Source organism: Stegostoma tigrinum, chromosome 9 (genome assembly GCF_030684315.1).
Source record: "Stegostoma tigrinum isolate sSteTig4 chromosome 9, sSteTig4.hap1, whole genome shotgun sequence".
NCBI lineage: Eukaryota > Metazoa > Chordata > Chondrichthyes > Orectolobiformes > Stegostomatidae > Stegostoma > Stegostoma tigrinum.
Window position 1 is genome coordinate 57419263 of NC_081362.1, and position 254115 is coordinate 57673377.

The 254115-nt window shown below is 41.6% G+C and overlaps 1 protein-coding gene across 3 annotated transcripts; it reads left to right on the forward strand.

Annotated features, from left to right (window-relative positions):
- The first annotated feature begins 3016 nt into the window (after window positions 1–3016).
- kcnk2a (potassium channel, subfamily K, member 2a) lies at window positions 3017–185647 on the forward strand. Of its 3 annotated transcripts, none has more exons than XM_048536382.1 (8): window positions 3017–3155; window positions 3952–4262; window positions 133987–134104; window positions 136475–136635; window positions 142996–143133; window positions 158623–158809; window positions 167492–167634; window positions 183605–185647. In XM_048536382.1, coding segments are annotated over exons 1-8 (1374 nt in total). In that variant the 5' UTR covers window positions 3017–3154; the 3' UTR covers window positions 183920–185647. The 3 variants fall into 3 exon arrangements, with proteins under 3 accessions (XP_048392339.1, XP_048392341.1, XP_048392340.1); XM_048536384.1 differs by lacking the exon at window positions 183605–185647 and adding an exon at window positions 172521–172629; XM_048536383.1 differs by lacking the exon at window positions 142996–143133.
- The last annotated feature ends 68468 nt before the right edge of the window (window positions 185648–254115 follow it).

The following is a 254115-nucleotide window of genomic DNA, read 5'->3' on the forward strand; positions in this document are numbered from 1 at the left end:
ATGATATGGATAGAAATCTTCCTTTGGTAGTACAGAACTTGACTAATGCTGAACAAAAAAACATGTTGTTGAAGTGTTTTGTCTTGTAATCATCAGCACAATTCATAAGAATATCAAAGTAATGTTAAAATAGCATTTTACCTTATGAGAGCGCTGACTGGTTGGCAAGTGGTCTCTGATTTGTGGAGGCATTGTCTTGGAAAATGTAACCGCTAGATGACTGAGCTCAACCAGCTTTCACATTCAATGGTATTTGTGATTAGGCAGCATTTGCTAAATAATCTTGAATATATTACGCTGACAAGCAATTTAAGACTGTCCATCAGGCTCGCAGAGTGGCACACTTGCTCTTTCCAAGATAGCAGTGCTGGTAAGGTAGACAGTGTATGGGATCCTGGGCCCATCTGCTCCAGGCTGGCAGCTTCCTCCCTTGTTTGATTACCATTTTTATCTTCTTTCTTTTTCTTTTTCTTCATCTTCATCTTGGCTGTGGTAGGAGAAGGTGACATTGTGGAGGAGGGCAGCTGGAGTGCCACTCTTGGTGAGGCAGTGGCTTGGCCTGGCAGCAGAACCAAGGAGTCCCGGTTGTGGCTGTCCTGAAGCAGGGGCTCCAAACTTTGGCGAGTTGGGAGCTGAAGTGGCAGAGATTTGGTGTGTCCAGACTGGAGGTACTAGCTATTATCATGGTGACAGTGGCAACAGAGCCTGGGTCTCCTGATTATTGGCGAGTCAGATGTGGCAGCAAGTGCAGCATGGGGCTCCCAGATGTGGGGCAAGTGTATGTCCAGCACAGGACCCTGCATTGGCAGCCCGTTGGTGAGGTGGGCCCACCTGAAAAGCAGCAAATCCAAAGTTGTTGAGTCCAGCACAGGCAGCAGAAAGGCAGAAGCACAGTGGCCATTGATCAGCCAGCTCAGGGCTCAGGGCTCATGGTGGAAATGGTGGAATGTGGAGCGACTCACTTTCAGCTATATCTTTTTATTATTTTTATTCTTAAACTACTCAAAATGGCACCAGATTGTGGCAATAGTCGAAGCTTTTCACAGTATTGTACCATATTGTTCATTGTAGAGTACAAATGACAATAAATCTTCAATTATTCATTCACTTACCGGAAGTTACACATATGATTACACAATGTACTGAACTTTGCAGGTAGAAGTAACATTTACACACACTGTTCCTCTTTCAAACCAACAAAACAGGTGACATTCTGTCTTTGGTTATGTCCTCAGGGCAGTGCCTTGGCCAACTATGAACAATCTATCTGGTTGAAAATTTAAACAAACCTTAGCATTTAACTGTCAGTCATCATCTAACTGGTGCATTCTCCAAGGGAACATTTCTGGCAACCAGAGTCCACTTCCTAATACTCTGCTCTCTTGCAGTATAAATGCATTTTCCCCTTTATGTTGGTATTCTCACAACTTGTCCTGTTAGGGCAAGATGAAATGGTTCAACAAAATGGACTGTTTTAGCAATACAAAAACAAATTGGAATTACATATTGTATGACTTACCACTAGAATTGGAGTATTTTATGTGCTCCGGTATACACCAGTACAGAACAAAAGTAAAATTCATGGTGTGGGTATAATAAAGATGAGAATGATGCCGGGGTAATTTTAGCAGGGTGAAATGCTCAAATAATCAAAGAATAACCTGATAGAGGTTTACAAGGCTCTGAAAAAATTTACAAGTTAATACAGAAAAAATGTTGTAACTGATTGATAAATTAGCAACAGTCTCTTCAAATGAAGGTTATTACAAGAAGAATAAAGGCAAAAGTTAGAAACCTTTGGGGTCTGTTGTAATTTCTGTGATTCTGAGACAGGCTGATAATAATACTGATCACAAACAGATAAACATCTCAGTAATCAGAAAATAACCATCCAGATAATCTTCAAGTCCACCACTACATTTCTTAACCGGTTTTATTTGACAAGCTCATAAGTTTTTATTGATTTGATCAGTGTACAAGTATTACAATTAATCTTTATCCTCCAGGTATGTTTTCTTTTCATTGATAACAGGCTCGCTGAAAATTTGGCAACAATCTGAAAAAAATTCCAAGATACCCTCTCTAAAAATCTTTCTTCTAAACCAGCTACCTGCAAACCTTGAAGATTTCGGGAGACTTTCTTTAAACAATTGTCGTCTGTAATTACAATGACAAACAATTTTTTAAACAAACTCTACTGGAACATAAATAGCATCATTTGAGAAGTTATGAGCGTAGATGTTTATTTTTCTTTATTTTCTGTTTATGGTCAACCACATCTTTTGACTGCTTATGACCCTGATAGTTTCTTTTTTTATATGCATGCAATTGGTCCTAATTGAGCAGAAAAGTGACCACCCTGAGAACATAAAATCCAGATGTAGCTTCTGCACATGTATAGTAGCGGGACTTGAGGATCTAAAAATAGAAGCATGTGTTTCAGAAATGGATTTCTTGTGAAACTGATAGTTGGATGGCTTGCTTAAATTCTTCTTTAACCCTTCCTCGTGTTAATTTGGAAATTGCTGTTGATAATTTTTTAAAGAGATAGCTTTTTGCACTTACCGTCACAAATTTTTGATACGCCTGATGTCTGCATATTTGGAGACATCCCCAATTAATATACATTAATTTATGGCCAGTCACATTCTATACTGAAGCACAATGAGACCTCTGGCACAAAAACGGAGAGCTGAGAAATGCAGTAGAATACAACATGTTAGCTGATGTAAAAGATAAACGTGAATAAGCCTGCTAAATTAATAACAACAGTTGTTTTTACTGTAGCTTTACATCATGCTAATCGCATTTATTGCTTGTCAGTGTGCCTAATTGTTTTCTTCCTGTATATTTCCCGTTCCGATAATAATCAGCATTGCATAATTTACTTTTGGAATAAACGCGCTGTGGGAAGCAGAGGCGGTCCTCTGGATATGGGAGAATGATTTTAATGGTTGTGGATCCTTTAAATGAAGCGAGGTGTGAGTGTGCATGTGAGTCTTTCAGAGAGAGAGAGCCCCATGCGTTTGGATTAGGATGAACACGTATGAGCCATGTGGCAGCAACATCCACTCCTAACTGCTCGATTCTCCTATTGAACATGAACAAAAAGGATTGCTGCTCTGAGAAAATAGGGTGAATTATTCGTACAAGAAGTAAGTACCAACCCGCCTCTGTGGAAATCACTTCAATATGTTAACTGCATCTGAAAAGCGTCTTTTGCTATTGTCATTTGGAATTAATGCTGAGCAAGGTTTTATAAAGATGTATATTTTATGAGGCTATACTTAGGTCGATTTAAAACCTATTACCTAGATGTGAAATACATTTCCATATTGTGGCTTTGTTCATAGTCCATAGAGTGGTATGTAAATGTTCATGATCTTGTAAATGAACACAGTGTGACAGGTTCGGAGAAAATGCTCTGGGTGTAATTTATTCAGAATTCCTAATAAGATGCATATTTTCATCAATCCCTTATAGTATGTGCAGCATCTTGCATATTGCGAATTGTATGATTAACAATGTAGTGAGCGCATTGAAATACAATTTATTTTCAAACATTTGAATTGAAATACACCTTTTTACAATAGGGCAGGAACTTGAAAACTCCTGGGTAGAACCTATGATGTGAATACTAAAACAACAGCTTTTTTTAAAGAAGGGGAAGCGTCCTTTAACAAATGTTGAGACAAAGTGCATCGATGCTGATGAACTGTGACTCCATTCATGCACCCCACAGTCCTGATCTGTTCAATACGTTGAGTTGACATACGTGTACTGTCAAATAGGAATTGCAGTGTTTGTCGTTTATAGAATCTTCTGTACGTATTTAAAACTTATCATTCATAATGTAACTTGGCTTCATTGCCCAGAAGACTGTGAACCAGTAAATGTAGCTGTTAGTGAAAAGAATCCCATGTATTTCTTCATGTGTTTGTTTTTACCCAGTGGCAGCTCCTGATCTATTAGACCCCAAAACAGCAACTCAGAATGCCAAACCACGGCTGTCCTTTTCTGCAAAACCGACGGTTTTAACTCCAGGAGACGACAGCGACCTGAGCCCAACTGTTATGAAATGGAAGACCGCCTCAGCTAATTTTCTGGTAGTGGTGCTTTATTTGATTATCGGCGCCACTGTATTTCAAGCGCTTGAACAGCCTGCGGAAAGCTCTCAGAAGACCGCAATTACCATCCAGAAACTGGAGTTTCTGGAAAAGCACATGTGTGTCAATTCCTTGGAACTAGAACTATTGATCCAGGTAACAAAAAATAGACGTTTTGCCAGTTACTTACACGCTGGCTATAAGTTAATGATTTGCATGATAGGCTCCGCAATTTGGCCGTATACGTAAACAAAACGTGCAGTAAGCGGCACAATAATGACTGAACAACTGAGCTTTTAAATATTGGCATAACTTTACATTCCATTGTTTCCTAATGAACACTTTGTTTAATGACATTCCGGCTTGCACTCATCCAGGACCTTTAATACTGTAAAATATTCCAAATAATTGGCCGGGGTGGGGGGATTATGTCAAATAAAATATGAAAACAAAGCCAGCGATTTGGTAACAACAACAGGTTTTAAGCAACATCTTAAAAGATGAGAGTGAAATGAAGAGGAGTAGCAAGATAATGGGACAGAAAGGTGTAAGGAGGTAATTCCATTAATTTAGGGTACAAGGAGTGAATGGTGTGGTTGCCTCTTACATAGTGAGTAAAATCAGTGATGCACATGGAACCAGAATTAGAGCAATAGAGATTTTGGATCTAGGGCAGTAGACCATGAGGAAATTACGGGTAGGTGGAAGACGCAAAGATGTGAAAACGTGGATGACATTTTTTAAAATTTTAGGAATTGTTGAAGTGAGAGCTCAGTGGCTGATGTGTGTTAAAGAATATAGTGTGAGTACCACTTTCCTTCCTGCTCTCCATACTCCTCCAACTCATTACTAATACAAATTGTCTGGCACCTCCTTATGTCTATTCAATTGCTTGGCATCTACCACACTCTGCAGTAATGAATTGCACAGATTCAGGACCCTCTGAGAGAAGTAATTTCTCCTCATCTCTGCTTTAAATCTGCTACTGCTTATCCTGAAACAATGACATCTTGTTCTAGATTGTCCCACAAGAAGAAACATCCTCTCTACGTCTACTTTGTTAACATCCTTTGGCATCTAATATACTTCAATTAAATCTCTCATTCGTCTAAACTCTAGAGAGTATAGGCCAAAACCACTCAATGTCCCTTCATAAGACAAACCCCTCATCTCTGGAATCAATCTACTCAACCTCCTTTGAACTGTCTCCTATGCAACTACATCCTTCCTCAGGTAAGGAGATCAAAACTATGCAATACTCGAGGTAATGACAAGAAAGGCACAGTGTAATTCTGAGTTAAACCAGAAACCAACTTCAGAGGAAAGTGATGTGACACCCTGCTTTTCCAAAATTCTCACATTGCTTTGGTTTAATACTGCAATTCTATGTAACTTAAAAGCAAATTGACTTTACAAAATGCATTAAGAGGATCCCATTGATTTCCTGGGTACGTTGTCATCATGCCTGGAGTTGTGTCAATTGTATGGATGTCTTCAGTTTGTTCTAAGTTCCTAATTTAAAAAATGGACACCTATGCATCCAATGTGATAGGCAGGGTATACACACTCATTATCAGCCCAAATTCACTGTCCATTCACTGTCAGCCCCAGCACCAGATTTTTCATGTAATAAACTTGATCAACAACATTACAGGCCCAGCAGGACCTTTTGCAGATCTGTTTAAATGGCTCATCTTACAAGATAGTTTTGTACAGAAACTCAGGAACTTCCTTCTACCCTAATTCTGGACTTGCATCATTCTTTTGCTTTTCTACTAAAGCCACATGCTCTTCCATTCCTGCACCATTAAATCTGATACCTTGCAAGGACCTATCTTCTCCCCAATTCATTGTTCTCATGTATGGGCTGTTCCTAAGTGAAGTCATGTGAAAACACAATGTCTAGTTCTACGTATACACTGATGATCTCCAGCTGGATTTCACTGTCTACTCCTGTGACATTTTCATGCCTTCTATTTTCATGATCCTTGCCTGATATCCAGTATTAGGCAAGCAGAAGATCCTTCTGTTTACATACTGAGGGACATACAACTATTGCATTTAAATGACAGCTCAGTTTCCATTGTCCAGCTAATAACTCTATCCCTTTCCCTAGTCATTGTTTGAGGCTAAACCAGATCATTTGCATCCTTGGTGTCCTAATTGATATTGAGAAAATGACCTTAATGACCTTATGTCCTTCCCATCATCATGACTCACATCCACCTCTGTTCCTGCCTCTGCTCATCTGCTGTTGAAACCCTCATCCACACCTTTGTTACCTCAGGACTGAATTATTCTCGTTATCTCTTAATGGGTCCCCCACCTTGTGTTGTCAGTAAATTTGAGATTGTCCTGTTGCTCGCATTTCAACTGATACTGTAGAGTCATTTACAGTCCTGAAAGAGGCCATTGGGCCTATCAAGTCCACACCGAACAATTCAGTTATCCCCAATTTTCCCCTTAATCCCTGCAGACCTGTAGGTCATTTTGCTTCAAATGCTCCTCAAATTTCCTTTTCATTCAATCATTAATTGTTTCCATTTCTACCACCCTCAAGCGCAGTGGTTGCAGGCCATGATCACTCACTGCATAAAAAGTTCTTCCATCTAGCCTGCATCTCAAAACCAAAACCTCACAGATGTTTCCCCTAGCCTTTGTACTATGAGCAATTAGAGCTGTTTTCCTTCCGACTTTATCCAAACCTTTTGTAACCTTGTTTATTTCTATTAAATCTCCCTCAACCTCCTTTAGTCCAAGGAAAACAACCTCAGCATTTCCAAACTAACTCTGTAAGTAAAAGCTTCTATCTCTAGAGCCATTCCAATAAATCTCTTCTGCATCCTCTCATCCTTTATAAAATAGTGACCAGAGCTGGATGCATGGCCTCAAATGATGTGAATGTTCAGCATAACCCCAGCACTGCTGTACTTAATGTCTCTATGTATGAAGCACAAGAACCTATATGTCTTGGTAACCACTGTCTGAATATGCCCTATCACCTTCCAGGATTGATGAACATCCACTCAAAGTTCCTCTGTTCCGGCAGACTCTTTAGAACTGTACCACTAAGTGCATGTTCGAACCCTTCTGCCAAAGATCATCACCTCACACTTCTCTGTATTAAAGTACCATTTGCCTCTTATTCAACTATTCTGCTAGCCTATCTAAGTTCTGCTACAAGTACTTCATATCATCCTCAACGGATTGATTTTAAATGCTGAGAGGTTATGTTGCAGCTGTACAAGGTGCTGGTGAGGCCACACCTGGAGTACTGTGTACAGTTTTGGTCTCCTTACTTGAGAAAGGATGTACTGGCAGTGGAGGGGGTGCAGAGGAGCTTCACTAGGTTGATTCCAGAGTTGAGGGGGTTGGCTTATGAGGAGAGACTGAATAGATTGGGATTATATTCATTGGAATTCAGAAGGTTGAGGGGGGATCTTATAGAAACATATAGAATTATGAAGGGAATAGATAAGATAGAAGTAGAGAGGATGTTCCCACTGGCAGGTGAAGCTAGGACAAGAGGGCACAGCCTCAAGATTAGAGGGAGCAGATTTAGGACTGGATTAAGAAGGAACTTCTTCACCCAGAGGGTTGTTAATCTGTGGAACTCCTTGCCCAATGAAGTAGTTGACACTATTTCAGTAAATGTGTTTAAAGCTAAGGTAGATTTGTTTTTGAACAGTAAAGGAATTAAGTAATATGGTGAGAAGGTGGCTAAGTGGATCTGAGTCCATGAAAATATCAGCCATGATCTTATTGAATGGCGGAGCAGGCTCGAAGAGCTAACGGCCTACTCCTGCTCCTAGTTCTTATGTTCTTATGTTCAATGCATACCACCCCTCCAAGTTTGGTATTATTAACAAACTTTGAAATTCTACTCTGTATTCCAAATCTCCAAATTCTTTATATGTAACGAGAAAAGGTAGCAATCGTAGCACTGATCCTTGAGGAACATTGTGCTTCCATCTCCCAATTTGTCAAATAACTATTTACCAATTTCCTTTCCTGAAACCAGTTTCTTTTCTCCCACAGTAAACTAACCCTTACATTTCATGAATGTCAATATTGTTAAACAGTTTTAATATTTCACTTTGTTGAAGGCCCCTTAAAACCATATTGTTAACATACACAATATTCCTTTCACCAACCTTCTCTGTTACTTCATCAAAAATTAATTTTGTTTAGGCTAATCATCATTGCTCAAACGTCCCTAAGCAGATATTGAATTTCATTCTTGATTATTGTTTCCAAAACCTGTTGATGTTAAACTAGCTGGTCTGTGGTGGCTAGCAGTATTCTTATATCATTTCTTGAAGAGAAGGACATCATATTTGCTACTGTCTAATTCTTATGCACCTTGTCCTTTGAGAGAATATTGTGTTATAACAAGCTCTTCAGATAGCTCCATCCTATCTTCTTTCAGCATCTAGGATGTAAGCCATTAGGACCTAGATTTGCCAGTGCTACAACGGAGGGTTTAAACTAGCTTGGCATGGGGGTTGGGATCCTCAAAAGCAGGGAGACAAGTGCGAAGTTGGAAGGAGATACAATAATCAGAAATAGTAAGTTGAAGAGACAGGTCAGGCGGGCACAGGACAGGGAATGAGGAATGCCTGTTGGATTAATTGCATTTATTTCAATGCAAGAGGGCTGACTGGTAAGGCCAATGTACTCAGGGCGTGGACAGGTATGTGGGACTGGAATATCATAGCCATTACAGAAACATGGCTAAAGTAGGGACAGGACTGGTAGTTTAATGTGCCAGGGTAGAGGCGCGTTAGGCAGGAAAAGGTGGAGAAAACAGGGGAGGGGGAATTGCATTTTTGATTTGGCGAGTATCACAGCAGTAGTCAGAGATGAAATAACTGAAGGATCATCCATGAGGCTTTGTGAGTGGAATTAAGAAATAAGCAGGGGATGATGACATTATTGCCATTGTACCATAGGCCTCCAAGTAGTCAACAGGAGTTTCAGAGAGATTGGATAGACTTGCAGGAGCAATAGGGTTATCATAGTGGGGGGATTTTAATTTTCCTAACATAGGCTGGGACAGCCATAGTGTTAAGGGCTTAGATGGGGTGGAATTTGTTAAATTGTTCAGGAAAGCTTCCTCAAGCAGTACATAGAGGGTCCTACTCGGGAAGGGGAAAATCTCGACCCACTCTTGGGAAATAGGGCAGGACAGGTGACTGTGGGGAGCACTTCGGGACCAGTGACCATAGTTCTATTAATTTTAAAATAGTTGTGGAGAGGGATAAAACTGGTCCACAGGTTCAAGCTCTAAATTTGGGCAAGGTGAAATTTGGTGGAGTTAGGAGCCTGCAGGGGTTGATTGGAGTAGTTCGTTTGTAGACAAAGAGACACCTGGAAAGTGGGAGACCTTTACAAATGTGACAGCTAGAGTTCAATGTCTATTTGTTCATGTGAAGGTGAAGGGCAGGGTTGGCAGGAGTAGGGAACGCTAGATGATAAGAGATATTGAGACTTTGACTAGATGGAAGAAAGAAGCATGGCTCAGGTACAAGCTGGCATCAAGAGAATGCCTGGCGGTGTATAGGGGATACAGGAATTTACTGAAGAAGGAAATCAGGAGGGTCCAAAGGTGTATGAGACAGCTTTGGCTGAGAAGATTAGGTGAATATAAAGAAATTCTTTAAACATATTAAAAGAAAAAGCAAACAGGATCCCTTAAGGACCAAAGTGAACATGAATGTGTGGAACAGCAGGAAATGGGCGAGGTCCTCAATGAATATTTCTCCTCTGTGTTTACTGTGGAGAAAGACATGAAGACTTGGGAACTTGGGGAAGTTAGTGGCAATATCTTAGGAACAGTCCATATCATAGTACAGGAGGTGTTGGAAGTATTAGAATGTATGAAGGTGGAAAAATCTCCTGGCTCTGACTAGATATATCCAAGAACTCTGCAAGAGGCTAGGGAAGAAATTGCAGGGTTGATATATTTGCATCATCGTTAGCCACGGGTTAGGTCCCGGAAGACTGGAGGGTAGCGAATGTTGTGCCCTTGTTCAAGAAGGGCTGCAAAGAAAATCCTGGGAATTATAGACCAGTAAGCTTAATACCTGTGGTAGGTGAGTTACTTGAGAAGATTTCAAGGGATATGATATACATACATTTAGAAGGACAGGATTTGGTTAGGAGTAGTTAGCCTGGCTTCATGCATGAGAGATCATGTCTGAAAAATTTGTTAGAATTCTTTGATGAAGTGACCAGGAAGGTTGATGAGGGCAGAATGGTAGATGTAGTCTGTATAGATTTCAGTAAGGCCTTTGATAAGGTCCCACATGGTAGGCTGTTCTGGAAGGTTAGATCGCAAGAAGAGCTGGAAAATTGGATACACAATTGGCTTGATGGTAGGAAGCAAAGAGTAATAGTCGAAGGATGCTTGTCGGACTAGAGGCCTTTTACTGGTGGTGTGCCTCAGGGTTTGGTGCTGGGCCCATTGCTGTTTGTTATCTATCCCAATGATTTGGATGCGAATGTACAAGGCATGGTTAGTAAGCTTGTGGATGACACTAAAATAGGCAGTGGACAGTGAGGAAAGTTATCAGAAATTGCAGCAGGATCTTGATCAGCTGGGGAAGTAGGCTGAGAAATGGCAATGGAGTTTAATATAGTTAAGTATGAGGTGTTGCATTTTGGAAACTCAAATTAAGGTAGGAATTTCATGGTGAATGGTAGGAACTTAAGGAGTTAAGTGGAACAGAGGGGCCTTGGAGTTCAGGTGCAGGGTCCTCTGAAAGTGGAGTCACAAGGCAGTGAAGAAGACTTTTGGCATACTGGCCGTCATCAGTCAGTGCATTGAGTGTAGAAGTTGGAAAGTTACATTGCAGTTGTACAGGACGTTAGTGAGGCTGCACTTGGAGTATTATGTTCAGTTTTGGTCACCTCGCTATAGGAAGGATGTTATTAAACTGGAAAGAGTGCAAAAGAAATTTACAAGGATGTTGCCAGGACTCAAGGGACTGAGTTGTAGGGGAGAGGTTGGACAAGCTAGGACTTTTTTCTTTAGCGTCTAGGAGACTGAGGGATGATCTTTTAGAAGTGTATAAGTTCACGAAAGGTGTGGGTATGGCAAATGCACTCAGCCTTTTTTCTAGGGTTGGGGCATTCAGGACTAGAGGACAACAGTTTAAGGTAAGGGGGGAAGAATACATAGGAACCTGAGGGGCAACCTTTTTACATAGAGGGTGGTATGCATATGGAGCTGGCTGTCAGTGGAAGTAGTTGAAGTGGGTACATTAACAACATTTGAAAGACATTTGGACAAATACCTACATAAGAAAGGTTTAGACACTAGATGATAGACAATAGGTGCTGGAGTAGGCCATTCGGCCCTTTGAGCCAGCACCACCATTCATTATGATATGGCTGATCATCCACAATCAGTATCCTGTTCCTGCCTTATCCCCATAACCCTTGGTTCCACTATCTTTAAGAGCTCTATCCATCTCTTTCTTGAAAGTATCCAGAGAGTTGGCCTCCACTGCCTTCTGGGGCAGAGCATTCCATTTATCCACCACTCTCTGGGTGAAGAAGTTTTTCCTCAACTCTGTACAAATAGATATTGAAAGATCTGTCAGATATTTGATCTGACAAAATTGTGGTAGAAGCAGAAATAGTAAAAACAATGGATTGGGCAGAAGTTAAGAAGGAGGAGATGCTGGAAAGGGAAGTAGATAAGCGGTCATAACAACATAGTCATAGAGTCTTACAGCACGGAGACAGCCCTTCGGCCTAAACTGGTCCATGCTAACCAAAATGTCCATCCACGCTAACCCCACTTCCCTGTACTTGGCCCATATCCTTCTCTTCAAATCCCTTCATTGCCTTGCATAATTCTTCTCTGTAACCTTATCGTTCTGCAGCCCATTGACATTTCTGCATTCGTCCAATTACGGCCTGTCCTTCACCTCCAATTTTACCTACTCTGTAACTGGGGACTGCACCTTTAACTACTTGATCCCGAAGTATCTCCACTTCTGTACCTGTCTTTTCATGTTTAAGGCATCCCTTATAATTTCCTTTATTGTCACATGTCCCAGTAGCTCCTTATGTTACCCTGTGTGAAATTTTGTTTGTTAATAAACCTTAGGACATTTTACAATGTTAAGGATGTTGGTTAAATGCAAATTATTGTTGGTGACATGTAATTTGAGATTACTGACTGGACCTGTATTCTGACTGGGAAATTGACAACCGAGAGTAAGACTTTGCTGATGATGTGCCATTTTTTGGTTGCTTTCAAAACCAGCTGTATTGCAGTGTTGCATATGGTTGCAGTAGATTTGCTTTTGAATGAAAACAGCCAAGAAACCAGGGTAAATAGGGAATTGATCACAAAAGATAGGAAGAGGACACTGTGCAAGAACCATCTGCAGAGTCAATCTTCAGGGAGCATTTCAGGGGAGCAAAATCTCAGGTACCTTCACCACAAAGAGGCTGTTACAGATTAATGCCACTCGCTGTAGCCACAAGCTGTAATCATTATTGCCTGTGGCTGTCGAACTCTCCACAGTTCTCACCCAGGCTACTTCCAGGCTGCTGCAGGTGACGTCGCTGATGTCAGTTTGCAGTTCACTGTTGCGTATGACAGGTGATGAGGTGGCGTTACTCATATTATCTTATTTAAGCAGAATACATGAAAGGGAGAATGAACAAAAACAAGATTTTATATGCGTGGTAGGTCTCCCTAAGATCCAAGATGGTCTTGTATTTTATAATCACCAACCTTGCGCCTTTTGTTAAGAGAAAGTAATCCCACTCCCTCAATGTCTAGATTGTCTGTGCCTGGTCCTCTGAGGCATTTGTGATTTAGTTATCTGTCATCAGTCCTCTGTTCCATCTTTGCTTCAAGCAGCATGTCAAGACAAGAGGCTGGTTGCTGGAAAACAATGACCTTTCAGACATGGCTCATGACTCAAGTCTGGCTTGAATACTGCCACTAAAGCTACAGACAATTGTATGCTCAAACAATGCTTCTGTTGCCTGGATTGTACTGGTGGAGCTTCTCAGTAAAGACCCAAGTGGGCAGAGTTTTCTCCAGATTCTACAGCTTTGTCTTCATAAAATGTGAGCCTTTGGATCACCTGAGCACAAGAGATTCAGGAGAAGGAGCAGGAGCAGGAAAAGGAGGAGAAAGTGCAGTGTGAAGAGGAGAGTCAGCAAGACAGATATTGGTCATCCATGCTATTAGAGAACAGCTCATTGAAAAGCATTTCATGTAAACCTTTCCTCCCTTTCAGTATACTTGTACGGAGTCCTTATCACCACTGACCTGTCTGTCACCATTCATTGCCACCCTTGCTTTGGCGGTCTTGCATTCACTTTGATACTAATACAAAGATCAACACAAAATACAAAACAGAATGACTTAAGCACCGACATCCATTTCAACCCCAACGACACCCACAGCTACCTCGACTACACCTCCTCTCACCCACCCTGTTGCAAAATGTGATCCCTTACTCACAATTCCTCTGCCTCTGCCGCATATGCTCCCAGGATGAAGTGTTCCACCCTCAGACATCATGGCTGCCATTCTACTTCAAGGACTAATTTCCCCTCTCCTGTGATTCAGACTGCCCTCAACCCCATCTCCTGCATTTCCCATACTTCTGCCCTCGCCCTCCCAACTCGCCCTGGTTCACACATACAACTCCTCCAAAACCAACGCATCATCCTCTGCCATTTTTGCCACCTGCAATCTGACCAGCAAAAAGACATTTCCTTCCCCAACCCAATCTGTTTTCCATAGAGACCACTCACTCCGCAACTCCCTCATCAGCTCCACATTCCCAAAAAAACCTTCCCAGCACACCTGGCACCTTTCCCTGCAACCGCAGGAAGTGCTACACCTGCCCCTGCATCTCCCCTCTCATCCCCATTCAAAGTCCCAAACAATCATTCCAAATTTGATAGAGATTCGCCTGTATGTCTTCTAACCTGGTCTGTTGCTCTCGTTCCTCACGACGTAGAAACTTCTACATCGGGGAGAACCAAGCGCAGATTCAGGGACCAATTTGCAGAGCACACTGCAATCAACATCACCTTCCAGTTGCCAGTTACTTCAACTCCCCCTCTCTCCCTTGGCAATATGCCTGTCCTGGGACTTCTCCGCTGTCAAAATGAGGCCACATGTAAACTGGAGGAGCAACATCTTATCCTCTGCCTCAGGAATTTACAGCCTAATGTCCTCAACATAGAGTTCATCAGCTTCAAAGCCTGTCCGCCTGCAGCCCATCCCATGTCCAGTCCTCCCTCTCATCCTCACCCCTTTGACCTGATACAACCTGTTCTTCTCACCCATCTGTTCCACACTTTTCATTGACCAATCTCTACAACCCCTGACCTCCACCCACCCATCACCATCCCATCTACCTTCCCCTAGCCCTACCCCCTACCTCTATTTATTTGAGTTCCCTTCCTCCTCCCAGTCCTGATGAAGCATCCAGACCCGATATGTTGACTTTCCTGCTCCTCTGATGCTACCTGACCTGCAGTGCCCATCCAGCTCTACATTTTATTGGCTCTAAATGGAGTATTGCCTAGCTAGAAACAATACGACAGCTATAAATGATCCAGTGTAAATGATATATCCACTTTATTTAGCTGCTACATTGACACCAATTTGTGTTGAGCCTTCATAGACTCAATTGTGGATGGACTAAATGAAAATAAAAATCTATGCTGCTCTTTACCAAAGTTTGTGAGTTTAGCACTGTGCTTTAAAACAGTAAATGTGACAGATTTAAAAGGGCAGGACGTACAAATGACCTATCAGTAGAAGTGAAGTTGGTACTTTAGATTTTGATTTCCATTCCAGGTCAAGTAGGCAAAGCAATGGGAAAGGGAATTTAACCCAGAAAAGTGTGAGACAATGCGCTTGGTGAGGGCTAATGAAACAAATGATTGCACGATGAATGATAGGACCCTAGTAAATACTGAAGATCACATGGACCTTGGTGTACATATTCACAAATCTTTGAATGTAGCAGGGCAGATTGATGAGGTGGAGTAGAAGTCATTTGGGATACTTACCTTTAATAACTGAAGCACAGAATACAAGAGCACAGAGCTGGAACTGTATAAAATGCTAGTTCGGTCAGAACCGGGATGTTGGGAAGACCATTGCACTGGAGAGGGTGCAGAGGAAATTTATCAGAATGCTGCCTGAGCAGGACAGTTGTTGGATGGGAGAATAACCATGGTGCACAGATTTAAGACAAGAAGTAGAAGGCTGTCTGGCAAAATTCACTGCCTGAATGTGTGGTTAGGTAAGAAACCCTTGTAATATATAAACGGTTTTTAAACATTCACTTGCATTGCTTTAGTTTCCAGGGATATAGGCCAAGAACTAAGAAATAGGAGTAATGCCATTAGTTCTTTGTAAAAAGTAACAATGCTTCTACCAGTCCATAGGGCTGCTCTCTCATTAGGGAGGACTGACTGGTGGTAGTTCAATCTGAGGGGCACCACACCTGAGGTGAGGAGAAAGGTTGAGAAATAGAATCCTTCAGAGCAACCTCAATAGATACAGGAATTGAACCCATGTTGTTGGCATCACTCTGCATTGTAAGCAGCAGCCAGCAACTGAACTAACAAAATATCTTGGTAGACTGGTATGGCCATGATAGACTGAATGGGCTATTCCATGCTTTAACAAATTATGAGTCTGTGGCCAGTACATGAATTTTTAATGATTTGTGGTCAATTCAAGTAGTAGTGATGAATGCTCATGCAAAAAAATTCACAATGTATTGCTGAGTCCAGTGTTGCATTTGAGATTAATGCAACATCAACTCATATCCACTCACTGTTAGGGCCTTTTACATGATGTAAAGTCATAAGACGATTCTCAGGAATGTAATCAGCCAATTAAGCTAACATCAAATTAATACTTCCTACATTGCAATCGTGAATACACTTCAAGACTATCTGGTCGGCAATAAAGGGCTTTGAGAATATTGGTTAATGCAAAAGCTGCTTGAAAATTCTAAGTCTTTGAACTGAGTCAAAGCAGAAAACGTAATCAGGCAACCAAATGTTTGGTCAGTAAGGTGGATTTTAGAGAATGTTTTAAAGACGGAAGAGAAATGGAAAGTGGCATGATATAGAGATGGTGAAACTGAGATAACTTCATAGAGGCTGGTATTGTGTTACTAAATCACCCTGTATTTGCATATGGAGAGTCCTTGACACTGATCCAGCTCCCTCAAAGCCAGCTGTCAGAATGAATAGAATATTTGACACACCTGTTTATGTTCTGCCAGCCAGGGCTCCCTGATTGGGCCAGATTCACAGCCCCAATCAGGGAACTCGTATTCTAGGAGGTCCACTTGGCTGACCTTGTTACAATGATTACAGTTACAAAACAAAGGGCTTACAAGGTTGAAGGGATTGCAGCCAAATGCAGACAAAGGCCTGGCTATTCACAAGGCACCAGAGTTGGTGGGCTGCAGAACTCTTGAAGAATTGTGGGGTTGAAGAAGTTAACTGGAAAAGATAGTGCCTGGACAGGAGAGGGACTTGAATGCAAAGATAAGAATTTTATTTTGGGAGCCAATGTAGGTCAATGAAAACATGCATCAAGGAAACAAGATGGCACACTAAAATAAAACAAAGAACTGTTGAATGCTGGAGGTTTGAAACAGAAACGGAAAGAGCTGGAGAAACCCAAAAGGTCTGGCAGCATTTGTAGAGAGAAAAACAGAGTTAATGCATGGAGTCCAATGACCCTTTACCAGAGCTGGAAATAGCTGCGAAAGTATAGTATTGGTGCTCATGTGGTGGGGGTGTGCATAGAATACATGAAGAGGGGAGCAAGGGATGCTGTTCCAGACCTGCTAAGTTTCTCCAGAACTTTCTGTTTTTGCTTTAACCTTGGTGATGTTTGGATATGGGCTGAAGGATGATCTTAATGGTGTTCAAGACGCTAGTTGATTAATTCTGAAGAGAATTATTGAATCATCAAATAACAACACAAAAAAAATGGCCAATCAGCTCATCAGGTCTGTTTCAGCTCTTTGAAAGACCTATCCAGTTTGTGCTAGTCGCCTGTTCTTTTCCTCATAGCTTTGCAAATGTTTCCATATCAATTCCCTTTTGCAGTTATCACTGAAAAACTTTTAGACAGGGCACTCTTGATCATAACAACATGTTGCATAAAAAAATGTTTTCATCATTTTGCCTCTGGCTGTTTTGCCAATTAACTTAAACCAGTGCCCTTAGGTTACTAACCCTTATGTCTCTGGAAAAAAATTTCTCTTCATTTACATTCTCAAAACCCTCCATGATTTTATACTGATCATGTCTCCTTTTGACAAATTGTGTGTATAAAGTTAATCATATTAAAATTGACTTTGAGTTAAATACAAAAGAGAAGACTAATTATTAACATGAATTTTACAAACATAATTAATTTGTAAATTTAACATTTATGATTTACTAAATGCAACAAATGTTATTCATTATCTTTCCATTGTTGTTGATATATCTGCAAGAACCATCAATATTTTAGCCTTATACCTGCCATAAATCTCGCAAAGAAATACACACAAGATTTTAATGAGATGAAATGTTGATACTTTTACAGTTACATCATTTTACATTTTCTTTAATGAGCATTGCCTTAAAACTCCTCCAATTGCTGCAGAACCACAAGCTATTAGTGAATATATTTTGAAATGTGCCAAGTATACAATACACAGTCTCAGGCTGCTCTTAGTAACGGATGAGTTGTACTGATAATCTCTACAGGGCTGTTCCCATATTTGATAATAAATAGAACATTGGTCTTTCCACATGTATGAATCATGTTCCCCATGTATATCATTTACTTGCTGAAGATGGTAATGTAATGCCCTCTGTATTCACCTTATGTACCTGGGAACAATGGTCTGAGTCTTACTACTTTGGGCTAAGTTTTTTTTTAAGGCTATTTTGCCCACAGGACCTGGTAAGATATCTCACTGTATCTTACATTCACCTCAATAACTACCTACCCCACCCCATGACACCCTTCTTGTCCAATTCTATTCTATCCCTGCTATTGTATTGTTCCCGGAACATCTCGCCAGTCAGTGGATAATCAGCAAAAGATCTGTATCCCTTGCCATCTTTATAAGGCCACCATACACTCAGACAAGAATTGGCAGTACATTATTGCCTGTTTCTGGTAATGTAATGACTTAGCAGCCGCCAAGCTATGATGTTCAACAGTAGCTAACACTCACTCATACATGCAATCCCATTCTTTCATACTGGTTGCTGTTTAACAGTAAAAACAAACAATTTATTGTCTTTAGCTACATGCCACCTAAATACCCTGCTACTCTGTCGTCAATGCTTACTATAGACCTATGTTTTGTCATTGCGCAATCACGGGAATGTCACATACAGGCAAGCAATTAGACAATACTAAACGTGAGCTTTTATTTACAGCTTGAAAAAGTGAACACAAACAAAGCCTATCAAAGCTACAGTTTGATTCCACTATGCAAGCTCAATGCTGACATCATGACCAACGGCCATTTTACATTCCATGATATTCTGCTGCACTGAGCTCTCATCTGCTGAAACCAAGTGTTAGTCTAGCCTCTCTGACTTATAGCACTTGACCCAGCAGAGCTCTGCCATGCACAAGGAATAATTTTTCTTCCACTATCTCCTTGTCCTCCCCGTTTGAGGACTGCTCCCATTCCACTGGCTCTTCAGCATTGGTCACCTGAATTTGCTGCCTGTTCCAGAGCACCACACACCAGGATGATGTGGTACATCTGTCGGGACTATACCAGAGGAACCCCTAAACTAGTCCAAGCTGCAGAACCGCATCTTCAGAAACCCTATCGTTTGCTGCACCAAAGCCCTGTGTTATTAACTTGGTAAAGGTGCTGTGTTGGGGTCAGTGATAGACACATTACATCAAATGGGATGTGTCAGCTGTTCTCTGACCTCCTTCCCATCCCAAATCCACCTCAATCATTCAGCATATTGAATTCAATACAACCATCATCATTCTTACATGAGATATAATGCAACGATGTTCCCCGACAGAAAACCCTTCCATGTTTCACAAATGATTGGATGCTTCAGGTGAGCATTGATCTCCTTTTAAATCATTCCCACTAACCTCTGCATTGGTGCATTGCAAATTTTAGATTTGCATGCACCACTGGCCTTTGACCAGCATTTGAACTCTAAGCACACTCACTCTGCATTGCAGATGGGTAAAGAAGTTATTGCAAATCTAATAAAGCTGGAGTTTGCAAACAAATGCTTCATGTATTTGCCCTTTGATTACCTAGTGTCCTTCAGACATGAATCCTCAGCTTTTGCCCAGCAAACTGACAGTGAAGCTGCTCACTCTGGGAATTATTCTAACATGTTGAATTGCATTTCAAATCTGGAAAATGGCAGATAGATGACAGGGATTGCAGCTTGTGTTGGACACAGTAAGCACTGGCCTTCATCTGGTTGCCAGGTAACCAGCCCGTTCCCCCCACCAGAACCTCCTGAACCCTGACATTGCATCTTAATTCTGCCAAACTTACTCCTGTACAGTCCCCTGTGGAGGCCGTGATGGTGTTCACTGACAATAACCACTCCTTCCTTCTTAGCCTGCCAAGCCCTCCAACGCAGTTCTACATACCTTCCTATATCTTGAGTTTCCACCCATCATTGTCTTTGTCCCTAGCTCTATTCATGCCTCTGATTCCTCCCCAGACTTGACTCCTGCACCACATTTGGCAATGAACACCCCATCCCCCCTGCTCCCTTGTATATCCTTGCACCCCTGTTCATCGATGAAGAGTGAGCGACACCCAGGACTATATTTTCCCCAGACTTCTGACTGCCTTTGACAAGCAGCCCTGAGACTGCTGTATTCGCAGCTTTCTGACTGATGGTTCTACTGACTGCAGGACTTGCCATTGCCCACTCCTAGCACTTTATCCAGTAGATTCCTTCACTGTGTGTGGCCCAAGTGTAAAACTGACCATTGCCAAGCCCTGGGCTTTGTGAGGACTGTGCCCATGATTGACAGTATTGGGGCCCCTGGGCAGCCTCCCCACTCCTATTGGTAGGACTGAGGGTAACGCCCAGCCACTTCCCAACAAGGGTATTTGGCTGAATAAATGTGGAGTGTGTCCGCTCCACAGACAGCTGGCACAAGCTGCAGGTGTTTCATTGATGCTTGAGATATTGACATTTTATGCACCATACATCAAGCTGTCCACCCCTCAGACAGATCCATATTGACAAACAGCCTGTCTGTGTGTCTCACAAAAGAGGACATCAATATGGCAGGACTAACAGCCTTAGGTACTGGCTGTAGTGGCAATGTATTAACAGGCGTGGCAAGGCACCAGGCATGTGCTAAGTGAGCAAGCACTAAGAGAAAAAGCAAGCAGCCCTGCGACAAAGCCTGGTCCAATTTGTGCGCTAGCTGCCAGCTTGTGTATGCAAAGTATCCTTGCAACAACCTTTCAATGCTAGTTGCTGATGCACTTGAAATGCATGTGTATGCTTCCAAAGCATTTTGCAAGTTGATTGGAGAGGTATTTTGACAGTTGTGAGCGATGCCAGTGTCCATGGATAGGGTGTGCAATTGGCAGGTACCCATGGATCATGCCCGAAGATGTTATTTGGTTGAGCAACATGGAAGCTCCTCACAGCCAGTGATAAACTGAAGTCACCAGGCACTCACTCCAATTTCCATGTAGAGATTAGCAATGTCTAGCTTGATCAGCTAAGATAGGAAGATGAATATTCATGGTGTTAATAAGATGTTTAACAAACAATAAAACTGCCTTAATTGACAATTTACTGCTGCCTAGCGAGAAACCATCTCACTGCACAGCAATAAAATGTTTCTTCTTCCTCAGGTGGCTTAGGAAATTCGGCGTGTCCATAAGGACACTCATTAACTTTTACAAATGCACCATAAAAAGTATACTATCCAGGTGCATAACTGTGTGGCAACTCCTTTGTCCAGGACCATAAGAAACTACAGAAGGTTGTGTGCACAGCCCAGATCATCACAGAAGCCAGCCTTCCATCCATGGACTCCATTTTGACTTCTTATCATAGAAAGGCTGCCAGCACCAGCAAAGACCCCTCCAACCCTGGTAATGCTCACCTACAACCTCTTCCGCCAGGCCGAAGATATAGAAGCTTGAACACATGCACTAACAGGTTCAAGAACAGCCTCTTCCCTGCCATTGTTAGACTGATAAATGGACTCTCTAACTTCAAATAATGTTGATTTCTTAATATTGATCTTGCTTTGCTCACCTTCTGTGCAGCGTAAAATGCATGTCTCACTCTGTCTAAGCACCCTATAATCTGTATGTCCTTGCTTGCTATGATCTGCCAGTGCTGCTCGCAAGAATATGATTTCATGTGTTCCGCAATACATCCCTCACACCCCGCCCCCGCCACAACCACCCCAAGAGGATCCCCCTCGTTCTCACATACCACCCCACCAAACTCCGGATACAACGCATCCTCCTCCAACAAGTCTGCCATCTACAATCCGACCCCACCACCCAAGACATTTTTCTATCCCCACCCTTGTCTGCCTTCCGGAGAGACCACTCTCTCCGTGACTCCCTTGTCCGCTCCACACTCCCCTCCAACCCCACCACATCTGGCACCTTCCCCTGCAACCGCAGGAAGTGCTACACTTGCCCCCACCCCTCCTCCCTCACTCCCATCCCAGGCCCCAAGATGACCTTCCACATTAAGCAGAGGTTCACCTGCACATCTGCCAATGTGGTATACTGCATCCATTGTACCCGGTGTGGCTTCCTCTACATTGGGGAAACCAAGCGGAGGCTTGGGGACCGCTTTGCAGAACACCTCCGCTCGGTTCGCAATAAACAACTGCACCTCCCAGTCATGAACCATTTTAACTCCCCCTCCCATTCCTCAGATGACATGTCCATCATGGGCCTCATGCAGTGCTACAATGATGTCACTCAAAGGTTGCAAGAACAGCAACTCATATTCCGCTTGGGAACCCTGCAGCCCAATGGTATCAATGTGGACTTCACCAGCTTCAAAATCTCCCCTTCCCCCACCGCATCCCAAAACCAGCCCAGTTCTTCCCCACCCCCCACTGCACCACACAACCAGCCCAGCTCTTCCCCTCCACCCATTGCATCCCAAAACCAGCCCAGCTTGTCTCTGCTTCCCTCACCTGTTCTTCCTCTCACTCATCCCTTCCTCCCACCCCAAGTCGCACCTCCATTTCCTACCTACTAACCTCATCCCACCTCCTTGACCTGTCCGTCTTCCCTGGACTGACCTATCCCCTCCCTACCTCCCCACCTATACTCTCTCCACCTATCTTCTTTTCTCTCCGTCTTCGGTCCGCCACCCCCTCTCTCCCTATTTATTCCAGTTCCCTCTCCCCATCCCCCTCTCTGATGAGAGGTCTAGGCCCGAAACGTCAGCTTTTGTGCCCCTGAGATGCTGCTGGGCCTGCTGTGTTCATCCAGCTCCATACTTTGTTATCTTGGATTCTCCAGCATCTGCAGTTCCCATTATCACTGACCATGCTCATTTACCCACTTTCCACTCTGCCGGTGCCTCTGTTGCTAATAGCTATACTCGTCTTTAGTCTGTAGCATCAAGGTCCAGATCTACTCAAAATTGTACATAACTTATATGTGTTCTCGGAAATATACTTAGTGTAGGTTCAAATGCCTTTAACCTTCAAAGATTTACCTATTAGAGACATACATCATAAAAATAGTAGATTGTGAGACACTGACTTCCTCTGGATTTAGTCAATGAACTGAATTGGGGCCTCAAGGCTAGGCCCACAAAGCAAGTTGTGGGAAGTGGTGGAATCCCATTGTGGGGGATGGGAAGTAATTTGGCTCCTCTGGGATCCACAAAAATAATTTGAGATCTGGTCTGTTCAAGTTTCTGTAAGTTCTGACCAAAGGTCAGGGTTGCATTTACACATAGAATTTCTATATCTTAAAAGAAGACCTGTTGTCATTTGTCCTGTCATCCTTGCATTTGTGTGTTATTCATTTTTAAACTGGTTGGGTATGTGCCTGATATTAAATGTTGTCTAATAGCAACATTTCTGGATGGTTAGATAGAAAATTAGTGAACTATAGTAGATGTTATTAATCCTGGTGGACTTGAGGCCATGCCAGTAGTCAATGTTATTGGAATTCGTGGTTCACTGAATTTAGGAAATACTGGCATTGATGCGGATCTGCATGATGTTGTTGATTCCAAACTGATCATAGAACATAGAACATAGAACATTACAGCACAGTACAGGCCCTTCGGCCCTCGATGTTGTGCCGACCTGTCACACAGATCTCAAGCCCATCTAACCTACATTATTCCATGTACGTCCATATACTATTTGAATTTATGTCGTTCCATGCAGGAAGGCACTGATGTTTCCATTTGATATGTGTAAGAATAGAGCTGTGGGCATCTATGAGCCATCAGGATTCTTTCATTGTGGTTATCAATTAATGGATTATCAAGCTTCCTCTACAATATTATGTGACTTATACCAGTAAATATCTGTTAGGCATTTACATTAGATACTCTGCCAGTGATCTTTGTAATTCCGGTACCAGAAGTAGATTCAATTGGTGTAAATATCGATATGGAAATATTAGGAACTGCTGATGCTAGAGAATCTGAGACAACAAGGGGGTCTAGACTTGAAATGTCAGCTTTCCTGCTCCTCTGATGCTGCTTGGCCTGCTGTGTTCAACAGCTCTACACCTTGTTATCTCTGGTGTAAATATTGATACTTCATTGCAACTGTTGCACAAGGATATCAGTTTCACTGTATATTTAACCTTCCATTGGTGAAATTGAGATGTGATCTGCAATGTGTGTAGTTGCTTTACTATCTTAGAATATGCACTCATGACAATCTGTAGTTTTATATCTCAGCAGCACTGTGCATGTTAAGTCTATGTACCCTGTAAAGTCAATCCCCACTTCAGCCACCACCACTGCTTTTCCTCACCAGTGCTTTGTTCATCAGTATCTCATGCTTCCTCAACAAGAGTGTTGTGTGGTGAATTGTGATGTGAGTGGAAGCAGTGAGAGCTGGTGTCAAAACAAGCTTTTGGAAATAGCACAATCTTTGTGTGGGTAGGGAAATCAGCTCAGTGTGTCTGAAATAAACACCCTGGTACCTGACTTCTATTGCACTTCAAAGTAAGATATATGCCAGGTGCATGGATAATTACATCTGTCACTTTGTGCTCTTGCAGATTGTTGATGGCTACCATTGTATCACATGTGGCCTGTTCCAATGCAGATGTGGTTTTAATCTCATGAATCATGATTATATCAAGTTCTACATATGGTAGTAGTCATACTATTGTTGAACCATTGGTATCTAAAAGTCGGAAAATTTTTGGGAAGGCAAGTTGAGCTTCCATGTTGACACCATAATGTGATTGCCCCTATCCAAATTGGCTTTCATTTGTGTGTTGTCATGCCTTTTCAGGTCATAAAATGTTAATGCTTGTAAAATTTCTTGATACTTTATACATTTAACATAATGTGTAAGGTTAACAATATAAAATACTTCTCCCGAAGTTTGTCCTTTACGTGGTCAATTCTGAACTTCATGGATGTATTTGCATATGTGCACCTTCTTAACATTTTCTTCACTGCTAGTTTTGTGGTGTTGTGCTGCCTTGTTGTACTTTGTGTTTTGTTTTATGGTCTGGTTGGTGTTTGGAACCAGATTGAATGCATGACCACTGCTTTACAGTGAAAAACTACACATCTTTATAGTTCATGTGACAAACTGCATCTGCTACAGATTTTGTTGGTTTTGTGTGCTTTAGTGACTGTAGCAATAATGATGGATGTACCTACAGTATGTATTAGTTATTGGTCTGCCGTATGGCTTTGTACTTGTATCTATCCTTAAGTAATGCATCAATGTTACAGCTCTTTTCACTGCCAAAAAATTTTCCTAAATGCTTTAATTATTCTAGAGATGACGATTAACTCAATGACCCTTTCTGACACTTCCACTAAGGAAAAGTTACATTCGTGTCCTGTACTGTGGCATGTTTCAACAAACTTGTCAATAAACTTCAGGAGTTGCTGCCTGTACCTGATTTGGAGTCTGTTAGTCTGAGATTAATTGTCATCGTGACTTGATCTTTTGATATTCTTCCAGATCTTTCTGATTGTACAGAGAAAGACTGGTTATGTTAATTCTGTGAAACCCCTTGGTGGCAAATCAGATTTTTAGAGCTCTTTTTTCAGATTTCTTGATCTATAAAATAGAATTGCATATGTTGTTTTATCAATTGTAATTCAATAAAGCTATTACTGGATGCCCATTTCATGATGAAGATTTTGTTATCCATGGTTCAGTGATAGAAACACTGCGGTATACCACCTTACATGTGTATCCTTGACTTAGTGTCTGTGTGAATTCAGAGTGCTCTTTCCTTAGTAGCAGAGACTATGCAACAATTATGTAGAGAGAGTCTGTTATTTATCTATCAACTGTTAGGATCAGAACATTCTAAGCTTCCAGCTTTCGGCAATGTCTATAGTCTACAGCTCAAAAATACCCTTCAGCCTTTTGTTTTCTTTTTGATTAGTTGACACAATCCTAGAAATTTTCTTTGCTTGTAAGAGCTTACATTCCAATCAAAAAACAACGCTGTCTTTTCTTGACAGTTAATATCCTATCCACGGATCTGTACTGCTGTCGCACTCTCAGAAACTGATGGGGAACTCTCCTTTTGTCCAAATCCTTTACTGCCCAAAGCTGTTGTCCAGTCTGTCTTCAAATCACTTTTCAACTGTCAACCATCAAGATATTGGAGTCTTTTACAGACAGCCAATACATGACATACTAATATACCCAGTTTCTTGAAGATATACAGACATGTGGGACCTGATGCAACAAGTACTCTTTCTAGGTCCATTGGGCACAATTAATTCAAAGACTTCTTCTTTCATCAAAAGGAGTTTAACTTCACTCAGGGAGCTCCAATCCATATTCATTCCCAAAATCAATTTCTAATTGGCACTGCCTCTATGGACGCTGTCTTCCTGACGGAATTTGTAACTGTCAGGTTTAACTTGATTTTAACTGACACTTACTTCTCTTCTCTTGCCAGATCTGGAGTAAATGCTTCTGCCATTAAAAGCTGTTGTACCCCTTTTGGGCTTTCCATGCTTGCATGTTCTTTGACTGTTCAGCTGCCGATTGCCTGCTTGAATAACTCTTAAAGCAGTAGAGTCTTTGTAGTGATTGGAACTAGGGCCAGCTGGATCTCATTATGTATGAGATCCTTGATTGAGGTGTTAACATGGGCCAATCAGGGAACCCTGGCTGACAAAAATGAACTTGAGATTCAGTAAGTCTCTTCAGCCCAAAAGCTACAAATATCAAGCACTGTGCTGGACTCACAGGAATTCTCTTTTCCTGGGTCCACAGGAATTCTCATCATTGTTACCTTGTGATATTAAGCAAAGATTCCCAACACTGCTACCATGTTGTAAGTGCGAGGATGCCAACCACTACCAGCTTGTGGTTGGGGTAATTTACTACCACTGTCTTCTTGCTTGATGGTGTCTAAAGGCCAACTTGTCCACAATTGTAAAGAAGAATTGGCAGTGAGTTGTAATGAGGAGTGGCACTTGTCTTACATATGATGTAGTTTATTGGAATATATTAATCAGGTATGGCGTACATTTAGTTAAACAGGGTTAAAAACAGTATAGGAGACCTATGGATATAGGTCTGCCCTCTTCAAGATCCTGCGGTATTTCTTCCAACTCAATTTCTTATCACATTATCAGATTGGGTGGAACTTAGTGCAGTCTCCTGCATTAACCTTTTAAAAATTCTTACTTCACTTTAAATAAAGGGGCTCAATGAAGGGGCTACTAAAGAAGCAGATTTCATATCATTTAAATCTGTTTGAAAATAACCTTATACAATGCAAAGTACCATGGATCTGGAGATCTGAAATATAATAGAAAATATTAGAAATACACATCAAACCTGGCAGCGTCTGCAGAAAGAGAAATGGAGGGAACATTTCAGATTCATAACCTTTCATCCAAACTGGGATATGTTGGAAAGTTTTAAGCAAGTGAAGTATCGGGGTAAGGTGGGGTGGGGAAGGGGAAAATGAGAACTCTGTGATAGGTTGGAAGGTAGGAGAAGTTAAATGACAAAAGGTTTGGTGGCACAAGCCTGAAACGGAATGGTGATGGGCCTAGTGAAGAAACAAAATAAGAATTTTACAGAATTATAGAATGATTATAGCACAGTTGTAAACAATTGGGCCTAATGTGTCTGTGCTGGCTGTCCAAAGGAACCATTCACTTAATGCCACGCCCTGTAGCCCAGCGCATTTTTCCGTTTTAAATAATAATTCAATTCCCTCTTGAAGGTTTCAATTAATCCTGCCACCTCCACTCTCTCAGCATTAGAGCATTCAAGAATCTGATCATTTGCTGCATTACAACGTTTCTTCTCCTATCGCTATGGTTTATTTTGCTAATTCCCTTAAATCTGACCCATCTCATTCTCATTCCTTCCAACGGTGGGAACAGTTCTCTCTTATTCATCCAGACTCACCTTAATTTTTCCAATGTGTACGTGTAACTGAAGTTCCTCAGCTTTGGAATGATTCTTCTGAATGACTTCTTCACTTTGTCCAATGTCTTCACCTGAAGTGTAAATACTACAATTAATATCGTCCATGCTTTTGTGCTTTATGCTCCTAGTAATAAAGTTTAATATGCTGTATACTTTATTAATTGCTCTCACAACCCTGTCTTGTCATCCTCAATGATAATTATGCAATCTGCCCATTTCCCACTGCTCCAGCTCCCCTTTAGGCTACAATCCTTTATTATATATTGTGTCTTTGTACTCTTTTTACCAAAATGGATCATTTCCTGCTGATGTACATACGTTTTCATCTCCCACTTGTCTTCCGCCACTTCACCATTCCATCAATGCACCTATGTCCTTTAGAACAAAAACAGAAGTTGCTGGAAAGGCTCAGCAGGTCTGGCAGCATCTGTGAAGAAAAATCAGAGTTAATGTTTTTTCTTCACGAATGCTAACAGACTTGCTGAGCTTTGCTAGCAACTTCTCTTTTTGCTCGAGATGTACAGTATTCATAGGTCTTTCGGTTTTTATGTCCTTTAGGGGTTGCCTACTATCCTCCTCAGAGTGCATAATCATTCCAGGATATGGGGGAAGTATTTCAACTAATTTGGCAGGATGGAAGGTTATATGAAGAAACAATGTAGAGCCAAAAGAGGATGCTTGGTGTAGAGTTAAATGGCATGAGAAAAACAAGTAGTTCAGAGATAAGAGGGACGAACCATACAGGGCACAAATTTAAAACAATTGAAGATGGTTTGGTGTTCATCTACCTAAGTATATGGATGATGGTGCATAGGGCTGGTGAACATCATAGAATCCCTACAGTGCAGACAGAGGCCATGCAGCCCATCAAGTCTGTAATGACTGTCCGAAGAGCATCCCACTCTAATCCTGTAACTCCATATTTACCATGATTAACCCACCTAGGCTTCTCATCCCTCAATACTACAGAGCAACTTAGCACGGCCAGTCCACCTAACCTGCACATCTTTGGAGTGCTGTTTGATTCAAGTTCATGTAAGAAAAAATAACAAGTAGCAAAATTAACAGCTGACCTTCGAGAAACCTGTGTGGGAGAGCTCACAGCAGGGCAGCAGTTGAGTTTTTAAGTGTAACCTTACTGTTTTTTGTTGTAAATCTATAATAGTGAGTAGAGTGGGGTTTTTTTTTTGATTATATGTTTTGTTGAGATCTAAATTTTAAAGGATAAAACATAGGTACCAAGTAGCTTGGAGCAGTGTTTTTAACAGCAGTAAGACTGTGCTATTTCCTGGGTCTGTAGATTGTTAAGGGACAAAAATAGCCTTCAGCAGAGTGATGTGGTCTTCTGGTCAGACATGGGAGATTAGGGAGAGTTTCCATGTTATTGATGATATGTCTGCAGGATGTGTGTTTGGTTGCGAATCCTACCAGATCAAATGGATCGGTTGGAGCAGCAGTTAGAGGCAATGGAGAATTCACAGAAGCGAGGGGATGTGATGGATGGCAGTTATAGGAAGGGAGAAAAATTACAGATACAGTCAGGTAGCTGGGTTACCTCCAGGAAAGGTAGAAGATGGAGGCAGGTCATGCAGGAGCATCCTGTGGCTATCACCATCTCATATAATATAGCTGTTTTGAAAAATGCAGGGGCAAGTGGATTCTCAGCGGAATGTAGCACAGACAGTCAGGTTTATGATATGGAGACTGGCTGAACTGTAACAAGGGTTCCAAGTTATTGGTTGTGATAGGGGACTTTCTAGTCAGAGACACCGATAGGCATTTCTGCAGGCGACAGCGAGACATCAGAATGGTGTGTTGCCTCCCTGGTGCCACGATCAAAGATCTCTCAGAGAGGGTGCGGAATATTCTCAAAGGGGAGAGGGAGCAGCAGAAGGTTGTTGTACACGTTAGAACTAGTGACATAGGAAGGGAAAAGGATGAGATTCTGAAGAAGGAATATAGGAAGTTATTTAAAAAGGAGGTCATTGACAGTAGTAATATCTGGATTACTCCCAGTGCCATGAGCTAGTGAGGGTAGGAATAGGAGGATAGAGCAGATGAATGTGTGGCTGAGGGGCTGGTACAGGGGAGAAAGATTCACTTTTTTGGATCATTGGAATCTCTTCGGGGTAGAAGTCACCCATATAAGAAAGACTGATTGCACCTGAATTGGAAGGGACTAACATACTCTGGGGAGATTTGCTAGTGCTGGCCGGGAGGATTTAAAGTAAGGGGGAAGGGTGGGACCCAGAGAGATAGTGAGGAAAGGGATCAATGTGAGACTGGTACAGATGGGAAAAGGAATCAGTGAAACAGACAGGGCAGGCAGGAACAAAGCAGAGAATGAGGTAGCACTCATACATTAAACTGTTTATTTCAATGCAAGGTAAGGCAGATGTACTCAGGGCATGGTTGGGAGTGTGGGACTGGGATACCATAGCACTTACAGAGACATGGCTCAGGGCTCAGGGATGGACAAGACTGGCAGCTTAATGTTCCAGGGTGCAGATGCTATTGGAAGGAATAGAATGGGTGGCAAAAGAGGATTGGTTTGGTGGAGGAGTTGGTGTTTTTATTAGGGATAACATTACCGTGTAACTGAGAAATAAGAAAGAGATTGTACTATAGACCCCCAGTAGTCAGCGGGAATTTGAGAAACAAATTTTGTAAGGAGATCTCAGTTATCTGTAAGAGTAATAGGGTGGTTATAACAGGGGATTTTAACTTTCCAAACATAGACTATGACTGGGTTGGATGGAGAGGAATTTGTTAAGCATGCACAACAAAATTTTCTGATTCAGCATGTGGATGTACAGAAGGTACTAAACTTGACCTACTCTTGGGAATGAAGGCAGGAAAGATGACTGGGGGAGCTCTTTGGGACCAGTGACCATAGCTCCATTAGTTTTAAAATAGTGTTGGAAAAGGATCGACTGCATCTAAAAGTTAAAGTTATAAATTGGAGTAAGGTCAATTTTTGACGGCATTAGACAAGTTGATTGGGGGTGGATGTTCGCAGGCAAAGGGACGGCTGGAAAATGGGAAGCCTTCAAAATGAGATAACGAGAGTCTAGAGACAGTATGTTCCTGTGAGGGTGAAGGGCCAGGTTGGCAGATGTAGGGATTACTGGATTACGAGAGAAATTGAGGTTTTGGTCAAGAAAAAGAAGGAAGCATATGTCAAGGTGTAGAGCTGGATGAACGCAGCAGGCCAAACAGCATCACAGGAGCAGGAAGGCTGACATTTCGGGTCTGGACCCTTCTTCAGAAATGAGGAAGGGGAAGGGGATTCTGAAATAAATAGAGAGAGAGGGGAAGGCGGATGGAAGATGAATGAAGGAGCAGATAGGTGGAGAGGAGGCAGACAGACAGGTCAAAGAGGCAGGGGTGGCGCCAGTAAAGGTGAGTGTGGGTGGGGAGTTGGGGTGGGGATAGGTCAGCTCAGGAAGGACAGACAGGTCAAGGAGGCGGGATGAGGCTGGTAGGTAGGAGGTGGGGTAGGGCTTGAGGTAGGAGGGGATAGGCGGGAGGAAGGACAGGTTACAGAGGCAGGGATGAGCTGGGCTGGTTTTGAGATGCGGTCGGGGAAGGGGAGATTTTGAAGTCCACATTGATACCATTGGGCTGCAGGGTTCCCAAGCAAAATATGAGGTGCTGTTTCTGCCATCTTCGGGTGGCAGCATTGTGGCACTACAGGAGGCCCACGGTGGACATGTCGTCCAGGAATGGGAGGGGGCTTTGAAATAGTTCATCACTGGGAGTTGCAGTTGTTTGTTGCGAACCGAGCATAGGTGTTCCACAAAGCAGTCTCCAAGCCTCTGCGTGGTTTCCTCGATGTAGAGGAGGCCACAACGGGAACAGCGGAAGCAGTATACCACAGTGGCAGATGTGCAGGTGAACATCTGCTTGATGTGGAAAGTCTTCTTGGGGCCTAGGATGGGGGGTGAGGGAGGAGGTGTAGGGGCAGGTGTAGCACTTCCTGCAGTTGCAGAGAAAAGTGCCGGGTGTGGTGGGACTGGTGGGGAGTGTGGAGCGGACAAGGGAGTCACAAAGAGAGTGGTCCCTCCGGAAAACAGATAAGGGTGCGGAGGGAAAAATGTCTTTGGTAGTGGGTCAGATTGCAGATGGCGGAAGTGCTGGAGGAGCGTGTGGGGAGAGGTTGGAGTGGGTGAGAAAGGTGGAGAGGTCGAGGCGATTGATGTCTCGATGGCAGTTGGAGATGAAGAGGTCGAGGGAGGGTAAGAGGCCTTGGGATGGTGTCCAGGAGGAGGGGGTGTGTTGGAGGTGGGAGAAGGGGTCAGTGGAGGGAGGGTTAGGCTCACCATTAAAGAAGTAAGCGCGGAGGCAAAGGTAGCAGAAAAACTGTTCAACGTCCAAGAGCGGGCAGTATTCGTTGATGTGTGGGTGGACGGGGACAAAGGTAAGTCCTTTACTGAGGACTGACCATTATTCCTCAGTAAGGGGGAGGTCTGGGGGTTGGTGAAGACCCAGCAGAGCTGGGTGCTACAAAACAGAATTCCCCTCATCCTCACATACCACCCCACCAACCTCCGACTCCAACGCATCATCCTCCGACACTTCCACCATCTGCAATCTGACCCCACCACCAAAGATATTTTTCCCTCCCCACCCTTATCTGCTTTCCGGAGGGTCTACTCTCTCCATGACTCCCTTGTCAGCTTCACAGTCCCCACCAGCTCCACCACTCCCAGCAGTTTTCCCTGCCCAGCAGCAATGTTACACCTGCCCCTACAGCTCCCCCCTCACCCACTTCTCAGACCCTAAGAAGGCCTTTCACATCAAACAGATGTTCACCTGCACATCTGCTAAAGTGGTATACTGAATCTGCTGTTCCCAATGTGGCCTCCTCTTCATCGGGGAAACCAAGCGGAGACTTGGAGCCTGCTTTGTGGAACACCTATGCTTGGTTCGCAACAGATGACTGCACCTCCCAGTTGTGAACCATTTCTACTCCCCCTCCCACTACTTCGACAACATGTCCATCCTGGGCGTCCTTCAGTGCCACAAGGATGCCATCCGAAGGTTGCAGGAACAGCACGTCATATCTTGCTTGGAAACTCTGCAGCCTAATGGTATCAATGTGGACTTCACAAGCTTCAAAATCTCCCCTCCCCCGACCGCATCTCAAAACTAGTCCAGCTCGTCCCTGCCTCCCTAACCGGTCCGTCCTTTCTCCCATCTATCCACTCCTCCCTCTTCAAACCACCCCCCACCTCCTACCTACCAGCCTCATCCCGCCTCTTTGACCTGTCAGTCCACCCTGGATTGACCTATCCACACCCTAACTCCCCACCTACACTCACCTTTGCTGGTTCTATCCCCACCTCTTTGACCTATCTGTCTCTTCTCTACCTATCTGCTCCTTTATCCATTTTCCATCTACCTCCACCTCTCTCTCTATTTATTTCAGAATCATCTTCCCCTCCCCCATTTCTGAAGAAGGTTCCAGACATGAAACATCAGCTTTAATTCTCCTCTGATGCTGCTTGGCCTGCTGTGTTCATCCAGCTGTACACCTTGTTATCTCAGATTCTCCAGCATCGGCAGTTCCCACTATCTCTGAAGCATATGTCAAGTATAGGCAGCAGAGATCGAGTGAATCCTTAGAAGTGTGTAAAGGCATTTAGGAGTATACCTAAGAGGGAAATATGTGGACTAAAAGAGGACATGAGACAGCTTTGGCATATAGGGTTAAGGAGAATCCAAGGGGATTTTACGGATACCTTAAGGACAAAAGGGTAACTAGGGAGAGAATAGGGCCCCTTAAAGATCAGCAAGGCCAGCTATGTGTAGAATCACAGGAGATTGGGGGAGATAATGAATATTTTGTATCAGTGTCCACTGCGGAGAAGGCCATGGAAGATACAAAACGTGGGGAAATAAATACCGACACCTTGAAGATGTCCATATTACAGAGGAGGAGGTGCTAGATGTCGTAAATTGCATAAAGGTGAATAAATCCCCAGGAACTGATCAGGTGGACCCTAGAACTCTGTGGGAAGCTAGGAAAGTGCTTACTGGGCCCCTTGCTGAGATATTTGTATAATCAGGTGAGGTGCCAGAGGACTGGAGGTTGGCTAATGTGGTGCCACTACTTATGAAAGGTGGTATGGAAAAGCCAGGTAATTATAGACCGGTAAGCCTGAGATCAGTGGTGGGCAAGTGGTTGGAGTGAATCCTCAGGGACAGGATTTACATGTATTTGGAAAGGCAATGCTAATTAGGGATAGTCAACATGGCTTCGTGCGTGGGAAATCATGTCTTACTAACTTGATTGAGTTTTTTGACGGAGTGACGAAGAGGATTGATGAGGGCAGAGCGATGGGCATGATGCATATGGATTTCAGTAAGGCCTTTGACAAGGTTCCTAATGGTAGACTCGTTAGCAAGGTTAGATGACATAAAATACAAAGAGAACTAGCCATTTGGTACAGAACTGACTTGAAGGTAGAAGACAGAAGGTAGTGGTGGGGTATTGCTTTTCAGACTGGAGGCCTGTGACCAGCAGTATGGCACAAGGATCGCTGCTGGGTCCACTGCTTTTTGTTATTTATATAAATGATCTGGATGTGGACGTTGGAAGTATGGTTAGTAAGTTTGCAGATGACACCAAAATTGGATGTGTCGTGGAAAGCAAAGAAGGTTACTTCAGAGCACAATGGGATCTTGATTAGATGGGCCAATGGGCTGAGGAGTTGCAGATGGAGTTTAAATTAGATAAATGTGAGGTGCTGCATTCTGGTGGGCAAGTTGTTGGAGTGAATCCTGAGGGACAGAATTTACATATATTTGGAAAGGCAAGGACTGATTAGGGATAGTCATCATGGCTTTTTGCTTTGTGAGGTGTTGCATTCTGGAAAGCCAAATCAGGGCAAGACTTAAATATTTAATTGTAAGGTCCTGGGAGTGTTGCTGAACAAAGAGACCTCGGAATGCAAGTTCTTAGCTCCTTGAAAATGGAGTTGCAGGCAGATAGAATAGTGAAGAAGGCATTTGGCATGCTTGCCTTTATTGGTCAGTGCATTGATCATAGGAGAGGGGGGGTCATTTTGCAGCTGTACAGGACATTGATTAGGCCACTTTTGGAATACTGTGTGCAATTCTAGTCTCCCTGCTATAGGAAGGCAATGGCCTAGTGATATTGTCACTGGACTATCAACCCATAGACCCAGATAATGTTCTGGGGACCCCGGTTTGAATCCTACCGCAGCAGACGGTGGGAGTTGAATTCAATAAAAATCTGGAATTAAGAGTCTAATGATGATCATGAATCCTGTGTCGATCGTCAGGAGAAACCCATCTGGTTCACTAATGTCCTTTTGGGAGGGAAACTGCCATCCTTACGTGGGTCTGGCCTACATGTGACTCCAGACTCACAGCAATGTGGTTGACTCTTAGCTGCCCTCTAGCAGTTAGTGATGGGCAATAAATGCTGCCTGGCCAGTGGTACCCTCATCCCATGAAAGAATAAAAGGAAAAAAAAACAGGAAGGATGCTGTCAAACTCGAAAGGATTCAGGAAAGATTTCCAAGAATATTGCCAGGATTGAAGGGTTTGAGCTAAAGGGAGAGACTGAATAGGCTGGCGCTATTTTCCCTGGAGTATTGGAGACTGAGAGGTGACCTTATAGAGGTTTATAAAATCACGAGGAGCATGCAAGGTCTTTTTCTCATAGTACAGGAGCAAAACCTGGAGGGTATAGGTTTAAGGTGAGAGGGGTAAGATTTAAAAGGGACCTAAGGGACAACGTTTTCACGCAGAGGGTGGTGCGTGTATGGAATGAACTGCCAGAGGAAGTGGTGGATGTTGGTACAATTGTACCATTTAAAAGGCATCTGGACAGAAGGGCTTAGAGGGATAAGGGTCCAATGCTGACAAATGGAACTAAAATAGTTTAAGATATCTGGTTAGCATGGACGAATTGGACTGAAGGGCCTGTTTCTGTGCTGTACATCTCTATTACTCTATGTTGGAGGTAACTGGAGCACCTGGAGAAAAACCACACAGACAGGGAGAGAGTGTGCAAACTACACACGGACAGTCGCTCAAGGCTGGAATCAAACCCAGGTCGCTGGCACTGTGAGGCAGGAATTGTGCCACCATGTTGCTGCCCAGAAATAGGTAATAATGCACACAACAGAGACCTGGCCGAAAGAAAGGAAGAGTTGAAGACTTAATGAACAGAATCTTCCTGATCCTTTCTGAGATGAGTCCAGGTAGTGAGGGGGAATGCCTTAGTTTTGTGGTCTATCTGCCACATTGTCAATCTCCTCTGGTTGGTCTACCAGTTGCTACAACCTTAGATACTTTAACTGGCCATCCCTTCCTGATTGCCATGGTTCCCAGAGGCCTGCTGGTTTTGTCCCAAACAACATCAGTGCCTCTGTTATGGTAAGGCTCTTAAATACACACAGCTTCTGTGTGGGTGCCTGAGAGTGTAAATATGGGTGATCAAGCATTTTCACCTTCGTTGTTGTCTTCCTCTTGTACCGCTGAATGGGGAAGTGTCCAGTTCTCAGGCATCTGAAATGAAGTGAGCAGGGAATGGATTGTGATGAAGGGAGAGGGGGATTGAGAAGTGCTGTTAGTCCTGAATCAGAAGAGATTGTGAGATAAGGGACAGGTGGGATAGCTAGTAATGCAGGTACCCTCGTCACTGATTTCTGTAGCCCTGTTGGTAGCCAATGTAGTAGGATGAAGTCCACCTTGTTGTGCCAAGGCAACAGAGGCTATGAGCAACTGCTGGAAAATGGGACTAGAATTTTTAGGTGGACATTTTGACTAATAAAGTGCTTTCTTTCTGTGCTGTAGACTTCTATGACTCTAATAGAACTTTAATAGACACAACTATTTACTAGGCACAAGAACATAGCATGACCTCTGGAGCTCTACAGACTTAGTCTCTAGCTGCATGTGATGTAACATCAATATGACTTAGCTCCTTTCACACCTCCTCGGTAGCTATTTCAAGAGAAAAGATATAATTAACCCTTTACTCAACAGCCAGCCCTGTTTTTTTACATGAAGGTTAACAAATGCAGGCATGCTTTTTCTCCTGTTTTTTGCTGTTGCCTGCTGTTATTCTTCAGATTATTCTGCACTAAAAAGGGAAGTGTGCCAGTGTGTGTCCTGTAACGTAGTCAGAGGTTCTGGATGTGAATTTGCTCGCTGAGCTGGAAGGTTAGTTTTTAGATGTTTCGTCACCATTCTAGGTAACATCATCAGTGAGACTCCGGTGAAGCGCTGGTGTTATGTCCCGCTTGCTGTTTATCTGTTTAGGTTTCCTTGGGTTGGAATTCCTAGAAGCATGGCATTCCAACCGGAACTCCATCAACAAACACATTGATTTGGAGCCCATCTACCATCTTCTGAGAAAAAGAACAGGAAATGACATCACCAATGCAGAAAATGACATCATCAACCCAAGGAAACCTAAACAGATAAATAGAAAGTGGGACATAACACCAGCGCTTCGTTGGAGGCTCACTGATGATGTTACCTAGAATGGTGACGAAACATCTGAAAACTAACCTTCCAGCTCAGTGAGCAAACTCACATCCAGAACCTCAACCTGAGCTACAAATCTTCTCAAAACTCAATAGTCAGATGGTGTTGTCATCATGGTTTAATAGCTGTCAGTGTGTGTGACCTTGTAGGGTGTAGCTTGAGGCTTCCACCCGGTTGAAATGAATCATTGTGAGGTAAAGCATTGAACATTGAGTTTCAGTACTGATCGCAGATGATGTTTTGATAAGTAGGTGTACAGGGAATTGAACAGTGGATAATGCTAGAGGCGCTGTTGGCAGGATGTGTATTTGAAGCTTGAACTCACTCACCCTGACGACTTGTGTGGGATTGTTAAACTTCTTCCTACACTGTATTGATATTCTTGGAACTGCACTCCTGCCTCTGCCTCCTGACTTCTGCCTCTGCTGTTGCTTCCTGAGCATGTGTATAAATCACCTCCTAACTTCTTTCTATTTCTTCCACCAAGACTTTAAATATTTTAGATTCTGAAAACTTTGCTTCCTGCTAATTCACATCTGCAGTCAAAGTACGAAATATCACAGCCCTCACTGCCTTCTGTGAAATCTCTTATCACTTCTGCAGCTGCAGTGTACTTCCCCTTGGTGCAGACTGTCTTCAGTAGCATTAGCCAATGATTTGAGGTCCCCTGCTTAAATTCTCAGCCAGCGAACAGTGCAGTCAGTATTGGCTACATGTAAAATCATATAAAGTTTCAGACAGTACATATCTAATGTGCTACCTGCAACAGAACGAACATGGGTTAATCATATACTATGTTCCTCACAATCTTTTATGATGGTTGATCAACTTTTCCACCATAACTTTTCGAAAAGTGTAACATAGACATTAATATTAGTAAGCATTGATTGATTCTTATTTGATGATTACTACTAATAAAAACATGTTTTCAGAAATTGTATTCACAGTGCATAAGATCAAGGAAACTTGTGGCTTGCAAAAGGATAATGGTGTGAGCTTTGATTTCTGGTACTTGAATGACACTCACTGTCATGAATTAAAGTAGTCAAGCACTCCTGCTGAGACAACACACACCATAGACAACATTAATTATATTCACTTTACTCCAAGGCTATGTGCAATGTCAGATAAAATTTTAATGAACCCTGATTGTGAGGCTAAATTTTTAGGCAGTGTCAAAATGTAATTGCCAATGTTACAGCTACTGTCCAATGAGAAGATCTGTTGAATATAAAATTTCTGGTCATTTCATGGTCACTTAAAATAAATGCATTCCCATTGTAACTGCAGTTAGAAAGCCAATAGGATAGTCATATTTGTATGTGTCATATATTGCAAAATTTCTACTTAAAATATAAGCCATAAAAAAATTATTAGAGTGAGCACTGTGTGAGCATAGAGTAGCACAGCAGCAGGAGAATACTTGGAAAATAGCCAGACTGAAATGTGAAGTTGTGGTGACAATTCCACAATGACAATTGTTTTTGTTTTACATCATGATATAGTTTCTGTATTTTTTTTGTGTGAGCCTTCTCGATAAGTCCCAAAATGTGACAGATGGTCCTTTACATTATGTTTATTTTGTTACATAATTCATATGTGAAACTTCTTAATGTTGGTTACTAATTGCAATTAAAGCCTTTAAAGCTGATACCTAGTGGGCTAGGTTTCTGGACAATTAGTTTGCTTAAAATGGCTAATTATTCCTTGTGTTATTCTGACATTTTCATAACATAACAGGCAATATGTTTAGAGATTGGCCATGTAAGTTAATAGAACTGAGATTAACAAGTGGAAAATTTTCTTTCGAAAAAACGTCATGATTGACAATTGTAGAGTCATAGTGGTCTTCGGCCCATCAGATCTGTGCTGGTCAAAAACAACCACCTATTTATTCAAATTCCATTTTCCAGCACTTGGCCCATTGCCTTGAATGTATTGGCATCACAAGTGCATATCTAGGTCCTTCTTAAATGTTATGAGGGATTCAGATCTAACACCCTTACTGACAGTGAGTTCCACATTCTCACCACCTTCTGGGTGAAATTTGTTTTCACCACATTGCCTCTAAACCTCCTGCCCCTTACCTTAATTCTAAGTCCCCAGGTCATTGGTCCCCTTTCTTTGACCATCATAATTATATACATCCCAATTGTGTTCCCCTTAAGTCTCCACTGCTCCAAGTAAGAGAACCCTGATCTATCCAATCTCTCTACTAAAGTTGTCCAGGCAAGGCAAAGTTCTGGTTATTCTCCACTGCATCCTCTTCAGTACAGTCACATCCGTCCAACAATGTGGATTCCAGAACTGCACATATTACTCAAGCGGTGGTCTTCCAGTATAACCTTCCTGTTCTTAATGTCTAAGCCTTGACTAATAAAGGCAGTATCCCATATACCTTCTGAACCACATTATCTACCTGTCCCACCACCTTAAGGGACCAATGGATATGCACACCAAGGTCCCTCTGATCCTCAGTGCTTCCCAGGGTTTACCATACATCATGTTCTCTCGCCTCATTTCCCCTGCCCAAGTACATCATCTCACGCTTATCGAATTCAATTTGCTGTTGATCTGCCCAAGTGACCAGCCAGTCCATATCGTCCTGTAATCTAAGACTATCCTCCTCACTACTTACCACCCTGCCAATTTTCATATAATCTGCAAAGAGTCATCCTCCTGCATTCATGTTTAAATCATTTATATATACTACAAATCCCAAAGGCCACAACACTGATCCCTGCAAAATCCTACTGGACACAGGTTTCCAGTCACAAAAATCATCACCCTAGATCATTCCTTCTGTCACTCAGCCAATTCTGGATCCAAATTGCCAAATTTTCTTGGATCCCATGGGCTCGCACTTTAACTATTTGTCTTCCATTTGAGGCCTTATCAAAAACTTTGTTGAAATTCAAGTAGAATACGTTGAATGTACTGTCTGTAACTACAAACCTAGTTACTTTTTGAGTAGGTAAAAATTTGTTGACATTGTGAAACAACAAATGCCACAACAGTGTGGCATTTATTTGATTATGTATCATGTTCTTAATTATATTGATGTGTATGATTAATTCGTATGTGAAGGAGTTCAGCTAATTCCATAAAACACTGTTCCTCTAATGAGCAGTCAAAGAATGCAATAATGTTACCAAATTTTGTATGAATTTTCCATTCACTAATGATTCACCAGGCCTAAAATGACCTGAGCACGTAGATATTCAGAGGGTGTGGCACATTTCTTAATACTAGAACCTTACACTGGGAAGGATATAACCCATCCTTGTCTACCCTGTGACCCATCTGCTCTACAGGGTTTTGAAACATTTCATGTTTGAATACTTTTGCCCAAGCTCCATTCCTTTCCAAATGTTAGAGCAGCTCTTTCAGTCTGTCATTATGAACCTGCCTGTTTGAAGCTAAAATAAATTGTCTAAATATGCATTCCCTCCGAATTCCTTGACAAATCTGGTTCAGCATATCTTACAAATGGCCGGAGGCTGACAAATGTCACCTTCTGAAATTGAAATAGGTTCATGTCTAAATTAATGGTTAAGTATGACTTGGACTCATCAGCTAACTCAAGTTGCAGATAGGCATTTGTCAGATCTAATTTTGAAACAAATCTGTCTTCCTGATAACATGAACAGATTCCCCACATTTGGTAAATTGTCAGGTAAATTACTTTTCAGCACCTGATTTACTATACCTTATGGTTTCCACATATTCTGACACTCTCATCAGACGTTGGCATTATGACTGTGACAATAGCCCACTTCCTTTACTGTACTTTACACAGTTTTCAAGGCTTTGCAGTTTTTATTCTATGTTCTCTTTTAGAAAGTAGGGAAAGTTTTTTGATCACATTGTCTTGTGATGTGCATTTTGCTTTAACATGTTAAAGCTCATTATAGTCATTTGCCAACTGGTTTCTTTCTAGCGGGGCTGGTTTTTCACTATTCACCAAAATAATGTGTGGTCTAGCACATTAATCATAACATGACCAAAATTGACACACATCCAATTATGGGAATTTTCTCACCGCTATAACTATGCTATTATATTGGTGATTTCGCCAGCCAAAGTTGACCTGCCTTTTCACAGTACGGGGATTCAGAATTCAAGCTAACTCATGCACTTATGTTGAGCTCCATGTTAACTGGAACTCCATCTACTGCTGTGAGGACCACATTGCCCTGCAAATGTCCACAGGAATTCCTTCAGCTTTTGACTGTATGGATCTCACCAAACCCCCTCATTAGCCTGCTGCTGTTCAACAACTGCTTCCATCATCTGTTATTTTCTCCCGCCATTGTTCTCTTTGTTTACCTTACTTTGACATATCTTACCAAGATAACCCTTATTGCAGCTGCAACACTCTGCCTTCACAATGCACAATCCTGTCCACTAGGATGGTTGGGCCACAGGTAAAAGGACCTTTTTTGCACCACTGCTATTGCTAACTGCTGTCGTTCGAGTCTTTTGCATATTCATACGCAATTTACCTACTTCAGCATGCCGTAAATACTTGTTGCTTTGCAAGCAATTTCAAAAGTCAGCATTGGCAATATCATTAACGTTCTGTGAATGTACTCATTTTTATAACCACAAATAATTCTGTCTTGCAGTGCTGTTTCTTGACATTTTCTAAAAGTACAACAAATGAACAAATGAACTTTTCAAGGCCACAATAAACTTTGCACTGTACTCACTAAGCAAAAGGTTACCTGTTCCAACCATATAAATGTTTGTTGTATCTAGCGGTTTGGGTGATCGTCATACTTAATCAAAACAAAAATAGTGGTGTGTCCTTTGATTGTGCTATGGAGAACAAGTTTAGAAGCATTTAATACACCTCTGTGCCTGTTTCGAGCAGAAGTATTGCCCTTTTTCCTTGTTTGATATTTGGATCATCAGGATCTTTGAGGATACTATTAACAGGAATGTTATCTCTAGATATTGTACATATTCTCCAAAGACTCTGTGTGAAGAAATGTACGAATTAAGAGCAGAAGTAAACCATTCAACCTCGAAAGTGCTTCAAGCATTCAGTAAGATTGTGGTTGATCTATTTGTGTTTTAAGGTCCACATTCTCATCTACCCCTAACAACCTTTAATTCTCTACCAAGAATTTATCAATGACCATTTCAAAAATATTCAATACCTGCTTCGATAGCCTTCTGAGCCAGAGTTCAAAATTCACACAACCCTCGGAGCAAAACGAAAATCTCCTCATGTCTGTCCCAAAAGCATGAGCTTTCAGCTTAAAACTGCTCTGGACTCACACAGTAGATGAAAGATCGTTTCCACATCCATCTTGTCAAGACCATTGGGAATCTACATCCTTCAATCAAGCTACCCCTTACTCTTCTAAGCTCCAGTAGAAACAAGCCCTGTTTGTCATGTTTTCCCTCATGAGACAGCCTGCTAATTCCAGGTATCAATCTAGTAAATTTCCTCTGAAACAACTCCAATGCATTAATAACCATTTGAAATGAGGGGGCCAAGCAGATTTTCAAGGTGTGGTCTCACCATTGCCCTGTAAAGCTGAAGCATTACCTCTTTACTTTTGTGTTCAGCTTCTCATGTAATAAATCATGGCGTTCAATTAACTTTCTTAATTACTTGCCATATCTGCATATATCAGTTTTGTGATTCATGCACGAGAACACCCTGATCCTTCAGCACCTCAGAATTCTGCAGTTATTCTCTGTTTAAGTCATTCTCATCTTTAAATTCTTCATGCTGAGGTGAACAACTTCACATTTTCTCACCTGGCCAATGGCCCATAACAGAACACTTAAGGAGAAGGACTGTCAAGTTGGGACGCTTTCTTTATTTCTTCATTTTTTTGCCTTCATATTTTGGTTGATCTTTCTGTGTTTTAACATAGCGCCAGAGAGTGGTGATATTGTATAACACTTTTCACTTTTTGGTAACAAGATGCATGTGACAATAAATAAATCAAGTCAATCATTATACTCCATCTGCCAGAATTTTGCCCACTTACCCCACTTATCTCTATTTGCCTGAAAGCTCTTCACAACATACTTCCCCAATGTCTTTGTGTCATCCGTATATTTAGTTACGATGCCTTTGCTTCCCAATTCAAACTTATTGATATGAATTGTAAAAAGCTGAGGCTCTAGTACAAGCTGTAGTGGGACTGCATTCATTGCATCCTGCCAATCAGAAGACAATCCATTGACGCACTCTTTGTGTCATGCCTGTCATCCAATCTTCTATCCATGCTAATGTGTTCCTCACTACATCATGAGTTCCTACTTAGATCAATAATTTTTTATGTGGCAATTGTCAAATGTCTTCTGGAAACCCAAGCACAGTATATCAGTGAGCCTGCTCTTATCCACAGCCTATATTATTCCTTCAAAGAAGTACAATAAATTGGTTAAACACAATTTCCCTTTTACAAGACATATCGACTACTCCAAATTATCTTGAGATTTTCTGACTGTACAGCTATAATCTCCGGAATGATTGATTCTAACATGTTCCTCAGAAAAGATGTCAAGCTAACCAGCTGATAGTTTCCTGTTTTCAGCCTCCCTTTCTTCTTGAAAAGAGGTACTATATTGGCTACTTCTGATTATGATGGAATCTTTCCAGAATCTAGAAATTTTAGGAAATTACAACATATCTGTGAATTTATGAGCCATCTCTTTGAAGGCCGTAGGGTGATATCTGTCAGGATCCAGGAAGTTGTTATCCTTCAGCTGCATCAGTTTGTTTGGTACTGTTTTCCTCATGATTATAATTTCACACAGTTTATCCTTCTACCTTCTGAAGTAAAACTATTACTGGGATGTTTCTGTATCCTACTGAGAAGACAGAGGGTACATACTGGTAGATGAAGCCATTTTCTAAATTCAGTCCACCAACGTCTACATCACATTTTCCTTAAGACCAAACATTTTTTGAGAAAACAACACTCACCTGATCAGCTGGAAACTTCTAAAGCTGAAATTTTCCTTTATGGAGTTTCTAATCCTGCCTTCACTGTCAGATCTGTCATATATTTACAAGCAAAATTGCTCATGCAAACAGCATGGCTGTTGCTAACAGAGAGCTGGTGTAATCCCATTTCACTTTATAAACTAAAATAATGGCATATAACTCCAGTCTGCTAGAGACACCAGAATTAACAGTGCCCGATTTTAACCTGCTCACAAATGTCTTTGCAGAAAGGCTAAGTACCTCAACACTACTGGGGCCCTCTTAAATATACATGGTGAGCTCTAACAACTTAATTGAACTCTGACTGCAATTTTAACTCACTGGCATTCTTGTGTCAGCAAAATCTTTTATGGGGAAACTCTAATTTTTATTTGATTACTTTTGCATAATTAAGTGCCAGTAATACACCATCTATAATGCATTACCCTCTTCCATGAATGATTCATGTTATCTTATTGAATGGATTTTAGAATTGAGCCGTTAAAAGGATGTTTATTGCAGTGAGTTCTCATGTCACTGAGCAATGATATCATCCTTCATAATGTCGAGATAAAAAACAATTTTTTCTTCTGAAGAATTTGAGCCAATTTAATTCTGACAGCTATTGTCAAGGACTTAGACTAAAATGCAGATTTATTTCATATGGCCCAATAATGAGTATTATGGTCATCAACAGGATAGTACTCAGTTATCTTTTCTCAATAAAGCTGTTCAATTGACATTGCACTTATTTATTAGTTTAGAATGTATATATCCTGGATTATTGAATCATATTCTTTGTAATGATTAGAATAGTAGTAAAAATGATTGCCACCGAAGAGGGATTATAAAGATTACTAAATGCAATTAAAAGTTTTCCTGATGTTAATTGTTTCTGTAAATGTTGCAAGTTATTTTATACTTCTTGTTGCGGTGTTAATGGTTTGTTGTTCCATCTCCTTTTCCTTCTGGTTTTAGATTAGAATTGTACAATACTGTTAATGTCCTTTACTAGTTATACAAGTTATTATTGTCCTTGTGTTGTGGAAGTATTCAGAAAAGTTTTGGAGAAGCAGCGGTCAATATTAAAACTGTTTAATGCAGTATGACAAAGAAGATCTTGAAATTAAATAGAGCATTGATGCTAAGGTTGTGTTATGGCCTTCGAATGAAATCATAGATCTGACAACCTAAGAAGTGCTACAGCAAAATATCACCATTATATCGTGCCATGGTGTTAGGAGGGAAGGATGAAAAATCAAGAGACTAATAGTGATGAATAGTAATGAAAGTCAGGAGCCTAGGAGCAATGTAGATAAAATAAAGAAGAGTGTTAAAATCAAAAATGAAAGGGGAAATGGAACAAAAGAAAAAGCTATTATAGAGAATTCTGAAAATGAGCCGTCAAAACTGAGCTGTGATCAAAATCCACAGATATAGATTCAGAGTGTTTAGGATTTATAATTTGTGATGCTTAGTAATTAATCTGAGTTACAAAATTAAGGTGGCTGTTTCAGTGCTACTTGAGTAATGGAAATCTGGCAAGTTAAAACATTTGCTAACAAGGTGTACAGCTGGATGAACACACCAGGCTAAGCAGCATCAGAGGAGCAGAAAGGCTGACGTTTAGGGCCTGGACTGAAACTGAAGAAAGGTCTAGGCCTGAAACGTCAGCCTTCCTGTTCCTCTGATGCTGCTTGGCCTGCTGTGTTCATCCAGCTCTACACCTTGTTATCTCAGATTCTCCAGCATCTGCAGTTCCTACTATCTCTGAAACAAAGTCAAAACAAGCACTGGTGACACTGGAATTAACAGCCCCAGATTTTTACCTGCTCACAACTTGCAGCAAGGAGAAATACCCAACACAACTGGAGTGCCTTTTAAATATATGGGTTGAGCTCCATTGACTTAATTAGAGTCTGACTGCAACGTTAACTCCCTGGCTTAAATAAGGTGCCAATACCAGTTTCCTGCCCTAGACCAACCCAATGAGAAAGTGATCATAATCCTAAGGCATCTCAAAAGAAACATTTTTAAAAATATCTTCCCTTTGGGCGCGAGAGCAGTGAGACACAATGTGCAGATGTCTTTGCTAAAGTCAAACTGTAGGCAAGGTAATAGATGATGACTTCATGTCAGATTACTGAGAAAAATGGAGCTAAAAAGGAGCTGATAGTTACAGAGCTGTTGTCCTCAGCAAAACACAACCAGAACCTCTGAGGAATGCAAACAGGGTGGCAATAAGTAAGAAAGCAGCAGAGATACAATTAAGAAAAACAGATTTATCAGGCCTAAAGTGGACCAGAGGAATGCATTAGGTTTTCGTAAATTAGACAGATAAAAAATGCTCAATGTACCACTAAAAGTGTACACAGTGTGTAAGAAAAAAATAATCAAAGAAGCATTTGATTAAGGCTGCATCTCCCGCTCAGACAAGCATAGAAATCATGCAATATAAATGCAGGCAGAGTAATTTAAAAAAATGATGATATTCAAGTAGAATATGACATTGAATGAATATTCAACCTCAAGATGAATGATATAAACTTCTGGGTTAAGTTAGGCAAAGAAGTTAAATATATTTTAATGCCACTGTCAGTTTACAAGAAGCTAAATGTAAAATAGAGCAAGTGAAATGCAACATTGGTGATATATACTGTGTAAAGTCAAATATAAATTGAAACATGAATATAAGATAAGTACTAAGATCTGCAGATTTGAATTCTGGAACAGTGGATATAGCCAATTCTTAGATTTGTAGATGCCAGCACTGTGAATTGATTAAAGGCATTGACGGTTACTAAAAATAAACGTCTAAAAATAGGAGAGATGTATGTTATGTATTTCAAGATCTTGAAAGGATTGCAGGTTGCACAGCAATTTATCAGAGCCATTAATTTAATCATTACACCTTCCTGAAGGAATTTGATGCTTCTGTTTGGTGTTGACGCTCATGGTAAATTGGATACAAGCTCTGTACTGCTGCTTGGGTCTTACATGTCAGCCCAAACATCAGAAATTGTATGCCTCAAGTACATGAGCTGCTCCATGCTGAGTTTTCCAGTATGAGTTTTTGTTAAATATATCTGCAAGCTACTCATGTTCAGATGAAACAAATTACAGCTCATCCAACGCTAGAGCAGCCTGACAAATGAAAGGCAATGAACTGAGAAAAGTGGTGGAAAGGTAAAACTGGGGATCATCAGCATTGATATGGGAGCTGCACCGAGTTTCTGGATGGTGTTGTCTAGTGACAGCATAGAGATGGGGAAAATGTTGAGGAAACCTTACTTCCAGTTCAAAAGAATCAGGGGAATGATACTTCTACTTTACATTTTGTTCAAGGGATAGAGGGAGCTTTACTCCATATTCAGCCCAGTTCTGTCCCTGACTCAGGAATGTTGGCTGGGGACAGTGTCAATTACCATTTAAAACAGTAGAGTAAGCTTTACTCTGGACTTAACCCCCTGCTGTATCTTTACTAGAAGTTTGATGGGGATGGTTTTGAGATGACTTTACTTTCCATTTACTTCCAGTTTGATTGAATAGAAATGAAAAATAAAGTCTGGGCCAAGGATGCCTTGGAGGAATTCAAACTTGGTGTTTTGGGAAAGTTACATTTGGAAAGTTAAAACATGTTCAAATACTTTTGAGGGGAAAAGGAAGTTGGAGTTTGGACAGTAGTTTGTTAGGACAGTTGGGTCAAGGATTACTTTGAAGAAAGGGGTGATGATGGCACATTAAGAGAAGAGAAAAACAATACCTAAAGAGAAGGAACCATTTACAATATTGACTAATACGTGAGCCAGAAAGGGAAGTTGGGAGTTCAACAATTTAGTGGGGAATAGGATTCAAGCATCTTGAGTTGTACCTCATGGATGACAGGACCTCCAAGAGAGAACATGACAGGAGATAGGAGCAAAAAATGAGAAAAATGCAAGTTCAGAGCTAGGGCAAGAGGAAGTTTGAGAGCTAAATATGGCCTGGTGAATAGAAGGGAGAAATTCCGCAGAGGTAGCTAATCTAATAGTATTGATCTTAGTGACATAGAAGTCCATGCTGTCATTGCCCTTTCTGTAGGAAATAATGCTGAAAGTGAAAGAAAGTTTGCAGTTGAGAAAAGGAGTTGAGTATTCTATTTGTATTCCAGGATGATCCTAGCATTGTCAGTCGTGTTTGCATATGTGAGTAATCCACCTAGTTTAGTGTGGTCTAACCAAATCTACGATGGATTGGCCAATGATTGCTTTTTCATTGCACTTATGTGAATGGAATTTCATTAGATATATTTTTTGAGCTCCAACAATATATATGAAAGCTAAATCATGGGATTTGATGCAAGTATAGATGACTCTAATATAAGAAAGAAATCTTTCATTTTCAAAACACCAAAACCACAATAATACAAATCTGCTACAGAATGCAGGTGTTGTTTCACCGTATTGCAAATATATTGGTACCATCACTTTCTGAGATGTTGACATATACTCTGCATCAAGACTTCATTATCTATATTATTTATTTACTCTTGTTTTTAATGCCAAGAATGTTAAAGACATGTCTATGCTGTTGTGTATTCTGTAGATAATAATTTTAATTCGAGAATATTTGTGTATGTTATGAATAAAATTATTTGAACTAGTGGTAAACCCTATGTACTGAATACTCGACACATTTTTACACATTTTAGGGTAAAAATCACATGCTCAAATTATTTTCTTTTTCAATTAAGTTTCATACAGTTATCATTAAACACCTACGTATGTCATCCATGACAAAAATGTTGACTTAATAGGTAGCGACTGAAAAAACAAGACCGTCACTCTGTGCTAATGAAAAACAACCATTTCCAAAAAGACAGTGCTTATCAATTAGTACATTGTACATATTGTGTAGGTGGCGCAGGCAAGTTCCTTTATCTAGCATGGAGATAAACTCTGTGACATAACAAATGAAATTGGTAAGCAAGTAAAGACCAAGAGTTCTTTCAAGCCTGTCCCATACTCTCTGTGCCTGGAGAATTCTGGTGACATTCTGCCCTTGCAACCATATAATCTCCAGAGAGAGGCATAAAAAACATAGAGAGATCCTGGGACAAAAAGGTAGATTGGAAAATTCCCTTCTGTTCCCTTGAGATCTTAGGTATCAACTGAGGAAATCTACACTTGACTTGAGCTTGCTTGTGCCCGAGGCGATACGTCATGCAAATCTGTACAAGGTTTCCTGGTGATAACATGCTTTCTTCATTCTGTTTGGCTGCAAGCATACCAATTATCCTTGCCTTCAGTCCTTCAGTGCCCTTGTTGATTTCATTGAGCCAGTTGGCCCTTATGGAGCCTCTCACACCAAGATGCTGAAGTCTACAGGCTGAGATCCAAGGCACAAAGATTGGATGTTTCCTGAACAGAAGCCCTGCAGCTTTCTACTTCCCATTCTTTGGTACATTAAGATAGGCAAACAGGGGCATAGGACAGGAACTAAGGATTTACATAATAGCGCATCTTCAGATTTCATCTTTATTACATACGGTTGGGTTTTTGTCCAGTTCTTTGCTGATTTAAATGGATAACTCCTGTCAGGAATCTAGGTTCCGAGGCATAGGTGTCCTGCAATGAAGGCTATGTCACCATCAGAAGCCTCATAGATTTTCACTTGTTTCTGCTGCTAGGATCCTCAGAATAATCTGCATTTAACATCTGACCTATCTCCAAATACGTCATGGCATACTGCATCAATTTTCAATCCAGTGCAACAAATCTATCAATCCGCCAGGGCAGGAAGAAGTGAAAGAGAATACAGAGCAACAAAAAGAAGAGCTGGATTGCAATGCCCACTATTCCTTATGTTGTGAGACTTTCAAGAGAATAGTATATACAACAGCCTTTTAACTGAGCCACACCTCTACTCCTGAATACACCAGTGACTGTTGTTCTGTCTCTGTCATTCTGCTGCCTAGTTTTGTGAGTGTTAGACTCCAAATATTCACAGCAACTCATTTTATAATTGTCAAATAGCCAACTTGCAAGATTAAAAATCAGATTTGTCAAATCCCTAACCCTTGTCAATATATGTTCCTGAAAAGTTCAAGAAGTGAAAGATACAGACATCTGTTGAGGATATTTCTGAATTTGCTGCGTATCTCTAGGTCTTGAAGGCCTGGCTGCAGCTAGCAGCATCTTGGTGGAATAGGGTCTGTATGGGCCAACTAGCTGAGGGACTGGAAGACAAAGCAATAGACATACCATCAGTGAGACAGAAAACAGGATGTTTAAAACCTCCTAGAATCCTTCTCTAATCAATGTCCATAGTATGAGTACAAAACACAGACCAGCAACTTACAGTCTGTAGGATTAAATGCAATTGTTCCTGGGTCCTGAACTGGAAGCCACCATAGCTTTCTCAGTAGTCAGATGCAGATATATAACTGGTCTGAAAGGGGCTTCTGTAGTAATGTTTTCCTTGTTGGGTTGGGGTTGCCTTCAAGTTGTGCAAGAAATGCCTAGTCTTGTCCCTTCCAGACTGCTTCCCCTAACACATAATAAATTGCTTTCCTGCATTGTCCTGGAAGCCAGCGGGTAGCCAAATGACTCCTAATTTTCAATTGCCAGTGGCCACTGTCCAAGCAACTCTTTCCATCCTGCTGGGAAATGAACAAACAGCATTTAAAATTGTCGTGGTATACTGGTGCCTTTTCTGGTTAGGTTAATAGCTTCCCATAGAAGTTTCTCCAAAAAACTCTGCTCCCAGTGTTATAGCTCACTGGAGTAGTGCACTAGAATTCAAGTCTGGACTTGTCACAAAGCTTAAAGATTTTATAAAAGAACGCAAAATTCCACAATTTGCCTGACATTCATATCTGGGAGCCAAAGGTTGGGAAGATATTTCAATCATCCCCGTTTACAGGGTTCGCTGAGATGACCATTTTGCTTTGTCAGGATTTGCTGCTCCTGGTCTTCCTTCGCTGGGTGTATTCACCTGCTTGCAAAAAGTACAGAACAGTTGGTATACACTTATATTGTCCATTATTGATTAAATGCCGCAGCCTACAGTAACTGATGAGGAAAGTAAATTGCCTTGCTTCTGAGGTGCTTTTTTTAACTGCAAAGAGGAGGAAAGCATCTTTCTTTCTGGACTTCCGAAGGCTTTTGCTGAAATATTTACAACTACAAGTTGTTCAGCTACCTGGGAGCCAGTCACACAGTTGTTGGCAGGCAAAAGGAAACTGATCACCATTCCCAAACCAATCAGGTACCTGTTGCCAGATAATTGTTCATTTCTTGACACCTCTTGGCTCCAGCTAGTCTCCAGCCAAACTTTGCTCATTCTTAAGCAAACAGCAGTGTAAATAATACTTACAGCAAATGTCAGATAGCCTGCTTTTACAAAATGTATCGATCCTTTCCACAAGCCTAGCTTTTTAAAACAGTTTTTTTTCCTATTTCAGCCCACAATCAAAAAGACAAAAAATAAAAAGATGGCATTTACACCAGTTAAAATCTGTCATGTATTTTGTTCATTGAAAATAATTGAAACTTATCAAGGTGTTACTTTCAAATTATAGATCAAAGAAATCTTACCCTGACTGTGGGGAATGTATTCTTACCTTTGACAACAAAGCTTTTTGTATTTACTTAGTCTTGCCAGAGATGGGGCAGTGCTAGACATAATCTTAGGGAATGAAGCTGGTCAAGTGGTTGAAGGTTCAGTGGGTGAGCATTTTGGGTATAGTGACCGTAACTCTGTAAATTTCAATGTCATTATGGAAAGTGATAAGAATAGTGCAGAAGTTCAGTGTTTAACCAGGCAGAACGCATATTGGATATGACCTGGAAAACATAGAAAAAGAAGGAAACACACATTAAAAACAGGGGAAGCTCTTCAAAAGTAAACAAAGTGTAGGGGGTTGCTTAAGATTGAAATTAGGAGGGAAAAGGGGAGCCATAAAATATCTTCAGCAGATAGGATTAAGGAAAACATCAAAGCTTTTATATGTGTATTAAGAGTAAGAGGATTACCAGCGTTGGACCAACTAGAGAACAAAGGGACAATCTGTGCATGGAGCCGGTGGATGTAGGTGAGATCTTAAATGAATTTATCTTATCTATATTCACAAAGGAGAAAAACATTGGAGCTGGAAATTTCGTTTGTGATGTTGAGATTCTTGAACATGTTAAGATGAATAAGGAGGAGGTGTTAGATGTTTTAGTGGGCATAAGATGTATAAATTCCCAGGACCTGATGAGATGTATCGCAGGCTGATACAGGAGGCAAGGGAGGAGATTGCTCAGCCACGGTAGAGATATTTAATTCTACCATGGTATTGGATAAATGGCCCGATGACTGGAAGATATCTCATGTGGTTTCTGTGTTCAAGAAGAGCATCAGGGATAGTGCAGGTGGCTCCAGACAAGGTAATCTGATGTCAGTGGTTGGAAAATTATTGGAAAAACAATTGGGGAAAAATTCTAAGGAACTGGATTAATCGACACTTGGAAGGGGAGAGATTGATCGGGAAGAGTCAGCAGAGGTTTGTTACAGGGAGATCCTGTCTGACTAATTTAATTGGGTTTTTGAAAAGTTGATTGAATATATTGCTGAAGGTAATGAAGTTGATATGGTTTAGATAGACCCCAGTAAGGCCTTTGACAAGGACCCACATGGAAATCTGGTCCAAAGGGTAGGAACCCATGAAATCCAGGATGAGTTGGAAAATTGGATCCAAAATTGGCTTACAAACAGGAGATAAAGAGTGATGGTCGAAGGGCATTTTGTGTTTGGAAGCCTATGACCAGTGGTGTTCCACAGGGATCAGTGCTGGTCCCCTTGCTGTTTGTGGTGTATGTTAACATCTTGGATATGGATGTAGAAAGTATTTTAATAAGTTTTCAGATGACTCAAAAATTGGTGCTATTGTTGATAGTGACGAAGATGGTCTTAGGCTACAATCTGATTTGATCAGTTGGTTAATTGGGCAGAACAATGGCAGATGGAATTTAATTCTGCTAAATGTAAGATGATGCATTTTGGAAGGTCTAATAAAGGAAGGATATAGATAATGAATTGTAGGTCCTGAGGGAATACTGAAGAACTAAAGGGTGTTGGTGTACAATTCCATAGATCCCTGACGGTGTCAGCACAAGTAGATTGGAAATGGAAGAAGACATGTGGGATGCTTGCCTTCATTAGCCAGGGTGTAAAATAAAGGAATAAGAGAATGGTCAAAGAAAGAGTAGGGCCGATCAGGGATAGCATAGGGAACTTGTGTGTGGAGCCTGAGGAGGTAGGGGAAGCCCTAAATGAGTTTTTTGCTTCTGTCTTTACGAAAGAAACCAACTTTGTAGTGAATGAAACCTTTGAAGAGCAGGTGTGCATGCTGGAATGGATAGAGATAGACGAAGCTGATGTGCTGAAAATTTTGTCAAACATTAAGATTGACAAGTCGCCAGGCCCGGATCAGATTTGTCCTCGGCTGCTTTGGGAAGCGAGAAATGCAATTGCTTCGCCACTTGCGAAGGTCTTTGCATCCTCGCTCTCCACTGGAGTCGTACCTGAGGACTGGAGAGAGGCAAATGTAATTCCTCTCTTCAAGAAAGGAAATAGGGAAATCCCCGGCAATTATAGACCGGTAAGTCTCACGTCTGTCGTCTGCAAGGTGTTAGAAAGGATTCTGAGGGATAAGATTTATGACCATCTGGAAGAGCATGGCTTGATCAAATACAGTCAACACGGCTTTGTGAGGGGTAGGTCATGCCTTACAAACCTTATCGAGTTTTTTGAGGATGTGACTAGAAAAGTTGATGAGGGTCGAGCTGTGGATGTGGTGTATATGGACTTCAGTAAGGCATTTGATAAGGTTCCCCATGGTAGGCTCATTCAGAAGGTCAGGAGGAATGGGATACAGGGGAACTTAGCTGCTTGGATACAGAATTGGCTGGCCAACAGAAGACAGCGAGTGGTAGTAGAAGGAAAATATTCTGCCTGGAAGTCAGTGGTGAGTGGAGTTCCACAGGGCTCTGTCCTTGGGCCTCTACTGTTTGTAATTTTTATTAATGACTTGGATGAGGGGATTGAAGGATGGGTCAGCAAGTTTGCAGACGACACAAAGGTCGGAGGTGTCGTTGACAGTGTAGAGGGCTGTTGTAGGCTGCAGCGGGACATTGACAGGATGCAGAGATGGGCTGAGAGGTGGCAGATGGAGTTCAACCTGGATAAATGCGAGGTGATGCATTTTGGAAGGTCGAATTTGAAAGCTGAGTACAGGATTAAGGATAGGATTCTTGGCAGCGTGGAGGAACAGAGGGATCTTGGTGTGCAGATACATAGATCCCTTAAAATGGCCACCCAAGTGGACAGGGTTGTTAAGAAAGCATATGGTGTTTTGGCTTTCATTAACAGGGGGATTGAGTTTAAGAGTCGTGAGATCTTGTTGCAGCTCTATAAAACTTTGGTTAGACCGCACTTGGAATACTGCGTCCAGTTCTGGGCGCCCTATTATAGGAAAGATGTGGATGCTTTGGAGAGGGTTCAGAGGAGGTTTACCAGGATGCTGCCTGGACTGGAGGGCTTATCTTATGAAGAGAGGTTGACTGAGCTCGGTCTCTTTTCATTGGAGAAAAGGAGGAGGAGAGGGGACCTAATTGAGGTATACAAGATAATGAGAGGCATAGATAGAGTTGATAGCCAGAGACTATTTCCCAGGGCAGAAATGGCTATTACGAGGGGTCATAGTTTTAAGCTGGTTGGAGGAAAGTATAGAGGGGATGTCAGAGGCAGGTTCTTTACGCAGAGAGTTGTGAGAGCGTGGAATGCGTTGCCAGCAGCAGTTGTGGAAGCAAGGTCATTGGGGTCATTTAAGAGACTGCTGGACATGTATATGGTCACAGAAATTTGAGGGTGCATACATGAGGATCAATGGTCGGCACAACATTGTGGGCTGAAGGGCCTGTTCTGTGCTGTACTGTTCTATGTTCTATGTTCTATGTTCTATGAGAAAGAAAGTCTTGTTACAACTTAATGAAACATTGGTTAGGCAACAGATGGAATACTGTGTGCAGTTCTAGTCTCCACGCTGTCAGAAGGATGTGATTGTACTGGAGAGGTTGCAGAGGAGATTCACTAGGATGTTGCCTGGGATGAAAATTCTCAGTTATGAGGAGAGACTGGACAGGCTGTGTTTGTTTTCCTAGGAGCAAAGATGGCTAAGTCATGGGGTGAGAGAGATATAATTGTGGTATACAAAATTATGGGATGCTTAGACAGCATAGATTGTGAGAATCTTTATGCCCATTCATATGTGTCTGAGATCAGAGGGCACAAGTTTAAGGTAAGAAGTGAGTGGTTTGTGGGATGATCTGAGATTTTTCTTTACTCAGTGGGTGGTAAAAACATGGAATATCCTGCCCGAGAGTGTGATGGAGGCAGGTACTCTCACAACATTTAAGAAACATCTGGATAAGCACTTGAAATGCCAAGGCATAGTAGGCTATGGACCAAGTGCAGGTAAATAAGATTAGTGCAGCTTGGTATTTGTTGGTTGGCATAGACATGGTGGGCCAAAGGACTTGTTTCAATGCTATATAACTCTCTGACTGTACGATGAAAGTCGCATAAGGGATTATGTTAATGGCATGGAATAATAACAAATAGAACATGTTTAGAAGGCAAAAGCAGGTTTGACGAATTTTCTGCCGTTCTTTGGCAAACTTTCATATCTGGTGGTTAGGGTGAAGCACTGGATATTATCTACCTATATTACAGGCAGTTGACAATGGTCTCAGATAATGAACTAATTCACATGTCACCCATTCTCATGTCAGCTGATTCGGTGGCAAAGCATTGGGCTTAATTAGTTCTGTGGAAGGGTCACTGAGCCTGAAACGTTAACTCTGATTTCTCTTCGCAGATGCTGCCAGATCTGCTGAGCTTTTCCAGCAACTTCTGTTTTTGTTGGGGCTGAATTAGTACTTGGCTGAAAGGCAGCTAAATGAAGCAATGGTCATTTTTGAGGCTGTTTTTGAAAGGAGAGAGATATAGCTGGGAACATGGCAGTGACAATGAATTTCAGAATGCTCTGACATAGTCCAAGGCTTGGCCTCAGCTGTTGCATGAAGGCTTTGAGGCCAACAGTAGGAACATGTTACATCCTAAGACAGGGGCAGAGGCTGCAGACCCAGATTGCCAGAAGGATGTGGAGAGATTTAGTGATAAGAACTGGGATTCTGAAATCAACGTGCTGGGAAAGGGGAAGTCAATGGTAGCTTTTGAGGATAGATCAACAAGAATAGCAGAGATGAGGTTAGTTCTGGATGAGTTAAAGCTAATGAGAACAGGGATCAATGGACCTGAAAAGCCTGTGTCTGTCGCATGCTGTCAACGTATGAGCCCCTTGAAATGTTATTCTTATTAGACAGAACATTTCCAACAGCCGTGAACTTTTCTGATCAGTGACATTGAGAAACAAAAGGGATCAACTGATGGGAGTTCCTGCTATTATCATTGATCATCAGTCAAGATTTGGAGCAGCAGGAGCAAAAGGAACCATTGGATCAGGAATTCAGAAAACAAAAATATTAGATAGAAAGCAAAGAAAATGGGAAGTAAAATGAAATAAAGGAAAATGCATTTAAAAAAGGGAAGTGGGTTATTAGACTGAAAAGAGAAAGCCTATTTAAAGAACTGTGTTTTCCCAACACTTAGTTAAGGTAGTAAGTACCAGGACCATATATTTCAGCAAGTTCCAGATTTGATTCTCCTTCTATGGTGAATTAGTTAGATAGCCACATGCTGTCATCTTACAATTGCCGATCTGGATTTCATCTCCCAGTGAAGGTGAGAGTCAGATTGTGAAAATTGAGCTTTGTTTCTTTTCAGAGGAAAAACAATTTTTCTGAACATTCTTGACCCCACACCATTTTCTTTTGTGTATTATGAAGGCCTTGGCTGCAAAAAAAAAGACACATTGACCTTCTTGAGGTAGGAAGCCCCGTTGTGAAGACTGCAGGGAAATTTTATTTCCTCCCATATCCCATTTTCGTGCAGTGGTACAGGATTTTGGAAGCTCTAAAACAAAAGCTCCTGCTGTGAGAGTTTGTGATTGCTAGATGAAGCCTATGGAGGAACTGGGAACAATATAAAGCAAAGGACAAAGTGTGTTGACAACTTTAAATGTTGTCATTAGATGCTGCATTGTAATGGAGATGTTTTCTTAATACAATAATTCAATCCAGGGAATTTGTACTTAAAAGGCAAGATAACCCCTAAATTGACCAGCGTGGCTGTAATTATTGTCATGCATGGCAATAGATTTCAATTGTTAAAAGTTCCATAATCCATTAAAACCTACTGCTTTAAAATGCCCATTAAGCTTCTACAGTCATGCCTTGTGCTGGATTGAAATAGAATAAAAACTCTAACTATTTAAATAAAACCTTTAAATGTTGAAAGAAAACCCTACACCTGCTCACCTTCATTTAATGGCATTCTGCTTTAAAATTCAAATACCTCACCACTCTATTCAGTCAATTTCAAGCAATGTGTCTGGAGACTTTTGTTATGACAGCTGTAGCCATTATAAATATTGTTGAAAGAAACATACTTTGCCACAGTTTTTATGAAAAATTATGCTGACCGAGTTATGAATGTCATTTTGGCTCATAGATATTAATACACAGGTCTTTGCTCTTTGCAGACAGAAAGCATATGTGCAGACATTTTACCTGTGGCAATACATGATAGTCATTCTGTGATGCATTTGACTAATTAGTCAACCTGCAAAATTTAAACAAAGCTTGGCAGTTAACTTCCAGTCATCATTAACAAGTGGATTCTCCATGGAAGAGCCTCTACTTGCCAAACAGTCATCATTCTTATGTCATACTGTATAAGAATTTTTTTCTTTTTATAGTAGTAGTCTTGTGAATTACCTTGATGAGTCCAAGACAAAAGCTTCAGTAGTTGGGGCAGCATGGTGGCTCAGAGGTTAGTACTGCTGCCTCACACTGCCAGGGACCCAGGTTCGGTATCAGCTTCAGGCAACTGTCTGTGTGGAGTTTGCACACTCTCCCTCTGTGTGGGTTTCATCTGGGTGCTCTGGTTTCGTTCAACAGTCCAAAGATGTGGATTGGCTATGCTATAGTGCCCAAGGATACTTAATTTAGGTGGGTTAGACAGGGGAAATACATAAGAGTACTGGGTCTGGGTGGGGTGCTGTTCAGAGCGACGGTGTGGACTTGTTGGGCTGAATGGCCTGTTTCCATACTGTAGGGATTACTATGAAAGTATGTCTAACATACATTTTGAATTATCAAACAATCGTCGCAAATGGTTGGTGGTTTTCAAAAGGTGTGAATGGATTCAGCTCATCAGGTAGTCTGTTGCTCTGAGAACATTTAAAACTTCTAAGAGTCTGTGTCTTCAATGTGTTCTTGATTATATAAAAGCCTAGTAGACATTTAAAGTGTTCAATTTTTTTTCAGTAGAGCAGTTGTTTTCATTCAGCAGAAGTGACAGTGTGTTTGAATTCAGGTTTTATTAGAGTTTTGATTTATTTCCAATTACTCCACAGTAATTCACATTTTGCATGAGAACTTTACATCGTACATATTGGCTGTGTGGCTGTGAAGGATACATGGAGAGTATAGAGAGAAGTTGACATAGAATGGATAGATTTGAGGGGGCATGGAGATAACATGAGTGATCTGAGGTACCAGAAAGCGGCTTGGGTGATCTGAAGGGTCATAGGGTGGCATGGGTGCTCAGTGGGTCAGGGGATGAGGGGAGAAGTTTCAGGAGCTGGCTGCTGTGTACACTTCAGAAGATGCATAAATGCATCACTCGGGCTTATCCAAGCCCACATAAACATTTGAGGCCCTTTAATTCATGATTGGGAAATTGACTGGGTTTTAAAGTCTAGATTGGCTGAAGAAGATGGTTGAACCTGTCTGCCCAGGCATACAGAAGAATGCTGCGTCGTGCAGTATGGATACAGTCAAGTGACAACTTTGCTGATATTCATCCCTTAAAATCTGAAGGATTTGGATTTGAGCCTTACTCATGGACCTGACTACAGAATCTAGGCTAACAGTTAGGTGCAGTCCTTAGGGAGACTTGTGCACCCCGAGGCATGGTCTCTTGGATAAAATTTTAGATTGAAATCTTTCCTGCCTTCTCACATGGGAACATAAAATATTGTATGGCTCAATCCTCATCTTCCTACATTCCTGGTCAATGATTACCAATAGCAACAACACAATACAAAATGGTCTGGTTATTCATCACATTTTTGTTTTTGCTATGCACACATGACTGATGTGTTTCCCACATTACAATACTGAGAGCATATCACAAGTTCACTGAAAATTGCCTTGCTGATTTCTGAGGTCATTAAAGTATAATATAAATGCAAGTTCTTCCTTTTAATGTTTTCAGGAAAGGGAAGAAAATCAAGGGCACAAAATGGAAAACATAACAAAGAACCAAATTGATTGATATGTATAAATAATCGATTTGAAAAGAAATAAAATAATTTAAATGTGGAACAAAATGTTGTTTACAATATTAATCTTAAAATTTAAACTCCATACTCCAAACACTTTGTGTGTTGGATATAGGAACAAGTTAGTCAGACTCTTGGCATTTTGCAGAGGTACTCCAAAACACATTAAGATTATTGGTTGGCAAAACCCTTGGAAGTTTTATTTCATAATGCTCTTAAAAAGTCACAAAGCATATTTTTCTAGATTGTAAATATTACTCAGTAATAATGCTTAATTTCATATTATGACTGCAAGGAATATTGCAGCAAGTGTAACATGCTCATAATGTTTTTCTTTATAGTTCCAGCATAGCCTGTTAGCCTGGAGAGGTCAGGAGAATTAGATATTTATTTTCAGCAAACAATGCCAAAACAAGTGGGTAAATTATAGTTTATAAAGGAGAGTCAGCCAAATTCCAGATTTAAAGCACTGTTTCTGATGGCCGTATCCTGTGTTGGGGTCTGACCTGTCAGTCGGAGAGCTAGTGAGGGATCTCTTGTTGCCTCTTTATGGGATGGCCTGTCAAACAACAAGCCAGTCATTAGTGGCAAGGCCACTGGTAGGCCATCTCTTGGGATTGAGAACCTGGGGACAAAGGTTTTGCGCATTTGAAATGGGTAGCCAAGAGAGGCTGGCACCTTGTGCTCAGTAGCACCACAAGAGAGATGGTGGCTGCTGCCAGAAGGACAAGCAACAGAGTGCCAGGTCTATGGAGTGACCCAGGCCCCACAGATAAATCATGTGTCAGGTGGGGGTGTTAGTGTTGGCAGTGGTAGTGCACTTGTAGAGTTCCATTCACAGAGATAGAGGGGTGGGTTTTGACAGCGAGGAGATAGTTTTGGCCCTCTGTCCCCCAACCCTTTCCTGATATGCCGTCTCTCAATAAGGTGCTGGGTGCCTTTCATAGAGTGACGTTATCCCCCAACTATAAGGTGTCAGGCTGGCTGCATGGTTTCTGATGCTGTGAATACAACATAGTAACTGGCCACCCCCTGCTGCCCTGTTCTTCTTTGTAAACCATAACTGGCGACTTAAGGGCATGAGTTGGTGGCAAGATAGGAAGATGGCACTGGTGACATATGCTACCACCTGACCTTATTAACCTGCCTTCTGTCCTCTAATCTCACTACCAGTGACAGTAAAAGATTGTGCCCTCTATTTCAGAAATAATACTGATGCTTTTGAGAGTTCAAAGATGAGTAACTTGGATGATTAGAGAGGACTATAATGGGTGTGGAAGCTCAGTTTACAGTCAAAAGGAATACTAAAGTTGAAATATTTTGGTTCAGTTTGTGACAAAAGATAAGAAGTATCAGTCTCCATTATAGAGTGAGGGAAAGGGATTATTTTGATGATGTATATAATTAAGAAGTTAGAAGAGTTAGGTTGTGAAAGATATGTAGTTCAAAGTTCTGTTACCTACTGTGAGAGAAAAAAAATGCCTCAGGCCATTTGCATGTCTAATTGTGGTGTTGAGGTGTCAGTAAGCACTGGAAGCAAGAAACTCTAAGTGATTGATAGAAATTAGCTCAGAGGCCTCATCACATTCAATGGGGATGACCTTCTGGAGCTGGTCGTACAACCATATGGAACTCATCTGATGGAAAACATAAATTTCGATCTGCTTACCTTAGGGGCAGTGATGCTCAGGTGAGTGCTGGAAGGGCCTGGAGTGGAAGGATCAGGCCTGTTGCTCCTAGTGCCTCCACAAGAAATCTGTTTTAAAAAAATAAAATATCTTAGTGGGCAGTCATAGATGTTGATGAAGAACCCTGAATGAGGCAAACATTACACTGGCCTGCTCATCAAGAATTAATTGCTCAAGGGGTCCTTTTACAGGTCTTTCCATGTTCTGACGTTGAAGAATTCCAGCACCTATTTTAAGTATTTCCTGGGTGGTCCAAAATGTGGGTTCCAAGAATGGGATTCAATGCATACATCAATAATGCACAGACTTCCTATCATAACATTCGTATTTGTTCTTTTTAATAGATAAATGGGTGGAATTCATGTTCTCAACAGCATGCTACATATCTGTTCAGTTTCTTTCCTCTGAATTTACAACAAAGTATGAATATTATTCCACAAATGCCAGCCAATTCTATTTTAAAATATGTGCTACAGTACTGTGTATCTTGAACAGAGTACACCTCCACAAAACTCTTCTTACTGCCAGAACTTATTTTGGCACATGTGATTTGACTCTCACAAAGCACAATTTAACAAGGTTGAAACATTTGAATTACTAAATAGAATTGCACAAAACATGTCTCTGAAGCAGAGAATATTGTATTGTTATGGAAATGTTCAATCCAAGGAGATCTCATTTATTTTGAGGAAGTGAAGGCAAAGGTGGCAAACTATATGAACCATGTGTTCTGAGCAGAGGATGGGCTTTTGAAGTACAGACTTCCCAGATGTACTTTTTTTTGTGTAGGATAGATGTTGCTGGATAAACTAGCAATTATTGTCCATTCCTAGTTGCCTAGCAGAACTGAGCTATCTTCTTGAGCTGGTGTGATTTACAGTTTTCCTACAGTTAGGTAGGAAGTTCCAGGACTTTGATCCAGCAACACTGAAGGATTAATGATACAGTTACAAGCCAGGACTGTGTGTGATCTGGAAGAGAATCTTCACAAGGTAGTGTTCCCATTGCATTGGTTGGCTCTTGTCCTGATTTGTATCAGAGGTCTCAGGTTTGGAAGGCGCTGTAAGTGGAGGCCTGGTGAGTTGGTACAGTTATTCAAATGCTCATGGACGAACATGTCACCTCACTTCTAGAATTCACCTCTTTTGACTGTGTTTGGATGAAGGCTGTAATGATTCAGGAGCTGAGTGGCCCCAACAGAGTCCAAACTGAGGTTCAGTAAGAAGGCCATATTTTTGCATGTACTGCTTGGAAGCACTTTCTGACCCCTTGCATCACTTTGCTGATGTTAGAGCAGTAACTGGGTGGGTTGGATCTGTACTGTTTTTCTGTGGTCAGGACAAATCAGGCCAATTTTTTACATTACTGGGTAGATGCCGCTATTATGGCTGTACTAGAACACCTTGGTAGGATCACAGCTAGGTCTGGAACACAGGTCTTCAGTACTTTTGGTGCATGTTGTTAAGATGCATCACCTTTGCAGCATTCAGCACCTTCGACCAATTCTAGAAAGAATGGGGAGTGAACTGAATGGATTTCAGACTGACATCTGGGGACCACAAAAGGAGACCAAGTTAGATAATCCATTTGACAATTTTGGCTCAAAGTGAATACGAATTCTTCAGCATAGTCAGTGTGGACTTGTTGGGCCAAAGGGCCTGTTTCCACACTGTAGAGATTCTATTAAAAAATATCTTTTGCACTGATGGGCTGGTCTCTGCCATCATTGAAGAACAGGATATTTTTGGAACCTCTTCTTCATATTAGTTGTTTAATTGTCCACCACCAATCACCACTGCACATGATAGGACTGGAGAGTTTTAGTCTGATCTCGTGATTGTGGGATGTCTTAGCTCCCTATATATCATATTACTTGTGCTTTTTGGCACAATTTAGTCCTATTCTGTAGCTTCAATAGGCTGATACCTCAGTTTTAAAGTTTTCCCTGATGCTAATCCTAACATGCTGTCCTCCTCTCTTCATTGAAGCAGGGTTGATCACCAGACTTGATTGTAATGGTGGAGTGGGAGTAGTCCATGAGGTTTTACATTGGGGTTAAGTAAAATTTTGCTGTTGCTGATGGTCTGCAGTGCCTCACCGATGTTCAGCTTTGAGCTGCTAGACCTGTTTGATATCTATTCCATTTCGTACAATTTAGTACATTCAGCCACACAGCACGATGGAGGGTATTTTCATTGTGAAACTAGGACTTGATCTACACAATAGCGATGTGCTGGTCACTCCAGCCAATACTGACCTGAACAGATACAGCTCTGAGAGGCGAAGAAGCAACCAAGTAGGTTTTTTACTCTGGCTGGTTCCCTCACCACCTGTCGCGGATTCAGTCTTGCAATCCTGCCACTTGGTCATAAGTGTTGCTGCTGAGTCACTCTTGGTTATGGACATTAAAGTCCCTTACCCACAGTGCATCCTGTGTCTTGGTCACTGTCAGTGCTTTCTGTAAGTTGTGTGCAAATTGAAGGGATATTGATTCAACTGCCAAAATGGAAGGCAGAGGTGGTAAGTTACCATGGGCAACCAGAAGTTACCATACCCATGTTTGACTTGATATGTGTGACACTTCATGGAGTCTGGAGTCAATATTGGTGACTCGAAAGGCAACTTCTTCCCAACTGTCTATGATTTCACCGTCTCTACTAGATCTATCCTTACGGTAGTAATGATGTGTCTGGGATATTGTCTGTTAAGATACTTATGAGTTTGATTGTGTTAGGCTGTTGCTTGACTAGTCTGTGAGAGAACTATCCTAATTTTGGCACAACATTCAGATGTTAGTAAGGTGGACTTTGCAGGCTGGGTTTGTTGTCGGCATTTCCAGTATTCAGGTCGGTGCCAGGTGGCCCTTCTGATTTCATTCCTTTCTTTAGATTTTGTCATGATTTTGATAAAACTGCCTCTTTTGGGAGGCCTCCTAGTCTATTTTGGGACTGCTGGTCAGCTTGCCTCTAATCTCAAGCACTGGCCAGAAACAACCAGGATAAACAAATTTTGCTCTCCATGTCACATGTGAATGCAAGTATTTAGCAATGGACAGTGCCCAGAAAATTGGGTGATTCGGCCCTGCACTCATAAATTGTTATTTTTGCACTATTTTAGGCCATTAATGTTTTACTTAGTGTCCATTGCAGTTTTTGAAATCTCTCCAATTCATCAAAGAATAGAAGACTTTTGTTGAGGAGGCACATAGACATGAGAGGACACACTCTATGATTAAAGGCTTTCGGATGAATTCTGGATTATTTTTCCTTTCTTACCTAGAGTCTTTAGTTTTCTGCATATTTGCATTATGGAGCCATCATCTCCTTCATATGCATAGGCATCATTACTTTTTCACTTTCCACAGCATAGAAGTTGCTGTTAAGAAAAAAATGATTTAATTAATTTAATTGTGTTATTTATTTCATGTATTTTCTGGTACTAACCTTTCACGGTCTGTGAGATTTTGTTTTGCCTTTTGGCTTTCAGTTATTAGATTTTCTGTGTTTACATTTATTTATTTCATTAACACATGTAAAAACTCAATAGCCCTGCAAGGTGTTTTTGTTTTAATACCATAATAAAACTTAAAGCTATTTTAATTTAAGCATAGTCCATGCTCTGTCCATCTGTAATCGAAAACAGTGTCCTACAATTAACCTAAATACTCGTTTGCTTATACAAAAAGCCTTTTTCAGATCTAAGTTGCATTTTTACTCTACCACAGGAGATCTTGTTGTTTATTCATGGGATGCGGGCATCACTGGCTGGGCATTTATTACCTGGCCCTAGTTGCCCTAAGAGAATTGGTGGTGAGTTGTCTTGTTGAACTGGTACAGTCCATTTGGCATTGGTAAACCCACAATACTGTTAGGGAGGTTGTCCCAGGATTTTGTTCCAGTCACACTGAGGGAACGGCTATATATTTCCATGTCACAATACTGAGAGACTTGGAGGGAAAACTGCAGGTGGTGATGATCTCATGTATCTGCTGCCCTTATGTTTCTAGATAGAAGTAGTCATGGGCTTAGAAGGGGCTGTTTAATAAGCCTTGGTGAATTTCTGCAGTGCATATTGTAGCTGTTTATGTTGCTGCTATTATTAAGTGTTGGTGGTGGTCAGGGTGAATGTTTGTGGATGCGGTGGCAAAAGAGGTAGACAAGTAAAATAAAATTTCCACAGCAGACTAATATTTTCTGCTACCATCATACCGCCACATCATAGTGACTTTTGCAAGTGTGGGAATTGGACCTGCAAGACTGGCAGCACTGTGCACTGCAAGCCAGCTGTCCAAGATAACTGAACCCTGGAGACTTGCAGCTTTGAGATGATGCCCGCTGCCTATAATTAGATAGTGAGCATGCCCTCACATATAATTGGCTAATCAGAGAATATCACCGTCAGGTGACTGCTCCCTGACACAATGTAGAGCCAGCACGTCCATATGACGCTCACGAAGGGACCTTGATCCTAAACCCCAAATCCACCGCGCAGACTCAAAATTCACAAACGGCCTCCTGTCTCATTCAGGAAGGCCTTGAGTGTCCAAATGGTGACTAGTGCTCCTGCGCCAGTATTAACCTGCAGATCCCCTGTAAAAAAAGCCTTTATTTCAAAGGCTGTTATCAAGTGATGTGAACTGGGGGATACTGCTTTTCCTGTTTGAGATGTTTGATTCATTTTTAATCCATAACAAAAAAAATGAGTAGTTTGATAAATGTATGTTCTATATTTACTGTGTCACTGCAAATGAAGACTGTTGCTTTAGCCTGTAGCATCGATTTTGTAGGATCGTCCCAGCTATTATGACTTGATAATGTAAGGGATGGATTTCTCTTTTGCTGATTAGACGTAAACTGGCAGAGTTATTTGCTTATTGCAGAAACTGTTTGATTTTTCAGGCTTGATTTCAATGGCTTGACAGTTGATCCTCAGTAAGACTCTGTTAATTTTCATGGAATGAAAGCCAGACAGGTTCTGTAAATGGTATGTGGTCCCTCAGATTACTTTCCAAGTGATAAAGATGAAAATCTACCATAGTGAGCTGAAAAACACAGTGTTCTGTCAAAAGATAATATTGCCTACAAACAAAACAGTTTCTGTCTAAAATAAAACACATACTGCTTGTCATCAGACAAATGCTGAGTGCTGAGCTCCTGTTTAAAGCCTGACAATATTCATTATCTTCCTCATTATTCCTGTTTTGCACATTATTTCAACAAATTTTGGTAAGATATTTAAATTCATGAAAGGTACACAAATAAAATCGAGAAAATTGGGACCAATCTACGGGCAGCACAGTGACTCATGGGTTAGAATTACTGCCTCACAGCGCCAGGGACCCGGGTTTGCTTCTAGCTTTGGGTGACTGTGTGGAGTTTGCATTTTCTCCCTGTGTCTGCGTGGGTTTCCTTTGGTTTCCTCCCACAGTCCAAAGATATGCAGGTTAGGTGGATTGGCCATGCCAAATTGCCCGTGATGGATATGAATTAGCCATGGGAAATGTAGGGTTACAGGTAGAGGTTAGGAGGTAGGGCTGGGTGTTATACAAAGGGTCAGTGTGGACTTGAATGGCCACATGGCCTGCTTTCGCGCTGTAAGGATTTTGATCTGGTGCATAAAGAAAGAAAGGCTTGTATTTATAAAGTGCCTTTTAGTTTTAGGAGATATTTCAAAGTGTGTTACAGCCAGCAAAAGTATTTTGAGGTAAATGTAGGAAACACGCAGCAATTCAAATACAGGAATTATCCGCAAAGAGCAATGCAATCATAAACAGAAAATCTACTATTTTGATGTTGTTTGTGATGTAAGTATTGTTCGGGAGGGAACAATTATGCAGGGAACAATTCCTCTGCTCTTCTTTAATAGTGACAGCAGATCTTTACTCTTACCTTTGAGAACTGACTTGATTTATTAGTCCAGTCAAAAGGAGACACCTCCAAATGAGCAATGCCTCCCCAGTGCACTAGATTGTCAACCTTGATTTTCGCCTCTGGTCCTTCGCGGAATTGTGTAACCGTGCTATTCCCTGTTGAATGGAGAATTGGTAAAAACCAGCATGGCCTCCACTGGGGAAAGTCCATTGTGCTGCCAGTCAGGCACGTAAGCGGCCAGCCTCAGGCCTTTTCCAAGCATCAGGGATGACTGACATGGAAAATCCACTGGTCAAGAGCTGTAAACCAACTAGACGTCAAACAGCTCCTCAATGCAATTCACAACACCTTGATAGTGGGAGTACAGCTGCCAGGATCAGTGTTGGCAGCTGCAGGAGAGTAGGTCAGAAGCAAGGGAGGGGACTTGGCTCTTAGAGGCACTGCTGCTCCCATCCCATGCCAAATCCCTTTATTATGCACTGAGCACCTGAAAATGAGGGATTCCCCTTATCCCCTGATCCTGTAACAGAGTTTAATTCTCAGGCTCCCTACACAATGTTGGCTCCATGTGTGACAGCTCAAATACCAGCCATGCAGAGATGAAGCACATAATGGCCATTAATGGCCCACTCAAATTCCTAATGATCACTTATGGAGTGCACTTTTCCCCAAGGTAGGGAAGTCCAAAATTAGAGGGCATAAGTTTAAAATGAGAGGGGAACAATTTAAAGGGGAAACTTTCTCCACACGGTAGGTGTGCATATATGGAACGAGCAGCCAGAAGAAATGGTAAAGGAGACTACAATTACAACCTGTAAAAGACAAATGGATAGGAAATGTTTCGATGGATTTCAGCCAAACACAGGCGAATGAGACTCGTTCAGTTTAAGGCTACTGGTCAGCATGGATGAGTTGGGCTGTAGCATCTGTTTCTGTGCTGTATGACTCTAAAACTCCGTTAGGCTGGCCTGACCCTCCCTCTTTCAGCACGATCTGACCAGAAGTGGAAAAGTGACGGTGTCCCCATCTGGCCCCATTCCACCTAGTTGTAAGATGTGAGAAGGATATAAGGAGGCTTTAGGGTGATGTAGACAATCTGAGTGAAGTGGACAAACATATGGCAGTATAATTTGGATAAATGTGAAGTTACACACTTGGGTGTGAAAAACGGACAGGCAGGATATTATTTAAAGATGACATATTGGGAAAAGTGGGTCTACAAAAGGATCTGGGAATCTGGGTGTTCTTGTTAACCAATGAATGAAAATAAACAGACAGGTGCAGCAAGCAATTGGGTAGGGACGTGGTATACTGGCCTTAACTGCAAGAGGATTTGGGTTTAGAAGTAAGAATGTCTCATTGCAGTTTTGCAGAACTTTGTTGTGACCACACCTGAAATATTGCATATGTTTTTGGTCTCCCTATCAAAGAAAGGATATTCATCCCACACAGGGAGTGCAGTAGAGGTTGACTAGATTGATACCAGAGATGGCAGGACAGTCCTTTCAGGGGAGAGTGGATCAACTAGGCCTTTAGTCACTAGGGTTTAGAAGAATGATAGGTAATCTGATTGAAATGTATACAATTCATGACAGGGCTGGACAGGCTTGATGCAAGGGGGATGTTTCCCCCAGTTGGGCAGTCTGGAATAATCGACACAGTCTCGTGGTCGTATAGGCCACTTAGGGCTGAGATATGAAAACATTTCTTCATTCTGTGTGTAGTCATTGTGTGGAATTCACTACCACAGAAGACTGTGGAGAATGAGTCACTGTGTACATTCAATAAAGGCCCTAGGGACGTAACACGTTTTAATCCCATCAATTTTCCTAATACCATCTCCTGACTAATAAGATTTCCTTTAGTTCCTTCTTGTTTGTCCCCTAGCATTGACTGAAGATTATTTGTGTCCTTTGGTGAAGACAGATCCAAAGTATTTGTTCAAGTGGTCTGCCATCTCTGTGTTGTCCATTATGAATTCACCTGATTCTAAAGGCAAGGCAACTACATTGTCTTCAAGATAATAAAATGGGAGGCTGGATGAACACAGCAGGCCAAGCAGCATCTCAGGAGCACAAAAGCTGACGTTTCGGGCCTAGACCCTTCATCAGAGAGGGGGATGGGGTGAGGGTTCTGGAATAAATAGGGAGAGAGGGGGAGGCGGACCGAAGATGGAGAGAAAAGAAGATAGGTGGAGAGAGTATAGGTGGGGAGTTAGGGAGGGTATAGGTCAGTCCAGGGAAGACGGACAGGTCAAGGAGGTGGGATGATGTTAGTAGGTAGGAGATGGAAGTGCGGCTTGGGGTGGGAGGAAGGGATGAGTGAGAGGAAGAACAGGTTAGGGAGGCAGAGACAGATTGGACTGGTTTTGGGATGCAGTGGGTGGAGGGGAAGAGCTGGGCTGGTTGTGTGGTGCAGTGGGGGGAGGGGAGGAACTGGGCTGGTTTAGGGATGCGGTGGGGGAAGGGGAGATTTTGAAGCTGGTGAAGTCCACATTGATACCATTAGGCTGCAGGGCTCCCAGGCGGAATATGAGTTGCTGCTCCTGCAACCTTTGGGTGGCATCATTGTGGCATTGCGGGAGGCCCATGATGGACATGTCATCTAAAGAATGGGAGGGGGAGTGGAAATGGTTTGCAACTGGGAGGTGCAGTTGTTTGTTGCAAACCGAGCGGAGGTGTTCTGCAAAGCGGTCCCCAAGCCTCCGCTTGGTTTCCCCAAAGTAGAGAGAGACACACCGGGTACAGTGGATGCAGTATACCACATTGGCAGATGTGCAGGTGAACCTCTGCTTAATGTGGAATGTCATCTTGGGGCCTGGGATAGGGGTGAGGGAGGAGGTGTGGGGGCAAGTGTAGCATTTCCTGCGGTTGCAGGGGAAGGTGCCGGGTGTGGTGCGGTTGGAGGGCAGTGTGGAGCGAACAAGGGAGTCACGGAGAGAGTGGTCTCTCCGGAAAGCAGACAAGGGTGGGGATGGAAAAATGTCTTAGGTGGTGGGGTCGGATTGTAGATGGCGGAAGTGTCAGAGAATGATGCGTTGTATCCGGAGGTTGGTGGGGTGGTGTGTGAGAACGAGGGGGATCCTCTTTGGGCGGTTGTGGCGGGGGCGGGGTGTGAGGGATGTGTTGCGGGAAATGCGGGAGACGCGGTCAAGGGCATTCTCGATCACTGTGGGGGGAAAGTTGCAGTCCTTGAAGAACTCGGACATCTGGGATGTGCGGGAGTGGAATGTCTTATCGTGGGAGCAGATGCGGCAGAGGCAGAGGAACTGGGAATAGGTTGTCTTCACCAGTCTTTTTCTCTTCACATATCTGCAGAAGCTTTTGCAGTCAGTTTTTATGTTTTCCATAAGCTTACTGTCATGTCTTGTTTTCGCCTTCCAAATTAAACCTTCTGTTCTCCTCTGCTGAATTTTAAGTTTACCCAAGTCCTCAGATTTGCTGCTTTATCTGGCCAGTTTATAGGCTTTCTCTTTGGATATAACACTGATCCAGATTTCCCTTGTCAGGCATGGTTGAGCCACCTTCACTGTTTAACTGTTATGCCAGACATGGATGTATAATTGTTGAAGTTCATCCATGTGTTCCTTAAATGTCTGCCATTGTCTATCCACTATCAACCCCTTAAGTATTCTTGGCTAGTTTATCCTAGCCAATACATGCCTCATACAGTTAAAGTTAGCTTTCTTTAAGCTTAGGACCTGAGTTTCAGATTTCATTGCGTCACTCTCCATCTTAATGTAGATTTTGACCATATTACAATCACTCTTCTCCAAACGATCTCACACCACAATGTTGCTAATTAATCCTCTCTCATTACACAATACCCAACCTAGGATGGCTTACTGTCCAGTTGGTTCCTCGATGTATTAGTCAAAGAAACCATTCCTCATACATTTCAGGAAATTGTCCTCCATCCCATTGCTACCAGTTTGGTTAGCCCAATCTATATATAGATTGAAGTACCCATAATCACTGTTGTACCCTCATAACATTCTTCTCGAATTTCCTGTTTGATACAGTCCCCATTTCAAGCCCACCGACTCCCACAGCTACCTAGAATACACCTCCTCCCACCCACCGTCCTGCAAAAACTCCATCCCCTATTCCCAATTGCTTCGCCTCCGCCGCATCTGCTCCCAGGATGAGGCATTCCACTCCCGCACATCCCAAATGTCCATGTTCTTCAAGGACTGCAACTTTCCCCCTGCAGTGGTCAAGAGCGCCCTTGACCGCATCTCCCGCATTTCCCGCAACACATCCCTCACACACTGCCCCCGCCACAACCGGCCCCAGAGGATGACCCTCATTCTCACACACCACCCCACCAACCTCCGGATACAATGCATCATCATCCTCCGACACTTCCGCCATCTGCAATGCGACCCCACCACCCAAGCTATTTTTCCATCCCCACCCTTGACTGCCTTCCGGAGAGACCACTCTCTCCGTGACTCCCTTGTTCGCTCCACACTGCCCTCCAACCGCACCACACCCGGCACCTTCCCCTGCAACCGCAGGAAATGCTACACTTGCCCCCACACCTCCTCCCTCACCCCTATCGCAGGCCCCAAGATGACATTCCACATTAAGCAGATGTTCACCTGCACATCTGCCAATGTGGTATATTGTATCCATTGTACCCGGTGTGGCTTCCTCTACATTGGGGAAACCAAGCGGAGGCTTGGGGACCACTTTGCAGAACACCTCCACTCGGTTCACAACAAACAAGTGCACCTCCCAGTCGCAAACCATTTTTAACTCCCCCTCCCATTCCTCAGATGACATGTCCACCATGGGCCTCCTGCCGTGCCACAATGATGCCACTTGAAGGTTGCAAGAACAGCAACTCATATTCCGCTTGGGAACCCTGCAGCCCAATGGTATAAATGTGAACTTGACAAGCTTCAAAATCTCCCCTTCCCCCACCGCATCCCAAAACCAGCCCAGTTCTTCCCCTCCCCCCACTGCATCACAAAACCACCCCAGCCTGTCTCCGCTTCCCTAACCAGTTCTTCCTCTCACCCATCCCTTCCTCCCACCTCAAGCTGCACCTCCATTTCCTACCTACCACCTCATCCCGCCTCCTTGACCTGTCCATCTTCCCTGGACTGACCTATCCCCTCCCTACCTTCTCACCTATACTCTCCTCTCCACTTATCTTCTTTTCTCTCCATCTTCGGTCCGCCTCCCCCCTCTCCCTATTTATTCCAGAACCCTCTCCCCATCCCCCTCTCTGATGAAGGCCCGAAACATCAGCTTTTGTGCTCCTGAGATGCTGCTTGGCCTGCTGTGTTCATCCAGCCTCACATTTTATTATCTTGGAATTCTCCAGCATCTGCAGTTGCACATTCTCCCCATGTCTGTGTGGGATTCCTCTGAGTGCTCTGGTTTCCTCCCACAGCCCAAAGATGTGCAGAGTAGTTGGACTGGCTGTGCTAAATTGCCCATCATGCCCAGGGATGTTTAGGGTAGGTGGGCTAAACATGGGAAATGTCGGCATAGGGGAATGGGTCTGGGTGGGATGATCTTCAGAGGGGTTGTGCGGATATGTTGGGCTGAATGGTCTGTTTTCACACTGCAGGGGTTTTCTGATGATGACTTCCTGCGTTGGTTCTCATCCCCCTGCCATGTTAGTTTAAACAATCTCCAACAACAGTAGCTAACACCCACCGAGGATATTGATTCCATTCATGTCCAGGTGCAGACTATCTGGTTTATACTAGTCCCATCTACCCCAGAACTGTTCCAATTTCCCAGGAATTTGAATCCCCCCTCTTGCATCATCCTTCAAGCCACACATTTATCTTAGCTCTCCTGCCATTCCTACTCTGATTAACACTTGGCACTAGTAGCAATCCGGAGTGGACTACCTTTGAAGTCCTATTTTTTAGTTTAACTTCTAATCGTTCAAGTAACTGTTATGGAACATTCTGGAGTATGATTGTAATTTAGAGGCAAATTCTAATTGTTCGCATTAATAATGAAAAATAATGCAGAATGAATATCTTTACCAATTAAGCTCATGCATTAATATTACACAGAAAAGCACACATTTGCAAGGACACTTGGATTTTCTGATGAGTCTGATCATATAACCAAATGTAGAGCAAATAGCATTCTGTCTATCGTACATTTCTGGCTGATTTGGAATAGTTTTCAGAAAATCATGCAAAATGATCATTACTTAAATGAAAAACAGTTTCAGATAAATTTGAGGCCTGAGTGTGCCCTATTTCTTCAGTGGTAGTGATCTGCATGAAATGTTAAATGGGTTTATTTTATCTTCTAATGCATTCTCCAATCACAGACCACCTGCTGCTGCTTTTGAAATAATTATATCTACCTTTCATGATCATTCAATAGATAATCTTAGAGTGTATTCAAGGGTAGCCTGATTGAGCCTTATGTGGGTCTCCCTGCTAGTGTGAGCAGTAACATTGACTGTGTTCTGGCCTAAAATCCTTCATCTGCTTCCCGCAATTCATTTGAAATATCCAAGTGAGACAAAAATTTCATAGAATCCCTGCAGTGTGGAAACAGGCCCTTTGGCCCAACAAGTTCACACCGAACATCAGAGCATTCCACCCAGACCCATCCCCCTATAACCTACCTAAGCTACATATCCCTGAACACTATGGGCAGTTTAGCACGGCCAATCCATCTAGCCTACACATCTTTGGACTGTGGTTGGAAGCCAGGGCACCCAGAGAAAACCTGCACGGACACGGGGAGAATGTGCAAACTCCACTAAGACAGTTACCCAAGGGTAGAATCAAACCCAGACCCCTGGTGTTATGAGGTAGCAGTGCTAGCCACTGAGCCACCATGCCACCCAATTATATGTCTGTACCAGGAGGGCAATCCTCATACGTGGTCAGTATTATGTTGAAACTCATGATTTTCCATGTATGTTTGAAATTTGAAAGAAGAAAATAAGAAAAACTTATGAAAGGAAAAAGCAGCTAGCAAAACTCAACAAACTGGTCCTCTTTGGAAACATCAGAACAGTCTCAGTTGAAGGGAGAGTAGACACGATAATGATACTGGAAAAATTATTGACATTATGTATGTATATTGAATAAAGTAATGCGATAATGCTTTAAGATAGAGAAGTGGTTAGAAATTTTAACTGATCTAACTTAGCAAGCAAGAACAGGCAAAAATGATACAGGCAGTCTTCCTGCTTTTGTAAAATGGTAGGCTGCAAGGGAATATTTTGCCAGGCTCAGCAATGGAGGATATGTTAAGAATTAATTAATTCAAATGAAGAGAGCCATTTCACAGATATGGGAACCATCATGTGTTCATTATATTGTATTCTTATTCAAAAACAAATTGTTTTGTTTTTGAATGAATTATGTAAGTCTCATTCTGTCTATTGGTTTGCATTTTATCATAAAATGAAATTAATCAATTTAAAATTTCTACGTATCCTTCTTATACCAGTTGTTTTAGTTGCCCTGTTTTGAAACGATTAGAATCCTTGATGAATGACATAACACAAATGCAAATGACTTAGATAGCTGGTTTAACTATTTTGGGTACGAGTGCTGCATCTCTGGGTTATCCTACTGCTTGGTTAGATACTGAGCAGTATGAAATCGCAATTAAATGTAAGCTGCTCTGACTACTTGTAGCTGTATTTTTAAAAATCCAATGAAAATTTTTAACTTTATCTTTGACCATTCTAATGCATCGTGCTAATATGATTATAAGCATGATTTTAACCGATTTTCATTGTCTCAACCTGTGTGGGAGATACAGTTTGTGGATCTGATTTATCTTGCCTCTTTCCTCATGTGATAACTCTAATCTGTATTCTTGAAATGAATAATGAATTTAACTTCTGTTGAACTGGCAATAAGTGAATGCAAATTACCTAACATTGTTCCAAAATATATTTGTCAGATACCATGAATAAAGAAAATGCGTGTTAGTGGATGAAAAGCTTAGATATGTAAATATACTTTCACCCCGGGGTCATTACAACAATGGGAGATAACATAAGACAATTCAACTGGTGTAAAAGGCCAGTGTAATCAATGCTGAAGATATGAAATAGATACATTTTGGAAATACTTAACAGTTCTGACAGCAAATATAGAGACCAAAATATCTGTTGGGATTTTACAGGGCAGTGGTGAACTCAGTTGTGAACTGGACAATTAAGGACCTTTTCCATTTTCCAGGAACACTGATTGATTTTATGTCAGTTGGATGCTTTAACAAGATGGCCAGTTGGATGAGTTGTAACTCTTTAGTTACTGTGCTGAAGTGGGGTCTCCTGCTGGGACTTCACCCAGGCCAGAGCAGCTTCTTGGATACTGCCTTGCGATCAAATGGAGGCGGCTGGGCACAGTTGGGCAGGCCACGGGGAGGTGGGGTATAGTTGGAGAGGTTGGAGGGGTAGAGAGTGGGTGAGTAGGATGATGCCCAAGGAGGTGGTCCATACTGCTAACCCAAGTCTGCAAGTAGATTCCCAGGTTTTGCCTGATAGTCTCCTTGTGTTAGGTGCCCACCTGGTGAAGGTAAAATACCAGTGGCAATGGGAACAGATCCTGAATTAGCCATTTGAAAACCTCAATTAACCTCTGGGCAGGGGGTTGAGTGGATGTACAGTCTACAATCATCTCCTCTTGAGGGTAAAATACTTATTAGCAGTGAGAAGGCAATAGGTATCTCATCCCTTAGCCTGTCACCTGGCTTTTCAGCATTCCCACATCTTAGCCTGCGCCTTGATGCTCAATAAAATCCAGGCCAGTCTTAACAGAAGAGTGTTAATTGTGGTATGTAATAACATCTCTGAACAGGTTGATTAAAAATATCTAGAATTTTCCAGTTAGCCTATGCCCCAGCCTCACTTATTGCCAGTTCAACAGAAGTTAAATTCATTATTCATTTCAAGAATACAGATTAGAGTTATCACATGAGGAAAGAGGCAAGATAAATCAGATCCACAAACTGTATCTCCCACACAGGTTGAGACAATGAAAATCGGTTAAAATCAACACTAGCACATCAGGAGGACAATACTCCAATCAGGAGTTGAGGCCTTCTCCACCCACCTAGGGCCCTCAATACAACAGTGATGTGGCTGCTGAATCCTCTTTCAAATCTAAAAACTAAAAAAGTTGGAGAGAGGGTGTGTCAAAATGAAGGCACACTCCCTTTCTTTACTGAACTGCAGACTTTTGCTGCTGTCATTCTGGAGGACTTTCCGTTGGCTTCAGCGATGAGACCCTCTCGCCCCATTCTTATTTGGACAGTGAGCTCATGCTCTGGCCACTAATTAGCTAATTTGGAGGTCAGGGTTCAAGCCCTATTTGCTCCAGAGGTGTTGAACAGCATATAATGGTTAGTGCAGATGGTTCGGATGGAGCCGCTTTTGTCAGGTGTGTTCGAGAGGGTTTCCTTACTCAGTATGTGGACAGACCGATGAGGGGAGAGGTCATTTTGGATGTGGTGCTCGGCAATGAGCCAGGACATGTGTCAGATCTCATGGTGGGAGAACACTTTGGCGACAGTGACCACAACAGCCTCACATTTACCATAGCCATGGAGAGGGAAAGGAGCAGTTACCAGGGGAAGATATTTAACTGGGGAAAAAGAAACTATGACGCTATCAGGCAGGAGTTGGGAAGTACAGATTGGGAGCAATTGTTCCACAGAAAGGGCACAACAGACATGTGGAGACTGTTTAAGGAGCAGTTGTTGCGAGTGATACATAAATTTGTTCCTCTGAGACAGGTAAGAAGGGGTAAGATTAAGGAGCCTTGGATGACGGGAACAGAGGTGCTTCTCGTCAAAAAGAAAAAGGCAGCTTACATAGGGTGGAGGAAGCAAGAGTCTAGCACAACTTTAGAGGTTTACAGGCTTGCTCGGAAGGAGCTCAAAAGTGGACTGAGGAGGGCCAGGAGGGGGTACAAAAAAGGCTTGGCAGGAAGGATTAGGGAGAACCCAAAGGCATTTTACTCATACGTGAGGAATAAGAGAATGATCTCGGAGAAGGTAGGGCCGATCAGGGATAGCGTAGCGGACTTGTGCGTGGAGTCTGAGCAGATAGGGGAAGCCCTAAATGAGTTTTTTGCTTCGGTTTTCACTAAGGAAAGGGACCTTGTTGTGAATGAGAACGTTGAGGAGCAGAGAAACAGGCTTGAACAGATCGAGATTGAGGATGTTGATGCGCTGGAAATTTTGGCAAACATTAAGATTGATAAGTCCCCAGGGCCAGACCAGATTTATCCTAGGTTGCTCCAGGAAGCGAGAAAGGAGGTTGCTAAGCCGCTGGTGAAGACCTTTGCTTCCTCACTCTCCATGGGAGTTGTACCAGAAGATTGGAGGGAGGCAAATGTTGTTCCTCTTTTCAAGAAAGGGAATAGGGAAATCCCTGGAAATTACAGACCAGTCAGTCTTACGTCTGTGGTCAGCAAGGTTTTGGAAAGAATTCTGAGGGATAGGATTTATGACTATTTGGAAAAGCATAGCGTAATTAAAGGGAGTCAGCATGGCTTTGTGAGGGGCAGGTCATGCCTCACAAATCTTATTGAGTTCGTTGAGGAGGTCACGAGACAGGTTGATGAGGGTTGAGCAATGGATGTGGTGTACATGGACTTCAGCAAGGCATTTGATAAGGTTCCCCACAGTAGGCTCATTCATAAAGTCAGGAGGTATGGGATACAAGGTGATTTGGCTGTCTGGATTCAGAATTGGTTTGCTGACAGGAGGCAGGGAGTGGTTGTAGATGGTAAGTATTCTGCCTGGAGGTCAGTGCTGAGTGGTGTCCTGCAAGGCTCTGTTCTTGGGCCTCTGCTCTTTGTAGTTTTTATAAATGACTTGGATGAGGAGGTTGAGGGGTGGGTTAGTATGTTTGCTGATGACACAAAGGTTGGAGGTGCCACTGATAGTATTGAGGGCTATTGCAGGCTTCAGCGAGACATTGACAGTATGCAGAGCTGAGCTGAGAAAGGGCAGATGGAGTTCAACCTGGACAAATGCGAAGTGATGCATTTTGGAAGGTCGAACTTAAATGCTGAATATAGGATTAAAGGCAGGATTCTCGGCAGTGTGGAGGAACAGCGGGATCTTGGTGTTCAAGTGCATAGCTCTCTCAAAGTTGCCACCCAAGTGGATAAGGTTGTTAAGAAAGCATATGGTGTTTTGGCTCTCATTAACAGGGGGATCGAGTTTAAGAGTCGCGAGGTTTTGCTGCAGCTCTACGAAACCCTGGTGAGACCACACTTGGAATATTGTGTCCAGTTCTGGTCGCCCTATTATAGGGAAGATGTGGAGGCTTTGGAGAGGGTGCAAAGGAGGTTTACCAGGATGCTGCCTGGACTGGAGGGCTTGTCTTACGAGGAGAGGTTCTCTGAGCTCGGACTTTTCTCTCTGGAGAGAAGAAGGAAGAGAGGTGACCTGATCGAGGTATACAAGGTAATGAGAGGCATGGATAGAGTCGATAGCCAGAGACTTTTCCCCAAGGCAGGATTGACTGCCACGAGGGGTCATAGTTTTAAGCTGTTAGGGGGAAGGTATAGAGGAGACATGAGAGGGAGGTTCTTCACCCAGAGAGTTGTGAGCGCATGGAATAGTTTACCAGTGGTAGTCGTGGAAGCAGAGTCATTAGTGACATTGAAGCGACTGCTGGACATGCACATGGACAGCAGTGAATTGAGGGGAATGTAGGTTAAGTTATTTTATTTTTGGATTAGGATTAATCCACGGCACAACATTGTGGGCCAAAGGGCCTGTATTGTGCTGTACTTTTCTATGTTCTATGTTCATACCTGAGTAGATTGATTAGAAAAAAAAACAAAAATCATTGCTGGGTAACTGTTTACACGTTGTGAAGTGTGGTAACTCTCATTTGTCCCTTACAAAGCCTTATAATTTTCTTCTGTCTCTCTACAGATAGTGCCTTGATTGCCCATATTTCTAGCATTTTCTGTTAACAGTTCAATTACTATTGCTTCAGGAAATAACTAAATACTGAATGACCTTGAGGAATGAAAACTGTGCTGATACTCACAACTGACCAATTTAATACATCAGCCTCATGAAGTATTTCCTACATGTGGCTATGGAACAAACTTTCATTAAAAGATTTATTTTTGCAGGAAGAAGTTATTTAATAAATGGTTGAAAAAGCACTTCCAATCCTTGAGACAATGATCAGAGATTACACAAGGGTAGTGAAGAAGGCGTTTTGTATCCTTGCCTTTATTGATCAGTGCATTGAGTATAGGAGTTGGGAGGTCATGTTGTGGCTGTACAGGATATTGGTTAGGCCACTGTTGGAATACTATGTTCAATTCTGCTCTTGGTCTCCCTGCTGTAGGAAAGATGTTGTGAAACTTGAAAGGGTTCAGGAAAGAGTTACAAGGATGTTGCCAGTGTTGGGAGGGTTTGAGCAGTAGGGAGAATGGAGTAGACTATGGCTATTTTCCCTGGAGTATTGGAGACTGAGGGGTGACCTTATCGAGGCCATGATGGACCTGGATAGAGTGAATAGCCAAGGTCTTTTTTCAAGAGTGCAGGAGTCCAAAACTGGAGGGCGTAGGTTTAAGATGAGAGATTTACAAAGGGTCTAAGGAGCAACTTTTTCACACAGAGGGTGGTGTGTGTATGGAATGAGGCACCAGAGGAAATGGCAGAGGCTGGTACAATTACAACATTTAAAAGGCATCGAGATGGGTACATGAAGACAATGGGATTACAGGGACATGGGTCAAATATTGGCAAAGGGGACTAGATGAATTTAGGATATCTGGTCAACATGGATGAGTGGACCAAAGGGTTGGTTTCAGTGCTGTACAACTCTATGATTATGACTCTCTCAGTAAAGACTATGAATCATATGATCTTTTCAATATGATCAATTTTTCTTGGCAGTGCCTATTTCTATACCATATCATACACGATGTAAGCTAATGCAGTTATTGACCAAAGGTTGAACAGATGCTGAGTGATCGTAGTATTAAGGTTAACCTGTTTTATAATTGTGAGTAGCACACGATTTTTGCCCTACTTACTGATTGAAGAATTTGAACCTGCCTGAAGATGTTAAACTAGGAACTTAAAGTTTTAGTACACAATTGCTGATTTGATACAATGCCCATGGAGTGGTATAAGCAGTCTCCTGGCATCAAATTCTGCTGAAGCTACGCAGAGCTCTGGCTTTTACATTGAATGTGACTTGGATTTGGCTGCTTTTGGCACCGCCTACAATTCTTTTACCAATATGGTGTGTTGCTCTAAAGTTCATCTTCATCAGTATCCCTGCTCATGATTCCCATCTGGCCACCTTGGAAGGTCATTAGGACCTCAATGCACTGCTGAAATTCACTGTTTTTGTGTTCTATGTTGGCTGAAAATGCCTGACTTGAGGCTTATTACCTTTTGCTTGAGGCAGTTTTGCATGTTTTGCAGAGGCATCTTGTACTTGATATTGTGAACTGAGACAAATATACATTTATTTTAAGCATAATATAACAATCATTGAGAGGGACGTGTCATAAAATGTCAATGCTTTTATAATACACCATCGCCTGAAAGTTCCCCTTCAAGATACTTACTACTCTGACTTGAAAATATATCACTGTTCTTTCATTTTTACTAAGTCAAATTCCTGAATCCCCTCCGTATAATGGCGCTGTGGGTGTATCTACACCAAATGGACTGCAGAAATTCAAGATGTAAGCTCACCATCATCTTCTCAACAACAGTGAGGGTCAACTGTTGTCCCAGCCAGCGTTACCCACATCCCCTGAGTGAATTAAAATAACATTGGCTGGAATTTTGTAGAATGATTCAGGCCATGGTGAGGAATGTGGCTCAGTTATGCCAGAATTCCAGTGAAGCCTAAGGCAATGTCATGCAACTAGCTGCAGGTTTAACTAAGTTCTGCATGGCAAAGTGAGATTCACTTGAATTTATTTATCATTTATTATCATTTGTTCACAATTTTATCATTATACGCTTGGCCTCATTAACATGCAGCTTCCATTCTAGCACCCAGAGGAAGCTAACTGTATGCTGAGATGCCTTGGCATGGATGTCAGAGTGAGCACCTGGCCACCTCAGATCACCACTGGCTGTAAAGAGCCTCGACGTTAATCACCATACAGCAGCATTACAGGGCATGATCCATGGGCACCAGCCATATGCGCCCTTTGTCCTAGATTGGCATCTGATATTTGCCAATCTCCTCAGGATCCTCAAGGTACCTTTGCGATCCAATTGCATGGTTGGGAAGCAAATACTGGCAATGCAGGTATACCGGTAATTCACATTGAAAAGATATTGCAAGGATGCTTGCACACAAGGATGGGTACCTAACTCATAGCTGCATCTGTGGGCCTGCTGACTTCCTCTGTTAGGACTCTCGCACTTAGCATCTAACTGCCCACTCGCATCATCCCTACTTGTGTTGCCATCCCCATTAGTGCAGTCATGGAACCAGGTAGCCTGCTTTGCTGGTCATCAGTCCTCAGTCAAGGGAGCGTACATCTTGCTGCATGGCAGTGTCTATATCAATCTCACATTTCATTGTGCCAATAGCTTACATGGCATAAACGCTGCATGTAGAGCAAGCAGGCAGCTGTGTCTCACAATCTGAAGGGAGTAGTCCTCCCTGAAGACAAGGAGACACCTGTCAGTTTGGCATCCTGGCACAGTAAGCAAGTGCAAACTCCAATACCAGTCCAATTGTGTCCAGGTCCCATTCAGGTATCTGTTCAGGATCTCCTCGGCCAGGGTTCTGTCCCTCTGCAGTCTGGGAAGTGCGCCACAGTCAATCCTGTAGCTCCATAGGGGCCAGTCAGTGGGGAGGCCTAAGTAGACAGGGTTATATACATGGATCACTCAGGGATCTGAACATATGGAGCTGGCTAGTTAGGTCACACAGAGCGGTGGGTTATTGTTAGTTCATCATGTCCATCTAGGGAAACTAGGGAAGAGGAGCCTTTGGGTCAAGATGCACTGCTATTACAGGAAGGACATTTGTGATCCTGTTTGCTGGAATAGGGGTCTGCAGGCTGATGAAAGGGAGGGATGGCCATTGTAAATGGGGACAATGTAGTTGTAAGAAAGGCGTAGGGTAAAGTATAGATTGAAATAGAGTGTTATTGTAGGGGGAGGGCTTCACGTATGGCCAGGAACTCTTGGGTTTCAAGGATGTGACACGTTTTGTGGTCACCGTATATGACGAGAGGAAATGTAGGTAAGCGGAGGATCATGGATCAGGACCTGGGGAGGTACGAAGACCGTGGGGGATCATGTGAATGACTATCAGAAAGGGGATCTGGGTGCTTGGGCTATCTCCCACACATATGAGATGGAGACTGGAAATTTTTGCCTAGAAAATATTTACTAGAATTGTATGTGCATAATCAGAAAGGAAATTACTATGACCACACCCAGATTGGAATGAGAGTTTATCACACACCCTATGAGAAAGGGGGCTGCAAGACCCACTGATGTGACGTCCTTTAGATGGGAATTACACACAGGCCCATGCACTGTACAGTACACAGGCATGCAGAGTCCCCAGTCCTTGCTGATTGTGAAGCATACCTATGCCTGCCTGGCCACACATTGCTGATCATTTCGTTCACACCAACTCTTTTATGTACAAAGGCTAGGGAAAGATTAACGATGCTTGATGTCCTGCAGTCTGCAGTCTGTAGTCTTTGAGGGCAATTGCCTTACACATGCCTGTGTTCTACTCCAGTTCATCTCTGTGCATGTAGACAAAATCCATGATTGCTGACAGCATAGATCCTCTACTGCCTGGGACTGAGCAGCTGATGAGTCTTTGCCACTGGCCAGGGGCACTTTTTCCTCAGCAAACTGTCAAGCTGAGGCTGTGAACTTGTACATGTAAGACCAAATGGAAGCAAGATAGCATGGTCAGTAGTTACACATAATTCACAATGTTTGACACAGACAGTGGTATTACAGTGAGAGCTGCCGTAGAATGAAGAATGGCACTTACTTGGTTGTCACAGCTTGGATGCCTTGGCGTCCCTGCAGGAGTGGTCCTCATCTTCTACTGTGAAGGAATTGTTTCTTTCCTCGTGATGTTGAGCACAAAAAACACCTCCCCCCCCAACTCTCTCCACTCAAATTGGACTGACCTTTCTACACTGTTCTAAGCTGTTTTCTCTAGGAATGCTAAGAAGGGAGGGATTGAGTGAGATGAAACTGGGCAGCACAGCTATTAGTGCTGGTGCAAGCCATTGAAAGGTGGTGTGGTATTCTATGTGAATGAGAAAGCAATGCTAATACCTTGCAAGGTTAGTGAAAGAGGGAGGTAGGTGGATGGCGGATGTGGGACGATATTGTAGAACATAGTGAGAATGGCAGAGCAGGATCATTTACAGAAGGTGGTTGCAGCAGCAAAGATAAAGTGAGTATCAGGTAGAAGAGTGTAGCGCTTACCCCAGCTAGCAGGGAAGGCCATTAACCTTCTTGTCGCAGTGCTGGTACTTCCCTTGGAGAGACCACACTGACCAGGATGATCAGCTTGGACCATGATGCCAGGGAAGAGGAAGATCCTCCTCTGGACAATTCCATCTACCAGACCCTTGGTGGAGAGTTACGGCACCATTTTCTTCTTCTTCATTTTTTTGCACTGCGATCATCACTAAGCAGGGCAGCTTTGAAATGGCAGTTCTCATCTGTGTGCGCAGAGACCTTCTAAATATGGTGCAAAATGAGGATACTAGTCATTTGGCAGAAATCTGGCAAAGTCCTCTGGGAACAGAGTGTGGTTAGATGAGACTTGAATTGGATGAGAGCACCACAGGGCAGAGTGGGCAGTTAATGAGCCAAACTTGGTAAGATGGTAAGAGATCTTGATCAAATGGGTCAATACGTTGAAAAATGGCAGATGGTGTTTAATTTGGATAAATACAAAAGGTTCAGGTCTATAATTAGTTGAAGTTTCTGTTGCATGTAGATGGGGTGGTTATAAAGGCATTTAGCATGCTTGCCTTCATTGCTCAGACCATTGAGTATAGGAGTTGAGAAGTCATGTTGAGATTGGTGAGGCCTGTTCTGGAGTACTGTGTCCAGTTCGAGTCGCCTACTTATAAAAAGGGTATTATTAACCTGGAGAGCGATCAGAAGAGATTTGCCAGGATGTTGCTGGGTATGTAAGGTTTTAGTTAAAAAGATAGACTATATAGGCTGGTGCATTTTCCTCTGGATCATAGGAGATTGAGAGTTCACCTTAAAGAAGTTTATAAGATCATAAGCAGTATAGATAGGGTTAATAGTAGGTGCCTTTTCCCTAGGATGGGAGATTTCAAGACTAGTGGGCACATTTTTAAGGTGAGAGGAGAGAATTAAAAATGACATGGGGGCAAATTTTTTTGCACAGAGGGTGGTTCACATGTGGAATGAACTTCCGGAGGAGGCAACGGATGTGGGCATAGTTAGGAAAGGTGTGGAGGATTATGGGCTAAGAGCAGGCAGGTGGGATTAGTTTAGTTTGGGATTATGTTTGGCATGGACTGGTTGGAACGAAGGGCTTCTTTCCATGCTGTACAACTCTATGACTCTATATTGCTAGGTGTGTTGGCAAAAAATCCTCCAAGTACCTCAATGAGACTGGCATTGTTAGCCAAAAGTTTCAAAATTCAGCCCATCGTACCTGTCCACTTCCTCACCATATCCCTCATTCCCTACTTTCTACTAAGGCATCCTTCAGTGTCCTTTGAACTTTCCTGACATTTTTTGTGTTGTGTTGCATCAGAGTGCAAGCAGAGTTCTGCACACTTCCTTTACCAAATGCTTGATACAATGGGAACAGTAATAAATATTAATCATTCAATTGTACGCTTAGCTTTTGCTAATTACTTCGTAATAATTGAGCTAATCACCATCATTAAAGTAATTAAACATTTAAACAGAAACAGACTCAACACATTCCACATCTCTCTTTAAATATTTTATCATAAATCATTATTTGATAGGTATGCAAAGATTCTGGTAATTAGAAATATATAGCTGCAAGCAATGTGCCTTTTCCTACCGTGCAAGTGGAAAAGTCATGACATTATTAACAATGGTTGTTGGAAAACGGGAAAAATCTGAGAAGATGTTTTTAATTTCAAACATAAGTAGACACTAATCAGACTTTCCAGTTGAAACAATTTTGGAAGTGCCACCCAGACACATAATTAGGTTTCACAGTGAAAGTCGATCTGAAAAAGTATAGCCCTTACAGTCACACTGTCAAATTGTTTTCTTCGCACTTAGGTTATAGCTTTCTGTTTTTTTTTATTTAATAACTTGCCTCTTGCTTTTATTGCTTTTACCTCCTTTTACATCCATTGCCATAATGCAGCATTCTTCAGCTCAAAACATAGGGATGGGTGCTTTAAAATTGGATGCTAAGATATGAGTGCATAACTTGAAGGGGTCTTGATTATCAATTTATGGTTCCCCTCCTTCTAGAATCTTATACAGCCTCAGCAAATTGGGAACAGTGCTTCTTTTCCACTTAAAAGCGAAACCAAAAATGTTTTCTAATATCTTAGTTGGCTCCTCAATAACGTTACATCATGAGCTGTCTGAACAGGCGCGCTAACACAGGAATAGTTAAAAAAAAAAGCTGCTATATGTCAGTTCAGTTTCTGGAATATAACATGGTAGCGGAGGTTATATGTTACCTTGGAAGCTTAAGAAATAACAAATCAGAAATAATTAAAATTCTTGCCGCCATTGTTGAGGATGGCAGAAAGTAAGAGTAAATTTCCAGGGCATGATTGTCCTTGAGCATTTTCTGATGCCTAAACCAGAGGACCAATGGAAAAATAAAGTGGATATGTGGACTGTTTGAAGCTTGCATCCACAACAAAGATAAAACAAGAAAAGATGTGGCCTTGACACTTTCATCAAGACAAGTAATCAGTGGTAATGTACTTTGTGAGATGAACATTTGTCAATCAGATGCTGATGAAGGTTTGTATCTTCTATTGGGGATCTTTGAGGAAATCTGTAGGAAGATCTGCAGGAAGATCTTTTAAATGTCAATGAGAGACAATAAGAATTTATTAGGTTTCGAAGACAGATTAATATTCCATGGAAGAATTTATGGTGGACTTTAACAAATTATAAAAGAGTTTGATGCGTTCCAGCTTGGGAATTCCTGGATTGGTATTAGCTTTTAAATGTCTTTTTTTTAAGTACCTCCTATTGTTGTGGTTCTTAGAACAGGAGACAGTGTTGGATCAGACACCTTCTGAATTAAAGAAATCCTCAAGAATCAGGCATTTCCTTCAGCTTTTATGGAAGTAATGAGACATTTCCCTGTGACACACACAAAAAAAAACTCAATTGCTGCCTGCTTTTGAAGCACTACAGATATTGGACATGGGATCGATCCAGTAAAAAAATTAAGAACAGTGAGAAGGAGGACGAAATGTCTTGTCGCATGTTTGCTCATTATAGCAGAAGATAAAATTGGAACAGAAAATAGACAAATTAATCCCAAAAAAGAACAAGGAATGGTTAATCCATGTTCTCTGTGCAATTCAAAATATCATTATGCCTTGAACTAGCTAAAGGGATTTATAAATAAGGATGTAATGAAAGGAATCCTAAGGCAAAGGATAAAAATAGTGGTGAATCTGATCAAATTACACCAGCCACAAGGAGCTTCAGACCTGTGATCAATGTGTTAGTCACAGACTTGTTTACACCTGCAATACTAGTTGTGCTAGTGCTTCCTCATGTGGCGAAATTGGTTAAAATGTTGAAGATTGATGCAGGGTTAAGGAAACAGAAGTTTTGCTTAAGAGTTGATGCTGGCATCATATTGAGGCTACTAAAGAAGATTAGAATTACATACAAAATAATTAGAATTAACCATTTTATATATACTGAATCAATCTCTCATGAATTACCTATACTGTTGTGTGAATCTTCATTGAAGAGGAAATTTGACACAGAGCATGATTTTTGAATTTGCCATTCACCCATTCAGGATGTGATTGTATCCCCCTAATAAATATGTAATGTTTTTAATCAGTGTGTGACACAAATGCCAATATGGAATCAGGTGATTAGAATGAGAAAGAAAAATATTTGAAGTTATTTAGGTAGTGTGCTCACCCTATTTGTGAAAGATTAGATATCTGGCTTAAATATGTTTGTTAGTTAATGAAGAGTATCAAGCTAATGGATCAGTTTAGTGATACATCTGCAATCTGTGGAAAGTGTCAGAGCTCAGTTATGCTCTATTCTAAGCATTCATCTTGCACATGGCTTTAGCAAGATAGTTTCAATATCTCTAAAGGTAGAAGTTAGAGAAGGAAGTAGTTTCATTCTACATTTTACAGAAGCAGTGACCAGATTTAGTCTGTGTATCACAACACATGGTAAGGACAAAAAGGTGAATATCAACAAAATCATGGCAAAACAGATAGGAACTGAATTTGGGAAATCAGCAAAGTTTCTGACTGATAATTTCTCAATGTCAACTTCAGAAACACATGAAAATATGAATATCTGGGTTATAAGCAGCTGGAAGTCCTTTCAGTAGTACATTTTGAAATGGGAATCACACTGTAATCAATGAAATATTGCATAAAATTTTAAGTGATAACTAAGATTGCAAGTTGACATGGGTGTACCATGCAAAGAATTCATTCCAGATGACTAGGGAGCATAGTCCTCATTGATTAGTCCGTATCTGAAATTCAAACTTTCCTCTTTGCGATAGTTGTCTTGACCACAATTAGTTTTTTTTCTGCAATTGAATGCTTTTATCAAAGCTGAGGTTTTAGAGAATATCTAGCCAGAGCTAAGACACCAAATAAGATTATCTGAGACTGAATTTAATTCAGGTGATTTGGTATATTATAATAGAGAGGGTCATAGATAATTGAAAGGCCCTGGTGAGAATATAGGCTCTGAGAGTAAAACTGTGCTTATCAAACATGGCAATCAAACTGAAAAGATCCATTACTCATGATTAATGTGAGTTACTTGCAAATCTAGGATGCTGAACAGCTGATAGAAGTAAACAAAGTACCTTACACCTGATATAGTGAAGGTCATGAGGAACAGAATGCAGTAGATCAATAGTTGCATAATGGTAATTTGAGTGATCATGACATGCATGTCAAAGCTATCACATTACAAGTCAGAGATAATGGGAACTGCAGATGCTGGAGAATTCCAAGATAATAAAATGTGAGGCTGGATGAACACAGCAGGCCAAGCAGCATCTCAGGAGCACAAAAGCTGACGTTTCGGGCCGAGGCCCTTCATCAGAGAGCATTACAAGTCAATTGCCTAAAACAAGTACTTGAATGATGTGCAGAGATCTAGTGAATAGTGGATGTGACAATTGCAGGGCATACAGGTGAAACTGCTACAAGAATGAACATTTTTCAATATATAAAAGGTAGGAGAAAGGCAAGAATGGACATTGGACAGCTGGCAAATGAGGCTGAAGAAGTAGTTATAGAGAAATGGTGGAGGATCTGAATAATAATTTTACATCAGTCTTCATGGTGGAAGATGGCAGCAGCATACCAGAGCTTCAAGAGAGTCAGGAGACAGAGGCGAGTGTAGTGGCCATCATTAAGGAGAAGGTGCTGGGGAAGCTGAAAGATCTGAATGTGGATGTATCACCCAGACCAGATGAACAATACCTCAGGGTTCTGAAGGAGATAGATGAGGAGGTTAAGGAAGCATTAGTGGTGATCTTTCAGGATTCAGGGAAGGCCCCAGAGAGAGGAATTAGAAAATGGCTAATGTAACATCTCTGTGTAAGTAGGGAGGGAGGCAAAAGATGGGAAAATATAGGCTGTAAGATTTTAGAGTCCATTATTTAAGGATGTGACTGCAGAGTACTTAGACGTGCATGGTAAAATAGAGTTGAGCCAGCGTGGCTTCATCAAAGGGAGATCACACCTGACAAATCTGTAAGAATTCTTTGAGGCGATAATAAGCAATTTAGACAAAGGAGAACCAGTGGACGTGATATGTTTGGATTTCCAGGAGGCCTTTGTCAGGGTGCCGCACAGGAGGTTGCTCAATAAAACAAAATCCCGTGATGTTAAGGGCATGGAGAGGGCACTTGGCTGACTAGCAGAAGACAAAGAATGTGGATAAAGGGGTCATTTTCAGGATGAGAGCCGGCAACTGTTGGGATTCCACAGGGATTAGTGTGGGGATTACAACTATTGACATTATACATTAACAATTTGGTCGAAGGAACAGAGGGCATTTTTGCTCAGTTTGTAGATGACACAAAGACAAGTAGAGGAACAAATATCGTTGAGAAAGCGGGGAGGCTGCAGGTGGACTTGAACAATATGGAGAGTGGGTATAGAAGGGCCAGATGGGACATAATGTGGAAAGTGTGGAGTTATGCACCTTGGTTGGAACAATGGAGGTGTAGATTACTTTCTAAACAGGGATAGATTTCAGAAATCCTAGTTTAGGATTCTCTTAAGGTTAATATGCAGATTCAGTTGTCAATTAAGAGGAAAATGCAATGTTAACATTTATTTTGAGAGGTCTAGAATATAAGAGCAGGAATGTTCTGCTGGGGCTGTCGAAGGCTTTGGTGAGATTGCATTTGGAATATTGTGAGAAATATTTTGGGCCCCAGTATCTAAGGGAGGGCGTGCTGGCCTTTATAGAGGTCCAGAGGTGGTTCACACGAGTGATCCCTAGAAATTAAGGGCTTATCATATGAGGAATGGTTGAGGAATGTGGGTCTCTACTTGATGGAGTTTAGAAGGATGAGGGGTTATCTGACTGAAACCTGCAGAATACTGAGAGGCCTGGATAGAGTGGATGTGGAGAAATTGTTTCCACTAATATGAGAGACTAAGACCCAAAAAGCATAGTCTTAGAATGAAGAGACTACCTTTTAGAACAATGATGAAAAGGATTTTCTTCAGCCAGAGGGTGGTAAATCTGTGGAACTCCTTGCCACAGAAGGCTGTTGAGCCCAGGTCATTGAGTATATTTAAGACAGAGATGTGTAGGTTCTTGATTAGTAAAGGGATCAAGGGTTTCTGGAAGAAAATAGGAGAATGGGATTGATCGAATAGTTGAGTAAAGCCAATGGGCCAAATGACCCAATTCTGCACCTATGTCTTGTCATCTTATGGTTGAATGTTCAGGATTATAGCCACAGAGTGAGGTTGTTGGTCTGGCAGAATTGGTGAAAGAGTGGAGTGTAAGAAACTGCAGGTAGTGAGTCTGGTAGAGACTTTTGTGTTAGAAAATAAATACATAGAAATAGGAAAGAGTTTAATCGTGCTGGAGAAAGATCTGGCAGCAGGAATAGAAAAACCATGGAACAGTCTCACAAGGATCCAGAAGTAGAATCTTTTCTTTACCATGAGGTTGCTGCCGATAAACTTGTGGATCACTTCATAAGAGAGTTAGACAGTTCGAAAGAGAGTGAAACTTCACCTGAGGTAATAGTCAGCTTTGTCACACAGATAGACTTTTACTGGAAAGGCCCTTGCAGGAATAGGCCTAAAAATGTTCAAACGAGGGTAGATATTATTGGGTTTGAAAAGCACCTGGGTGATTCAATGTAAAAATAGATTCTCACATAGCCACATTTTGGCTATGTATTCATGGGAGTACAGGTCTGATGGTATAGAAGTAGCATTCTGTGGGGTGATACTAGATAATAAGCAGTGCTGAATTTGAATAACTTTGAATCAACAATCCTACCATGTCTTCACAGAAAGATGATGTTACATCATTATCGCAAAGTTGGAATGAATTGGTTACGTACTCAGACCAGACCAGATGCTGGCTTTCATGTATTGGAATTAAGTCTATGATTAAGCACCCTAAAAAAAACAAAATAGTGAATGTTTTAAGTGGAAATGAAACATTAAGAAAGTTAAATCTGGTCAAGGACAAACTTAGAATCCTGTCCTCAAGTGAACCAAAGAACATGCAGCTAATCATTATTTGTAATGTTTCAATTTTAATCATCCTAATAGTGTACCTGGTTATCTAATACTCCTGATAGATGGAAATGAGAAATCTTGCCCTTTAGTTTGGGAAGCTTAGAAAATGAGAAATAGTTGATAAAAGTACTTGCTCCCTTAAAACCCCTGCTTTTGTGGACGAGGTGGAAATGGGATTCTATTTTTTTGGAATATATTAAGTGAGACGCAGTATACTCGGTATTACGTAAAAGTCAGATAATTGTTCCTTTTGAGAGGATGTTCCCTGTATGAAAAAGGGGAGTGAGACAAAATACTGATTAATCTTTTTAGCTTAACCCAGCAGTTTGTCAGAAAGGAAATCTCTTAAGTTAAATGCATAAATGCAAGTCATCAACACTTGCATTGATTCACAGAAAGAAATGCAAGCTCAAATAAACTGTTAGGTGGCTGAGAGGACTCAGCATGATGCTCTGTATAGAATACAGAGGTCTTTGACTTAATTTGAACATTTAGTTGAAAATATAAGCTCTACTTTTTTAAAAGAAAGATAAGGTAATGTATTATTTTATGTTAATTGTGCTTAATTGTACCTGGGCAATGTGTATTAATTGTAAGCTCACTTTTATTGAGATAAACAGACTTGAAACTGTTCATAGGATGAGGAAGGGCATGCTTGTAGTATGTATCACTGCAAATAAAGGTGTGTAAGGTCTGACATCAGTTATATCCATTAGCACATGATCTTCTAAATTAAACAAGAGCAGACCAACATTGTAACCAGCCATTTTAGATGTTAAGTTAATGATCAACCAAATTGAATGTAATGATAACAAGTCAGATAAATATCATAAGCTACTTCTTGTTAGAGTAAAGGTAACTCTGGTACAAAGAACAAAGTACAAAGACAACAAAGAAAATGACAGCACTGGAACAGGCCCTTCAGCCCTCCAAGACTGCGCCGATCGAGATCCTAAGTCTAAACCTGTCATCTATTTTCTAAGGGTCTGTATCCCTTTGCTCCCTGCCCATCCATGATACATCTTAAAAGACACTATCATGTCAGCATCTACCACCTCTGCTGGCAATGCGTTCCAGGTACCCACAAACCTCTGAGTAAAGAACTTCCAACGCATATCTCCCATAAACTTTCCTCCTCTCACTTTGAACTCATGACCCCTAGTAATTGAGTCCCCCACTCTGGGGAAAAAGCTTTTTGCTGTCCGCCTTGTCTATACCCCTCATGATTTTGTAGACCTCAATCAGGTCCCCCCTCAATCTCCATCTTTCTAATGAAAATAATCCTAATCTACTCAACCTTTCTTCATAGCTAGCACCCTCCATACCAGGCAACATCCTGGTGAACCTCCTCTGCACCCTCTCCAAAGCACCCACATCCTTTTGGTAATGTGGTGACCAGAAATGTATGCAGTACTCTAAATGTGGCCAAACCAAAGTCTTATACAACTGGAACATGACCTGCCGACTCTTGCACTCAATACCCCCTCCAATGAAGGAAAGCATGCCATATGCCTTCTCGACCACTCTATTGACCTGCGCTGCCACCTTCAGGGAATAATGGACCTGAACACGCAGATCTCTCTGTACATCAATTTTCCCTAGGACTTTTCCATTTACTGTATAGTTCCCTCTTGAATTAGATCTTCCAAAATGCATCACCTCGCATTTGCCCGGATTGAACTCCATCTGCCATTTATCTGCCCAACTCTCCAATCTATCTATATTCTGCTGTAATGTCTGACAGTCTCCTTCACTATTTGCTACTCCACCAATCTTCATGTCATCTGCAAACTTGCTAATCAGAAAACCTACACCTTTCTCCAAATCATTTCTGTACATCACAAACAACAGTGGTCCCAGCACAGATCCCTGCGGAACACCACTGGTCACAGGTCTCCAATTTAAGAAACCCCCTTCCACTACTACTCTCTGTCTCCTGTTGCCTAGCCAGTTTTTTTTTAATCTGTCTAGCTAGCACACCCTGGACCCCATGCAACTTTACTTTCTCCATCAGCCTGCTATGGGGAATTTTATCAAATGCCTCACTGAAGTCCATGTATATGACATCTATAGCCTCATCAATCAACTTTGTCACGTCCTCAAAGAGTTCTATTCAGTTGGTAAGACATGACATTCCCCGCACAAAGCCATGTTGTCTATCACTGATCAGCCCATTTTCTTCCAAATGGAAATAGATCCTATCCCTCAGTATCTTTTTCAGCAGCTTCCCTACCACTGACGTCAGGTTCATCGGTCGATAATTACCTGGATTATCCCTGCTACCCTTCTTAAACAAGGGGACAACATGAGCAATTCTCCAGTCCTCCGGGACCTCACCCGTGTTTAAGGATGCTGCAAAGATATCTGTTAACGCCCTGGCTATTTCGTCTCTCGCTTCCCTCAAAAACCTGGGATAGATCCTATCCGGACCTGGGGACTTGTCCATCTTAATGCCTTTTAGGATACCCAACACTTCCTCCCTCCTTATGCCAACTTGACATAGAGTAATCAAACATCTATTCCTAACCTCAACATCTGTCATGTCTCACTCCTTGGTGAATACCGATGCAAAGTACTCATTAAGAATGCCACCCTTTTCTCTGACTCAATGCATAACTTTCCTTCTTTGTCCTTAAGTGGGCCAATCCTTTCTCTAGTTACCCTCTTGCTCTTCATATATGAATAAAAGGCTTTGGGATTTTCCTTAACCATGTTTGCTAAAGATACCTCATGTCCCCTTTTAGCCCTCTTAATTCCTCATTACAGATTCACCCTGCATTCCCGATATTCTTCCAAAGCTTCGCCTGTCTTCAGTCACCTAGACCATATGTATGCTTCCTTTTTCCTCTTAGCTAGTCTCACAGTTTCACCTGTCATCCATGGTTCCTTAATCTTGCCATTTCTATCCCTCATTTTCACGGGAACATGTCTCTCCTGCATGCTAATCAACCTCTCCTTAAAAGCCTCCCACATCTCAAATGTGGATTTACCTTCAAACAGCTTATCCCAATCTACATTCCCCAGATCCTGCTGAACTTTGGTATACTTGGCCTTCCCCCAGTTTAGAACTCTTCCCTTAGGACCACTCTCATCTTTGTCCATGAGTATTGTAAAACTTACAGAATTATGGTTACTATTTCCAAAGTAGTCCCCTACTGTAATTTCAACCACTTGGCCGGGCTCAATCCCCAACACCAGGTCCAGTATGGCCCCTTCCCGAGTTGGGCTACATACATACTGCTCTAGAAAACCCTCCTAGATGCTCCTTATGAATTCTGCTCTGTCTTGACCCCTAACACTAGGTGAATCACAGTCAATGTTGGGAAAATTAAAATTTCCCATCACTACCACCCTGTTTCTCCTATACCTTTCCATAATCTGTTTACATATTTGTACCTCTATCTCACGCTCGCTGTTGGGAGGCCTGTAGTACAGCCCCAACATTGTAACTGCACCCTTCCTATTTCTGAGTTCTGCCCATATTGCCTCACTGCCCGAGTCCTCCATGGGGCCCTCCTTCAGTACGGCTGTGATATGTTTGATTTATACACATTTTGAAATGAATGCTAAATTCTGGTGGAATTGTCTGTTGCTGGAGATTGATTCTGAGCCCAAAGTGCTGTATCTTTCCATGCAAAAGAAAAAACATAAAGAAGGCAAAAGCTGCTGTCCCAGAATTATTCCTGATTTCAGAATTAGTTACATCTGACCCTTTTTATGTGTTCATCAGAATTGCAGCAGAACAGGAGAAGGACAAAATGATTGAGGCTTATTGACAGAAGATGTGGTTCTGAAGGTGAGCAATTGGAGGGAGACATGCATTGAAAAGTCTATCCAGAGTATATGGGCCTAGAATGTATCTCCTGCAATTGTTCAAGGGCTAGTACATAAGAAGGCTTAAATTCTTCAGGGAGGCTGTAATAGAGCTGTGCATTGTGTGAACTCCTTTCAGACTGTCACACAGGATATCAGCAACATTAAATAATCTGCGGCCTATACTTGCATTAAACAAGAGAGTGGTACCATATTTGTTGGAGCAAATGTACTCAACACTTACTCCATGATTACTACAGGACACCACTGCGGTGTTTGCAAGAACCATAGGGTTCCTTACAGTGTCTTTGTGCACATATCACCCTGTAAATAAGCAGACACAAGGCCAATGTCTTTGTGGATTGTAAAGTCTCCCTTCTGTTGATGTGCAATTGATGTGTGATGACAAGCAACAGATCATTCAGATCTGTACCCGTTTTCCTGGCATCTGAGATGTTCTTTAATTTATATTGACCCAGAACTTCTGATCAGGATCAGAAACATTATCCCCATTGCTGATCAGGATCAGAAACATTATTCCCATTGAACTACTCTGGCTTTTGGAGAAGGTCTCCATACCAACCTGTAGCCAGGCACCTTCCAATTTGAGGCAGTGCAGGAGTCCATCCAGCTAGGAGCAGTGTTGATCAGTGTTGAAACTATGCACCTTTATCCATGATAATTCCTGATTGTCATGCCTCATTGGGGTCGTGTACTGAAAATCAAACCCCACTATTCTGAGTCATTGGATATCTTAAAAATAAGTTTATCAAAGTACAAAAAAAACCCAAATTGCCCATTGAATAAACCCAGGCTAACAGAAAACACAAACTAGGTTTCTTCACTTAATATTAACCACTATTTATTAAAAATAAGTAGATTGTAACCATAGGTAAACTATTCTGAACTGTCAGTATATAACTCTGCTAAATAAAACTTTCAAATCCCTACACACACATACAGAAAGAAACAGACAGGCAAAAGAAATATATCATTGGTGTTTGGGTGGAGGAAGAAAATTACCTGCGGAAGCAGTTTAGTCGTTCCAGTTCACAAAGTTGATTCAGTTGATCTTTTTTCTTATAAGGATTTTCTGTCCTTCATTCTGTCTTCGCTGGGTTCTTCACACCTCTTTGCATGAGGCACAGGCAGTTAATACACCAACTGCAAAGTCTCTTAATTACTGATTAAAGGTCAGAACTTACAGCAATTAGTGAGGGAAAATAAACTGACTTTCTTCAAGCTGTAGCTATTTTACTGGGAAGGAAACCACACCATCTGCTTCTTCTGGCAGTTCAGGAGCAGGGAGGTATTAGCTGAGTGATATTATTGCTGGACTGTAAATCCAGAGACCCAGGCAATGATTTGGGAACCTGGGTTTGAATCCTGCCACGGCAAATGGTGGAATTTGAATTCAATAAAAATCTGGAATTAAGAGTCTAATGATGACCACAAAACCATTGCCAATTGTCAGGAACAACCCATTTGGTTCACTAATGTCCTTTAGGGAAGGAAATTTGCCATCCTTACCTGGTTTGGCCTACATGTAACTCCAGACCCACAGCAATGTCATTGACTCAGACTGCCCTCTGGGCAACCAGGGATGGGCAATAAATGCTGCCTCGCCACTGATACCTTCATCCCGTGAGTGAATAAAGAAAAAAAAGATGCTTCATGCATTATCGCTCATACCCACAAGCTTTTCACTTACGCAGGAGCCAATCAGATTTTTGGGTGTCTTTGGCACCTAAAACTGGTAACAACTCCACAAACCAATCAACAACCTGTTGCTGGCAAATCTCACATTGTGTCCATCCCCTTAGTGCCTCCTCCACTACTTGATCAAAGCAGCACCATAAATTTGGTTAGAGACAAAAAAAACTGCAGATGCTGAAATCCAAAGCAGACAAACAGGAGGCTGACCAGATATCCTAAATTAATCTCGTCCCCTTTGCCAGCATTTGATCCATACCCCTGTAATCCCTTTATCTTCATCTACCCAGCCAGATGCCTTTTAAATGTTGTAATTGTACCAGCCTCCACCACTTCCTCTGGTATCTTATTCCACACACACACCACCCTCTGCATGAAAAACTTGCCCCTTAAGTCCTTTTAAATCTTTCCCCTCTCACCTTAAACCTATGCCCTCTAGTTTTGGACTCATACTCTTGGAAAAAGACCTTGGCTGTTCACCCTATCCAGGCCCAGCATGATTTTATAAACCTCTATAAGGCCACCCCTCAGTCTCTGATACTCCAGGGAAAGTAGCCCTAGTGTATTCACCCTCTCACTACTGCTGAAACACTCCAGCCCTGGCAACATCCTTGTAAATCTTTTCTGAACCTTTCCAGCTTCACAGCATCCCTCCTACAGCAGGGAGACCAGAAGTGAACACAATATTCCAGTAGTGGCTTAACCAATGTCCTGTACAGCCACACATGATCTCCCACTCCTATACTCAATGCACTGACTAATAAAGGCAAGCATATCAAACACCTTCTTCACTATCCTAGCTACCTGTGACTCCATTTCAAGGAACTATGTACCAGCATTCGAAGGTCTTTTTGTTCAGCAATACTCCCTAGGACCTTACAATTAAGCGTATAAGTCCTGTCCTAATTTGTTTTTCCAAACGTTGCAGCTCATGTTTATATAAATGAAACTCCATCTGCCACTCCTCAGCCCATCAGCCCATCTGATCAAGATCCCTGTTTTTCTAATGTCACTGTAAAGGCTGGCAGCAGTGAAATGCAGCTGAGATGGGTGGCGTGCTCATTAGGCAAAAGACCTTTTAGACAGTTAGAACTCATCTGTAAAGACGAGCTGGCATCTGCTGACTGAAAGGGGGTTTTTTGCAAAGCTTTTTGGCAAGATGTCCAATTCTGCAGCTCTTCAATGTAACTGATCAAGCTTTTTGAGCTGAACTGCTGGGTTGCAGGCACAGTCTGAGACTATGGCCCTGTTAAAAAAGAGAGATGCCACTGGGAAATGCTTTCAATTGCTTCCTTTGTAATTTCAATAGCTTTACCACATCCGCTGCAACAGCTCCTGATTTCTGCAACAACCCACCTTAAAGGAAGAAGGCAAAAAGCTAGAACATGTAGGCAAAGTGGTCTATGCAATTTTAAAAATAACTTTTCTGGACCTCCCCATCTCTAAACCTGCCGCAATAGGCATGAAGGGGCCCCTATACCTCATTGGTGGTTTTAAAAATGCTCCCCACTGAATTTTTAAAAGCCTAGCCGTGAAAGAGATTCCGAAGCTTACTGATCGATTTGCTAATTGCTGCATATAATTTTTCTTGTGTCCTCATTTTTCTAAGATCCAGCGCATTCCCCTGCCACTGGCCTTGTAAACCTTGGGTGAAAATTGAGCAGTTCATGATCCGCTTAATACTGGATCCACAAATTCATCATTCAATTTTCTGATAGATGGAAATTGTGTGATTAATTCAGTACTTTAACAATATTAGCTTGTACATAATCAAAGGTTTTAAGCACATGTAACAATCTGTTAATGAGTTTTTAGAGATTTCTGACTCCAGCATTGAACTTCCGAAGTGTAACATAATCTAAATCCCCATTAGGAACAGTAACATTATTTGGCCTTAGCAGCAACTGACAACTCCTTGTGTTCTTTCTGTTTCATTAAACCTTGGACATCTACCATGATTACAGTTTTGGCACTGCTTAACACATCTGACTTCATAAACTGATTGAACAGAGCTTTTAGGTGTAAATGCTTTCTTCCCAAAGATAGGAAACTCCTGAATCCTCGGCTTAAATAAAAACATTGTCAACTAATAAATCACTTGGCCCAAATTTTAAAAAAAGTCGAGATGGAATTCCTCATTTTGTACATTACATTAAATTGTCTGATTCAGCCAGGATGTTCTGGTTGATTAATGTTTCCAACATACAGTTTAAGGGACTCCCACATCTTGCTACTGGACAGCAGGACAAAGCCACTTTCTATTATAGCTGTGGCAAAGCCACGTGTTTTATTAGTTGAGAACCATTTGCATCAAATCAGTGCTGGTGTTGCTTGAGCACCTCTTTTCATTTTGGTACCACTAAAAGAATAATAAAATATCCTGTGCCACATTTTCCAGTGGTTTTGACATTGTTTAATGGCATTCTTTATGCATGACAGTGTACAGTAGGAAACAGAAAATCAGACTATATACTGAACTTCACTGCTATTTTATCTATCTTAGAGCAGTTATTTTTTCCATCACAGCGTTGGCAGATTCAAAAATGAAACCAATAACATTCTTCCATGTTGCCATGTTGCATTAAATGTGATTTTTTTTAACATTTACGTCAATATGTCAATGGTTTCAAGGCCTGTTTCAACTAATTCATTTCTGATAATGCAAATTTCCTTCTCGTTGCATGTATCATTGTTCTCAACCATTAAAGTGATTGGGCTGTTTTGGCAAGATGTGACAGATTCAGAATGGTGATTAGGTCAAACTTTTATAATAACAGAGACTCACATTTTCTGACAGGATAATTCTTCTGCAGTGTTTACAGGCTTTGTGAAAATATCACACAGAGCAATGGATAATCTATGTTCTGTAATACCTGGCAAAAAAAAAGCACTTATGGATTTGTAACATAAGATAACAAAGCGTGGAGCTGGATGAACACAGCAGGCCCAGCAGCATCTTAGGAGCACAAAAGCTGACGTTTCGGGCCCAGACCCTTCATCAGAGAGGGGGATGGGGAGAGGGAACTGGAATAAATAGGGAGAGAGGGGGAGGCGGACCAAAGATGGAGAGAAAAGAAGATAGGTAGAGAGAAGAGTACAGATGAGGAGGTAGGGAGGGGATAGGTCAGTACAGGGAAGACGGACAGGTCAAGGAGGCGGGATGAGGTGGAAGGTAGGAAATGGAGGTGCGGCTTGAGGTGGGAGGAAGGGATGGGTGAGAGGAAGAACAGGTTAGGGAAGCGGAGACAGGCTGGGCTGATTTTGGGATGCAGTGGGGGGAGGGGATGAGCTGGGCTGGCTTTGTGATACTGTGGGGGGAGGGGAAGAACTGGACTGGTTTTGGGATGCAGTAGTGGAAGGGGAGATTTTGATGCTTGTGAAGTCCACATTGATACCATTGGGCTGCAGGGTTCCCAAGCGGAATATGAGTTGCTGTTCTTGCAACCTTCGGGTGGCAACATTGTGGCACTGCAGGAGGCCCATGATGGACATGTCGTCTGAGGAATGGGAGGGGGAATTAAAAATGGTCCGCGACTGGGAGGTGCAGTTGTTTGTTGCAAACCGAGCTGAAGTGTTCTGCAAAGCGGTCCCCAAGCCTCTGCTTGGTTTCCCCAATGTAGAGGAAGCCACACCGGGTACAATGGATACAAGATACCACATTGGCAGATGTGCAGGTGAACATCTGCTTGACATGGAAGGTCACGTTGGGGCCTGGGATGGGGGTGAGGGAGGAGGTGTGGGGGCAAGTGTAGCACTTCATGCGGTTGCAGGGGAAGGTGCCGGGTGTGGTGGGGTTGGAGGGGAGTGTGAAGCGGACAAGGGAGTCGCGGAGGGAGTGGTGTCTCTGGAAGGCAGACAAGGGTGGGGATGGAAAAATAGCTTGGGTGGTGGGGTTGGATTGTAGATGGCGGAAGTGTCGGAGGATGATACATTGTATCCGGAGGTTGGTGGGGTGGTATGTGAGAACGAGGGGGATCCTCTGGGGGCGGTTGTGGCGGGGGTGGGGTGTGAGGGATGTGTTGCGGGAAATGCGGTCAAGAGCGTTCACGACCACAGCGGGGGGAAAGTTGCAGTCATTGAAGAACGTGGACATCTGGGATGTGCGGGAGTGGAATGCCTCATCCTGGGAACAGATACGGCGGAGGCGGTGGAATTGGGAATAGGTGATGGAATTTTTGCAGGAGGGTTGGTGGGAGGAAGTGTATTCTAGGTAGCTGTGGGAGTCAGTGGGCTTGAAATGGACATCATTTTCTAACTGGTTACCTGAGATGGAGACTGAAAGGTCCAGGAAGGTGAGGGATGTGCTGGAGATGGCCCAGGTGAACTTGAAGTTGGGGTGGAAGATGTTGGTGAAGTGGATGAACTGTTCGAGCTCCTCTGGGGAGCAAGAGTCAGCGCCGATACAGTCATCAATGTAAAGGAGGAAGAGGTAGGGTTTGGGGCCAGTGTAGGTGCAGAAGAGGGACTGTTCCACGTAACCTACAAAGAGGCAGGCATAGCTTGGGCCCATGCGGGTACCCATGGCCACCCGCTTTGTCTGTAGGAAGTGGGAGGAATCGAAAGAGAAGTTGTTGAGGGTGAGGACGAGTTCGGCTAGGCGGATGAGGGTGTTGGTGGAGGGAGACTGGTCGGGCCTGCGGGACAGGAAGAAGCAGAGGGCCTTGAGGCCATCTGCATGAGGAACACAGGTGTATAGGGAGTGGACGTCCATGGTGAAAATGAGGTGTTGGGGGCCAGGGAATTGGAAGTTCTGGAGGAGGTGGAGGGCGTGGGTGGTGTCACAGACGTAGGTATGGAGTTCCTGGACCAAAGGGGAGAAAATGGAGTCCGCCCACAGCGGACCCTGACCGAACTCCGCCCACAGCCGACGCCGACGGAACCCTACCCACAGCCGACGCCGATGGAACCCAGCCCACAGCCGACACCGACGGAACCCCGCCCATAGCAGACGACCACATCGCTCCGCCCTCAATCTCCACAGCCAGCAACCCCAGAGAAGACAGCCATACTGAGCCATGCCAAATCTTCACCATCCCCCCAGACCTCCCATTGACTGAGGATGATCCGTCAGTCCTAAGCAAGGGGCTCACCTTTGTCCCTCTCCACCCACACATCAACGAATACCAGTCACGTTTGGACATCGAGCAGTTTTTCCGCTGTCTTTGCCTCCATGTTTACTTCTTTAACCGGGAGCCCAACCCTCCCTCCACTGACTCCTTCACCCGCCTCCAACACAAGTCCTCCTCCTGGACACCACCCCCAGGCCTCCTACCATCCCTTGGCCTCTTCATCTCTAACTGCCATCGAGACATCAACCGCCTCAACCTCTCCACCCCTCTCACCCACTCCAACCTCGCCCCCACAGAACAGGCAGCCCTCCGCTCCAACTCCAACCTCACCATCAAACCCGCAGACAAGGGATGCGCAGTGGTAGTATGGCGCACTGACCTCTACATCGCCGAGGCCAGACGCCAACTCTCTGACACCACCTCCTACCGCCCCCTCGATCATGACCCCACACCCGAGCACCAAACCATCATCTCCAACACCATCCAGGACCGCATCACCTCAGGGGACCTCCCACCCACAGCCTCCAACCTCATTGTTCCCCAACCCCGCACGGCCCGTTTCTATCTCCTTCCCAAAATCCACAAACCTGCCTGCCCTGGTCGACCCATTGTCTCAGCCCCTTCCTTCCCCTTCCTGCCCCACCGAACTCATCTCCACCCATCTGGACTCCATTTTCCCCCCTTTGATCCAGGAACTCCCTACCTACGTCCATGACACTACCCACGCTCTCCACCTCTTCCAGGACTTCCAATTCCCTGGCCCCCAACACCTCATTTTCACCATGGACATCCAGTCCTTACACACCTGTATTCCTCAGGCAGATGGCCTCAAAGCCCTCCGCTTCTTCCTGTCCCACAGGCCCGACCAATTCCCCTCCACCAACACCCTCATCCGCCTAGCCGAACTCGTCCTCACCCTCAACAATTTCTCTTTCGATTCCTCCCACTTCCTACAGACAAAGCGGGTGGCCATGGGTACCCACATGGGCCCAAGCTGTGCCTGCCTCTTTGTAGGTTACGTGGAACAGTCCCTCTTCCGCACCTACACTGGCCCCAAACTCCACCTCTTCCTCCATTACATTGATGACTGTATCGGCGCTGCCTCTTGCTCCCTGGAGGAGTTCGAACAGTTCATCCACTTCACTAACACCTTCCACCCCAACCTCAAGTTCACCTGGGCCATCTCCAGCACATCCCTCACCTTCCTGGACCTCTCAGTCTCCATCTCAGGTAACCAGCTAGAAACTGATGTCCATTTCAAGCCCACCGACTCCCACAGCTACCTAGAATACACCTCCTCCCACCAACCGTCCTGCAAAAATTCCATCCTCTGTTCCCAGTTCCTCCGCCTCCGCCGCATCTGCTCCCAGGATGAGGCGTTCCACTCCCGCACATCCCAGATGTCCACGTTCTTCAAGGACCACAACTTTCCCCCCGCAGTGGTCGAGAATGCCCTTGACTGCGTCTCCCGCATTTTCCACGACACATCCCTCACACCCTGCCCCTGCCACAACCGCCCCCAAAGGATCCCCCTCGTTCTCACATACCACCCCACCAACCTCCGGATACAACACATCATCCTCCGACACTTCCGCCATCTACAAACCGACCCCACCACCTAAGCTATTTTTCCATCCCCACCCTTGTCTGCCTTCCAGAGAGACCACTCCCTCCGCGACACCCTTGTCCACTCCACACTCCCCTCCAACCCCACCACACCCGGCACCTTCCCCTGCAACCGCAGGAAGTGCTACACTTGCCCCCACACCTCCTCCCTCACCCCCATCCCAGGCCCCAACGTGACCTTCCATGTCAAGCAGATGTTCACCTGCACATCTGCCAATGTGGTATCTTGTATCCATTGTACCCGGTGTGGCTTCCTCTATATTGGGGAAACCAAGCGGAGGCTTGGGGACTGCTTTGTAGAACACTTCAGCTCGGTTTGCAACAAACAACTGCACCTCCCAGTCGCGGGCCATTTTAACTCCCCCTCCCATTCCTCAGACGACATGTCCACCATGGGCCTCCTGCAGTGCTACAATGATGCCACCCGAAGGTTGCAAGAACAGCAACTCATATTCTGCTTGGGAACCCTGCAGCCCAATGGTATCAATGTGGACTTCACAAATTTCAAAATCTCTCCTTCCACTACTGCATCCCAAAACCAGTCCAGTTCTTCTCCTCCCCCCACTGCATCACAAAGCCAGCCCAGCTCGTCCCCTCCCCCCACTGCATCCCAAAACCAGCCCAGCCTGTCTCTGCTTCCCTAACCTGTTCTTCCTCTCACCCATCCCTTCCTCCGACCTCAAGCCGCACCTCCATTTCCTACCTACCACCTCATCCCGCCTCCTTGACCTGTCCGTCTTACCTGTACTGACCTATCCCCTCCCTACCTCCTCACCTATACTCTCCTCTCTACCTATCTTCTTTTCTCTCCGTCTTCGGTCTGCCTCCCCCTCTCTCCCTATTTATTCCAGTTCCCTCTCCCCATCCCCCTCTCTGATGAAGAGTCTAGGCCCAAAACGTCAGCTTTTGTGCTCCTAAGATGCTGCTGTGTTCATCCAGCTCCACACTTTGTTACCTTGGATTCTCTAGCATCTGCAGTTCCCATTATCACTTAAGGATTTGTAACATGCCGCTTTAAGGTTGGCTAGCCTGGGTTAAAGAGGTTTGCTTTTAAATGTTGCATTTGGTAACTTCACTAAATTGTCCAGGAGATCTTTGAATTTGAAGAGACGTGGCTATGATGCTTCCACTGTATAATAGCAAGTGACCTGGACATATAAGGATCTCATTCCCATCATCCTTAGGATAACTTGACGCTTGACAATATACAAGAACCATGCTGCTCTGTGTAACTTAAAAGCTTAATGTTCGCTCTGAAACAGATATACCTGAGGCGAGTAAAGTCTCTGTATATAGCTATGCGTATAAACATCTGTTGGATTCTTCAGTGCCACAGTGTCCACATCCTTATTTCAGTGTTAAAATTGATAACCTTTTATTGCCACAACAAGCAAAATACCCTGATAGAGGCAAAGACCCATGTCAGATGGTAGAGGATGAACCATTAGTTTTTCTTAAGAAGTGGCACTTGTCTTAACAACAATAAGTAATTACTTGTTTATAGAAGAAAGGTGAAAGTTACATTGGTTAATTATGCATAATTACTGAGAGGATCAGGAGGTAGGGGTGACATGTCTGAACTCACTTAGATCCTGAGTTGGACTCTTCTTGTTCACACCAAGACTGTATGGCATTATCAGAATTGGATGGAGCTCAATGCAGTCTCGACCGTTAACCCCTTCAGGACCATTACCTTTAACATTTTACTTCACAATTCCGAATGATGATGTTCTCAGGGCAAATAACAACTGCTTACATTTATGTAACGTTCGAGGCACACCACAGAAACATTCCATGGCACAGAATAGCACAGATAAGTTGATCAAAAGTTTGGTCAAAATAGATAGTCTCAGTGGTAGAAAGTGACATAGAGAAGCAGGGAGATGTAGGACCTAAGCAGCTGGAAATGTGACTGCAGATGGTGGAGTATTTAAAATTAGACTGCTCAAGAGTCAGAGATTAGAGGAATGCAAATACCTCAGAAATGTGGTGCTCGAGGAAACCACAGAGATAGTGAGGGATGATCTCAGTGAAGGGTTTGAAATCAGGATTGAAAATTCAAAAATCAATGTGTTTCCTTACCTGGGAGCCAATGTAGATCACTAAGCACAGAAGGATAAGTGAAAACTATTTGGTGCAAATAAAAATATGAATAGTAAAGCTTTGGATGATCTCACGTTTATGGAAAGCAGCCAGGCATGTTTTGGAATAATCAAAGTCACCTGATGAAGGGGCTATGCTCTGAAAGCTTGTGATTTCAAATAAAACTGTTGGACTATAACCTGGCATAGTGTGACTTCTAACTTTGTCCACCCTAGTCCAACACCAACACCGCCACATCTTGGAATAATCAGGCCTAGAGGTGACAACGGCATGGCTAAGCTTGTCAGTGGTAGATGAACTGAGAGAGATGCTTGGCAGGTGACGCAATGGAGTTGGAAATAGCTGATTGTGGCTATGATGAAAAAATGCCATCTTAGGGTCATATATGACACAAAGGCTCCAAACAGATTGTTTTAATCACAAGGTGTTGTCAGTGAGTGATATGTATTGGTTAGTTAGGGAGCAAAGTTTGGCACTGCGTCTGAAAGCAATGGCTTCTGTCTTCCCAATAGTTAATTGGAAGAAATTTCTGTGCATCTACTACTTGCTGTCAGATGACCTGTCTGATTACTTAGGAACAGTGGGGCACTTGTGAGGTAAAGAGGGTTTCTGTTGCCAAAAATGAAAGTGCTTTCTTTTGATTCATTCACTCAAATGGTGTGGACATCATTGGCTGGGCCAGAATTTATTGCCCATCCATAGTTTCCCTTCAGAAGGTGACAGTAAGCTGTGCTTTTGAACTGCTGCAGACCATTTGGTACAGGTAGACCCACAATGTCGGTGGGGAGGGTATCCCAATATTTTGACTCAGTGACATTGAAGGAACAGCGATATATTTCCAAGTCAGGGGATAGTGAGCGACTTGGAGGGAAACTTGCAGCTGGTGATATTCCCATATCAATGCTGCCCTTGTCCTTCCAGATGAAATTGGTTATGCTTTGGAAGGTGATGTTAAGGATCCTTGCTGAATTTCTGCAGTGCATCCTGTAGATAGTACATACTGCAAGATGCACTGTAGAAATTCACCAAGGCTCTTTGACAGCATCTTCCAAACCAAGACCAATGCACTGACAAAAGCAGCAGACACCTGGGAAGACCACCACCTGCAAATTCTCTACCAGGAAAAGCTCTTTTTAAATCATGCTACTGAGGGGCAGGTTGTAGTTTAGAAATAGAGCAGTGCAAAACACAGAAGCATCAATGCATCAGCAAGAATAGAAGCTATTACAGTGGACAGTCTGCCTATGGCTAGGCAGGCAAGAAAGGAACTAGATGGGGAGCAGAATTACATAAGAACGTAAGAACTAGGAACACGAGTAGGCCATCTGGCCCCTCGAGCCTGCCCCGCCATTCAATTAGATCATGGCCGATCTTTTTGAGCCTCAGCTCCACTTACCCACCCACACACCATAACCCTTAATTCCTTTACTGTTCAAATATTCATTGAGCCTCGCCTTATAAACATTCAACAAAGTAGCTTCAACCGCGTCACAGGGCAGGGAATTCCACAGATTCACAACCCTTTGGGTGAAGATGTTCCTCCTGACCTCACTCCTACATCTGCTTCCCTTTATTTTGAGGCAATGTCCTCTAGCCTAGTTTCACCTGCTAGTGGAAACAACCTCCCTGCCTCCCCCTTACCTATTCCCTTCATAATCATATATATTTCTATAAGATCCCCCCTCATTCTTCTGAATTCGAATGAGTATAATCCCAGTCTACTCAGTGTCGCCTCATAATCCAACCCTCTCAACTCTGGAATCAACCGAGGGGATTTCCTCTGCACTCCCTCCAGTGCTAGTATATCTCTACTCAAGTAAGGAGACCAAACTGTGCACAGTACTCCAGGTGTGGCCTCACCAGGACCCTATACAGCTGCAGCATAGCCTCCCTGTTTTTAAACGCCATCCCTCGAGCAATGGCAGACAAAATTCCATTTGCCTTTTTAATTACCTGCTGCACCTGTAATCCTACTTTTAGCGACAGGCTGGAAGGCAGCGCAGTGGCATTGGAGGAGAATATTGTAGCCATCCATGTTAAAAGCTGTAGACTTGTAGAGAAGAATAAGGAAGGAAAGTTTACTTTTACTTTTACATTATAATTTCAGACTTTAATTAGAGTTGGAATGGTTCTGTGACCTGGGGTGAAAATACGACTGGAGGAATTCAAGCACTGAGTTTCAGGAAAGATGGCTATCAATATAGGAGGCTGCAAAGTTCAAGGAACTTTAGAGAGGAAAGGAACAAATAAGGCAAGTTATGTATCTGCTTCTTCATTGCAAAGTAAGATCTACTCCGGTCTACATTGTATTGCACATTCAATTTTACTTTTCTGACATGACTAATAAGCAGTTTCAGACAAAGTATGTCAGTAGGAAATAAAAACAACACTGAGATTCAATATTTCCCTCAAATGCAGGAGATTTTGTTACTTAAAATTACATTTCCTATGGTAAATTTGCAAGATGACAGCTGTAGGAGAACATTTCTGGTTTGACTCTATTCAAGTACTGTCCAACATACCCTCAGTGGTGAGCTGCCTGTGAGCACCCACAAAGTGCTTGCAGCCTGTCAGGCCCATGAAGATAAGGCTATGTACTCCATATTGTTTCTCATAGGTGATGCCAGTGCTCTTCCTGGTATCACCTGAATGTTCTAAAACATGCAAAACTTTTCTGAGCGTTTGTTTAACATGGATATTTTAATTATATTTTGTTATTAAAGCTGAGAGTTGTTGTAATGTGAAACTTGTGTCAATTTGTGGTATTGAATCCTGCTGCAGAAATGATGAAGTTACAGATTATAGCACATCATGTTCATGTGGTGGATTTAATTGGAAAATATCCAAAAACACTTCACAGAGACATGATGTTGAATAAAATGAACATTGAGCTGATTTGCGGCATATTAGGAAGGCTGATCTAAAATTCCATCAAAGGGTTGGAGATTCTCAGAACAGAAAGGTAGATAGGTAAGAGAGTTTGTGGGTAATTTATTTAATCACATAATAGAGAGGATGGATGAGGGGAGTAAGATTGATGTATGTATATTGCATAGTTTGTAACAATGCAACTTGACTCATAAGCTCACTCAATTCTTAAACACCAATAATCATACTTTTGCATATACTTGGTGTATAAATCAGTCTCCCATTACAGCCATGGCATGCCATGCTTGAATACTGTACTAGGAATCACCTCCAATTTTTCACTTAACAAATAAATATTTTACTTATCAGTGCAGTATGACTGGGTGCAAAGAATGAAACAGCCAATATAGGGTGGTGTTGCAAAGATATCTAGAAGTTGCCCACACAAAATAAATCCTATCACAAATGCCAGAGATCCTAACCACTAACAACCACATCAATAGTTCACTTTCATACTTGGCATAAAAGCTGACTCCTATTTTTGGAGGGATTTTGAGGCTTCAGGTGTTGATTTATGTACTATCATCTCTGTAGGCTTTCAAGAATTTGTTAAAATACCACATAATAAATTTGATAACAAAATTGAAGCCCATGAAATTAAAAGCCGCATTGGCAACGTGGAGCGAGGAGTGACTAAGCAACAGAAAGCAGTGTTGGTGAATGGTTGTTTTTCAGACTGGAAGGTAATGCGGAGTGACGTCTTTAGGAATCAGTCTTGAGAACACAATTTTTCTGAAGAAGGGTCCCAACCCGAAACGTCAGTTTTCCTGATGCTGCCTGGCCTGCTGCGTTCTTCCAGCTCCACACTGTGTCAGCTCTTCTAAATATATATTAGTGACGTGGAACTTTTTCAGGGTGTAATTTCAAAATGCGTACATGGTAAAAAAAAGTCTCCAGGTTGCTTTGTAGGGAATGTTTCAAATAGATAAACATATGTCTAATAAAAATTTAACTCAAAGACGTGTGAAGCATTTTAGAAAGAATTTAAGCTACATGATAAGATATAATGAGGTGCAGAATTAGAGAGGCCTGGAGGGATATGTATATAAGTCTTAGAAGGTAACAGGACAAATTGTCAAGTTTGTTAAAAAGACATTCAGGATTTTATGGTTTTCAAAAGCAAAGAAGGTATGCTAAATCTTTATAAACATTTGTTAACTGTCATCTTGGAGTATTGTGAATAATTCTTAGTGTGCTAATATTTTGGGAAGTTAACACCTTATGGCAGGGGATGGTGGTGATGGATATGCAGGGAGATTGACTAGAATGATACCAGGTATGAGGGATCACAACAGAAAATGGTAAAAATCCTCAGGGTAGGCTACATCTGTTGAAAGGAGCAGAGTTAACACCAGAAGCTTAACTACCAAAGCATTGCAAGTTTGGGTGTGGTCTGAAATTAAAGTCCTGAAAAGTTCTGCACGTTGGGAACCAGGTGAGATTCAGCGTACTTCTGGGTTTGTAGGGAGAATGGGAAACCACTGTGAAAATGTTGGGTTAGTAAATTATCTCAATAGTTAACTTCTCAGTTCAACAGCCAATGCATGGTTTACTTGAGTTGTAGGGAACTTGCCAGGATCTACACCAGAGAACTTGGTGTAGAGCCTCAGTTCAAGGAAACCAATAAATGGGGGAAAGCCTGTGAGGAGTTAAACTTGACCTGTCTATGTGAAAGGACTTCCTGTAGGAGCATGATTTCACTGCTTTAAAGTTGATTTCCAACTTTCTGGAAGTCATTTAATATACCTTGAACTTTATTCACCTTGATTTTAGCTTTCCTGCCATCAGTCTTCTCTGCAAAATGGAAATAATCAATGCAGCAATAGCATTGGCCTCTGATGTTGGGTAATGAGCAGCTACACCAATGCTGTGGTGGGAGCAACAACAGTGATAGCACCAGCACCAGCACCCAGGCAGAAGCAGCAACAGCTGCAGCTCTTACTATTTATTTATTCTTAGCTGCTCCACGGGAGAGAGGAACACACCCAAAACTACAGCTGCAAGGGGGTGATAACCCCAACAAAGGATGTAACAGGCAGAGGATTAGCTTTCTGGACATGACCAAGCAACTTCGCTGCTCACAACAGCAGCCTCCTTGAACAAGACCTCCTTCCTAGAAGACCAAGTGGGCATACACTGCCAGTAATCATCAAAGTCAGCATTGTCCTGACTTGCATTACCTCTAGCTTCTTTTGGGTGTCTGTATTATCCTCCTGAGGATCTGCTGCCTCTAATTCCCAGATCAAAAATGTCTTGTGTTAAGGCAGCCACTTAAGCCCTGTTTGTCATGGATAAACCAGATCAAACACAGAAGGCTGTGGCTTCATGGCAGTGTTTGGATTCCCATAGCTACAGGGATTGCAAGCTTTTGGCGGTCAAAGGGCCCTCAGTTCAACCTAATGTGTTTGCTAAGGCCCGTATCCAAAGTGAGTTTGGAACACAACTAACTAGAGGCTCAGGAGAACAAGGGTCCGAAAAGAGAGCTATCTAATTAACACAATGCCATGAACTTGCCATATGCACCCAAATGAAACCCCTTACACAATAAGTCTTTTTAACCTACTTCCAATTATAGTGAAATGTTACCAATGTTCCCTCTCAGCTGTGCAGCCACAGAGCCACTGTCAGGTTCTGTTTGTGCTGATTGGCAAGCCAGCAAATTGGTTTCTTCTAGAAGGCACTGCCGTGCACAGACCTCAGAGATTTGTAAAGCAGAAAAATATATTAGAATGAGTATTGATTGTTAATGCATAAGAGGAGGCTGTTTGGCCCTTGCTGTCTGTCTTGGTTCTTTGAATGAGCAATGTACCTAGTGCCATTTCCCAGCTTCCTTCCTGCAACCTTGCACATTCTTCCTTTCCAGATAATAAACTAATTACTTCTTGAATGCCTCAATTGAATCTCTTTCCACTACTTTCTTGGGCATGCTGTTCCGATTCTCGTTATTCCATGGAAATCTGGAAGTGGGATTCTAGCATTGTGGCCATGTTAAAAAGCCAAGGCAAAGCAAGCTGTTAGAATAAACCGGCTCCTAAATTGTTGCTGCCCTCAGCACCACTGCGTGCAAGTCATTAATAATAAATGCCACGCAACATTTCAAGTCACTGTCTCTTCATCAGAACTGAAAATTCTTAGATGTAACAATTTTGAAGCAAGGCAGGGTAAGTGGAGCGGGGAGGAAAGAAAGAAAGGTCAGTTTCAGGAAGAGCATCTCATCTTTCAATAGCCATACTGCAGCCTTCCAAACTCAAATGGAGTTCAACAATTTCAGATTATAACTTCATTCTTATTTTAGATGGCAGCTGTTCGTAATGATTCTGCTTTTCATGTTTTTAGGCACAGAAAGGGAGGGCAGGAAGGAAGGAAGAAGATGGAAAAAGGTCAGTGATAGGGTGGAAGATAAGCGAGATAACTTTGCAAAAAGATTGGTCGTACAAGGTAAAGGAGAATAGTTCTCCCTTTGGTGAAGGAAGTGAAGTGGAGATTTGATAGAGGTGTTGCAAATCTTGACAGGTAAATCAGCAGAGATTGTTTCCAGCGGCAAGGGGACTGGCAACCAGAAGACACAGATTAAGGATAAATGGATCAGAGCTGTTGTAGCAAAACAAAACAGTGAGTTGTTGAGATCTTGATTGCAATACCTGAAATGTTGGTGGAAGCTGTTCTGATAATAACTTCATAAATACAATTCAACAAATACTTGAAGGGAAATAAAGGAACAGGATAATCTAAGGGAACAACTGGTTAGCTCTCTGAAAGATCCATCAGAGCCATGTTGGACTAAATGGCCGCATTCTGTGCTGTATTATTCAATGATTACATGAGTTACAGGCTGAAGGGATAGCCACCAATGGTGGCATGAAGAAAAATAGGCCAATAGCTATAAGAGCATCCTTTTAGCCTCTTGAACCTGTTCCACTGTTCAATCAGATCATGGCTGATGTATGACCTGACTCTGTATGCTGACCTTTACCCCATTTCACTTAAATCCTTGCCAAACGAAATGCATGAATCTCAGTTTTGAAATTATTTAGTGGATTGTGTATCAAAATCTGCTCTTGAAAGAGATTTCCAAATGCTTACTGACCTGTCTGTGTTTAAAATACCAAAAAGGAATGAGAGAGCAAATTGCAGGACAATGAAGAGGCAGCACGGTGGCTCAGTGGTTAGCACTGCAGCCTCACAGCACCAGGGACCCGGGTTCAATTCCCACCTCGGGTGACTGTCTGTGTGGAGTTTGCACATTCTCCCCGTGTCTGCGTGGGTTTCCTCCGGGTGCTCTGGTTTCCTCCCACAGTCCAAAGATGTGCAGGTTAGGTGGATTGACCATGCTAAATTGCCCATAGTGTTCAGGGGTTTGTGGGTTATAGGGGGATGGGTCTGGGTGGGATGCTTCAAGGGGCGGAGTGGACTTGTTGGGCCGAAGGGCCTGTTTCCACACTGTAGGGAATCTAATCTAATCAAATGATACTCAAAGTGTGACAGGAAGGGCTAGAAAATATATACCGAGGAGTACAGCAGATATTAGAACAAGAACAAGTAGTTACGGTAAAAGGTCAAAGGTTATGCCTCCTTATTTGAATGCACACAGCATTTGTAACAAGGTAAATGAAATGACAGTGCAAATAAATAAATAAATATATGATTTGGTAACTATTATGGAGTCTGGGTTCTAAGATGACCAGCACTGGGTGTTCTATATTTCAGAATATTCAGTATTCTGGAAGAATAGGTAAAAATGAAAAAGAGGTGAGATAATATTGTTAACAGCTATCAATGTGTAGGTGAATAGTGATGATGTAGGTACAACAGAGTATAAAATAGAATCAATTTGACTTGAAATAAGGAACAGCAAGAGAAAGAAGTCATTGGTGGCAGTCATCTGAAGGCCCCCAAAAATATTTGTCTCAATATAGGACAAAATATAAGTCAGAAAATAATGTAAGAAGGGAACAGGACAAATTAGCTGGGCAAAAGTAACATGGAAGATGCATTTGCAGAATACATTATGGGCGTTTAGTGAGAGGCAACATGGTTTTGTGAAGGGGAAGTCGTGTATCACTAACTTGGTTGAATTTTTTGAAGAAGTGTCAAAGATGATTGATGAGGGTAGGGCAGTGGATATTGTCTACATGGACTTCAATGAGGCCTCTGACAAGGCCCCTCATGGCAGAATGAAACGGGAGGTATGGTCACATGGGGAGAGCTTGCAAGATGGATAAAAAAACTGGCTCAATCATAGAAGACTGAAGGTACCAATGGAAAGATATGTTTCTGAATGGAGAGCTGTGACTAGTGGTGTTCCTCAGGGATCAGTTTTGAGACCTTTGCTGTTTGTCCTCCAAATCATTTACATGGATTGCAATGCAACTGGTCTAATTAGTAAGTTTGCCAATGACACAAAGGTTAGTGGAATTGTGGATAGCGATGAGGACCGTCAAAGGATACAGCTGGATATAGATTTGTTGGTGACTTGGGCAGAGAGATAGCAGATGGAGTTTAATCTGGAAAGATGTGAGGTTATGCATTTTAGAAGGCTTAATCCAGATGGAAAATATACAGTAAATGGCAGAACCCTTAAGAGTACTGATAGGCAGAGGGATCTGGGTATACAGGTACACAGGTCACTGAAATTGGCAAAGCAGGCGGAAAAGGTAGTCATCAAGGCATATGGCATGCCTGCCTTCATCAACTGGGACATTGAATTTAAAAATTGGCAGGTAATGTTCCAGCTTAATAGAACCTTAGATAGGTCACGTTTGGAATATTGTGTTCAATTCTGGTCAACACACTACCAGAAGGATGTGAGATAATGGGAACTGCAGATGCTGGAGAATACTACCTAGAATACACCTCCTCCCACCCACCCTCCTGCACTACCTAGAATACACCTCCTCCCACCCACCCTCCTGCAAAAATTCCATCCCCTATTCCCAATTCCTCCGCCTCCGCCGTATCTGCTCCCACGATGAGACATTCCACTCCCGCACATCCCAGATGTCCAAGTTCTTTAAGGACCGCAACTTTCCCCCCACAGTGATCGAGAACGCCCTTGACCGCGTCTCCCGTATTTCCCGCAACACATCCCTCACACCCCGCCCTCGCCACAACCGCCCTAAGAGGATCCCCCTCGTTCTCACACAGCACCCTACCAACCTCCGGATACAACGCATCATCCTCCGACACTTCCGCCATTTACAATCCGACCCCACCACCCAAGACATTTTTCCATCCCCTCCCCTGTCTGCTTTCCGGAGAGACCACTCTCTCCGTGACTCCCTTGTTCGCTCCACACTGCCCTCCAACCCCACCACACCCAGCACCTTCCCCTGCAACCGCAGGAAATGCTACACTTGTCCCCACACCTCCTTCCTCACCCCTATCCCAGGCCCCAAGATGACATTCCACATTAAGCAGAGGTTCACCTGCACATCTGCCAATGTGGTATACTGCATCCATTGTACCCGGTGTGGCTTCCTCTACATTGGGGAAACCAAGCGGAGGCTTGGGGACCGCTTTGCAGAACACCTCCGCTCAGTTCGCAACAAACAACTGCACCTCCCAGTTGCAAACCATTTCCACTCCCCCTCCCATTCTCTTGATGACATGTCCATCATGGGCCTCCTGCCGTGCCACAATGATGCCACCCGAAGGTTGCAGGAACAGCAACTCATATTCCGCCTGGGAACCCTGCAGCCCAATGGTATCAATGTGGACTTCACCAGTTTCAAAATCTCCCCTTCCCCAACTGCATCCCTAAACCAGCCCAGTTCGTCCCCTCCCCCCACTGCACCACACAACCAGCCCAGCTCTTCCCCCCCACCCACTGCATCCCAAAACCAGTCCAACCTGTCTCTGCCTCCCTAACCGGTTCTTCCTCTTACCCATCCCTTCCTCCCACCCCAAGCCGCACCCCCAGCTACCTACTAACCTCACCCCACCTCCTTGACCTGTCCGTCTTCCCTGGACTGACCTATCCCCTCCCTACCTCCCCACCTATACTCTCTCCACCTATCTTCTTTACTCTCCATCTTCGGTCCGCCTCCCCCTCTCTCCCTATTTATTCCAGTTCCCTCTCCCCATCCCCCTCTCTGATGAAGGGTCTAGGCCCGAAACGTCAGTTTTTGTGCTCCTGAGATGCTGCTTGGCCTGCTGTGTTCATCCAGCCTCACATTTCATTAACCAGAAGGATGTGGTGGCTTTGAAGAGGATACAGAAAAGTTTTGCGAGGAAATTGCATCATATGGAGAGCATTACCTAGGAGGAGAGGTTGGAGAAACGTGGGTTGTTCTCACTGGAACAACGGAGATCGAGGGGGAACCTGATAGAGGTCTACTATATTATGAAGGGCACAGAGAATCTGGACAATCAGAAGCTTTTTCCCAGGGTGCAAGAGTCAGTTACCAGGGGTCATGGGTTTAAAGTGCGATGGGCGAGGTTTAAGGGTGATGTACATGGCAAGATTTTTTACACAGAGGGTGGTGGGTGCCTGGAACTTGCTGTTGGGGAAGCAGATATTATAGCCAGTTTTAAAGGGTGTCTTGACAAATATATGAATAGGATGGGAAAAGAGGAATATAATCCTCGGAAGGGTGGAGGATTTGGTTGTGACAGGAAGTATGTCGGTGCAGGCTTGGAGGGCCGAAGGGCCTGTTCTAGCGCTGTAATTTTCTTTGCTCCTTGGTTCTTGGTCTATTAGCGATTGTTTTATAGAGCAGTACCTTATCCAAACTATCTGGGAAGAAGCTTTGTTAGATCTAATAATGTGTAAAGAGGTGGGATGAAGAGGAAATCTTGTAATTAAGGAATCTTTAGAGGATAATGATCACGCATATTAGAATTTCAAATTCACCTTCAGGTATCAAACCAGTGTCCTCAACTAAAATAAGGGTAGGTAATTACAGTGATATGAAGAAAGATTTGTCTAAAGCGTGCTAGGAAATTAGGTTAAGTGGAAGACCAGTAGATAAGCAGTGGAAGACATTGATGGAAATATTTCATAACACTTAACAAAAAATTATTCCAGTCAAAAGAAGGACTTGATGAAGAGGAGGTCAAGGAGAGGATCGAATCAAAAACTAAAGCATACAAAGTGGTGAAAACTATTGATAGGCTTGAGGATTGTTTTTGTTTTTAGGAGCCAGCAGTGAATAACTAAAAACTTAATTAAAAAGGAAAAAGTTGATTACGAAAGTAAATTAACAATAAATATAAGAACAAACATCAGAATGTCTACTGGCATGCAATAAAGAAAGAGCTTAAATAAAATGAGCATGGGACATTTGGTGTTTGCAACTGGCGAACTGATAACGGGGAAATGGCAAGTGATATATACCAATAGTTTCCATTGTTCTTCCTGGTAGCAGACCATGTAAACATCTCAAAGATTTCAGTTGAACGAGATGCAATGGGAAGAAAGATCTTATAACGACTTCTATCATGAGGGACATAGTCTTAGGAAAACTAATGGGACTGAAGGCAGACAGATCACCACAATATGATGGCCTGCATCCAAAGGTTTTAAAAGGGGTTGCTTAGAGTAATGGTTAAATTGATCAAAATATTCCAGAATTCACTGGATTCCAGGAGGCTTGTAGCAGATTGTAAAATTGCTAATGTGAGACTAGCAAGAAGGGAGGGAAGCAGAAAGCAGGAAACAACAGGCCAGTTTGCCTAACAACTGTCATTAGGGAAATGCTAGAGAGGATTATTAAGGACGATAAAGTAGGACATTTGGAAAACTTTAATACAATCAGACAGGGTCAATATATTTTTGTGAAATACAAGTAATGTTGGTCAAATTTGCTAGAGTGCATTGAAGATATAACAAGCAGATTTGACAAAGAAGAACAAGGAGATGTAGTGTATTTGGCTTTCCAGAAGGCATTTAATAAAGTGCCACAAATAATATTATTATATCATATGCCACATATTATAAAGACACAGACTCCAAACATGTGCAACACTGAAAGTTAAGGGTGCTATTGTGCATGAAACACAAATTGTTAGCATGCAGACTCAGCAAATATTTAATACATGAATTTCAGCTTTTAACACTATGCGACTGGAGTTAAAATTAGAGAAGTCTTGTTACAACTGCACATGGTGTTGGTCAGGCCGCAACAATTTTAGTCTCTATATTTATAAAAATGGATATACTGACATTGGAGGCAGTTCCAAAGTGGTTCACTGGACTGACTCCTGGAATGAAGGGGTTGACTTATCAACAACAGCTAAACAGGTAGGCCTTTATTCATGAGAGTTTAGAAGAATGAGGAAAAAAATGTTATAATCTAATTTAACATAAAAGATTCTGCAGGGACTGACAGCGTAGATATTGAGAAGATGTTTCTACTGTTGGGGAGTCTTGAACCAGGGGACATTTTTATCGACTATGGGGACGTGCATTAAAACCAAGATGTGAAAGCAGTGAATGTCTGTAATTCTCCACCACAGAAGGCTGTGACAGACAGATCACTGAAATTATTTAAAGAACAGATGGATAGATTTTCGAAATATTGGGGAGTTCAGGGCTATGAAAGGGTGGCATGAAGGAGGAATTGAGGCCTGAGGCAGATTTTATAGAATGACAGGGCAGGCTTAAGAGGACAAATTTTCTTAGTTCTTATGTTCAGTATGAGGGAGAGTGTCCTCATCTCATTTTTAAAAGTTCTGGCTCTAATTTTTAGACTATGGAGCCTTAACTCGTAGAAATATGTTTTTTTTCCCAAATTACCTTATTGCTTTCCTTGAGATCTTGGTGGTTGTGGGGCATGGGATATAGGAAAGGGGCCAGATTTCACAAAAAAACCAGATGGATTTGGGGAGGTATCCTGTAGAGTGCCACTGAATACATTGGAAAAGATAGAGCCTATGTCTTATTCATAGATATTATCTCAAGGGATCAAAAAACCATGTTTAAATAATAAGCATATATCATGGCAACACTTCAAAGTTGATTTCCTTCCTTTAATAACTCCCTTATAGAACTGATTTGAGGCCATGTAAGAACTTTACCTCCATACCCTGCAAAACATCAGTGGGAAAGTCTTGCCTTTCATTTATTTACATTCCACCTCAGTTTATATCCACAACAACTTTTCCAGAATGTATTTTGCACTTGGCTGAGGACTTTACCATAGGCATGCAGAAGTCTAACGAATGGCATACAGACAGGAGCCTAGTGATGCATTTAGGAGACCAATGCCAATTTAACATGGAATGAGAAGGGCACGCCAGCTGGGTGAGACCGAAAGCAATTGACTGACTGAGTGTGATTTCTGTTGTAGGGAAGGAGCTCCAGCTTTTCATATAATTTCCTTGTGTCCTGCTGAGACTTCGAGTTACTTGCAACTTTCAATATTACTTGTTTTTGATTATCAATCCAGGACTGCATGTTATTCAGTTCCAGTTGTAGGCTGAAGTGAGTTGCAGCTTTATCAGAAGTGTTTTCAATAGTGCTTTAAACAGCTCCACTCTTATAATGGCAGGAGCATCTTTAAAGACTTAGGATGGTCGCATTGAGCTCTTTTCCCTGACAAATGTGAAGCCACAGCAATATCCTGGTGCTTTAATGACTATCGTTTGACAACTACAATTGCCTTTCTCTGCATCAGGCAAGACTCCAGTGACTGCAGGGCTTTCAATTTAACTGCTTTTACTTAACAGTTTTCAATGCATATTTTTAATGTTACCAAAATATCTAATGGAAACAATCTTATTGTACTGAAGATAATTGTTATTTCTATTGTTATTATTCTGTCAAAGTGTCATATTTCAACATCCATGTCTGACTCACTGCTGCACTGAATAATGCTTAATGACATAAGCAGGCACTTTGTGAAGTGTAAATTTCTTCCAGTGTTACATTTCTTCATGTGAATTCCCTACAACTGGGTGCAGTGAGTATTGGCAGCCAGCCAATCATTCTTGAAATAGTCCTCTTAAATGAATGCATTTTATCAGCGCTGTTCCATGCTGAACAATTATTTATTCTACATAGGAAGCCACTACGTCTTCATCGCCTGTGATAAATTTAGGGCTCCTCTCTCAGAGTGGGGGAAGCGATGACCTAGTGGTATTATCACTGGACCGTTAATCTAGAGTGCCAGGTAACAGTCCAGGGACCAGCATTCAAATCCTGCCATGGCAGAAGGTGGAATTTGAATTCAATAAATATCTGGACTTAAGAATCTGATGACGACTGTGAATCCATTGTTGATTGTCAAAACACCTGTATAGTTCACTCATGGCCTTTAGGGAAGGAAATTGCCATCCTTACTTGGTCTGGCCCTCATGTGACTCTAGACAACCACAGCAATGTGGTTGACTATTACCTGCTTTCTGAGCAATTAGGGATGGGCAATACCTGCTGCCTAGCCAGTAACACCCTCATCCAATGGATAAAGAAAAAGTAATTGATATAGACCCATTTTCTTGCTTTAATTCTGTGCACTTCCACATTTTGTTACTTTTTGAATATTATAATTGGTTTGACACTGATCACAGTTATGGCAATGTGATAATGATTTGCATGAAAATGCTTCCTCTAATCTTTCCCGGCATATCAAGGAAAGAGCAACAATACCAACAACTTGCATTAATGTGGGATCTTTCACATTAACTTTAAAGCATCCCAAAGTGCTGGATGCTCTGAAATACTTTGCAGCCAAAAATATAATTTTGGAGGTGTAGTCACTGTTATAATGTGGGCCAATGCAGCAGCCAATTTGCTGCAACAACGTCCCGGAAACGGCAACTGAATTGCAGTGGCCAGATAATTATTTTCTAAGTGTTGATTGAGATATTGGTCAAGACCAACTCAGTCTTTAATTTGTGCTAAAGGCTATTTCAAATTGAACCCAGAACAGCTAGGATCTCAGTTTAGTATCTCATCCAAAGGAATGTATTTCTGACAATACTGTGCTGGAGTGAAAGCCTAGATCAAGTTCTTCAATTTACCTTATGGAAATAACTTAACGTATTCTTTATTATTATGAACACCATTATCAAATCACCATTTGATAGTTACACTGGATGTCACAAATTGATATACCTAATGAACTGGCCCCAACAACTTCCTGTGGTAGAGAATTCCACAGGTTCACAACTCTCTGGGTGAAGAAATTCTTCCTCATCTCAGTCCTGAATGGCTTATCCCTCATTCTTAGAATGTGATCACTAGTTCTGAACTTCCCCAACTTAGGGAACATTCTTCCCACATCTAGCCTGTCCGGTCCCATTAGGATTTTATATGTTTCTATGAGATTCCACACTCCCCAACGCCGCCCCCTACAAACATTCTTCTAAATTCCAGTGAGTACAAGCCCAGTTGATCTAACTTTTCCTCATATGTGAGTCCTGCCATCTTGGGAATCAGTCTGGTAAACTTTTGCTGGACTCACCCAATAGCAAGAATACACTTCCTCAAACTAGGAGACTGAAATGGAACAGAATACTCAAGGTGTAGCCTCACAAAAGCCCTGTATAACTACAGCAAGATATTCCTATTCCAATACTCAAATCCTCTTGCTAAGAAGGCCAGCATGCCAATAGCTTTCCTTGTCACCTGCTGCATCTGCATGCCAACCTCTACCATGACACTCAGGTCTTTTTGCACCTCTCCTTTTCCTGAACTGCCACCATTCTGAAAATCTGCCCTTCTGTTTTTGTGACCAAAGTGGATAACCTCACATTTATCCACATTGTATGGCTTTTGCAATTATTTGTCCACTCAGCCAGTCTGTTCAAGCCACCCTGCAGCCTCTTAGAATCCTCCTCACAGCACACACTGCCACCCAGCTTAGTATCACCTACATGTTTGGAGATATGGCATTCAGTTCCTTCGTCCAAATCAGTAATGTATATTGTGAACATCTGCGGACCCAGCACTGACCCCTACAGTATCTCACTCATCACTACCTGTCACTCTGAAAAGGACCCATTTATTCCATCTCTCTGCTTCCTGTCTGCCAACCAGTTCTCTATCCATGTTAAAGCATCACCTCTGATACCACGAGCTTTAACTTTCCTTAGCAATCTCTAGTGTGGAACCTTGTCAAAAGCTTTTTGAAAGTCCAGATTCACAACATCTACTGATTCACCCTTGTCCACCCAAAAAAATTCCAGGAAGTTTGTCAAGCAAGATTTCCTTTAGTGAGTCCATGCTGACTAGGACTGATTCTACCATTGCTTTCAAAATGTTCAGTTATTATATCCTGAATCATGATTCCAGCATTTTCCCCATCACTGATGTCAGACTAACTGACCCATAATTCCCCATTTTCCCTCTCCCTCCTTTTTAGCCCAGTCCATTGGAGCTCTTCTAGAGTCTACAGAATTCTGGAAAATGATCGCCAATGTGTCTGCTATTTCGAGGGCCACTTAAGTAATCTGGGATACAGAGCATCAGGGCCTGGAGACTTATTGTGTTTTAACCCCATCAATTCCCTCAATATTGTTTCCTGACTAATAAGGTTTTCCTTCAGATCCTCCTTCATGCTTGACCCTCTGTCCCCTAGCATTTCCAAGTTTTTTGTGTTCTCCTTAGTAAAGACAGATCCAAAGTATCTGCCATCTCTTTGTTGTCCATTATCAATTTATTTGTCTTCGCCAGTCTTCTATTCTTCACATATCTACAGGAACTTATGCAGTCAGTTTTTATGTTTTCTGCAAGCTTACTTTCATATTCCGTTTTCACCTTCTAAATTAAACCCTTTGCCCTCCTCTGCTGAATTTTAAATTTCTCCCAGCCCTCAGGTTTGCTGCTTTTTCTGGCCAGTTTATATGCCTCCTGTTTGGCTGTAACCGTGTCCGTGATTTCCCTTGTTATCCATAGTTGAGCAAATTCTCCATTTTACTTTTATGCCAGAAATGAATGTATAATTGTTGAAGTTCATCCATGTGCTCTTTAAATGTCTGCCATTGTCTATCCACCATCGACCCGTTAAGTATCCTTGGCCAGCTTATCCTAGCCAATACATGCCTCATGCCATCAAAGTTAGCTCTCTTTAACTTCACCACTCAGATTTAACTGTGTCACTCTCCACCTTAATGAAGCATTCTACTATATTATAGTTAATCTTCTCGAAAGGATCTCATACCACAATGTTGCTAGTTAATCCTCTCTGATTACACAATACACAGCCTAGGATGGCTTGCTCTCTAATTGGTTCCTCAACATATTGGTCATACATTCCAGGAAATTGTCCTCCATTGCATTACTACTAGTTTGGCTAGTCCAATCTACGTGTAGATTGAAGTCACCCATAATATCTGCTGTCTCCTTCCTGCATGCATCACAGACTTCCTGTTTGATACAGTCTCCAACCTCACAATTACTGTTTGTGGTATGTACATAACTCCCACTGATGTCTTTTTCTGTTTGGTCTTCCGTGGTTCCTCCGTTACAGATTCCACACCATCCAGGTTAATGTCCTCCCTTACTATTGTGTTCATCCACCTCTTAACCAGCAATCCTCCCCACCTCCCTTCCCTTTCCATTCATTTTTTCTTGAAAATTGAATAACACTGGGCGGTAAGTTCCCATCCTTGGTGACCCTGGAGCCAGGTCTCTGTGATCCCAATTACATCATACCTATTCGTGACTGTTGTGCAGTTAATCCATCCAACTTATTACAAATGCTCCTTGCATTGAGACGCAGAACCTTCAGGCTCATTTATTTTTGACATTTGCCGCCCTTTTAGAATCATTGCAAAGTGTTGCCCTTTTTGATTTTTTGCCTTTCGTTTCTTTGCCTTCCACTTTCACTTTTCCCCTTATTGTCTTTTGTTTCTGTAACCACTTTACTTCCCTCTGACTTCCTGCATTGGTTCCCTTCCCCGCCATTTTATGTTATACCCACCCCAACAGCACGAGTAAACGATCCCCCGAGGTCATTGGTTCCAGTCCTGCCCAGGTGCAGTTCGCTGTTGGTCATACAATAACTGGTGCACTCTCTATGGCAAAATCTCCAACAACCAACTAATCGCACTCTCCTCTCACACAAAACAAATGTTGCTTTTCCTCTGATAATTCTCATAAATTGTCCTGATGAATGCAATATGAGAAATTTTGACAAAATGTGTCTTTTTCAGCATTGCTAAATTATAATAATTTGAAAGAGCAATGATACTTCAAATGCCAGCATAAATAAGATGTTAAATTTGCATTGTCATGGTTAATATACTATATGTTGTTCAGTATCTTCAGCTATAGGTTTGTTAACTTTGAGAGTTGGTGTAACTGAGGTAAAAAATGTGAAATGAAAGCGTTAAAGAGTTTTCAGGTTATTTAAATCACATAAAGATTACATTGAAGAACTCTGCATGAAATAATTCAATTCCACAAAAGAGCTGTGATGAAGATTTCCCACCCATCAAGAGAACTTGTGTTCAGTCTGCACATGGAACTTCTCCTGTTATGTTCCTGGGGCACGTAATCATTATGTCATCTGCTAATTTTAATCAGCAACAGACATTCTGAGTAAAAGCACTCAGGGTACCATCACAAACAGTAACAGAAAATCCTGGAGTGCCATTGCAATTCGCTTTTATCAGATTATTAGCACCTTTTAGGAGAGCATGTAGTACACTTTGCTATGAATGTCAGGTAATACTGTGACATTCATACAATTTTATGCAATTCTGTATCAGTTGCATATTGCTTGAAGGGAAAGGCTACGTTCCTGACAAGTGCTGCTGCCCAGCAAATTGCAACCTCACAGAGGTCTACTGCTCCTGTCACTATTTTAATGGGCCCTGGATCTGTTTATCCACTGAACACTGTGACTGTCAGTCTGCCGGATGCTATCTAAAGCCCAAAGAGACAGCTCTCTGCATCCAACCTTTCCTCTCACCAGTGACCCACAGAGTCTGACACATGAAACACAATTTGCTGTCAAATCTGAAGTAAAAAATATGTATTCAAAGCTTGAATTGAGTGGTTTTCTAACAATGCTATGGCCTGCTCCTGATAAGTAGTCAGTATGCATAACTTGTATGTGTCTCCTACCGTATATGTATCATGCATATGCTTTTATAGCAGGTTTATGGGCATTGAATGAAATGTTAGGATGTGAATGATGTCTCTCAGGTAATGTAAAACAAGAAAACAGATTGTAGACCTGCTGATATTATCCTGTTATAGTTGAGAAAAGGGCTTTAAGTTTGTACATAGAAGAGAGATTGAAATAGCAGAAAATATTTTGAGACTACTGCCCATCATCTTTCCAAATAAATTAAAGCCTAAGTTCAAGTGCAGCATCCTATTATACATAGTACTTTCCAGTTGTTAAAAAACATTAGACTTTGTAGTGCTGTAACTATTGAAATAATTGAGCTCTAGAAATTAAGTAACTGGGAAAAACATATGCCCATTAATTTTGGTATGAATATCATTTGCCTTCTCAATTTTGTGCATATCTCATCTATAACTTCTGTTCAATTATTTTAATCCCCTTGTCAATAGTTTTAATTAATGTTGTCAACTGTGTTTTATTCCCGTGGGCACCAAATGTTAAATGATACTTTGCCCTCTCTTTATTTGGAACAATTCCTTGTGAGCTTCACTGAGCATCATTCAGTCAGGCTCGGTGACCACCTGTGTGGAGTTTGCACGTTCTCCCCGAGTTGGCGTGGGTTTTCTCCAGGTACTCTGTTTTCCTCCCACAGTCCAAAGATGTGTAGTTTAGGTGGATCGGTCATGTTAAGTCCATAGTGTCCAAGAATATGCGGGCTTGATTGGTTAATCATGGGCAAATACGAAGTTACGGGGATAGGGTAGGGGGTGGAAAGTTCTTTGGTGGGTAGCAGCAGTGTAGACTCAATGGGCTGAATGGCCTGCTTCCATACTGTAGGGCTTCCATGATTCTATGATCCATGGCTACAAAGAAGGCCACACATTTTTGCCTCTCATTTGATTTGAATGAAATAAGTGGTTTGTATATCTTGTGCTCTCCATTGATAACTTTATTTATCAGAAACATCAAGGGCACTTTTGAGACATAGTGGTAGTGTCCCTATCTCTGAACCAAGAAACCAAGCTTCTAGTCCCACCAGTTCTGGAGGTATATCATAACATCTCTGAACAGGTGGATTAGAAAATATCTGAGAAAGCAAAGTGTGAAGCTGGATGAACACAGCAGGCCCAGCAGCATCTCAGGAGCACAAAAGCTGACGTTTCGGGCCTAGACCCTTCATCAGAAAAGGGGGATAGGGAGAGGATTCTGAAATAAATAGGGAGGGGGGGAGGCGGACTGCAGATGGATAGAGGAGAAGATGGGTGGATAGGAGAGTACGGGTGGGGAGGTGGGGAGGGGATAGGTCAGTCTGGGGAGGACAGACAGGTCAAGGGGGCAGCATGAGGTTAGTAGGTAGGAAATGGAGGTGTGGCTTTGGGTGGGAGGAGGGGATAGGTGAGAGGAAGAACAGGTTAGGCAGGATGGGACAAGCTGGGCTGGTTTTGGGATGCAGTGGGGAAGGGAAGATTTTGAAGCTGGTGAAATCCACATTGATACCATTGGGCTGCAGGGTTCCCAAGCGGAATATGAGTTGCTGTTCCTGCAACCTACAGGTGGCATCCATATGGTACTGCAGGAGGCCCATGATGGACATGTCGTCTAAGGATTGGGAGTGGGGAGTTGAAATTGTTCACGACTGGGAGGTGCAGTTGTTTACTGCAAACTGAGCGTAGGTGTTCTGCAAAGCGGTCCCCAAGCCTCCGCTTGGTTTCCCCAATGTACAGGAGGCCACACTGCGTACAGCGGATGCAATATACCACATTGGCGGATGTGCAGGTGAATATCTGCTTGATGTGGGAAGTGATCTTAGGGCCTGGGATGGGCATGAGGGAGGTGGTGTGGGAGCAGGTGTAGCACTTCCTGCGGTTGCAGGGGAAAGTGCCGGGTGTGGTGGGGTTGGAGAGGAGTGTGGAGCAAACAAGGGAGTCGCGGAGAGAGTGGTCTCTCCGGAAGGCAGACAAGGGTGGAGTTGGAAAAATGACACTTCTGCCTTCTACAATCCGACCCCACCACTAAAGACATTTTTCCAACCCCCCCCTTGTCTGCCTTCCGGAGAGATCACTCTCTCCACGACTCCCTTGTCCGCTCCACACTCCCCTCCAACCCCACCACACCCGGCACCTTCCCCTGCAACCGCAGGAAGAGCTACACCTGCCCCCACACCTCCTCCCTCACCCCCATCCCAGGCCCTGAGATCACTTTCCACATCAAGCAGATGTTCACCTGCACATCTGCCAATGTGGTATTCTGCATCCGCTGTACACGTTGTGGCTTCCTGTACATTGGGGAAACCAAACTAAGGCTTGTGGACTGCTTTGCAGAATACCTACGCTTGGTTCGCAGTAAACAACTGCACCTCCCAGTCGCGAACCATTTCAGCTCCCCCTCCCATTCCTTAGACGACATGTCCATCCTGGGCCTCCTGCAGTGCCATAATGATGCCACCTGTAGGTTGCAGGAACAGCAACTCATATTCCGCTTGGGAACCGTGCAGCCCAATGGTATCAATGTGGATTTCACCAGCTTCAAAATCGCCTCTCCCCCCGCTGCATCCCAAAACCAGCCCAGCTTGTCCCCATCTGCTTAACCTGTTCTTCCTCTCACCTATCTCCTCCTCCCACCTCAAGCCGCACCTCCATTTCCTACCTACTAACCTCATCCCTCCCCCTTGACCTGTCCACCCTCCCCGCACTGACCTATCCCCTCCCTCCCTCCCCACCCATACTCTCCTCTTCACCTATCTTCTCCTTTATCCATCTTCAGTCCACCTCCTCCTCTGGATGTGAGTTTGCTTGCTGAGCTGGAAGGTTAGTTTTCAGATGTTTCAGCACCGTTCTAGGTAACATCATCAGTGAGCCTCTGACGAAGCGCTGGTGTTATGTCCCGCTTTCTATTGATCTGGTTAGGTTTCCTTGGGTTGGTGATGTCATTTCCAGCATTGGTGATGTCATTTCCTGTTCTTTTCCTCAGGGGATGGTAGATTGGCTCCAAATCAATGTGTTTGTTGATGGAGTTCCGGTTGGAATGCCATGCTTCTAGGAATTCTCGTGTGTGTCTCTGTTTGGCTTGTCCTAGGATGGATGTGTTGTCCCAATCAAAGTGGTCTCCTTCCTCATCTTTATGTAAGGATACTAGTGATAGTGGGTCATGTCGTTTTGTGGCTAGTTGATGTTCATGTATCCTGGTGGCTAGCTTTCTGCCAGTTTATCCAATGCAGTGTTTGTCACAGTTCTTGCAAGGTATTTTGTAGATGACGTTTGTTTTGTTTGTTGTCTGTATAGGGTTTTTAAGTTCATTAGCTGCTGTTTTAGTGTGTTGGTGGGTTTGTGGGCTATCCTGATGCCAAGAGGTCCGAGTAGTCTGGCAGTCATTTCGGAAATGTCTTTGATGTAGGGGAGCGTGGTTATGGTTTCTGAGCCCATTTTGTCTGTTTGTTTGGGTTTTTTGCTGAGAAATTGGTGGACTGTGTTCATAGGGTACACATTCTTTTTGAATACGCTGTATAGGTGATTTTCTTCTGCTCTGCGTAGCTCCTCTGTGCTGCAGTGTGTGGTGGCTCGTTGGAATAATGTTCTAATGCAGCTTCGTTTGTGGATATTGGGATGGTTGCTCCTGTAGTTCAGTATTTGGTCCGTATGTGTTGTTTTCCTGTAGACGCTGGTTTGAAGTTCCCCATTGGCTGTTCGCTCTACTGTGACATCTAGGAATGGCAGTTTGTTGTTGTTTTCCTCCTCTTTTGTGAATGTTATGCCAGTAAGGGTATTATTGTTGGTCTGGAAGGTTTCCTCTAATTTGTTTTGTTTAGTGATGACAAAGGTGTCATCTACATAGCGGACCCAATCCTCCTCCTCTCTCCCTATTTATTTCAGAATCCTCTCCCCATCCCCCTTTTCTGATGAAGGGTTTAGGCCCGAAACCTCAGCTTTTGTGCTCCTGAGATGCTGCTTGGCCTGCTGTGTTCATCCAGCTCCTCATTTTGTTATCTTGGATTCTCCTGCATCTGCAGTTCCCATTATCTCTGATTAGAAAATATCTACCAGGCACATCAATTAGATGACACTATTTAAAGACATCCTGCATCTTATAAATTCATGAAATTGTCATTAAAACTTCAGAAGACATTCTCAGGACAGCAATGATTGTTGATACCTGCCTGATGCCCTCTTCTGATAGGCCACACTCCCAACCTCCTCATAAGAACATAAGGACTAAGGGCTGGAGTAGACAAATCAGCCCTTTGAGCCCGATCTGCCATTCAATACAATCTTAGTTTGGACTCAACTTCATTTCCCTTCCTGCCCTCCATAAAGTTGTTATAGTCCCAACAGACCATAGGGCAGCTCTCTCGTTAGAGAGAGATGACTGGTGGTTGTTTAACTTGAAGGTCAACGGGCCTCAGGTGAGAGCAGAAGTTGAGAAGAACAGTTCTTTATAGTAACCTCAGTCAATGTGGATTTGAAACCATGCTGTTGGCGTCACTCTGCATCACAATCCAGTCATGCAAGCTCACCAACCCCCTCTCCATAATCCTTCAATCCATTGCTCATCAAAGATCTATCAACTTCTTCCTCAAATTTACGTGTATGTCCTGACCACACTCTAGGATAGTGAATTCCACACATTCATGGCCCTTCAGGAGAAATAATTTCTCCTCATCTCTGCTTTAAATCTGCTATCACTTATCTTAAAACTATGACTTGTCATTCTACATTACCCCACAAGAGGAAACATCCTCTTTCTGTCTTCTTTATCAGTTCCCTTTAGCACCTTATATACTTCAATTATATTTCCATTTATTCTTCTAAGCTCCTAAGTAGAGACATAAACTGCTCTATTTCTCATTGTAAGACAATTTCCTCACCTCTGGAATTAATGTGGTGAACCTTCTCTGAACTGCCTCCAAAGCAAATACATCCCTCCTCGAGTAAGGAGCCCAACACTGTATGTAATACTTCAGGTGTGGTGTCACAGCTGTATAGTTACAACACGTTCCTATTTTTATACTGTATTACTTTGGCAATAAATGCTAAAATTCTACGGTTTTCTACTGCTAGTTTGAAAGTTTTAAAGAAGGCAGTTGGCAGAATGAGAAAGACATTTTAACTGCCAGATAGTAGGAAGATTTTCTAGCGGGGAAAACAGGCACAAGAAGCACCATTGCCTTGCCTTCCAAGTCAGACATTGTCCTGAATTGGGAATATAATGTTGCTGACTTAAAATCCATGAACTTGCTTCTAACATTGCTAAGGCTATACCTACACCTCGAGGTCTACATCAGTTCAAGAAGGTGGCTTGCCATCAGCTTTTCAAGAGCAATTAGTGCCAGTTAATAAATACTGGCCTTGCCAGTGATTATCACCTCGAATGAATGAATCAAAAAGAACCAGTTTCCTACTGGTAGCAGAACTTGTCTTCAATGTAGTAACATTTAATGACTTTATGACTTCCTGCATAATCAAAATATCCGTCCTCATCTAAGGAGACCAAAACAGTGCATGATACTCCATATGTAGTTGAACCAAGGCCGTGTATGATTGTAACATGATATCCGTGTTGCTGAGTTGATTCCTGTTGTAATGCAGGCCAGTATACTATAAGCCTTCTTCGCTGCTTGCTGCACTTCTCCTGCTTACTTTCAGTGACTGGTGTACAAGGACATCCAGGTCTTGTTGCACCTCCCCTTTCCCAATTCATTGCCATTCTGATACTAATCTTCCTTTGTTCTTTGGTACCAGAGTAGATAATCTTATATTTATTCATCTGCCACACATTCGCCCACTGACCCAATTTGTCCATATCATACTATAACATCTCTGTATCTTCCCCACAGCTCATCCTGCAACCTAGCTCTATGACACCTGCAAACTTGGAGATATTACATTAAATTTCCTCACCTAACTCATTCAGAGATATTGTGAATAGCTGGGTCCAGGCACTGATCCGTGCTGTTTCCCTACTTGTAAAAAGCCTTCCACTTATAAAAAGACCCATTTATTCCTACTGTTTTCCTGTCTGACAGCATCACCTATCTAATCCTAGAAGCAAATGTGGCATTTTTGTATTTTTTCCTCTGCTTTCATTATTTATGAATAAAAGTGAACTTTTTGGCCATTTGAAGGCTTTCTAGTATGTGATACTCCCGCATTGAACAACATAAAGCTACACAGGGCTTTAGGGAATGTGCTACTCCTGACAGGATTCTAAGATGGAGCTAAAGATGGGTAAAGAATGTACCTTTGATAGCAATACATTTATAAAAGTACCAATGTATTCGCAATGAAGTGTCAGCTGTACCACCAATGTGCCTTCAGAAGAGTTTCTTTCGCATTGCCCTCTCGCTACATGCACTGTGAAGGGCAGTTCCTGGTGGGCAATGCTTGACCTGGTGCATATTTGGACTTTAAAAATGGAGCTTGTGCCAGGAATGCTGGGAAATCCCAGCAGTGGTGAATACCTCCGTCATTCCTGAGCAGAGGATTGGGCAAATGGGGTACCACAGAGGTGTGGTGCTCAGCTAGAGAGGTGAGCCTGCAGAGAATAACTTGAGAAAACACATGGACAGAAACCCTCCATGAAGCTCACAAAAATTGACAGACAATTTTCTGGTTAAAATTCAAACCAAAATCTTGGTGTCAGCTGAAGGTAGAGATGTGAAATAAGGTATGGGAAATGTTGGTAATGAATACAGGAAATGACTATGACCACAGGATCCACAGGATAGTTCAGTGTACAGTATTGAGAGATGTTTGTTTGGAGGTTTACAGGCTGGCTTGCAAATAATGGCCATCACTTTAGCCACTTAGCTCTTCCCCACAAGCTCCTTCTCACCTGCTACAAGAGACATCACTGTTCCTGCAGTGCAAGCTGCTTCTAACATCCTCCCTGATAGAGTAAGCCGTCACATTGTCTTCTCAACGGATCTCAAGGCAAAATTTTACCACGTGCTACAGGCCCCAACTTTGGGACCTGCCAGCAATCTTCCTGCAGGTGACCTTCTGATTAGCCTTCCCCATGCTTGTGATCCAATTAAAGATGGTGGGTCGCCTCTCGGAGTTGTCAGCACCATCACGTGTGGGCACCTCTGGACCAATTGTTTTCTGGACTGCTCAGCAATATTCAAATAAGAAAGAAACAGGCTGGTCAGTCTGTACAGGCTTCGGAGGTTAGAGAGAAGTTGACAGCACACTCTCTCGATAATCTGCCGAATGCTGTTGCTTAAAATATTTCAAAAAAGCAGCTCAGTATTCACTACCTTTTCATCATTCCCTAGATTTTACTTAGAACAAAAGTGAAATATGCAGCTTTTCTTTGTGGATCCCTGCCAACATTTCCTTGCTAATGGCCCAAAAAAGCTTTGTCTTTTTTAAACTAACATTAAAACGATTACACGCAGCTAAGTTGTGTTTGTTAAAACCAGGTGCCTGAAATCTTTATCCAAGACCGCTTCATCAGAGCGAACAAAAGACCTCATCTTCCAGCAAGCTGTCTCCAGGGCTGTCCCTGACACGAATCCCTGCTCCTATGCACGAGCTCTGTTTGCAGTCATGTGCGAACTCTCTAACTCATTCCCAAAGACAATGAAACTCTGAGCTGTTCCTCTGGAGTGATACTGTACATTACAATTAGTTTTATTGTCATATTGAAAAGTTTACAAGTCACCACTTATGGTGCCATCTTGGATACAATGTACCTAGGCACAGATTCTTCAGTAAAAATTCTTAAGGAAAAGATTAGACAAATAATTAAAAGTCCAACATTACAGATTGGAGGAATAAATTAGAAAAAATAGATTAATAAAATGTTCAGACCGACAGTCCTTCTAATCCAGTCCATACCAGCACCTAGCCTCCAGCGCGCCGAGCCTTGAGCCCAGACTACACCAGGTTTCACCTTGGTGCTGTCAACGATGCAAGATTGCCCTGGAATCACTTCAAGGCCAGAAGTCTATATTGAGGCCACACTGGTCTGAAAGACCACCACATACCATGAAAAGACTACCTTCATTGAAGGATAGTCCTCCTCTACAGTTTCTTCTGTAGGTTATTGCTGCTGGGAAGGATCTAGAGCAAAGGGAAAAGTTTCAAGATTTATCATTGCGCCCAATAGCCAGACATAAGTAAATGGCCAGCATCACGATGTGGCTTGGCTTAGTCAAGTTATGTGACTGTGTTTTTTAAGTGTTTTCCTTTCTTTTTTACCCAACACCTGCAAGCAATATTAAAATCCCTGCTCAGAGAGTGCCTTGGTCTCAAAATCAGCTGACTCCTGTTCTCCTGGTCCCAGAACTGAGGATATCACTTCGGATTTCTGCAATAAATAATATAAACAGTCTGTCATCACTTCCATTGCCCAATCCTTCTTATCTAATACTGTCACAAGTGGTTTTTTTCTGATCAATGAAGTTGCCAATTCATATATTTGGAATAGCGTGAACAATTTGAGAATGTGGATGTGTAAGTTGCAACATTTTGTAATGAAGACTGGAAAGCAAAGACAGGACAGAACTGTCTTTTCTTTCACCCTGAGGTGAAAAATAGATAAAAACAGAATTTATATCAAGATTAAAAATAAAGGAACATTTAGTTATTGATATGTTTGGTAAAGGAATGGAGAGCATTTTTGAGTTTTGATATGGCCAATGAAGGGGATGAAGACTAATGTGGCAAGTAGCAGAAAGATACTTTTTTTTTATTCAAATACATTTCTTTCACAAGTTTGATAAAGTTGTGTCACATATCTGCTGCATTACAGATTGAGTTGATTTTACAACCGAGTGAAATATGACTGAAGTATCAGATTTGGCTTTTACTCTGCATTTAGATTACTTATTGAATATACCTAGCTATGACTTTGGTTCTAGGGCGAATACAGCAATGCGAAGCAAGTCAAAAAGCCTTAACTTCCTAATCTCTGCTTTTAGTGTTCTTGCAAATTTACCATTGTACTAGCTGTGTGCAATTAATGCGTTTAAAGCTATTTTTCAAAACTTAGAGTGTCTCTGATCACAGAGCGTGATTTTTTCCTATTTCACATCTGTCTTGCTCACTCCAAACAAAGTTGCTATGTTAATGCATTGTTACATTGGTGCAATGGCTTGACTCTACATGAAGCAAAAATTGCAAACGTGCCTGCTAAAACATTTTTACTTTGAACATGTAATAGCCACCCTAGAGGGAGAAGATTTTAATCCCATTGAAGTCAGGTGAAATCTCAGGTACCAGTCAACTCCCTAAGTAGAAAAGATTCTGACAACCATGGGACAGAAAGGGATGAAAACAATGAGAACAAATCATGTAAAACAAAATCAATTGAAGTGTTTTTCGAATAAAATATGGTGGTATTACTCATGTCCAAATATGTCAACACACTAAAGAATTATAATGAATATCTTGCTTTGGAAGATTAATAATTTTGCATGATTACTGATGGATTCTTTTCAAACTGACAGCATTTGATGGAAGCTGTAAATGCAGGTGTTAACCCTGCAGGGAATTCTACCAATCATACCAGCCACTGGGACTTGGGCAGTTCCTTCTTCTTTGCTGGCACCATTATAACCACCATAGGTAAGAAATTTATGATAAATCTGGAACCCACTGTTCATGATTTAATTATGTTCCACTTATTCATTTGAATGAAATGCATCTTGAAACTGAATGATTGGTACATTGCAACTTTAGCAAAGTCTGTAAACTTGCTGATTCCTTGTACACTGAGTTATATTTCATATACTTTATAGCGAATGTTTACTTTTCTCCAATTCTTTCCGATAATCTAAAATTTATATTGTTTAACAAGAATTTCATAAAACTGTTCTTCTAGTTGTAGTAATAGTTCATCTAACCTATTAGCTATTAGAAGCATACTTCTAACATTTGGCAATAGTACTAAATTGCAAAATTTTACTAAGTTTTAGATCAACTACAAGTGATGCATTGATTCAGATTTTCATTTTCCTTGAAGTCAATGAAAACACTTATACTTCACTTAACATCTACTGAGTGGATAGGCAAGCTAGCATTTCAGGAATCAATACTTGGTCAAAATCAAAAGATATTACGGATAGATAACATTTTAAAAGGAACAGAATGAGGAAAAGGGAGGGACAAAGTGAAATACATGGATTGAAATAGAACAGACTTATAAAGTGCTTGGGTACAAAACAGCAGAAGCAGTTAATTTTTAGGAATTCCCAATTTTTTGATTGTTCATTTGAACATTTACTGCAACTCCTGTTTTTTGTTCCTGGATGGGACTGCACCATGCCATTTGTTATAGCACAATGGCTATCTTGGTGTTTAAATATAACCTTTGCCCTGGCTCTGCTTTCTGTCCAACCTACTAAAGTAACTTAGGAACATCTCATTTATCTAATTTTGCTGACTGACATAGCCCTGTATCACTTCAGTCCTGCAGACCATCTGCCCTTATGCCCTCAGCTGTCTTGAACCTGATGGCCCTTAAAGTTCGACCATATTTCCCTGATGATTGTCTCAAAGCTTTGTCCAGTGATCTCATGACCAAGAACCCAATGTCTTTGGCATTACTGTACTGTGATATCTGCAACACTTGCAACTGACAGTCTTGCTTAGCCGCTCCACGGTGGCTGCTCAATATTTTTCCTAACAGTCCCGCCAACACTTCGGACTACTGGACTGTATCTCTGCATCAACCTCTGTACACCTCGCCTCATGGCTCAGTTACTAATCACCCAGACAGCCTTCCTGAACTCTGACGTAATTACTCAAAAGTCAGCTAAATACTTTGTATATCCTTCCTCTTAATACCCATCTGCAAAACTCCAAACAGTTCTGTGTGATTTTCAGGTTCTGGGTCAGTTCTTCGCCTAAATCCCTGTGTGTCAGCTCCCTAGGAATTGTTACTGTTCAGTCTGTGGATTCACAATCCTATTTACTAATGTTTATTTGGAAGCAAGACTTCAATTTGATTATCCCTCCTCTCTTCTTTTCTGCTTTTCTTCTTTTAACTTTGCCTGCTCAGTCCTGCACCCTCCATGCCCTTGACTGTGCTTTCTCGTCTTTTCCCCTTCCCTTTTCCCTCATTTCCATCAACTCAGTTGTTCTTTTTACCCTCACATCTTTCTTGGTTGGAAAAATTCAGTCCGTTGTGATTGCCTAATCTAGCTATTAACAAAACCAGTAGAGAAGTGGATCTGCAAAACTATCACAGTCTGTGCAAGTAATGTGTGTGTATCTCTAGACAGATACAGAAAGGCAGATTTAGTAAGAAACCAATCCAATATGATGAGAAGATAGATAAATTTGTCGTGTTCTGTGTGGAAAATTTTGCAGACCATAATTCCTGATTTAAATCCAGATTTAATTCCTCGCCTACATTACATGAACTGATTTCAGCTGGGGTAGTAATTAGACAATATAATTAATTCAAGCCGGAAGAGTAAAATAATTTAGGGAAACTTCTTCTGGTCATCAGATATCCCCATTTATATGGACCTTTCTGAATTCAATGTTGACTGAGATGTGTTGAGACTCAAGTGAGGAACTGTCAGATGTGAGAACAGTTTTCTGGCACATATATAAATTCATGTCAACTAAAAGGGAGGAGAGTGAAAAATAACAACAAAAAGCTCAGGAGATGAAAGAAATGATACCAGAAAGAATTCTTCATAGAGAGTTCAACAACATTGATTCATAAATGATGCATGATCATCCCACTGATTTTACCTGTGAATACTTTCAACGTAACATAGTAGCAGTGACATTACAAGGAAACAAGATTCATTTGTTCAAATATAAAATGTGTTTTTCACATGCAAACACTTTGCATCTTTTCCTGTTTGTCTTCAGACGCACAAATAGACCCACTGCATTCCTTTAAACCATGTAAGACTTATTGCAACTGTAAAATCTTGTGATAACTTATGTCTAATTTAGTTTGAACTTATTTCCTCCCAGGTTTTGGAAAGATCTCTCCAACTACTGTAGGTGGAAAAGTATTCTGCATTATTTATGCCTTGTTAGGGATTCCGCTGTTTGGGTTTTTACTTGCTGGTGTTGGTGACCAGCTAGGAACCATATTTGGAAAAGGAATTGCGAAAGTGGAAGATGTATTCCTTGTAAGTTACATAAATATACTGCATAATAAATGAATGTGAAACTATGAAATAAATTGTTAGATCTGCATCAATTTTTTTGAGTGCTAAATTCTCCAGATGATACTTAACGTCCATGTATGCTTAATATTAACTAGAATGTCAAAGAATAATATTTTATTTAGGTAATAAGCATTAGCAATCTTTGACAAATTGTTTTTAATAGCTTTTTGACAAAGTGATGCGCATAAGCAGGGACATTTTAATATAAAACAATTAACAGTTAAAAACCTTCAGAATTTTAAGCAAGATTTCATGTCTGAGCAGTTGAACGTTTTGCTTTTGTACAGAATTGTGGCTTACGTATGACTTCAAATGCATTAACAAGTTAATGAGAAGTGAAATAAAAAAATCAAGTTCTGCAGCAATTCTACAGGGAAAAAATGAAATGTTTCTTGATGGGATCACTAACAGGAACATGCCAAAGGCTGTTATAATGGTGCTCAGAATGCCAAAGAGAGACTTGGCAATAAGGCATTTCTCCGCAGATGCATAAACAAACTTGTTGGAATTATTTCTGTACCTTACCAAGTAGAGGGCAGTCAAAATGAGGTGAGAACCATAAAACATGCCTCTGTAACAGAGGGTGGCTAACATTTCAAAAGATCAATCCCTCTTAAGCATACAAAATGGAAAGCAAGAGGAGCTTCCCCTCCTTGAATAGCAGTCACCTTAACATAGTTAAGTATAGATGATATGAGAGTGTTAAATAGGCCAGAGGGACTCAAAAATTAGATTCCCAAGATAGCAGGCACTTTTCTCAGCATAGTCATGGAAATGGGTTTTGTGAGGCACAGTTGGTTACTCGTGGATGCATCTTATGGTTTCCTAACTAAAGTTTCCTAGCTGCATCTTCCAAGTGTAGTCTCTGCGTCAGGAACCCACAAGTTGACAGTTGGCTAAGTGTTACTGAAAGGCTCCTGATATCAAAGTATCTTTTGACTTTAACAATGTGGAATCCAACTAGTCCTCCTTGGGGATGCTACTCGTCTGCCAGTGCCTCTGGCTGTTTTCAAACTGCATAGCATATGGGCGTTTCTGGCTGGGCCAGCATTTATTGCTCATCCATGGTTCCACTTGAGAAGGTTGTGGTGAGCTGCCTTCTTGAACAGCACAGTCCACCTACTGTGGGTTGACCACAATGCCATGGGAGAGAATTTCAGAAACTGTCACTATAAGGATGGTGATTGGCTTGGAGGGGGACTGGCAAGCGGTGGTGATTCCATATTTCTGCTGCTCACGTGCTTCTAGATATCAGAAAGTTATTGTCTAAGGAACTTCTGCAGTGCATCTCTCAGTTGGCACACAGCACTGCTACTGAGCAACAATAGTGAGGCAAGTGTATGTTTGAGAAAATGATGCCAATCAAAAAAACCCTTACACTCCTGGCTTGTGACTTGTAGGTGGTGGTGCTCAGATTTTGGGAAGTCAAGAGCTGAGGGATTCACTACAATGTACCAAGCCTCTGACCTGCTCTTGTAGCTGCTGTAATTTTATGGGTAGGTCATTGCAGTTGCAGGTCAACAGTAACCTCTAGGTTGTTGATGGTGGGGGATTCAGCAATGGTATTGCTATTACTTGCCACATATCAACCCCGACTTGGATATCGTTGAGATCTTGCCACATTTGAACGTGGATTCTGTCAGAATCAGAGAAGTCACAAATGGTATGATTTTAACCCATGTGGAGAGCTTTCTTCTTGATTCCCATTTTCAGTACATTTGCAAGGATTCCTCAATTCCACACTCCGTAAAATTCAGCCTTGATGCCAGGAGAAGTCACTTTGACCTCATCTGTGGGATGCAGCTCTTTAGTCTATGTTTTAACCAAGGCTGCAATTAGAGTAAAGACATCTTGCATCACTTTACTGATGATTGAGACAGATTTCTGATTTGCCAGGTTGGATTTACCCTCATTTCTTTGTACAAATTGTATCGGGGTAATTTTCTACATTGCCAGTAGATACCATTGCTGTAGCTAGTTTATGAGCAATATGTATATCCTTTGTCTTTCAAAGCAGAATTATCTGTACCAGTGACAGAGATAATGTTATGATGTGGCAGTGCAGCAGTCCTCTAGTACCTTGCCTGGGGGTGGGAAAATATCTGCTGCAGCAGTACAATTACTATGGAGGGCAAATGAAGATATCCAATCTAGTCATCAGTTGAAGTTAAGAATTTATATCCTTCAACACGGCTTTATGAGCAAATTGAGAATAAAGATTTAATAGCACAAAATGAAGCTGAGTTGCATTTGCCTCCATGGAAGCCAGGTGAATGACTGCAGATTCAGGACACAGTCAAAAAGAAGAAATTACCTAGTTCAGAAATCCAGGATACTACAAAAGAAGAAAATACATGTCAAGGTTGAGCAACTGTTCCATGATGGAAATTAACGAGAATAAAGGTGCCCCAGATATCATTCTGGAACAATTATCAGATTCAGCAGAGAAGAATTTGTCTACACAAGACATTCAAGAGATTAAGGGTTCTCTAATAAAGCAATGGACCAACCACCTGGGTTGTCAGGACCAACATCCCCAGCATAGGACATCCAAGGGATAAAAGGTCATCCAGTGAAGTAAGACAGGTTGCAGACCACATTAGATCAAGATCTGAATTAAAGTCAAAAGTCCTCAATGCAAAAGGCCTATTAATCTCCCAAATCCAAAAAGACAATGTGTACTGGAAAATTTTGAAACATCCAGATGGTCTGAATTTTAGAGGAGAAAAGGTGGTAGTCAATGTAACCATACATGTACAAATGTTAACTGTGGGGAAATAAAAGTGCTTGTGGGAAGATACTGTATAAGGTAATGGCTCTCAAGTGATTGATGTAGAGACCCACCCAATTAGATGATGTCTTACTTTCATGAGTTGGGAGAAAGCAGAACGTTTACAATCTTATGGAGTGTTGACATATATTCACAAATGTTTTTATTATCTTAGTAATCATGCCTAATGAACTAATATAACTTGTACCTAATTGCTGTCATGCAGTAAACTACATCTTGCTGTGATATGGGCCTCTTCTAGTTAAGACTCTGTAGTGCTTGATCATTCACCAGTGTAAGCCAATTTGACTCTGATAATAAGTTGAAAGAAAGAAGATTGGTGGCAGCATCATTCTACCCATAGATACCACAGTAATCATTTCCATTTCATGACAATATAGTTATATATAGAGGAGGTAACAAGGAAGATAGCTAAATTGGAACCAGTAGATGTAACATATTTGGATTTTCAAATGGTCTTTGATACTGTGCGTAAGGCCAATTTATATGATAAAAATTTACGGTATTGGGAGTAGCTTGTTACCATACAGGGCTGTAGAGGTTGCAGTTATGTATATTCTGTGCTGAGATAGGCAGATTTTTAAGTAGTAGGGGGATCAAGATTATGGCAGAAAGGCAGGAAAGTGGAGTTGAGCATCATCAGATTAGCTGTGATCTCATTATGGAATAGACCAATGGGCTGAATAGCTTACTTCTGCTCCTATGATGTATAGCCATACAGTATGAAATGTGCACTCACAAACCTTCTTTTGTATTGTCTGTTGCGATACCTGTTTTGCACTTATTAGTATACGTGGGGTCAGTTAATTTCTAGGCTGCGGTCTCTCTCTTTTGCTCATGTCACTGCTATCTTTCTGTTCCTATTTTTATATCTATCCTTCTTCAGATATCTTTCTCTCTCCTTTTCTTATTCCTCTTTCTTTCAATCATTTCTGCTTTGCTATAGTTTGCGCTTTCTTCTCCCCTGTCAGGAGAGATATTGTGTATTTCCTTCAATCCTTCAATTTATATGTGTCAATCACTTAAGCAGGACTGAACAAAAACACGAACAAAAACAGAAATTCCTAGTAAAGCTCAGCAAGTCAGGCAGCATCTGTTGAGAGAAATCCAAGTTAATGTTTCAGCTCGAGTGACCCTACCTCAGAACTTCTCACAAAACCCTGAAATGTTAACCTGCTGAGCTTTTCCAGCAATTTCTATTTTTATTTCTGATTTATAGCATTTGCAGCTCTTTTGGTTTTTATTCTGAAGGAAAAAAGTCGTATTATGTGTTATTTTGTTTGAAGATTGCAGGAGTATTTGCACATTTCTGGAGAGCTCTTACTACAAAGACAGCTTGCTTGATCAGCAAACACAATGGAAAAGCTCCATAACATGTGATATGTGACATCTTGTCCTGCCTAATGATGTATGCAGATTATGGTCACGCTCACTTAAAGTAACACAACAATAATTGAGATGAACTGGAAGTGAAAGCATCCACTAAAGCTGTAGGCTGTATTTGGGGTGGGGATGCGTGAAAATCATGGCCCTTTGTGATTCTCCTGCCATAACTTCACTCATTTCTTTTACCTGCTCCATCTCCTCAACCTCACTTTGTCTCCAAAATAAATCCAACTCTCCACTTCTCTTTCTACCAAACCTGCAGTCAAACTCTCAATCATTTTAATCTCCCTTTCCCGTCCCACTGCTGTTATTCACCAGACGCTTCATTCTTCATTCACTTCCCCATTCCACTTACTTGAAACAAAGCAGATAACAAGTGATTACAGACGTATTGATGAGAATTTTCTTCTCATATATCCTCCATTTCTTACAGAGGATTTGTTCATTTTCCAAAGTCAACTTAAAAATAACATAAAATTAGGAAGTGACATAAACATTTATTTCTGCCATTTTTCTCCCGATCGTTTCTTTACCCCCACATCCCTTGTCTGATAAGATATAGAATTTAACAAAATGCAACTTAGAACCAAAGTAAGCATCCAATGAATGGCTGGACGTCCTTTGGTGGCATTCCACGTAGACCTGAACCAAAGTTAGCTCTGAGTTGAATAAATGCTACCTGACAGTGAGTACCAAACAAGTGCTTTGCTGCAGTCTTTTCACTAGGGGCAGTGGGAAATCTACCAACTCCGGTGCTGAGATCTGATCTGGAGAGGTCTTCCAAGGTTTGGGGAATAAATCACAAATCTTATTTGAAATAATCCTGTTTCTTTCTCCTGTTTCAGCCGAGCATCCCGAAGGTTTAACATCAATTGTGTTTATGGTGGAATTCTGCTCTAGTTTGAGTACAGGAAGTCCCCACCACAATATTCATTGCTTTCTTCCAAAATTAGATGACTGAGTTAAAGTTCTCTTCTCTGTCTGATGGAAGCTACCAGCAGTGATCTTTTTCAGCAAAATAATAAAAGTAATCAGTTAGTTTTAAAATTAAAGTGGTAACTGTTTTTTTGAAGCAAAACTATTTGGAAAAATAATCCATTTCACTTCCTTGTCAGACAATCTGTCTTACTGGATGTGAGTTTGCTCGCTGAGCTGGAAGGTTAGTTTTCAGACGTTTCGTTACCATTTTAGGTAACATCATCAGTGAGCCTCCGATGAAGCGCTGGTGTTAAGTCCTGCTTTCTATTTATCTGTTTACATTACCAACCCAAGGAGACCTAAACAGATAAATAGAAAACTGGACATAACACCAGCGCTTCATCGGAGGCTCACTGATGATGTTACCTAGAATGGTGACGAAACATCTGAAAACTAACCTTCCAGCTCAGCGAGCAAACTCACATCCAGAACCTCAACCTGAGCTACAAATCTTCTCAAAACTCGCTCCTCTGTCTTACTCAACATCTGTTGTTAAAGTTCCCTTTACTCTCTCCATAGTCTTAGTCTCTCTTTCACTATTTGAAATTTATCGAACACAAGCAAGCAATGGAACAGATGCTGAATCAAAGCACTGTTGTTTCTTCCCGAAGGAGCACCGCTGTAAAAAAAACTACAAGTTTTACCACAGGAAAGTTTTTGATTTTTCGCTCCTAGCTTTCTTTCTAATAACTTTAAGAACCTCTCAGCAGAAATTGCCAAAGCAAAAGAAAAATCATTTCTGAGTATTGCTGACTGAACAATACTGGTATAATGTGGACCACTGTGTACACTATATGTATATTCAGACTGCACAAATGTAATCTTTCTCACAACATCCTTCTCTGGATACAAGTATGAACGTACTGTTATGCTATTCTTTTGGACATTACAGATATGAGTTACTGAGATAAAAGTGCTGAATGTAAAACTAATCATAATTTTTTTTAAAAAATGGTCATGTTATAGAACCTACTAGCCATGTTGTACAGGCAGAGTAAAAGGTTTACGTAAGTATTTTTCATTACGAATATAGGAATAGGATTTTATAAGGAAAATTTCAGACAAACACGTGGAAACGAGACAGAAGCTGCAGAAAAGGTATAAGATTTGTAATATAGCTTATTCTTCCTTTACTTTTTTTTTCCTGTCCTGATCCCTTCTTTAAGCTTTCTTCATCCACTTCAAGTGTATCTCATCAAACTACTCATTTCCACCACAGTCTTCATACAAGAAAATATGAGAGGAAACAGAATCCCAGGACTGTTTCCAAACAACGTTCAAAATTCAAAGTTGAAGGTTTGAAGGTACTCATATGTTCTTATTAATGTACAAAACATGATGATTATGTTTTATTTATTTAATAATTTAAATCCAGAAAGAGCAACAAGTTTTGATTATTTCTAAATGTTGAAACTATGGTAATCAGCATAATCATTTAGAGGAGTTTGTTCTATTACGGAAATAATTTAAAAATCATTTTTTAAAGCAGCTTAACTGAAATAAAACATTTATATCTCCTCTACCTGATTATAAATGATGCCATAGTGTCTTCTTATAGGGTCATAAGCCATCTATAACTTAATACCTCATTCTGCTCTTATTCGTGCCTTTTAATTTTCCTTTCCTCTGCATTGAATAAACATGAATTTTTAATTTATACCATAGAAGTCATAAACTTTTAAAATCATTGATTCAGTGCATTTGGTTTGATTTAGGGCAATTATCTCATTCCCCTGAGATTGAAAGAAACTAAAGCAGGTTTATAAAGTGAGGAAAAATAATTCAATTGCACTGAATGTTTCCAAAGTCAAGAACCAAACTGTTTTAACTCTGATTCTTCCATGTAAGTTGTTAAATCATGACTTTTTCTAAACCTAAATTTGAGGTTTTCTTTAAGGTTAAGCCTGAAGTGCAGTAACATGTTGGAACCCATTTCTAGGATTTTGACCCAGCAACAGTAAAGGAATGACAATATATACTCGGATGCTGTATGACTTGGAAGGGAATTTGTAGATGGTGATGCTTCTTTCTGTCTGCTGTCCTTGTTCTTCCAGTGTTTGTGGGATTGAAAGGCTGCCAAAAGAGCCTTGGCAATTTGCTGTAGTGCATCTTGTCACACATACAGACAGTTATTTGCTTATGTTTGCACATAAGAAGAAATAAAATCACCCTTTTTCGGTTTCTTTGCATTGATTTTCAAGCTAGAAACATGTGGATGATTAATATTACATGTAGTCTAATGAAGAGGCCTAGTACAGCCAGCCATGACAATGGAAACATTGAACCAGATTGGTATATTGAGAGAACACAAACTTTCCAATTATTGTTGGCAATGTCCAACAGTGTGAATTGAATTAGGCTTAGCGTTGCAAAAAACTGGAGATTTATTTTTAAGTGCATCTGAGCAGTTCTTGGCATCTGTCACCAGTAGGATAGATCTGATTGCATAACTCAAGGCAATAAGGTAGTGATTATACATAATAATGTGTTCAATATTTACATAATACATATCTGGCTGAAGTGTCAAAAATTGTTCCAAAAAGCTATTTCAGTATGGCTTGCTGGCTTTTCTCCTCCTACCCTGAAAGCGTCACCCACCCCCCGCCCTCCCCGTTATTTAAAAATGCCCATTATTGCCTCAATATTGATTTCCCCTCTTGCTAGATGCTGCCATTTTTACTTCCCTGTTACACAGACATACCATCAAATGTAGACTTCCTTAAGACAATCATACACAACCTTCATCAGTTTGTTTTTCATAAACCATTAGTCCTTTAATGGAGTTGAATGGCTTTATGCAAGATGGAGATGCAGTGGTAATGTATCTGGGGTAATAATCCTTAAACCCAAAATTAATGTTTTAGGGGCCTGCGTTTCTATCCCACCATACAGTGGTTGGAACTTAAACTCAATTATTAAAATTTGGAATTGATTGCTGGATTCAGTAACAATGACTAATTGCTATAAAAACATATGTGATCCACTAATGTTCTTCAGGTAAGGAAATCCACCATCCTCACTTGGTCTGGCCTACATGTGATACTATAGATGCATAGCCATGGTTGACTTTTAATTTCCATCCACGATGGCCCAGCAAGTGACTCACTTCAATTAGAGATGATTAAAAAAAAACCTGGCCCTATCAATGACCCCCTCATCCCAAGAAATAATTTGAAAAATGCCATCAGGACTGTGTGCCAACATTAGTGCAGTGGTAGTACTGAATTAGTCAGAGGGCTTTGAGATGACTTCACTTTGGAGACTTGAACACCTTGCCCTAGATTTCAGTTTCTGAGGTATTTGTGCAGAACTGGGAAATTTTCTGGCTTTCCACACCCTACTTATTAAAAATTGCAACAAAAGAATGGTTCTTCATTCAGGGACAGCTATGTGTTTGTGGGGGTGGAAGGGTGAGGCTGCATTCTGATGCCAGGATGTGGGCATGAATCAAAGGTAGCTACTCTCTGCTCCATCCATTCCAGATCATGGCTATTCATGCCGTCACCCACTCCATGTCCTCTTATAACTCCTTAGTCAATATAGTGGCAACTTATGCTAACATACCCACCCACATCCTTTGGCTGTTACAACCTCCATAACAATTCAATCCACAGCGCAAGCCTCGGAAGTCATGCTAAGATGTAACAAAATAAAGGTTAAATGACGTACTACAGATTTCACTATATAAGGAAAGTGCTTATTGATAAAAGTACTATACATATAAAATCCATTGAGCACTTAATTCGGTATAATAAAGGACATCCATATTTAGAACTAAAGATCATAGACAGTTAATTATTTAACATTCTCTTAGAGTTATCAATCAAACTAAGAACTTACTTTCCCACTCACCTTGATAACAATAGGTTATCAAAACAGTAATAATGCAAAAGTGACAATACTTAAGTTATGAGATGACAAGGTGTAGAGCTGAATGAACGCAGCAGGCCAAGCAGCATCAGATGAGCAGGAAGGCTGATGTTTCGGGTTTTCTGAAGAAGGACCTAGGCATGAAACATCAGCTTTCCTACTTGACTGATGCTGCTTGGCCTGCTGTGTTCATCCAGCTGCGCACCTTGTTATCTTAGATTCACCAGCATCTGCAGTTTCTACCATTTCTGAAACATACTTAAGTTTATGTCAACCAAGATCTGTTGAAGTTGCAAACACAGATTTGTTTCAACTAATGGGCGGACTTTGTTAATGTACATCCTTGCCATTTAAATAGCTTGACAACTTGACCTCCACAGACTGTATCCTCCATTTATGAGTTTTTATATTTACTCTAAAAAATAATAAGTCACAGATTATGATGTCAACCCCTGGCTGCAACAAAATCAATATTTCATTGAATTCAGAATTGTGTTTCAAAATGGCCTGTGGTGATTGTAACAAGATCAGCCAGGTGAACCTCATAGAATTTGTGTTCCCTTATTGGGGCTGTTAATCAGGTCCAATAAGGGAGCCTTGGCTGGCACATATAAACAGGAGTGTCAGAGGTTCTGAGATAACAAGGTGTAGAGCTGGATGAACACAGCAGGCCAAGCAGCATCATAGGAGCAGGAAAGCTGACATTTCAGGCCTAGACCCTTCTTCAGGATAGGCATCCTTAGAAGAAGCCTTGGTCTAGGCTGGAAATATCAGCTTTCCTGCTCCTATGATGCTGCTTGGCCTGCTGTGTTCATCCAGCTCTACACCTTGTTATCTCAGATTCTCCAGCATCTGCAGTTCCTACTATCTCTGAAATGATTTTAACTCCACTGTGAAGCTTCTTCTGAGGATGCCTACCCTGAAGAAATTACCCTCCTCCCTCTGCAGCATTTCTGAAGAAGGGTCTAGGCCCAAAACATCAGCTTCCCTGCTCCTACGATTCTGCTTGGCCTGCTGTGTTCATCCAGCTCTACACATTGTTACCTCAGATTCTCCAACATCTGCAGTTCTTACTATCTCTGTGTCAGAGGTTCTGTTCACTCCGAGAGCTGGCTCTGAGGAAGCCAGACCAGTGTCATGTACTATGCGTGTGTAAATAAAGGGTTACTTGGTGACGGGATACTGGCCTCAGCAGAGATTTTTCAGTGGTAACGAGAGAAAAAATATGAAGAAATTCGCTTGCAACAGTTGCCTTTGAGTTGGGGTAAACATTGCTTGCATCATGCCTTTATTAAAGAAGCTTGGTTTGTTTGATCTTGCTGTTGAAGATTAGTCCCAGTATTTGGAAAGAATGCATTATTTTTTCCTGCAAATGACATTGCGGCAGAGGAGTGAATAATTCTCCTGACAGCTTGTGGACCTGCAGCTTTTTCAGTTATTAGGAGCTTACAATTTCCTGAGGCACCAGACACTGCAACATTTCAATGTTTGCTGGATTTAGTTAAGGAATATTACAACCCTAAGCAACCTCTAATTCTGAGATTCTATGGGTTTACTTGGCAGTTGAGAACAAGGGGCATCTGTATTGGGGTTTTTGGTGAGGTTAAGACGACTGGCAGGGGCATGGGACTTTGGTTTAGCCCGTAATGAAATGCTGAGAGACTGTTTGGTAAGTTCTATGCTCATGTAAATAAAGGGTGACTTTGTTACAGGATACTGGCCTCTGCAGTTACTTCAGCCCTGATGGGCTTGAGATTTCCCCATGCATCAGTAGGTTTCATCTCTTTCCTTTCCCAGTGAAACTAGGATCTGTCAAAGACCACTTCAGATGCAATGCAATGGAACTGTCTCAGTTAAGGCCTCCACGAGTCTCCAAAAATCTAGGCCCTAATGTTGCCTGGAACTTAAATATAGCATTCAGGGAGCAGAGTTGTTTCATGTTAAAGCATTGAGTTTCAAAGAAATCCTATGGTGCTATTTGAAGGTGAACAGGGTAAGGCCTCGTAAGTTCTTGCCAATATTGTTTCAAAAAGGACCATATTTAAAACAAATTCTAACCTTTTTGTTTACATCATTGCTTTTGTGTTATTTTGCTGACCACAAATCAGCCTCTGTGTCTCCCTTCAATACAACAGTGACTGCATTTCAAATACTTTTCACAGGATTTTGGATTGTGAAAAATGTGATAGAAATGAAAGTTCTTCCTATCTTTTATGTCCTGCTCGACATTATGTTGATCAAATAATTATGGGATTTCTAAAAGAGTTGGTGACTTTGCATGAATTGCATTTTGACGCACTACTGGCAATGAATATTTGCCATTTGAATTATGAGGGCTAGGCCTAGTGTTTCTCAAATGGTCTTATGTATGCAATTAGTATTGGTCTTGTGATGATTATAGATTTGGATTCTCTAATATTTAGTTGACAGAAAATGTCTAAATTCAATGAATATTTAAAAGAGACAGTGAATTATCTTGAGCTATTAATAATTTTCAATTTTTGGTTATGATTTTACTAACAATGAATGAAAGCATGAAAGTTATGTTATTCAAGCATTAAAGCCTGATTGTAGTATCCACTCAGCACGTTCTGTATTGACAATTTCTTGTTGGTGTTTCTGGTTCCTTCTGTGAAGGGGACCACAGAGTATTGTGTTGATAGCACATGGTCTGCCCCTTTTAACGATACGTGTCACTGAATAATAGATTTGCAGGCTGACGGGTGCAGTGCTGCGATATTAGTGACAGAAATGGGCAGGAGGAGAGTTTGCGTGGTAACTCAGGGGACCAAGAAGCTCCTGGAAATTAATTCCCATGAATACCCTCATAATGGAGAGGGAGCAGTTTGCCAAGAGGACTATTGCAAAGTGCCTGATTGTGAGATCAGTTGTACAAGAAGGTGAAAGACCATCCAAATGGATTGGAGAGATCAGTCAATGCATCTTCGTATGACATTCCGTACCCACCACCTCCTAATACAGTTCAATGCATCACCCTGTCATCAGTGACTCATCAACATACTTGAGCTCTCTTGTCTAAAATCAAGATGCTTGACTTCAACTCTCAAATGTCCACCTGCAAGTCACACATTTACCTCTCACTGCATTCATACTCCTTCAGAAATATGGCTAGGGCACATTGCCGAAACATAAAGCGATGTAGTCACTAACATTTCACCTTCTCTCTTCCAGCAGAAGATGGCACTGAAGTGAGCAGAGCCTGAGGGAACAGGGAAGCCTGCATCTCCACAGTCTCAGTATGGAGATAGCACTCAGCAACGTGGTTCCAACTGAAGCAGAGTCTGTGGGATCCAGCATCTCCGAGAACATTGAAGATCATGATATGTTCCTGACTTCTGCCCTTTAGTTGACACCAATTGCCTAGCGAGTTCATAAAGCTGCTGATAGTCTGACTAAAGAAATCTTGCTTCCAACTTCATCCCTTTTACCTCACACCAACCGTGTGTGATTTCCTGCTTTCAGCCACCCAAGAATTGTCAATGGCCAAGTGATAGCAACTGAACGAGGAAGACATAGAGAACACTAGGACAGATAAAGACTCTTTGTTAATGCATCTGACATTTGAAGCTGCCAACTGCAGACGCACCCGATAGGCTAGTATCGAGTTAGGATCGGTATATAGTAATTGGGCATGAGTAGGCACACCAAGAGTAAAGGATGGTTCGTTGCTATTTCTCCAGGGTTTGTAGATGAGTTCTGGAGTGAAGGGCTCAGGTATAAATCTCGACTGGGCAGTATACAGAGAATACTGATGGGCAAGTACACCACAATGTTGGCTGGTCCTGATGAAGAGTGTAAACCTGAAACGTTGACTTTCCTGCTCCTCTGATGCTGTCTGACCCACTGTGTTCCTCCAGCTCCACACTGTATTGACGTCGTCCTGTCACTGTCAGGCAGAATGGAAGAAGTGGGCTTTAGCTTGGCAGAGCGCATCACAAATGTCTTGCTGTCTCCATAGCTGCTGTTACATCTCCATGCCATGCCAAAGAGACAGCAACAGAGAATGTAACAATCAAAGCTAAACTTTAAGGGAAGGAATGTGTTCACAATTTGAAGGTGTTGAGCTCCATATTGAGCCCAGAAGGCTGTAAGCTGCCTGGTTTGAAGATGAGATGTTGATCTTCCAGTTTGCGCTGTGATTCATTGGAGCACTGCAGCATGCCAAGGACGGACAAGTGTGAATGCAAGCAGGAAGCTGTGTTAAAATCATCGGCTGCAGGAAGTTCGGGGTCATGCTTGCGTACGGATCGGAGGTGTTCGGCAAAGCTGTCACTCAGTCTGTGTATGGTTTCTCCGATGTAGAGGATGCCACACTGGGTGCAATGAATACAAGACACAGGATTGGAGGAGATACAGGTGAAATGCTGCTTCGCCTGGAAAGACTGTTTAGGCCCTTGGATGGTGAGCAGGGAGGAGGTGAAGGGGCAAGTACTGCACCTTATGTGGTTACATGGGAAGGGAGTGTATTGTTGGTGGTCGAGGAGTGGACTAGGGTGTTCCAGAGGGAACAATCCCTGCAAAATGTAGACCCATTCTGCTGGAGCTGTCTGAAATGGTGGGAGAATGGACCTTTGAAGGCAGGGGCTGGTGAGGTGAAAAGTAAGGACAAGGGGACCTGATCACGCTGTTGTGAGTGATGGGAAGGGGCAAGGGCAGAAGCATAGCTGATAGGGCAGATGTGGTTGAGGGCCCTGTCAAACACAGTGGGCGGAAAACCATGGTTATGGAAGAAGAAAGCCATGTCAGGTGCGCTGTTTTGGAAGGTGGCATCATCTAAACAGATACAACGCTGGTGAAGAAACTGGGAGAGTGGGATAGAATCCTTGCAGGACGTGGGGTGTGATGAGCTGTAGTGAAGGAAGCTATGGGAGTCAATGACTTTGTAGTGGGTGACAACGGACAGTTTATTTCCTGAAATAGTGATGGAGAATCTTCTCAGGGGCAAGTAGGGATGATCAAGAAATGCTGGCCAACCAGTGATGCCTACATTCCACAAATGAATAGAAAAATAAAAGACCTTTATGCAGAACGTAGAAAGAAGAGAGACGATCTGCAACCACAAGTTATGGAGACAGGAGGGCTTTGCATACAACGGCTCAGGGAACAGTGGGAACTGAGTAGCAGCAAAGGTCATTAGTAGGTGCGTGGTTTCAGGAGCATGGTTGCAGTACAGGAGAAGTATGACCATCAGCCACTGGTTATCAAGTTGATTGAGTTCGCTGAAATGCTATATCCTACCAACTTCCCTATGAATTGGTGGCATGGTTAGTGGTTAGCACTACTGCCTCACAGCCCCAGGGACTTGTGTGTGTTTGAATTTGTACTTTCTCCCCATGTCTGCATGGGTTTTCTCCACAGTCCAAAGATGTGCAGATTAGGTATATTAGCCATGTTACAGGGATAGGTGGGTCTGGGTGGGATACTCTTTGGAGGGTCACTGTGGATTCGATGGGCCGAATGGGATTCTATGACTCTCATCCGCTGCTCAATTCACCATGACTTCATCACCCATTTGTCAACAGTCTTTATCATATACATCCAACCATAGGTTCATATGTTTACCTCACTCTCACACACTTAACACAGTGGCAAGCCATACACCCACAATTTAGAGATCAAACATACTGTCAGCTACTTTTTAACGATAACAATTTCATTCAAACACAAGTTTGCAAGTCACTTACTGACACTGAAAAATGTCATAGTAGTGTATGCTAGGTTATAGCAACAGAAACGTGGATGAGGATCAACTCACCTGTATGTTTTAAGCTTCTTGGAGGCCACACTATTACCATCATTGAATGGGAATTGCTGGGGACATGGACACTGGGCACTGGCGGGGTTGAAGATGAGGAAATTTCCCTACATAACCCTCCTTATTTCTTCCCATTTCTCTTCCATCCCATAATTTTTCTTCAGCCCCAAGCCCCCAGTAGTGTAGCCTTCATCTTCATCCCATTGTTACCCAACCCTTGTCTTTTTGCATTTCAGATACTTTAGAACAGGCACCTCCCTCTTCAGAGAAGGAAGAGGAAGAAGACAGCCATGATGAAATAGCACAATGACAAGATCTAATTCTCCACATACCAGTTCAGAGCTTCACACTATATATAGTATGTAGGATAGAGGAGGGACCTGCACATGGTGAGACACTGGAAACAAGTATGCAGATGCTAGGGTGCGGGAAAGGTTATCAGAGGTGCCTGCTTGCTAAAGGGTGAAATCACACATTAATTCTGCCAGAAGGAAGTTAGATGAAGACTTTGATTCACCAGGTTTCAGAAGAAGGCTGATAAACACACATAAAAAGATGATTAGTGCATTGGAAATTCTGCCAGAAAGCCAGATGAATTGTAAAGGAGGATGGAAGAGTTCACCTCGAACTTGACTGAAAATATTCCGAGGAACATTGAGCACATTATCTCCAACATGGGATGGGTGGTCATCTCTATGAACATTCTTCTGGAAAGCCATTCTTGCAGCACAAACAGCAGAGCTCAGACTGCTACAGTGGAATCTCAAGCCTGATGTTTTCTTGCAGCGAAAACTATGCTGGAAGCTCAAAGCTGGTCCCATCCCTGAACCTGGAGTCCACCATTTTTACAGCAGGAAGCTGTGGTGAATCTCTCTTTGGAAGTCCATGACTCACAGAAGTTTTGTAGTATAAAACTGCAGCACCATCAGTCAAATCTGATCTGTGCTAGTGGAATGTCCAAAATATAAGTTATGTACAATAGATTATATAGTGTATTGTCTGAACTTAGCAGATTTCTTTCAAGAATTATGATACCTTTTTGGATATAATATTGGGACACCTTTAGGAGAAGGCAGATGCAGTTTGGGAGAGATAACAAACCCTTTGGAGAGGCCAAGTGACCTTGGGATTATTAAAAGTAGACATGTTTGTGTGTAGTAAGTTTCCAATCCCATTGGAACTCTCAATAATTGTCAACTGGAGCTTTCAAACCACAAGGAATTTAAAATTGAACTTTAAAGATTTGAGGACAAAACCTTTCTATTGTTAAACAAAAGTTAGTGTTTTTGTATTCATTCATGCAACGTGAACATTGTTGGCTATTTATACCCATCTGTAATTGCATTTGAGAAGGCAATAGTGTCATACTTTTTTGAACTGCTACAGCCCCTGTGGCATAGATACAGACATAGTGTTGTTAAGGACGGAGATTTCAGGATTTTACTTAGCAACAGAGAAAGAAGGGCAGAATAGTATGGTTTGGATGGGGAACTTGCTATTGGTGGTGTTCCCATGAATCTGCTGCCTTTGTTTCCTGAGGTAGTAGAGATTATGAATGTGTAAAGTAGTCTTCAACTGAAATACGCTGCCACCATTGTATGTCAATAGTGAAGGGAATGAATATTGAAGGTGTTAGATGGAATACCAATCAAATGTATTGCTTTGTTTGAGACAGTGCTGAGATTTTTGAACATTATTGGAGCTGCACTTATCCAGGCAAATGGAGAGTATTCCATCCCAATCCCAATTTGTGCTTTGTAGATGCTGGACAGGGGTTTGAGGAGTCAGAGTGAATTACTTGCTAAAGAATTTCCAGCCTGTGAGCTGCTACTGTAGTCATAACTTCTATAAAGCTGGTTAATATCCATGTAACTGGTCCAGTTCAGCATCTCATCATTGGTAACCACTAGGCCATTGAATGTCAAGCGCTGTAGATTGGATGCTCATTTGTTGGAGATAGTTCGAAGGTTAAAAAATAATCTGTTCGAAGCCTTCAAGATATTATCAGGAAAAGACAGAGTACATAAAGATAAACTGTGTCCGTTGGTTGGAAATTCTAGAATGAGCAAGACATGGTCTGAGAATTAGGGCCAGAAGGCTCAGGAGAGATGTTAGGAAGCATTTCTACATAAAAGGGTGGCAGATGTTTGGAACAATTTTCCACAAATGGCAGTGGATGCTAGATCAGTAGTTAATTTTAAATCTGAGTTAGATAATTCTTTGTTGAATAAAGATATTTCACACATGCTGTTGGGAAAGATCCAACTGATGGTATTACTGGGCAAGTCAGATTTCAGAATGAAACCCTGGCCTGATAGATCATATCTTTCTAATTTAATGTGCTTGTCATTCATTGAAATATAGGCTACAGATTTTCTTTAACAATAAAACAGCAGTTTTCTTTATGTATTCTCTTGATAAAACATCTGATGTAACATTATCTTTTCTGGCACATTAATGATTTTTTATTTGTGTGCCTGAATAATTAAACACCACTGAAACAACCATATTATCTTGCTGGTATGACTCCAAAAATACCAATGGATGTGGTCCGTATGAATGAAAATTTCTTCCACATTGTTGCACAATCAGTGGCTACATGTTTACTATACATTGAGGGAGTGGAACCCCTTTTTGTTCAAAAAGGTAGTAGAAATCAGATATGGAGCACACAGGAAACATGGCACCATGTACTACAACAATGCCTATAATCCATGCAAAATCCTCAGCTTGCTGCGTCTGTTTGTCTCAGCGGGCAAGAGAGAATGAAGTGAGATTGTTTGTCTTAATACTGAAGGGCTCAATGCTCTGCTTTATACAGCAATGTACTTCAATCTGCAAGAAGTTGCTTGTATCGGGGGCAGCCTGAAAAGAGACAGAGGCACAAAAAAGAGCAGACACACGTTGTTGTTTTTGCCTTACTTTGATGTTGTTGATATGGCTGCTGCACTTAATAACCTTCAACCATGATATCATTTTGTAAACTGAGGTATCTCGCATTGATTAACGCTGAATTTGTGCTAAGAGGTTTGTTCTCTGAAGACCATTTGCTGTTAGAGTCTGTTGCTGAGAAGTCATCCCACTCTCCTCGTCTTCTCTCTTCCTTTAGCTGTTCCTCCTCCACATAGCCACACTTCAACCTCGCTCAAAAAACTAGACCAGATCACTAATTTTGGGAAGTAAATGATGGCAGTACGCAGTATTAAATTGCACGATAAGTATTTCAGGTTCAGCCACACTTCTGCCTGTCTCTGCCCACCCCCATCTCCGCCCCCTCCCCCCTCACAACGAGTAAATAAGTATAAGGAACCTCACAAACAATTCTAATTACACCAGCAACAGGAAAAAAAATCCAGCAACTAAATTGCAAATACTTTAATATTTCTTTGCATAGTATTGGTCTTGCTGGCTGAACACTCAGTTTGTTTTAATGATGTACTTTGGCAGAATGGCTAAAGACATGGCTAAGTTATGATCTCCCTCTGTCCTGATACAGTTGGTAACTGATTTCTTCCCCTTTAAATGCATTCTTCTTTAGGGTGTAGACCTCATTCCCAGACATAGAAAGCATCATCCCTTCATCCAGTCTGTCTGGCTTGTCTAAATTGAATACATTTCAAAACATCCCATTCTTGTTCTTCAAAACCCCAGTGAATATAAGCCTGGTCAACTCAATCGCTCTTCATTTGACAATCCTGCCATACCAAGATCAGTCTGGTGAACCTTTGCCGTGTTCCCTCTATGAAAAAGGATATATGTGTTTAGGTAAGGAGACCGAATCTACACAATATATGCCAAGTGTAGCCCCACCAAGGCCCTGTACAGCTGCAGTAAAACATTAAAAATCACCTTGCAATAAACATATTATTTGCTTTCCTAAGACTTAGCTGCATCTATATTCTTATTTTAAGTGGCTAGTCTGCAAGGACACCTAAATCTCTATGTTCATCAGCATTGTCTATCACATGTTTAATGTTACTTTTTCATTCTGTTTTTCTGACTGAAGTGGATAACTTCACAATTATTTATACTGCACCTTTGTATTTGTCCCCTCAGCTTGTTTAAATGTCTCTTTACCTTCTCCTCCTCAATCACAATCCTACCTAATTTTGTTTTGACAGCAAACTTGTAAATACTACAATAATTCCCGCATCCAGGTTGGTCATATGTATTGTGAATAGCTGGGATGCGACCACTGATCTCTGTGGTAGCTCATTTGTCACTACCTTTTATTATAAAAAAAGGCCCTTGTTCCTACCATTTATTCCCATTCTTTTTCTGTCCACTAAAAGTTCTTAATTCATGCCATTGAATTGTCCCCATCCCATCTGTTACAATATTGCAAACTAACCTCTCAAAGTAAGACTTCACCAACAGCTTTCTAAGAATCCAAATCCTAGTTTTGGGTTGGATGACTTCACTTTCCATCACAGTGAAGAATTCCATCATGTTATGGTCAATCTTCCCTGAAGGATCTCACACAAGGTTATTAATTAACACATTAACATTACACAATCCCAAATCAAGGATAATGCAGAGTGAAAGGATTTGAGTACAAGAGCAGGGATGCCTTGCCACAATTGTGCAAGGCTTTGGTGAGACCACAGCTGGAGTACTGTGAGATATATTGATCTTGTTATTTGAGGAATGATGTTCTGGCTATGGAGAGAGTGCAACAAAGGTTGGCCGGACTGTTTCCTCGGACGATAGAACCATTGCATGAGGAGAGACTTAAGCAGCAAGGGCAGTATTCATTGGAGTGTAGAAGAAGGAGGGGGATCACAAAGAAATCTATAAAATTCTAACAGGACTGAACAGGGTAAATGTAGGGAGGATGTTCCCGATGACTGGCAAATCCATAACCAGGGATTACAGTCTAAGCATATGGGGTATGCATTTTAGGACTGAGATGAGGCGAAATTTCTTCATCCAAAGAGCAGTCAGCCTGTGGAATTCTCTGCTAAGGGAAGCAGTTGAGGACAAAAATTTGAAAGTTTTGAGGAAGGAGTGAGATATCATTCTTATGGTTAAAGGGAATCCAAAGATACGGGGAGAAGGCAGAAACAGGGTACTGACTAGGATGATCAGCCATGATCATATTGAATGGTGGAGCAGACTTGAGGTACAGGATGGACCTATTTTCTATGTTTCTAACCTAGTCCTCAGTTGGATTCTCAACATACTGATCAGAAAAAAATTATCTTGTGCACAGTCCAGGAATTTGTCCATCACAGTATTATTGCTAATATGGCTTCCCCAGGCTATATATTAAAGTTAGCCACAATCACTGGAGCACACTTGCTGCATGCTTTTCTTGTTTAATGCCTTCTCCTCCCTTACCACTGTTTGGCAGACTATAGACAGCATGCACTAGTGTTTTTCACCCCTTGTTGGTCCTTAACACCACCCAGACTGATTCTACAACAAAATCTTAGGAATTCGTATCCTTTCTCTGTATTGTAATGGTTTTATCCCTTACAGGCAATGCCACCCACCTTTTTCCTTCAGTACCTGTCCTTCCTAATTATTGATTTACTTTGAATATTCATTTTCAGCCTTGATCACTCTGCAACCATGTTTCCATTGTCACAAACATAACATACACATTTACAGATAATAAAATGTGAGGCTGGATGAACACAGCAGGCCAAGCAGCATCTCAGGAGCACAAAAGCTGACGTTTCGGGCCTAGACCCTTCATCAGAAAGATGAAGGGTCTAGGCCCGAAACGTCAGCTTTTGTGCTCCTGAGATGCTGCTTGGCCTGCTGTGTTCATCCAGCCTCACATTTTATTATCTTGGAATTCTCCAGCATCTGCAGATCCCATTATCTCTGATACACATTTACAGCAGTTTTTGCAGCTAATTTGTCAACTTTCTTGCCATTTAATGGTATATTCAGCTGATTCCTCCTTGATAAAATAGACATTGTTTGGGTGATCTTTCATTTTGCAGGTTTGAGGATTGCACTTGTGTGATTGCACTTTTGTGATTCATGAAGTATTGAGGCAGTGATTTTTACCTATGTATTATACTTTACATGTTGCTGCCTTGAACGATTAAGTTGTGAATGTTGGAGATTTTGGTTTTGAATATTTTAGACCAAAACCAAGCCAACTTTCCAATCACCGGATCCTAATGGAGATTCAATTGAGCTATATAATGAAATTTCATGAGCAAGATTTCCACCTTTGTTATTGTGAACTCACAACTTCTCTGTGCGTCATGTATTTGTCAGTGCCTAGCCAATACCATAGTGAAATTTTCACCATAGTTCCTGTCTCTCTCCCTCTCCTTGGTAATTCAGTAAAGCAGCATTGACAGTAGAGTTAATTGATTCAACTGGCTGTAAATTGGTTACCACATGTTTAAGAGCAGCGGGTGTTCATAACTCATCTGTGCCGTTTTACCATTCTGCCAAAGAACATCATTAAAATGATTTCAGTGTTCAGCCAGCATAATCTGCATGAATAACTGGTTGAATACTCATGAGTGAGCTTAGCTGTAACAAGACTAGCACATGTTCCAGTAAGACTCTGCTCTTAAAGGCAGTCTGTCTACTTTAAGGAGAAGTTGTGCTGATTCTCAGGAATTTGCTGTTGAATTACATTTCCACAATTCTGAGCATGGAATACTAGGTGAGAAACAGGTTTAATTACGCTGCGCTGGAGGTATTATTGACACTCTTCGGTTACCATATCCTTCTTGAACATGAGCCAGTTCAGCCATAGTCTGTGGATGACCTCAAAAATCATGGGCGATTAGGGCTTTCTATCAGAAACCTAAATAGTACAATTATCTGAGAGATGGTTAAAAACTGCAGATGCTGGAATCAGAGATGACACAGTGTGGAACTGTAGGGACACAGGAGGCCAGGCAGCATCAGAGGAGCAGGAAAGTTGACATTTTGGGTCAAAACCAAATATCAACTTTCCTGCTCCTCTGATGCTGCCTGACCTGCTGTGTTCCTCCAGCACCACACTATGTCAGCACAACTGTCTGGGCTTGATACTTCAGTAGCGTGAGCACCAGATCAATTTTGCATTCATTTGTCGGTCAACAGTCCTGAGATTAAAAAAAATTGGAAAATAGCCCGGGTGGGTAGAAAATAATTGAAACTTTTCGAAACTATTTCTCCTCTTTTGCAGGAATGGAAGATCAGTCAAACCAAAATTCGTGTAATCTCCACTTTAATATTCATTCTGTTTGGATGTCTGTTGTTTGTGGCTATCCCTGCAATCATTTTTAAACATATAGAAGGCTGGACAGCTTTGGAGTCTATCTACTTTGTTGTGATCACCTTGACAACGATTGGATTTGGGGATTTTGTAGCGGGTAAGTGTTGCCCACATTAGTTATTATAAAATAGTTAAACATTACCAGACCCTATCTGGGAAGTATCAGATAGGCTGTTGGTTACAAACTCTACTGAATTCATTTTATTGGTTAGTTTTTAAGCCTTTAATTTAAAAAAAAGATTAACCTGTCGCGTATCTCATTGTTGCGTGCAAAGTAACACTGTGTTTGTATAACTTGAAAATAACTTTTTCAAATATTTCTTTGGGTTGTGAAGCACCGCTAAGGTTTTGAAAAGTGCCCTATTATTGTAAGCAAGTGATTCTTTGAAATGAATAATTATCGCTCGAACACATTGAAGTTGAGAAAATAGTTTACTTCTGTTGATTTGAAGTTACTTGATTTTATTCTCTGCTTATTCAAATGCAGATCCTGTAGGAATTACCTCTGGTACTGTTTTATTGAAATTGCTCAATTTTACTATTGATTTTAACAATTGTTTTTAAAGAGAAAAAGCATGACATCAAATTAATTGTAGTTATTATCAGGGAAACACATACAAAGTAGATTAACAAGCCACCTGAAATCAAAGAACTATCTTCCAGCAAATTGTAAAATCGAAAAAATGAAAAGATCTACCTCAGTTTGTGTCATTAGAGACATAAAGAATGACGATGAAGAAATCTAAGACATTAATTGAACATTTAATGGAAATTGTATGTTGCTGCCAATGTATGTCAGGGAATTGTATAAAATGTAGTGTTAAATTGGCTAAAGTACTTTTAAGTAAAATTCTAAGTGTTAAAAATATAGTGGAGAGAAAACAAGCAGCAAGAATAAACACTTAAATAACAGTTTAGCAAGGATGTTGTGAAACTCGAAAGGGTTTAGAAATGATTTTCAAGGATGTTTCGAGGGCTGGATTGTTTGAGCTATAGGGAAAGGCTGAACAGGCTGGGGCAATTTTTCCCTGGAGTCAGAGGCTGAGGGGTGATATTTTAGACGTTTAGAAAATCATTAGGGGCATGGATAGGGTAAATAGACAAGGTCTTTTCCCTGGGATAGGGGAGTCCAAAATTAGACGGCATAGGTTTAAGGTCAGAGGGAAAAGATTTAAAAGGGACCTAAGGGGCATCTTTTTCTTGCAAAGGATGGTGTGTAAATGGAATGAACTGCCAGAGGAAGTGGCAGAGGCTGGTACAATTGTAAGATTTAAAAAGCATCTGGATGGGTATATGAATAGGCAGGGTTTAGGGGGATAAAAAAGTGTGAGGCTGGATGAACACAGCAGGCCAAGCAGCATCTCAGGAGCACAAAAACTGATGTTTCGGGCCTTGACCCTTCATCAGACATGGGGGAGGGGGAGAGGGTTCTGAAATAAATAGAGAGAGAGGGGGAGGTGGACCGAAGATGGATAGAGGAGAAGACAGGTGGAGAGGTGAGTTTAGGTGGGGAGGTAGGGAGGGGATAGGTCAGTCCGGGGAGGAGGGACAGGTCAAGGAGGCGGGATGAGGTTAGTAGGTGGGAAATGGAGGTGTGGCTTGAGGTGGGACGAGGGGATAGGTGAGAGGAAGAACAGGTTAGGGAGGCGGGGACGAGCTGGGCTGGTTTTGGGATGCAGTGGGGGGAGGGGACGAGCTGGACTGGTTTTGGGATGCGGTGGGGGAAGGGGAGATTTTGAAGCTTGTGAAGTCCACATTGAGACCATTGGGCTGCAGGGTTCCCAAGTGGAATATGAGTTGCTGTTCCTGCAACCTTTGGGTGGCATCGTTGTGGCACTGCAAGAGGCCCAGGATGAACATGTCATCTAAGGAATGGGAGGGGGAGTTAAAATGGTTCGCGACTGGGAGGTGCAGTTGTTTATTGCGAACCGAGTGGAGGTGTTCTGCAAAGCGGTCCCCAAGCCTCCGCTTGGATTCCCCAATGTACAGGAAGCCACAATGGGTACAGTGGATACAGTATACCACATTGACATAAGTTCAGGTGAACATCTGCTTAATATGGAAAGTCATCTTGGGGCCTGGGATGGGGATGAGGGAGGAGGTTTGGGGGCACGTGTGGCACTTCCTGCGGTTTGGAGGGGAAGGTGCTGGGTGTGGTGTGGTTGGAGGGGACTGTGGAGTGGACAAGGGAGTCCCGGAGAGAGTGGTCTCTCCGGAAGGCAGATAAGGGTGGGGATGGAAAAATAGCTTCGGTGGTGGGGTCAGATTGTAGATGGCCGAAGTGTCGGAGGATGATGCGTTGTTTCTGGAGGTTGGTGGGGTGGTATGTGAGGATGAAGGGGATTCTCTTTGGGCGGTTATTGCGGGGGCAGGGTGTGAAGAATGTATTGTGAGAAATGCGGGAGACATGGTCGAGGGTGTTCTCGACCGCTGTGGCAGGAAATTTGCGGTCCTTGAAGAATGCGAGCATCTGGGATGTGCGGGAGTGGAATGCCTCATCCTGGGAGCAGATGCAGTGGAGGCAAAGGAATTGGGAATAGGGGATGGAATTTTTGCAGGAAGGTGGGTGGGAGGAGTTGTATTCTAGGTAGCTGTGGGAGTTGGTGGGCTTGAAATGGACATCAGTTTCTAGCTGGTTGCCTGAGATGGAGACAGAGAGGTCCAGGAAGGTGAGGGATGTGTTGGAGATGGCCCAAGTGAACTTGAGGTTGGGGTGGAAGGTGTTGGTGAAGTGGATGAACTGTTCGAGCTCCTCTTGGGAGCAAGAGGTGGCGCCGATACAGTCACCAATGTAACGGAGGAAGAGGTGGGGTTTGGGGCCAGTGTAGGTGCGGAATAGGGACTGTTCCATGTAACCTACAAAGAGGCAGGCATAGCTTGGGCCCATGCGGGTACCCATGGCCACCCCCTTTGTCTGTAGGAAGTGTGAGGAATCGAAAGAGAAGTTGTTGAGGGTGAGGGCGAATTCGGCTAGGCGGATGAGAGTGTTGGTGGAGGCGGACTGGTCGGGCCTGTGGGACAGGAAGAAGTGGAGGGCCTTGAGGGTTTAGAGGGATATGGGCCAAATGCTGGAAAATGGGACTAGATTAATTTAGGATATCTGGTCAGCATGGACGAGTTGGACCGAACTGTCTGTTTCTGTGCTGCTGTACGCCTCTATGACTCTATAATGCTAGTTTGATCTCGAATCCATCCTGTTTCAAAAAGTGTTAGAATTTCCAGATTGGGGTTGTGGAGGAAAAAAGTCCTACCTACAGACTCATTATGTCAAGCTGCCTTTCTGGATTTGTTATAAGATTACGCAGTGTGGAGCTGGAGGAACATAGCCGGGCAGCATCAGAGAAGCAGGAATGTTGACGTTTTGGGTCGAGACCCTTCTTTCTGGGTCAGTTGTTGAGCATTATCTAGATATCTGCCCATTACCTCCTTGTAAGCCTTGAATGGAATACATTCTATTGAAAGCTGACCTGAGTTCTGTTGAATAGAAAATGCTGGAGATTGTCAACTTGTCTGATAGCATCTGTGAAGAGGAAAATAATGCTACGTTCCAAGTTGATAACCTTCCTTTGGTGCTGCAAGTGAAAAGTTAAAGAAGTAACAGATTTTAAGGAAGTACAAAAGCAGTGAAAGGGAACAGGTGCAAATAAGAAAAGGCAGAAGATATGAAATGAGTAAAGAGTTGAAGGTACAAGGCAAAAGAGAGTGGTAATGGGCCAAGTAAAGAAATAACAGATGTGTCCAGAGGTGTGTAAATGATAGAATCATGAATAGCTGCAATCCAAAAACAAAAATCAAATCCAAAATATGAAAAAAAAGGGAACAAATTCAGGCAGTAGTTAACATCTGAAAAATGTTGAACTCAGTGTTGAGTTTAGAAGGCTGCAAAATGCCTAATTGAGATTGAGGTGTTACACTTTGGACTGAACTTAAGCTTCATTGGAACAATGAAGTCTGAGCACAGAGATGTCAGAGTGCAAGTTGAGTTGAAAACTAAAATGCTCTGTTGAACTAGCAATGACTAAAGTGATCAAAGTATTGAGAGCTTTATTTATGAGCTATACAGCAATTTTACAATTTGATTAAACTTTCCAATCATTTTCTTCAGGCTGAGAAAGGCCTGTGGGAAGGCTGGTAAAGTGTCCATGGGTCACACTGCCTTCCATTGGCAGATCGGGATGGAAATTCTTGCAGGCAAGAGACTGCATACCTCAACAGATTCCTGGCCACGTTCCAATGTTTGGGACAGGGAATGTGTTCCTTACCAAACCACATAAAGGGGCTATTAATGGATAAGAGTCCTATTTCACACACTTTTTCTGGAAGATTAGAAACTATAGCTTTTAGGCCTGCAGAGTTTCAACATCACAATATGGAGGTATGCCTTTATAAATGAAGGAAAGGAGCAAAGACTAAGAACACGTAAAGTCACTCTCACTGAAAAGTTGTACTTGTTTTGGGCCAAATCGTTGCCACCATATTTTTATGACTGAGGCTGGAGGAATGCATTTTCCATGTAGTCCAATTGCCCCATAGCTCACAAATAAATTTAAAAAAACTTCTTCCAGTTACCAAAATGACCAATAAAGCTCCTTAACTTTATCAGATTTTAATAAAAAATCCAAATTAAACTAAATGAAAAATCAGTGATAATGGGAACTGCAGATGCTGGAGAACCCAAGATAATAAAATGTGAGGCTGGATGAACACAGCAGGCCCAGCAGCATCTCAGGAGCACAAAAGCTGACGTTTCGGGCCTAGACCCTTCATCAGAGAGGGGGATGGGGTGAGGGTTCTGGAATAAATAGGGAGAGAGGGGGAGGCGGACCGAAGATGGAGAGAAAAGAAGATAGGTGGAGAGGAGAGTATAGGTGGGGAGGTAGGGAGGGGATAGGTCAGTCCAGGGAAGACGGACAGGTCAAGGAGGAGGGATGAGGTTAGTAGGTAGGAGATGGAGGTGCGGCTTGGGGTGGGAGGAAGGGATGGGTGAGAGGAAGAACAGGTTAGGGAGGCAGAGACAGGCTGGACTGGTTTTGGGATGCAGTGGGTGGAGGGGAAGAGCTGGGCTGGTTGTGTGGTGCAGTGGGGGGTGGGGACGAACTGGGCTGGTTTTGGGATGCGGTGGGGGAAGGGGAGATTTTGAAGCTGGTGAAGTCCACATTGATACCATTGGGCTGCAGGGTTCCCAAGCGGAATATGAGTTGCTGTTCCTGCAACCTTCAGGTGGCATCATTGTGGCACTGCAGGAGGCCCATGATGGACATGTTATCTAAAGAATGGGAGGGGGAGTGGAAATGGTTTGCGACTGGGAGGTGCAGTTGTTTATTGTGAACTGAGCGGAGGTGTTCTGCAAAGCGGTCCCCAAGCCTCCGCTTGGTTCCCCAATGTAGAGGAAGCCACAAGATGACTTTCCATATTAAGCAGAGGTTCACCTGCACATCTGCCAATGTGGTATACTGTATCCATTGTACCCAGTGTGGCTTCCTCTCCACCTATCTTCTTTTCTCTCCATCTTCGGTCCGCCTCCCCCTCTCTCCCTATTTATTCCAGAACCCTCACCCCATCCCCCTCTCTGATGAAGGGTCTAGGCCCAAAACATCAGCTTTTGTGTTCCTGAGATGCTGCTGGGCCTGCTGTGTTCATCCAGCCTCACATTTTATTAAATGAAAAATCAACCAGGTTTCTTAATAAACTCTGTTATTAACTTATTAAAACTAAAACTTATTCAATAAAGATGCAATAAGTGGTTAACACACACATTCAGTAATATAGAAGTATAAATTCTTATCATCTAAATATTCCCAAAACACACGTGCATTTAAACACTTAAGGAAAAGAGAAATACAAAGATAAAAATTCCTGCACAGATTGGCTATCTGTAAAGAAAATCTTTGGCTGATATTTTTTCTTGAAGGAAAAAAAGGGTAAAGCATAGAATATTATGAAACCAATCAGTCTGATGTTCTGTCACATGTGGTTGACTCAGTAATCATACACTGTTATCTTTGGAGCCTTTCAACACAGCTTGCTCAGGAAATATTAGATCCTCCAATCTGTGTTGTGAGGAAGGGTCACCAGACTCAAAATGTTAACTCTGTTTTCTCCTTCACAGATGCTGCCAGACCTGCTGAGCTTTTCCAGCAACTTTGTTTTTGTTTCTCCAAATCACTCCTTCAGGAGAACAAGTTGCACTCTGAACTCAACAAGTGGGTTTTCTTTTCAGAAGTGGGAGGGATCAGCTGGGCAGTCCTTTATTACAGGCCTCCAACTGATGAACAGAATCAATGTACATTTCTTCAGTCGCTGCTCCAACACCTCAGTCAGGGGTCTATACCAGTGATGTGACTTCTACAGAAAGCCTTATTTTTTTTTTAAAGTGAGGTCTCAGCAATAAATATGGAGAATGCTGGAGAAACTCAGTAGCATCTGTTAAAACAATAACACTGATTCCGTCTCCACAGATACTGCCAGCCAGAAGAATTTCTTCAGAATTTTCTGTGTTTGCCTCAGATTTCCTACATCCGCATTATTTTGCCTTTATATTAGATCTTAACAAACTCTTTTAAAGAAACTGCTCTACTTATTTCCTCAAAACTTGAAATAATGAAACATATAAAATCCTAATGGAACTGTACAGGCTAGATGTGGGAAGAATGTTCCTGATGTTGCGAAGTTCAGAACTAGGGGTTCCAGTTTAAGAATAAGGGATAAGACATTCAAGACTGAGATGATTAAGTATTTCTTCACTCGGAGTTGTGAACCTGTGGAATTCTCTCCCATAGACAGCTGTTGGGGCTGGATTGTTAGATAAGTTCAAGAGGGAGCTGAACATGACCCTTACGGCTAGAGGCATCAAGGGATATGGAGAGAGAGCTAGAGGGGGATGCTGAAATTGCATGATCATATTGAATGATAGTGCAGGCTTGAAGGGCTGACTGGCCTCCTCTTGTACCTATTTTCCGTATTTCTACGTAAATCCATTTTTCCACAGTCCTTCAAAACTTAATCTTCCAAGAAACAATAAATACATTGTATTTGTAACAATGTGAATTCACTTTGTATTTGAGGGAACAATATTCATTAATAATACCAAATTGGAAGCACAGTGAATTGTGTTGAGACTACAGACGATAGTAAGAGAATAAAGATGTGCTAGCAGGACTGTTGGACAAGGAGAAGATACATTTCAGTGTAGTGAAGGCCCAAGTGATAAACTTTTGAAGTTACTTCAAATCACAACATATTAAATTGTGTTAATGCGCAGAACATTTTGTTGTGAAGGCTAAGAGTCATTAAACAGGATTGTACTAATAGATTAGGATAGAATAGAAAGGTAGGCCAAATGCTTACTTATTTTAGTGTGTGACAGTGGAAGGTACAAAACCAAGGAGGTAATATTTGACTTGTGCTAGAACTTGATTCAGCAGGTGGGGCATTGTGAAGGTTTTAGACACTCCATTGTGGTACATAAAAAGGTTCAGTTTAGATTCACCAGAATGTTTTCAGGGATGAGGAACTGAAAAGTGAGAAGTTTGGCCAATTTTTAAGAGCTGAAATAGGAGCAGAGTGACTTTATATGTGGTATCAGGCAGATAAGGAATCCAGTGAGAAAAGCATGACAGTCCATGAATTTAAACTGTCATTAAGCAACAGAATATAGATTAGCCAAATGGCATGTTTTTGTGCTAACATTTGAGATTGTGATGTTGATATAGGCTATTTGGTTGACAAGGCATTTGTATAGTCGAACTATATTTTTGAGATTTTTCATCTCTGTTGTTAACTTTCCATTGAATTCTGGGGTGACCGACAGTGTGAAATGTGTCAGAATAACTTCCTAGAAATAAGTATTTTTTAGTTACAAATTCTTTGACAAGATCGTGTAAAAATAAACTGAACTTTTTTCTGTAGCTTGCTTTAAGGAAGCTCATTCATTCAATTCTTTACCATCTTCAGACCTCTCCAAGATCTTGTCCCAGTTTATCTCCACACTATCCTAGTTTGTCTTCCTGTATTGTTTGATCCTGTGTTCCATTGTGCACTGTTCTCTTCAGAGCCATGATAGAGTCATGAGCTGTTTTGGTCTTACTTTTTAAAGGCTGTACAAAACCACAGATCTTCACTTCCGTCTCTGTGTTATTTTTATCTCAAACCTATCTTTTAAGTATCTTTCAGGCACTTTCCTTAACTCACCTGGTTTGGCTCACCAGTTGTACCTTTATTTTCCTTAGTCTGTCCAATGTGCTTTAAATAATTTCCTATATTAAAAATAATGTGTAAAACGGATACCTATTTTCTTCTATACTTCTGATTAAAGTTTGAATGTCCCTTTCTGTTCCAAATTCAAATCAATTATTTCACACTAATACTCAGAATAAGGTCAGAAACATCTGTAGTGTTGTAATCTTTATGATCTTTCCAAAACTGACTATTAATTTAATGCTAATGTTGTGTGAACAATGCACCAAAGGCATTGAGTTTACATTTGCAAATCTCATTTTGGTCGGGGCTCTTAACAGCCCAACTTTGCAAGCCTTTTGAAGTCACTGTAGGTCATTACTCCAAGTTTAAGAGCATACAAAGTGCCAGTCGCATTTTTGTTGCTTTACCCTTAAGGAGAGATCCCTTCAGAGATAAACGCTATAGCCACTGTTTCGAACTAAAGTGTGTAGGTTTAACTTTAAAAAATGTGTTACTTCTGTGCTCATGTCATCAGAACAAAATCCATCAGCTATCGTTCATCTGAAATTGACTGACTTGCTATTTTGTTAATGATGTCTAGGAGAGAGTCCGGATAAAGAATATTTAGACTGGTACAAGCCTGCTGTATGGTTCTGGATACTAGTAGGACTTGCTTACTTTGCTGCAGTTTTGAGTATGATTGGAGATTGGCTTCGTGTCATCTCACGGAAAACAAAAGAAGAGGTATGTTGTTCTTAACTGTTTATATTACTCCTTTAACATGACCTAATTTTTATATCGCTTAACAAAGATTTTCAGTTTTTTTTGAATCTGGTGTGTTGATGATTCCTGTAATTTGCTTTCTCTTTTTAAGTAGTGGCTTCCTTTGAGTCCTGATTGAAAACAATGTTAAGCACTTCATACGTATTTTTCCCTTAAATTTGTCCACTGTGTTATCCATTGTACTGGCCGTTTTCTTAAAAGTCTGAGTCCATATTTGTAAAGCTTCTAAACACATTTTACATGTGACATTTTGTTTCGTTTATAGATTCTCATGACCCACAGAGGCAGTGGCTTGGCTTTATGTGGTATGACTGCACTACAACAAGCCAAAAATACTTAATTTGTTGTAAAGCGCTTTGCGATATCCTGAGTTTATGAAATATGCTTTATGAATGCAAGTTCTTCTATAAAATGAGTTCTCTTATAATAAGGACAGCTTAGAAAACACACATAAATACATTAAAAAGACTTTAGACAATGACATGATGAAGAAAGTAAACATGATGAAAAAAGGATTAAAATAGTTCAGTTTGCCCTGAGGCTGGTGAGAAAGTGGCATTTGTCAGTACATGAAGCATATAAGCAAAGGTTTGATTCATGATTAAGGGAGAAGGTAATGTAGAGGCCTGGCAGGGAGAGATCATTATAACTGAATGAATTTCATCTGGACCATAATCACCGACACAGAATGATTAGCTTTTTATTCTTGTGGTTTACATGTCATTGGCAAAACAAATATATATTACTTGTCTGTGATTACCCTTAAGAAGGTGATGGTGAGCCAACTTGTTCAACTGCTGCACTTGACGTGGTGTATCACCTAAAATGATGTTAGGGACAGGGTTCTAATATTTTGACTCTTTGACAGTGAAGGAATTTAATTCCAAGTCAGAGTGGTGTGTAGCATGGAAGGGAACTTCCAAATAATACTATTCCCATACATCTGCTGCCATTGTCCTGTATTGTAGATGTTGCATATTAGGTACGGCCGAAGGAATTTTGTGAGTTACTCCAGTGCACCTCATAGATAATATATCCTACTACCATATTATGTTGTTGTAGGGAGAATCAACACCTAAGTTGGTGGATGTGTTGTAAATCAAGTGGACTGCTTTATCCTTGATCGAATCGAGCTTATTGAGTATTGTTTGAGTTTCACTCTGCCACACTACCTGACTGGTGTTTTGTAATGGTAGACTGGCTTTAGGAGCAGAGGTCATGGGAACTGCAGATGCTGGAGAATCCAAGATAACAAAGTGTGAAGTAGGATGAACACAGCAGGCTAAGCAGCATCTCAGGAGCACAAAAGCTGACGTTTCGGGCCTAGACCCTTCACGTCAGCTTTTGTGCTCCTGAGATGCTGCTTGGCCTGCTGTGTTCATCCAGCTTCACACTTTGTTATCTTGGCTTTAGGATCTCAGTTTCTTATCTCAGAATTCCCAGCCTCTGACCTGTCCTTGTAGGCATGGAATTTATACAGCTGTTTCAGTTGCTGGTCAGTGGCAATGTCAAAATATCAAAGGAATTGGTGATGTTTGAATGCCAAGACGAGATTGTTAGATTCTCATTACTTGGAGATGGTCATTGTTTGGCACTTGTGTGACCCAAATATCATTTTCTTGCTTTTATGACCACGTTTGAAAGTTTTTCAGGCCTTGTTTCATGAGGAGTCACAAGTGATGTTGAATATTATCCTCCCATTTTGTTGGAGAAAGCTTATTGATGAAGCAGCCGAAGATGGTTGGGCAGTCGCCTGAAGAAGGCTCAGAGTGTAGTCCTGAGGCTGAGATGATTGACTTCACAAAACCCTAATAGTCTTCCTTTGTACAGGATATGAGTCCATCTAGTGGAGCGCTATCCCCCAAATTACCAATGACTTTAATTTTCCTAGGACTTTCTGATGCTGCACAAGACAAATATTGTCTTGAAGTCAATGACAGTTACACTGACTTCACCTATGTGCTTTTATTCATGTTTAAATCATGTCTGTGTTGAGGACTAGAGTTCAGAGGTATTTGTACTGTTAGACGGCACTTCCAGTCACCAAATTTGGAGGAACTTGCAATGGCATTGCTAGTTATACTTTTCCAGTATGTGATTATGCCTTCTTTTGGTTCTCCAAGTCTGAAGCATACGGGAGCCTGGGAATGACTGCTGCCTGTGATGATGCTATGGCTTTAAGAGGTTTATTTACTCCTGTTTTATTTTTGAAGAGAAGTTTTAAGGCAGAGATGAGAAGCTGTATGTTGAACGCTAATGAAGTAAACAGCTTGTGTTTACACAAAAACCCAAGGTCAATTTTTTTTAAAAGCTGAAACAATAGAAGCAGTCTGAATGGGTGAGGCAAGTTCCCACAGAACCAGGATATTTAGTTTCAGTAGCTGTTGTTGCTGGGCCTTGAAGCTGGGTGGAAGCTGCAATATATCTCTCCCTGCTACTCTCTCTCTCTCTCTTTCTCTGAGAATGTTCCCTGGATGTTTTCCACTTGGGATGCTGGAATTGCATATGAGTCAATCTATTTTAGTGGCTTTGCCTTTGCCAAAGAAAAGTTTATGGAGGGTTACTATGTTATAACAGTTAATTATTAGTTGTAATATAATCTATTTGATAAATTTTCGAATATAGTTACAGCTAAGCCAAGATAACAAGGTGAAGAGCTGGATGAACACAGCAGGCTAAGCAGCATCATAGGAGCAGGAGAGCTGACGTTTCGGGCATAGACCCTTCTTCAGTAAAAAGGTCTTAGGCCTGAAATGTCAGTTCTCCTGCGCCTATGATGCTGCTTGGCCTGCTGTGTTCATCCAGCTCTTCACCTTGTTGTCTCAGATTCTCCAGCATCTGCAGTTCTTACTATCTTTTACAGCTAAGCCAATTCTTTTTCTCTTTATTTCTTTTGTTGCATTTTAACAGGAGTGTATGAATAAAGTATGTTTTGCTTCAAATCTGGTCGGTTGACCAATTGAATTGGATCTGAAAAGCAACATTTTACTCTTACCTTTAAAACAAGAAAAAGTTAGAGTCTAGGCAATCTTCTTAAAATATTTTGAGGGGGTTTGACCTGGTCCATGACATGTCTATTAACCCATGAGCTTATTCTCAGTTTGAAATTTTGGTCTCCAAAATACCATTTTTCCTCAGTCAGTCAAAGGCAGCAGGGCATTGCTAAATAAGTGTCACTTGATAATACTATCAATGATTCCTTCTATCACTTTGCTGATTATTGACAGTAAGGTGATGTTGCAGTAATTATTTAATGAAATTTGCCTTTTATGTGCACTGGACATACCATTATGAGGGGCATAGACTGAGTAGATGGGAAGGAACTTTACCCTTGGTGGAGGTATCAGTGACCATTGGGCGTAGATTTAAGGGCAGGAGGCTTAGAGGGAATGTGAGCAAAACATTTTTCACCCAGAAAATGGCGGTTATCTGGAACTCACTGTCAGTAAGGGTGGTAGAGTAAGACTCATAATATTTAAGAAATATTTAGATGTGCACTTGTGATGTAAAGGTATATAAGGCTAAGGGCCAAGTCGTGAAAAATGGGGTGAGAACATTTAGGTGCTTGTTTTTGACTAGCACAGACTCAATGGGCCTTTACCTGTGCTGTAAACCTCTATGACTATGAATCTGTGACATATCTAGGCAATTGTTAACATTGCCTGTTTGTTGTCAGACACACGAGAGCAGCCTGGTTGAGGGCATGGCCAGTTCTGGAACAGGAAATGTCAATACTATAATCCAGATGTTGTCAGAGCCAATAACCTTTTTTGCAGCCAGTGCCTTCAACAATTTTGGCACTGGAAATTCTAAATAATTCTGTGCCATTTCCTAGAATTTGTCCTGATCTCTTAATTATCTCTCAAACTACCAATCTATGTAACCCCTTTGAAAACCTGTTAATTCAGTTCCAAACATTGTTCTGTTGAGAAGCCATTAATTGACTTCTTAATATGAACAAACTGATCAGACTAGTGATAGGCATTTCATTAACTGTCTGGCTGATTCTGAAGCATTCAATTCTCTCTCTATCAGACTTTTCTCCCTGGTTTTTCTGTGCTTGGGACTGAGGTAGTTACCGTTAAGGACAGTGAGCATCTTGTAAAAGATGGAGTGCCTTTCTGAGAGGGGAGAGGAAGGAAGGAAAAGGAAGACTTAAAAATTTATATAACATGTAAGATTCTTAAAAGAAATGAAATATTTCTGAAGTGCAAAGTTGTTTCATGCATAAATATGGCAGCCAACTGTATGTGAGAAGATTCACAAATTACAAAGATTAAAGAAGTACAACATATTGACAATAATTATTATATAGAAACCCTGCAGTGTGGAAACAGGCCCTTTGGCCCAGCGAGTCCACAGCGATCCTCAGAGCTTCCCACCCACGCCCATCGACGCATCCCTGAATACTATGGGAAATTTAGCAAGGACAATCCACCTAACCTGCACATTTTTTGACTGTGGGAAGAAATCAGAGCGATTCCATGCAGACAGGGGGAGAACATGCAAACTCCACTGGGAAAATTGCCCAAGGGTGGAATTGAACCCAGGTCTCTGGCACTTTGAGCAGCAGTGCAAGCCACTGTGCCAGTTGTCAAAGGAATAATATTAGATGGAAGGGTGGTCAACTCTTCTTCAAATAGTGCTGCAGGATCTGTGTATGTCTTCTTGAACAGATGGATAGTCTTAATTTATTATTTGACCTGAAGCTTCACCTGTAATAATGCAGCACTGCATTCCTTACAACGTTATATATTCACTTTTTGGAGTGGAATTTGAACTTGCAACCCTTTGTCTTGAAAGTAAGAATACCATAACTAATGTGTTTGACGTGTGTTTGATTACAGCGCTGAAATCTGGCCTCTGAAGATTGGATCCAAATTCATGGGCTGCATACCTATTCTTGATCAATGTCTTCATCTCACAGAGTGCAGCAATAGTTGTTTAAACTTAACTCTGCTTCTTCAATTCTGTGCAATTTAACTTACGCCTTGTCAAATTCAGTGGAGGTTTCTTGTCAATTTGAAATATTCTGTCTGTTCATCTGCCCTGCTGGGTTGTTTCTTGTCTTTAAATTATCCGCAGAGGTTTAAACTTGGGAGTGAAGAAATATATTGTCATTCACATCACAGTGCAGTAATGTTTTGCTTATTCTATCACCCCTGAATGGAGGAATGAAGGAACTGCTTTCAGCCACAGCTAACTGAAATATCAGGAATCAAGTCACTCTAAGTTGACTACTTCATCAAATTTCTAATTTTGATGACAGCCATGGTTGACAACTTTAATGCGCTGTTACGCTGTAGCAGTGCCATGTCTCTTTCTCCATTGAATTCCATCAGCAACAAGAAGGAGATATTAGAAAATAAAATGCAGCTATCTCCAGTTTAGCACTCCTAATGTATCCCTAAATTTAGTGCATGCTAAACAAACGTATGTCCAATAAAAATTACTTTCTGTTATGAAAGAATGTAATAAAGATGAGTTACAGTTCTGACCTGGACTGAAATGTTTATATTCAAAATCAGTTGGCTGCCTTGACTCTAATTTCCCTCAAAAAATTTATTTGAACTTATTCTATTATTTACTAATCCCTGATTTTACAATTAACTAACTACTCTTACTACTTACTTATGACTTTATCTACTTATCTACCGCTTGTCCCTTCCCCCTCTCGATCTTGCTGCCTCTTGCTCACTGCTTCTTTCTTCTGACTCTCCGTCCGTCCAGCTAACCACTTACCTCTCCTGAACCCCTCACTCCTGACCACTCACTCCTTTCTTTTCTGAAACCTTTCCTGAGGTGATGAGGTTATGAATAGTCTGCGAGACGATGGTTTGGTGATCAGGGATGGTGTCATGATCGAGGGGGCGTTAGGAGGAGCTGTCAGAGAGTTGGCACCTGGCCTCATCAATGTAAAGGTCAGTGCACCATATCACCACTGCGCCCCACCCCCCCAGCTTATCCGCAGGTTTGATGGTGAGGTTGGGGCTGGAGCAGAGGGAACAGAGGGCTCCACATTCCGTGGGCGACAGGTTGGAGTGAGTGAGAGAGGTGAAGAGGTTGAGGTGATTGATGTTGCGACAGCAGTTAGAAATGAAGAGGCTGAGGGAGGGTAGGAGGCTTTGGGTGGTGTGGAGGAAGATGAGGTTTGTTGGAGGTGGGACAAGAGGTCTGTAGAGGGTGGGTTAGACTCGCTGTTAAAGAAATAGGTGTGGAGCTAGTGTAGTTGGCATTGAATGTTTATAACTTTTGAAAGGTGTTGGGAAAAGTACTGTAAAATTGAAGTTCTTGTGACTAAGGAGACAGTGGAAGCATGCATGCAAATTTAATAAAATAACAAAGATCAAAGAGTTATGGTGAATCATTTTTTACAGTGGAGAGATGTATAAAGGTGTATAACTCAGAAGCTGATATGCTCTTTTTTGATATGTCTTAATGACCTAGACATGGGTGTGTATGGAACATAATTTTAATGTTTGCAGATGATATAAATCTTATAAATGTAAAAGCAATAAGGATAATAGTAATAATTTTCTGAACAAAGAGATAACAGGTCAAATGGACACACAGAAAAGATGGATTTAATGCCTTTTGTGGGGCTTTCCTGTTGTTGCTTTTGAATGTGGCACCATTGGGGATTCCACAATATTTTGTTAAAATAGCATTGCATTGATAATACTATCTTATCTGAGTGGAACATAGACTTTCACACTGGATGTCAATCTTTAGGACTGGCTCACTTGTACCACTACTGACTGAGTTGAATAAGTGTCAGAGGACATCGCTGCCAGCCTGGGGGTTTGCTGCATGCAGTGAGAGACAAGGGAATAACCAACCTCCTCATGATAGAAGCAGCTGTCTATAACAGGAATAATAGGAATAGAGTGTACATGATCCTCAATAAAACCAAATTCCATTTCCACACGAAGGGCTGCCTCCATTTTATCATGTGTGTTAATGCATTAGATTAAAAACAAATGTGATAATTCAAAGTCAGATATTCCAGAGGTGCAGTTGGCCATCAGCAAGACCAGAATTATATATTACCACATTCTGTAATTTCCATAACCCAGCACCATTAAACAGCTTCAGTTAAGATTGTAGAACAGCACAGTAGTTGGAGCTCCAGCCGAGGGGTCAATATTGTTGAAGCTTTCAACAGAATTACTTGTAAGCTAAAGCCAAAAATAATGTTATTATAGATTGAACTAAGCGATCCCACACTCACAGTTTGCGATAAAACTTTACAGTCCTTTCACATCCAATGACGATTAATAGTAGCTAACTAAGCAACTCTTGGGAGAAGGAAGATCTATCAATATTCCCATCCTCAACAATTGCAGAGCCCAGAACTTTCAAAACAAGACCAGTGAGGACATTTTGGCCTCACACTTATCTATCAGTTTAAAGCACATTCCAAATGAATATCAGTTGCTTGGTTTGATTTGGTTGGAATTTAATGTTGGAGTGGTTTAGGGTTTCATCCCCAAGTTCCAGTTTCCATGCTTTAGGTAATGTGACCCTGCCTCTATCCTTGCTGAGCACTCCCATAAAACATCACCTGTTGCTTTCTGAAAAATTCAGCCTTTTATTAATTACAGCTGTAAGTTTCAGGCACAATACAATATCATACAATCGGGTTGAATTTTCTCTCAGCAGTTGAAAATAGCTTTTGATATTTCCCTGGTGTATAATTTTCAGCAGGCTTTTTCACAGTTTTGTCAATGGGGCTTTTCAATCACCTGACAGCTGCTCAGAACCCTCCAAATAGAACTTATGATGTTTCTGAACAGGGCAAACAACAGCAAGGCTCTTCAACTAGTCAGATTAAAGAAGGCTCAGTGTCCCATATGGATTACAAACCACGAAGTAAATATGATAAAGTATAAATGACATACAAAATCATATACAGGAATTAAGATAACACCTGGGAAACACAGATGTAATTGAGGGAGTCAGATAAAGGATTGTTTTCCGATGAAGGAATGAGACATCACATTTATGAAATTAATTTTCTACCCCCAGAGAGGTTGTTCATCACTAGTTATCTGTTATGATGCTACTAAAATCTCAATTAATCTTAAATATGGCAGCCATATCCTATTTTCAACCAATTTTAGCATAGAACTAGGAGATAAGTATCACATGTCCATAGATTTCCTCATTTAGCTGTGCACGTAGGCAGGGCAGGGCAAGTGACTGAGGTGTCAGTGGGGCAGCGCTTTGGGACCAGTGATCATAATTCTATTAGTTTAAAAATATTTATGGAAAAGGATAGATGTGATCTAAAAGTTAAAGTTCTAAATTGGAGGAAGGCCAATTTTGATGGTATTATTTCAAAAGTTGATTGTAAGAGGATAGTCAATGGTGAAGAGATTGTTGGAAAGTGGGAGGCCTTCAAAAAGAGATAATGAGAGTCCAGAGACAGTATCTTCCTGTTGGTGCGAAAGGCAAGGCTGGTGGGTGTCGGGAGTGCTGGATGACCAGAAAAATCGAGGCTTTGGTCAAGAAAAAGAAAGAAGCATGTAGACAGCTGGGATTGAGTGAATCCCCAGATGACTATAAAAGCAGTAGAGGAAGGGGAAATCAGGAAGGCAAACAGGGGGGACATGAGATAGCTTTGGCAAATAGGGTTAAGGAGAATCCAAAGAGATTTTACAAAAACATAAAGGGCAAAAGAATAACCGGGGAGAGAATAGTGTCCCTTAAAGATCAACAAAGCTGCCTATGTGTGGAACTGCAGGAGATAGATGAGATACTAAATAAGTATTTCATGTCAGTATTTACTGTGGGGAGGATATAGAAGCTAGAGTACTTGGAGAAGTAAATAGTAATATCCTGAAAATTGTTGCTATTACAGAGGAGGAAGTGCTAGACATCTTAAAATGTATAAAGGTGGATAAATCCCAAGGACCTGATTAAGTCATTGAGAGGGTTGGATTATGAGGAGAGACTGAGTAGATTGGGATACTCGTGGGAATTCAGAAGAATCATATAAGATTATGATGGGAATAGATAATGTGGAGGCAGGGAAGTTGTTTCCGCTAGCAGGTGAAACTAGGGCTAGAGGGCATTGCCTCAAAATAAAGGGAAGCAGATGTAGGACTGAGATCAGGAGGAACTTCTTCACCTAAAGGGTTGTGAATCTGTGGAATTCCCTGCCCAGTGAAGTGGTTGAAGCTACTTTGTTGAATATTTTTAAGGCAAGGCTAGATAAATTTTTGAACAGTAAAGGAATTAAGGGTTCTGGTGAGTGGGTGGGTAAGTGGAGCTGAGTCTCAAAAAGATCAGCCATGATCTTATTGAATGGTTGGTCAGGCTCGAGGGGCCGGATGGCCTACTCCTGCTCCTAGTTCTTATGTTCTTATGTGAGTGTATCCCAGGCATCATGGGAAGCCAGAGAAGTGATTGCTGGGCCCTTTGCTGAGATATTTGTATCATTGATAGCCACAGCTTAGGTGCCGGAAAGGTAATAATGTGATGCCATTATTTTAGAAAGCTGGTAAGGAAAATCCAGGGAACTATAGACTGGTGACCCTGACATCAGTGGTGGGTAAGTTGTTGGAGGGGACTCTGAGGGGCAGGATTTGCATGTATTTGGGTAGGCAGGGATTGATTAGGAATAGTCAACACAGGTCTGTGCGTGGGACTTTGTGTCTTGTTAACACGATTGAATTTCTTCGGAGGGACAAAGAAGACTGATGAAGACAGAGCAGTGGACATTGTCTCTGTGAACTTCAACAAGGTGTTTGACAAAGTTCCGCATGGTAGACTTGTTAGCAAGGTTAGATCGCATGGAATCCAGGGGGAGCTAGCCAACTGGATACAAATATTGGCTTGAAGGTAGGACAAAGAGGGTGGTGGTGGAGGGTTGCTTTTCAGACTGGAGGTGTGTGACCAACAGTGGGCCACAAGAATTGGTGCTGGGTCCACTGCTTTTTGTCGTTTATGTAAATTATTTGGATATGAATGTAGGAGGTACGGTTAGTAATTTTGCAGATGTCAATAAAATAGGAGGTGTAGTGGACAGTGAAGAAGGTTATCTCAGAGTAAATTGGGAACTTGATCAGATGGGCTGATGGGCTGAGGAGGGGCAGATGGAATTTCATTTAGATAAATATGAGCTGTTGCATTTTGCCAATGCAAATCAGCAGGACTTATACATTTAATGGTAGAGTCCTGGGGGGCAGGTTCATAGTTCCTTGTAAGTGCCATTATAGGTTGGCAGTGAAGAAGGAATTTGGTATGCTTGCCTTTATTGGTCAGTGCATTGTGTATAGAAGTTGGGAAGTCATGTGGTAGCTTTACAGGCCACTTTTGGAATACAGCGTTCAATTCTGGTCTCGTTGCTATAGGAAAGATATTGTCAAACTTGAAAGGGATCAGAAAAGACTTACAAGGATGTTGCTGGGGTTGGAGAGTTTGAGCTACAGGGAGAAGGTGAATAGGCTGTGTCTATTTTCCCTGGAGTGATGGAGACTAAGGGGTTACTTATAGTGGTTTATAATGTCATGAGGAGTATGGATTGGGTGAATAGTCAAGGTCTTTTTTCCCAGGGTAGGGTATCCAAAACTAGAGGGGATAGGCTTAAGGTGAGAGGGAAAGAGTTAAAAGAGCCCTAAGGGGCAACTTTTTCACACAGAGGGTGGCACATTTATGGAATGAGCTGCCCAGAGGAAATGGTGGAGACTGGTACAATTACAACATTTAAAAGGCATCTGGATGGTTACCTGAAGGGAAAGGTTTAGAGGAATATGGGCCAAATGCTGGCATATCGGACTAGATTAATTTAAGATATAGAACATAGAACATAGAACATTACAGCACAGTACAGGCCCTTTGGCCCTCGATGTTGTGTCGACCTGTCATACCGATCTCAAGCCCATCTAACCAACATTATTCCATGTACGTCCATATACTTATCCAATGACGATTTAAATGTACCTAAAGTTGGCAAATCTACTACCGTTGCAGGCAAAACATTCCATTCCCTTACTACTCTCCGAGTCAAGAAACTACCTCTGACATCTGTCCTGTATCTTTCACCCCTCAATTTAAAGCTATGCCCCGTCATGCTCGCCGTCACCATCCCAGGAAAAAGGCTCTCCCTATCCACCCTATCTAACCCTCTGATTATTTTATATGTTTCAATTAAGTCACCTCTCAACCTTCTTCACTGTAATGAAAACAGCCTCAAGTCCCTCAGCCTTTCCTTGTAAGACCTTCCCTCCATACCAGGCAACATCCTAGTAAATCTCCTCTGCACCCTTTCCAAAGCTTCCACATCCTTCTTATAATGTGGTGACCAGAACTGTACATAATACTCCAAGTGCGGCCGCACCAGAGCTTTGTACAGCTTCACCATAACCTCTTGGTTACGGAACTCGATCCCACTATTAATAAAAGCTAAAGCACTGTATGCCTTCTTAACAGCCCTGTCAACCTGGGTGGCAACTTTCAAGGATCTATGTACATGGTACAATTTTGGTTCATTTCATTTATCTAATATTTGATATTATACCAGCACTAAGTAGAGCTTAAGACTAACAATGGCAGGAGATCCCAGACCCGTGTTATGCTGCTCTTACTCAATGTGGGAGCTCAGGGACGTGGCTGATGTCCGTGACTCCTTCACGTGCAGGAAGTGTGTCCAGCTGCAGCTCTCGTTAGACCGCATGAAGGCTCTGGAGCTGTGGATGGACTCACTTTGGAGCATCCGCGATAGCACATTCAGCAAATTGGTCACATCGCTAATTAGGGTAGCTGAGGGAGAAAGGGAATGGGTGACCAAAAGGCAGAAAAAAAAGCAGGAAGGCAGTGGTGTCCCCTGTGGTCATCTCCCTCCAAAACAGGAAGGGCAGGAAAAAGAGTGGAAGGGCTATAGCCACAGGGGATTCTATTGTAAGGGGAGGAGATAGGCGGTTCTATGGTCAAAAACATGGTATGTTGCCTCCCAGGTCCACCGGTCAGAGATGTGTCAGATTGACTGCAGGACATTCTGAAGGGGGAGGGTGAACAACCAGCTGTCATGGTGCATATAGGCATCAATAATATGGGTTAAAAAAAAACACAATGAGGTTCTACAAGCAGAATTTAGGGAGTTAGGAGCCAAGTTAAAAAGTAAGACCTCAGAGGTAGTAATCTCAGGATTGCTACCAGTGCCACATGCTAGTCAGAGTCGAAATGAAAAAATAGGCAGGATAAATGAGTGGCTTGAGAGATGGTGCAGGAGGGAGGGGTTCAGATTTTTGGGAATTGGGACCGGTTCTGGGGGAGGTGGGACTATTACAAACCGGACCGTCTACACCTGGAGCCAATGTCCTTGGGGCTGCTTTTGCTAACGCTGTTGGGGAGGATTTAAACTAATGTGGCAGGGGGATGGGAGCCAAATGCAGAGGTTAGTGGGCAGTAACAAGATAATAACTACAGCCTGTAAGGAACTAGATAATGAAGTCAGTGTGACTAAGAGGAACAGTGGACAGAGAGCAGATGATGAATGCAGGCGGACAGGTGGTCTGAGGTGCCTTTGTTCCAATGCAAGAAGTGTGTAGTGAGCTATCAATGCAAGGTAGCTCAACTGTGGGGTCCTTACAAAAGTAAGCTCAAAACTGAACAAGTTGAACTGCTGGGACAGGACAGATTCAGCAAATATCATGTGTGGCACAGCACAATGTTTGACAAAACAAATCTGAATTCTCAGACAAAGATGCATGAAAACTGATGCTATCATAAATCATGAACTATATTCAGAATTTTCATAAAGCTAAATAATAAACTATTCATCAAGAACTACTGTAATATTTATATTTTATTATCTACAATCTGATTTAAGTATTTCACAAACAATGAAAATGCATATTTTTTCACATTTTTCATTTCAGTGGTTCAGCCAGTTATTTTCTAACCACCATCTTTATCAGGCCAGAAAGCTATAACTAGTGGAGTGCCACAGGGATCAGTCCCAGGACTACAATTATTTACTATCTACATTCATAACTTAGAGGAGGGGACAAGGCATAAACCCATCCAAATTTGCTGATGCTACAAAAATAGAGTAAGGGAATGTTGTCATGAGGACAGAAAGAATCTGCAAGGGGATAGACAGGTTGAACAAGTCGGAAAAAAGTTGGCAGAGAGAGTTTAATGTAGGAAAGTACACGTTGGTAGGAAGAATCAAAAGATAGACTCTTACTTAAATAGAGGGAGACTCTAAAAAAATGCAGGGTAAGGGACTTGGATGCTCTCGTCCATGAAACACGTACCAGCATGCAGGTGACTGATTGCTTTATTGCTGTCACGTGTACTGAGATACTGTGAAAAGTGTTGATTTGCATGCTGTATAGGCAAATCATACTGTACAAAGTGCAGAATACAGTGTTACAGCCACAGAGAAGATGCTGAGAGAGAGAGATCAGAATTAACATTTGAGAGGTCCGTTCAAAAGTCACAACAGGAAAGAGGCTGTTCTTAAATCTATTTGTACGCTTATTCAAACTGATATCCTCTGCCCGACAGAAGAGGACGGACGAGAGTATAACCAGAGTGAGGGGGTATTTTGATTATGTTGGTTGCTTCCCCAAGGCAGTGGGAAGTGTAGATGGAGTCAATGGATGGAAGGCTAGTTTGCGTGATGGATTGGGCTGTGCTCATGATTCTCTTTAGCTCCTTGCAGTCTTGGGAACAGCAACTGCCATACCACACAGTGATGCATCCAGATAGGATGCATCTACAAAATTAGGTAGGGTCCTCATGGACATGCTGAATTTCCTTAGCCTCCTTGACCATCGCATCGACATGGGTAGACCAGGACAGATTGTTGGTGAGCAACATTCCCAGGAACTTGACACTGTCAACCATCTCCACCTCAGCACCATTGCTGCAGACAGAAGCTTCCTGAAATCAGTGACCAGTTCCTTCATTTTGCTTATGCTGATGGACAGATTGTTATCTTTCCGTCATGCCAGCAAGCACTCAATTTCTTTTCCTGTAATCTGACTTATTGTTGTTTGAGGTCTGACCTACAATGGAAGCGTCATCAGCAAACTTGTAAATGGAGTTGGGGCCACACAGTCATGATTGCATAAGGAGTATAGAGTAGGGGCAGCTTTGCTGGGCTCCGGTGTTGAGGCTTATGGTGGAGGAAGTGTTGTCACCTATCCTTACTGATTGCGGTCTCTGGGTCAGGAAGTCGAGAATCCTGTTACAGAGAGGGATGCGGAGGCCTAGGTCTCAGAGTTTAGAGAGGAGTTTGGAATTACAGTGTGGAAGGTGGAGCTCTGATCAATAAGTAACAGCCTGATGTAGGTATCTTTGTTATCCAGACATTCCAGGGATGACTGTCAGGCCAGGGAGACAGTATCAGCTGTAGACCTGTTGCAGTGGTAGGTGAATTGCAAAGGATCAAAGCACTTTGGTAGGTTGGAGTTGATGTGAGCCACGACTATGGTGATGCAAGTAATTAAGAAGGCAAATGGAATTTTGGCCTTTATTGGAAGGAGGATATAGTTTAAAAATGGGGAAGTTTTTTTGCAACTGATCAGGCTATTGAGGAGGTCACACTTGGAGAAATACAAGAAAGGATACACAGCCATAGGAAGCAGTTCAAAAGAGATTAACTGGGCAGATTCATCGGATCATGATTTATCAAGAATGGTTATTACAGAAGGTCTTTATTCATTCAAGCTTAGAAGAATGAGGGGTGATCTTACTGAAACACAAAATTTTGAGGGGGCTTGACAGGCTAGATGTGAAGACAATATTTCCATTAGTGTGGAAATCTCAAACTCAGCGACATAGTTACAGAATAAGGGAACATTTATTGAAACCTGAGATACACTTGGATGAGTTTGACTGAAAGGTCTGTTTCTGCACTGTGCAATTTTATGACTCTATGCATGAACACAGAATTTGATGTCTGAAGTATCCTAAGCATTTCACCATTGTTATTACAGCAAAATCCACACCATTAGTTTGATGGCTTACATTTTACATGAAATTTCAAAGCAGCTTGCAACCAATCCAAGCAGTCCAAGCAGCTAATTCTTAAGAGGCACAGTAATTACATCTGATGTTTTTCTCTGTTTGCCTTTGATTTCATTACAATGGATCACCCTTTTCTTACTTCATTTATTGCACCTCTACATTTTTCTTTAATCATGCAGTTTCTATATTGTATGTGTTTTTCTGTGCTGGACCTAAATTATGCAGAGGTTTTTTCTTTCTGATTTGCTTCACTGTTACTTAGCAGGAATGGAAATAAGATTTGGAGAATTACTTTTGTTCTGTCTCAGCGATTCATCAGACCCTTTAAATGTTGTGTCAGCCATTAGGAAGAGCTGTTTTTGTCATATTAGCTTACAAATTGACAGTTTATATTGATTGTTAGAGCTTTTCAAGTCACATGTAAGCAACAATTCTACTGTCTGATTTTGATTACAATCAGTATATATTGTTCTCTTACAAATACTGGGATCAAGAAATTCTCTGAGCAAATTATTTACGCAGCTTTATAAAATTTAAAAATAATAAATGTTCATTTTTCCATGTTTGAAATCTGGGACTAATATGAAAAAAGTGTTTTCTTTACCATTATCATTAAAATTCATTCTATGGTCATTTGTTCTGGGTATTTCCATAGTAATTCATAGAAATTACAACACAAAAGAAGACAGGTCACCCATCAAACTTGCACCAGTGGAAGCTCCTCAACATCATGTTACGTGACCCTTTCACCATACTGAATTCTTCCTTTATCACATTGTTATCCACTTGCTTTTGTACAATGTTGATAGTCACTTACGGCACAGTATTCTGTGATCCAGTTATATTTTTGTATTCAAAGATTTTTCTAATCTTCTTTCACATATCTAAATATATTGTGCTTGGTATTAAAATATATAATTGGGATAGATTTTCTTTTTCTCTTTAGGTTGGAGAGATGAGAGCTCATGCAGCTGAATGGACAGCCAATGTTACAGCAGATTTGAAAGAGACTCGCAGAAGGCTGAGTGTAGAAATTCATGACAAGTTCCAAAGAGCTGCATCCATCAAAAGGAAACTGTCCTCAGAACTAGGAGGGCAGCAAACACAAGAGTTAACTCCAGGCAAAAGAACTTTGTCAGTTAACCTCACTGATGAAAAAGATACTCTGCCAACTTTGTCAAAAAATGGTAGCCTTTATCTTAATGGCTTATGTTCTCAGAATGCCAGTGGAGAGATCTCAGTAATTGAAGACATCAAGTAGCAAGCACCAACAATAATAAAGAAATGAATATTATTCAAAGCCAAACAAAGAAACTCTTTTTTTGGGAGATCAAAAGACAATTTCCATTAGAAACCATCACCGGATAAAATCTTTCTAAATTCACAGGTCATAAGATAATGCTGCTGTGAAGGAATGTAGTTTGGAGTTAATTCACTTCAATTTATATTTGATCTGATTTCAATTTTGATCTGTAACATTGCTTTATACCTTCAGAAAATCAAATCAGTGCCTTAGCTTTTGGCAGATGCAGATGTCCTTTGCATGTCTATGTGATTATTATGATTTTTTTGTGAAATTCTACCCATAACCTGGTTGTAAATTGTAAAAGTACTTTCTAAAAATGCCAGGTTGAATCAAAACAACACCATAACAACATTCATAGCCCTAAATAAAAATGAAAAAGAGTTCTGAGGAAGGGTCACTCAACCTGAAACATTAACTCTGATTTCTCTCCACAGATGCTGCCAGACCTGCTGAGCTGTTCCAGCAATTTCTGCTTTTGATTCATTGCCCTAGTTAGGCAGTTAACAAGAGCTCCAAAAACATTCCTTGTGATGTAAGATAAATAATGCAAATATTCTTTCAGAATAATAACTTGCATTTGCAAGGAAATTTTCAGCCACGATAGATGTTCATTGAGAAGTTCAGAACAACATATGGGATTTCAAGGCTCATATTAATAAGGCTAAATATGAGCATTGTTAAGACAAGATAAAACAAAAAAGGATTTGAAGCTTTTGCATTCTGTTACTATATTTCACCTTTTTTACAATAGATATGAATGCTTTTTTAAACTCATCATTGGTAATCAAATCAACATGCGTCAACAGTTTAGCGTTTATATAATGTGCCTCTACAGCACAGTGAATCTTTCCTGCTCCTTTATTTTCTTGATTGCTGTAACCTGCAAAAAACAGTACAAACAGAACTTTCTCACTAATACGTTCGAATTCGGCAAAAGGTAGATTTTATTTTGAGAAAGAGAAGGACTTTTCTTTCTTGGGTGTCCTCAGAAAATTTTCTCTCATCATAAGATTTTAAGATAAAGGAGCAGAAAGAGCCATTCTCTTGGGTCTGCTGCACTGCCCAATGGTGGCTGATATGTTTCTCAGCCCCAGTCTCCTGGCTTCTCTGTGTAACCCTTCATCTCTTTACTAATCAAGAACCTCTTTATCTCTGTCCTAAATACACTCAATGACTTGACCTCCACAGTTTTCTGTGGCAATGAGTTCCACAGATTTATCACCCTCTGGTTGAAAAAATTGCTCCTCAGCTCAGTTCTAAAGGTAGTCCCATCACTCTGAGGTCATGTCCATGGGTGCTGGTCTCTCCTACTAATGGAAACACCCCCTCCACATCCACTCTATCCAGGCTTCTCAGTATGCGATAAGTTTCAGAGATTGCCTCTCATTTTACTAAACTCCATCGACTACAGTCCCAAAGTCCATAACCACTCCTCATATGAAAAGCACTTCATCCCTGGGATCACTCTCATGAACCACCTGTGGACCCTGTCCAAAGCCAGAGCATTTTTCTGTGGATACAGGGACTAAAACTCTCACAATATTCCGAATGCAGTTTAAACAGGGCCTTATACAGGTTCATCAGTGCATCCCCGATCATGTAATCTAGCCCTCTTAAAATGAATGTGAACATTGCACTCGCCTTCCTAACTAGCAACTGATCCTGCAGGTTAACCTTAAGAGACTCCTGAACTAGGACTCCCAAGTTTCTTTGTGCTTCAAATTTCTGAAACATTTTCCAAATTAGAAAACTATTCTTCCTACGATAGTGCTCATACTTTCCACCTACAGCCTCCCCTCCTCCTGAACACTTCCTGTCCTTTCACCTATCTTTGTGTCATCTATAAACTTAGCAACAGTGCCCCCAGTTCCTTTGTCAAGATTGTTAATGTATAACATGAATAGTTGTGGTCCCAACATTGACCCCTGAGGAATTCCACTAGTCACCAGCTGCCACTCTGAAAGAGACCCCTTTATCTGCATACTCTGCCTTCTGCCAGTCAGCCAATCCTCTCTGTGCCAGTACCTTGCCCCAGAAAGCATGATTCTTATTTAACAGCATCCAGTGCAGCATCATGTCTCAGGCCTCTGGAAATCCAAATGGATCACATCCACTTGCTCTCCTTTGTCTAACGTGCTTGTTACATCCCCAACATTCTAACAGATTTATCAAGCATGACCTCCCCTTGACAAACCTCTGCTGACTCAACCCCATTTTACCATGCACTCGCAACTACTCTGCTGTTTCATCCTTAAGAATGGACTCTAAAACATTACCAATGACTAAGATCAGGCGAGCCAGCCTACAACTTCCTGTCTTCTGCTTCCTTCCCTTCTTAAACAGGGATGGTCCAATAGCCATTTTTCAGTCTTCTGGGACCCTCCCTGAAAGATCACCACCAGTACCTCCACAATCTCCTGAGCTATTTCCTGCAGAACCCTGGGTACAGCCCATCTGGCCTAGGTGATTCGTCCATCTTCAAATCTTTTGGTTTCCTCAGCACCTTCTCCTTAGTGATGGCCACTACACTCACCTCTGCCCCTAAGTCTCCTGAAGTTCTGGTATGCTGCTGGTTTCTTCCAGTATGAAAATCACTGTAAAGGCTTCTCAATCCTCCTGCTACCTACTCATCTTCACCACACTGCTTTTTGCTTTTATGCTGTCATTAATGTCACTTCTCAGCCACGTTCTCCCCTTAGTATGTTTCTTCCTTGGGATGAAATTTTGCTGTGCCTCTTGAATTACCCTCAGAAAGCCCTGTCATTGCTGCTCCACCATCTGCCTGCTAGATTACCCTCCCAATCAACTGTGGTCAGTTCCTTTCTCCTGTTTTTATACTTATCTTCACGCAACTGTGATACCGTTACAGCCAATTCCAGCTTCTCCCTCTCAAACTGTAGGATGAATTCTTTGATATGATGGCCACAGCTCCCTTGGTGTTCCCTAATCAAATCTGCATCATTACACATCACCAATTCCAGAATTGTGTTTCCTAGTGGACTCTATCTGAAGCTGCACCAAAAAATAAAAGAACAAATTCCTTTTCTTGGGAACCTTTATCAATATGATTTTCCCAATCCACCTGCAGATTGAAATCACCCATGATTATTGTAATAGTGCTTTTTTTAATACAGCTTTTCTATCCCCGATTTATTTTCAGCCCAATATCCTGAATACTGATAGAAAGTCTGTACAAACTCCCATCAGAGTCTTTTTACCTTTTGTGGTTCTTCAACTCAATGCATGCAGATTTTATGCCATCTGACCTTACAATTGTTTCTTTAATTTTCTTTGCTAACAAGGCAGTCAGTTTCATCTGCCCATCTACCTTTCCTTTGATAGGACGTGTATCTTTAGATATTTAGTTTCCAGCCCTGATGTCCTTGCAGCCGCATCTCTGTGATAACCACAACATGGTACCTGCCAATTTTATTCTGTGCTATAAGTTCATTTACCTTGTTTCATGTACTGCATGCATTTAAGTACGACATCCTCAATCCTACATTGATGGGTACACCTTCTCATAGTTATCCCTTTATCTGCTGTGCATGAAATTAGATTAGTGATCCATTTCATACTCTGTCATACTATTTATTCTGGAAACTTTAATAACCTCTCTGGAGCCTTCCCCACCTTTGACTAGTTTAAAGTCCTTGTGACTTTGATTTATCTTGATTTGTGCCATATCAGGAGCATTTTAACTTCCAAGAAGAAATGGATTTGGATTGGGTGAGAAATAAATATTTCTGAAACTTCAAATCTGACCCCGATTGACGCCAACACTCCTACATCTCCTTTTAATGGAGATGGGTCGTGGGACAGTTGAACACTTAGCTCTCACAAGGTGTTGATCAACAGAATTTTTTAACAATCTTTTAAACCTGAGCGGTCAAGAAGAAAGGTCAAATCTATAGATTTTCTTAAATTTGCAGCTCTGCTTGAGGCTGAATAGGACCATCTGTGCTACTCCCAGGCTCAACAAGTTAGCCTACTTCTCCTAATGTGGTCAGTCAACTCTCCTCCAACTCCACAATCTCCAGCACCATCATCCCCAATTTCCTCTGAACCCATCCCTAACACTTCTCCTGCAATCACCAATCTGCCCCAGATCATTGCCTTACTAATTCCCTGACCTTGAGGAGCTCCAGCTCTCCCAACTACAGTGTTGCTCATGTGCCAAACTACAGTCTCTTTGCTCCCCAATATGGTCTTTCTCAATTGGTAATAGCCTGTCTCCTCATTGAACTATGATCTTTACCCCTTTCAAGGGAAACTCCTTCCCAGCTATAGTTTCTCTGCTTTCATAAGATCACCTTCATATTTTTATTTAATGTAGATCCTCATCCTACTGTTAATTTCAACAGCATATCCTGGAAAGCTGTACTTTTTAGTGTTCTGTTCTAAGTTGCTCTCCGTTTGTCTATTCCTCCCCTCTGCATGTTAAGGTCTAGAATTCTGCACTCTGCTTCAGTCTAATTGTCTGATTTCACAAATGCTATATTGCAATTTACGGGAGCAGAAATCTTTTTATTAAGGGAAGTAGGAACGGGATCATTGAGCTGATCAAATCAGTTCAAACATTCTATTAGGCCATGTTTAATCTATACCTTACAATGTATCCACATTTGCTCCATATACCTCAATGCTCTTAATTAGCCAAAACATACACTCTCATTTTTGGACGTTTAAGTTGACAAATGTAGCCATTAATTTAATATTTTAATTAGTTTACAACTGGACAATGAAATAACAAATCTTATTTATTAAGCATCTGTAATATAACACATGACCCAAAGGGCTTCACCAGGTATTATAAAATAAAATGCAAAACTGAATCACACAAGGTGATATTAGATGGGCATAGGTTTTTAAAAGTGTCTTAAAGCATGATTGCAAGGTTAAGGACCAGAGGAATGTAGGGAGGATATTCCAGAATTTAGGCCCAGACACTGACAGCATAGCCACGGGTAGTGAAGCAATTCCAAATAAGAATGCATAATAGGCCACCGTTAGAGAAGTATCTCATGTGCAGCAGAGGAGATTACAGAGATAGGGAAAGGTGAGGCCATAGAGAGATTAAAAACAAGAATGAGAATTTTAAAATCCAAACATTATTTGTTGGGGGCCGATGTTGGCCCGTGAACACAGAGGCATTGGGGAATGGGAATTGCTGTGAGTTAAGAAATAGACAATAGAGTTTTGGAAAACCTCAAGTTTACAGACAATGTCTGACACCACCCAGGACTGTGTTGGAAAAATCATGCCTAGAGGTAACCAAGGCATAGATGAAAGTTTCAGCGGCAGACAAGACAAGACAAGACAGTGTGAAGTTGAACAATAGTAGAAATCTTAGTGTTGGCGCAAGCATAAGCTACAATGATCATTGCTGGATTAAATGTGACAGTAAAGTTTGCAAGCATACTGGCTTAGTCTCAGACTGTTAACTGAGAATGGCATGGAGTTGATAGCCAGATAATGGAGTTTGGAACAGGGACCAAAAGCTCATAAAGAACAAACATTTGGCATTTTTATAATCCAAAGAATGATGCTTTTGTAATCGAAAATATAATCCCAACTCAGAGACACTTTTATGGGTTCATTCACACTATAAACAAATGTGTCAGTATGAAATGTAGTTTGCACTTTCTATAAATGTTAAAGTTACAGTGTAAATGGCAACTTAAGTCCGAAGATAGGGTCTAACCGAACACCAAAATAAATTGATTATGCCTCACTGGAGGAAGGAGTCATGCATGCAAATCATGAAAGAAAGATTGGCAATTCACATTCTCAGGACACCCTGAAGCACTTTATAGTCAATTTGGTACTCGTTGAAGTCATTGTTGTCATGGTACAGCAGACAAATTTTACAAACATCCTGTTGATAGTGGCTAGCTATCCTGATTTCATGATGTTGATTAATGGATAAATATTAGACTCTTCTCTCTTGCAAAACAGTGTTGAGGGATCTTTTACATCATGAGACCATAAACTGGGCCTCATGTGAAAGACACTTGTCCTAATCAATCTTTGGAGTTGTACATGAGTCTACAATCCCCTGGCTCAGATGTCAGTGTATTACCAAATGAGCCACTCTACAGTTTCAAGCCACAAAAAAACTTTCAAGTTGTCTCTGTTTTGCAAACAGGACCTAGCCCTATTTCCCTTCTGCTATCTACATTATTATTTGTCTTTTGGATCTGGATTTGTTGGAATAACAAGCTTGTGACTTTCCTTTTCATGTGGCCAGTCCAAACACTCAATATTCAGACCCTGAACCACAATATGGTGGAATTCTGACTGCATCAGTCTGAAAAGAATCAGATACAAATCTTCTTTCTCTCCTTGATGGCTTTTGAGATCACAAATTAAATGAATTTTATAAAGTTGAATTTAATTCATAATGTCGTGAGTCTACACCATAGCATGTCTATGTATCAGATGAGGGAAGTTGGGTCTGTTTAATTCTCTGTTGTTTGTGTGATTCTGGACAAAACAAAAAATGGAAATACAATAATAATTCAACAGTTCACAACTGAAGAAAGTTTATTGGAAGTTGATCACAGCTTTTCGGTATTTATTACATGAGATCTTATACTAGCTTTGTATATGTTAAAGACCCTTGTGGTACACTGGTAGTATTACTACCATTAAGCTAGGAGGCCTGGATTCATCTCACACCTCCTCCAGCTGTGTCTCGTAGCATTTCTGAACATGTTGATTTGGGGAAAAATATCTGCAATGCATACAACAGGAAAAGCCTTTCATACCTAACAAAGTAATAGATTTCATAATGTAATAGAGTTAGATTAGAAATTTACATACTTTTGTATTTTTAATCAACAAGCTTTTATTACATTATCTGAGCTTTTGTAGTTGTAGGAAGTTGGAACATTGTATTCTGATATAATTGTACAATTCTAGTCAATATTTCATAATGGAAATTGAGATTCAAAAAATGAAATTTTGTTTTCTTGTAATGTCAAACCCTACTGCATACCCAAATCCCTGTAATCTAACAAGAGAGGCACTGAGGGCAATGTGTATAATTTAATGAAACAATTTTCCAGTCTTCTGGTTCTCAACGTAGTTACCAAAAAATGAAAAACAACATGAATATATCAGGATTAATTGCTTCACCTTTGCCTTAAATGCAAATTTGAAAATAATACAATAGGTAATACAGTTTTACTTGTGAGATGAGTTACATGGTGACAGAGCTGGGTAAATAAATCATTTTACCCTGATGTTTGGGATTAGCTGTACTGTCTTGGTAAAGTTGGAAATGCAGCTATCATCATTGTTGTGCATATTCATAAATCCTACAGGACAACAATAACTTGCATTTATGTAGCAATTTTAAAGGGGAAGGTGCTTCACAGAGGCACAATTTAACAAAAAATTGAGTCAAAGAAGCTGATCTTAGGAGGGTGATCAAGGGATATTAGGCACATTGAAATGTGAATCCATTAGCTGAACAAATCATTACTTACTTCAGTCCTTGCTTGGATGATTGCTTGTCTACCCTCTGTAGGTGGAACTTACACATCCTAGGTCAAAGAGAAAGAAGAAACTAGCATTCAAATTTCCATCAGTGAGAAGCACAATAACCAACTAACAATGGCAGTCAGTAAAAATTGTTATAAATTTCAATATGTATTTGAAAATGCTTCAATATTGCAATTAGAACATTCTTGTTAAAAAAAAACCCATTGATTAATGATCCTCTATCCAAGCAAAATCAGCAAAATCTAACAAATTTCATTCATGTAGTTCTAGGACGTTAATGAGACAGACAACGAATGGCTTGAATGAGTTTGCACTCAAAGACTTTCGCCACAGACCTAAAGGCATTTAGGCACTATGTTGCCAGTTAAGGAGTGTATTGTTGGTCTCTTAGACTGAATATAATTTTGTGAAATAAACTTCAACCATGTTATATCATATTAAAGTGATCAAAAATGAGTTTGTACGTATTGCTAGAAAAATTGACCTTACGTGATTTGTGCTGTAATTATAAAGGTATGGAGTAGAATAGTAGAATACAAAACAGGCTTTCATTTGAGAATCTAACTAAATATAAGCATGAAATAAAATATCAAATAAATATTCTAAGAATTACAAATTCTATTCTTTCATAAAGTGCACATTCTATTTTCTTTATTTGAGTACCAATTTTTTTTATTTTGATTCACACAGAACTCAGTAACATTGCAATAAGTTGTAGACAAGGTAGAACAATAAGTTAAAGTTACTATGTTTTTGCAATTATTCAAGGAATCAGGCCACTACTGTGTGTATTCTATGGGCCACCAACTTGCAAAAAACTCCCTGCACCTCCACCTATCTTTGTATCATCTACAAACTTAGTAACAATGCCTTCACTTCCTTCATTCAGATCGTTAACGTACATAGTGAATAGTCGCAGTTCTAACATGGATCCCTGCAGTACTCCACTAGTCACTGGCAGCAATCCTGAAAAAGATCCCTTTATCCCCACTGTCTGCTTTCTACCAGTCAGCCAGTTCTCTTTCCATGCCAATATCTTGCCCTAACACCATGGGGTCTTATTTAGCAATCATTTATGCAACATCTCGTCAAAGACCTTCTGGAAATCCGAAAGGATCTCACCCTGGCTCTCCTTTGTCTAACCTGTTCACTACCTCAAAGAATTCTAACAAATCAGTCAGGCATGACCTCCCTTGCCAAAGCTGTGCTGGCTCAGCCCGACTTAACCATGTACTTCCAAGTACTCTGCAATTTCATGCTTAAGAATGGACTCTTAAAAACGCATCAAAAACATAGATCAGGCTAACCAGCCTATGCTTTCCTGTCTTCTGCCTCTTTCCCTTCTTATAAATGTATGATACATTGGCCATTTTTAAGCCTTTTGGGACTCTCCTTGACTCCAGTGATACCTAAAAGATCACCACCAATACCTCCACAATCTCCTGAGCTATTTCCTTCAGAACACTGATTGTAGCCTATCTGGTCTAGGTGGTTTACCCATCTTCAGACCTTTCATCTGCCTTAGCAGCTTCACCTTAGTGATGGCCGCCACACTCATCTCTGCCCCCTGAATCTCCTGAAGTTCTGGAATGCTGCTGGCAACTTCCAGTATGAAAAGTGCTGCAATGGCTTCCCAATCCTGTGGCTTCTCACTATGCTTCAACACACAGTATGCGTTTTGTTTTGCTTTTATGCTGTCACTGACTTCACTTGTCAGCCATGGTTGCCTTTTCTTCCCCTAAATCTGTTTCTTCCTCCTTGTGCTGTGCATCCCGAATTACCCCCAGAAACCTCAGCTGCCTTCCTGCTCGGCTGCCCTCCCAATCAACTCTGGACATCTGCTTTCTCCTGCAGGCTTCCATTTGAAAATCTAACCAAATATAAGCATGAAATAAAATATCAAATACATATTCTGATAATTACAGATTCTATTCTTTCATTAAGTGCACATGCTATTTTCTTTGGTCAAGTTCCTTTTTTTATGCTTAATTTACTCAGAACTCAGTAATATTGCAATCAATAAGTTGTAGACCAGTATCATCTATAAAGTTACCATTTTCTTAAAGTTCTTTAAGGAATCAGGCTATTACTATGTGTATGCTATGGACCCCCAACTAGTGGAATGAGGTGGAAGAACACATTTGCAAAGAAACCGGACTAAAACTGTCATGTTGCAATAGGGGACTTTAATTGACCTGCAAAGTCCTGAGTGGTAAGAGTACAGCGGGAGAGAGATAGAAAAGTTTTTGAATTGTGTTCCGGAATTACTTTTTTAGGTTGATAAGTTTCTAGCCCAAAGTGGATGGAAACAATGTTGATTCAGGTTCTGAGTGGGGGGTGGGGGTGGTTCATGTGGCAGTCAGGGATTTCTTAGGGAACAGTGATTGTAAGGTTAGTTATGATAAAGGTTAAGAAGTAATCTAAAGTAAGAATATTTAATTGTGGGATTTCAGGCAGGGAAGAGTGAAAGGCCAAAGATTTGTAGACAAAACTGCCTTCAAAGAAGAAATGGCTCAAGTACAGTTAGCTTATGTTTTCACAAGGGGTTAAACAGAGGGCAAACAAATACAGAGCTCCCTGGATGTACAAAGAGGCAGAGAAAAAGATTAAGCAAAAAAGTGTATCTGACACCTATCAGGTGAAAGTGAGATTGCAGAGGGTTAGTTAAAAAGCTAAAATACGAAGGGAGAATAAGTGAAGAGGCTGATGGCTAACAAAAGAAATCAAAAGCCTTACTTTGGCATTTAAATGTCAAAAGAAGCAAAGGAACTGATTAGGGACCAGAAGCAGGGTTTATGTACAAAGTGAAATGCCTGAAGTTCTAAATGAATGCTTTGCATCTGTCCTTACTAATGAAGAAGATCTGCAAAACTAGTGGAAGGGCTAAAAATTGAGAAAGCATGTAGTAGAAAGTCTTGCTATACTTAAAATTGCTAAATCACCAAATCTGAATGAGATGCATCCAAAGATTCTGAGGGATAGGTGAGAGACAAGTAGTGATGAGGAAGCAGGGAAGCTGCAGAAGAACTTAGACAGGCTCGGAGAGTGGGCAAAGAAATGGCAGATGGAATAAAATTGGGGAAGTGTGAGGTTATACACTATGCTATGAAGATTGGAAACACAGACAATATTCTAAACAAGAAAAGGCTTCAGAAATCTGAACAACATGGGGACTTGGCAGTCCTAGTTTTGGATTCTCTTAACCTTAACTTGCAGGTTCAGTTCGCAGTTTGAATTTGCAATGTTAGCATTCTTTATTATAGGGCTAAACTACAAGACCAGGGATGTACTGCTGCGGGTGTATAAGGCACTGGTTAGACCACATCGGAATATCACAAGCAGCTTTGATCCCCATAACTAAGGAAGGATGTGCTATCTTTGGAAGTGATCCAGAAGAGGTTTACAAGAATAGTCCTGGGATAAAGAGCTTGTCATATGAGCAGCAGTTGAGGACTCTGGGTCTGTGCTGAATGGAGTTTTGAAAGGTGAGGGAGGATCTCATTGAAAAATCCTGAATACTGAGAAACCTGGATAGACTAGATGTGGAAAATGTTCAACTTCTAGCAGAAACCAGGAGCCAAGGACACAAAGGTGGAGGGATGACCCTTTAGAACAAAGGTGAGGAGGAACTTATTCAGCCAGATGGTGGTGAATCTGTGGAACTCATTGCCACAGAAGGCTGTGGATGCCAGTTATTTAGTCTATTTAAGACAGAAATAGATAGCTTTTTGATTAGTAAGGGGATCGAGGGTTACAGGGAGAAGGTAAAAGAATGAATCATATCGACAATGAGTGCTGGAGCAGACTCGATGAGTCTAATTTTGCTGCTATATCTTACAGTTTTACGGAAGCAAAGAGAAGTTGCAGGGGTACTATTAAAAATCTACAAATCCTCTTTCAATAAGGATGGTGCAGTAAAATTGAAGAATTGTGAATATGATACCTTCACTCAGAAAGGTTGCAATAATAAACTCTAACAATAGGCCAATTGGTTTCATCTCTACTGGTGAGAAATGCCTATCTGTAACAAAATGAGCAACTACTTGGGCATTTGTGGGTTTATTATGAAAAGCAGTGAATTATTAAAGCCAAATTTTGTTTAGCTATCGTTTTGATAAAATAACTGAGAGGTTTGATGAAAGATACGTGATTGAAATGTTGTACGTGGGGCTTTCAAAGGGTGTTTGATAAATTGTCACATAATAGGTTATCAGTAAATTAAATATCCGTGGAATATAAAAGGGATTGTGGCAGTGTGGACACAGAGTTGAGTGAGTTACAGGAAAGAGAGGAAGTGGCGTACAGTTGTTTCTCCAGATAGAGGAAGGTGTATGCTGAGATCCCTTGGTGGTTAATGGTAGGACCACTCCTTTTCTTGATCTATATTAATGACTTATACTAGGGTCTGCAAGGCATGAACTCTTAATTTGTTGATGACTGCAAATTTGGAAGTATGGTGAAGAGTGAAGAGTCTATCTAGTGAAATACTACAAGAGGAAATAGGCTGTGGTGCATGCAGAACTGTAGTAGATGAAATTTAGTGCTGAGAAGTGTAAACTGATACATTGGCTGGAAAAAAAAGATAGAAAAAGCAAAATAAACTAAAGAGAACAGAGGAACTTAAGTGGGCATCAAGCAATGAATGTGTCAGGGCAAATTAGGGAAGCAGTTGATAGAGAGCACAAAATCCTAAGCTTTATAGATTGAGACACACAGTACAAAAATCAGGAAGTTATGGTGGAACATTATAATGCATTGGTTTGGTCTTTACTGGAATACCATGTTGTGTCCAGTGCATTGCACTGTAGAAGGATGTGAAGTCGTTGATCAGGATGAAGAAAATATTCATAAAAATGAGGGATGTCAGTTACATGGACAGTTTGGGAAGATAGCACAGCTCTCTTTAGGGGAATAAGATTGAGAGGAGATTTAGTGGAGGTTTACAAAGTTATGATGAGCCTTGGAGAAGTAGATAGAGAAAACTTTTCACATTGGCGAAATAGCCTGAAACCATAGGACACTAATTTAAGGTGAATGGCAAAACAACTAAAAGCAATGTAAGAAAAAATATTTTTAAACAATGAGTTGTTGGAGTTTGGAATGCACTGACTAAGAAATGGTGGAGAAAGATTCAAGCACAGCTTTTAAAATTGAATTGGATGGTTATTAAAATTTTAAAAATTGATGAGCCTTGGGGAGAAGGTGGAAGTGGGACTAACTGAGTTGCTTTTGCAGAACACCAGCATGAGCACAGATGGCAAAATAGCCTCCGTCTGTGCTCTAACCATTGTATGATTTGATGATTCTGTGCTGCTTAGTAAATTGTGAGACCCTGTGGATTTTACGCCAAAGATTTAGATGTCCAAGAAACTTAATCAAAATCTTGCAATTGCTTCACAACTGCAACTCTTCTTCACTTTTTCACTGTTGCTAGTACCTCTCGAATACCCGAAGCATAGGCCTTTAAGACCTGGAGTGTGATAGCCTCCCTCATTATTTACAAACTACCTGAGAGTGACTACTCATTTCAACAAAGACCAACTGTCCTCTAACGCCACTATTTAACATGGCTAGATGGAAAACTGTTTAACCCCTGTTGTGTCTATGCCAAGTAAACAAAATACATCATATTCTGCCTGGGAACCCTGCAGCCATATGGTACATATTCCGCCTGGGAACCCTGCAGCCATATGGTATCAATGTGGACTTCACCAGTTTCAAAATCTCCCCTTCCCCTACTGCATCCCTAAACCAGCCCAGTTCGTCCCCTCCCCCCACTGCACCACACAACCAGCCCAGCTCTTCCCCCCCACCCACTGCATCCCAAAACCAGTCCAACCTGTCTCTGCCTCCCTAACCGGTTCTTCCTCTCACCCATCCCTTCCTCCCACCCCAAGCCGCACCCCCAGCTACCTACTAACCTCATCCCACCTCCTTGACCTGTCCGTCTTCCCTGGACTGACCTATCCCCTCCCTACCTCCCCACCTACACTCTCTCCACCTATCTTCTTTACTCTCCATCTTCGGTCCGCCTCCCCCTCTCTCCCTATTTATTCCAGTTCCCTCTCCCCATCCCCCTCTCTGATGAAGGGTCTAGGCCCGAAACGTCAGCTTTTGAGCTCCTGAGATGCTGCTTGGCCTGCTGTGTTCATCCAGCCTCACATTTTATTATCTTGACACACTTGGTAAGATAGGAAGCAGAATTTTAATGAGGTGAGTTGTGGCATTAATAAGGAATTTAACAAGTGATAATCCCCCATATTTTGCAACTCACTGCTGTACAGTGAGAAATTCACCTTGCCAGTTGGCAAATGCATAAAAAATACAACAAGTTGCTTCTGAAGTTGAGATCGACCTCACCAGACATCTCAAACGGTTCTGCCGCTGATCTCACTGCAGAGCAAATTGCCCAGGCCCCTAGAAGATTCCACCCATAAGATCCAGAGTAGTTCAACAGGGTGGATGCGGTGACACTTTTTCCCCTTCTTGGAGAGTAAAGCATTTGGGGCCACTGTTCTAAAATCAGGGGTCACCTATTTAAAGTAGAGATTTGGTCGATAATTTTCTTTCAAAGAATCATAGGTGTTTGGAATGTTCTGCCTGAAAACATTGCAGAAGCAGAGTCTTTGAATATTTTTAAGGCAGAAGTGCTTATATTCTTGTTAAGTGACAAATGAGAAAGGTTATGAAACGTCAGTGGGATTGTTGATTTGATTTTACAATCAAAGCAGCCATGATCTTATTGAATATTTTACATCTGCTCCTAATCCATGTGTAGCCAGCAATTTTCAGCTACTTTCTTGTGGCCTCTAATCAGAATCCTGTAGGGAAGAAACTGGAGGCCAGTAAAATCTCTGATGCTACATCATTTATTTCTACTTCTTGCACAAACTCTCTGTTCCAAATTCCATAACTTGCTGAAAATAGGCATAAGAATTGTGGTGCATGCTTAGTCCATGTACATTAACAAGCCAATTTTTTGGTGCCTGCGCATGTGAATATGCTTCTTCACCTGTCAGCTCTAACCATGCTGTTTATTAGCTGGACATGTCTGCAGACAGCCAATGCTGTGAGTGACTGGCATCAGTAAAAGTAGCCTCTAACTCTCTGAAAGGAGTTGCATTGTGGTTAGAGCAGGTGATAGCAGTTGTGGTTGTTGAATATCTGACTTGAGAGTCAGTGAGGACTGGCACAGCAGTGGAGATAGCTAACTCCAAGGTTGGCACTGAAATAAATCAAATAATTGCGGGAGTTGGAGATCTGAAATAAAAACCAGGAATTGATGACAAAACTCAGCAGGTCTGACAGCATCTATGGAGACAAAATAGAGTTAATGTTTCAAGTTTGGTGACTCTTCATCCGGACTCTTCAGGCCTGCTGAGCTTTGCCAGCAATTTCTGTTTTGGTTCCAAGGTTAGCAGCTGATGCACTCCATGTCTTGCTGAAGGAATTGGGAAGAAGACGTATCTTGTGTTTGCGGGGTGGGGGGGGATTAGTCATTCAGACGTATGCTCAAAAGACAATGAGTCATAGAATCAATGCCAGGAAGTTAGCCTAGAGGATCCAGAAGCAAGTACATTAAGAAGTCCAATGAGTTTACTTAAGTGCTCAAGTTTGTTGAATGCATCTTTAAATGCTACATTCCATCGTTATCCACATTAATTCCTGGAAAGGATATGGGACTGTTGGTGAATAAGCATTGTGTTTACTGGTATCACTCTTGCATATAGAGTTCACAGACAGCTGAGGCAGTAAGGGACTGTCTAAATTGCTTGTGTAGTGGAGCCCCTATACTTTTAATTTCCATCACTTCCTGCTTTCTCTTTACTCCAAACTCCTTCTCCTCCTGTTCCTGATCCTCAGTTGCTCATTGTACAGCTGTGACCAGAGCTTGACAGATCTGATGCCCAGGCTGTTCAGTACATAGGAGACCACCAGAGTGGCATAGGCAGTAGAGGTATTATTAAAATATGCCAATTGTCCATACTAACACTCTTCATGCACCAAATTGACTTTCTGTGAGCTCGTGAGTTCTGCTGTGCATTTAATTTCTTGGACTGTTGCAGAGATGACTCTATTCTCTGTGCTTTAGATTTTATTCACAGTCCTTCCTGAAAATGGACTATTAATGTTCTAAAATATATAAGTAAAAGCATTTTTGAAACAAATATAAATTGAGATTTAGTACTTTTTTCATTAGCTGGCAGCACAATTAAGGCTAATGTGGCATATAATGATGATAAATTATTGTGTACTCTTTGTTTTTGCTAATCATTGTTTTTAATTATATTTTAACTGTATCAAAAATGGATAATGCTTTTGATTTGTTTTCTGCAAACATCTATCATTTGAGCTATTATTGCTCAATTTCATTGGACTTAGCATGATGAACCTTCTCAGATCCATGGAGATTGGACGGGAAGCAATTCCAGACATATTCATTTTGAGTCAGTGAAGTGATGTATTCCCGCCTCCAAATGATCTACTCAGAGATGAGTCATAACTAGCACAGGCATTTGCCTCTGGGCTTCCAGCCTCTGGAACCAGTCTGATGTCCCCCTTACTTGTGTGGCCGACCTGGAGGCAAAATATAATGGGCTGCCTCTGAGAAAGATTTCTCAGGCGTGTGCTGACATCATGTGTAAGTTTGGTTGATCAGTTTTAAATGAGGCATGATCTCCAGCCATTGTGGTTACATTTCTTAAGCCTGGTTCTTTATTGAGTAGGGGCCAAGATGAAATGGTGGCTACAATACTGAGACTCAAAATATGTATTGAACCATCTTAAATTGGAACTTCTGTGAAGGGTCTGACTCAAATGTCCTGTGGCGACATATAAACCTTAATCACAGAAGCCACTGGAGATCCTCAAATTTGGCAGCTATAACTCCCCTGTTGACATCTTCATCAAGTAGCAAGTTAACTTTTCACTCACAAATCTAATGATAGTATTTATTTTGTACCTCTTGTTACCAATTCACTAATCAGTGAAAACAGTTCTTCATCATTTATCATCACAAAACCAATGATAAATTTTATAACTTGATTGCATTCTCCCTTTAGTTTTCTCTGGCTGTGAAAAATGCCTAAACTTTTCTCCCCATTATTTCAGTTGTATAGCTTCTCATTTCTGATATTTTTTCAATGAATCTTTGCTCAATGCTTTCCTTTTATGGAATAGCAGAAGACTTGGCCACATCTGTGAGTTATTTTCTCACTATACAGTGCCTTGATTGATGATTTGACTTTGACTGCAGTTTGATTTCTTTTGAGATGGCTGATAAGGCAGTGTGTGAGCTGCAGACTGTACCATACGCAAGGTAGGTGATGCTCGACAAATATTTATCTAGCTGTAAGACTCGTTGGGCCATTCAATGTCTTGTCAAAGTTGCTCTGTAAATACAAATCCTTTTCCTTTATTAACTCAGAATCTCATTTGTCTTTCCTTGCAATTTTTTTTTATCCTTCCCTAATCTTCAGAAAGTTTTATATCAGCACTTCCTAGGTCCTTGTATTAAAGATTCTAATTCTTGTCTTATTTCCTTTCAAAATCTTATTATAATATGCAATATATCACAATTCTCCTCCTTGGAAAGCGTCTGCCGCCATCTTTGCTATGCCCTCCAATTTGGTACTGTAGTGATTGTAAAGAGATCAGTCAGGTGGACTTCACAAAGTCAAAGTTCCCTGACTGGAGCTGATAATCTGATCCAATCAGGGAGCCCTGGCTGACAGATATAAACAGGAGTGTCAGAGGTTCTGTTCATTTTGCAAACTGGCACTGAGGAAGCTGGGTCAGTTTTGAGGACTCTCCACATGTAAATAAAGGATGGATCAGTGATGGGATATCAGCTTCTGTGGAGTTATATCGGCTTCTATCATCCAATTTCAATATTGTTCCTGTTTGGCTGACTGTCAGGGAGCTTACATAGTTAGAAAGTAGAAAAAGATCCTAGCTCACCCACTACCAACATTCCACACTCCAAAAGTATCAACTTAGCACCCACTCTCAGCTTTCTCTCCATCAATGTGGCAAAGTGCCATTTATAACTTTGCTCTTACAATTTATGACAAGCATCTTGTCAAATGCCTTCTGAAAGCTTGTATCTAGAGCAGATGAAATTATTTTTTATTTACTCTGCAGTGTGTTCTAAATATTCTACTAATAACTCAATTTGGCAAGTCCACGTGGACTGACCCTGACTGGTCTACATCAGTTTTAGTGTTTGCTAGTGTTATTATAGATCATAGATCATAGAATCCCTACAGCGTAGAAACAGGTCCTTTGGCCCAAAAAATCCACACTGACCTTCAGAGCATCCCACCCAGACCCACTCCCCTGTAACCTACCTAATCTACACATCCTGAACACTATGGGCAATTTAGCATAGCCAATCTGCCTATCCTGCACATCTTTGGACTGTGGGAGGAAATTGGAGCAGCTGGAGGAAACTTCACAGACACGGGGAGAACGTGCAAACTCTACATAGTCACCCAAGTGTGGAATCAAACCCTGGTCCCTGACGCTGTGACGCAGCAGTGCTAACCACTGAGCCTCATGTGTTCTAAATTCTTTGAATTGCCCCCTTATTAGCCCCCACTGCTGCCAGATTTCTTGCAAGCAGCCCCCAAATAAATGTGTACACTTTGTCTTGCTGTCCCATTGGTGTTGGGTGCAGATCATTTGTTACTGTAATGTGATTTTAGGTAATTTTACCAAGTTTTACTGAAAATTTCATCTAGTTGCATGATATTCATTGGTTTAGGTCTACTACAATAAAAATAATTCTGTTAATAGGCTTACCAGGTTATTAACTGCCATACATTATACAATGGTCAGTTTAGATAAGTTATCTGCATGATCATGAGAGGTAGAGCTTTTGAAAAGCTGAAACAATGAGCTGGTCGTGGCTTTAAAAATCTTAGCATGTAAATATTTACCCCTTGGAAAACTCGAGAGGAAAATGGGAAGTCAACATTCAGATAAATGGGCTGCAACGTGCACAAGGCTAGGAAGAGAATACTGGTTAGGTTATAAATTTTGTGCTCTTGAGAGGCATCCGTGCCCACTTTGAGTGGTACTGAGTGGGGCACATGGAGGCCAAGTACAACAGTGGAAGGAACGCATGTAATCCAGAGGGTCCCATCTATCTACCTCCATCAACACCACCTGATCCACCTATGGTAACATCTGTGGCTGCAGGATTGGACTATTCAGCCACTGCACAACCCAACCCCGCAGGAGCGAAAGCAATTCATCCTCAACCCTGTGAGACTGTCAATGGAACATCACCTTATTTGATTTTGTTAGCACAGCCCTGAAATCCACAGACAGATCAATCTGCAAGAGTCAGAAAATTGTGAAAAGAAAATCAATGAACAGAGACAGGACGAAGAAAAATAGAGACAGTTAGTCTTGCATCTCATGCAAAACAAAAAAAAGAGTTCCCTTCAGCCATCAGGCAAAACATGTTCTGCTCAGATTGAAGAGGCAAAGTCATGAGGATTTAAATGAGACAGAAAGATTTCCCTCACTAGGAGGTAAATTCCTCAATCTAATTCCTCCCCCACCCCCCACTGTGAAAGTCAGTTCTAGAATTAGGAGCTGGAGGAAAAGAAGGGGAGCAAGCCACCAGAACAAGGAATCACTTTGGACTGGATGCTGGAGAATGAAGCATCCACTTAAAAGATAATGTGGAGTACAACTGTAACATGAAGGAGCATCTAAGGACACATTATGCACATTTATGGATGTGCTCATTTTTTTTCTGTAGTTTAAAGTATACGTTGTCAACAAAAATAAAGTTTAGACAATGCTGCTTTTAATTCAATTTTTACAGTAAAGGTCCCAAAATTTGAAGTCTTATTGAATCAGATTTCAGATTGTCACTGGAATTGAAAGATGTCTTAAAAGCTACTTGGAGATATCAAGAACTGCCGATGCTGGAGTCAGAGACAACACAGTGTGGAGCTGGAGGAACACAGAGGAATGTTGACATTTCGGGTCAGGATCCTTCTTCAGAAATAGCAAGGTTGAAGGGAACTGAGAAGTAAATAAAGGAGGTGTGGACCTGGAGCCAGTCCTCAATCCTATCCAGGGCCTCCCTCTCAATGTGCCCAGTGCCATTGAACATGTGGTTACCTCAGCCTCTCCTGTTGATGACAGCAACCTCTGTCACTTCTGCAAACATTGTTCACACCCTTTCTGCTGCCACCGACGGTGCCACCACTGCTGCCTCCACTTCTTCCACCGACCTTGCTGCTTCTGCCCCTGGCGCTGAGGATGCCGCTGATACCTGATGCTTCTGCTGCCGATGCCACCGATGTCACTTCCACTGATGATGTCACAGCTGATGCTGATGATGTCACTGACATCACTTCTGCTCCTCTGATAGTCTCCACCCCCACACCCAGATCCAGGTCTATTCCTAGCCCTAGCACCAAACCCTGCTGGGTCTTCACCATCCTCCCCAGAATTACCTCTCACTGAGGATGAACTGTCAGTCCTCAGCAAAGGACTCACCGTCATTCCTTTCCATCCTCACATCAATGAATTCCATTCACATCTTAATGTCGAACTCTTCCTCCGCTGCCTCCGCGACTATTTCTTCAACAGAGAGTCTAACCCACCCTCTGCCAACCCCTTCTCCCATCTGCATCAAACACCATCCTCTTCGACACCACTCCACAGCCTCCTACCCTCCCTCAACCTCTTTATTTCCAACTGCCATAACGACATTGATTGCCTTAACCTCTCCACCCCTCTCACTCTCTCCTACCTCACCACCACAGAATGCGCAGCGCTCCATTCCCACCACAAAATGTTATTTCATTTTTCAAAATTCCAATGAATACCTTTGTTAGCAGGATATACATGCTGTTCAAGAATGCTGACTGGCACAAATTCATTGATAGCCTGCTTAACTCGAGCCAATTTATAAATAGATCATCCAAGATGCATTCAATGTTTTACTGCCATAGTCAAGGGATCTAATTTCTGTTTATGGTATTCACCTGAACTGCACAATTTTATCAGGGGGAATTCGCCAATGCAGATTGTGCATAGGCCGTCCCACCATTTTACAAAACAGGTCATCAATGTGAGCAGAGAAGACCTTTTCTAAAATTGCAATAGTAAAGATACAAAGTTTACTTTTTGGATGAGAAAGAGCGTTTATAGAAAATAAGTTCTTCCAGTGTCATTGAAAAATTTAAAAACACAAAGATCTTTCTATCACTGTACAGTGTAAGTCATTACTGAAACGTAGAATTGACAGCATCAAAGTTATGTGATTAAATATTGATCCACTGAATTGTAAAACCTACAAGAATGGTAACTTAGTTTCCAATCCTACATGTCAAGAGTAATTTCAAAAGTACTTTATATTGGAACAAATAATGCTTTCTTCATCAAGGACTACAGTTTAACTATTTCAATCTGCATGAATAATACTGTCAAATGTAATTATTCATCAATATATTAATCTGTAATACAAATCTATGTGACATTCATCATCCCCAAAATCACACTGAGGCTTCATCACTGATAGAGACTTAGTGTAAAATTGCCTTGGGATAATGCTGTAATAAGCTGTAGAAATCAAAATGTTGTTTCCTTGTTGTGAAACATAGCTATGGAAACTAGGCTCATGAGAACAATATTTAGTTTTAAAGAGTAAGAGACAGGTAAGAGGTGGTGATTATTTGGATGGAAATACAATGCTAAAATAATGTCATTCATGGCTTGCCATAGCCATGTAATCTTTGATACGATGTCCATCATATGGAGGAGTAACTCAAACTTGAGCACTATTTTGAAAAGCAGCTCAGACTCGCCCATTACATTGAAAAGCACCTAGACAATACAAGCACAAGAATTGGAAAATACCAACAGGTATCCACAGAATAGCCAACAGAAAGATCAACAATATGTTACAAATGTTATGGAGATCTTTGCAGAGCTGGGCAGAGCGAATCAACATAACAATCCAAAAAAAAGCCCCTTAAAGCAACATTGAGACTATAATGAGGCGCCCTTATTCATCCCAAGGCAACAAATTAATCTGATGGCCAATGCAATGACAGGACTGAGGATCTGGAATTCTATATCAGGAATGGTAAAGAAACACTACTCATCTCATGATTTAAGCAGAAGTAAGTGAAAACCTTTGACCAGCAACCCTTTTATAGAACTTATTTTCTATAACCATTCTTTGCCGTTCAAAAAGTAAGAGGTCTACAATGTTTGCATGAGAACCGTTCTGTGCATGAGCATAGCGGATAACTTGGGTGACTCACAGTATAAATGATAGTGCATCCACATTTCTATTTATCATTTTCTTGTTTGAAAAAGGAAATGTTTGAAAGGAAATAGTATACTATATTAACGTCCTTCCTGGCTTGCCATAACCATAACCTCAATATTCACAATTTACAAAAGATCATGCCCATTCCTCTTAGGTTCAATTGAATAACATCAGAATTGCTTACATCAAAATCCGGGACTTCTCTATTCCATCATCTAAACCATTAACAAACGTGATGAATAATTAACGCTCCAGCACAGCATACCACTGGTCATATTCTGACAATTTGATTACTTGCCCATTTTCCAAACTGCCTGCTGTTTTCTGCTTAGTCTCTTTCCTAATGAAGTTAATAACTTCCCTTCAATTTCATGGGCTTCAATTTTAAAACTCTCTTATGAAGGACTTTATTAATTATCTTCTGGAAGTCCGTGCAAATAATTCCCACAAAAATTACCCTGTTGCCAATTTAGCTACGTCTATAGATAAGTCAATCAGATTTAACTGGAATGACAATGTTCTTTACAAATACATTCTGTTCTCTCTGATCAATTAAAAATTTTCAAGATGATGCTGCTTCTGCTTATCCTGTTGGGATGCCATGGCATAACTGAATCACTCTTAATAATCCTTAGTCACCAAGGATGCTACATAGAAAGAGTAATTTCTCAAAATATTTGACTAATTCATGGTGATTATGATCTTTATCATCAACCCATGCTGTGGCAACGGCTCCTTCAGATCCTCAGTGTGTCTCTTCTACTTTCTGCTGGAACAAACTCTGGTTTAATTTAAGGCCAGAAAATAGACATAGGAGTTTGTTCTGCCCAAAGGATTTAAAGACAATTGTCAATGGTGAAGATTCTTCATCAAGATTCAGGTTTTAGTGGCCAATTATACTATCAAGTCTGCTAAAATTAAAAACGTTTGCCCTAAATATATTTGTGTGATGTTTTCCTGTATTGGAATAAGGTAGTGATTCCATTTTGTTGGTTGATTGAGATCAATTGGTTCTAGGCAGACCTGTAGCCACCCATGACTCTTCTATCTTGTCATGAAAGAACTTACCCGATCTATAATCTCTGTGCCTTTGGCAATCACTTCCTTCCGTGTCGTGGAACTCTCATTCAAGGTTTCATTTTTGTTCTATTATTATTTAAAAGTTTCTCTTCTGCCCACAAAACAATGCACTGACTCTTTATTAAAGCAAACAATTGCGGATGCTGGAGTTCTGAAACGAATACAGAAAATATTGGTGAAACTCAGCAGGTCTGGCAGAATCTTTGGGAATAAAGCAGAATTTATGATTTGAGTTCAGTGGCTCTTCATCTGTTGAGAGGCCACTGGACTCGAAACAAAAACTCTGCTTTCTTCCCATGGACGCTACTGGACCTGCTGAGTTTTGTTAGCAATTTCTGTTTCAGTTTCTCTCTTTTGGCTTCACTAGTGCTTTCTCAAAAGCTGTTGATTGGCAAGTGTCCATTTTGTTTCAATTTCTTACACAGTCATAGAATAATACAACATGGAAACAGACCCTTTGGGCCAACCAGCCCATGCCAAACATAATCCCAAACTAAACTGGTCCTAACTGACTGCTCCTGCCCATATCTCTCCATATCTTTCCTATTCATGTACTTATCCAAATGTTTCTTAAACTTGTAATTGTACCCACACCCAACACTTCCTCAGGAAGTTCATTCCACACAGTGACCATGTAAAAAAATTGCCCCTCATATCTGTTCTAAATCTCTCTCCCCTCAGTTTAAAAATGTGCCCCTAGTATTGCAATCGCCCATCATAGGGAAAAGACAACTACCATTAACTCTATTTATACCCCTCATTATCTATGACATTGCCTATGGTGGCACAGTGGCTCACTGGTTAGCACTGCAGTCTCACAGCACCAGGGACCCAGTTTCAATTCCAGCCTTGGGCAACTGTCTGCGTGGAGTTTGCACATTCTCCTCATGTGTGGGTTTCCTCCCACAGTCCAAAGATGTGCAGGCTAGGTGGATTGGTCATGTTAAATTGCCTGCAGTGTTCAGGGGTGTGTGGGTTATAGGGGGATGGGCCTGGGTGGGATTCTCCAAGGGGCAGTGTGGACTTGTCGGGCTGATGGCCTGTTTCCACACTGTAGGGAATCTAATCATAACTAGCTCAGTTGAACATCAGATGGAGTTGTGTGTTTATTGCTGAGATCATCATTTTGTTTTTGAATGATTTAGATTGTTTCCTCCCTCTTTGGGATTTTACTAGCAGATTGCTGCCACGGTGTTATTTCTTCTGGTTGCTAGAATGATAGCTCATGAGAAGTGGTGCCTTCTGGATTTCAGTGCTGCAGCCCAATCATTCGCGCTCTCAGTATAAAGTACCTTGTGTTATGGAGGACCTTATATCCAATTCTTTAGACAATAGTAGCTGGCAGATAAAGTGGTTTATGAAAGACGGAGCAAAAATTGCAAAAGAGTCTAAACTAAATTAGTGAAAGAACATAACAAAATATCATATAGTGCCTTTATGATCTACTTGGCAAACAGGAATACAGCATAAATTATTAAAATGAGAGAATTAGAGATCTAGATGTAGTTCATATATATGGTGGTTAGACTTCATCATAAGAGTATGGGTGGGTTTTATGAATTAATACTTCATTTAATGTAACAACAGCACACAGAAATTACAATTTCACATCAATATTATGTGGAAATTTGAATATTAATTCAGACAATGGAAAATAGAGACTGATAATGTGACCACAAGTTTTCTGAGTGCGAATCAGATTTCATCTGGAGGATTGGAACAGAATTTTCAACCCAAAGAATAATATCTGCGTCAAGATAATAAAATGTGAGGCTGGATGAACACAGCAGGCCAAGCAGCATCTCAGGAGCACAAAAGCTGACGTTTCGGGCCTAGACCCTTCATCAGAGAGGGGGATGGGGGGAGGGAACTGGAATAAATAGGGAGAGAGGGGGAGGCGGACCGAAGATGGAGAGTAAAGAAGATAGGTGGAGAGGGTGTAGGTGGGGAGGTAGGGAGGGGATAGGTCAGTCCGGGGAAGACGGACAGGTCAAGGAGGTGGGATGAGGTTAGTAGGTAGCTGGGGGTGCGGCTTGGGGTGGGAGGAAGGGATGGGTGAGAGGAAGAACCGGTTAGGGAGGCAGAGACAGGTTGGACTGGTTTTGGGATGCAGTGGGTGGGGGGGAAGAGCTGGGCTGGTTGTGTGGTGCAGTGGGGGGAGGGGATGAACTGGGCTGGTTTAGGGATGCAGTGGGGGAAGGGGAGATTTTGAAACTGGTGAAGTCCACATTGATACCATATGGCTGCAGGGTTCCCAGGCGGAATATGAGTTGCTGTTCCTGCAACCTTCGGGTGGCATCATTGTGGCAGTGCAGAACACCTCCGCTCAGTTCGCAACAAACAACTGCACCTCCCAGTCGCAAACCATTTCCACTCCCCCTCCCATTCTCTTGATGACATGTCCATCATGGGCCTCCTGCACTGCCACAATGATGCCACCCGAAGGTTGCAGGAACAGCAACACATATTCCGCCTGGGAACCCTGCAGCCATAAGGTATCAATGTGGACTTCACCAGTTTCAAAATCTCCCCTTCCCCCACTGCATCCCTAAACCAGCCCAGTTCATCCCCTCCCCCCACTGCACCACACAACCAGCCCAGCTCTTCCCCCCCACCCACTGCATCCCAAAACCAGTCCAACCTGTCTCTGCTTCCCTAACCGGTTCTTCCTCTCACCCATCCCTTCCTCCCACCCCAAGCCGCACCCCCAGCTACCTACTAACCTCATCCCACCTCCTTGACCTGTCCGTCTTCCCCGGACTGACCTATCCCCTCCCTACCTCCCCACCTACACCCTCTCCACCTATCTTCTTTACTCTCCATCTTCGGTCCGCCTCCCCCTCTCTCCCTATTTATTCCAGTTCCCTCCCCCCATCCCCCTCTCTGACGAAGGGTCTAGGCCCGAAACGTCAGCTTTTGTGCTCCTGAGATGCTGCTTGGCCTGCTGTGTTCATCCAGCCTCACATTTTATTAGCTTGGAATCTCCAGCATCTGCAGTTCCCATTATCTCTGATACTATAATATCTGCGTCGTTTGTTTTAAGTGTGCTGCAGCTAAATAATTGAGTAAAAATGATCAATTGTTTTATTTTAGAGGCCGACAAAGCCAGAGAGGTGTGAAGAAATTGAAGGGCTAACATTGCCTTGTGAAATCATTGTCTGTAATGAAAATACAGTTATTCCATACTTATTTATTATACAATAATTATGTCAGAAAATTATTGCATGCTCAGTTATCTATGAATCTTATGAAATATTTGCATTGCTGGCAATAGTAGAAAGATAAATATTTCACAATTCTAAAACAAAAATTAATTTTTTTTAGGTAATCCTTCTTTCAGAAACTGCAGTTTTCTATTCTATTATAATTGTTTCAGAGTCAGATGATCTACTGAATCTTAGAATCGTACAGTACAGAAGAAACCATTTAGCCCATCATTCAAACCATTCAGCCCATTCAGCCCAAGTACACCGCTACCTGCAGTGGTCCCACTTTCCTGCACTAACCTTGAATATTACAACATTCCAAATGTTCACCCAAAAACTTTTTTAGAGGTTGTGAAGCTACCTGTCTCAACTACCCTTAAGGCAGCACATCCTACCTGGCTCATGATCAAGTTCAGAAATATGTGAAAGGGCAGGTTGTTGCTCTTCTAAAGTACTAATAGAACTTCTTCAATTGTACAAAATGTGTGTATTAGTAAGGGTTGAATGCCAATTAGCTTTATATCCGAACACTTACCCAGTTTAAATTTGGTTGAGTGCCTCGATTCCTCCTTCAAGTAAGCTTTTAGAGACCAACCAAGCAGCTAATCATCATAAACTTGAACAAGATTTATGTCCCTGAAGCCAATTTTTAATTTAACAGTTATGTACCGGCCTCACACATAAGATTGAGGAACCAATTTGAAAACTAATCCTTGGGAATAAAATCTGTCCTCTTGGCAGTTATCTTATCAGTTGTGTTAATATATTTGCTAAATTGATGTATCACCTTGTGGTTCATGAAACATAAAGAAAGCTATCATGGGGCCTCTTAGAAAATTACTTAGAACACATTGTCTTCATCTATTCAATATCAACCTCATATTAAAGAACAAAGTTATCCGTAATTATTTAGGATGCCCAGAGCATATCTTACTTTGTCTGATGTAACAGAATCCTCTCCAGGACTGTCAGGCGGAGAGTTATTATTAGTGAGATGCTCATTGGCCCTGTTCAGATATTGTCCAGTTATAGCTGTTTTAGTTAACACGCACTGGTATCAAACAAAGTGGAATTTTAGGTAAAGCATGCTGCTGCAATGAAGCCAAATTGCATAATGATAGTTTTTATGCAATTACATTGAAAGTGTAACAACTGACAATCAACACTTGTTTCATATGAGTACGCAATTTCAGCAGCAGTGTTCAGATGCCTGGACCACAGGATGCTAAGCCTTCATCCCAAACTATATGCAATGGGAATTGTATCAGTGATAATGGGAACTGCAGATGCTGGAGAATCCAAGATAATAAAATGTGATCAGAGATAATGGGAACTGCAGATGCTGGAGATTCCAAGATAATAAAATGTGAGGCTGGATGAACACAGCAGGCCAAGCAGCATCTCAGGAGCACAAAAGCTGACGTTTCGGGCCTAGACCCTTCATCAGAGAGGGGGATGGGGGGAGGGAACTGGAATAAATAGGGAGAGAGGGGGAGGCGGACCGAAGATGGAGAGCAAAGAAGATAGGTGGAGAGGGTGTAGGTGGGGAGGTAGGGAGGGGATAGGTCAGTCCAGGGAAGACGGACAGGTCAAGGAGGTGGGATGAGGTTAGTAGGTAGCTGGGGGTGCGGCTGGGGGTGGGAGGAAGGGATGGGTGAGAGGAAGAACCGGTTAGGGAGGCAGAGACAGGTTGGACTGGTTTTGGGATGCAGTGGGTGGGGGGGAAGAGCTGGGCTGGTTGTGTGGTGCAGTGGGGGGAGGGGATGAACTGGGCTGGTTTAGGGATGCAGTGGGGGAAGACATTTTCCATCCCCACCCCTGTCTGCTTTCCGGAGAGACCACTCTCTCCGTGACTCCCTTGTTCGCTCCACACTGCCCTCCAACCCCACCACACCCGGCACCTTCCCCTGCAACCGCAGGAAATGCTACACTTGTCCCCACACCTCCTCCCTCACCCCCATCCCAGGCCCCAAGATGACATTCCACATTAAGCAGAGGTTCACCTGCACATCTGCCAATGTGGTATACTGCATCCACTGTACCCGGTGCGGCTTTCTCTACATTGGGGAAACCAAGCGGAGGCTTGGGGACCGCTTTGCAGAACACCTCCGCTCAGTTCGCAACAAACAACTGCACCTCCCAGTCGCAAACCATTTCCACTCCCCCTCCCATTCTCTTGATGACATGTCCATCATGGGCCTCCTGCACTGCCACAATGATGCCACCCGAAGGTTGCAGGAACAGCAACTCATATTCCGCCTGGGAACCCTGCAGCCATATGGTATCAATGTGGACTTCACCAGTTTCAAAATCTCCCCTTCCCCCACTGCATCCCTAAACCAGCCCAGTTCATCCCCTCCCCCCACTGCACCACACAACCAGCCCAGCTCTTCCCCCCCACCCACTGCATCCCAAAACCAGTCCAACCTGTCTCTGCCTCCCTAACCGGTTCTTCCTCTCACCCATCCCTTCCTCCCACCCCCAGCCGCACCCCCAGCTACCTACTAACCTCATCCCACCTCCTTGACCTGTCCGTCTTCCCTGGACTGACCTATCCCCTCCCTACCTCCCCACCTACACCCTCTCCACCTATCTTCTTTGCTCTCCATCTTCGGTCCGCCTCCCCCTCTCTCCCTATTTATTCCAGTTCCCTCCCCCCATCCCCCTCTCTGATGAAGGGTCTAGGCCCAAAACGTCAGCTTTTGTGCTCCTGAGATGCTGCTTGGCCTGCTGTGTTCATCCAGCCTCACATTTTATTATCATATAATAAAATGTGAGGCTGGATGGACACAGCAGGCCCAGCAGCATCTCAGGAGCACAAAAGCTGACGTTTCGGGCCTAGACCCTTCATCAGAGAGGGGGATGGGGACCCTCACCCCATCCCCCTCTCTGATGAAGGGTCTAGACCCGAAACGTCAGCTTTTATGCTCCTGAGATGCTGCTGGGCCTGCTGTGTCCATCCAGCCTCACATTTTATTATCTTGCAATGGGAATTGGTAGGCTTCAGGCTCATTCCCTGATGAGCACCCATGCAGTAACTGCAATTATTGCTTTCCAGCAAGTACTATCTAACTAGTTTTTCAAAAGTAACATTTTAAACATCAGGTTTTTGCGATGTACCATAAGTGAGATTATATTTAGTGATTCATTGGTCTCATTTACAGTATTTATATTAGTCAAATGTAGCATCCAATTCATGATAATTAGATTAAGACACAGCTCCTGATATATTGCTTTTATCTTCCAAAGTAATTTATTCTATGGCCTGTAAATTGTGTTGTTGGAAATTATATTGATCCATATTTAAAGTTCCTTTGTCTTTCATTTTAGCTGATCTTTAATTTTAAAGGACTTTAAAACTTAATAATTTTAAAAAACTGAACAAAGAAATATTAAATGAGCACTTTTTTAAAAAAAACATTACTGTTGTATTATGATAGGGCACATAGGATTTTTCAACATATATGCCTGGAAACCAGCGGCAGAAATTTCCTAGCAGGGGTCTAGGCCCGAAACGTCAGCTTTTGTGCTCCTAAGATGCTGCTTGGCCTGCTGTGTTCATCCAGCTACACGCTTTGTTATCTTGGATTCTCCAGCATCTGCAGTTCCCATTATCTCTGGGCAGAAATTTCCTACAAGATTATAGTTCCTTGGGTTTCTTGCTTTAGCAGAAATTCAGCAAAGTGCTTATTTACAGATAATGGGAACTGCAGATGCCAGGATAATCTTGGAGCCTCAAAGACACAAGTTAGTCTGGAAGAATCTGAGAAGAGAGTGGGAGAGAGAAGGAGAGCAAAACAGAGTGCGTGGAGAGATAAAGGCAGCTAGTCCTGCCCAGAAGCAGAGAAAATGTTGACAATGGTGTTCAATGCAAATAATGTGGATGGGAATTTACACGTCAATAGAAGAGAGCAACTTAATAATTATTTAAACAAGGCTGCAAGATTTGCCTAGATAGAATGTGCTTCTAATTTCACACGCATAATGAATGCCAATTCTGGAATGAGAAGCAAAATGTCTGCAAAGGGAAAGAAGGAAGCATGTCATTGAGAGCAGAGAATAGCTTTGGAACAGCTTTGGCAGCATAGCATGCCAACAGAGAATTAACTTTTAATGTGATCCTGCATTCTGACTGTAACCGTGAGCATGCAGGTTCCCAGAGCTCTATGCACATCTTGCCATGGTCACTGATGCAAGTTTACAACAGGTAGCATTTGTTTGATATTGGGGTGTGGGGAAAATGCTAAAAAGTGAAATTATTAAATTTGTAGCCAGCCACAGTCAAATAGCTTGTGCTGGGGGAATGAATTCTGAGCTTACAGTCACTGCTTTGAATGTCAATATTGACTTCCTTGCTATCAGCCTTTTCTGCAACTTGGATGCTGAAGTAACATTACAGAAGTTGGTATCCTGTCACCACGTTACCCCTTATTTATATGTGGACAGTCCTTGACACTGATTTATCTTCCTCAGGGCGACCTCTTAGAGTGAACAGGATATCTGTTTATAGCTGTAAGCCGGGGTTCCATGATTGGATCAGATTAACAGTCCCAATCAGGGAACTCATATTCCATGAGGTCCACCTGTTTGACTTTATTACAGTCACTACATCCCTCCCCCTCTGAGCCTGAGGCCGTAGGCCATTTCTTTTTGTTTTGTAGCATTTTAGCACCGGCTCAGGTTTATCCAAATCTACCTTTGATTAAGGCGGAATTTAATGCTTGCCTCTTGTGCTTGGAGCATATAGGAAGAAATTAAATTTCTTCTTCAGGTGGCAAAGTCACCGAGGCAGCGATATCTGCTGTATCTATCTCAGATTCCGAGGTATTTTCAATGCTTGATGGAGAGGGAGAACCCCAACGGTTCTGGAAGTGTCAGAAAAGCCATTGAGGAGTCAGGCATATTTTGCTCCCATGCCGTTTGCAAGTTTGCAGCTTTCATTTGGCCCATGTGTTTGTTCAGGTCTATCACACCTTCCCGAACTTTATACGTCACTGAGTCTGACCTCGTGTTGTCCAAGTCCTTTCAGTGTCTATAATGACTAAGAACATTGATCCCATGAAAGCACCTTCGTATTTGACATATAATCAAGTCCAGGGTTAACCTGGCCATTCCCACGAATTTGGGGAAGCTGCTGGTGATAAGTTTTGGCCGTGTTGGCACACTGGGCGCTGCCCCACCAATGTGGCCATATCAGCATCCAATCCTGGCCACCAGGCATAAATGCTCATAAACATCTTCATTTTAGTAACCCATGGATGTCCCTGGTTTAGTTTGGCCAATACCTGCCAGCGACATTTGCTCAGGACAATCACTCTTGCTCCCCACAGTAATATGCCGCTCTCTGTGATCTGGTCTCCTTGAGCCCCAAAGGGTTTTAATTCTGGTTATGGTGGCCCTTTGGATTCCCCCATCACTGCCAACTGTTTTGGTTTTGCCAGAACCGGATCTTTCTACATTTAAAGTCTGATATTGCAAACTGTGACTGGAAGTATTTCCAGAAAATTTAAAACCATTACAGATTCTTCCAGTGGCCGCACCACCGGTGGTGTATCTGCCAGTGGGAGGCTGTTCAGCACATCTGCATTTGTTACTTGACTTCCAGGACAGTGTTCCCACTTGTAATTACAGGTGTGTTTAAGCTGAGTAGTGGGGGGGAAGGGGCCAAACTGGAAATTTAAGAATGAAGTTAAAGGGAAAGTGAGAATAAGAGAAGTTAAGAAAGACAACAGAATCAATGGAGCAGAAAACTCAAGAAGGGATCGTACAGTATGGCCAAGTGAAATAGGGAGCGATAGGAAGGGTAAGGGGAGAAACAAATTAAAAATATTATATATAAATGCATGAAGCATACTAAATAAGGTGGATGAGCTTGAGGCTCAGTTGGAAATTGGCAAGTACGATGTTGTGGGGATAACAGAGACGTGGCTTCAAGTGGACAGGGTCTGGGAAATGAATATTCAAGGCTATATGTGCTATCGAAAGGACAGACTGATGGGCAGAGGGGACGGGTTGGCCCTGTTGGTGAGGAATGATATTCAGTCCCTTGCGAGAGGGGACATAGAATCAGGAGATGTAGAGTCAGTACGGATAGAGCTGAGGAATTCTAAGGGTAGAAAGACCCTAATGGGAGTTATCTACAGGCCCCCAAACAGTAGTCAGGACGTAGGGTGCAGGTTGAATCAAGAGTTGAAATTGGCCTGTCGCAAAGGTATTACTACAGTTGTTATGGGAGATTTCAACATGCTGGTAGACTGGGAGAATCAGAATGGTACTGGACCCCAAGAAAGGGAGTTTGTGGAGTACCCCCGAGATGGATTCTTAGAACAGCTTGTAGTGGAGCCTACCAGGGAGGAGGCAATTCTGGATCTGGTGTTGTGCAACAAACCGGATTTGATCAGGGACCTCAAAGTAAAGGAGCCATTAGGAGGTAGTGACCATAATATGATAAGTTTCAATCTGCAATTTGAGAGGGAGAAGGGAGAATTGGAAGTGTCAGTATTGCAGTTGAATAAAGAGAACTATGGAGCTTTGAGGGAGGAGCTGGCCAAAGTTCAATGGTTCAATACGCTATCAGGGATAGCAGTGGAACAACAATGGCAGGTATGTCTGGATATAATGCAGAAGCTGCAGGATCAGTTCATTCCAAAGAGGAAGAAAGATCCTAAGGGGATGCAGGGGTGGCCGTGGCTGACGAGGGAAGTTAAGGACTGTATAAAGATAAAAGAGAAGAAGTATAACGTAGCAAAGATGAGTGGGAAGCCGGAGGACTGGGAAACTTTTAAAGAGCAACAGAAGATAACTAAAAAGGCAATACACAGAGAAAAAATGAGGTACGAAGGAAAACTGGCCAAAAATATTAAGGAGAATAGTAAAAGCTTTTTTAGGTATGTGAAAAGAAAAAAATGGTTTAGACAATTTGGGCCCTTGAAGTCAGAAATAGGTGAATTTATTATGAGGAACAAGGAAATGGCAGAAGAGTTGAATAGGTACTTAGGATCTGTCTTCACTAGGGAAGACACAAGCAATCTCCCAGATATAATAGTGGTTGAAGGACCCAGGGTAATGGATGAACTGAAGGGAATTTATATTAGGCAGGAAATGGTGTTGGATAGACTGTTAGGTCTGAAGGCTGATAAGCCCCCGGGACCTGATGGCCGGCATCCCAGGGTACTTAAGGAGGTGACTCTAGAAATTGTGGACACATTGATAATCATTTTCCAATTTTCTATAGATTCAGGATCAGTTCCTGCGGATTGGAGGGTGGCTAATGTTGTCCCACTTTTCAAGAAAGGAGGGAGAGAGAAAACAGGGAATTATAGACCGGTTAGCCTGACGTCAGTGGTGGGAAAGATGCTAGAGTCAATTATAAAAGATGAAATTACGACTCATTTGGATAGCAGTAACAGGATAGGTCAGAGTCAGCATGGATTTATGAAGGGGAAATCATGCTTGATTCATCTTCTGGAATTTTCTGAGGATGTAACTATGAAGATGGATGAGGGAGAAGCAGTGGATGTAGTGTACCTGGACTTTCAGAAAACCTTTGTTATAGTCCTGCATAGGAGATTGGTGAACAAAATTAGGGCACATGGTATTGGGGGCAAAATGCTGAGTTGGGTTGAAAATTGGCTGGCTGACAGGAAGCAAAGAGTAGTGATAAACGGGTCCCTTTTGGAATGGCAGGAGGTGGCCAGTCGGGTACCACAAGGTTCAGTGATGGGACCGCAGCCATTTACAATATACATTAATGATATAGACGAAGGCATTAAAAGTAATATTAGCAAATTTGCTGATGACACAAAGCTGGGTGGCAGTGTGAATTATGTGGAGAATGTTACGAAAATACAGGGTGACTTGGACAGGCTAGGTGAGTGGACGGATGCATGGCAGATGCGGTTTAATGTGGATAAATGTGTGGTTATACGCTTTGGTGGCAAGAACAGGAAGGCAGATTACTATCTAAATGGAGACAAGTTAGGTAAAGGGGAAGTACAACGAGATCTAGGTGTTCTTGTACATCAGTCAATGAAAACAAGCATGCAGGTACAGCAGGCAGTGAAGAAAGCTGATAGCATGCTGGCCTTCATAACAAGAGGAGTTGAGTATAGGAGCAAAGAGGTCCTTCTGCAGCTGTACAGGGCCCTGGTGAGACCACACCTGGAATATAGTGGGTCTAGGCCCGAAACGTCAGCTTTTGTACTCCTGAGATGCTGCTGGGCCTGCTGTGTTCATCCAGCCTCACATTTCATTATCCTGGAGTATTGTGTGCAGTTTTGGTCTCCAAATTTGAGGAAGGACATTCTTGCTGTTGAGGGAGTGCAACGTAGGTTCACGAGGTCAATTCCTGGAATGGCGGGATTGTCATATGTTGAAAGATTGGAGTGATTGGGCTTGTATACACTTGAGTTTAGAAGGATGAGTAGGGATCTGATTGAGACGTATAAGATTATTAAGGGATTGGACACTCTGGAGGCAGAAAGCATAGTTCCACTGATAGGTGAGTCCAGAACCAGAGGACACAGTTTAAAAATAAGGGGTAGGCCATTTAGAACAGAGTTGAGAAAAAACTTCTTCACCCAGAGAGTGGTGGACATATGGAATGCTCTGCCCCAGAAGGCAGTGGAGGCCAAGTCTCTGGATACTTTCAAGAAAGACGGATAGAGCTCTTAAAGATAGTGGAATCAAGGGTTATGGAGATAAGGCAGGAACAGGATACTGATTGTGGATGATCAGCCATGATCATAATGAATGGTGGTGCTGGCTCGAAGGACCGAATGGCCTACTCCAGTACCTATTGTCTATTGTCTATTGTGCTTAATATTAGAGCACACTGCTGATTTTGGCCTGGATTTATGGGCAGCATTGTCTTGTTCTCTTTAAGTAGACCTAGTAGGGGTTTGTGATCCATTATTATTACAAATGTATGTTCATAATCATATTCGTGGAACTTCCTGACTCCAAATATGACTACCAAATGTTCTTTCTCTATTTGGCTATGTATTTATGTTCCACATTAGCCAAAGTCCTGGAAACATAGACTACCGACATTCCTTTCCATTAGGCCACCTATGAGTTAATACTAACCCGATGCAGTACGAGGAGGCATCCCATGTCAATATCAGAGTTCACATGGGATCATAGTGTGCCAACACCTCAGGCAATAATAGTTGTTTCTTCACTTTCCTGCTATGGCTTGGCTTTGTGACCATTTCCAGGGCTGACTCTTTTGAAGATTTGATGCAAAGATGCCAGAATGGAGGCCAGGTTATGTATGAAATTTCCATAATAGATCACCAGCCGGAGGAAAGACCTAAGTTCCGGAACAGGCGTGGGAACTGGGGTACATTTGATTGCCCTCGCTTTATTTTTCAACAGGGGTAAACTTGTCTTGTTGACTCTGTCACCCACGTAGATCATATAGGGTGCCTGAAATACATTTTTCCCTTCTGAGGCATACATTCAACTGAAAGGAACGTCTAAGGGCTATGCCCAAATTCTCGCAGTGCTCCTTATTGATTTTCCCCTTTATTAGTGCATCAACTAGATAAATGGGGTAGATCTTGTAAAATACTCTCCAAATATCGCACAGGCTTACTGATACCCCACATGACAGTCTTGTATGTTGGCACAAACCCTTATGTTAAAACCATGTTGATAAAGCCAGTTGCAGTGCCTGTTTGAAGTCCAGATGGTTTTCAGCTAGTTGGTGCTTTTACATAACTACATCTTAAATCCCTGCCTTGTTGCCACTAAAATAACTCCACAGAGACTGGTATCCCATCATCAAATCACCCTTTTTTTACACATGGGCAGTCCTTGACACTGATCCAGCTTTCTCAGAGCCAGCTCTCAGACTGAACAGAACCTTTGATATTCCTGTTTACTTCTGTCAGCCAGGGCTCAATGATTGGACCAGAATGACAGCCCCAATCAGGGAACTCATATTCTATGAGGTCGACTTGGTTGATCTCATTACAATCGCTACAGGTGCAACTTATGAAACAGTAACCTAAAGCACAAGGACCCACACCAATAGCTGCAGCAAGAACAGCAGTAATAGCTGCTGTCTGAACATTTCATTCCATAGGGCAGAGGCAATGAATGGAGAGCTGTCTGGCCAAGGAAGTCTTATCTCCACCACAGACTCTGCAGGTAGAGGGCGAAGTCACTCAACATAACAGATCAATAGCACTTAGCAGACTCAGACTTTCACAACAGACATCTGCAGCCTCCCGAACTAAACACTTTTTCATAGAGGGCCAGGTGTGTATGCAATGCCAATAACTATAAATGTCACCACAGTCTTGAACTTCTTTACCTCAAGGTCTTTCTGGGGCTATGCAACAAATATCTCAGGATTTTTCAATCTGCCGGTACAAGGCATAATCCAATCACCATTATCTTGTTTCCCAAGTTGACACATATGTATGCTTTGCTATGGATGATCCGTCAAACATAGATAGTCACCATAGTAACTGAATTCCCATGAGTGCACCAACTCATTGATAGCAAGAGTTTTCATTGGACATAAATGTCATGCTTATACCATCTTGCTGGGTTTTTGACCCACCAGCCAGTGATCATGCTTGTGTGCAGTAGATAGCTAGAGAGCTGTCATGATTTATTCATTCTATAGCAGTAACATCTCTCACAAGCTTTGTCTTCTCTACAAAACCTCAGCAGCTGACTCCTAGGAATGGAATGGTTACCCTCTGAGTACCTTGGAGCTGGCTTCTGCAGGAAACCCTGTCGGTGAGCCAAACAAAAGATTCACCAGGAGCAACATTACTACAAGGCCCATAATAAAACACTCACTGGGTTTGTCAAGATGTTCGTCGATGTCAGGGGTGATCTGGAAGCACTCTACTTTTTGCCCCCTCAAGTGTTTCCAAGTTTGTTGTGACACATGGTGACTCATTGCGGCATAACGTATCAGAAATCATGACCTGTTAATTTCTAGTGTTTCCTGAACTCCTCATTAAAGTTAAAGATTTTAAACAAAGTATGCAATGTCGCCAAATGACTTGATTTTCAGACTCAGGCTGACAGAAAGCAAGGACCAGGTTTCTGTATTTATCATAGGCAATTCTAGCTACAATTGAACTAAATTAAGGAAATTTTACGAATTAAAACTCGAACGTTCTTCTAAGCTTCCCTTTATAGATACACAGACAGGCAAACACAAACAAAGAAAAAGGAAAACATAAATGAAGGCTTAACTGGGAAAACAGTTCCACAGTTTTGGCTCACAGGATCTATTAGGTTGATTCTAACTGATGTGAGGACTTCTCCTTTCTTTTCTGGAAAGCTTCCGCTGTTTTGAAAGAAGCACCAGGTAGCTCCTTCACTGATGAAATGTCTCTGACTAGGCCAATATAGTAACAACTTCCACTATCTACTGAAAGGAAGATAAGCTAGCTTTCTTCAGATTTAGTGTCGTTTACTATGGATAACTGGCAGAAAGTTTTGGGGTGCTGTAGACCTGCCGGTTTCACTTCTGGTCTGAGCTAGTTTCTTTCTGTCTTTGTCACAGTTCAAGCTGCTCAGATACCTACAATCAACTATGTGGTTGTTGGGAGGCAGAGGATCTTTGTCAATGATAACTCGTCCCTAGTCCACAAACCAATCATCTTCACTTGTTATCATTGCCTCAGGTTCAGTTTATCTGTACTTTACTGGGACCCACGGCTATACAAACAGAGATTACAATAACTATCAAATTTCTCGCTTTCAAAACATGCAACCATCCTTGCAGGTTGATGAGGTTTTAAAACTGATCTTTCTCATCTCCTTCCACTGTTTTAAAAACGTAAAAATAAATTAACATGATAATTCCAATAGTCTACAAAACAGCCATCATACCCCTGAGTTCCTGATACCATTCACCTGAATGATACTGCTCAGGATAATTAGGGGATAGAGCAAAGTAGAGATAATGGAAATGAGGAGTTCAAATAAAGTATTTCATTTATTTAAATAAATATCAATGTAACACATTAAAATTGTTTTACACACCAAGTTGAATTCCTTGTAGAGCAATCATGTCTTTCGTATCCACTTTCTATCATTCCTATATGAAGCAACTATAACATTTCCAGTGAGCAAGAGGCGGAGTGTTATATTCCCCTGTTCTAATGCATGAGCTACTCATGGCAGACATTTGCTGAGTTCTGGAGACTGTAATGACCTTACCAAAGTTTGTGACACCTATTGAGAGGCAGGAGGCATAATGCATGGTTCTGTCCAGGGGTGAATGGATTATATCTAAGACATTGAAAAGAGCCTCACTTCCCTGTGTTCTTTCTCCATTTTCCCACTTATCCTACTCGCACTTTGAAGTAAGCAAAAAGCTTGGACCCCTCAGTTGTATGTTAGTGTGGAGTTGCTTGAATCATCAACATTGTCTAGCTGAGCAGAACTTGGGCTGTGCATCATCCCTTAATGGGAGCTATATGTTGACATCACTGTCTCCAGCACTTGATCCCGTTCACATGTACTGTCTAATCTATCTATCTCCAAAATGTATGTTGCTGTGCTACAGAGCGTGCAAAATTCATGGGACAGTGCATCTCAAAGGGTTTGCTCCTGCTCTTAGGACCACTTGATTTAGTCGTTCATTAACTTCTAGCTCCCTCCATCACTAGCAAAGGTCCTATGGGAGATAAAAGGCATGAGTTATTGCTAGCACTGAAAACATGCACAATATATTTTAGTTACCAGCAACATTCATTCAACCTAGGTGACTGCTAAGTGCTAAGTGTCAATGCATCAGTCGAATGTTGCCAGCAGATCTCTGTTTCATCCTGCACATCTTCAGGGAATGCTCCTTGTGTCTAGGATAACAACGGCTGCAGATCCAGCCCCGGCTGTAATCCTTTCCCTAAAATCGATTGGTCTCTTCAGCTGCACTGGGAGAAGGCAGACCTGTGAGATCAAGAATTGATGGAGGGAGGAGGTGAGGACAACATTTGTGGAGGGTGAATATGGGGTGTGGGTGTTGAGATTGCACAAATGAGAAGGTGATCGTCAGTGTTAGTTTCTCAGACTGCGTTCTGAGGTGGAGCCTGGAGCAAGAGGAATGCATGGAGGTGCACAATGAGTTGGTCTGAGAAATGTTGTGCAGCAGAATGCACAGTGACATCTTGGGGATAGGCACCTGAAGGTGTTACACCACTCACTTTTCCTGGATTCCTGAGGTCTTGAATCCTCTTGCTGTGTTGTTTCCAATTCTCAGAGAACTCCAGATTAGTGCCAGAGACTTGGATCCGGTATTATTCCCAGGTATCCTTTCCAGTTGTGTGTTTGCCGTAGCTAAATAAATCAATGTCTAATTCAATTATTCGGAATCCTTGTGGTCCCTTTAAATAAACAGCCTATCTTTGACTGATTATTAGCTATAATCCAACCTCCATTTTCTCATTGGACAGTAAATCAGGAGGTGAGATACAAATGTCATGAATCAAGCATGCTCCTGACTAATAGCCTGCCTGCTGATGGTCTGCTCAAGATTATCTACTCAAAGTTGATCCACTCCCTAAAGATTCTATTCAATATGTTCAATACCTGGGCTTCACCAAGGAGCTGGGCATAGGTAGCACCGCCACTTGGAACTGGATCTGCAGCCTTGGAACAAGTTAGCAACAGCCTAACTGTAGGCATGGAATCTTTTATCAGCAAACCCTTCAGGTTGGACCATCTTATAGTATGGCATCTGATGGTCACAAAAAATCGATACATTGGAGAGAAGATAATACTGTCATCTTGTAAGTAGAGAGAAGCAAGAGAAGCAGGCCTGTAGATTTTCCAGAATGCTGGCCTGCCCATGGTGTAGGCAACTAGCAACCTGACACTCGTGGACATGTGAGCATTGCACCACAGTGTGGTTGCAAGTGACATCAATCACTCAGTTTGCAGTTGGTGTGCGATGACACTGAGAAGGTTATGATGGGGAATGCCTATTACCCACACAACAGACATAAAACTTTCATCTTAGGCAAGTTTAAAGATGTAAATATATTTGACCACCATCCTGATTCAATATGTGACTAAGAACAAAGACTATTTGTTGTATACGTAATTAATAGCTACCCTCCACAAACACATCATACACTCAGAACCATGTCAAAACAAGGAATGCTAAAGCAATTGTGCTGCAAACTAGGCTGTGTGTAATGGGGAGATATATTCCAACCAAAAAAGATTTCATGCCTTCAATGTCGAGCTGCTGGATGGGCATATGCCAACCAACACCTGGGAAGTTGACAGTTTGTCATAATGTCTTCATTCTGCAGTGCAAAGTATAAACTGCACTTCAGCCATCCCAATGAACCAAATGATGATTACTGGGTGATAAGGACTATATACTGGTCACATGATGGATGACTAAAGGGAGTTATATCCAGAGTGGAGAGCATCCATAATTGAAATTCCTGTTGCCTGCCCATGAAAATATAATAGAGCAGAACACTGATGTGCTAAAACGATGCTTCCCTGAACTACTCAGTAAGAGCCCAGCAGTACTTGACAGAGCAGGAAGCAAGATTCATGATAATCTGTACATGCAGCACAACCTCATCCGTATGAGGGCAAGTTCTTCTTGGCAGCTGCTCAGCTCAGCTGATGAGTAGAAGAGGGAGCAGGAGGAAGAAGATGAATGTTGGAGAGAGAAACATCAGCAGAAACCTTTCAGCCTGGCTCTTCATAAATGACTCATTCACTGCAACATGAGGATTCGCTACTTGCAGTGCAGAATTCTAGGAGAAAATCTTGGAGACCATTCTCTCCCACGTTGTGCTATGTTTGAATATTTCCAAAGGCAGAATCAAGTTTTAGAACAAATCCCATCACCTGTTCCAGTCACAATATTTTACTTTTTGTAAGTGCTGATTGACTTTAACTGGTGCTAGCCCCTAATGACTTTGGACAGTGCCTGAGCTGTGAAGCCATGCAATAGTGCATTTGGCACTGGTTTTATTCTACAATCATATTAAATAGTAGGTAATACAAACTTGACATGTTATCTACCTCAGAAATAATAGTTGTATATTATTCCTACATTCCTCTCTCTGTGTTTTTTATTGAAAACTATTAAAGTTTACCACCATGGAAATTAAAAAGAAACAAAGTAAAGAGACATGATCAAGTGCCATGCTCACTGAGAACCCAGTTAAATAGAGAAAGTAAAGTGGAGAACCAAAGAAGAAACTTAGAAGTTAAAGGGAATGTATGAGAATAGATTAACAAATATCATGAAAGGGCTCAAATGTCTTGAAAAAAGCACTGAAACAGTCAAAAGGAACCCATGGAAAGATGACTAGGGGTTAAGGACCAAGACAGGGATTTTTCTGTAGAGGGGGTGAGCATACTAAATGAATGAATTGCATCAGTCTTTTCTAAAGAAGAGGACGCTGTTAATGCCACTGTGAAAGAGTAACTAGTAGAAAATTAAATTGAAATAGATAGTCTGGAGATGCTTGAAACGTTGACAGTGGTCCAAAGGTGAAACATAATAGTCCAAATAGGATGCTGAGGGATGTAAAGGTGGAAATAATGGAGCCTCTTGACACAATGTTCTTATCCATCTTGAATATGGAGGTGCTGCAAGAGGACAGGAGGATTGAAATGTTTACCCTTGATTAAAATAGTGGGAGTGATAAACCCAGCTCCTATAGACTGTTTAGACTATCATTGATTCACTTCAAGCGAAATATTCACAAGATGGATGCCCTATACTCTACTATACCCTACAAAACCTCAATTTTAAAAATTTCACCATTTGTTTCTGTAGCAGAAGAATGATTGGAATATTGATAAGAGAATAAAAAAAATCGTAGAATATAGAATTTGGTCTTACTCTTGGATTTACTAGATCACTCAACTGAACTGCAAATCTTTGCAGCAAATTGCTATTCTATGCTACAAGTCATATTCTGCAGCGAATGTCATATTTTTAGACTTTTTAATTACTTTGGAGATTATAATTTGCAATTACCATGAAGATGAACCATCTATTAAATATATGAAAAACATTGCAGCTGTTGTCCTATCCTGCCTGTAATATTGCTATATGATAGGTTATATATATATATAATTATATAATATTTGATATTATATATAGTTATATATATCACCCCGCTATCTTTCACTTTGAGCACAAACATTTTGGAATAAAAGCATTCACTTGATTAGCTTGATTTTTCTGTTCTTTCCATTCTCCATGCACCATTTTTTTGGTTTAAATTTCTATGTTCAGGTTTGAATTTGAGCTGCATTTGTAAACTTGTCATGACTGTTGAACGTTCAAGTGCTCCTGAGGAGATATTGCAAATTTGTAACAGTGATTCACAGTAAAAACCAGAACTTTAATTACTGGCCATGGATTGAAAGAATCAGCAATAGCTCTGCCTCATCATCATCATCATTAGCAGTCCCTCGGAGATGAGGATGGCTCTCTCCCACTCTCAGGATGAGTCTGTAGTTGGATGTATAGACTGATGTGGCTTTCACAGGCTCTATTACACTTGAGGCAAAATATGGTTGTGGGAAGGGATGGGTGCTGCGTTGGTGTGACAGCGTGCACCTTTTGCTGTTTTCATCTGGCTTCTGATTTTTCCTAATGGCAAGTCTCAAGGTGCTCATTGACTTCCTGGATGTTCCCCCCCCCACTTTGCATGGACTTGGACTGGTGATTCCCAAGTGTCTGTGGGAATTCCGTAGTTTGCCAGTGAGAGGCATTGAGGGTAATACTGTAGCACTTCCTCTGTCCACCTGGGGTTTGCCAGCCATTTTGGAGCTGGGAGTAGAGCACCTCCTTGGGGACTCTTACGTCAGCCATACAGACAACATTCCCAGCCTATTGTAGTCAATCAAAGGTGGTCAGTGCCTCAATGCTGGAGATGCTGACCTGGTCAAGAATGCTGGTGTTGGTGCATCTTTCTTTCCAATGAATTTGTGGGATCCTGTGCAGACAGCAATGGTGGTATTGCTCCAGTGCCTTGAGGTGTCTGCCGTAGATAGCCCATGTCTCAGAGCCATAGGAGGGCAGGAACCATCAAAGCTCTGTAACCATCGGGTCTGATGTTGCTGTCCTTAAACATCCTTTTCCTCAGGTGGCTGAAGGCTGCACTAGCACTCTGGAAATGGTCCTGGATCTCTTCCTCAATAGCTGCTTCACCGTGTTGGCCAAAGCAACCCTGTCTGGAATAAGCTCTTAAGGGCCAAGGATAAATCGTTAGACCGGAATTGAGAGCAATTAGCCATCCCTACAAAGGCGTTAAAGCAGCATAAAACATGCGTTTCCTGGGAGAGAGGAGTTAAGTGATAACCTGCTGCCTTGGGACAGAAGGGCAATTGAGACCGCCTGTAGAAGGAATGCCCTGAGGTAAAGGGGATAATTGCAGGAAAAGTTGTACTCTCAGAAAGACATTTAACACCAAATGCAACAAGGTATACAGGGAGCTAATCCTGCTAGAACTCCACAAATATAATCAATGTCGGACAGAAAGAAACTAACGGATTGACAATAAAGTCAACCGCAAACTTGAAAAAGGAAAATTGTATGAGGATTCAGGGGCAGAACTTCAAAGAACAACACTGCACAAGGATTGAACATTGAACACATCCAGAGACAAACAATATTGGTTGGAATTGTTGCTAAAGTCCAAATTAATTGGGTAATAGCTAAGTTGGGTTGTGAGGTATACCTTGCTTACTTGAGGGCTCTTATTTTGGTTGCTACATGCAATAAAGTTTAATTATTATTTCAGCATTTGATTATCTGTGAGACTTCTTACTAAGTTCTCCAATTAAATGTAGCTTGTGGTAATTTACCCACAACAGTGGCAACTCAGTTACATTTTGATTTTTCTACAGGTGTACTTTATTTTTCAATTAATTTTCTATTACAGTTTGTAAATTGCAACCAAATGTTAGAGATGAAACTATCATTATTCATCCACTTTTTTCAGTACTTTGATAGAAAATGCTCCTTTGTCTTCCAGAGACTGCCCATGGTGTAAATAAGAACTTGTAAAGACCAAATCCAGATATCAGATAGAAACAGTTATGTGCGGTACATCATGGAGATGAAATGTTACTATTTCAATCATGTACTGTTGAAAATCCCCTCTGTTATACAACAACTGCTTTCTATAATGCATCAAAGGAAGAAATTATGATCACAGACTTTTATCTACTATAGTTTCCATGTAGGCTTGCACTGAAATCTATCAATTAATGAATACTCTATTGTATATATGTGGTAAAGCACGTGGTAAAAGTGAATTGTACAAATAAACAAACTGTTTTAATAAGATACCAAGACTGTTATAAAGCATCAGCATTCTCCTTCTTATCTCAAATTTTTCCATACTGAAATGTATAAGATCACCAAAGCTAATAGATTAATATTCTTTTCTATTGAAGTGGGTGTCAAGGGCAATTTATTTTGAAAACACAAACAAACTAGGGAATTAAAGTGGCTACTGAATAAATGGCAGGATTTGTAGAGTATTTATAAATTGGGATGTGAAATTATTATGCTCCTTCAAAGCATATTTTTCTCTTTTTCTGGTCCGGTTCAAGTTAATTTGCACTTTGCACCACATTTCCCTTTGAAGAATAATACGGTTTTGTGTCTAGAGTATGTTTACTTCTACTTAAATCATCACATTCTCCTTCATGCTAATATATCCAGAATTCAGTAATACTTCTGCAAGTACAGAACACAATCACTAATAGAGATAGTAGGAACTGCTGATGCTGGAGAATCTGAAGCTGGATGAACACAGCAGGCCAAGCAGCATGAGAGGAACAGGAAAGTTTGATGTTCTGGGTTGGGACCCTTCTTCAGAAATGAAGAAGAATTTCTGAAGAAGCGTCCTGACTCAAACCGCCAAACTTTCCTGCACCTCAGATGCTGCTTGGCCTGCTGTGTTCATCCAGCTCCACACTGTGTTATCTCACAATCACTAATATTTTATATTGTATTCTTTAATGGGATTTAGGTATTACTTGTGAAGCTAGATTTTATTGTTGGTTCTGATTTGCCCTTAAACTGAATGGTTTATAAGGCCATTTCAAATTGCAGTTAAGTGTCAAAGACATTCCTGTATGTGGTGATTTTAATTTGATTAGACAGGTGGACATTAAAAAAATGAGTTCCCTGATTGGGGCTGTTAATCTGGTCCAATCAGACAGCCCTGGCTGACAGATATAAAACAGAATGTCAGAGGTTTTGTTTACTCTGTGAGCTGGCTCTGAGGAAGCTGGGTCAGTGTCAAGGACACATGCGTAAATAAAGGGTGATATTAGTGATATTGGCCTCTGAGGTGTAATTTCAATGGCAAGGTGAGTGGGACTAATGACATAACCACATAAAAGCACCTACCAGCTGAAGCCCAACTGGACTTCAAACAGGCACTACAAATGTCTTTATCATTGGAAAATGCGGCATAGTGGAGCATATGATTTGCAGGGTATTCCAATGGAAGTGGACACCCTCGCCAGTCAGATTAAGCTTGGCTAACACCACTTGAGTGAAGGCAATTGCAAAGCTTCACTCGGGATATATCCTGAACAGAGGGACTCTTGGTCAGCCCACAGCAAAACTGTAAAACAAAGCAAAGCCTCGATCAAACTGTTAAAATTTTCATCAGGATGCAGGGCAGCATGCCTTTGCAGTTGCTGCCGGTATGCAGGCTCGAGATAGCAAGAATCCTACTGAACTTAATTTGAGTAAGAGAACACATAAGTCGGTATCCAGGAGACGACACACCATGCAAGGTCTACCTACATTTGTTTTTGAACAGTTAAATTGCTTAGCAACATCCAAACCAGAACCAATCAAAATAAACGTCAGGTTAAATTGTCACCCGGTTCTAATGGAGTTTGATACTGGAATGACTGTTTCAGTGATCGCAGAAGCAGTCTTTAACAAACTTCGCTCTGGATTCGAACCCATAAGTTTGCGCAAGGCCTCAGCTAGACTGAGAACCTATACCAGGGAAACTTTCGAGATTAAGGGCACAATTCAGGTCTGGTCTCGCAATAGACAAGGGAAATTGTTATTTTTCAGTCCATGTTTCCCACTGTAATAGAGAGTTGTTGCATTCTGTGTAAAAAGATTTATTACCTTTCCCCAAGTGGATTTATTGGCTGTAGGAAGATTCTGGGTTGGGTTTCATTCATTTAGAAACATTTTGAGTTTGATGACGGGACCTGATATTGCAAATCTGTCATCTGAACAAAGCCTAAAAGTTAATAGTCAATCTTCAGTGATTGCTGCATTAAGCATGGCAATAGCTCTACCAGATCCCATATGCCAACCAATCAACCTTCCCCTCTCATACAATATAAATTACGCTTTCTCCTCCTTACTTGCTTTCTGGTGAATTATCCTGAGGAGAGTAAGGCAAAAAGCTTCAAAAATGTGGCTTTTTTGGCTATGCCTAATTTCTGTATTCCGATAGAATAAGAGTCTTAAAATGTAAAATGTTGTCATGGGATCCTTTGCTTTGACCATTGGGAAATTTATTTCTCTGTTCAAAAGTTATCAGTCTTTTAGAGATGGTGACAAGTCATTTATACAAGAGTTTTATTGGCTCTTGGCTGCAATTTGGCTACTTAATCATTTTACAATAACTGTACATCATATACACAGCTGTTTTGAGGAATTGGTCTGTTTGCACAAGAGGTTGCAAAGGTGATTTAGCAGCTTCCAAGTTTTATAACATGGCTTATGTGTTCTGTTTATTAGGTGGATATTGGGTGAGACGGTGAGGGGAGTGAGGGGTTAGGGTAGAGTGGGGTGAGGGATATGAGAATTGTGAATGGGGAGTTTATATTGGTCAAAAAACCTGTAGTTTGGTGATGGTCTTTGGATGATTTTTTTTGGAAATGGAGGTGGGTCTTCTAAGCTGCCATTTTGTGCTGGACTGCCTGGAAGATCCTATCTGTCAGCAATTTTAAGGTAAAGAGAGAATTGTGGCATCAATTTCAGTCCTGATTCCTGCTTCTAATATAAAAATCTAAGCCCTAATATCAAAGGTCTGAGTTATGAATGACAATTGGAAAGAATACAGGTTTTCAGTCTGGAAAGCAGATATCTTTAAGTGACATTATAAAAGTATATAAGACAGACAAAAAAAATGATGACATGAATCAAGTAAATTACTTCACAATGAATTGAGAAAACGATTCATGGCATTACAAATTCAAATAAACAAAAGGTTGATCAAGGATGAATGCCAGAAACCATTTTACACATTAAAGAATTGATATTTCATTCCATTACAATTTAGATACAATATGAAAAAAGAATGAAATAGATTCTACAATGAATGTGGAACTTCTGGATATTTCTAGATGGATGACTCACATGGATTAATGGTATTCCTTATTCATCACTTGATTGTGACCTTTGAATACTATCATAAATAAATGAGGCTCAACCTGCTCTCACTGATGCAAAACAAATAACCAATATAAAAAGGTAGGTACAAAGTTTCAATTCTCTTATTAAGAGTCAATGATATGTATGGCTGCAGGACTAATTTAAAGGTGCGATGAGGGAAAGAAAAATAATAAGCTTTGAAAACTGAGCTTGTGGCATATCTACTGAATATAGATGCTTGCCATAGGAATCAATTGGATAAGATTACTTTGCCCTCTTTTATCAAGTCTGTATACTTTCTTCACATTTTCAGCCTAGTGCTTAGGGTGTTGCAGAGAGAAATTATCTTGTCAGCTATGTCCTTCCTGCACTTCGAATAACCCTTTTCCTGAAAGAAAAATGCCCTTGAAGGTTAACAAAAGCAAATTACCCCTCCCTGATACAACGTCAAATATTGCTGTGTACTTTAAGGGCCTCTTTACAGGTGAGAAATTCTATAGTTCATACCTGATGTTCAAAACTTCACTCCACTTTACATAGTCAGCACTGTAGCATACCTCACAATCACATATCAAATATTGCATACATTGCCAGCTATTCAATTGTAGAAGTTCTTCTAGTGTTTCAGTGTTACGGTAGAACTTCAGAGTTCTGCCATGCAAGCGCATCTTGATATAACGTATATTTGAACTGCAGTAATTATAACTGTGGATACTAATGTTCAGAGGGGATTTCCTGTTTGTCCAGCAGATTATTAGAATTGCTCTGGCATAGACTCAGGGAAGGCTACTAAACACTTCTACAAACTCAACGATGTCCAGATTAGACAAAGAACAACAAACCTGGAAATAGAAATTATCCATTTAACGAACATTGATGGTAGGTCCTTCCTGCCATTGAATGCATGTTCACATGTTGAAAGGTCCGACACAACATTAGATAAAGCGTTAAGTTTGAAACTGGTACAGTTAAATTCAAATTGACATTATGCACTGTTTAGCGTTACAGCCTGCTCACTTTGGCCCATGTTCCCGCTAATGACCTACTGTTATGACTCAGGGATAACAAGACAACCCAATCAGTTTCACTATCACTGAATTTGTAGCATAGTGAAATTAAAATATTCAATGATGTTCAAAATTTCTCAATTATTCCTCATCATACTTTATGAATAACAGAGCTTGGACACCAAGTTTATAACTTAAACAAACATTAACAATTCGTTATCAAGAATGTAACTTTAGCAATCTAATAAATATCTATTATCTAAGCCCAAACTTCTTTTATCATAAACCCCCACTCACACACTGGTAGGCAGACAGACACAGTTAGGAGATGGATTGGAAAAGAAAATGAAAGAATCATGTTTTGCCAGTTTGATAACTGTTTCAATGAAGGATACCAGGTTTTCATGAAATCCTTGGATGATGGGTCCTATTACAGGTACATAAGACTGTATATCTCTTTACATTTCAGGAGAAATAAGTAGACCTTTAATTGGTAACTGGTTGAAGCTTTATGGAGGGTGGACAGAAAAGTCGAGTTGAGGTCAAGATGAGATCAGCTATGACTATATGAAAGGTAGAGCAGGTTGGAGTTGAATTCCCTTTTCCTGTTCCTGGTTCTTATGTTCTTATCTTTCTTGAATCTTGAAGTCAATGCTTAAAGCAAACAGTTTCCATAGACCTCAGGAGCCTGTTACTTTTGCTTCTTACCAATTGGAGTCCTTTGCTCAGAACTCTTAACAAGTCGATAACTGGAGAAAAACTGAAGAGATCAAAATCATTAAAAAAAGCCACAGCCTGGAAGCTTTCAAAACAAAATTACCTCCTGCTCAAAACCCAGGCAGAGCCAATTCACTCTTTTTGTTCTTTAATATTCTCTGTCCTTGGCTGGCCAGCACTGGTCCTTCCTCGATTAACCAATTCAACATCCAACCAGTTGCCAGTTCCTGAGCATAACAAACATCTTGGTAATGAAACATCTTCAGTGTTCTTGGAGCATTACTTAAATTGCATTATCTTTCCAGGCTAATTCCCCGCAGGAAACATGTGGTTTTTGTTGTGCCATCCTGTTTTATTTTGAAACAAGCTGTTGATCAAAGCTCAAAGTTCAATTCTCAACTTCAACTCACAATTCCAAGCTAAAAATGAGAAAAAAAGCCAAAAAAAAGTGAAGATCTCAAGATAAGGAACAACAGCAATCGGCCTGGACCTGAAATGGCACCGTCAGCACTGAACATAGAAATGCTCTGCAATTGAATTATGCAGCTGTTTAATAAATAATTCCAAAACTGTCTGATTTTCCCAGCAGAATGTTAACACTTGGTGCAGTTCTCGGAAAAGTTCAAAAAGATTTTCACACTTGGCTGGTGTACTGCTTTCAGTTCTTACATGCTCGTGAGTGAATTTTCAACAGCAACGTCATGAATTTTTTAATGAAAGACAAACTTGGAAATTCAGTTTATGCAGTCCCTAAAGTGATGCACTGTTGAACACAGTTCTTTTTTTGGTTGCAGATATCTTAGGAATTCCACCTGATAGAATGAACTAAAATCAGTAATCAGTGGCAGGTGCATTGACAATATTTTTGTATACTTATTTGAGTTATTTTACTTTTTAGTTTTACATAGCCGTATATATCCTTACTAAATGTGATTCCACTCACATGATGATTCATACTTTCTTTCAACTAATATTTAGAATCTGGAGATTATTATTAAACATGATTTTAAGCTGCCACCATTAAATACTTCCGACAGCAAATCATTATGGAATGGTTTTCTTTGTCATCAAGAATGTCGCACAAAAATTCAAGCATTTCTATGATTAATACATGTTATTAGATTGACATACAGTACCCATGTCTCCACATGGGTGTAGGTTCCATCTGCAGGATGTTGGATTAATTGGTAATGAAATAATTTCACTGTATGGACTTGCCATCCTTCTGAAAAGACACAAATATCACGTGTAGGATTCAGGAGGACATTGTTCACTGATGCAATGAAATTAGGCACCAGACAGGAAATTGAAAATTTCACAGAACTGTTGAAGTCAATGAAAACTTCCTCCAAATCACTTCCCTGTCTTTTGGCACAGTTCAACCATTATCTCACTCTTCAGATTGAATAATTTCAGAGATTGCTCCTTGTGTATATATTGATTTGGGAAGAGCTTAACTTGTGTCGATCCTAATATACATTTTTCCAGTGGAAGATTTACAAAATTGAAGTATCATTCATATCTCTGCATTTATGTTTCTAGACATTTAATGAACTGGATCATGGCCTTTCCTCAAACTTTTGATCCCTGGTTGTCTTTAGTTCTATGAATCTCACCGCATAATGTAGAATTTTGCATTAAGATGAAATTTCTCATCTAAAAGATTTTGCTGTCCTTTACAAGGAAGCTTCTGCTTATTCTTTCACAATAGTCTAAATTTTCAAATTGAGTGAGAAATTCCTCAGTGATGTCCTGGGATGGAGATGATTGACCTCCAACAATTACAGCCATTTTCCTTTGTCCTCAATATGACTCTGAAGAATGGGAAGTTTTCCCCGATTCCCATTGTCCCCAGTTTTGCTAGTGATCCATGAAGCCATAAGTAATGCAACATTGATATCAGGGCGATCACTGGCACCTTATCTCTGTGGTCCAGCTTTTTTTTCCATATTTGGACAAAAGTTGAAATGACATCAGGGAATGAGTAGCCCTCAGATCAATGAGCAGATTATTGGTGAGCAAGTTTCTCTTAATAGCACTGTTGACTACCCCTTACCTCACTTTGCTGTTGTGGGTAGAATTATAGGTTCAATTGTTACATAGGATTTTTATACTTTTTATGCCGAGGATATACCTCGGCAATTTTCCACATTGCCAGATAGATGCCAATGTTGTAGCTTAACTGAAATAGTTCAGCTAGGGGTATGGCAAGCTCTGAAACACACATATTCAGTAGTTTTGTCAGAATATTTTCAGGGTCCATAGCTTTTGAGGTATGCAATGCCTTTAGCCATTTCTTGATGTCAGGTTGAGTGAACTGAATTGGCTAAAGACTGGCATCTGTGATGCTGGGCATGGCTAGAGATGGCTAAGATGGATCATCAGTCTAGTACTTCTTCCTGAAAAGCAATCAAATGCATCAGCTTTGTCTTTTGTACTGATGCACTGGGCCCCTCATCATGATAATACAAATGTCTGGGATCCCCCAACTTCTCTTAGTTGTTTAATTGCCCAACAACAAGGGCGGCATGGTGGCTCAGTAGTTAGCATTGCAGCCTCACAGTGCCAGGGACTCGGGTTCGATTCCAGCCTTGGGTAACTGTCTATGTGGAGTTTGCACATTCTCTCCGTGTCTGCGTGGGTTTCCTCCGGGTACTCCAGTTTCCTCCTGCTGTCCAATGATGTGCAGTCTAGGTGGATTGGCCATGGTAAATTGCCCGTAGTGTTCAGGGGTATGAGGGTTATAGGGGGATGGGTCTGGGTGGGATGCTCCAAGAGGCGGTGTGGACTTGTTGGGCCGAAGGATCTGTTTCCACACTGTAGGGAATCTAGTCTTAAAAAAAACATTCACAACTGGATGTGCCAGGGCTTACAGCTTAGAACTGAAGTACTGGTTGTGAGATAGCTCAACCCTTTTTATGAATACCGTGTCTGCTATTTAGCTATTTTGTAGTTTCACCATGCTGATGCCTCATTTTTAGATATGCTTGGTGCTGCTCCAGGCATGCCCTCCTGTACTCTTCATTGAGCTATGGTTGAATGCCCAATTTGATGGTAATTGTGGAGTGGGGTATATGACAGGGCAGGTGATTACAAATTGTGATTGAAGTCAGTTCTGCTGATGATCCATAGTGTCAAATGGATGCCTGGCTTTGAATTTCAGGATATATCCAAAATCTGTGCCACTTAGCAAAGTGGTAGCATCTCTCAAAACTATGAGGTGCCCTCAATGTAAAGGCAAGACTTTGTCTCAATAACAGTGATGCAGTAATCATTCCTGTCAATACTCTCATGGGTAGAGGCATATAAAACAGGGTGATTGTGGACAATCTCATTTCTTGCCAAAGACACAGTCCAGCAGCTCAGTAGTGCTCAGTAATTGCTCAGTGATGCTATTGAGTCACTTTTGATAGTGGACATTGAAGCCCTCATCCACAGTTAATTCTGTGTCATTGTACCCCTCAGTGCTTCTTGCAAGTAATCAGTTATCATCACTGCTTCTACCACCCTGCACACAATGAGATCCTATTCACTATCACCACTGTGTTGAACGTTCTTCCTCCTATTCTGGCATCTCTTTCCCAAAACTTATACCTCGGTCCCCCAGTAATTGTACCATCAGCTGATGGCAATTTGTTCTAAGTCTATCTCATCCAAATCTTTTATACTCTTGTGTACCCTTATTAAATCTGCATTTGATCTCTTTTGTTTACCTAACCTTGTAACAAACACTGCCGCATCCTATGTATTGTAGTATTCTCTGTACCTTCTCAAGGACCCCCACATCCTTCCTAAAATGTGGTGAGTAGAATTGTATGTAATATTCCAATCAGAAGTGAATCAGAGATTTACAAAATAACTTCCCTTTTTTGCACTCAGTGCCTCTCTTTATGAGGTTCAAGGTCCCATATGGCTTGCTGACCATTCTCTTGACGTCTGCTGTCATCCTCCAAGATCAACGTGCATTTAGCCCCAGGTCCTAAACTGTCTTTAGATCTGTGCTTTTAAACCAATATTGCTTACCTCTTCAGCTGAAATGCATTACCTCATACCTCTCTGCATTAGTTTCATAGCTACGTGTTTGCCCAATCTGTTAATCTATTTCCTTCTGCAGTTGTTTAATAGCTTCCTTTCAATTTGTCATCCTTCCATGTTTGATGTCATCAGCAAGTTTTGAAAGTTTACTTAGTTATCCAATATCCAAGTAATTTATATAAAGTGAGAAAAAAGGTGGCAGTTCTTGTATAGCTCATTGGGAAACATTGTAATCTTCCACACTGCAGTCTGAAAAATAACCATTGCCGATATTGTTTTCTGTCTTTAAGCCAGTTTGTTTTATATTACTAACTTGACAATTACCCCACTACTCCAGCCTTTTATTTGGTACTTTGTCAAATGCTTTCTTAAAATCTATATTGGCAACATCCACTGCATCCCTTCAAACGTCTCTGGCATTATATCAAAACATTCAATTAACTTAATCAAACAATCTGTTTTTACATATCCATGCTGCCTATTTTTAATTAACTCAAAACTCTTCAAGTGAGGAGCTAATTACCGCAGATACTGGAATCTGTACTGAAGACAAAAAATGCTGGTGATCACGATGTGTCATGCAGCATCCATGGAGAGGGAGCAAGCTAACATTTCAATTCAAGATGACTCTTCCTCTGGGCTGACACAGGTGAAAATATCTATGTGATAGTTTGGGGTTGGGGGTGACTGTTGGGGGAGACACAGTGAAAGATAACTGGAATTCCTGTCAGAGGGAAGAGCAAAACGTCTTCAGGGTGGGCATTCCTCAATGAGACGTGGCAGTTGACTAAACACAATGTAGAAACAAATTATCGCAGATGCACAACCTTCTGGACTTAATATTGAGCTCAGTACATTCTGATTGTGAGCCCACTCCCATTTCTTCCCTTTCTTTTAGCTTTACTGGTTGTATTCTCTGTCACCATGCTCTCTCTCCCCTCCCTCCACTCCAGTGGGACTATCTGTTCTTCCTTGTTGGACAGTTAGATACACCACTGTTTTGCCATTCTCAAATTGCAATCATTTAATCTACACTATCAAGACCCTCTCTTCCTTGGCACTCCAGAAAGCTCCACCCTTCACTGCATAAATACTGCCCCCTCTGCATGTCCCATCAGTTCTGATGAAGAATCATCTAAACTCAAAATGTTAGCTTGCTCTAACTCCATGCTGCCTGACTCACAATGACCTCCAGCATTTTGGTTTTCAATGCATCGTACATTCTCTTTCTCTGTTTTGTCATTTCCTTTGTCTCCATGGTTATCTAACAAGCCCTGGTTTCCTTTGTCTACTTCTTCAAGTTTTAATTTCTGGAGAATTCTAGAAAACATGTTCAAAAATTATTTTGAATTTACCTCTCTCTGGCAAATGACGGTGAATGAACCAGGCTGAGTGAAACTTTGATACTTATAACTGAGATGACCTTCTGATCTTATATCTGCACCAAGATCGTCTATTTCCATATCTATAACTATGTAAAACTTCACTTTTGCCTCAGTTCATCCACTGCTGAAAGCTTCATCCTGCCTTTTAAACCTCAAAACCTGACTATTCAAACACAATCCTGGCTGTCACTCGCAGTATTATCATTCACACCTTGAGTTCATTCAACATTCTGCTGCCAATATCGAAACTCACACTGAGCCCCATTCATCCATTTCCCTTACACTGTTGAAATGCACTGACTCTTAGTTAAGACATGGCTAAATTTAAAAATTCTTGCTTTCGAATCCCTGCATGATCTCACCACCCACTGTGAGTGTGATCTTCTGCAGCCCCACAGTTCTCCAGGATGTCAATGCTGCACCAATACTGGCCTCTTCAACATTTACAATTTTAATGGCATCACAATTCACTGTACTTTCAGGCGAAAGGTCAGAATCTCTCCATTTGAGCTTCCTTTCATCCTTAAGGGAAATTCTTAAAACCCATCTCTCTGAGCAAATTTTTTGTCACTTAGTCTAACATCTAAACATGTAGTCCAATGTCAAAATTCAATTGGTAATGTTTGTAAGCATCTAAGTTTGTTTTATAATGTTAAATGTTGTATACATTATTGTATATTGCATTGTATTAGTTGTTAGCTCGCTATGATTATTTTTTGTATCTCTTAATCAAATCTCTCTTTCCCTCTCTTTATTTTCTTGTCAATACCTGATTTAACATTGAGTTTTTTGCCCTGCTAATTTCCAAATCCTTCAATCTAACTGATTAAAGACTCACATAGCCACTTTTGCTGTTCACACAGTAGCCAGATGCACTGTAGAGGGGCCCATGCTGTCACCATCTTGCAATATCAATAAAAAACAGCAATTGTCAGGAAGTGTAAACAAACAAATGTAGTCAAACTCAAGTTGACCAGTCACAACAAATTTCAGGCCATTTACTCCATGAGATATGTTATGTAGGACTGGTTCTGCATTGTTGGAGCTTGTTGAAAAGCTGACAGTAAATGTAAATATTTGATGAAGTTTAAACTTGGTCGTCAGATGTGAGATACTCTTGGTACTAGTGCATGTGGTACAGATCTGGCCTATCCCCCAAGTCTACACCACTGCAGTCACCAGAGCCATCTTCCACTTCATCTGGAGGTCAAATATGGATTGGATCCAAAGATGATACCATGTATAAAGCTCTAGACAAGGTGATGGGGGGAAGAGGGAAAAATGTACTCAACACTGTCCCTCATCCTGATGGCCTTCTTTGTGTGTGGCTGCATCAATGTCTGTATAGACCCTAGGTATGCAAAAAAACATGTGTCACTAGGTACTGAGGTTCTACCTGTCCCCAGTGTTATGAAGGACAGACCTGGCCATGTTGCCACAGAACACTACAAGTACTTGGGCTGTTCCATATCACCTGTCCCTCGTGGAAAAGTTTGTGAAAAAAAACCTCTTTGACCACACATCCATCGAGCAGAGATCAGCAAGTTGCATCCTTAAGACCCTGAGGGAAACAAAGAGGGTGGACCGTGTTGGGTTGTACCCTGGACAGAATGCCTCATCACCAGAATTTTCAAAAAACACCAAAACATTGCTTGGCTGACGGTAAGAAAGTGAGATCCTTCATGTACACCCAGGCTCTTTGTGCTTCCGCGCACTGCCCTCAAAATGACTGTGGGACAAAGAGACTGTTGCACATCTCCTACTGGAATGTACCCTTGCATAGGGTAATCTGGAGAGAGATGTAATGGTTTTCATTGAGCTTTGTTCCAAGCAGCTCTGTGACAGGACTCTGTACTCTATGGTCTGTTTCCCAGCATGCAAACTGAAACTAATATTGACTGCTCCTGGAAGACCATCAACTCTGTGAAAAACACTGTTTGGTCTGTCCGAAACTAATTGGTCTTCCGGTGTAAAGGGTTGATTTCAATTGACTGTTGCAAACTGGCATATTCTAAGGCCCAGGACTGTGCTGAGGGATGCACTAAAGCTTGGGGCAGCTGCTGCCAAGGTGCAGTGAGAGAAGCCCACCATCTTAGGTCTTTCTACCGAAGGTATAGTGGGAGCCTGTTCAGTTATCAGACCCACCTGGTGCCTCACATGTATTTAAATAACGTCATGTATTAGTAAGAAATGCACAGGGATTCTTTTCACAATTGCAGGGAATGCCAAATTTCTGATGTTTGTTTGCTTCTCATGTGTAAAAGCTGTGCAGAAAATGTTCAGTAACTGTGTACGTATATAAAGTCGTTTTAAGAATAAAGTATATTTTTGCAAAAAAAAACAAAAATTGGCTAAGCCAAAAAGAAAATTATACATTGGACTAGTAGCTTTTTTTTTATCTAGAACTATTTTTACGTAGGTAGGCATCTAAGGCTTTCAAGGGTGTTTATATTTCCTTGGAACAAAATTAAAGTTGATCCATTGACTAGTCGATTGACAACCCCTGCAGGTTGTGAGTTGAATTTTTCACGACTGGTCATAGAGTGAAATTCCTTTCTGAATAATGTGTACAGAACATAAAAACTTCAACTTAGGACTGGCCCAGCTTTTGTTTTTAGCTTTTGCGCTCATGTATAAACTTATCTTGCAATTTTACATCCATTTTCTTGTTTCTTTACATAACAATAGTTTGCTTTTTATGCAAAGTGAAAAAATATCTAAATAAATTTACAACAGAATGTAGACATTCACCTGGCACACATACAGAACCATATGCCGATCACCTTAAATAGATCACAGCACAAACAAAAGTTGATAAAACATTCTTCATGAAAGAATGTACACGTAACACTCTTTCTTAGCATAATGCCCAGGGACCATGGAGATCGACTAGTTTGATTTGCAACTGACAAAACGCCATCAACACCATTTCATGCAGGTCAATTCTCAATTTCAATGAAGTATATAAAACAAACACTGTCAGAAATACAGAACTATCCTGATTTAAATCCCACCCCCAGGTTTCTTTGAGCCCCTTTTATCCGCATTCTCATTGGACAAATAGTTAGAAAGTAAGCTGAGAGACCAAGAACATCAACAGGAACCTCATTTAAGTGCTTAAGTTGATTTCCTATCCAAGCTGCATTTGTTGAGCTTGTGTGCATTTGTGGAACCCACTTAATGCCAGGATAGTATCATGCTCAGAGATCTAACACTGCAGAGGTTTTTTGAAATTAACCACTTCTATTTCACAGCTGTAAAATGAACATCCATGGGCTAAATTCAGGGACAAAGATCCTGCTCTGCAATAACAGCTGATAATGTCCAATGGAAATTGGTTTGAATACCTTCCAGGTGTCCAAGGCAGCTGCTGATAAAGGTAGTTGTTCCCTTCCGTGTATTAATGAGGGGCTCTACATGTGTTTTAAGGTCTCTTTTCCAAATTAGATAGTGCTGAAATGTGCATGGATTTGTTCTTTCCATGGCTGCTTCTAAATACTTGAGTAGCCTTGGATGGTTTAGCATGATTGGCATAAAGGCAATCCCATCAGAAGTGCAAAGCATGAAATCTACACATTGTACTAAGAGAAAGTGATGACAGAGGCCAGAGTGCCATTACTTTACAGAGTTGTATAAAGATTAGGATTTAATAATTGGCAGAACTGTTTGATCGACATAATTGATTTTGATTGATTTGATTTGATTTATGATTGTCCCATGTATTGAGGTACAGTGGAATGTATTACTTTGCATGCTAATCAGACAACTCATACCTTACATAAGTACATCAGGGTAATAGAACAGGATGTAGAATATAGTGTCTTTAGGGCATCATTAGAAGTCCTCAGACTATCTCTGTGGCAAAAACAAAACTATAGAAGGTGCTGTTTTGACATTCAGGTATGTTAGATATTTTCAGAATTTTTTATATTGCTATTTACCCAGAAGAACGCTAAAACTATCTCTGGAGTAAATAGGAGGGTTTCAGTTATAGGGAGAGGTTGAATAGGCTGAGGCTTTTTTCCCCTGGAGATTTGGAGGCTGAGGGGTGATCTTGTAGAGGCTTATGAAATCATGAGGGGCTTGGATAGGGCATTTGGCCAAAGTCTTTTTCTGAGTATGGGGGAGTCCTAGAGGGCATAAGTTTAAGTTTAGAGGGGAAAGATCTACAAAGGACCTGAGGGATATCTTTTTCATGCAGCAGGTGGTGTGTGTAAGGAATGAGCTGCCAGACGAAATGGTGGAAGTGAGTACAATTATTACATTTCAAAGTCACCTGGATAAGTATATGAATTGGAAGGATTTAAAGGGACATGGGCCAAATGCTGGCAAATAGGACTAGGTCAGATTGGGATCTCCGCTCAGTGTGGACAAGTTGCATTGAAGGTTCTGTTTCTACACTATATAACTTTATGACTCTATGAGTTCAAAGTACTGATGCAGTTGTGTGGGGCAGTATTGTAACTGACAATTTTGGGTTTCTAGGCCTCCAAACTACAGGAGGAAAATTATCTCAGTTAGCTAAAATTAAAATCAGGAAAGATGTACAAGATATGGCTTAATCAATATTTGATGTTAAATTTTCTCCCAACGTTAGTATACTCATATATTTGGACAATGAAACTATGGACCTAATCATTTAATTGTATGTAGTCACTTAAAATATTGCATATTGGAATTCCTAATTTCCTGATTTAGATTGTTACAGATAAAATTATTTTATTTATATAGTTTTTTGCCTTCCCCTTTCTCAATAGCACTTTTGTCTTTATTTTCCTCTCTTTTTCTATTTACAAATAAACATCGAGTTTAAGATCCAAAAACAGCAAATCCTGGAAGTACTCAGCAGATCTGACAGCATGCACAGAAAGAGAAATAGAGTTAGTATTTCAAGTTGTTGATCTTTCATTAGAACTAGCAGTTCCTGGAGATGAAATTAGTTTTAATTGGTCCCTTGTCTTATTCATTGTCTTGTTTAATTACTTTTGGTTTTAAACTTTTCTTCCACAGTTCTTCAATAAACTATTTAGCACATAGAAGTCTGCTCATTGTCAATAGCTTGGTCTTTGAATTAAGTGATAACAAGAATATTCTGCTTTCCAATTTAAGAATGTACCGATTGACAATGTAGAGTCCTGATGAAGAGTCCTGACATAAAATGTCAACTTTCCTGCTCCTCTAATGCTGCCTGACCAGTTGTGTTCCTCCAGCTTCACACTGTATTAAGATCAACAATGTAACTTAATTTCATCAATAAATGCTTTATATTGCTGAATATATCTCTATACTTATTTCATCCGACCATCTGACAAGAAAATAATGCTATAATGAGGTATTGGTATTATAAGATGGGAGAGCAGATGATCAGATCTGAGTATGGAGATGACGATAACAATGGGCATCATGACCATTAAAGCTATGCACAGACACTAAACAATTTTCCAAGCTCACATCTCTTTATACAATTTTTGCGTGTTCCCAGTGTGTAATCCATCAAAATTTAGGAACTTGTTATTTGTCAGGATGATGTCCAATCCTTTCATCTCCAGCACCAACTATTCTGTTCAGTTTTGAACAAAAATGCTTTACAATACTTATTTGCCATTGCAGTGTTGCAATAGTATGTGCAAGCATCAAGGGTTCCTGAAGGAATAAGAGGTACTGCTGAATGAATCAGACTTAGCAGTGTTGACATTCTGGTATATCATCCTCACAGCAGTAAAGTCCAGAGTACCTAGGAAGAAAGTTCATGCTTAGTGCAATGTTGTGCTAACATCCAGAAGATTTGGCTCCAAGTATGAAAAAAATTACAAATCTAATAACATCAGTCAAGACAAAGTTACCCACTTTTACCTTATACCAAGTAAATGGTTAATGTATACATACCATGAAGTTAATCACTGTTTTGGGTATAATTTCTATCTGTTAATGTTTTGCATCATCAGCGATTTTGGAACGTTGCCCTCATCTGTCAGTTGTCACCTATCAAATTACATGTCTATATGTGACTCTAGACCCACACAATGTGGTTGACTCAACTGCCCTCTGGGTAATTGGAGATGGGCAATAAATGCTGACATATCCAGCAACCCATTATGCACTTTAAAAGCTCTACTTTTCCAATGTTCTGCATTCCCCTTGCTTGAATTGCCTCAAAATGTTCTTAAAATTCTTAATTTGTTTGCACTAATATTTATACATGTCTCAAATATGGAGTATTTATCCACCTAGATGTGAATCTTGGCTAGGCAGTATCACTCTTGTCTCTGTGGTTGTGGGCCAGCAACTCACTCATCAAAATTAAGCTGATGATTAGAGTACTTCGCTGACAGAGTTCTGCACTGTCAGAAGTGTCTTCCTTTTGATATTGCAGTACCTCAGTTGCCCTTCAAAAAAGACCTACTCCAGTACCATTGCCATCATTTATCCCTCAGTAGGCATCGCTAAAGCAATCTGGGATTACAGGCAGCAGTTTTAGCTGCCATATTTCTTAATTCAGAATAGTGACTACTCATTGACTGCTAAATTGAATGTCAAGCTCCTGGGATGTCCTGAGGTCATGAGAGAAGCTGTAAAAATGCAATGTTTCTTCCTTTTATGTTGTGTATCCCTCATTGATCTGTCTTGGATATTGCACATAAACATCAAAATAATAATTTCTTACTAAAGAAATATTTTACTCGTACTCTATGCCTATTAATACAAGCTATAATTTTATTAAAGAATGTCTTCCACCTATGCTTTGTAGCAGCACAAGCTTAAAGAACTAGAAAATTAAAATGTACTTTTCATTAGTTTCCTTATTTATTTCATAATTCTGCCCTTTATCATTTCTATTTGTGTTGAAAAAAGCTCTCCTTTCAATGGCTTTGGCACAGATCATTAACATTAACTTTGTTCCAAAAAAAATTGGGACAGCGGCATCAATTCATGAGAAAAAATATGCCCTGCTTTTGAAATGATTGACTGTCCTATAATTTTAGCCAAACAGGTCAGGCATCTACATGAAACAGCCCCTTCTCTGTAGAATTTACTATTAAACATTCTCATAATCTTCCTGTAGGACTGTGCTCTGAACACACTGACTTGAATTGTCCTCGTGTTTTATTTATTAATTTGTGAGACGTAGGCATCACTGGCTGGGACAGCATTTATTGGCCATCTCCATTTCCATTAGAGAAAGTGATGTTTTGCTGCCTTCTTGAACTAATACAGTCCACAGAGGTGTAGAAAGACCCACAATGCTGTTCAGGAAGGAATTCCAGGCTTGTAGCCAGCTTCTTTCTTTACCTAGGTGATACTGTTCCTCTGCTACGTATACATTAGATATATACACATGCTAGCAACACAGATGAACAGCAGTAGCTGTGACAAGCTGACTAGAGATTAGAGAATGATAAGCCATCATAAATTACAAGGCAAAACAAAAATGCAGTTCTGATCTCTATTGTCAATAACACTGTTACACAAGTGACACTGCTGATTGGAAAAGAGAAACCTATGGACAACATGAGTCATTGCAACAAAATAAAGTGAACTTAGTTGGGCTAAAGCAAGAAATCCAACAACATCCATCATTAGTTAAACTTCCCTTTGCCAGTTTGGGCTCTTAATTTTTTTGCCTGGCAAGTTTCTGAAGAAATGAGCTGATAACATCTCAGCAAGGGAAACAGGGTGTCTGAGATCTGAGTGAATAGTGAAAGAAATATAATCAAATTGTAAGATTGTGTAATTAATATCACTAAAGCTGGAATAAAGGTCAAAATTCAAATCAGTTAATCCCTAACTAATGAAATAAGACGTCACCCTTGCAAAGTTTAATTTTCAATGCCAGACGGGTTGCTAGACAATAAACAACATCACTTCATTAAAACTGTACTTCAACTTGAAATGACGGTTTAAATTTCTTTGGTAAATACCTGCAGCGGCTTTGCGGTAATTAGTACACTTAGAGGATGAGGGAGATAATGAGATGCTCCTTTTGTGAATCTATCAGCCAAGTTTTGTAATTTGGACAACTATTTTGGAATATTTGAATTTAAGGCCGTGACTGTGTCAATAAATGAGGAGAATGTAAAACCAGGTGGGAGGGCAGAAAGGCTGCCGTGTCCGTGGACTTCCTGCCACTGCTGGCATTTTACCAGCCAAGAAGCAAGTGGAAGATGGCCCAGTTGTCTGTAATGACACTAGTGAAAGCCCTGGAGTGGTCAGTTAGAGGTCACTGAAGAACCTTCTTCTGACACAACATGAGGAAATTGCTAGCTATACCAGCTGTGCCTCCCTGACATTTCAGAGGTGCCCTCTTTGTCGTATTTGTGACAGGAGCCACTCATTGAAAGCCTCTACCAGCCTCCTCACTGAAGTTTTTCAGATGTCACCCCATTAAGCCTGGCTCCTCCTTATCTGCACTCTAGGGCCTTCCCCACCTTTGAAAGCACAGGCCACCTCAAGTGCCTGCAGTAGAGCTTATTTCACTTGTTGACATTACTGGAATTGAAAAATTGTCACTGATCCCATTGGCTGGCAACTCTTGGGGAATGGAGCATTCTGTGAATAGATGGATTACAATTGACTGTCTGATTGGTGTAAGATTCAGTTGGTTCTTTCACAGCTGGTAGAGGTGGAGTTCTCTTCGCTGCAAAATCTCTCTGACCAATGATAGAACTACCTCCCATCCTGTAAATCCCAGGCCAAAAAGTATATTGGGTCCTCTCCTGCATTCCGGTACAACTTGAGAAGGCTCAGCAGAGCAGGCTTGCAATGGTGTTGGAGGTGGATTTGGGTTCCCGGTGGCCTCCACATTGTTGGGGCAGTCCCAGTGCTGACTCATAGCTGCTGTGGTCGAGGCAAGTCTGTCTTCCTGGTGGCATCTGCATCCAGTGCAGATTCATGGAAGTAGCGGCGAAGGCTAGTGTGGGACCAGTACGAGAACTGGTGGCATCAGGAGCAGCTGCATCATAAGGTGGGTCTGAAGCAGCCTCATGGCGGCAGTGGATCTGAGTTTGGATTGGTACAGGTCCTGGCAGCATCAGTAGCATCGGCATTGGTGGAGTCCAGTGAGAATTCATTGTGGTGCAGGCGCCAGTGGAAGTGAGATAGAACTGAAGAGAGGTAACTTTGCTCCAGCGGTAGTGATGTGGCAAAGGGAACCATGCCTGGCCACCCGGCCCATGACCTGTGATGGAGCACTTAACAAGAAGGACTGTAAATTTGGACACTTTCTTTATTTCTTCATTTTCTGCCTTCATATTCTATGTTTGTGTTTATTTTCTGTGTTTAAAATGAGAGGACAGGATCTTCAATGCTAGGGGATAGCTGCTGTGGACCGAAGTTGGGCCCAAAGGAGTGGAAGTCATGTTTTCCCAATGGCTATAAAGATGACAGCTGCATGGACCTTCAATGTGACTGGCTCCTTTCGGGGAGTGATGGCTGATCTGTGTGAGATGTCTCAGTTGTCTGCCAACAAATGCTTTAAGAGAATGACCACACCAGTTCATTTTGTTTCCTGATCATGGGTTCAGTGCTACAGCCCAGGCAGTAACATTTAGTGACATGGTTGGCTCCTGCCCAGTGCAAGACGTTATTGACTGAGGAAGTCATACCACATTGCACTGTGGGGAGGCGAGTCCATATCACAATGTAGAAGAGCTCACTGACGGAAAAGCATTCAATTCCATCAATGCTCAGATCACTGTGATCATCATTACCTCTTCTTAGAGGTGTGTGTTCAGTACCTGGCAGCTGCCGCAACACCTACACCTCCTACTCACATTATATATTTAAGACATAGATGAGAGGATTAAACATAACATCTTTAAATCTTCAAACGACACAAAGCAGGGTGGGAGTATGAACTTCATGAGAATGCCGAAATGTTTCAGTGTGATTTGGACAAGCTGAATGAGTGGGTAAATACATGGCAGATGAAATATAATGTGGATAAAATGTAAGGTCGTCTAATTTGGTAGCCAAAACAGGAAGACTTTTTATTATCTGAGTGATGATAGTTTTGGAAATGGGGAGCTACAACAAGATCTATAAGTAAGAGAATGGACCCAGTCCCATTATGCTGGGATCAAGGACTATGAAATCCATTAAAGGGCCTCTTAGCACCAGGAATCACATGGTGGAGTGAAATCCCCTCATTGTCTAAACTCCAACTCTGAGACTTTTGGCCACAGTCATCTTTATTAGCAGCCATCCAGGACAGAATCAGAATGCTTTGCTCCTCAGTCAGCTTTTCTGACTCTTGGGGTCCCTTTTGATCATGAACTGGTGTCAACATGATTCTTAAGGCTTGATAAGGATGAGTTGCTCCACCTCTTTCTCATTACCATAAAACAGCTGATAGAGGACTTCATCCTCCTCCCTAATCCTCTTGCAACATCTCAATGGCTTCTGTCCTTGTTTGGACTCCTTCATCAACTAGCATTAGGATCAAAGACATTGGATCTTCCAGTGGTAGTGCAGCTTTCAAGTGCCTACAGAAACCAGGTAAAACAGCGTGAGGACCTTGGTTGAGTTGGATGACAAACTGAAATCATACCTGGCTTTACCTCCCTGACGTGGTTAGGATCTCATATATAAGTGAATGTGTGATAGCCCACTGAATCCTAGTCCAAAGGTAAAAAGAATGAGGAACTGAATGCCGTCTTTGACTTGGGGCCTGGGCATAGCAGTTTCTTCCAAACAGGCAGGGGTGGCTTCCCCGCTATGGTCAGATTTCCAACTAAGAGCATCAGTGTTTATATTACTTCAACCCAATTTGCATCAAATCTGGAATGAAAACTGAGCAATTTTAGCAGACCATTTGGCCTCTGTTGCTTCAAGCTTGCCAGATGTTTGAAAGTGACAGAGTGGTTGGTTAAGAGTAAACATTTCAAAATCTGTACTGATCAGAACACTGCTACTGGACTTTGAAGAAATAGCCAAGCTTAAGGCTAGCAGTTCTAACTTCATGCTGGAGTACTTCTGCATTCTGATCTTGCTTGGCTGGAGATTGACTCCAGCTGCTCATTCTTCTTTTTCTTTGAACCTCTGATTAGCACATAGACTAAAGATACTAGCATTGATTTCCAGTCATGAACCAGAGACAGAAATTTGGGTAGCCAAGCATAGTTAATGACACAAGCTTCTGATGGCAGATACAAAAGGCATCTTTTCATGTTGGGGGTCAACTCCCTGTGGTGCTTCATGGAATATCACACAACATATTTTCTTTCCCATTTACTCCTTCAGAATAAAATCTGAAAGAACTGCGGACAGTGTATAACACGGACAAAAACAAAGTTGCTGGCAAAAGATCTGCAGATCTGGCAGCATCAGTGAAGGAAAAACAGAGTTAACTTTTCAGGTCTGGTGATCCTTCCTTAGAACTGATGGTGGCTGGGAAAACGTCAGTTTACATGCAGAAAAAAAGGGGAGGTGTCTGGGGTAGGGAGTAAACGATAGGAAAGAGGTTAAAGAGAGAGAAGAGCATTAGGACAAACAAAGAGTTGCTAACGATTAGGCTGGGAGGGTGAATAGTTGTTAATGGGGACTATTAGTGATGAACAACAGGTAGTGTGTTTTGGCAGGCTATGTGGGTACAAGGCCTGGCGTGTGGGATAGCAGGTTGAGACATGGGAAAGTTTAGATCCCAAAATTATTGAACTTGATATTGAGTCCAGAGTGCTACAGGGTCCCCAAGCGGAAAATGAGGTGTTGTTCCTCCTTCGCTAGAACACTGCAGCAAGCCAGAGACAGAGATGTTAGCCAGGGAACAGGGTGGTGCGTTAAAATGGTGGGCAACGGGTAGTTCAGGGTCTTTTTTAGGAGCAGAACCTAGATGTTCTGCAAAGCGGTCACCCAGTTAATGCTTCGTTTCCCTAGTGTAGAGGAGGCCACATTGTGAGCAGCGAATGCAGTAGACTATATTTTGAGAAGTGCAGGTGAAGCATTGCTTCACTTGGAAGGTATGTTTGAGCACTTGGATACTTCAGAATATTTTGGTTGCCTTTCGAGTGGTGGAGTTGTGCACCAAATCCAGCATACCCTGCACAAACTTCCTGCATAATTAGCTAGAAGAGGAACTCATGGTTTTTCTTCCTGCTGTGACTTGGAAATATATTGCTGTTCCTTCATTGTTGCTAGATCAAAATCTTGGAATCCCCTCCCTGCGAGCATAGTGGGTCAAGCTACAACAGGTAGACTGTAGCAGTTCAAGAAGGCAGCTGACCACCACCTTCTTAAGGACAACTAGAGACAAGAAATAAACGCTGGCCAGACAGTGACACCCATGTCCCACGAGTGAATAAAAGAAAATGCAGATTGCGTCTTTTGAACATTTTTCTCAGACCAAATCAAGACTGCAGAAATACACTGTATCTTTGAAAATTATAAAGCTTCCTCAATCCTAGCTAGAAGTTAAGCATGGTAATGAGTCTTTGTATTGAATGTTTGGTGATTTCTGCAGTTCTTTAGGTTTCCATCTTTCTTCCTCATGTTAGACTGTAGTGAAGGTGTACGGATTTGATGACTCTCAGATGACAGTTCACAACAAAAACTTGAGTGGGTAATCCCATGCATCTCATCAGATATAGGGTGGTTTTCAGTGTTAAGGATTCCTTAGTGATTAGTTATATTGAGTCACAATCTAGTGGGTCATTGGGTAGCAATGTTTGATGTGTCATCATCCTCACTCAAAGTTGTTCAATACTTAGCAAGTGTAGAATCAAGGTGTTTCCCCTGGAGGCCCTCTAACTCATAAGATAAGAGTTAAGACCTGTCCTCCCAATCAGCACACTATCCAAACCTGTACAGGTTTAGTATATCCATGGACGCTCTCACTTGGAAATAAGCATTTTTCTGCCTAACATTGCTGAAAGCAGCCCTTAGAGTTGCACCAAAGGAAAGGTATGCTACATGTGATATGTCATGCTCTTGCCTTCCAGAACAATGATGGTGTGGATGAGGAAAAGAGCCACCCAGTTTCCAGCTATTGGAGCCATTGTAAGATCTGACTGATACACCTTTTTTGTGTGGGACAAGCGACAAGTTACTCCCATCTAGGAACCTTATGATGTCCTACTCATAGCAGTTACAATCAATGCCTTCCAAGGATGCCTAGATATCTTGTAACACATTTGACCCCAACACCACAGATGTTCACAACTTCCTTACTTCCACTGTAGCATCGAGCAGATCACAAACAGCCAGTCACCACATGTTATGAAAAGTGTGGCTGAAGACAGAATGGGAGAATGTGATGCAGCTGTATGAAATGTGCAACTTCTACGAAGTGAAGACCTGGAAAAGGGAAATGTTTACCTCACACCCCTTAGCCATTTGGGGAAACTGGAATAGTGATTAACGTAGACATTGCGACCTATTTTGTTAAATTTCCTGCTCGCTGTTAGGACAATTCTTCTACATTAGACTGAGACTCTTGCTGAAAGAACATCACCCCTTCCAAACCCTACCCTAGCCCCAACCCCAGCCAGGTGGAAGGCCCAACTGGTCTCATCTCATTGAGAAGGGAAGTTGGGTGCACTGTATGGAATCTCTGTGCCACGATGGCATGGCCAATATCTCTTTTTGAGCATCCCTTGGATGAGATCAGCCATGAGGCTTACTACAAAGGTAGGAGAACATGAACTGAAACCATGAGACGGCAACAAAGTATTCTGTTTGCCTCTTCAGTCTGAGATCTATATCGCTACCCACAAGTATAGCGACCTCTCTTAACTTAGCTCATCTTAGGAATGCAGTCAGTCCTCATGACTTGTGGGTCAAAGGTCAATTGCTTCAGATAGACAATCCCTCAGCTTCCTGGTCAATTTGAAGGTGGGTTTTGGGAGGATGACATGGGTCAAATACCTTTTCGAGTTCCACGGATACCTAAACAAGGTCTGTAGTGATTGGAACCAGGTGAACCTCTGACTACAAGGTCCTTGATTGGGTTGGTTAATCTGGGCCGATCCGGAAAGCCCTGGTTGACCTATATAAACAGAAGAGTGGAATGCCCTCAGTCCAGGGGATAGTCTCTGAGCTGACTAGCCACTGTATTGTGCACAAGAAAATAAGAGGTGGCTTGGTGATGGGATATCAGCCTCTGTGCAGTTATTTTAATCTCCAAAGAAAGAGTAGAAAGATAGTTAGTTCCCTATGTATAGGCAATTCTTACTATCAAAAATGGTGACACATATTGCAGGATTTGAACTTATGATTCTCTTAACCGCAGTACATCATGAAGACTTATTTGTCTAGGCAAAAGTAATCAAGTGTTCACTATATATTGACACCCCATGTGCCTGTCTCTGCGTGGCTTGTACAGCACTTTTCCGAGACCTCTGCCAACCACGGATGGCCTTAATAAAAATTCAGCTATTTCTTCCAACAGACTCTGCAGGTCAGCATCATTAAATGCTGGGCAAAATTAACCAATAAATCACTGAAGTGACTGCATACAGTTTTAAAACACTTAATGTAGCTTCAGCCTCAAACTGACAGCTAGCTTGATGATGGGAGGAGGAGTAGAAAAACAAAACTCTCACCCAGAGTGCTCATACTTGGATATAAAATAAACCTTCATTCACCATATTACTTTGGCCCATTGTTTGAAGCTGGAGATGAATAGAGCATTCCTGCACTCCAGCGTCATTTTCTGGCAAGTCTCAAACCTGACTAGACCTGACAAATTACCTATGTCCTTCAAAATCTGATTGCCTTCGCCCCAGTACTGGTGTCATTGCTTGCATTTGTGCAGGCCCTATGATCCAGGCTTTTCTCCTAAGCCCCTCTCCAATCTTAACCTTCTGTTCTACCTGTACAATTGTTGTTACGATCTATCTTTTTAGCTAAGTTAAATTTTTTGTTATGAAGTCATACAGAGTGGAAACAGACTCTTCAGTCCAACCCGTCTGCACTGACCAGACATCCCAATTGGACCTTGTCCCATTTGCCACCAATTGGCCCATTACTCTTGAACTATTCATAATCATAAATCTATCTGGATGCCTTTTAAATGTTGTAATTTTACTATCCTCCACCATTTCCCCTGGCAGCTCATTCCATACAGCTCACCATTTTGCAGTAGAGAAGAATAAAATGAAAGCACTTAGAAATCATCTTCATTGGCCTGGGTCCCAAACACAGCTCCAGGACTTCTGCTGGGTCCCCTGCTCTGGGCTTACTGCAGCCAGGAACTCCTGTTCCGCCATTGCTTCAAATGCCCCCCCCCCCCCCCCCCCCCCCCCGGCAAACATTACAGGGGTCCACGCTTCGGGCCTATGAAGGCAGGAGTCCCTACTCCTGGTTGAACAACACAGACATGTTCCCTTCAGTCCAACGCATTCATGCTGACCAAAAATCTTCCAAGGTGTTCAAAAGGCCTTCTTCACGATCCGATCTACTTACAACTCCACTGTCGAGGAACTTGCACCTGAACTTTTAGGTCTCTTTGTTCAGCAACAAGCCCCAGAACCTTACCATTAAGTGTGTAAGTACCGCCCTGATTTGCCTTTCCAAAATGTA

Coding starts and splice junctions, on each gene's coding strand:
- kcnk2a (XM_048536382.1), top strand. Junction 158,810..167,491: donor ATTTGGGGATTTTGTAGCGG/GTAAGTGTTGCC, acceptor AATGATGTCTAG/GAGAGAGTCCGGATAAAGAA. Junction 167,635..183,604: donor CACGGAAAACAAAAGAAGAG/GTATGTTGTTCT, acceptor TTTTCTCTTTAG/GTTGGAGAGATGAGAGCTCA.